The sequence below is a fragment of the Pezoporus wallicus genome, unplaced genomic scaffold (genome assembly GCF_028554395.1).
Source record: "Pezoporus wallicus isolate ANWC-B61680 ecotype Strahan unplaced genomic scaffold, APGP_CSIRO_Pwel_v1 contig_5767, whole genome shotgun sequence".
Lineage (NCBI taxonomy): Eukaryota > Metazoa > Chordata > Aves > Psittaciformes > Psittacidae > Pezoporus > Pezoporus wallicus.
The window spans coordinates 1,098,553-1,386,910 of NW_026640599.1; the positions used below are offsets into that span (position 1 = coordinate 1,098,553).

General features: G+C 36.7%; 1 protein-coding gene across 5 annotated transcripts; it reads right to left on the reverse strand.

Annotated features, from left to right (window-relative positions):
- Positions 1-33,993: 33,993 nt before the first annotated feature.
- Positions 33,994-215,327, reverse strand: NLGN4X (neuroligin 4 X-linked). 5 transcript variants are annotated; one of them, XM_057419485.1, is made up of 8 exons: positions 215,168-215,327; positions 181,372-181,455; positions 156,867-157,712; positions 115,735-115,794; positions 112,340-112,492; positions 45,805-45,990; positions 43,598-44,387; positions 33,994-35,221 (listed from the first exon to the last, which is right to left on the reverse strand). In XM_057419485.1, exons 3-8 carry the CDS (start codon positions 157,336-157,338, stop codon positions 34,372-34,374), a joined length of 2,511 nt encoding a protein of 836 aa, XP_057275468.1. In that variant the 5' UTR covers positions 157,339-157,712; positions 181,372-181,455; positions 215,168-215,327; the 3' UTR covers positions 33,994-34,371. The 5 variants fall into 5 exon arrangements, with proteins under 5 accessions (XP_057275468.1, XP_057275470.1, XP_057275469.1 ...); XM_057419487.1 differs by lacking the exon at positions 215,168-215,327 and adding an exon at positions 196,478-196,497; XM_057419486.1 differs by lacking the exon at positions 215,168-215,327 and adding an exon at positions 185,507-185,578.
- Positions 215,328-288,358: the final 73,031 nt, after the last annotated feature.

The window sequence follows — 288,358 nt, forward strand, 5'->3', positions numbered from 1 at the left end:
TTCTTGAATAATTTTATATCCTTTTGCCATAAAGCGGTATGTCCATACCAAAAGTTTCCTTGGATAAAAAGAAGCACATGCTTCTTGAAATTGATTTTACATTTTTTAGCACCTGAAATGCCTTTTGATGAATGGGACAGTTACACTAGAGGAGAAATAAGCTTAGATCATAAAGTTAAACTCTGAATATGTATCAGGGAATTATGCAATACTAGGGAGACATCCAAATATTAACTTTCCAAATATCATTATAATAACAGAGGAGACCAAAATAAAAGCAAACATCAATAAAATAAACAAGTAGTGTCCCAGTTGTGCCAGTATTACCCTTTGGTACTGAAAACCTATGAGACTATGGGAACAGTGTGAATAAAAATGACACTACTAATAGAATGCCTAGCAAATTATGATATCTTGTTAAAAATCTATTTCTGTTACATGATGAATAATACATCAGTAAGATGCCAGTAATTAGCTTTAGCAGGTATACTCTACTTAAAAGGACCATGGCCAGCAGGTCAAGGAACTTGATTCTGCCCCTCTACTCTGCTCCTGTGAGATTGCACCTGCAGAGTACTGCATCCAGCTCTGGGGCCCACAACATAAGAAGGGGACCTGTTGTGGTGAGTCCAGAGGAGGGCCACAAAGATGATCAGGGTGCTGGAGTACCACACCTGTGGAGACAGGCTGACAGATGTGGGGTTGTTCAGCCTGGAGAAGAGAAGGCTCCAGGGAGACCTTAGAGCAGCTTCCAGTACCAAAAGGGGGCCTACAAGAAATCTGAAGCATCACTTTTTATGAGGGCATGTAATGATAGGAGAAGGGGGAATGGCTTTAAGATGAAAGAGTAGATTTAGATTGGATACCAGGAAAAAAATCTATACTATGAGGGTGGTGAAACACTGGAACATGTTTCCCAGTTCAAGGCCAGGTTGGATGTGGCTCTGAGCAGCCTCGTGTAGAGGAAGGTGCCCTTGCCCATGGCAGGGCAGTTGGAACTAAATGATTTTTAAGGTCCCTTTCAACCTAAACCATTCTATGATTTTATGTTTCTATGATAATGATACATCTTGTCAGAAAAATGGAATTTAAAATATAACTATATTAGTGTTAAAGATATCATATACTTCATTAACAGAATTATAAAGCCAAATTTGTATTAATAGAAGTGAAGCTGTAAAAGAACACAAAGTATTATAATATGGGCTTTTTTTGACAGGAAGTTAAAATTTTGTGACAATGACTATATGTTTAGTACTTTTCTCTGAACCAGAAACAAAGAAAACTGCAAAACAATTAAGCTATGAACACAAAGATTAAAAGGCACTTAAGCAGTTCTACTTAGACTGTCTTAAATAAACAATACCAATTATATTTCAGAAGGGACCACACTATAAAATGATGAAAGGACTCACTTTTTGTCTTTTCAAAAAAACAGTTTGTAAAACTCTGCTCACTCTTAGATGTTATTCAGAAAGTAACTTAGCATAAATCAAAAAGGAATCAAACCTCCATCATCTTTCTAGACATGACGGATCAGATAGCCATCAGCTTTCTAGAAACAGGAAGGAAGTTTTTCTCTCAGGAGAAGAAAATTGGGAGGGGGTTTTTTTGTTTCCTTTTTTGCATATGTGTGTTTGAAGGTTGGTCCAGGTTGTTTCTTTTTTTTTTTTTCCCCAGTAAAAACACCTAACCTTTATAATTTGGACAGTTAAGAAATGCTTATACCTTACTTTGGAGCAGTATGCAAGAACAGACAAGATAGATATATCATAAACTCTTGCAACCATATGTATTTTACCCCAGCATAATTCTCAGCTGGGATTCCAAAAGATGCATAGGCTGAGCTCAAAATCTTGCTTATGGGCAAAACTCATACCCCGTATCTATGTAAATCCAAGAAATTATTGTTACTGTAGTTCAAATAGTCTAATTCAAGAATCATTATTAGTCTATCTGTTATACACATAAAAAAAAGAATAATGAAGGTGAAATTGTTATACACATGCTTAGTTTTTACCTCTTTTCTTCGTGTTATGTTTTACTTTTTTGTGTTCTTCTTGGTCTTAAGGCTGATGGTGGGGACTGTTTCAGTGAAAGTACTCCTAAAATACAAGGCAAGATGGAAAAGGATACAGAACTACAGGCTGCTGAGCCTCCTGTACAGTGCAATGGGTGTGGTGGGGAAATCTTACTAAACTCAGAACATATCATGTAATAGTGAAAAGGAGGTAAATATGTAACTGCTACTGCCAGGATTTCATCTGTTAATACCATTCTGTGCACAACTTCAAGCAGTCTTAAGAGGAAAATAAACCTCAAAATTGAATAAGCACAAAAAAGAATTAGTGTAACAAATGACAAATTAAGAAGCTTTCATAGGAGAAATCATATCTTATGAACTCAAATTTCAGGCAGGCTAATAGAGGTTTCTATGGTAGAATACTTCATTTTGCCACAGGACTGGAATAAAACTCCCATGTTTAAGATAATGGTATTAGGGAACTACTAACTATATGAGTATTTATGTTTGCTCTGGTTTTGGTTTGGTGGGTTTGGGGTTTTTGTTTCTGTCCCAGTTAAAGTCATGCCCCTTGGTGCCATGAGGCAAATAGCACTCTGCCTTTGAAACAAAACGATAGGTCTTGGCAGTCTGTTGATCATAAGAAAATGATGCCATGCCTTTGAGAGTTATGAAAGGGATTTCCAACTAGCTACTGCATACCAGAATTATTATAGGATCTTTGTGATTTCTAGCTGCACGGTCCCCTCAAAGTCTCATTAACATAACTAAAACTACAATATATTCAGTTCTTCTCAAGTTGTTTCAAAGGGGCTTATTTTGTGCTTTTCCCCTTGAAGCATTAATTCATCCATTCAGCTCCTCAGAGCTGCAACACTGAGAGGGAGAACAATTAAATGCCACCACAAATTGCTTAAGTACTTTTAGAAACGAGGATGCCCTTTCAATCTGTATAAAATTACATGGATTTATTAGTGTCCCAGGTAAGTTCTTCAATATTTATTACAATTTTTGTTCTATTATATTACTAAAATGTAAATAATGAGTTTATTAAGAGATACTGTGGTTTACTTGCAGGCAAATGGATAATAATCAGCTAAAGTGCCTTGCTCTACTGATGTTCATTTTTTGGTTTCCAGATGCACAAAATTGAAGCAGCATATTGTGCACTGACAATTAAACAGCCTTATGCTAATTGCTTCTGTTAGATAATAGCTTTCTTCTTAGAAGAGTGCTTTCTCACCATTAAGGACTCTGTTGCCCTTTTGACAAATACATGTCACTTTCCTTAATATCAGAATCTATTTTATCCATAGCAATCAATTTGTTCACCTATATGAATGACTGTGCTTTACTTAGGTGCTGAAAGCGCTTCCCTAGGTACCCCTCAAGTGATGCCTATTCCTTTAACCAGCAACGCAGTAGGAACATGTGTGCTGCTAAATAGTTGAGGATCAAACTTAAACCTTGGGTCCCAAGCTGACCATGCTGTTCAATTGTTAGGGCATTCCTCAGCTTTGCTGTAAAACATAGTTTCCTCAAAACAAGTCACATGTTTGAAGTATAAGTTCAGTGCAGTGTCAGCATGAATTTGCTTGTGCCTGTTGGACTCAGTGGTGGGCATCCCTTATCCCTTTTATTCAGCTACATGAATATATACTGTGGGGCATGTATATATACTTTAGTCCCAATACCCAGACTAAACATTTTCTGTTTTGTTGATGAAGGAGTTGCACTTTTTTTTGTCTATGAACAACATGATTAGGTTATTTACATGTGCCGTAAATCCTGTCCATATTACTAAGTTTCAGGATAATTTTTCCCCTCTTAGCACACATAATTCACTGAAATATTAGTAATCAATACTAAGTACTTAAGGGAGGGAGGGAGGGACGGAGGGAGGAAAGAAGGAAGGAAGGAAGGAAGGAAGGAAGGAAGGAAGGAAGGAAGGGAGGAAGGAAGGAAAAGAAGAAAGAACAGACAAGTTTTTGTGTGATGCCACTTGGAGCAAAGAAAGTGATGTGAAAAACAATACATGAAATGTTGATTTGTCTACCCCTTTTGATAAAAAGATTGGTGTTTCTTTATGCCAGTTGGCTAGCAATTAGCCATCATTGTTCCACTGCAAATAATTCAAATCAGAGACATTACATGAACCTATGGACTGCCTGAAAAAGCAGTTTTAAATTATTTATTTCTGATTTCTCCATGTTTCTTAACATAGATGGGGTTCAGATCAAGAAAATATACTCTATATCTCTTTCTTCCAAGCTCAGACGAAAGACTGTTTTGTTACAATGCTTTTCTTAGACTTTAATTTTCCTTCAACATATTTATTCCCATCTTTGTTTAGTAACAAATGTACTACACTGTTTATGGATTTTATGTCCATAGTGCTTTGCCTTTTTATGATGGAGGCTCATGAAATTACCACCTGGTTTCTGCGTATACATGGAATGTCTGAATCCAACCAGAAAGATTACAAAGTGCCTGCCAATAAAAACCTGAATCTTGGAAATCAGTACAAGTACTCTAGGACATACCATTGCAAGTTTTCAATTTAGATCAGTTCATGCGTGCCCTTTAAAGAAATTTTTGGTTGGATTTGATAGCTGGAGACCATCATCTAATATTCTGCTTCTCAAAAGCAGAAAAGTTCATAAAATTGTTATGAAAATAGCTTTCTTCTGCATACTATTTAATGATCAGAACTATACAAAGCTCTCAAGCTAAACTCTTATCTCTGAAATGCATTTGAACTTTTGCTAATGAAAGCACTAGAATTCTCTGTCAGTAGTCCTTCCTCCTTCATGGCCACTTTTTATTCATAAACTGTAATTTGGATATAATACCTTTATTTTGTTTTTTAAACAGATATTTCATTGGAAAACCAGGCAACTAGTATTTATAGCAAGTATAGTGTATGCACTTGTTTTCTAGACATAAAGATGTCTTAAAAAAAGAAACAAAACCAAAACCAAACCAAAACAAAACTGGTCAGTCAAGTAATATTTGTGTTTTGTACAATTAATTGTAGCCCAGAAACAGACTTCAGTAGTCTTCGGTACAGCTGGAAATTAAAAGCCTAATGCTAATAATTTCTTTTGTTTGTTTGTTTTTTGTTGTTGTTTCTTTTCTCAGATGAGTTGCTTAATATTTACCTGAGTAAGCCTGACTGACATCACTAAAGTTACACTGGACTAAAATGGACAAGCAATGCAATTGTTTGGAATAAATAATGAGCACTTTACACATTGTACTGTTGCAAGCAAACAATTCAGGTGCTGACATAACTCACCTTATAGTTCGAGATTTGTTTTTAATTGTTGTCAGGAAATCTTCATGGAAGAACAGCAGAAAAAATTTGGAGTTCTGGCAAGACAATGCCTACAACCCCACTCCATTTGTACAAAGTCACCTATTACTATGGTGCCAAGAAATACTAAAGAAATCACGCTGGCTGTGGATGCTTTCCATTATTTCTTCTTTCTATCAGATATCTTCTATTAGATTTAATAGAATCTTCTCCAACAACCAGTTTACCAATCAGAAAACAGTGTTGCAATTCATTAAGTGTTGCTTTTCCTCAGTTAACTCATTTTGAAACTTTGTGCATTATTTTAAAGGCTTTAATCACACTTGCATGAAGCCTAGAAGAGTGGATAAGAGAAAAAGAATTTTTTCCTTTATTCCTATTATCTTCATTGAAGCCAAACTTCTAGCAAGCTTGAGATCTGTGCAAAAGAAAACAGCCATTTAATACTGGTGTGGGTTTTTTTTTGTTCAGTAACAGATTAATGTTGCACTGTTTTCTCCAGCTGGCTTCTACACGAACATGCAGGATCTCTAATTTTGGCACTACACCAGATGTCAAACTGTCCACATGCAAAGAATCACCCACTCTGCCACAGGGGTTGAAGATGGAATAGGGCTGACTATTTCAGGGTGTGCATATGGCTCTTGTTTCTCTCAGTCTCTCTAGCGGGATCCAGGATGTCAGGAACATCTTTAAAACTACTTTTCTACATGTCTCTTACTCAAAAAGAAGTTTTCAAATAGCAGGGGGAAATGAATGTAAATAAGCACTGACAAAGTTTATTTACCTACCCCAAGGGAGGGTTGTCATGCAAGTGACTTGAGCTGTCTCACTGGTGTCAGACATGGTGATCTTCCCCTCAGTCCCTTGGGGGTTTCAGTGGGTCTAAGAGAAGAGGATGGTAAAGAATCAAATGCTGTCTTTGCCAATTTGCAAACCAGTATTCATTTAATCCTACTTCCCTTATTCTGTGAAGGCAGAGCAGAGGACTGGCACTAAGGTCTTGATAGCACCACCCTCTTGTCTTCCTGTAAAATGCTGATCATGTGTTCCAGTATGTCTACTTATCTAAAGTATAAAATTGGACTGAATATGAAGGAAAAAAAGGAATTTCCTCCACCTCTTTATTTTCTTGTAATTTATTTTTTTGTCTGTAATTGCATTAAAGGGATTAACAAAGTATTTGGTTACAGGAGCTTGTGATCTGCAGGTTTTATAGAGCTGGAAGGGATAAATGATTAGCTTTGAAAAACAGGTAATTCTAAATGCAAAATCAAGATGCCCATGTAAGTTCATCATTATCTGTCACTCGTGAGTTTTGGCAAAAAACTTGCTAACTTGCCAGCAGGCTTCAAGCTCTCCCTGTTTTAGTTCATAAATGTGAAGAGACAAGAGAATATATCTGGACCAGAAATAATTTCAGGAAGTTCCATTATATACATTGTCTTCTGCACTCTGGTGGTCTGCCCAAAGATTCTGTGGACCAGTTAATCCAGCTCAGGGTTGGATTAATTCTAAACACTGAACAAAATACTCCTCTGCCACTAAAAGGCTCATTTTTCAACCAACAGTGTCAAGAAAAATGTTCCATGGCAATGGGGATGCTCATTATAGGGAAGTGTTCCCCATTTTGGTTTGCTGAAGTGCGGTACGTGGAAACTGAACCATATATAAACAGGCCATATTCTTGTTAAATTATCCCTTTTGATTATTCAATTTTGATATATTTTTCTTTCTGCTTTTTTATTGATAAATACATCTACAATAGCACTATATTCAGCACTATAATTTCTACTCTCAAGATTTTCGTTTTCAGAGGTCCTCTACATATTCTATCTGCACACAGAGAGGATGAATATCTCTTGAAGTAGATAAGCAGCTATGATGAAATTTCACTTGTTTTCAGTAATACTTTGAAAAGGACTGTGATAATCCCTGTCAGTATACTTAGGGTCTGTAAAATACTGTCATAAATTTCAAACCTAATACACTGATAGTTGATATTTTTTATGTGTGTTTTATTTATCAAGAATTATTAAATGCTATCTCTAAACTAGTGGGGAAACAATGAAGTCATCATATGAATATGTATATCAAAGCTTATATATATATATACATACACAGAGAGAGAGGATGAGGAATATTTTTTTTAGTTGGTAAAGTTGCTAATAAAAATAAATCAGAACTCCCACTTTTTTTTTTTCAGTTTTATAAAACATACTCTGGGAAATCAGAATATAGCAGCATTTGGGGGATGTTTGGAACTGAGGCGTCAAGAAACATTAAGTAGTGCTTTTCGTTTCAGCAAAGGGCAAGGACTAATTTGCATTCTTCTATGGCTCTTCCTAAGAGCAGATCAACAAAGCAGTGTTGGCTTCAGTCCTGATAATTCTGGCTGATATCCCTACTTCCCTGGCTGCATGATGTGTGACTCATGCATTTACAAAGTGTATGAGGGATAAAGGGATTCATCCTACACCCATTGACTTCAGTGGGACAGTATTAAACACAAAGACTCATTGAAACTCAGTGGGGCTTAGAATCCTAAGCAGAGCTGTACAAGAAACTGATTCTTTATTAGTGGCACTGAATTTTTAATTAGGTTTAAAAGAGAAAAAAAGTGGGATGACTAGGAACATATCTGTGTTAATTTTTGCAGAACTATCAAAGGTCAAACAAAGCATTTCATTTGCCCTAGATAAAATTGTCCTTGTGTAGAGACAAAGTAAAACAGTAAAGCTTTTTTTTTTTATTATTATTTAAAATAGTTTCAATATGGAAAAAAGACATTTTAAAAAAATCAAATATAAATATATCACTTTGAAAATGTTGATAGGAAACCTTCAATTAAAACATTTTTTTCTCACTAAATCTGTTCACAAACAGTTTCAGTTTTGCTGGTTTTCATATATTTGAATAAATATTTACAGAAGAGTATATTACTAAAAATCTTCATACCAGATTAATTTATAAAGTTGGCATGTACAGATTTGTTTCCTTAGAGGAGATGACTTACTTTGAGGAAGGGGCTTGTCTGTCTTCCAGTGTAGTCCCTTCCCTCAGAGATTCCTGTCTTTACCACACAACTGACTTCTGAGGACTTCACTGGATCATGCTTCTTTTTAAAAAGAAATGTGTACAAATTTTGTGTAAATTAATACATCTGGCTGCAAGCTTTGCTCATTCAGGATCTGTCTCAGAGAAAACCTAACAGGCTATACAGCAAACAAGAGGTGGAAGAACCCAGGAGAAGAGAGGATGAATTGAGACACAGTGACTTGTACTAGATTTTGAATGTTTGGGTTTTTTTTTTTGTGAGTCAGAGCTATTGGACAGGCATTTTAAAGATATTTAATGAACTATTCCCATTGATAACAGTGGCATGTATCTACATCCATCTGCAGCCTGGTCTTCAGACAGCACAAGTCTAAATAGCCTTGTAATTTAAAATACCTTAAACATTTTGTACAACTAAGTATTTTGTTCTAGCTCAGAATCACCTCCCTCTTCTTGTCCCTCTCCAAGTTGCTTGTGTAGGAAAAATCATGGTTTGCAACTCTTCACCAGACTGGGTAGGTTAATTTATAAGAGTAAAGCCTTTTTTATGACTGAAAGTAATCTCTGACACTTTTTGTTTGGTAGCAGCTCTCATACATTACTCCTTTGAAAGATGAAAGAACAGAGAGCTTGTATCTGAATGTCCAGGACCTTATTGCAATCTCCTTGTAAAATTAAAAGCAGTCAACTACGAAGTAAAAGCTTTAAAAGAAGACACTATCTGTAATTTGTCATACAGATTTAAGTTAGACATTTGACAAGGCTTTTCCCAGGGGATATAAAATGATATTGCCGAGTTTATAAGTTGACTTAGAATATTTTTATAGAGACTCTTTCTTATCAAGCTAAGTCTCATAGATAGCTATGATTTCAGAGCATCTTAGATAAAGAGACAAAGTGTTAAGGGACCTGTGGTGTATTCTTAGTTTTACACAAAACTTTGATAAAATCAAGTTCTAAGACACATTATTTAACTCCTTATGACTAATTTCAAAACAGCTTAAGAACAATTAGTAAAAAAAAAAAAAAAAAATAATTCTTTCACACTGCAGTCTTCATATAAAATTTTAAAAGGTTGAAGTACTTACTATGTATGAAGTCCTACATAATGGCAAATTGACTACTTACATAATTAGGCAATATGCTCAAAGTTCTCACTCTGATTTTGAAGTGCTAATAAGACTAAATTGCTCAAATCCAGGAAAGAAATTAAGAGATGTGAAATGTTAATTAGCTGAAGAAACAGAACTAAAAGGATAAGCAATGTGAAATAAGGATTAAACAGGAATCAGTAAATATTTCAGTTGGGAATAAAAAAAATAGACAAATAGTGATAAAATGACAATATATAAATTGATTACCACCGTGATCCAGTAGCATATAAATTCCCATTTTAAGGTATTTTGCTGAGATAGTACTATGTCTTTCTATTTATTATAAATGTTGGAAATACTTGGGATGTTCTGAGCTGCTAGGAGTGTGGCTCCACTTCATCATGAACACCAAGGATGAGACTTGGAGCCAGGTTGTTGGAACCTGAATTTGCAGGTGAGAGCGCTCTCTGTAAAGTGTCATTACAATCTAAAGGACTAGGCAACTGTCACATAAGGCTAAAAAGCTCCTCATCTGACCAGTAAACTTCTACTTCAGGATGAATACACTAGTTCTGTAAATTCAGTTGACTATGGACTAGACTACATATAATCTAAAGTGTACTGTAGATGCCAATATTATATTTAAGCATCTTAATCTGAAAGAGAATTTCTCTCTTATTTACCACTTGTTCTCAATAGACATCTGCAGAAGAACACATAATACGGTACTACAGATGTAGCAGACCTCAGAAATACATGACTGGATTCTATTTTCTGAGTATTCCTGCTCAATGCCTTTTGATATTCAATATATCTCTGTGTCCCTGGGGCTGGTGTATGAAGACAACATGTACTGGACACCTTCACACATCCAGAATGAAGGACAGCCCACATGGCTGGAAAATACACTTGCTTTTCGCTGAAGCCCGTTTTAGTGGGAGAAAAACAGACAGGACTATTTACTGTCTCCAGAGAAGCATATAACTCAGCTTTCTAGAGCTCTTTACTGGGATCTGGAAGGAAAATGCCTTGCTGTGGTTTGGCCATGAATTTCCCCATGTTTGTCTCCTAGCTGTCCCTTCCATGTTTAACGAGTCCAGCTAATGCTGTTTCTATTTTTAACTCTAAACTATGCTAGAATGCATTTCTCTTTCCTCATACAGGCTTTTTGTTTTGCATTTTGTCCTTATTCCACCTGTAGGTTCATGACCTGTAATAGTCACAAAGCAATATGTGAGCTTAGACTTGTTTCTGTGGGGAAAAATCTTAATCTATAATTTAGAGAGTAACCTGCTTGGGAAGAGAAAGATGGAGAAGAAATCAGTGTAAGAAAAGCACAGGAAAAATTTTACCAGGAAAAAATCTGTTTTCAAATACTTTCAGTTTGGAAAAAATGCACTCAGAAAGTCACAGCTTCATCCCAGGGCTCCATTCCCTGAATTCATAAAAAGAAGAGCTTTAAAACAGCCAAATACTCATCTCATCCATACAAAACAACTTCCTGCATGTTGGTCAGAAGCTATATTAAAAACACAAGTTTTCACTGTGCTTTCCTGTCAAGGTCAATCGTCATGTTGCTATTGACTCTCAGGTGATGACTTCATCTTACTACTTGTCTGCTGGGGGATAAATAATGTTGCACAGAAACTAATGTTTCTGCAAGCATGACTAGCCAAATGTAGTAGGAAGGGTTTGCTGGAGTGGAAACAGGTTGGAAAGATTGGCAGTGCTTTACCTGTATCCAGTGCCTGATCAGCTTTACATCATGAAAAAATAGCAAGCATGAATTATATCAATATAAGAAACCCATTTTTGGACATATTTTGGGGATATGTGACAGACTGATCCATAACATACATAAAAGTATAAAGTAAAAAAGTATAAAGTAAAAAAGATAAAAGTAAAAAAGAATACATATCAGGTAAATACAGTCTGAGTAGCATTTAATTGAGAAGTTGCATTTTTTCAACAAGCAACTGATATCCTAGCCATATATTTCTTACACAAATATTAGTATACAAGAATGATACAAAAGCTATTAAACAAAAACCAAGCTGCCGCTCAGTAAATTTGCTATGAAAGTGTATATTTAATAGGAGTACCTCTCCTCCTCCCCCCCCCCCCCCAAAAAAAAGGGAAAGCAACTAAGAAAATACAAAGTTGGGGTGTTGTATGAGGATGCTATGTAACAGTAAAATCAATGTTGTATGAAAGGTTAACATTTTTTGGTTCTTCTGATAATACAAAATGTACTAAAATAATTCTGTTTTACCCAGGAACAGCAGTAAGGCCCTAGTGGATGCTCTTTCTGCTGCAGAAATACTGTGAGTTACAAGATAGTCTTTTATTTGGAAGTTGTTTTTTTTTTTAATCAGAAAAACATTATGTTAACAATTGCTACATGTTGATTTCAAAATAGGAAACAAACGAACAAACAAAAAATCCAGTACTTTGAAACTGTTGTTTTCCTATTTCTTATCTTTCCATCCAAACACTTGGGAAAAAATATCAGTCTGGGAGAAGATGATGGTGAAGGTGTTCATCCATTTCATTCAGAACACTGTTAAAAATTTTAATCATTACAGACTCAATCCCAAAGATAACTTTTCACAGAAAACAGTAGGTTGAGTTTACCCAGTAGAAGGTATCTACCTTATTTGTTTCAGTAAAGTTTCTTCTAATTTATCTCAAGTAACAGTAGTAAAAGCTTATATAATGCTAGTAGCTTGCAATGTAAAGTGGCACAATTCAGCAGCAGAAATGCAACACATTTGGATTGCTTTTCAGAAACATACTAAATATTTAACATAGACATCTACAGAGAGGTATTCATCACTGAATAAGGGCAAATTATGAAACTGCTGTGACAAGAAAAATGATGAAATGCAATGATACGTAAAGGAAATTACAAAGAAAGACATCCTACTGATAAGCTCTGCTATTGATGTTTGAATTCCCAAAGGAAGTGACTAAGTCTCATTGTTCAAGCCATTCATAGATGCTGAATTTGACAATATACTAGTAAATAGTCTAAGAGAAACAATGCAGGATGGATTCCTTAGAGGATCAAATAAGAATATTTTTGGATTTATTTTCTCTTCAATACTTTGATGTTTTGCATAGGGGATGCACATTATAAATTATTTGGCTATCAGAATAATGGGAGAACATTATCTCCTTACACTCTATGAAGGTTCCTCTCCTTTTAGAATGTTTTTTCCTCATGCAAATGGCAGAAACAGAAACAACAAGTTTGACAATATCACTAAGAATTTTCTTTACCTTAGTGTTTCTTTTGCCTATCAAATCTTTAAAATAAATAAAATCAGAGGGAGAAACAACCAGAATATTTTGACTTTCTGCAAAAACAAAATAATTTGATTACTTGCTACTTTTCTTCTGATTTGAAGAGTACAATAACCAGAAAGAGAGAAAAATTCTATTTTTGTTTACACACTATTTCTTAATAGTAACTTATATGGCTATATAGTTGAAGGATATTCTGTGAAAGCATATGAGAAGTCTGGGGCCATAGCTAGTTCCACAGAAGTAAGGTTTGTGACTAGCCTTAAATTGAAAAATTTAATTCAGATTATATGAAATATCTTGTATAATTGCAAAAAAAAAGATACAGCTTGCAAATCATAAAATCATAAAAGCTATTTATTTTAACTTCTGACATTATCCTAGAGAACAGTATCAAGACAAAAAAATAAAGATTTCTTGGAAAAATGCATAGATGAGTTTATAATACCTGTAAAACTCATCAAAAGTTTCAGTTACAACATCAATTGAGTTGTAACATCAATATAGTTCAAAAAACAATACTTGCTTTTTAAATATATTGGCTTTTCAGCAATACTGACCAGTGATAGATTACTTCAGAGACTTGGTTGAGACTATTCAGGTATTATTTTCATCAATGTAAACTAACATTAACTGTAGACATGGAAGTCTGATATGAAAAGGTTGAATTTAAATCTTCTTTAGAGAAAGATAAGGTGCTGAGGGACATAGTGATGGGGAAGAAAAAGAAAATAAGCAGTAAACTGACTGCTTTTTATCTATGGGTAAATGATGCTATTACAGTAGTGAAGATTTTTTTTTGTCCTGTTTAAATATGAGGAATCATGAGTCACAGGATTAATAGCATTAGTCAGCTGAAGACAGGAAGATGTTGTTGCTCTTCTTATTGTTACCATCACAAGCGATTTGCCAAGCCGATGTTGTCAGGGCATTACATCAATTTAGCAAATTTCATTAATGTGACAGGGCAGGTGAGGCCAGAAGTATGTAGATGATAATAATGCTAAGTTGAATTATTTGAAGGAAAAACATATTAAAGGAATACAACAGATAGCATAATCCTTTTATTTGCTTCTTTCTCAATTATCATAACTTTATTTCTGTCTTTTTATAAGGACAACTAGCAATGTTTTGGGGGGGAGGATTACAAAATTATACAGTTTAATATCATGATGTTCAGGTTAGATTGCATGGCTTTGCTTGTCTTGTCTTCAGTTACAAGTTTTGATATCCTGCTAGGAATTAGAGCTAATAGAGCCCTGTTTCATACCAGGCTCTAGTAGTAACACAAAAAGGAGCTGCTGCCAATTCCAAAGGAAAAAGCAAAGGGCAAAATTTAAGGACTATGAATTAAGGCATAAGTTTCCCAAATTCTATCTGCCGATGAACCTGTGTTTAGTAAAAATTAGAAACAGTGTAACACACTACAGACTTCATTTGTACAGGTTCTTGAAAAGCTCTTTGAGAGAAAGAAAGATCAGTTTTCTTCAGAGACTACAAAACAAGCTCTGGAGAGGAAAGAGATAGATCTTTTATAAATAATGGACTAAATCATGAAATATTCTGTAGTACATGACTGGGAAAGATGATTTGGCTATGATATTTCCTTTTATTTTTCTTTGCTCAGCTACAGACAAGTGTCTGTATCAAAGCACAGAAATGCAATTATTTAACATTAGGAAGCAAAGTAGTTTGGTCTCTTCTGAGTAAAATGCAGCAAAAGTCTGGATGAAGAAAACTGAGAGAGATTTCAGTAGAAACAATTTTTTCTACCTGTTGTTCATTCATACTCTTTCTCTGTATTCTCCTACAAAGCATAAAGACCCCAAAAGCAAGCCAGTCAGTCTTCTTTGTCCTTTCAAAAGCATCAAGAAATCCAGGAGAGATGATATTTTCAAAACACCTTGTAGGTCCCCTAATTGATTAGGCTGTCTCTAAAGAAAAACTTCTCAGCAGAGATGAGACAGGAGAAGCATTCTTGTGAAGCTTTGGCTTTTATAAAAAAACTGATGGTGTCAGTTAACCAGGTTGAGTTAACCTCAACCACTCTATGATCCTGGGACTCTGTAAAGTCCACAGCAATAGTCTGTAGCTTAGAGTAGAGTATACACTTCCTTAAAATGTGAAGTATGAGTATTTTATTTGGGAGCAGTTTTCTGCTTTGAGGGCTGTCATTAAGAGTAAATTCAAGACCTGAAACTTACATGTGGAGGACTGGAGAACAAGCAGAGTTATTACTTTCCTTCAGATAGAAATATTTCATCTTCTCCCACTCTCAAACCAGGTTGCTTGGAGAATGGATAAGTATTCTGCAGTGTTTCTCACTTGTAGCTTGATGTAAGAGTCATGTTCATTTATTTGTTTCCTGTTGTGATTTTACATTTTGCTGGCAAGTTAATTTGAAGACAAACACCAAATCAATTGAGGGGCTCAGGGAAGAGATTATGTATTTTACTCCTGACAAAAGCTGACTTTAAAGAGTGAAAATGCACTAAAAAACTTGCTAAAATAACATGATGGAAATGGCTCCCTTAAGAGAGAAAAAAAAAAGAAAAAGGAAACCAAAAAACCCGAACAACAACCAACCAACCAAAACTCCACAGAACAATACTATATCATGTGTGGTATCAATTACAGTGATGTGGAATAGCCATGTAACTGTGAAAAAGTAAATAAGAAGAAAAGATACAAAATATCAACACTGCTGCTAAATTGAAGAGAAAAATACGTCCAAAAATGGCCTTTATATGTCTGGTCAGGCTCTTTTCAAAAATTATCTTTAAATTAAGGTAAATAGGGTGGCAGTGGTGACACAGAGGCAAAACCTGATCTGAGGATTGCAGTACTATGGGAACTAGCATTTTCAATCGTTTGTTAAGTACTCTACTTTTTCAAAGCACAGAGTACAAGCAATTCTATTATCTTCATTAACAGTAAGCAGATAAAAACAACAAAAAAAGGTATCTGTAATAAAAATATACAAGGAAGACTTTCTGTGACAAACCTTCAGTTGCCATAAATAGAGCTCTATGCGAGTCAGTGGAGTGATATATTCTATTTCATCAGAAAAGGTACTGCACTCTTCTTTGCACAAACTAGTTTTACTTTGTTCCTTTTGATCTGCTTCTATATTAAATGCTATTGCAACTTAAACGTCCATATAAAATCAAACCCACCTTTCAACCTTTTCTGTGAAGCAAGAAGAATAAAGTGAAAATTTACTCAAATGAGGACAATTATTTTTCTAGACATGTCACTGGTGTCACAGGAAACACTCAAATTCTTGTTCCATTGACAATTATTTGTCTATTGTAGATTTAAATAACAAAAAAATCACCTTGCTTACTTTGAATCAAACATACAAATCAGATCCCTATATTATATCTGTTTTTTTTTCCTCTCATCCATTTTTAGGCTTAAATGGATTTATTTTTCATATACAATTTGATAAGCTACATTAACTACAGCATGTATTTTTTTTTCCTTTATTCTTTTGTGATTTTAATTGAAGCTTTTAAGAATGCATTAGTATGTAAGTCATGGTACAATGCAGGGGTTTTAATATCATGTTGAGAATGATTGTGTTTCTTTGGTGCAATATTTTAATCTTTTATTTCTTAATTCTTTGGGGCAAATGAGCATGATTTACTAATCTGCAGGGTAAAATGAATAATTTTCTAGTTCATTTATCTTAGCCTTTTTTATGCCTTAAGTGGTTTTAAAAACAGAAAGCTGATTATAAAGTATTAAAAAAAAAAATCAGTCACTCTGGTTTCATATTTTTCAAAGATAACCAAGATTTATTTTTCTATTTCTGGAAAAAATATACTGAAAATTTCAATATTAATACAATTCAGTTAAAAAAAAAATCTAGTGTAATAAAAATTCAATCATTTTATCACTCCCCCTTCCCTCATAAAAAAAAAAGGCAAGAAATTCTTGCAGACAATTAGATAATATTTATATGTGAATTGAATCTAAATGGTAAAATTTGCACATTGTGAGAAGCAGTCAGATCTTAAAATTTAAAGTGAAATTGAATCTGTATTTTGTATAATCTTGTGATTTTTGTAATTTCCCTCATGTGTCAGTTACCCCATTTTACTATGAATTCAAAGTGAGAACTATGGATATGTATCCAACAAACAGATTTCCTGTACAATTAGGAAAGACTTTCCTGTGTAAATAGGAAGTCTTCCTAATTTAGATATTATACAGAACTTTGATGGCTTAAAAAAAAGCAAAAAACAAAACCAAAACCCAACCAGTTTTGCTGACTCTGGAATAAATTATTCTTTGATTTCAGTAAAGCAATCTGAACATCTCTTTGAGAAATATGTTTTTCCGTAGGCTTCATTTTCATTTCTGAATGTATATTTCTATAGTACTTCATCTAGCACAGTGCTTGTAAAACTGGGTGTTGTTTTGTAATAACTGACATTGTTCCTTATCTTCAGTGACAAATTATGACCATTATATGACTTAAGACTGGAGACTTAGTATGTAAGTATCACTTCTAGTGATATTTATTAATAAAGAACTTTACTACCAAACGTTTTTAGACAGCTGTAACTAAATCCTGCAAACACATGATAAATACTGTCTTAACTGTAAATATCTTGCTATGGATAAGTTAAGTTCAAATGTATTAATAGAATATGGCACCAGCAATTTTTTTCTTCTCAGCTTCTAACAGAGAGGAAAAACACAGAAAAGACCTGTTGACAAATGACAAAGTAACTGTGATGCATTTGTCTTATTTTAAAAAGAGCAAGAGTATTGTTCTTGGTTCAGCAGTATTGAATTCAGTGGAAATGTTGCTATTGAGTTTTAGAGAGAAGAGATTTCGACCAATATGCACATCTGTGATTAAAGAATTAGCAGACTTAAAGCTTTGTAGGAGAACACATAGTGCTTTCCAAAGTCACTAATGGGAATGTAGCTCTTGCAGGATTTATGTCCAAATATTATTTCATCATTTGATCCTGTATGAGGTGAACCTGTTATGATAGCTAAATAAATAATGGGAAACACTTTCCCACAACATTTAGCTGTCTTCAAGAGTCAATTTTGATGTGAATGTTTGCAGTCTTTTCATGTTAATTAACTCAAATTCTGAAGTACAAATTTAAATGTAGTATAAAAAGGGGGGTGGGGTGGGGGGGGTGAAGGTATTTTCAAAGTAGTCCAATTTAAGGAATTACAGCTTTCATCCTCTTAGGGAGCTAGGGGGGAATTTTCTCAGTGGTACACTGTGATCAAGAGAACCCTTGAGAGTCCACCACAGGGTTATTGGTAAGTCTCCATAGCATAATGTGCCTCTTCATAATTGAAGTTCTTACACTTCATTCAATCTTTTCTCTCTGGTATAATGTTTCACTATTCCACCTTCTGTTAGAGCTTCTACTGCTTGAGAATTCTTGTCCAGGTAACTGAAATGAGAGCTGTTATTGCAACGTCAGTCAATTATTTCATCCCCAAGAAACTGTCAAGATAAGAAAAGGTTGATTTTGCTCCTCACTGGGCGAAGAACACCTGAGGACCCATCTTACGGGCCTCTTGGAGTAGCAGTGGGAAGACAACAAGCAAGACAAGACAAGACAAGTCACATACACTATGCTCAAACTGCCTCAGGATGTATTCCTAAGTCTACATTTGTGCTCTATCTGGTTCCCCCAAGGCTCAGGCTAAAATGTATACCGCCATGCGAAGAAGGACAGGACAGTTAAGTACAAGCTACATAGCAGAGCCTAGAGGGTGAAGCATGTTGCAAGATAAAAATCTTGCATCTTAGGACTTTTATTTTGTTCTTAGAAGAGTGACGAAATACAGTACAGGAAGCAGGAACTGGCTATTTCTCATCCACCTTTTAGGTGGAATTCCAAATTAAATACTAGAGAGGAAAAAAAAAGATTGAAAAGGGAATGCTGTTTATTCACCAAGTGTTTCCTGGAATAGCTGGCTTTCTGTAGTGGATAGTGTAGAAAACATTATAATCTACAGTTTCAGAAAAGAATGGACTGTGATAGTGAAGATGAATTAATTCTGTATGTTTAGAAGAAAAACTCTGAGCAGAACAAAGTACCTCATTTTCTAGAATGTATGAAAAATACTTTTTCATCTTCAGGTTGCAGTCACTCACCTTTTATATAGAAAACACAGACTGAACAGTTTTGGACTCACCAGCCTTTCCAATATGCCACTACAGCCCACATGTTACCAGAAAAGATAACAAAAGAGAATCAGAACAGTTTATGTTCTAGAAAATGCCAGAACTGTCAGGACTATACCATTTAGAATCACAGAATCAAATACTTTGGAAGAGACCTTTAAGATCATCAAGTCTAACTCTTACCCAAGAACGACTGAGTCCACCACTACCATGTCACTAAGGGCCTCATCCATATGTCTTTTGAATGCTTCCAGGCATGGTGATTCTACCACTTCCTTGGGCAGCCTGTTCCAATACCTGATCACCCTTTTGGTGAAGAAATATTTCATAATATCCAGTCTAAACCTCCCATGCTGCCGGTTGAGGCTATTACCTCTTGTCCTATCACTCATTACCTGGGAGAAGAGACCGATCCCTACAGCACCACAACTACCTTTCAGGTAGTTGTAGAGAGTGATAAGGTCCCCCCTGAGCCTTCTCTTCTGCAGACTAAACATACCCAGTACCCTCAGCCCTTCCTCATCAGACTTGTGCTTCAGACCCTTCACCAGCTTTGTTGCCTTTCTCTGGACCCACTCCAGCACCTCAATGTCTCTCTTGTAGTGGGACGCCCAAAACTGAACACAGTATTCAAGGTGTGGCCTCACCAGTGCTGAGTGCAGGCGATGATCACTGCCCTGGCCCTGCTGGCCACACTATTTCTGATGAAGGCCAGAATGCCGTTGGCTGCCTGGGCACACTGCTGGCTCATGTTCAGTGGCCATCAATCAGCACCCCAAAGTGGGAATACATGCAGTTTGCACAATTTTATTGCATTTACACCTTCCCACAATTTCACCAGCCTCTGCCACCTTATCCAGATTCATAACACTGTAATTACATGTCTGTATAGTATTTCTACATTTCTACCTAAATGTAAGAGAAAGAATGCAAGAACTTTTTTCAGCCCCATTATTTATCCCTTGTTATTTTACTTCATCTAGTCTTCTGTCCTTGTCTTGTTTTATATATTTCCTAGCAGTTACCTCACTTACGATCTCTCTCACAAACTATATCTCATTCTTCTGCTTTGTTATGCATGGCTAGTATCAAACCTCTGTAAATATAAACCCTGCTTTCACCTATTCAGAGTTTTTATGTCATAGATCTTTTGTATCTTTACCCCCTTGTCCCAAGAGCACTTTCTTTTTCATTGTGAAATCTCAGCACAAATACTAAGGTCACAGAATGCTGCTTCAGAGCTACTTGAAATTAAATAGAGTTGCTTGATGCAGGCAGTCCATGACTGTAACTTACATTTTCAATTCCTCTCACCAAAGTTCTTTATTTCAACTACTTCTGGTGGAACAGGCCACTAGAAAACTGATTCACTGAGTATGACTGGTCTGCTAAATGGAGTCTGTGCATTGCTGGATCACTCTTTTTGCTTGGTGCTGGGTAAAACTACTGCAGCTGCCATGCTAGCAAGCTATCCAGATGGTGCAGTCCTTGTCCCAGTCTACATATACATATACATATGTCTTAAAGTCTGCAGGCTTTTATGATTCCTTCCATCATTTCAGCTGTGGAAAAACTGTTCCAGGATTTCAAACAATTGAGAGACTATCTATCCAATCTATCCAGCTCCCCACATGTACCAACCCATGTCTCAGCTATTAACAAAAGGTGTCCTACTGCTCAAGAGAGAAGATATAGGAGGTACACACCACTGGCCACCTTATGGTTTTACCTGCAGGATCACAGAGAAGACATGAGAAAGTGGGATGGAAAACCTACCTCAGCTCTGGAGAAACGGGTGCATGAATTGAAGAGGAGAACAAAAGTCAAGGATGGCCATCCCATGAAAGCTGTGGCTTCAGTCTCTGGTGAGCAGGGTCCCAGATGGAATGGAAGAGTTGATTTTGCTTCAGCTCACTGTTCCAATCAGAGCTGGGCATAAATATATATATATATTTTTAGTCTTCTGTAAGCACATCAATTTTTGTGCTTACAGTAGTCTGCAAAAAATATTTGACATCTACATTTTCCATTCAATTTTTATTACTCAAAATTAATTCTTTACCTAAACACCAACCCAATCTTGCCCTCTCAATTTCTCCATCAGTTTTAGCTCTTACTCTACAAATTCCACAGTCCTTTGTCTTTCCTGCTCTAGCATCTGTTTCTCCAAGCACAGAGCCGTATCTGTTCAGTTCCTACCTCTTCTACCTAATTCCCCCTGGGATTTACTCTCCTTTTACATCTTCCCATTCTTTCTTTTCTTCCTGATAGCTGAATGACTGCAGAGTGACTGAACTACAGTGTCACTCTCCATTCTTTATTCCATTGCTCATTATTCTTAGGAGACATGTTAGTAGTGTACACAGAACAGAAATCAGAAAACAATTTCTTCATTTACAGGTGTGGACAGCTTGAAGGATGTTTGCAATTGAACCAGGATGCAGCAGTCCTGAGCTGCTGAATGCTTTCTATTTTTCCTCTGCCTGAGCAGCTAAACAGGAAGAACTCCACTTGCTGCATGCAATAATCTTGCTCCTTTACAAACAAGGAAGCAGTCAGTAAGAGGCAATTCCCTAAACCACTAAGACTGTCATATTAATACCTATATTTCCTAAATCTCCACATCACTGTGCTCTGAAGTGTTTACGTATCATCTATTTGAGTGTGCAGATCATCAGATTTGTTGATACTAAATGCCATGGAAAAAGCTATTAATGAAGAGAGAGTATTAAAGAATATCTGTGTTTTCCAAATGCTTCAACAACAATAAAAGCATTTTCTTTATAGAAACATACATTTCTGAACATCTCTTGAGAATGATTTTTAATTTAATGTTTGCAAACTCCACTTTCAGTTTAGAAGGACTATTTTCACTGTCTCCTTTAATACAATGTTATTATTTGCTTCCCTTTCATAAAGATTAAAAGGAGCTTTAATAATGTGAAATTATTTTATTGTGATAGGGTGTTGGGTTATGAAAAGCAGACCTAATAATTATGTTGATACCCAGATACAGAAGTTCTGATTTTCTTGAATGTCTTATAATAATTAAATATGTTTGCTTGTCTTATAATTAACTAAATATTACTTTCTTGTTAGAGGGGAGGGATTTATACATATATGTGCAATGTAAATATTTTTGTTTCTCATTCTCTGGCTAATGTGTTTGCAGGGGCTTCAGGTATTCCAAAAATATTTCAAGAACTTCACAAAATACCTCCATAACAGAAACTTTGTCATTTGAGTCAAAACTTCTTTGTGAATATACAACAATTTTAATGTCTTCACCTTTTATGTTAGCCATTATGACACTTAACACTTTTCCCATATACCCTAAATTAAAACCATCAATTATTTCTTACTTTTACTGACCACCTTGCTCAGTTCTTATTTTTTTTTATTTTATAAAACAATCTATCTATTTTATTTAATATACCTCAAAATCAGTTTTGAGATAATTAGTCTGATTAATACATTGCAATAAACAATTTTATTCCTGCATGGGAGATTCAGATATTCAGAACTAAATAATGATCAAGTTGTCATGATTCAACTGTTCAGTAAAGAAAATTACATATTTCCCTCAAGTTTGAGGATATTCTTGTTTAATTGCGTTGCTTGGTTTGAAATTACTTTACATAAATTACACTTTTAGCCTCGCAAATACTAAACTTTTGCATGGAGAAATCAATATGCTAAAATGAAACATAAGACATTTTGCTTAATCAAGACAATTTGGTGTTCTGTCTCCCGCATTCACAAATGCATCAGAAACTCAATGCAGCTGTATCACTTTAGGTTAAAATGCCTTTTTCTAACAAATATAAATGGATTTTTTTTAATTAATGTAACTTCACCAAGAGTATACAACATAGTAATTCTATGTAAACAGCTGGTTTACTTTGATTGTTTGAACTAATGGGTGGATTTATATGAATTCTTCTAAAAATTTCACACATATAGAAAAGATCTTTAGAAATTAGCTCTGAAAGTTTAAGCTAATGAGTATTTAGTAGATAAAAAAGAGAAAAAGAGAACTTAAAGGAGATTTAAAGTGCCATCTTAAAAAAAAAAAAAAATCAAAATCTCTGGTTTACTTAACACAGAAAAAATAATTTTTAAAATAGTTCTGTTAATTTGTACTTCTGAAGACTGCAAAGATCTGTCTTTAGACTAGTAGTTACGACATACAATGTGGGTCAGATTCAGTATTAGGTTCAAGTTTTTTTTTTCTCTGAGAGTAAAAATCCTTCCATAGTTTTGTGTCCTTCATAAATATGCAAATATTTGGGTTGGGGGGTTTGGTTTTGTTTGTTTGGCTTTTTCTTTCCTACATACCTTTAAATAGAGAAAAATCTCAAAGTTTAGGCTTTGCAGTAATTTATGAAAAATCTCAGAAGTTCTCTCATTTGATCTGATACCAGAATTGTCATAGAAGTATGGAAAGCATGTGTTGTTCTGTGTCCTTTTCTTAGTTAACAGAAGGGCTTGTAACAGGTGTATCCAAGACTAAGACAATAAAAAGCCCAACTTTGACATGAAGATTCTCACTATGTCTGGTACAGAAAAGAAACCAGAAGAGGTACTTATCTGTACCTTTTGCAGTGTGGAGGGACAAAGCTGTTGTCCATGGATGTAATATTTACTCAGAGGATGTAAACAGGGAATGATCATGTAATCTAACACTGAAATTCATAGTTCATTCCCCCTACACCTTGTCATGAAAATAATTACCAAACTGAGTAAAGCAGTGGTTATAAAAAATACGCTAGGAAGTGCCTAGATTTGATAATGAAAAAGGATTAAAATAAAATGAGGCATTAAGAAAATAAAAATCTTTAAAACTGTGAAATTGTGTTTTTCTTAGAAAAAATTCTGGCACATGGCCACACCCAACATCCGCAGGTGGCCAGCATTTTAGTCAGTGTTAGGAACACATAGCGTAATATAAAGGGTGCATATTTTCACACTAAAATATTTAACAAAAGATTTCAGGTTCTGAAGTGGACAACAAGTAAACTTCAGTGCACTGCTGGATCCTTAAACTACCAGGAACAGAATTAGATTTGGTATTAAACGTGTGTTTGCTTTATTAAAATGAAAAGAAAAAAGAAATATCCTTTTGTCAGTATAATCTGTACACAGTCAGTGGTGGGACCCACACTTTCCCTTTTTCATAGTGTTGAGAAGAATATAAAAATGAGTGTTTTGCAAATGGTTCTAGGACTTGGCAGTTTAGGATGCATTTTGGGGCTGAAGTCAAAGGCACTGTGCTATGAACTGAACTTAGCATGATGAATTAGCCTTGATGCGGTGGGAAGATTTTATCATTTTATACCTTCAGGCCATACTGTTAAATTGCTAGCCTGTTAAATACAACAGGGACAAGGACTGGTGCCAGGGCTGTGGGGAAGTGTCAGAGAATGGTCTGCATTCACAAACTTCAGTGGTTTGCTTGAAGGCATGAGGTGCTCTCCTGGATAGTATATTTCAGTATATATCTGAAAAAGGAATCCATCTCATCCACTCCAAGATTGCTAGTAACGCACACCAAAGTTTACTTTGTGAGGAAAGTTTGATAAATGGGGATTGGGAAATTTCCTTTAACAGCATATTGCCAATCCCCCCAAAATACATCTTGGGAGTCCAGCGTTACTTCTTTGTCCTGTGCATTATTTTCTGAACTTTTATTTTTCAATATTATGTGCTTTCTGGTTCTTTTCTCTTCCTGGTTTCTGGTTTATGCTTCTTCATCTGAACCTTGAGTTCAGTCGACCTAGGCTCAGCTAATTTCCCAACTCCTCTTCATGGGTCCTTAGTTAGCAACTACATTTCTTCTGTAGCTTCTGCCGTCCTCGGCTTTGTCCATTATGCACCACTCTATTTACCCTCATTTCTGTAACCTGATTCTTCACAGATGAAAGGGATTTATCCTTTTCTCTTTGAGGAACAAGTGAGGACTACATTCTGTAACAGAACTATTGCAGTTGAGCCATTATTTTTACCAAGTAAGTGAAAACAGACAAGATAAGTTAGCTTCTCACCTTTGCCTTGGTTATGTTTGTGTGTGTGCATCAGCTGAACAAAAGTTTGTGTATATCTCTGGAAAAAAAAATGTGTTTAAAAGGACCAGTTCTAAAATATCTTTGAAATGCATAAATTCATTGGTATTTTTTATATTCTATGACTTGTAACTAATTGAAAATAGCTTTTATATTTTGAAACTGAAAAGTTTCATGGAGGAAGGAGATAATAACTATAACCAAACTATAACATCTATAAGTAAACTATATATATATAAAATAATTCTATCTGCACATATAGATATGTGTGGAAATACATCCCAGATATCTAAAAATGTAGATTCCTAGGTCCAAAAAACCTCAGCTAGCAAGAGTTCCTACAAAGGTTCTCTATTTGCACATAAATCATATCATTGCCTATTAAAATAATTGAAATGGTGCATCTACCAAAAACCTTCTTTGTCCAAATTAATATCCTATAACATTATATTGTTTTCATATTTCCACAAAGCCTGCAATGCAGAAACTGCTCTGAAACCAATTGCTAAAGTTATGGAGGCATATAATAACCCCAGAACTAAAAGCAATACAATTTGTTTTTTTTTTTTCATAAATTTAAATTTTGTACTTTAGATAAAAAGAAAAGAGAAGATAAATGTTCTTGTTTACCTTTTTGAATCAGTTTACATTTGTTTTGCAAGTCTGCAAATTCTTCCTGAGGAAAAAAATACAGTCTTAAGTGTCAAGTTGTATGACACTCCACCCCATTAGGAAAGAAAAAAATGCTATTCTACCTTTACTTTGTTTTCTTAACAGCTGGAAAAGAAAACAGTAGAGAAAGTAATAATCAGTCATCTGCTTTAGACCTAAAGCAACTATTCCTGTGAAATTAAAAGGGACAGTTCCAGCTTACATACTTATAAAGGTAGCATTTAGCAAATGTGAAATAATTAACTCAGTGATAAAGATCAGTAAGAATTGGACAGTTCCAAAACCCTGTATGCTCAAACGTGTTGTTTCTCAAACAACTTTACTGTCTCCTTCAGGCAATAATTAAGAGGACTAAAATATATTAATTTTCCTATTTTTAATTATTCTGTTTCTAAGGAAAGCAGAGATGACAGCAAAACCCTATAAATTCAGAATGCGTTTACTCCCCCACCCTGCAAAACCCAAATTTTTCAGGTGAAAAATAAAGCCAAGATCAGATCTTGAGATCAAAATGTAGAATGACAGTCAGTTTGGTACAAATGCACACATCTGTGCTTTTTAGTGTTTACCTGCTCCTCCAGGATTACCTGCAGACTCCAGATTATAAAGCGTGATATGCCCGATTCATAAGGATCTTTTGAAATTGCTGAAGTATTTACGAACAGCAGTGATCTTAGGACAAGAATTAATTTCCATTTTGTGGTTGGTATCCTCTCTCACATGGTACTTACTGAATAGATCTTGCAATTTCCTAGTAGTCATCTGTTAGTAAACTGCTGAGTGCCAAGGAAGCCTGTAAACCTGCGCTGCAGAGGTCAGTGCACTCACTGAGATATCACCACCCTGTGGAATAATTTGTCAATCCATGTCCCGAGCTACATGGCAGCCTTCTGGAGGAAGAAACTGGTCTCCACAGGAAAATTCATTACACGTAATGTCTGGACGGTAGCAGGAAGTGGAGAAGATCACATTCCTAATATAGGGTCTGAGCTCTCCAAAGTTCCATCAAATAATTTAATTTTTCTTTAGCTGTGTGCTGTAGGTCTGAGAGCTGCTGGCAGTTGGTCCATGTGTCCTTGGCATATACCGCACCCCATCCCACAGCCTCAGCAAGAAAAGGTAACTTTATTGAAGCAGCGATGTATAGAAAATGTTGCAAATTAAACACCACATCCTAGCTATGTGCATTTACACCTGATGATTTATACTAGTGCCTCCATCAAAACTCTTACTGTAAGCATCTGATCTGGACACATTTGCAGCCAGATCACAAGATTCAAGCCACACCAAGTATGACTTCTGCAAGTGCTGGAGCTTTAGTTTCTGATATTGAAAAATTTTATTTGATTAATTTTTAATCACAGTCTGACTTTCTGCTAAATTAAAGGTGCTGAATCTCCAGTCTGGGCAGTAGCATAGAAATATTTTAATAAGCCCATCATAATGGGGGAGAGAGAGGCATTCAAACCCCAAAAGTCAACTCAGTGACTAGTGTCCCACCTTTATCAACTCCCCCACTGCTCCTTCAGTGCCTCCTCTCATGTACCTGTCAGCCCAACTGAAAACTGGGTAAGAAGCTTGGCTGACTCTCCCACGGTACTGGAGAACGTTGGCAGCACACTGATCTTCCCTTACTTCTTGACTGTCCTACACTGAGAAGAGAAAAAAATGCTAGTGTTAAATGAACAGCTCCAATTGTTTCTTGGTCCCAGCTCCACCTTAAGAGGGACCTAAAAGTACACCATTTGTCAGTGATTTTTGAGGGCTCAAGGGCCAGTGGTCACTGGAATACAGCACATTGCAGGTACCTTCCCTCTCCATGCCGCACCACTAGGTTAAGTGAGGAAAAAAAAAGCAGATTTGGGGCATAATCCTGTTGGTAAAAACCGCGACATGGAAGATGGGTTCTCCAGGTAGGACTTGTGCCTGGCTTGTACTGTCATTATTCCCTATTTACCAAGTCTGGCACTTTGCCTTTCTTGGAATAAAGTGAGTTAATGTTTCTTTCATCATTCCCTGACACAAGTGCACATTTCACTTTATTGCATTATCTACCATGGCAGCACTGTTGCTAAAGTAGGGCATCTTGGGATCTAATTTTGTACTTTTCAGTACCCAGATGAGCACTGGAGATTATACTCAACATCTCTAAATCCATATGGCAAAGCATTATGACACAACATCTCTGTTCAAAGTCCCATTATAATCTCATTATCTGCAGTGATTTCATTTGACTAGTCCCTATAAAATGCATCCTTTAAGATACCTGTCCTTCTTTTATGTTGGCCCTTCACACGGAAGATATCTATTACATTATTATACGGTCATATCATATCACATAGTATCATATTTCTTCATATAAAATTAATTTAGAAACAATTTGCATTTGACTCCTATTTAACACATTCTTCTTGCAGTTTCTTTGCAGCTGCTGCTGCTTGCAGGCATTCTTGAAAGCATAAACGCTATGAAATATACCTCTGCAATATCATATTCATTTCCTGAAATCCACTAATTCCACTCTAGTTTCTGAAGTGAGATATTCAGTGACTGAAGCATCCTAAGTACTAATATAGATGCTCTCTATTGACCTGCAAATTGTTGCCTGTACAAAATAACCACCAGTGCAGGATATTAGAGTGTGATCTTCAGTAGCGGCAATTTCTATGAATTTTACCTTAGGTCTTCCTTATCTTTGACATGATATAATGAAATTTTGATGCATGAAAATGGTAATTTTATTATTTCCCCAGATACATGAAGCAAGTGCCCAGGAAGTGGAAGGCAGCACACCATGAATTCTTGTCATCTAAGGCTAACTGTGCCAGCACTGATGGGAAAATCAGGCAATATGAATGGGTTAGAAAGTTTTTTATGTTTTGATGGTATGGCATAATTAGGTGTATCTGACCAAGAATTAAGAACATTGGGTTTGAGAAATCTTGCTGTGGAATAGAACAACAGAGCAATTTAATTTATCCTTGATTAAAGATCAATACAGGAAACAAATAAATGCTAACATTGAGTAATAACAGTAATAGCAACTGCAGAGTAACAGGAGAGCCTGTCTCCAAGCTGACATTTCCCACTAAAACATACACTATGTCAAACCAAAGCTGTTGGGCTGGCACAAAGTGCAGACAGCCACAGAGATTGATGCATTTCAAGGATAATGAATACCGTCATTTACACATTCCTTCAGCTGAAGTTTTATAATACTAAAACCAGCAAGAAAAATGTCAAATGAAACACAGAATGTAACAAATCTGGGGCCAAACTTAACTGCATGACAGAAAAAAAACCCTACATATCTGTACCTTTTGGGGAAGTAGCTGGTGTAATAATAATAAAAGAGATTACATGAGATGAGTGATGGCTGTGTATTCTGTGTATTAGGTATGGTGAAAAGTATGACATCAGATATTAAAAACTGAAAAAAAGAGAAAGTGCTCCCTAGAAATGCAATATTTTTAAAATAAAACATAGATAAAGTTCAATGTATTTTTGTGCCATATCTCTGGCTGTTGGAGATGATAAACATAAGTCTGCTCTGCTCTGTAGTTTAAGTCAAAGTCAACATATGCCAGCTCTGTGTCTGTTTTTTCCCTTGTATTTAAAACTGGACTCCTGTGAATGGGACTACTCTGAAGCATCTGCATAACCTATAATCCCTTAAAAAAGGCAGTAGAGGAAGAACTTTTTATGCTTTCAGTACTTGAGGGTCTTCATGGAGGAGGGAAAACAAAAAGATGTCATCTATTTCATTTTTCATTTACATTAAGTGGGTATTCTAGAAGTGACCGCAACTGACTGAAAATTTTTTGCTATTCTGTTGGGGAAAGGGTGGAAAACGTAGGTATTGAAAGAATTTCTCAACTTTCCAGTAAAAAAAGTGAAATGAACCTAATTGATAACATGTTTTTTCTGCATCTGAATTGATGGAATATTCATGCATATTCACCTTAATTAACACTGTGTCTGCAGTTTACGACAAAAATCTTTCTCTGGTCTGGACATAGTGGCTGGACTGCCTCTATGTCATCTCTGAGTGATCTGGGGTTCCTTACAGCACTAAAATTTGGATAAAGTAGTCCAGGTGGCCTATAAATGACTGAGAAGGTAGACACAGTCAGGATCTTGGTGGCCACAGTGGAACACCAAACAAAATGGTTTGAATCAAAACACCATCCCAAAGTGAAATATTATTTATTATGCTACAGCTCAAGCAAGATGTTTAGACATTTCCAAACCCCTACCTTATTTCTCATTTGCATTGATGAAAACTTAGTGTCTTGTTTTCAGGATGTGAGGTGTTGAGAAGCATTTTAACATATTATGATATTAAATACATAATATCATAATTTCTAGTTGGATGCAAAACCCAGGTTTTACCAGCTACTAACAGCCTCTGGAGAGATTCAGGCTGATGAGGTTTGTTATGTCAAACAGCTGTAGATGAAGAATACTAAAAACACTTGAAAATAATCAAATAATACAAATGTAAAACTACAACTCTGAGACAAGCACATATTTTTATGCTATTATTTCCATATGATTTTTATGTGATATTAAATACCATTAAATTGTCACACTCTTAGCAAAGTCAAATAGGAAGATACTAATCTGCAGATTTATATTTCAGACTGTAAAGAAATAAAAGAACCACAGTAGATAGTTAACATGAACAAAGTTGCGAAGCTTTTTTTTTTTTAATGTGAAACTGATTAACTGAAAAGAAAGTAATTTATCAAGATCACCCATCAATTTAATGTGAACAGTTCACATAAATGACAATAACTGTAACCCCTTTTCTTGTGTATGAATTATCTCAGAGCAGGCTGTGGAAATTTGAGGTGTACCTGTAATTAAATATATATGCTCATCAATTCTAAATCTGTAGTTTATTTGCAAGAGCTTTATATACAAATTCAATATTCAAAATTCAAGCTGCTTGATTAGGTCAGTAGGCACATAATATGTTTCTACCTTGAATCTTGATTCTTCATACCAGAAATCTGCTATGAATCATTCAAAATTTGCTTTTTGCAAATACTCTTCAATAATACGCTCAAAATTAATCAAACATTATTGTTAGTACCTCTAGTCAGCAGAATAGTTACAGAAAGCACCGTTCAAAGTACTGTCTATGTACCTTTCCAGTGAAAGGAAACATTGTTGCTAACTTGAATTTACCAGCATAAAAGAACAAACTATATTTTTTGCTCAATTTTTGAAAGAAGAATGATATTAACATACCTGCAATATATGTAATTCTCTTAAATAAATATATCGGTAATTTATATTGCTACTCCCACTTTTTTTTTTTCTAACAAAAACCCATTCTTCATCCAAATTTTAAATACAAAATAAAAGTATATTTACTTGTGGAGGTTGGATGTACAATATTTATCTGAATTAGTTTGATCCCTAATTTGGAAGATACATTTTTCAGCTGCTAAGCTATACATTAACATGGGAAGCTGCTCACCTAAGCTTTTTTTTTTCAGTGCTACAGAAAATACTAACAAAACAATTAAACGACTGCTTCAATGAGAGCTGCACTGCATGCAGATAATAAATATGTTTTCTTATATCATTTTCTGAGTTTCTTTCCTTTTACTGGCAGGCTTACAGAACTGCAAAAGCCATGAAAACTCAATGCTAACTTAAAAGTGCAACCTCTGTTACTTTAATATCTTTGTACTGTGTATCAAGGCATCTTTTACATTAGATAATGAAATGGAGATGGGGCAGAAAACACACCTCTGAAAGACTTTCTACACAAAAGGATGAACACATAGTTCTTTGCACAAAGCATTAGAAAATACTGTGATATTTTATTATTAAAAATGCTGCTGAAAAGTTTATACATATGTGTCCAGCCATATATATCTTCTATCATTACTTAAGGCAAAAAAAAAAAAACAAAATTGCAAAATAATAACAGAAGAAACCATTAAACCCTGTGTGCCTCTTAAGGTCAAGAGTATAAGCCTGGGAAAGTACTTTTGTTTTACAGTTTGCAAAGTATATTCTGATATCATTATTATAGAATTCTATGAAGACTGTATAAAGCTGTTCCATCTACGAATCATACATCATTCCAGATGTATCAAATTATTAAATCAACTCAATTGTAATTGCTTTTCAAAGCTAAAATCATTCACTTACAGGAACCTTTTTTTTTTTACCCAAATGTCACAAGCCTGATGCAGTACTGTACATATTCCTAGCAGAAAACAATTTGAAGTAGTAAACAAATACTGTAATTCACATTACAAACATACCCAACTGATTATGATGCCAAGCCTCATTACTTTTTTTTCCCTTTTTTTTCCCTTTTTTTTTAAGACATGAACTGGTGCATCTCAGCTGAGGCATTACATAGACGGTGAAAATGGGCTACTATGGAGTCAGGATTAATCAATATTATGTGATGGATCAGTGGAAAAAAAAACAAACGAAACAGTTTTCCATTTGCTACAGTTGTACTTTGGGGTTGTTGCTTCATCACATTCCAACCTGAGCATCCAGGTCAGGTTTATAGCACATTTATGACAGATAAAGGATTATATCAGCCACATGTTGCATTTTTATCATGTAATTAACTTTTTATTTCTTCCCTTCACAATCTGTTTTACTGCCTGCTACAACAAGGAGTTGTGCAGATGAACAGACCTCAGTGAATCGGTGATTACCTTGTCTTTGATTTTATTTGTAGGGGTGACTATTCCAAGACATTGTATTAGAAAACAAAAAGCATAGAAAACAAGAAGAGGTACAAGGCATCTTGTGTTAGGTACTTATGGGACATATGATATTGATGCAGCTTAGTTGTTCATTAATAATAGAAAATACATCTGGGATAATCATATTCAAGTGGAGACCAATTCGTTCAAGTATCTTTGGTTACTATCTCTCAGTGATGGAGTAACTTTCAAAGACAATATATAAAGCAATCTTCATCTGTGAGAACTTATTTCTAGCTTTTCATATTTGAATCAGTTGTTTTAATCAAAGTGCTAAGTTCCTTATTTTTATACCTCTGCTTTCCTGCCTCTGCAAAGGAAGGACAGAAGAGAATAATCAGCTACAAATTTTGCCCTTCCTGAGTGATGCTTGCTGGGATTTTCATTTTTGTTCAGATGAAGAACAGCTGACAATGTCTCTGCTTCTCTCTCAATGTTCACTGACTATGGGACTGCTGTGTGTGATAAATCAGAAGAAAAAGTATTTTCTGACAGGTACACTTTCAAGCACAAAACAGGATACTGGGCAGAGAAGTTCTTTGCACACTAATCACTTCTGAATGCTTTAAAAACCAGCCAGCCAAACAACTCACCATTTCCCCAAATTGTGGTTCTGTTTCACTTAGCAAAGCTAAGAAGGTGCTTTCTCAGCTGAGATTTTGCTGCAACTGCTGGTGAATATAGAGCTAGCTTTCATCAGAAAAGGCTGACCAAAACACAGGCTTTCTTTGCTTTTGTCAGGGCACAAAACTCTTCCTGATGTATCACAATAACCAAGAACTACAAACTGGACTCTGAATATGTATTATTGGATGTTTCTTGGTTCAGTCCAACAAGCTTAAAATAGTAATTATTTTCTCTTGTAGGTTTTTTTTTCTCCATTTTCCAATCCACTGCTGTGTTGCAATTTAACAAAGGCTAACACAAAATTAAATTATAGGAAAAAAAAAGTTTCAGAAAAGAACAACGATCTCCTATGAATACTTTAACATGCACTAGTGTAACCTGTAAGAGAAAATACACAGGTCACACAGACAACTGTATCCTCTGCATGACACCATGGCCTCATATAAATGAAACATGTTAGAACAAACTCATGGTTTTTGTTTACCACTAGTAATTAAGAAGAAATTCCTCCTTTGGGCTTGGAGGAAACAGAGGTGATATGACTAATGTATATACACATAGGTCACAACCAAATGCACAATCTTTCTAAAAGCTCTTTTCAAACTGAAAACATCAATAAAAGCTGTTTTGTTTTTGTTTTTGTTTTTGTTTTTAAACTCACAGCTATGTACAATTTTACAAAGTTTCTTTAAATATAGTTCATGCTGGCAAGTCATCTCTTTGCACAGAACTATACGTATTTTACTGCATAGTCAGTCCTCCTCTTTTTTTTCTGTTTTTGTTTTTAATAATAAAATTCTATTTCCCCAATCTGGATTACAGGTTCATATGCTGGGTAAAAGCCCATGGTGATGTCTTTGTTTTAGCAAGGGCCATTCATGGTATGGCACATAATTTATTATTTTATTTAAAAAAAAAAAATAAATCAAAACACCTGTACAGTCACTGGCTCTGCATTCCAGAAGACTCTGCTTTGCTTGTTACACTCAGAACACCATTTTAAGTGAATTCTTCTGGCCTCAACTTTCAATCAAATTGGCTGAGATCTTAAAGCAGTATCATAACAGCAGTGTACACTTTTCACATTTCACAGGGTTTGTAGTTGATCTTTAACATCAGTGAGTTTCTGTGGGAAGGATCAGTAAGAAAATAATGACTGTCCTTCTCTTTAACTTGTTTTTACTTTAGATTTTGACAAGGTGTTCAAAGGATGGTATTATAACTTTTTCCTCTTCTTTCTTTGTTTTTTCTTTCTTCCAAGTGGCTTGTAAGGGTAGAGGGGGAAGGGCTGAGCTATACCCTAGTGGTTGAATGTCCATGGGGCAAATTTGTACTGTTTTGTCCTCCACTAAAGGTGTTGAAAGTATGCAAAGGCTGCATTCCTGTTAATGTGTTTGGAATCATAGTTATGGTATTGGGTGTCATTAACGGGATATCATCTGGGGACCTTCTCAAAGTAAGCGTGTAGTCAGGTGGACAGGTTAGTCTCAGTGTGTCATGGGCCTGCAGCGATTCACATTCATGGTCATGTTCTAGCTGTTTCATTTGCAACGACATAATCTCTTCATTTTGTATGTGTGCTATATCGTTAGTTGTGTTCCTCTGGGGGCTAGGGCGCCTGTGAGTCTCATGACGTCTCTTGTCCTTCTTGTAATATAATGCAGCAAAAGCTAAAATATTGAGGAAAAGCAAGGATGCCCCCACAGCAATGGTGACACTCAGCTCTGTGGAGTAATCTCTCTTGTTTTCTATGAGAACTGTTGTATCCTCTGGAGCTGTTTTATGGGTGTCTTTTGAATGCTTGGGATTGTTGGCAGGTGTCATTGCTGGGCGTTTGGTGGCTGGCCACAATTTACCAGGAGAACGTCGTGTCACATAAGGAAATGATGTCATGTCAGGAGGGGGGACTTTAGTTGTTGTGGAAACATACTGAAATATTTCATTCAGGTTGTGAAGGTGTGGTACGAGCTCCAACCAGAATGCAACTTTTGTTGCTCGGTAGTGGTCACGAACTCGGGGTTTCAGACCGATATGCAGGTAAAGCTGATCTTTAGGATTGTATTTGGACCAGGCCACTTCTTCAAAGCGGTTGGGTTTTGTGTGGATGAACTTTGTGTCCTGTGGAACAGGCTGGTTTGGATCTCTACAGAAATAAAAACAGGCAATATTATACTCTTTAAAAAAACTAAACCAAAAGCAAAACCCCCCAAACCCTCCATCTTTCAGTTATTGTTTTATTTGATAATTAACACAACCTAAAACCAGAATCTAAAAGCCCTCACTAACGTAAAAAGATAAGTTAATAAACAAACAAAAGAAAAATTACTTACTGTACAGTGCATACTAGACACTATAATACTTTTTTATACTAAAATGGAGAAAGGGTTGTGTGTCAGCTCGCAAAAGCTCATCTGAAGTTCTATGTTTCAGTATCAATCTCTGAAGATGTCTTAGAGAGGTACTACCTTTATCCATAGCAAAGGTGTGGGTTCAGCTCTTCTCAAGGTTTGATATTAATTTTTCTCACTTAAGGTACCACTATTTCCACTGCTGTAAGTAGTAAATATGGGCATCTAATCCCTATGGCAATGTTGGAAGTCCATGTGACTGTAAGTATTTACACTAGCTGTGTATATTACTTAAAAAAATTCAAACCATGAAGTAGCAGGGCTAATACATAACTGGGAACTATTTATCTTTGTGTTCCTTTACTGAATTATTAGTCCCCATTTTTGTTCCAATACCTACTTTAGGGAAAAGCCTTTGAAGAATTTGCATGTCACAAATCTTTCCATTATTTGCATTAGTAGATTACTATTTGAAAGTTCTGTGTGCTCACTGATTCTGAAAGACTATGTTTAATGGGTGTAGGACAGTGAGCCTTAATTCTGTCCCAGTTTGTAGAGATGAGAAATATATTACCTGAGATCAAAAAGTTTTATAGTAGTTAAGGAGCAGTACAGATAAGAGTAGTACATGACTCAGAGATTATTTCAAAACTGGTAACCCAAATATTTAATTGAAATTATGCTTTTTCCATCTTTTGCTTTTCTTCTAATAGGTTCAGAATAAAGACAAACGAAAGGCACAAAAACATTTAAATGTGGTTATTGTCTATATATCCTTATAATTTTGATAAACTTTATATAAATATTACTTCCTCTTGGCATGTAAAAAATACAGAAATTTAAGATTACTAATAATAATTTTAATATTCTGTTGTGCACGACTTTGAATCTCCTGCAGCAAAGAGTATGTTATAGAATCATAGAATCAGACTAGTTAGGGTTGGAAAGGACCTTAAGATCACCTAGTTCCAACCCCCTTGCTGTGGGCAGGGACACCTTACGCTAAGTCGTATCACCCAAGCCCTCGTCCAACCTGGCCTTGAATACTGCCAGGGATGGAGCATTCACAACCTCCCTGGGCAACCTATTCCAGTGCCTCACCACTTTTCCTCCTTTCCTTCTTTTCCTAACAGGAAAGAATTTCTTTCTTATATCCAACCTAAACTTCCCCTGTTTAAGTTTTAACCCATTACCCCTTGTCCGGTCACTACAGTCTCTAATGAAGAGTCCCTCTCCAGCATCCCTATAGGCCCCCTTCAGATACTGGAAGGCTGCTATGAGGTCTCCACGCAGCCTTCTCTTCTCCAGGCTGAACAGCCCCAGCTTCCTCAGCCTGTCTTCATACGGGAGGTGCTCCAGTCCCCTGATCATCCTCGTGGCCCTTCTCTTGACTTGTTCCAACAGTTCTATGTCCCTTTTATGTTAAGGACACCAGAACTGCACACAATACTCCAAGTGAGGTCTCAGAAGAGCAGAGTAGAGGGGCAGGATCACCTCCTTTGACCTGCTGGTCACGCTTCTTTTGATGCAGCCCAGGATATGGTTTCTGGGCTGCAAGCGCACACTGCCAGCTCATGGACTTTGCGATACATTATACTGAGTACATGATTCATTTTCTCTGAATTACTTTGAGAACTTTCCATTCTCCTTTCTATTCCCACATGCATTAGTTTATTTTCTGTGAAAATGATTCTAGTGTTTGCCTTTTCTTCCAGTATACTCTTATGCATGTCACAGGAATACCAAGACCCACAACTACAGATTTGAAAACATTTGGTTTCTTCTTTCCCCATTTTCAAAAGCTCATGAACACGACTGCCTACTTTAGCATTCCTCTGCTGTTCATGAATAGCTATTCCTTGGTTCTTCAACCAGACTGGTAATTTGACTTTAATAATCATATGACTCCTGTATTCATCTGTTTACCTGACAGAATTTGTCTTAAAGTTTTTGAGTGAAAGTATGAGGATTTTTTCTATACAATTTTGGTACTTTGGTTACTTATACCTGTGGGTTTAGGAGTTGTTTTTTTGGGGGGGTGTTTTGCTATTTTTATTTTTTATTTTACTGGATCAAAGCTATCTATCTCTCATTATATGTAATAAGTTAGCCAAATTGTGTTAATTCTGAATGAAAATTGCACAGTAATTGCTCATTCTAGTCAAAGCTCAAGGAGTAATATCCACTTCCAAGAAGTACAGCAGCAGCTGTGTGCTGCTACTTTGAGGGATTATAACATGCATTCAAGAAGGAAATAAAAGTATGTCTTTTGTTCTTAAAGAATGGACTGATAGAACTGGCAAATCCAGAGGAGAAGATACTGGACCCGTTCAAACGTATCTATTACTGTATTACCTTGGCATTCAACACATAAATTCTAAAACAAACTAAAAGTCAGCAAGACTATAAAAATGCAAAGCATTTTTTTTTCTTTACAGAAACTCAAAATCCATCTTATGTTCTCCCCATTTGTTATCCTGGTTCACAGCACAAAAGACTCTGGGAAGCGTCCTACACAAAACATGCAAATTAAACTAGCTCATGTGAACATGACTGTTCACATGTATTAGTTGCACTACATACAGAGTACAGGAGATGAAGAAGCTGAGCACTCATTTCAGTGAGCCAGGCTGGACATGCACTTTTTTTTTTTTTTTTAATGGCCCCATAAAAGTGATAGCAGATGATAACTTTAGCAATTAATCTTTTAAATTAGCATTCCCTTCCCCTACAAACAGCCTACAAAACAAGTAAACATCAACCTCCCTTTTCTTTCCCTCTCTTTCATTCTCTACCTCCATTTCTCCTTTTTAACTATAACTGTCAGAAACAGCCAATTATGCTGCCACCTCCTCCAAACACGAGAGAGAAAACCACATTATATGAGCGTAGTCTTGTATTTCAAGATTTGTTTACATGCCTGTGTGCAGGCATGAAACTGTCTGTTGAACAGAAAAAAAATCAGCAGGCCCCACAGCAAGTAATTTTTTTCTGAGGGTTTTTGTTCTGAGGGTTTCAGAATTCTACCACTGGCATGAGTTCTAAGGTTGATCACTTAATAACTGAATAAATGGTCTGAATATTCTCTCTGAAATTGGAGGATAGGTATAGAAATAATTTTTTCTTCTTACAAGAAGAAAACTAGCAACTGTAATAACTAAGTCCGGTGTTAAATAAAGGATCTAATGATCCATGGATCAGTTTTACAGAGTAATGATAATTCACTGGAAATATTCAGTAGATATAAATAAGTGGAACTTTTACTTTCCTTGGCCCTCCTCCTATGTACGCTGGACATAATTCATAAAATCATCACGTTACAACTTATCACAAATTAAGTCTTTTCTTTAGGTAGCTGGGCAGTTTATTCTATTATGAAGACCTTTCCAGTATTATAGATAGGCATAAATTACAGATGTACATACAGCCATTTCTCCTACTGAATCAGCTGTTTGGCAAAACTTTTGATCTGTTACTTTAACGTCAAATTTGCTTTTTTTAGCCTGTCACATCACCTTAGTGTTTGTGGGTATATCTGATGCTCAAGTGTGCAACTGCAGAAAGAAAAGGCTGCTAGGAAACCTCCCTTTCAAAACCTGTTGCAATCATGCTAATCCAGTAATGAATCTGATAGGAATTGGATTACTTACTTGTTAGCAGGGGCCTTTTTTTTCCTTCATCCTATTGCTACAATAAGACTGATGATTATTGTTGCTCATTTTGCTCTCGGATTATTTATTTTTATCACATTTAGAATTCAATTTAAACAGTTGCTCCATCAAAAAAATGCCCCATCATGCAATAATTGAACTTGTCATCCATATGACAGAAGACCAGGACAAGAAGTCTTTCTTGTATTATCTAGCGTATTTTTTAATTAATGTGTAGAATCATTTGACTTCACTAACCACTTTTTTCCCTGCTTTCAGTCTGCACTAATTTTGCTCAATTTAACATGTTGCTATTTATTGACGTTTAATTCATAACTCAACTACAAACATTATATAATCAAAGCTTTAACAGCTATAAATGTTGTGTATTCAAAGGATTGACTTTTTCTCACAAGATATAAAGTACATGTGTCTTCAATGGATGATGACTGAAGAGCAAAACACATTCCTGATCACAAGGTGAATTAGTAACTGACCTGAAGGGCAATTGAGGGAACTGAGTATTTCATATCTGGTGATACTGGCACAGGAAGAATGATGGGGAATCTTAAGAAGTTCACGCTTATCCTGGATTCCATATAACTTGTTAAAATACCATTTTAACTACTTCTGCAACAGTGTTAACTATCACACAGGACAATGGAACTATCACACTAAAGCATTTTAAGTGTTTTATTCTTTTCATCATTTTCTAACTGCATTGGAGAGCAAAATGTCATAACAGTTACATATTGAGTCTGTCACCAAGACACTGAAAGACCCCTTTGACCATTTATTTTCTTTCAGCAGTCCTCTTTTTCTCCATATGGGGTGAGAGGGGAGAAGAAAAAGAAGAGAAAAAGAAAAAAAAAAAGAGAAAAACTCTGTGGCATTTCTTCTTGCTTCTACTGATTTTTCATGTTGTCATAATATTTATAATGGTACAGCCATTTCTGCCTGAAGCACTGGTACACAGGCGTATTTTCCCTTACCTCCTTTCCTCACTTATCACCAGGTCCCACTGTTGCCATGCTCCCAGTCAGCTACTATAACTACTAAGGAAAGTAAACCATAAGTACAGTAGTTTTTTTGGCTAACACAGATTGGCCATTGGAGACAGTTATTTCTTCAGAAAAAACAGTCAAAAAGAGATACAACAGCCTCATAAAGGGCTTCACAGAAAATTGACTTGAAAATACACTTTAATCATTGTGAGTTTAATTGTGCCTTCCATTGGAAAGGCAAACTGAATATAAACCAGACATTCTTAATAGCTCAGATAGGTTTCTACTTCAGAATCAATGGTAGTAAAATAATTCATGAGTATTTATCTGAATTACAAGGAAAACAAAGATATATCCTTTAGGTCTTTAACTTTCCCATCACCAAACAATGTAGACCTGGATGATTGGGAGCAAAACCAAGAGTACTGTAACTCTTTAAAAGAAGGTAGTTTTTAGAAACCCAACATATGCCTCTAATGAGAGCAGGGCTTCTTATCTACTCTATGAAACTTCAAATCCTTCTTCACAAGAGTGTGTCTGGCAATGTATCTGTGAAGGACTGGCACACATCCCCTCATGTTGTTCACTCTCCCCCAGCTGATGTATCTGCGAAGGATCTAACATAGCCCTAACTAACAGAACATTTGAGCATTTAAAATTAGCCTTACATCGAGGATAGTACTACTGGCAGTAGACTGAAGTTTAAAGTGCACCTGTTAATGAAGCTCTCATATATAATTTTGCACATAGTGAAATCAAAAGTTGTATTTTCATGTTATTTTTGTATCCCAGATGTAGTTTCTCCCACCTAATCTGTAACAAATTGCTTTCCTATTTCTAAGGCATGTTAGAAATATAGTTTTGAAAGGGCCAAAACACTGTGAGAAGAAAAAAAAAAATCATAAAAAGGTAGAAAATGGAGGATTAGCAAAATGCAGCTTCCAGGTATTCATTTCAAGCACAAGCCACTTGCCATTAAACACTCTAATTGTAACCTCCTGTTTGTTAGCTTCAGTAACTGACTTTAAAGTAAAACGCAACAAAAGCACTGTGCCTTGTGCTATTTCTTTGACACCTAGTGATTTTACAAGCTTAACCTGCCCTCCAAACCTAGCCTTGGCAGTAGGCCCATTAAACAATGTGTGTTTTTTAGCAGCAGGTGGCATATCAGTTAAAAGCCCAGCACAGTTCATCAGAACAATGCACCACCTGAGCTGTAATTATACAGTAAGTACCTGGTTGCAACCTCTGTGGGAGAGTCATCAAGACTGGAAAATTCTCAGAAACATTAAATGAAATAAATAAAACTGCAGTGTTAATGTTCAAGGCTCATCAACAGGAAAAAATGGAGTAAGAAAATCTTTCAGTTAACAGATTTTTCATGTGTTGCTACGGGTACAAACACAGAGCAAGTCGAGCTCTATGAGAATAAGGATGGGAAATGCTCAATTAAAGAAGGGGTGGGGAAAACAAGCAAAACAAAGCCCCCAACAATGCAGTCCTGAACTGTATCAATCTTTTTGAGAGTGGGAGGACCCAAGCGGGCACATGGATTCCAGATTACATGTGGGAGGATAGAGAAGAGAATGGTTATCCCAATGTGTTCCCTGTTCCCTTAGGCTTGAAATGCTACAACCTTCCTTTTGCATTGGAGGCATCACAGATGCACAGCAAATGTAATATGCACTACACAGAACAATTAATCATTGTTCTTATAAACAAACAAACAAAAATGGCAAGTTATCCATTTCATGTTGCTCCTTTCCTTGTGTAAACTGAAATTTTACAGCTAACTTTTTTAATGACACATCTTTCATACCATGTATAAAGAAGCAAGTTTGTAATAGAAGATACACTCCCCATTCCTGTTATCAGCAACAGCAAAGTTTCAGAAATGGCTAATGGCTCTCCCAAAGCACCTGTTGTGCCTTTAGGTATAATATGGCAATGGGTTCACAACCAGAGAATTGGGTGATGACATGTACAGCCTGCTGAAATTAACTTTCAAGTAGCAACAGCTGGAAAGTGCTTGCAGTCATGAGTGATGGTGGCAGCTGGAACTGTGAGAAGCTCCTGACAGTCTCAAAATAATTGCTTAAGTATGACCTCTTATGCTACAGGGAATAGTCATAGAGTAATTGTAAGCAACAGATTGTGGTGATCTTGCATCTTGATAATAATTCCAGTTTTACATATTTGTAAGGATCTGAAGTCCTCTATGTATATGTGTCACTGCATCTATAAAAATAGACTGATGGGATAATCATCTTTCTGAGTGTATGGTACAGCCAGCATGTGGCATTCTCTGTCCATAAACCTCGCTTTCATCCTGAAGTTTGCCCTGATGACTTCCTGTTGCCAAATGCATTTAAATATTCCACAGTTCATTCATTATTGTTGCAGTACTGTGGGATTTCTCCATGCAAAAGTACCTGTTTGTCTAAAATGCAACAAAAGCTTTATTTTTTGCCTTTTAAATTGACCTGAAGCATTTGACTGTTTTCTACTGAATCAATGTCTGAGGTTTTTGTTAAGACTGCAAAATCTCTCTCCCTTGAATGGCATTTGGATTCATTAAAGGCTGCAAGAGTTGCTAAAGCCTCTGACTGTTTCACGCTAGGCATCTCTGATTTTCTCTTATATAGCTGCACACCATTCACTGCAGTGCAGTAAAGCTGCAGTTTCCAGAGTCCAATCCTGCCATTCAACATTCATTGGAAAGATTTACAGCCCCTTTGTGTCACAAGTATCTTTGTTTTAATTCAGTAGCCAAGACTCAAGGTTAAAAAAAAAGAGGCCTTGCTGCTCAAGTAAAACACTGCAATACTCTTCAAAGGAATGTCACAGGAAGAGTACAGAAATTATTAAAAGCACTTGCAGATTAAGCTGCCTTGAGAGTTCTTTCCTTGATATTTACAACACTTTTAGCAAAACATTGATGTCTTATTTTGTTTCATAACCAGAATTAATTTAAAAATTTTAACCTTATCAAAGCAAAATTTATATCTGAGTCTTTTCTTCATTCCAGTCAAGTACTTATTATTGTCATTACAGTCCTCAGAGGGAAAATTCTTTCCAGTGTCTGCCTTTGTGTTCCAATTCGTCCCTGAGTCCTCATCCCTGTGAAGGTCGCTAAAAACACCTTCCATTCTTTTGCAGCTGATAAGTGCTATCTGCCTGACAGCTCCTTCAAGTAGCAGACATGTTGCCTCTGATTTTTCAGTATCTTAGTGAACCCTCTTCTTTCTGAGACATGCTTTGTCTTAATAATTGCCCTATTTTTTGAATAAAAAATACAGTGCATTATTATTCTCACTGAGCTACTGAAAGAAAATAGTTTGAGGGAACACACTAATTAAAAATCTATTAAATATGAATAAGCCCCAGTTACCTTCTGTCTTATGCAAGTACTGCTACAAAACTACTGCAAGATTAGGGTTCAAAGCCACCGCACTCGGATGCTGACTATTTTAGAGCCATGCTATCAACCAAAAGGAATGCTGGGGGTCAAACTTACCCAGTTTTGGCGAAGTTTGTCCAGTATGTCATAACCACTGCACTGAGCATGACATCATTCTTGGAAAAGTTGCAGTTGAACAGTTCTGTGGGGCCAATCATAGGAATCCCAAACACATAAGGGACTTCATCACCATGAGCTGAATCAGCCCAGCTGGGTTTCATTTCACTTTGGCAATGGTGGTAAAACGCATAGAAATATGTTGGAGACCCATACTGGGCATGCAGGTCAGCAGTAGCAACAGCTGGAGCAACCCACTGGTGGTCTGTAAAAAGAGCAACCAGGGTCTTCCGTCTTGTTTCGGGGTTTTCTTTGTCTGCCCAGTCAGTGTACATGAATTTAATGGTCTCTCGCAGTGTATCTTTCCCTTCTGGATAACCATATAGATTGTCCACAAAATTGGAGACAGAAAAGTCAAAGTCATTGGGGGAAACACCATCTTCATTGTCTACAATGCCATCCACAAATTTTAGACCTTCCCCTTGGTTCACACCCAACATTATATCATAGTTCAGGAATTCCCCTTGCTCCATGAGAATCTGAGGGTCATCTGGAATCACGTCTCCATCTATCACAGGCCCAAAGGCAATGTGGTATGTGGCTGGAGTGATGGTCTGTTGAATGAGTTCTTTGTAATTCTTATTCCGAAGACATTCAACCAAATCAGTGGTATCCAGCATGTCACAGCCCACTTTATCTGCCAATATCCGAGTGTACTTGGCAGGCTGATAGTTCACTGCCCAGCTGGACAAGGCTGTGCCGCTCTGTATGATTGCCTTTTGGAATAAGCCTGTGGGTGCAAATTGTTTAAATGCAAATCCAATTATATATATATATATAAAATATATTTAATTATATATATATAATGAAAAGCAGCTTTCACAAAGCAAAGAAAGTTTTGTTTGAACAATCACTAAAGGATGCATATACCTAAATTTCAATTAAATTTCCATATATTCTACTCACTGCTACCTTTTTATAGTATCTCTAAGAGCCTACTAAGTAAAGTATCTCTTGTTCTTGATGCTCACACACAAAAAGCATGATGGTTTCAGGTTACTGTTTCAAGAACAAAATCATGCTTGTTCTGCAGTTTTCTTGCATCTTTAATGGAAGTCCCCTGGCTTTAGCACAGTGGTAGTCCTGTAAAAAATTCTTTAAAGGAGTGGCAGCTACAAGCAATCATATCCTCTTTGCCATGTAAATGATTCTCATAAATGCTCTCTTCAGTAAAGGTCAAATGAAAATTACACACTCTCATTTCCTTCATAGAAGCCACGTATCACATAATTTGAAAAAAAAATCTGCTCTGCTACAATCAATTTAATAAGCTTGAGTCTTCTATTCTGACTTTTTTTTTCTTTACTATTTCAGTTTGTGTGTGTGTGTCAGCATTGCCTATATGCTGAATTAAAATATATTTACTTTTTTTTGGAAGTGTGTAGGATGAGATTCAATAGTTCTTTTTTTTATATATATGTACTAATATAAGGAGAGACAAAAGACTGAGTCTGAAGAGCTTTGTGTCAGAGCACTGAAAAGCTTACTGATGAATCTGCTTCATCTATTTTTTCATGGTCAGATCACTAATATGTCCTATTTTATACTTAAGTTGAAATGCCCGGGCCTCTTCTGCACATGGTTTATACTGTCAAGTTTTGTCTTTTTTTGGGGGGAGGGGGAAAGGAGTGAGCGAGTAGAAGGGTAAGGTATTGAGGATAGAAATCCCACACCTCACTTATGAAAGCCTTAAGAACTCTGTATGCGATCACACAGTCCTTGTGGGAAGTTAAATACATTTTTAATAAGGTTATGTTATTATTAAGGAAGAAAAGCATGTAAATACATGTTAGAAATGCAGACAAGAGTGTGTAAAAAATGAAAAAGGTCACTTCCCTTTTCTATTTTAATTAAGGCAAATTCTTTGATAGAAGAGCCATTGGAGTCTGCTGATAAAGCTAAAAAAAGAATACTGCCCATAGCATTTATTGCATGAAATTTCTGCTATAATAGCATCTAATTTTTCACATAATAATATTTATGTTGACTAATACAAATCCAGAATATTAGCTAGCAGGTATTCTACAAAAAATACAGACCTCATATGATTCTAATTCAGCCTACCTGTTATGGCTGTTTTTGTTATACTGTAATGTAAAGGAAAAAAAAAATAAAGGAAAAAAGTACTTTGCTCGGAGAATTGTTACCTTCTGAATAGTGAGAGAGTGTCAGGAGACTGACACATGAAGCTCCTGCCCCAGATCCAAAAATAGTAACTCTTTTTGGGTCTCCTCCGAAAGATCCAATATTTTCTTCAATCCAACGTAAAGCTTGGATTTGGTCAAGCAATCCATAATTGCCTTTTGCAGCTTGGTCCCCAGTACTTAAAAACCCTATAAGGCAAAAAACAACAACAACAAAAAAAAGGATAATTTTAGCTCACCAGATACAGAGTCAGGTACAGGGTATCCACATATTCACAACACTTCTTCCCATCTTTTCATTTTGTGGGCTTTTTCTTCTTTTTTTTTAAAGGTCACAGTCTTTAGTTAAATGTCTCCAGTGAAGGCATGAAGGCAATGGAGATCATTCTGTATGCTGTTTGTCTTCAGTTTGTTTTTCCTTACTGCAGAGGCCACATTTGGGAAAAATAATTATTTCCAGTTGGAAATAATTCTGTATCAATACAACAGGACAGACTGAAGATTTTATACATTTGATAACTGCATGTAAGGTGAAAAAAGGAGATAATTTCTTTGCAAAGAAGCGTTATCTCCAGTTTTTTATTGAAGAACAAGGCTCCATAACACATTAATTTAAACGCTTCCTACTATGGACCAAAATGGTTCTGAACTACATAGCTCTTTAAATTATTGTACTTGTGAAATGGATACACACACTCGCAAACAGAAAAAGAAGCATAAAGAAAATTGTAAATGGAGCAGGAAAAACCCTAGGAAAAAATACACTCCAATTTCACAGAGGATATTTATTAGGAAGATACCAGGTAAATCCTTGGCAATTCAGCCTTTAGTAGGGAGATTTTATCTGAACAAATCAGATTTTCTCCCTTTCCTTGGAAATTGCAGGGAGAGCTGCACTGCTGATTTTTGTTCCTGTAATGCGGTTATCAGGTTTTAGAAACAAAGCATGACACATTTGCTGCTTATCTTGCAACTGAGAAGAAAATGACCAAAAAGGTAGGACTAGGATTCATTTTGTTTTTCTGAAACCACGTAAGGTGAAACACTGCAGTTATCCACGCTGCCTATCATTCACAGTTAAGATCTTGAACTATGTCCAAATTAACACATTAAGCCAGCAACTCACTTTTTAACTCCTACAGACCTTACCCTGTCAGACAACTAGAAGTCAGAAGTCTATTAGAATTTACCTTAAAACATACAAAGTTTTCAAATGGACATTACTGATTTAGGCACTGCTGACAGCTGCTTACCAAGACAAAACTTGGCTGGTGTTTCCAAGCTAATTATCAGTTCAGACAAATTTGCCAGAAGAGGGCCCCAGGACTCTCAAGATCTGCAGTCCTGGAGCAGTTAGAGTCTGCAATCTTGAGCCACCTTAGCCTGCTGTGACAAAACCTTCATATGTTTAGGGAAGCCTACAGTGGAAGCCTGAGGTCCTTAGAGAAAAAAAAAAATGCCTTGCAGTACATTTCACCTGCTTTGGCAGAGGGGAATCGATCTCTTTGCATTGGCTGCAGGCATTTTTTCAGTGATTGGAAGAATGAAAATTCACTAGGTGGAAGGGATTCACAATATAGAGGAAGTGGAAGAAGAGGAAAGGCATGGGAAAAGAAGAAGAAATTAGATGTCGCACATTTCCACCTGTCAGACTTTCACCATAATGTTTTCTGTAGTGAAATTCCTACAATAAGATACAAAATCCAGCCACAATGTTTAAAAGCAAGATCATATAAGCCCTAAGTTCTAAATATGGAATGCTATATGGCCTGCATTATGGTGGCATAAATTTCCGCATGCAAGGTCAAGCCTGATTGAATGTAATCCATTATCCTGCACCCAAAAAAACCTTTTTCATATTTAATTAGTACTTATCGGTATTTAATGTCAGCAAGTATCATATCTGATGAGTCCTTGTATTTTTTACAAAATGGTTGCTACAACTGCAGTAATAACAATCATATCCTTATTGTTAAATAGCATTTAATATGGATTTCTCATTAAAAATGTCTCTAATAATGGCAAGCATGCTGGTTAGAATAGCAGTAACATCTTTTTTTCTCTTCCATTCTATTGGAGAAAAACACAAACAAACTATTAATCCATAACTGCCTTGTTTTTTTTGACAAATGTATTTTTCTCTTTTTCACATGCCTTTATTATCCTTTTAGGATTGTCAATGAAAGAATTTCACTTGCTGAATTTGTTGCTGCGTCTCACTGTAATATTTCATAATATTCTATAATTAAGCCTTTATTCAATCAGAACTATGACCTCCCTGGGAGAAAGTGACTGTTGTAACCTTTAAAGCAGCATGGTAATCGGTATTCAAAGCCTAAACACATTTTAGCTCTTCTAGCAGCATCAGGCTAAAGCTGGTTGATCTTTGTGATTTTGAATTCTTTTCAAATGTACTAAAAGGTGACCGAGTAAAACTCCAGTCAATGAATACCTGATGTTAGACAAATGAAGATTTTTTGTTTCCAAGTTCTCTGATGATTCTCATTAATTGCAAGAACAATTTTTCTTGATTTAAAAAGTAATCATCATGGCAAAGTGTCAGCCCCACATGACGCAAACTGAATTAATAAATCTGTCTCTTCTTGATGAGGATACATTTTCTTTCATGTTCTGAATACCAGATCAAAATATTTCTTCAAAGCTATCTCAAGAAATTCAGGCAAAGAAAAAAATCTGTCCAGAAATACACAAGACTTAAGATTTACTTTTTTTTTTCTGTGACCACTGTGAATATTTTGAAACAGGATCTTCACGTGTGACTCTAAAATCCTGAACAAAGAATGCAGCCTTTTTTCTGAGATGGGGATTTACACTCTGTGCCTTTTATGTATTTTTTTTTTAACTGCAGTTAATATGTTTCCTGTTGTACGATTTGGTGTGATTTGAAGGGCATTCTGTGATCTGAAAATTAGATTAGGGTTTTGCTAGAACCTGAAAATTCTTCTCACTAGCCTAATGCAACAAAGAATAGCAATATCAGAACATGGAAAACAAACGAGATCTGTTTTGTTTTGGTTTTCCACATAATGACACAGAAAGGTACTAACAGTAACATTCAGTTCTTGACTTCAGAAGCCTGTCTTCCCTTACACAGTGAAATGGAAGGGTCATCACGTGGTTCTTCCACTGGAAAATTACTTGGACAGCAACAGCTGAAAAAGATGAATGGGAGGGCATCCTACATATGTTGAGTGAACTACACCAAATTGCCTTAAGCAACATTTGCTCCAAACTTACCATGCCAGAGGGAAAGAAGACTATTATCTGGACTGAGTAGTAACCAGCGAATTACAGCTTTGTGAAGCAAAGGACAGCTTGAAAAGAAGGGCAAAAGTAGGATGACAATTTGTAAAAGTAGAGAGGGAGAGGTGGGAAGAGTGTAGCAGCTGGACATGGTTTGGTGTTGGCCAGCGGTGTGGCCACTGACATTGCAAACTCCCTCCAGCCTGGACAGAGCATCCTCCCATGGAGTGCCTGCACCCAGCCAGGGGCTGTCCATGTGGGCTGACACACAGGGACTCTCTTGGGGTGTATGCAGCCTTGTGGGGTGTTTTTTAGTCTCTGTCAGTCAGTGAGTGGTAGGAGCTTACCTGATGCTGGAGCAGCCATGCCACAAGAGGGTCATGCTTTTATACCCTTATCAAAACAACTGGCTTTATGCCAGATCTCTAATTGTTTACTCCTGGGACTGTGCAGTTTCTCATGATCTCACTGTTGTCTGCTCTGAGAGCATTGGCCAGGTGCCCCCAGTGCAGCCAAGTATGATGCTCACAGAACAGCTGCACACCTATGTTTTCCTGTCTTTTTCTGACAGATAGTCACAACTAACATAAACGTATTTACTCTACTGAATATGCTATGACAAACATACTTTGTTATGTCTCTCAGTCATGACAGGCAATCAGCTCTCAGCTAGGTTCCCAACCATTACAGTCTGTGGTTAGAACTTCTTACAGTTAGTTATAGAAGGGTGTTTAGAAACTTGCAACTCTTTACTAATCTTCCTTAAGTGTCAAGGATTGTAGTTTATCTTTTATAATGCTGATATTCACTGGCTGCTGGTCAGTTATATGTCATTAATAAATGAATAATCTGATTTGATTTAAACCACATGAATTGAGCAGCTTTTCCCTTATGACAGTTTATTCTTGAAAAATAAATTAACAATGCATTATTTTAGAAGAGGAGGCACAAAGAATTATTTTTTGCTGTGTTACTTGTAATAATCTTGTATCTAATATTTTCTACATTCTTTCATGTAGAGAAGATTAATGCTTTTTTAAATTGAGGTTTCTGAAGTGACAGTTCTATGCATATTTCTCTGATTCTATTAAGGGACACAGTCTAGATTAATGCTTTAGTTTGAATCTACTAGGTTAGCTACAGTCAAGGAGGAAGAAGACTATACATGGAAATAATGGGGAATTTTCCTTTCCCACAGCCTTTAAAAATGGACTCATAAACTACATGCTCTCGCTTGCACTGTTTTAATAATGCAGTGAAGACACAAAACTACACGCAGAACTCTTTTAAATCCCACTTAAACAAGAGGAAATCCCTAGGTCTATCTTCAATGTTGGTTTTGCTACTACACTGCAAAAATCTTACCAAGAGAATAAACACCAAGAAACCAGTGGTGATATATCCCCCTTAATTACTAAAAAGTTATGTGAGAACCCACAGTGACAAATAGCAGATGCTAATATCTATGAAATCCACCCAGTTTACTTCTGTCTATATACAGCCTTCCCCCGAGGCCAGAGGCCATCCATTCGTTAGCACGCCATGCAGACCTTAAAGTGTTGAGTCTAGAGTCTCGAACAGAATAGCTGGACTTCGTGTCTACACTGTACACTTTTTATGTACTGCTTTTACTATGGACCAACTCTTGTCTGGTCCCAGGGGATGAATGAATGACCACTGGTGGATATAGAGAGTAAAGGTCATCACATCTTCCAGCTGAGGTTCACCTGGAAGGGTCCAGGCTGTACTTTACAGAACGTTTCAGCAATGTGAAGCAATGTGAATAATATTCAAGGAGGTGATAAGAATAATGGGGGTTTCTGTGGAAACCCTTTACTGGAATTAAAAATGCTAGTGTGGACATGCTCAGGATCAAAATCATATTCTTCCAACCGTGGAATTTCAATTTACAAAGAGGAGGCTCAGCTGCAGCTGCATCTCAGCTGTGGACATATTCCAGACATCCAAATAACTCAGTAGGCTGCTTAACAACTATAATGCATTAAACTTGTAATAAATACGATATTGGAATATAATCTATCCTAATACTTAAGACAAAAGTATTTTCAACTGAAAGCTATATGATGATTTATGTGCATTGAATAGTTAGTTTGAGGAGAATAGCATGAGTATGTCAAGAAACAACATCAATCACAACTAACATATTTGAGCTCCAGATCAGAGGAGACATGTAAGGATGTACGGATCACAACTTTAGACACCTAAAAAACCTGTGTCTAATCTATTACCTTTGTACTAACTTGACAGCTACTGTGGAGAGAGAAAAAAAATCCCTCTAAAAGTAGCTTCAGCTTTTTAGACCTCTAGTTTTGGATTGGTCAAATTCCTATCAAAGTAATTTTATTTCTCTGTAGAAAATATACAAGTGTAGATGACCAGCTTAAAACTGACACCTACATTTCAGGCAAATTTAGATGAAGTCAGTCCCTACCTAGAGAATAAATTAATCTCTAGTACTTATAATAAAATGTTTTAATTTCTGAGACATAGACCTTACATAAAAATTAATACCAAACTTAGTAAGACACAGTGAGTAGTCAAGATAGCACAAGAAAAAATTAATTGTCAGGAAATCTGTATGAGATCAACAAGCTAGTGCATTTTGATCTGTCTCCTCCTTTTTAAGCCACTGCTATAGTCTGGCTTCACATTTCTTTTGACTTTATGCCTCTTCACAACGGCTGCTCAGACCTTCTGCAATTTGTTTGTCAGGCAAAGTTATCACAAATAAGATTGATTTGTACATCTGATCAGAAATATGACATAAGTGATATAAAAGTAAGATACAAGAGACTGTGCTTCAAAGCATAACCATGTCTTTTTTGTTCTCCTTTACTAAAGTGCCATGGTAGGGCCATGTTTAAAGAAAAGAGCAAATTACAAGCATAGAACAGAATCTTTATATTTTCTATTAGCTTTTGCCTGTATATATCACATTTACCACTGTAAAAGTGTATCCATCTGTTAAACTCAAATGTTAATGTATACAAATATGAAGTGAAATCCATTGGGGATTACAGAGTACATAGAGACTACATTTGGTTCAGGAAGTCCCTGAGACATAAATACTTGGAGCATAGAGGAATATTAGAAGGAATTATGCTTACCCTTTATTAACTGTCCCCAAACAACCTCAACTGTCTTTGGTGACAGGAAGCATGTCTAGATGATATTTGATTTGGAATCAAGGTAACAATATATTCCTTTTTGTTTCAACTGTAACTTTAACAGTACCATTTAAACTTTACTGAAAAGATGGTGGAATGAAAGAGTGATCATGTCCTTGGCACACAGTTAGTGGGAAGAAAAACATTGCTGATTTTTTCCTGCAGCACTAATGGCTCATACAAAGCTGAGTAAGCATCACTGCTGCACAGACTCACTCTGTGCAGAATCTGAGGCAGCTATCTAGTAAGACAAATGTGAGTACTGTGGACTGGCCATGTATGGATCTGTGCAGAAATAGTTACACAGACAGTTCTTCATCCTGAAAACAAAATAAAAATGTTTTTCCTTCAGCTACAAAATGGTTTGCTGTTTGCAGATGTTACTGTCAAGGCAAATTTTGTAATGTTCAGCAACTCAAGCAGTAGTATGGCCTGCTAAAGTAGCAGTCACCAAAAAAAATTTCTGCCTGCTATGGCTAATTACCCTAAGCAGCTCCAAACAACCTAGACGTATTATATGTGTCTATATATTAACATAATATAGATTATGTTAAAATATAAAGGATAGTGATGTATTTAATCCAATTTTCTAATTCAGGCTTACGTAACAATAAAGTCTGCTATGATTTTACCTTGATGAATTCTTTCAAATTACTTCTGTTGTGAGAACAAAACCCAAATCTGCTTGTTTAGTAAGAATGTCTCATTACCACATGCAGTACAAAAGAATAGGTCAGAGACAGGGTGAAGACAGAATATGATTTTTTTTTTTTCTATATTGCTTAGGTACTGAAATCTGTGTTCTTTACAATGCAGGCAAATACATAGTCTTAAATACATAAAAGCCTTTTAAAAAAGCCCTGGATAACATATGTTATAAGAACAGTTGGGAGGGGAGAGGGAAATAATAGACAATAGAATGCATTTTAACAAGATTTAAAACCTATTTTTATACACATTTTTAAGCAGTGAAAAGTTTCTTAGCATGAATTTATCGGAGCACTACAGAGGTCAACAAGTTTCCTTCATTTAAGTCATTATGATATTTCTACAATGAAATACTTTTAATGAATCCAATTAAAATTTACACATGACACTAACTGCTTTTAAATTTGCTTGGTTCATTGTAAAATGCTCTGAAACCACTGTGCAATGAGGTTAGGCCAGTGGATGTCATCTGAAGCACTAGAGATTGAACATATGAGTAGCACATAACTCTATGTGAAATGTCATTAAAGAAGCTTTTGCCAAATGTTCTGAATATATATTTTTTTTTAAAGTAAATAAAGATGACAGCAACAAATTTTGCAGAACACATTAACTGATCTATTTTCTTCTTACTATTTATCCAAATATTCACAAGTAAAGCCTGCTATTACACAAAATACAACCAATAAAACAGCAGGTCCAATAAAAAGATTGTTGCTGAACGCACTATAAACAGCCTGATTAAAATATAAAAACCCCAAGCTAAAATAAATCAATTGTTCTACGAACATCACTGCCAGGAAAAAAAAATTAAAAAAAATGTGCGTGTTGCAGAAGACACTGACAAATACCTGGTGTATTCAGTCAGCCTATGATTTCTCTAATTACTGATCTAGAAGGTCAAATCTCTTTAACAAGAGAAATGGACCATGATTACAGTAAAACAATTGAATGAGTCACTGCTTTTCTGTGATGTGTTGACCCTGGCCAGCAGCCAAGCATCCACAAAGCTGCAATGCAGTCACCCTCTGCCCCTAGAAATACAGAAGAAAGGAAGAGGAGAAAATGCAAAGAACAAACACAGCAAAACTTGTGGGTGGAGATAAAAACAATGTAATAGGTGAAAGAAAGAAAAAAAAAAAAAACAAAACAAAACAAATCCCAAACCAAACTGAAACAACAACAAAGCAAGCAAACAAACAAACAAACAAAGCCACATGAAAGAAAGGACATACTCCCACAGGCAGACTGATGCCTAGCCAGTCCCTGAACAACAGCTACTTGGAAGCCAAACCCACCCCACTTCTTCCTCTAATGTTATGTCCTCTGTGATGTTACATGGCATAGGATATCCCTTTGGTTAATTTGGGTCAACTGTCCTGACTGTTGCTTACCCTCCCAGCCTCTTGACCACCTCCAGCTCACCAGCTCTGGAACACACTGCGAAAAATAAAATAAAAAAAGGCTCTGTGCAAGCACTGTTCAGGCACAGCCAATACATGGGTGTGTTATCAACACTTTTAGCCATAAAATCAAAACACTGTGCTATGTGCAGTCAGATGCAGTATGCAATTCCACAGTTGCGGCACAATCTCCCCTTCTAAAGATTCTGGTGAATCTTTAGATTCTAATAGCTCTAACAGTTATTTTTCTCCTTCTCAGTAGCTGGTGCACTGCTGTGTTTCGGCTTTAGTCTGACAGCAATGCTGATAACTGATTCGGAGAAAACTCCAGGAACAAACTTGCAGACAAAGTTTTCAAGCTGACAAGCAGGTATTCTTTATTGTGGCGCCGGGATAGTTCCTCCTAAAACATGTCCCTGTATTGCTATACGAGCCGTCTTTATATAGTCCCTGGGCATACATGCATATTCATGAGGCTACATATGGATTACATCATTTTCCAGAAAGTTCCCCGCCTGCGTACAAAAATGTGGTAGTGGTCTCTGAGGGTCGTTTACTTCCTCCAACAATCTTCATCACTTCTGGCAGCCTTTGAAGCACGCACAGTAGATGCTTATACCAGCTTAATTGGTTCGTTAACACCACAGGCATAACAATCATCCTGTCCTTCTACTTATCAGTTAGTTTAACCACACCCCATCCTGGACACCTGCCATTCATAGATACTCCTTATCCTTATGTCCTGTTCTTCTTGCCTGTTTTTCTTACACTCATTTTGTACTAAGGTCATAAGGGCCTAAAACTACCTCAACTACAATGGTAAAACATTGTACAAGAATTCATGTACAAGAATTCTCAGTATGTTCTCTACCTGTACTCTATTTTTTTTCCTGTATATCAGGCACATCAGTGATTTTCCATAGCTACTGTTACAAAGCCATCAAACTTAACATTACTTAAAACTGATTCTAAAGGTTTATATGTTTCATTTTGTGTTTTTGTGCCACCCTTGTCTCGTAAAGCACCAATGTTTTAGTTGTTGCTACGCAGTGCATACCCTGACCAAGGACCTTTCAGTTTCTCATGCTCTTCCAGTGAGGAGGGGCACAGGAAGCCGGGAGGAAGCAAAGACGGGACACCTGACCCAAACTAGCCAAAGGGGTATTCCATATCACAGCACATCATGCCCAGTAGATAAACTGGGGGGAGTCACTCAGAAGGCTCATGTCACTGCTTGGGTTGGACTGGGTATCAGTTGGCAGCACTACATCAAACCTACATGAAATTAAGACTAAACTAATATACTTCAATTTTTTTCAATTTAATCAATATTATTATGAAGACCTGATATCTTTAGCTAGTCACCCATATTAGAGAAAACCTAACAGGATACAGAAAAAAAAAAAGTTATGCATTTTAAAGACTAGCAAAGACATTACATTTACACCTACAAATGACAGGTTAAACTGTGTGACATAAATGGCAACCAGTTGTAAAAACAGCAAGGGGATTTTTCTCTTTAATTATCAGCAACAAATGATTGGTGTCTTTCAATAAAAGGGTTTAGACATAATTTTTTCTTGATAGGCAAAAATACCCAAAATGAACCAAGCAGACACTATTATTGCACTAATATACCGGTGTCAAAAAAGCAAGTGCTAACAAGACACTGTGAAAACTAAAAATAAGGGCTCACAACATTAGAACTTCATTGAGTTACTTTATATTTAGCACTTAAAGTTAACCAACAGTTTGTTGCTTTTATATAATGCTACTATTAAGAGAAATAAAATTGAACTTCAAAGAAATTCACTGAAACACACATTTCTCTATTGGTCAATAAGCTGTCAGTGTAATGGTACCATTACCTCTGAAAAAAGGCAGGCAGGTTTAGTATTCAACGAAATTAAAAGTCACCCCAAGTGGCCCTGCAACGAATTCTGTTGGCAGTTTACAAAGTAGTCACCAGCACTGACATGTATCTTCTGACTTCCAGTTTTATTTTCTTATGATGGCATAAACTACCTCTTCTTCAGGAAGAATACTGCTCTTTGCTGTCTTATGTAAGAACTGCACTGCAACTGGCAGCACCTATAGTGATCACTTTGTCTTGAATGAATGAAATTATTAGAAAATGAGGTTTTGGAAGGAATTAGCATTTTGTACACATTTGATAAGGGCCACTAACATGCCAATCATTGTGCATTGCTCTAATTGCCTACAATCGTTTTCACTCAACTTGTTTGACCTGAATTAGATACATGCCCACTACTGCCAATGGAAAGACACTTGGAAATGAATGTTTCTGTAAATAAATAAATGACTAACTAAATAAAATAGCACTACTGTTATCTAATAAATATAGCATAGCAACCTTGATTCTGTGAATTCAGTGAAGCTGAGGCAGATTCATAGTGATACTACAGGGACACAACAGGTAAAATCCAGCTCTCAGAGCATCTTGCAGGAAGATGAGCTGAGTTTAATAATTCAATGGATGGCAAATACATGTAAGCAGGATAATGCTCTCTGCACTGGCCCTATAGCAGGAAAAGAGAAACGCAAAACAAAAAAAGCATGGCAAGGTTCACTCCAGTTTGGGATTAGTTATGGCCTCTTGCATCTGTGTCTGGCAGAAAGTGTGACTTCCTGTGAGCCACCCTCTGATAAGAGTGGCTCACGCTGATAGGACAGGGGCTCCACAATAAACAGGAAAACAAAGGTCAGTTATGATCTTGTCCCCAAGCCACAATGCATGGCCCTCAAAGGAAGCTGTATATTTGTGCTTCTGTTCACATTTTTCTTGTGTGTTTCATTTTGAGCTTAAGACTACATCCACAGCTGGAAGAATGAATGCAGCAAAATATCACAAAGCAGAGAAGTAGCACATATTGGACAACTAATACAAGATGTAAGACAGATCATTTAAAAAGGGGGATGAAGAAAAATAAAAGGAAGATATAAATTTGTTCAAATGGACTACATGAAGAGGTAAGAACTTTTAAATGCAAAATGTAGCAAAATGCAAGGAAGACAGCACAGCCTCTAACAAAAAATATTTTCCTACTAGATGGCATAACATCGTGAACCTATTATAAAAAGCTATGTGATTTCAAAGATTTCAAATGGCGGACTTCTTATGAGGACTGACCATTTGTAAGAGAGTGATGTTTAACAAGTGATTACTGGCAATGGTCTCATTCATCTGCTCCATAGACATCTGTCTTACCCTTTTAGGCACCATTTCAGTTGCAAGAAGCAGTCATAATAACTTAAACTCACTGGGTTGTGTTGCTTCCTGTTCTCAGGTATAATCTTCATTCCCCTGAATCAGCGAACAGTGGGTAACATTTACACAGCTTAGAAAAAAACTGAACACAAACTGTGCTTTTTAAATTTTTTTTGTTTTAGCTAGAAAAATTAAAACACAGAAGAATATCATACATCTGGAATACAGAATACTACCTGAGGAATTCAAAACCTATTCAAATTAAAGCTGCTGCTTCTTGCTGTCTTTTTCTGGCAGATGAACATGCTTACAAGCACAGAACTGAAATACAACTGTACCTGGCCTAATGCACCAGCTATTATTCACTCAGCAGCATTTGAAAGCCAGAAGCTACTGCATCAGTGCCAGTTAATTTATGATGAAAAAAGAGATTTTGCGTTGGTAATATATGGCTGGCTTGAAGCCTGGACACACATCAGTGCCCTGTGCAGGAGTCATCCATTGGTTATAGATCGATTCTAGACATTGCCTTCAAAAACATACTTTGAACACTGAAGCAAAATGCTTGCTGTTCATAAGCACAGAAAACAAGCACATATGGTACTGAGAGAACAGCTAAATTGACTCCCCACAAATAAAGCAGCACTTGCACTATTTCTCTACCTTCCATTGTGATTTTAATTTCCCAAAAAGATCTACTAGTATGTGAAACAAAATTCATAAACCTTTATTTTGCATCACAAATAATGCTATGCTTAGGCTCACTTAAGAGCTGAACTTTTCATTATGTGGAGTGTGGTGGACTTTTAAACCAGACACTGAGTACGTATTTTTCAGTTAATAGTGAATTGTTAAAAATAAGCAGGTATGTGGTATTATTTTAATCTTAAGAAACGGTTATTATAAGAAGCCAATTACATTCTGATTTCTTTATTAAAAAAACTTGATAATACCCTTGCCTTATCTATTTGTGGTGCATCCATTATGCGTTATAGTGTATTATAAATTAAGTAGTATGCTGTTCTGGAAGCACGTGTCATGCAGTAGGATTTTCTGAGAAATTAGACATCAGCTCTGTTGATATTTGACGAGAATTTATAGTCTCTTTAATAACCTGAAAAATGCTCAGCTCTTTTAACAAAGCACTTAGGAAAGGAACTGGGGAGAAATGGACTTTACCACTTGCTAGTCTGACAGTGACTAATCACTGACAAAACCATTAATAACATTCCTGGGAGCCAAAAATAAAGAACATAGAGTTATTAATAAAGTTATTCAAAAGTCTCTTAATACTACATACTCTGTATGTATCTTCTAAAAATGATTCATAATTATACTATATAGACGCCTTTGAGAAAGGCAGAGCACAAACAGTTTTCATACAGAGTAAATAATTCATAATTCTTTATCTTGAACCACTAGGTTTTTTGTACTAAATAATCACATAAAATGAAATTTCCTGTCCAACATCTAAAATGCTTGCTTGTCCTGGCAGACACTGGCATATGCAAATACCAAAGTTCCCCTGGCATCAGGTTTTAACAATGGTCTGAAGAAAAATAAAATATGATGTTCTATGTTTTGTTCTTTCTTAACATGCTCAGTAAATTGTTAAACTTTGTGTTTAATCAAGGCTAACTGGTAAACAAGTTTGCAAAGCTTATGAGTTTGCTGAATTTAAAATGGCATTGTTCAGGACGATCACACATGGGTGTATTTACATTTCACTGAAAGTCTGGTTAGTATGCAAGGATGTCCCAGGTGTACCGCAAAGTTAGATCCTACAACTGTGTAGATACAGGTTTGCTAACTAGGCTGTGATGAAGCTTAAACTTTCACTGACTTACAGGGCTCTGGAGAGCCATCCCAGTGCCAAAAGCCACGGATGAGAGTAACATTGTCACTACATCTCCTAACCTTTACATCTCGTATGCGTTGCCTCTGCTGAGTGGTCTACTCAGCAGCTTCAGATATGGCTAATGAAATTTTTAAAAGATAAAAGTGTTCACACACTTCTGTCTCCATCTACTATTCAAAATAGAGCTTCAAAAGACTGGAACAAGACAAGGTAACGTTTCAGGAATTAGATTAAGAGATTTCTAGAACTCCTAGTAATATACTCATTTTTTTTCTGTTTTTGGGGGGTGACTTCCTCTGATAGGAAAAAGTCCTATATGCAAATTATTTTTTAAAGAAGTTTTCCACAAAACTATCTTTTCTAAGTCTTTTTGACACTGAAGTTCTCAGAATATATTAAAATAGATAGCCTCAGATTGATTTTGGATATCATGAATCCCTTTTGAGAAATAAATGGATTTAAATAATGTGCCTCAGCATTCACAGTTCTAAGAAAGTGAACCAATGCAATTCTACTGCACATTCAAACACATGGAATATTCTCAACAAGTGTTTCTAAAGAGGAGTTTACCACAACACCAGAACTATCATGTGTCACAACTGTTATTCTTAAAAGGTAAAAAGCTAGTGTAAACCCCTTCTTAACACTTCCACAGCCTCAGTAACCCAATCATTTACACAAAGCAATGCTAAGTATTTTTAAGCATACTTTAACAATTTTAAGTTAGAGCATTCCTAGAGAAACATCAAGCTAAAAACCTATCCCTATAATGTTTGCCAAACAAGTTTCTTAAAGTGGAATCATAAAATAGTTGGGCTTTTTGGTAATCTGAGGCATTTCGTCAACTTTAAAAGAGATTTTAAGATAATAACATGTTATGCTCAAATCAATGAAACCATGGGTCTGTTTCTTTGTTTCATCACACTATTTCGTAAGTTTTCTATAATGCTCTGAATAAATTTGGAAGGTCTTGATCAGTCTTGCCCTGCCACATTATCTTAGCAGGTGAAATATTTTTGCTGTTACCAGTCTTGAACAATAGCTGATGATTTAGAAAATAAATATATATACTCCTTATTCAACCATGCAGTTCCTAATTTTAAATTAAATATCACTTCAAGGATCCTACATGGCATTCAGTTAGACTTGATCTCAATCATGCTCTATATAAGCCTAAATAACAAATATATGATTATAGAAATATAATAGGTAAGTAACAATATAACCATAAAAATAAATTAGAGGGGAGATGTGACTTGTTAAGTCTACTATTCCATAACATGTGGTCCTGATGGGAGGTTGTCTTATTCATTGTTCACTTTTTACTTATCTGGGAGCATTTTTGTCTTTGTATCTAGTTATTCATGTCTTTCATGCTTTTCTTTAGACATTTTAATATAAAAATCACCTGTTGCTAGTTGAGTTCATGCTACAATAGCCATCATTTCATAGGAACTGCATAAACTTCCTTCTCTCAAGTGGTATATAATGGCTTCCTAATAGAATTACTCTGGGCCTTAGGGAGAAATTAGATTTTCAATTATTACATTCGTAATTTAGAAAAGGAAATGACAATTAGATTTGTTTAATTTAACCTTCCAGATAATGTGGGATTTTCCCCACTAGTATATTTGTACTTGTGTTTGTGTTTTGAGCATTTTTTCTGTGCTTACTTCCCTAAGTAATAATGTCTATTTTATAGCACTAAAAAAGGCTAACAATAATAAATCATTATTCTCTACTTTTAGAAATCTGGTTTTAAGAATCTTAGGCTAAACTTCATTAGCTGATGATGGTTTTAATTATTACATTGTTTATATTCATGTATCCATGTAGTGATTTTAATAATGTGTGAGAAAGCTGGAAATACTGGAACAAAAAAAATTGAACTAGAATTAGCTTTAGAACACATTCTGGGGTTTCTAAGTATCTCCAAAATACGCTCTAGCTCTTAATTTTCAATTCAGGATGGTTTCAGTTTTGCTGATTTCTGAGCGACTACTGGAAATTGTTCAGTGATAATCCCCTTCTCCTAGAGTCGATTTTGGGGGATACCCTCTCCCTCCTTTCCCCAATAAATACACACTACCATTGTACACAAACCAATACATTTCAGAAACAAAATAACACAAATCCTTGATCAGTTTCTAGAAAATATTCATAAGAACAGCAAGAATTTGACTTCTCAGACAGAGATACAAATGGTAGGAAGATCCTATTCACAGGGGCAAGTTCTTGCAAATGAAGATTAATCTTCATAAAATCTTTTATAGTTATTGGGGTTAGAAAGAGAAAAAAGAAACCTTTTTTAGAGGGCAAACTGAAACACTGAATCACTCTCCTGCTCTGAACTGCCACTGAAGTAGTCATCTTCACACTGACAAGAGGAGTTTCACAGGACTAATCTCTTAAGAGCACAGCAAGCACAACTCCTGATATGTGCAAGGGAGGGAGTACCCCTCATACCAGGGGCAAGGAAGGGAAGCACCCACAGAAGTGTATCACACGGGATAATTCAATCAAGAAAAGTGGTGCTGAAAGAGCAGGGAAGGAGCTGTTCATTTAATGCTCTCTGAGGAAATCGGAAGGAACACAGAAATTACAGAGATTCCTCTTGGGAAGCAGCACAGGTTGGAGGGATAGCTGGAAAGACTGCTTCCCCTCCCCTTAGAGCCAGGCAAGGTTGTGACAGCAGTTAACATGCTTTTCAAATCCACAGTATTTCACCTCCTAGTTTGTACTACAACTTCTTTTACAAAAAATGAAACATGCTATCGAAATCTCCCACACGAATCTTATTCCTGCAAAACCGATCCAGATCGTCTTCTGGCATTGAAACAGCAAACACTCTTGATACACCCACACTCATTACTAGTAAAAGATGAGAGTCCTTACAAACTTGTATTCAAAATGATCCTCAATGTGTTCAAGTTGACTTAGATCTAAGGGGTTGTAGGGCTCAATATCTAGCAAAATAGTTGCGAGCATATGACAACTAACAGCAAACAGTACCGGCGTAAAAAATGAAGAAAGAAATCTATCTGCTGGGAAAAAAAAAAAAACAAAAAACCAAACGGAAGTATTTTATAAAATGTAGCATGACCATTTCCACACTTTAGATTGATTATTCAGGTGAGATAAAGTCAGATCTTCTGAAATGCTTCTTCATAGCAGAAAATGTATATGAGAAGCCTGAAAAACCTTGATTAAATTTGGTTATAAACCCAAAGATATATATTACCTGGAACCATTCTGATGCCTTCAGAGTCTAGAAAACAGTAAAAGATTAAGGCAGCAGGTCCTGAAAGATACGTTACGTATACAGAAAAGCTGAAATTGCTTCTGGATTTGCACACATACATCTTATTTTATGAAATGTAAATGCTGAGTACATGGACTTTTTTCCCATGTTTTCATCCTGTTTTCTTCTGGTTATGAAACCAGAAGTTTTATTCTGGTTATTTTGGAGAAGAAAAAAAAAAAAAGGTTAGAAACTGTTCAATATTCACAGTTTAAAAGTTCCAAATAATATTATATAGGTAATTTTCTGTTTGTTATTTTCAACCAAAGACTGTAACAGAAATAATTGGGTTTTTTTTAGAAACCAGTTCTGAAGACCAGGAGTTCACATTCTGCAGTTTTGGCTAAGCTTCTCGTGCTGGTTACTACAGACAGCCATGATGATTGGTTGTTCCTATCCTTTAATTCCAGGAATTCATAAGCTTGAAGAGAGGAAAAGTTCTTGCCAAAATCAAATCATCTTCACACTTAATATTTCTCCCAACTATCATGTCTTCAAGAACATATTCCTAAACCATTAACAACACTAAAAGCACTCTCACTGCATGTTATATACCACTATTGTTCAGCAGAATAAAGAATATCTAGGAATGACTAGACAGCACTTTTTCATTTTTACCTCCACTCTGTCCTGCTTGTAAAGAATAGGAACAATAAAGTGTTAAGTATCAAATAATCTGGGGAAAAAAGCTGTGAATTTGTTTTCATATTTGGATCCCCAGAAGTAGCTATTTCTGACCTACTTATGTACACCATTGATAGGAATGAAGTTATTCTTCCTAATGAAGAGAAACAAAATTGAGGGTAACTTTGTACAAAAGCCTCTTCATGTTATGGTATTAGAGACAAAATTAAGGCTATATTAATATTTATGGTTCTACTTTGTTGAAAAATTTTTAGAAATTCTGATAATTGCTGACCTTTTTTTCAAATTTTTTTTTTTTTTCTCTTTACACTTAACAGATGGGTAAACCAGTCCTTCATTTCATTTACAGTATGTGCCTATTAAAAATATTTACTCTTATACTTCACTATTAAAATGGAACAATTTTATGTTGCCTAGATACAGAAGGCTACTTTATATACCTAATACACATGAAGAAACAAAGCAATCAATTGCATGAAAATTATTCTATTTTCTTTACACTTCTCTACCTTTTTTTTTGTTAACACTGCTTCATATATTGTGAAAATAAAATAATTTTTACTGAATTCTTAAAATGCTAGCAGGATTTTATGGTCTTTCATTTCTATTCAAAGCATCTCACCAGCCATTTTTTTAAAATAGATTATTGCACCCATTCACTAGATTGCTGGCACAAAGAGGAGGATAAGCTATTCCTAGTTTTACTTACTCCTTTAGTTTTGTTTGGATGAAAATACAATGTGAAGTGTCTTTCTTGAAAAATCCACAATGTTATGTAAAGTTGTATTTTCCAACTTATATCATGAGATAATTTTAAAGAAATACTCTTTCTCTAAGTCTATTCTCTCTTATGATCATCTTAAAATGAAAAATTATAGAATAATACATTATTTCAAACATGTGTTTGAAGAACTGTGTAACTTCTGTTATTATGCAGAAATTGTAATTCCCATTCTTGTTTTTAATTTGAACTGTACTTTTAGGCCCTATCTGTGTTTTTTGGTCTCTAGTGCAATTTTTATATACATATATTTGTGTGTGTAGTGTTTATTAAGTAACAATTAAAAAACCCTGCCTTTTCTCAAACACTTCAACCCATTAGGTGGTGTTTATTGCTAGAAAAGGAAATGTAAGAAAAAAAAGTTGCTAAACTGGGAGAAGGTTGCAGAACTGATTCTCTGGACTGTGGTTGCTTTGTTTTGTTCTTGTTTGTTGTTTTTTTTTTACCAAGGGAATTTAAATACTAATACAAATGAAATACATATATAAAAATTACTCTGATACAACTTTTTTCCCTTCTCTAAATGTTTCCATCATTCATGCATGCAGCTTGTTTTGACTCTTCATGTTATGGCCCCACAATTTTTCTGGCTTGTCTGAATAGTTACCCAGGTTATCATAAAGTTTACAGTCTATCATCACTTGGAATATCACCTTTGGGGCTGAGCAAGTCAGTAAAATAAGCTTCCCACATCTTGGGTAAATACCAGGGTAAGATAAGAAATAGTTGTTTCTATACACTGCCTGCTCCTGAATGCAAATCTGACTTCCTAAGGGAAAGGTTCCCAATGGTATCTCCTTTATGTAGGATGGTCGCTTTGTCTTAACTTAGGAGAAACCTGCAATAGAAAAAGCCATTCTTTCCTACGATCTTTAGAGCTACCTGTCTTTCTCCAGTGACTGCACTACTAACTGACTTAAACACTATATTTTTGTAGAACAGACCTAACTGTGGAGTCAGGCATTTGCAAGCTCCATGGAGAGATGCTCTAAGTTAAGCATCTAGTCAAGAACCAGTAACTAAAAGAAAGGTCTGACAACTAAACATCTCAACAAACATATAAAATAATCTCTCCAGAAATAATTTACAGCACTTATTTCTGTGGAATGTTAAAAAAAAACCCCAAACAACAAAAAACAAAAAAAACCAAACAACAACTTGCCAAGTACTTCTAGAAAGCTCTCTGTTTTAGATCCTCATGTTCATAAGATGTAGAGGGCTTTGTTTTTTCGTTACAAATGTATGCAGAATATATGAGTAGTGGTAAAAGAGCTAGTGATAATTGGTATTTGCCTAACAATCAGTGGAACTTTTGAAGCAGCCTGGATATTGTGAATGTTCTTTTATATGAGCTGGTGAGTTGTTTGTCATCATTTGCTGAATTTGTTGCATTATATAAAGAGACAATTTTGCCTGCATGCTACTTTGGGATCAAAGCAATGACTCACAAGCACTATTTGTCTGTTTGCAACAACAAGTCTTTGTACCAATATTCTTACTGAAGATATGTGAGCTCCCAACAGGATGCAGAATTTTGATGGTGCTTTTTTCATTCTCTAACTATTTCATGGCAGGTCACCAAATATTTTTGTAAGTGGGTCATTGAGCCCATTCACAGTGTTTCTTTCTTTCCCCTATTTTTATCCAAGATTTCTCATCACATAAAGAGCCTTCTGAGAAAGAGATGCAGAGACGCATCAGCAGTGCATGGATATATTTATCTGCGTTGTTTAATACCAGAGAATGGTGTCTGAGAATGAAAATTAGAATAAGAAAATGCCCAACTGCCTGGACAAAAGTTCCGTGTATTTTTAATGAGCTTGCCTCATCTGAAGTACTTGAACACACACACCAAAAATATCCTTTTTGGTGAGAAGATAGAGGGATACAGGTATTTTAATTTTCACAGGCTGATTTGGGAAGTTTTAGTTCCTCGTTAGTACACCATATCTATTATTTCCAGGGTCTTAAGTATTAGGTCATATCCATGTAATTTGGCAGAAATTTTCAGCTACTAAAATCTGAAAGAGAAAGGTTCCAAGTTGCCTTCTACTTCCAGGTTCCTAACTCCATCACTCCATAATCTGGATTTTTAAAACTTCCTGTTTACACAGAATTTTGAAGAAGCTAAAACTTTTCGAATTAAATGAAATAAATGGTGTGAATTTAGGATAAAAAAGCCCAGGGTTTTTTTGACAGTTTAATACCAAAAGACTTCCTATGAAAATATTGCAAGTCTGTACTGGTGTTTCTTCTGCTATCCCCCAGACATTTCAGATTGGAATAAGTACAGTAAGTGCATAAATACCTACTGCTTTGCTATTCTGGAAAAGGTGGCTATGGAAGAGACATACAAGTGCGTACAAATACTCTCTAGCCACACCATATCTACCGTGTGCTGAAGTATAGGCCTACATAACAATTTATGTGGTAAGATTACTTTTGTCTCACTCCCTCCTCTTCAGCTCTTCTCCTTTTCAATCTTTTGTTGTTTTGTTTTAGGTTTGATTTGGTTTGTTGTGTTTTTTTTTAAACATTGTAGAGTTAGAAAGTAGAATTATCCTTATCTTACAAATGAAGAAACTGGATCAGAGAAACGGAAAACCCAAGACACAGAGAAAACATTTTTTAGAATTAATGATAGAATAAAGAAGTACAGGGCTCCCAGCCCTAAGCTCAGCACACTGCAAAGTGAGTGTTTTCATCAATGATCTGAAAGCAAATAGAAAATTACCAATAATAAATCTTACAGATGACTGATCCAATGAGGATAAAACACCCAGGCAGCACGATACAAATCCACTTAGTATTCTGTTTTTTTTTTCTTCAAACAAAATTCTATATCCCAAGCAAAGCACAGATTTATACATGAACGGTAATCAAAGCTATAGCTACAGAATGTATGTGAATGTGAGGAGAGCAATGGGACAGCACACTACAAATCAAAAAAAGCCCTGGGTGTTTGAGGTTTTTCTTATAGCAAGAGAAGATTCCAGCATGATAGACTGATGCTATCTTTGGGTATATAAGAAGGAAGTAGTTTGCAAGAAAAGGGGGATGACATCGTCCCTACTAAGAACATTGCCACCCATTCTGAGGCTTTTATTTTAAAAGATTATCAGTGTGAGTAAAGGATAAGCGAAAAAAAAACCAAAAACAAACCATAGTAACTCAGGAAAATGACAGAGGAGAAAGAGTAAGAATCATCTCTCCTATATTCAAATGTTGCCAGTGTAGACAGCCAAGTTATACCTCTAGGTCTCCCTTTACTGTCAATGCTAATATCTGCTGCATTTTAGGCATACACATTTAATAAAAGTAATCTTATTCTTTAGACTTTGGAGCCCAAGCCTCCCAACGTTTTGCAAAAGGAAGACTGAGACATGACTTAAAAGAAATATACTCTTCTGATCACAAGAACTCATTTAGCAAGGAAAAGTCCTAAAACCAAAATAAAGGCAGCTATAAGCTGGAGTGAGACACATTCAAATTAGATGTAAATCATGATTTTGCTCCTTTTTTTAAAAAAGTAATGATGATACTTTAACCCAATGACGATACTTTAACCTAATGTCTAGTGCATGACGTTGATATAACCCCACTAAGAAGTAGATTTAGCGGCTTAAAATTTAAGTGAGGAATTATTTTATTTCATGAAACATACCCTTACCTAACGAAGGGCAACTTTGAAGATGCTATATTATTACAACTTCAGTGGGCACAGGTTATCTTTTAGCCTGCCAATAAAGTGAACTGAAGTCTATGTTCTAGTCTAGGACCAAAAGATGCCTCATTTTAAATTTTCTCATGCATTAATAATTATATATAAGTTGCTATGCATAACTAGAGAATGGTATAGCTAACTGAAACCACTGGTATCAGTTACTGGTGAATATACACCATTATAGAGCAAGAGCTAAACTGGCAGCACGAAACAAAGTACTAGCATAGGAGACCACTCATAGTATTTGGCCCTTTAGAATTTCAGTTTCTTAGATTGGTGGAAGCCCCTTTTCTGACAAGGAAGGAATAATTCTTACTTTCATGCAAATTTTTCTATTACTATGAATTAACTTCATTTTGTAGCTATGCTTTTCCTGACCAATTTTTTCCGTCCCTCATATATTAAAGTCCAGGCACTGGGATGTATTTAGTTCAGCTTCCTGCATTTCACGTCCTAAACAGAGGCAGATGATCACAATGTTGTGAATATGTACTGCTGTTACTCACTTTTTAAAAGTGATTATAAAGTGCTAACTTCTGATCACCTGTACAACAATCAAAAAAATTTGTCCCTTCATCTTGTCCTGCACAATTTGTTTAGGATGGCAGTTCAGCTGCTTTCCACTGCGGCATTACATCGAGAGTTCTGCATGAAATAGTACTTCTCTCAGAATCTCTGTGAGATATTGCCTTTTCATTACAGTAACACAAACCACTAAATCCATTTAAATGAGATGTGTTAAATTGCATTACAAAGTGGATATTATCTTTGCCTACTATTTCCTCTTAATGCATGCTACAACTAACCCAGTTTTCCTAGTGTCTTTCGTATGTATTCTGTGTTACTTATTGCAACTATCTGAGGATTATTTTATTCTGCTGGTGAGTACATTTTTTTTACATAAAATTAGTCAAAGTTCTTGGAAATAAAGAGAAAAAATAATAGACTAAATTTCTAACATCTTTCAAGAGGACTCGGCGGGGGGGGGGAGGGGAATTCAGGGTTTAAATTGAAGCCTGGCAAAGAAGCCCATATGCCTTTAAAAGTAATAATTTTTAGCAACAGAAACAATGTAACACAATCTACTGTTATGACTATGTAAAGAATATAAGACAAAATAATTACACTGTTGCTATTCCATGAATATTCACATTTACATGTTGTTCCTGTCATTGAAGTAGGAAAAGATAAAAAAGATTTACACAGGATCTAGCCATTTCCTATAAGATGATTTGAGAAAGAGAATGGGAAAAAAAACCCAAACCCATTATATTTAAATATAAGACATGATTATAAAGACAGTAACTGGTTAGACCACAACCGTAAATGATGGAAAAAAATATAGTTCAAATCTGCATCATAAATTGGATTTTTAACTAATTTGTTACAAGGAACCAATGGATGTAGAGAAATATCATGGAATGAACAACAGAGAATACAGAATGAATTTGTTAAGCATTTTCAGTATCTAGTTACTTGATTTTAAGACAACAGTACAGACAAATTCATTGTATCTTTTAAGCTGTGCAGTTCAGTTCACAGTGGAACTTACATGCATTTGCCTATTATTAAATGCCTCACAATGTCTGTAAAAAGGACACTGCCATGGGAATACAAAAAAATTAAACTAAAAGAGAGCTCAAAACAAACAACAGGTTCACTGGCAACTTAATAGGCCTCCTGTGCGGAACAAAATAAAATGCTGAAATGAAGAATTACTCTAACCTTTAAAGCCTAACACAGTTATGATAACATGGTGATGACTTCTCGTTATTGTTTGTTTTTTTTGTTATTGTTGTTTTGGTTTTTATTTGTTTGTTGTTGTTTTGTTTTGGTTGGTTGTTTTGGGGATTTTATTTACGTTTGCATCAAGGAAGGAAACCTGTTTAAATCCCAGTCTTATAAATACTTGTGGACAAGGATAGCTTTGCACAAATGATTAGGTCTTCTGAAATCAATGGACCAACTAACATTCCTAACTGTTTGCAAAATCAGACTGCATATTCTGTAGGAACCATTTCCCAAATGTAAAATCCAGTAGCTGTAATTTTAATGTTTACCATCTGCCAGCAAACTGGGCTTTATCTAAAAATACCAGGCTATTATGCACTTTTCACTAGAGAAGAGGTTTTTCTATTACTTATTCCTCTGATTAGTCTAAAGCTAGATGATGTGAAACTGTCTTCTCCAGTTGCAACCACATCTATATTACAGGAGCGTCCTGGGTTCAGCAGTAGCAGTCATTTTTCTCCTTCTTGGTAGCTGGAGCAGTGCTGTGTTTTGACTTCCAGCCTGGGAACAGTGTTGGTGAAGCCGATGTTTTTGGTTGTTGTTAAGTGATGTTTACCCTGACCAAGGACTTTGTGAGGCTCATGCTCTGCCAGGGAGGAGGGGAAACCGGGAGGAAGCAGAGACTGGACGCCTGACCCAGGCTAGCCAAAGAGGCATTCCATACCACAGCACATCATGCCCGAGGAGGGGGGGTAACTGGGAGTTACCCAGAAGGGCAGGGGCTTCTGAGTCAGACTCGTTTCTTGGCCGGTGGTATTGTATTCTCTTCCCTTGTCATTTTCTCTTATCATTGTTGTCGGTGGTGGTAGCAGTGGTGATCTGTGTTGTACATTGGTTGCTGGACTGTTCTTGTCTCAATCCGTGGGAGTTGCACTCTTTCGATCCTCCTCCCCATCCCTCTGGGAGTGGGGAAGGAGAGAGCCCCGGGGGGGGGCTTCGATTGCTCTCAGCCCAGCACCACTCACTGGGAGTGAGTGAACAAGCTGTCTGGCTAGGGTTTAAACTCCGAGTTTTTTTTTTTTTGTGCCCAACGTGGGGCTCAAGGGGTTGACATAACGACAGATATGACCGGATTAATAGTCACTCGTCACAATGCTGATTTATTGGCTCTCAAGGTTGTTCCTCTTGATCTCACAGTTTCAGTATATCGTACCTTACTTCCATCCGGTATTTGCTGTATTAGTGTTTTTCAAGTGTGGGGCTTGGGCTAAGGTTTTTGTCCCATTGTACGTTATGGTAATGACTTGTAATACAATAGAATCATTGATCATGAAACTGATCTGGCTTATTTTCCCAGTGTGGTCACCACCTTTATACTTTGGGAGGTATATAATAGAAGTGCTTAGCAATTAGGCATCTTTTTTCTCCTTCTCAGGTGGTCAACCTGTGAAGGAGACATTCTTTTACCTTCCCAGTCCTCCCCCCAGACCATTTACATTTGAGAGTTTTGAAGTTTTTGAATGGCCTTTTAATGCTGTTGAGACTTGTTTGCTGATCGTGATGGGGATCACCATGATGGCAGGCATACAGAGTGTGTTTTGCCCACGACTGATTTCAAGAGTTAAGCAGACTCAGGTTTGGGTCTTGTCTGGGGTCAAACGACAATGTAGGAGGACAAGAGATTTTCCCTGAGGCTGGACAGCCATGAGTGGCAGGGTGTGTGGGATAGTATGGGCAAGTATCTAGGTCAGTGGGCCCCTCCAGTACTTTGGAATTTCACTACCGAACAACTGCAAAATCCAGAAGAATTAGTAAAACACTTAAATGAGGTGTGTGGTCATTCTGGCCATACCAGAGATGGACAAATCATGGCAACGTGCTGGGGCTTGGGCTATGCTTACAGGGCCTTGCTCAACACTATCCAGCACCTTCAAAAGGAAAAGAATGTCGGTGGATCTGAGGGCAAAGCAACAGTCAGCGCAGCTACTCCAGCTCCAAGCACAGCAGCTTCACCACCCCCAGCGACAAGTACAGTTGCTACTCAAACTTTGGCTGCAATGAACTGTGCAGCTACCCCAGTGGCAAGTACAGCAGCTGCTCAAACTTCAGCTGCAACAGACAGCGCGGTTACCCCAGCTCCAAGCACAGCAGCTGCACCACGCCCAGCAACAAGTACAGATGCTACTCAAACCACAGTGATAATTACTGCAGCCAAACCAGAGGACCAATTCGTACCAATATCAGTTGCCCCTGTACGCAAGCGAACAAGCAAAACGGAGGCAAGAAGAGTGAAGCAAGATGAAGAAACAATGAATTCACCACCCGGTCCAGAATCTGATCAGGAGTCATCATCACATGACGAAGAAGAAGAAGAAGAGGTAACTTCTCGACCTCGGACCTCAACCGAGCTACGGAATATGCAAAAAGATTTTACCCGTCAACCAGGGGAGCACATCATCACCTGGTTACTCCGATGCTGGGACAATGGGGCTGACGGTCATGAAATAGAAGGTACAGAAGCCAAGCATCTGGGAACACTTGCTAGAGAAGGGGGAATTGACAAAGCAATTGTAAGAGAGAAAAAGTCCCTCAGCCTTTGGAGGCGGCTCTTGGCAGCTGTGAAAGAAAGGTTTCCATACAAGGACGATGTTACAAGTCGTTCGGCCAAGTGGACTACTATAGACAAAGGCATCCAGTCTCTGAGGGAATCAGCCATCGTAGAGATGATCTATCACATCAACCGTTAGAGGGGCCCTGCTTCCAGCCAGGTGGAGGTAGGGGACATTGGATTTACTGGACTGTGTGGATCAGATGGCCTGGCACATCAGTCCCACAGAAGTATAAGGCTCTAGTAGATACCGGTGCACAGTGTACCCTGATGCCATCAAGCTGTCAAGGAGTGGAACCCATCTATATTTCTGGAGTGACAGGAGGATCCCAAGAGTTAACTGTGCTGGAGGCTGAAATCAGCCTGACTGGGAGGGAGTGGCAAAAGCACCCTATTGTGACTGGTCCAGAGGCTCCATGCATCCTCGGCATAGACTACCTCAAGAGAGGGTACTTCAAAGACCCAAAAGGGTACCGGTGGGCTTTTGGTATTGCTGCTTTGGAGACTGAGGAAATTGAGCAGCTGTCCACCTTGCCTGGTCTCTCAGAAGATCCCTCTGCTGTGGGGTTGCTGAAAGTTGAAGAACAACAAGTGCCAATTGCAACCACAACAGTGCACCGGCGGCAATATCGCACCAACCGAGACTCCCTGATTCCCATCCATCAGCTGATCCGTAGACTGGAGAGTCAGGGGGTGATCAGCAGGACCTGCTCACCCTTTAATAGCCCCATATGGCCAGTGCGAAAGTCTAATGGAGAATGGAGACTAACAGTAGACTATCGTGGCCTGAATGAAGTCACACCACCATTGAGTGCTGCCGTACCGGACATGCTAGAACTTCAGTATGAACTAGAGTCAAAGGCAGCCAAGTGGTATGCCACGATTAATATTGCCAATGCATTTTTCTCCATTCCTTTGGCAGCAGAGTGCAGGCCACAGTTTGTTTTTACTTGGAGGGGTGTCCAGTTCACTTGGAACCGACTGCCCCAGGGGTGGAAACACAGCCCTACTATTTGCCATGGACTGATCCAGACTGCACTGGAACAGGGGCAAGCTCCAGAACACCTGCAATACATTGATGACATTATTGCGTGGGGCGATACAGCGGAAGAAGTCTTTGAGAAAGGGAGGAAAATAATCCAAATCCTGCTGAAAGCTGGTTTTGCCATAAAACGGAGTAAGGTCAAGGGACCTGCACAGGAGATTCAATTTTTGGGAATAAAATGGCAAGATGGACGTAGACAGATCCCCACAGATGTGATCAACAAAATAACAGCAATGTCTCCACCAACTAATAAGAAAGAAACGCAAGCTTTCTTGGTGCTGTGGGGTTCTGGAGAATGTACATCCCAAATTACAGTTCGATTGTAAGCCCTCTCTATCATGTGACCCGGAAGAAGAATGATTTTAAATGGGGCCCTGAGCAGCAACAAGCCTTTGAGCAAATTAAACGCGAGATAGTTCATGCAGTAGCCCTTGGACCAGTCCGGACCGGACCAGATGTAAAAAATGTACTGTACACTGCAGCTGGGGAGAACGGTCCTACCTGGAGCCTCTGGCAGAAAGCTCCAGGGGAGACTCGAGGTTGACCTCTCGCCTTTTGGAGTCGGGGATACAAAGGATCTGAGGCCAGCTATACCCCAACTGAGAAAGAGATACTGGCAGCCTATGAAGGGGTTCGAGCTGCTTCGGAAGTGATTGGCACTGAAGCACAGCTCCTCCTGGCACCCCGGCTGCCCGTGCTGGGCTGGATGTTCAAAGGCAGGGTCTCCTCTACACATCATGCAACTGATGGAGTAAATGGGCTGCACTAATTACACAACGAACTTGAATAGGAAATCTCAGTCGTCCAGGCATTCTAGAAGTCATCATGGACTGGCCAGAGGGCAAAGATTTTGGAATGTCACCAGATGAGGAGGCGGTGCATGCTGAAGAGGCCCCACCATATAATAAACTGTCAGAAAGTGAAAAGCAGTATGCCTCGTTTACTGATGGGTCCTGCCGTATTGTGGGAAAGCATCGGAGATGGAAGGCAGCTGTATGGAGTCCTGGACGACAAGTTGCAGAAACTGCTGAAGGAGAGGGTGAATCGAGTCAATTTGCCGAGGTGAAAGCCATCCAGCTGGCCCTGGACATTGCTGAACGAGAAAAGTGGCCAGTACTTTATCTCTATACTGACTCATGGATGGTGGCAAATGCCCTGTGGGGGTGGTTGAAGCAATGGAAGCAGAGCAACTGGCAACGCAGAGGTAAACCCATCTGGGCTGCTGCACTGTGGAAAGATATTGCTGCCAGGGTGCAGAACCTGGTGGTGAAGGTATGTCATGTAGATGCCCATGTACCCAAGAGTCGGGCCACTGAGGAACACCAGAACAACCAACAAGTGGATAAAGCGGCGAAGATTGAAGTGGCTCAGATGGACTTAGATTGGAAACATAAAGGTGAATTACTTTTGGCCCGGTGGGCCCATGACACTTCAGGCCATCAGGGCAGAGATGCAACATACAGATGGGCCCGTGACCGAGGGGTGGACTTAACAATGGACACTGTTGCCCAGGTTATTTATGAGTGTGAAACGTGCTGCAAGCCAAGCGGTTAAAGCCTCTTTGGTATGGAGGACGATGGTTGAAGTATAAATATGGGGAGGCCTGGCAGATTGACTATATCACACTGCCACCAACCCACCAAGGCAAGCGCCATGTGCTTACCATGGTGGAAGCAACCACCGGGTGGCTGGAAACATACGCTGTGCCCCACGCCACTGCCCGGAACACTATCCTGGGCCTTGAGAAACAGATTTTGTGGCGACACGGCACCCCAGAGAGAATTGAGTCAGACAATGGGACTCATTTCCGGAATAACCTTATAGATATTTGGGCCAAAGAGCATGGCATTGAGTGGGTATATCACATCCCCTACCATGCACCAGCCTCTGGGAAAATCGAACGGTACAATGGGCTGTTAAAAACTACACTGAGAGCAATGGGTGGGGGAACTTTCAAGCATTGGGATACACACTTACCAAAGGCCACCTGGTTGGTCAACACCAGAGGATCTGCCAACAGGGCTGGCCCAGCCCAGTCAGAACTTTTACATATTGTAGAGGGGGACAAAGTTCCCGTGGTGCATATGAAGAATTTGCTGGGGAAGACAGTCTGGGTTATTCCTGCTTCAGGTAAAGGCAAACCCACTCGTGGGATTGCTTTTGCTCAGGGACCTGGATGTACTTGGTGGGTAATGCGGGATGATGGGGAAGTCCGATGTATACCTCAAGGGGATTTGATCTTAGGGGAAAACAGCCAATGAACTCAATTGTATGCTGTTGCCTGCTGTGTAATACTTTTATAGCCCATCAACTAGATGTCATCAGGTCACCAGCGACTGGCCCTGACTTCCCTCCAACCATCATCCTAACAGAGAATGAACTTTTATAGAACCGGATGAGCTCTGCAGTAAAGGAACGACCAGCACCAGCAGGCAACGATCCAATACTGCACACAGCCTTTCCTGCGCTAAAAGACTGTTACAAGAGATGGAACCTGACATCATGGACCGAATGGACTCGGCAGCATTATAGGGATTGGTCCATGCACCAAGAAAATGATCTTTTTCTCTTGGTCTGTATGTATATGGATGTATATATGTGGGAGAGCGATGGTGTATTGAAAATGTAGGATCTGAGCATGATGTGAATGGTATGCAATAAGGGGTGGATAATGTCCTGGGTTCAGCAGCAGCAGTCATTTTTCTCCTTCTTGGTAGCTGGTGCAGTGCTGTGTTTTGACTTCCAGCCTGGGAACAGTGTTCGTGAAACCGATGTTTTTGGTTGTTGCTAAGTGATGTTTACCCTGACCAAGGACTTTGCGAGGCTCATGCTCTGCCAGGGAGGAGGGGAAGCCGGGAGGAAGCAGAGACAGGGCGCCTGACCCAGACTAGCCAAGGAGGTATTCCATACCACAGCATGTCATGCTTGGGGTGGGGGTTAACTGGGAGTTTCCTGGAAGGACACGGGCTTCTGGGTCTGACTCGTTTCTTGGCCGGTGGTATTGTATTCTCTTCCCTTGTCATTTTCTCTTACCGGTGGTAGCGGTGGTGATTTGTGTTGTACGTTGGTTGCTGGACTGTTCTTGTCTCAACCCGTGGGAGTTGCACTCTTTCGAACCTCCTCCCCATCCCTCTGGGAGCGGGGAATGGGAGACCCCTGGGGGAGAAGGGGGGCCTCGATTGCTCTCAGCTCGGCACCACTCACTGGGAGTGAGTGAACAAGCTGTCTGGCTAGGGTTTAAACCACGACAAGGAGGAACAACTCCCCCAGATGGCAGCCTGTTTATCAAACTGAAAGGCAGAGTTAAGAAGCATGTCCTCCTGCAGTAACCAAATCTATCAGACAACAGGATAAGCACCATAGCACAGCATCCCTTTCACAGTAAACTTTTCCAGTATAAAAAGTTTCACAGATAAGTAAATGAGATCACAGGAGTTAAGAATGAGAAACACTTCTAAGAAAATGACCCAAACTTGAAACTTTATAAAATAGAGTACATTCGTATTAAATGAAAATTCCAAAGAAATATTTGAATTGTGATATAAAGACACAGAAATAGTAAGATATGTATTATCTCTTATATAAAATGTATTTTACATTTGATATTAAAATATTTGTTATATTACTAGGTTACAGTAGAATAAAGGAAGCAGCCATGCTCAGCCCTAGACAGAAGAAGGTCAGTGAGAGGTACCACACAATTAGCACAACAGTAATCTTTTAAAATATTAAATTAGAGCTTTAAGAGGCTTTGTTCTGTGACCTTATGTAGAGCATTCATTATGTTAAATTTCTGTTCAGCCATTGACAGAAGACACAGGAGTGAAAAAAGATAAACTTTCTACATTAAAATATCAATGTCGTTTTGAAGCTGTATTAACAGTGGAAAAGTAAGTTTTTGTCTTGAATACTGAAAAACATTAACAAGTTCAAACTTTCAATACATTTTTACTGGGTTCTCAGTCAGTTTAAGAAGCTTTTTTACTTCAAACATTTTTTAACATAACAAGTGAAAATCCAACTGGAAATGTTTTGTCATAGGGTGTTCTCTTCCTGTCAGGTTTCTACCATCCTGCTCTGCTTATGAGACTTTTCTTACGCATACCATCTGAACACATGAACAGCAGAGAATAAAAAGTTTAAAGAAGCGAATTCTCTACCTTGGCCTCAAAATATTCCCTTTGGTAGTGATGAAAATGACATGTCCACATAAGCTCAAATGAAGGTATTAAGGTATTAAAACAGCTTAACCAAACTTAGAGACTTCAGAGAAGCTTTTAAGGGTAGGATACTTCTTCATTTATCTTTACCAAGGTTAAGGAACTTGCTGAATCTTATCATCTAGGTTCATCTTTCAGTCAGTCAACAAAAACTGCCTAACAGCAACTCTGCACATTTTTTATGCAGGCTGAGTTATGAGCCTTTATTACTGTGATGCAGTTAATATAAGAGGTTACTATCAGATTCTCAGAATTTATGAAATGAATGGTTAAGTAAAATATAGTTACTTATTTTATGCTAAATTATAAAGCAGCTACATACATGTGAATACTGGATGAGAATCTACACAGTCAAAAATGCAGAATTTGCAAGACATATTTCATACAGGATCTTCAGAACTCTCACACAGTCCTGGACTGGACAGTACAGCCAAAGGACTGGCATTTGTAACTAATATCAGTATGTTTTGAATGATGTACCCTTTCATATTCTTATTTCCCAAGCAAACTCAGTGGTAAAGTGGCATGCAGTATAATCAGTGTTATAAAAAGGTATAATTATCTTAATATCATGACTGTATATGCAAGAATTCAATGTCTGGAAAAAGGAAAAAAATTAAAATAACAAGCACAAAGAAACAAAAATAATCTTGAGGATGACTGAGTTTCTTTCTATCATCAAAATAGCTAAGAAGCAAGAAACCAAGTATCCCTGCATAAAGTTATCTGGATGCTAGTTTTGAAGTACTCTTTCTTGCATCTTTCAAAATAGCTCCCTCTGCAGACACATTTACACTGACATAGGAGTGGGGCTATTTCCCGTTGTTTTTTTCTTTCACTTTAGATTTACACTTCTCAAATCATAGAATCAGAATAGTTAGGGTTGGAAATGACCTTAAGACATCTAGCTCCAACCCCCCTGCCACGGGCAGGGACACCTCACACTAAACCATCTCACTCAAGGCTCTGTCCAACCTGGCCTTGAACACTGCCAGGGATGGAGCATTCACAATTTCCCTGGGCAACCAATTCCAGTGCCTCACCACCCTCACAGTAAAGGACTTCTTCCTTATATCCAAACTAAACTTCCATTGTTTAAGTTTTAACCTGTTATCCCTTGTCCTATCACTACAGTCCCTAATGAAGAGTCCCTCTCCAGCATCCCTAAAGGCCCCCTTCAGATACTGGAAGGCTGCTATGAGGTCTCCACACAGCCTTCTTTTCTCCAGGCTGAACAGCCCCAGCTTTCTCAGCCTGTCTTCACACAGGATGTGCTCCAGCCCCCTGATCATCCTCGTGGCCCTCCTCTGGACTTGTTCCAACAGTTCCATGTCCTTTTTATGCTGAGGACACCAGAACTGCACACAATACTCCAGGTGAGGTCTCACAAGAGCAGAATAGAGGAGCAGGATCACCTCCTTCGACCAGCTGGTCACGCTCCTTTTGATGCAGCCCAGGATACGGTTGGCTTTCTGGGCTGCAAGCGCACACTGCCAGATCATGTTCATTTTCTCATCAACGAACACCCCCAAGTCCTTCTCCTCAGGGCTGCACTGAACCTCTTCTCTGCCCAACCTCTAGCTCTGCCTGGGATTGCTCTGACCCAGGTGTAGGACCTTGCACTTGGCATAGTTACACATCATAAGCCTGGCATCAGCCCACCTCTCAAGCATGTCGAGGTCCCTCTGGATGGCATTCCTTCCCTCCAGCATATCAACCAAACCACATAGCTTGGTGTCATCAGCAAACTTGCTGAGGGTGCACGCAATCCCACTGCCCATGGTCACTGACAAAGATGTTGAACAAGACCGGTCCCAACACCGATACCTGAGGGACACCACTTATTACTGGTCTCCAGCTGGACATTGAGCCATTGACCACAACTCTTTGCTTGCGGCCATCCAGCCAGTTCTTTATCCACCGAGTGCTCCATCTATCAAATTGATGTCTCTCCAATTTAGAGACAAGGATGTTGTGTGGGACAGTGTCAAACGCTTTGCACAAGTCCAGGTAGATGACATCAACTGCTCTACCCCTCTCCATCAGTTCTGTAGCCCCATCATAGAAGGCCACCAAATTGGTCAGGCAGGATTTCCCCTTAGTGAAGCCATGATGACTGTCACCAGCTACCTTGTTGTTTTTCATGTGCCTTAGCAGCATACCTTCCAGGAGAATTTGCTCCAAGATTTTGCCAGGCACAGAGGTGAGACTGACTGGTCTGTAATTCCCTGGGTCATCCATTTTCCCCTTCTTGAAAATGGGGGTTATATTTCCCTTTTTCCTGTCATCGGGAACTTCACCTGACTGCCACGATTTTTCAAATATGATGAACAGCAGCTTCGCAAGTTCATTTGCCAGCTCCTTCAGGACCTGCGGTCGGATTTCATCAGGTCCCACAGACTTGTGTATTTTCAGGTTCTTAAGATGGTCTTGGACCAGATCTTCTCCTACAGTAGGCCCAAGGTCTTCATTCCCACAGTCCCTGCATCTGCCTTCCAAGAATTGGGTGGCGTGGTCAGAGCATTTGCCAGTGAAGACCGAGGCAAAGAAGTCATTAAGTACCTCAGCCTTCTCTAAATCAAGGGTATCCAATTCTCCTGACAGCTTCCAGAGGGGGCCCACATTGTCCCTATTCTGTCTCTTTCCTATGTACCTACAGGATCCCTTCCTGTTATCCTTAACATCTCACTTCCTGAGGATCTCAAATTCGACCATCTCATTTTCGCTGCACAAGATGTCTCATTTATGTGGATGAGAATATAAACTTGACAAAAAAGAAATCGTCCATGCCTTTTAAACCTGAAAGTAAGTTTTACTGCAAGAAAAAAACAATTTACTGAGATTTCCAATAAATCTGCTGTGCTCAAGCCTAGATAAATATTTATACTATGTACACAGATCACTACCAGCCACATTTCTAGTTCAAGTCTAAACTGACACTACAGAATAATAATATATACGCTTAACAATAATGTTGTATCTGGATGTCTACTGTATTTCAACTATTAGTGGTCTTTAAGATCAGAAGTATTTTTGTTCTTGTTCACCTTACTTTCTTTGGTAAAAATGCTTATTTCAATTACCATTTTATTTGCTACTTAATCTCTCATAAAGACACATAGTCACTTCATATTTCACTTCCTATTTCAGAAAAAAAGAAAGCAATACCAATGGCCTCTAATTCGTTTTAGTAATGGGGCTCTCACAGTGAAGCTGTTACACAAACCTAGATTATTTCAATGATTAAATAAATATAAAATGGGCATAATTTTTAAAAAACATGTAGTGGAAGAGATATTGTTCTATTCTTACAGTATCTTTCTAAAATATTCTTTCCACAGGAGACTCTTAAAAGCTTCCTATAAACTATAGGCTTTGTCTCCTTTTGTTCAATAACTCTTCCAACTTCCCAGAAACATCACCAAAATCTGGTTTGGTAAATCAGTCCTTCTGACAGTTAAGCATTATCAGTGAAGGATACTGTGGCTGGATACTCAAACACTGAAGGAAAATGCTAACTTACAATAAAATATTCATTGCAGATTGCAAATGAAAACATCATTTCCATTTTTATTATTTCCATAAAATGAAACATTACTGTAAATTTTTCAACAGTGATAAGAACAGCAAGAGATCAGATCAGTTCTCGCAATACTGTGCTCTGAGGGGAAAGGATAAATTAAAAGATCCCTACCAAATCAAGGATAAAATTCAGTACGCTCTTTGATAGCATATGAAAGGGTGCAACTGGCAGAATAAGATCACTATGAGACGAAGAGACTAGACAGAGTAGTATGTGATCAGTTCAATGTAACTTATTTGTATTCTTGGCTAGGACCCACCCTTTGTACAGGTAACAACTGAATTATAATTGAATAAGAAAACAATACCATCAGACTTGCTAGTGAGCAAATCAGTTCTTCAGATCCAACTTTTACATATTTCATTGACTAAAATTAACTGTATTTGCTTTATACCTTTCCTTCCAGTTTTAGTTCTGTAGAATACAGAATTTATGAATGTTTATCTGAATGAATGTATGCAAATAAGAGAAATAGCAAAGTCTTTTACCCTCTTTTACTGTGGACTTAACCTTTATAAAAACTGAATTACTTGTAACTCTACAAGGAAATGAAGAGTGTATTTTCAACAAAGACGAAAATTTACAAAATAAAAAAACACTCATACATTAAAAAAAGTACAGCTTACTGTTATACAGATAAACAAATGTTATCTTTCCCTTTGTTTTCTTTGTTACTTATCATCTGATTTATCTTTCTTTACCCCTTGTTTTTTTGTCTTTTTGTGTTTTTTTTGTAGTGTGTTTTCAAAACAGTATCTATCTATTTCCTTGGGTTTTGTTACTTTTTCACGTACTGTTATGTGAAAGCAGCATGGTGTCAGTTTTACTGGAAGCAGTGGTTTGGAAACAAATAAATAGCAAAGATTTATTAAAACACTGAAAAGAAATTGATAAAACATTTGAATCAAAACAGAAAATCACTTTGTTTTGGTTTCTTGCAGCAGCTGGCTTACCTGTATATGTATGTTATTCCATTAAATCCCTATGCTATTTAGGAATTCTGAACTTGAGTAGAAAAACAAATAAGGCAAAGCAGACACAGAAGAAGATGGCAGACAAGAATTCGCTGGAACTAGCAAAAGCACAAGCAACCAAAACAAAAGCTGCACTGCCTATAGACTTTCCTCCCATTTGACATTCTTTGATACAAGCTTCTAGATTAAGAAACTCCCAGATGTAAAAATATCAAATGACACACTTTTTCTCAGTCCTATGCTTGGTCCATGACAGCAGAGAAAATGGAAAACAACAAAGAAATTAGACTAATAGAAAACAAATTTGGGCATGAATTTACATGCTGCTTTTGAATGAGATTTCTTTGCCTATGTTTTTCTAAATCTCCTAACCCAATTTTCATTTTTCTTAGCTGTTCTTTCATTAGCATATTCACCTCAGTTTATCATCCTTCTCTGTTTCCTATTTCTTTCCACTAGATTGTCCTAAGAATACCTTCTCTTCAAATAAATTATAATCCATTACTTCTCTCACTACCATATTCTTTATGTGCCTTTCTATCCTTCTTTCAGTATCATGTGACTGCCAGTCTAAAATAAGATTTTAGAAGAAAGACTGCTTATTGCTCTGTGTCTGGTCACTCTTCGACAGGGACAGGTATCACTCCTCTAGTCCTAAAGGAAAAAAATGTAATTAATCCTAAGGGCAAGCGCTGCCTAAAGAGAGAACAAATATCTTCCCTGAGTCCACAAAGGTTAGCCATATTTCATATCATATATTCAGCCTGCATATAAGTATTAAAAAAACCAAAACCAACCCAAAACAACCACACAACAAAAAGCAAGCAAACCAAAAACCAAACCCCAAGAACGATCCATTCTCATTCAAATTGAACTGAAAAAAATCAGTCTCTTTTTTTCGAAGATTTCCAAATCACTTTTGCAGTGGCTATGAAACATGACATTGGCAGTCATCCCTGAGAAATTTGTGGGTCAAAAGCTTATATAGAAGGTACAAATACAAAGCAGAACAAGAAAATAGTGGTTTCAGTCTTTGGAAAATAGACCACAGAAATGATAAATCTCTTACAAAATTATTAAGGAAATAAACATTCAAAAAAGTTTGTCATTATCAAATTCATAAGCAAACACAAACGACAGAATTGCATTTGCAAATTTTATGAAAAAAATATGTAAATGCAGAATTTATAGCAAGGGAGTTTAGCGTCTGTGAGAAATAGCAATATGTATTCCTGCCTATAGCTAGAATGTACCATGCGTGAATCTTGCATCTGTAAGAAGCCTGGCTCAGTTTTCAGAGATTATCAATGGAAATCTGTGTATCTAGCACCAAAATACTGCATGGCAAATAATACTAATAGCATTAGTAAAAGTAGCAACAGTAATAGTGAACTTCAATAGATTTTAAGTAGGCTTTATTTAATTCAGGAAAACATTTTGTAACTATTTTCTGTTAGGTCAGGATTTTACCCACAATGACACTCAGCAATTTTTAAAAGATAAGGAAGGTATTTCATGCACTAGGACACTCAAATGAAGATCTGTTTGTGTGAAATCTTCCAGAAGTGAAACAAAACCCCACAAACAAAAAAGCAGTATCAGTTTTAGATGTTACTCTAATCCTGCAATTCTTTCATGTCACAGCACAGAAAGTCCTGTAGATTGAAAGGGCTAGTTTTCAGTTTCTAAATGAATTATTTGATCACCTTAATACATTGTGGCACTTCTTCTCTTCAATTAATCACAATAATAGTCATAAATATAAAAAATGTTATAAACAATAAAAAACTGTTGTGAATAAGTACACTGTCCAAAGCTGAGCACAATAATAAGTACTTGAGTCAAATTCCAAAGCCACACTTGAAAGTTCAACAATTTTCTGCAATAAAAATGAAATACAAATATGAAGATGAGGTGTAAATTCAACATTTGTTCTTCATAGTGCCTTATGTCTTTAAGGAAGGAGGAGAAACATTTTCTCTATAACTCAATATACATTCACTTTAAGTGACATTTAAAGTTTAATTGCTGACTTATTTCAATGGGTGTATTTCATATGAATTTTATATAAGAAAAATGGTGGTAGTCTTTTTAATAAAATAGAAATCCTTAGGAATTGATCATGTGTTCATACAGAATTTATAGAAGGTGTAAAGACTCTGTTGATGTGCTGTTTTGTCTCTGAGGGGGAGAAGCATACAAAATTGCCTTTTATGTGAATGATGGTGGCAACAGAATAGGTGACTGTACATAATGATAAACAGTTGCAATAAGAAATCTGGTGGGACATCCCTCCATTAGGAAAAAATCATTTTGCTGAATATCGCCAGCAGGTATTCTTCATGGATTCAAGGGATCAGACCAACACTCTGTGTAGACAAATTTTTGACTAATAATATAATTATTAAATATATTATGGTTTTAGTTCAGCATTCTGATAAAGCAAAAGAGCCAATAACCCTGCATTCCTTAATAAATCTTCTAAGACAAATGGCTAAAACTCTGGCAAAATTGTCTGCTAATGTATATGGGCAATACTTCATCCACACCAGTGAAGGTGTTTTGTTTTATGTTGGCAATGTTTTGTGATATCATAAGGTGAAATCCAAAGACAAATGCAGCATACCAGTGCCAACATAATGCAGTGCTAATGCAGAAAATAAGCTAGTGTGTAGTGGTCAACTGGGGTAGAGCCTGGTGGCAACAGTTGAGTCAGAGATCTATTCAAAACAATACAGATAATACTTGGATTGTGAAATGACATAATGGGACCTCTATATTAACAGAAAGTAGAGTTAAATATAATTTTATGCAAAAAAAAAACCAATCAAAATGACACAAGCCATCCCCACCTTAAAAAAAACACAAAAAAATACCCCAAAAAACAAAAAAACAAAACAAAAAAAAAAACCAAAAAACAAAACCCCAAACCAAACAAGAAAACAAAACAAAACAAAACAAAACACCAACTAAACCCCCACCAAAAAAACACCAAAACAAAAAAACAACAGGCAAAAAAACCCAAACAAAACCCAGGGAGATAAAGAGGGACCTCTCTAGCATACAAAGAGAATGTGCTATAAGGACTGAATTTCTGCATTTTCCTGAGATTTCATGGAAAATACCATGCATTTAGCAAGATTGCCTTTCTGGAACAAGCAGCGCAAAATATAAGGGCCACAGTATTTCTATCAGATAGATTGAATTACATCCTTCTAATCCATCCACTGTAAATAACTGCGTCAACCTCTTTAGCCATCTTTAGGGCATCAGTGGAAGCTGAGATGGATGTCAGAAAATTAAAACAATACCTCTCAGATTCTTGGTTCTGCTCAGACATGCAGGAACTGAAATCACATTTCCTACACTCCAGAAGAGTGTTTCAAACATTAGTCCAGACAGTATTCTAAGCAAAATCCTGCTTATAGTATTTGTTTTCCTACTGACACCTAGCTGCACAAATAGGAATTCAAGAGGCATCAGGACATTCACCAGAGCCAGATAAGGTAACAAACAGATGTTCTAAGGAGCTCAGGTTTTCAATCCATTGTTTTATATTTGTAACTAGGAATTAAAGTACTTAAAATCCACTGATTAAAATTTTTAGCTGTGAAACAGATTTGTTCACAGCATTTGGTTAGTACATTCTCCCATAAATAAGCTTTGGATTCTAAATAGAGCAATCAGCAAAACCCTAAAAGTTATTCCTATAAAATAACCACATAGGATAAAAAAGAAAATAAAAACATTACCCTCTCTGCTAAAAGCAGAGGCCACTTTTAAGAATTTTTGAAGCTACTGTTACATGATTTTGAAATAAAATATTATTTAAGATCCTGCCAATATATAATATTTATGATGGCTACCTGAATCTTTATTGAATTCTTTTGCTGTCTAAATTCCCATCTCTGCATTTTGGCTGGAAAACTATGATCTGGTCAGAGCGTAATAAAAAGGCTTAGAACTGAATTTATTTACCACACAAAAATCCTCTTTCCTTTTATTTTACTCTGTCATAGAGTATTTACATGTTCTGCACTTTATTAATTTCATATAAAGACATCCAATATCAGATTCTTCAGGTTCAAGGTTAACATTCAAGACAGGTGTCTGCACCTCCATTGTAAGCAACAGAGCTCTAAGCTATGCAGCCAGTGGAACTGAGTGTATCAGTCGGCTGGCCAAATGTAGGCATCCACTTAAGTGACAGCTGAATGGCTTCCTTGACTTCATTGTCTGGACCTAACTCACATTCAAAAACTCACAATGAAGACATCTAAATTACAGTATTTGAACCTAGCCTTAAGCTCTCACTTCTCCCAGTCAGATTGGCTGTCTGCTACAATGATATTTTAGCTTTTCCCTAATTAAAGACTATTCACTATTTTATTTCTTTATAAAGTGTGAAATATTAATTGATTCAAAGGTGGTAAAATAATTCAGCTTAAGAAGTTATGCAAATAATTTCCTAAAGCAAAAGCTCAGCCAGGAAATAAAGAAGCTATATCATATTTTTGTTCTCTTTTCTTTCAAGGTCCTTTTTTTCTTTCTAAATTTAATATAAATTTTAAATGGAAAGTTGAAACATTAGGCAAATGCCACTTATAATACGTAATAGAAAAGGCACAGAACACAGTTCACTACTATTTATATCAACAGACTAAGTTGCATGTATCAGAAATACATATAGACACACACTGCCCCTTCCCTACTATATTACTACGTATTTTCATACAACCCGAAAGATAAATGACACCTTCCATCTCACAACCTTTTGCTTTTAAACAGATGAAAGTTTCAAAGACAGCCTAGCTAAACTACTTTGAATACATATATTACACTGTATTACATTCTGTACACTCCACCTATATTGTGAAGGTACTGTCATCATACAACAGTTGTATACAAAAACATAGCTTTAAACCACATGTATTTCTTTGAGCATTATGCTCTATAAATAGTGGCTAGGTATATAGAGACAATTTAACCCATAGCCAAAATTCTCAGAGCATCTTAAAATGGCTTGTCCCTGCAATTAAAGGGTCACTCATTCAATTTTTTTCCAGTCATCAATCTCTGACCCTCCTGGATTACTGCAGGACTAGTGCTCAGAGGAATGTATATGTAGCCATATATACTATATGCCAGGCTTGACCCCAGAGCAGGACTATCTCCTCACCTTGTCAATCCTGTGTTAAAGCCAGCTGCACATGCCAACTGAATGCAGGCAAAGCAAGGGGATAAGGAGATTGCATAGAGAGATAAGGGCATAAATAGTTGCAAACATTCCTTTCCCTAGTCCAAACTATTACCAATATAGGGCATTTCTTGCACAAGCATTGAGTAAAAACCTTTAATCAGGACAGGAAGAAGGCTTACTGGTATTTTGGTGTGAAAACACAGGAGGTAAGTGAGGTGCATTGTCAGAATATTACTACAAATTGGGCAGGCCACATACATAATCACATGGAAGACATAAAGAAACAGAAAAATGATGCAAAGTAGAGCTTCAATTCAGTCTTTAAAAGCATGCTTGAAGTGCTATAAAGCATCACATTCAGCATGATCATATCCTTTATAAGCAGTTATTGAGATCCGGCAAATCATGTTGTCTGCTTAAAATGCTGATAAAAGTTACTTCTGCAGACAAGGACCGATGGTGCAGATGGTTGTCTCTCTTGTATGTCCTGTACTTACAGACAAAGATGAGGATGTCTTCTAAATCAGGAAAATTAAAAATATCATTAATATGCCCTTTACACAAGTAGCTGATGTGTATGCTGACGAGTTTTCCCATTTCTTTCCCATTTGTTGACAGTCTCAAGAGGATCTTAGTGTATAAAATACTTTGCATAGGAATACTGTTTCTAGTTTGAGCAAATTAAGTGGCAGTGAAGCTGTAAATCTAATCATTCTAGAAATGCAGAACATCATCCATTTTCTCCAAATCTCATGCACTAACACAACTTTCCTCCAGGAATCTTACGTGTGAAAAATAACTGTCTTGCAATTCTGTATACATTTCAATAAATCTAAGTGATTCTCCATCCTTACAGAAAAACAGAGAGAGGTTAACAAGTAAAATGAAATTTTGCTTGATATATTTCAGTCAATATTTTTTTTTTTTTTAAGCAGGCTGTTGTGACTGTGGTCCATAGCTTCATTCCCTTTTCAATGCCAGTTCTTTTTGACTGGCTATGTGCTAGAATTCAAAATAACTTCCCACTTGGAGAAAGGAGACAGTGTATGGGTAGAATCTGAGTTCACTCTATGGTAGGTGAAGTCTAATAGAAGAATTGAGAAGAATAGGATCAAAATTCAAAATAATAAATCTCATTACAGTTACTTTTCTTGAAGAAAATATTTTATGTATGTGGGCATTTGGTAACTAAAACAAACAAAAATTTGTGTGATAACTAAAATTAGATCTGTTGGAAAAATTTCAGATTATTTCAATACTGCTATATCCCATATATTCTCCTTTTATGTTTTTGAAATACTGCCTTGCATTTGAAGAACAAAAGGGACAGAAAAATGATGTCTCCTTTCATGACTGCAAGTTGTTATTTTCATTAGTAATTTCATTTATTTTTCCCCACTAGGATATTACAAGATATATCATTGTTAGTAACTGCAGTAATTAAAACCTGGACTTAAGTTGTCAAAGCAACATCACATGATTATTACAAAGCAAGTGACAAGCTAGAAGGCTTTGTTTCTCTAGGGAAGATATTTATTCATTACACGTATGCAGAATGCAGGCTGTTGAACAAGCCATGAGAGAAATAAATGTTGCAATTCTTTTTTAGTCCGTTTCATTTCCCACTTTGATTCTCTGTTCCTTTTTCCTTTCTTGAGCTGCACCAGTATCTTATACATCAGTTGAATGTAATAGTTTAACTACTTTTTTACACAAAAAAAACCCAACTTTTTGAGGTGGCTTACACTAGAATGTCTAATGTAAACTGAAAGTCATGCATGTAATATCTCAATTGCAAACTGAAAATTGCTACACATTCATGACAAAATAGGAAAATTATGTCGTATGCAAAATATTTTATTAATTTGTCTTATTGCCCTTAGATATCTTTTCAGGACCTTTCAGTTACAATGAAGATATTCTCCTCTGCAATACAAGGAACTCTCTTATTCATTGGTTTAAATGCCATGATTCCAACTACAAGACCATTATGTGAATAAGAAATAGCTGCTACTGGGGTCACATACAAAATAAACTCATTTCAATTTGTTGGTCTCACAGTATATGAAATTTTACAGTATTTTTCACTATTCTAATCCTCCAGTTTAATGTTTACTTATCATGTAATAAAATCGCTAACCTTGGGAGGAAGAAAATAAAAACCTAGTATATGCAAATATTTGTATCCTGTTCTGTCCTGAATTTAGTTATGCTTAAGAAAACGGTGACTCAGTCACCCCATTCTGAAAAATCTTTTTTATTCTTTGCATTTAACAACTAGGGAGACAGACTTTTTCTTAAAGGTCAGATGCCATACACTGGAGCTACATCTTCTGCTGTCAGGTCTTCTCTTAACTGAGGTGCAGTGTTCCCATTATATAGTGTGTAGATTGTCCCCTCTAGGAATTATGCCAGGATTCCTTTCATTCTGCATGTCTTGCATTTTAAGGGGCACCAGTGGGTGTATCATTATGACATTTCTATTTGGTGTTTCACACATACAATTTTTTATCTCCAAAGTTTACATCTTGTTTTCAATATTCCTTCAATCAACTCAGGGAAGAATACACAGTTGAGAAGGCTAGATAAGGATACTGGATAACTGCCATGTAAGATCCAGTATTCTTGAGAATCTCATTTAATTAGTGCTTATTAGATTGCCAAGCACAGAAAGGATAACATTGCTCTAAAATGACTTACATTGTTTAATATGTTTGCATATTCTGTTTTGGTTTGGTTTTCTGTTGGGTTTTGCTTGTTTTATTTTGCTTTGTTTTTATTTTACTTTGTTTTTTGTTTTTTTTTTTCTATTAAAAAACAACAAATTATTTCCAGGAACAAAAATTACTTACCATGATAGTGAACAGCTGATTCTGGAGTCTATCTTCAAATGCATCAGGAGTTAATGTAAATTTTCATTCCACCTTTCTTGTTGAACAGTTATTTGACTAGTGAGATCAAACCAAATTCCTCTTTACAGTGCTCCAAAAGTTAAAACAGATTATTATTTCCAGGTTTCTTATTCAAGTAAGTCTCTAAACAGTTTCACTTTGGAAATAAAAGCATAAAGAAAGAATACAAAAGGTACTGAATTTTAAGGTTACCTTGTAGCAAAAATTTAACAGAAAAATGATGCCTGTACATACACTGTCAAGTAGTGACATGGCTCAGTTCACATCATAGACAAAACAAAATATTCCATGAGTCCAATTGTAGGGTTTTTTTTCCTTGCCTTAACAGCTGATTCTGAATCATCTGCAGTCCTTACCCTTTTCTTGCTGGTTATCCTGTATAAATAACTGAAAAGAGCTATTGACTCCAGTGACAAGCATGTGCTTTGAATTCCGTTATATACAAATTATAATCCCCTAAACATTTCAGGTCTTTTGGAGTCCAATAAAGTTTTTTTCATATAATGCAAATAGTTGTTACCATTACTTGAATGTTGCGTCAAATTGCTGGTTGCCATTACCTGAAATTGACAGTGCTGAAAAAAGGAATTTTTTTACTCTTTTTCTCAAGATCTGTAGCTTGCAAGATTGTTATTATTTTTGTATTACATTTAGCATGTGAGAAAAATCCTCTTTCCTTTTTTTAACAGACTTTCTGACTTCAATATAATCAACTTTATCTACTGTAATTATCAATTTTTTAAAATGCTTACGTAAGAACATTATTCTCCTTAAAAGTCAGTCAATACAATTTTAACTGCTTTTGAATTCTTTCAGATTAAAAAGGTCAGGTTATTTAATTTTTTTTAATGGTACTATTTCCATTACTATTAATTTTTAGAAACCTTTCAGGAAACAAAAATTAGCACTAAGATCATGTTTTGAATTAATGATAAACAAGCTCAATTTTTTTCTTTTTTTTTCTTTTTTTCTTAAGCTATTACTTGATTGTGAAACATCACTTTTTTAGATCACCATCTTCTAACAAACAGATAGCTATAAACTTTTGAGAGCTGGTTTTGTTTGTTTATTTATTTGTATGTTTTTCCTCTTACTCTCTGAACAATGTAGTTACCCTAAGAAAGTGTTTGTATACATGCCAGGAGTATAGAGGACATTGTATTTCTAAAACAATTGGTTTTTAAGCATTCTAAGTATTTGTCACAACTAACCATAAAGGCACATCCGGTTACATATCATCATAAAACTCATTACAAATTTTATGATGCTTTGCACACCTAGCCTCCTACTGTTAGTTTCATATTTTATTAAAATTCTCATTAAAATATCATTCATAAAATAAAACAAAAACCTGTTTATAGAATGCATTTAACTGTACTAAAGCAATAAATTATATTGTTAACATTGATTCATGTAGGAATGACAGGACTGCAAACGAATAAACAAACTTGTGGTACACTATTATTATTAGTTTCAATTACTAAAAAAAAAATGCACAGAAAGAAGTGAAAGCTACTTCAAAACACCACAGCTATTGTAACTAGCTATAGCTAACTATATTAGACTCTGCAACATTTTGTTAACAGTTCCCACCACAAGCAGACTTCAACTTTTCCTGATACTACAACACCTTGAAATAATGTTTTGTTTTTTTTGTGTGGCCAAAATGTATGAAAAATATGTGATTTAGAAAAATGACACAATACCTCAGCGGAATATTATTTGCAAATATAAGGTAGGATTCACCTAAAAATACAGATTTATGTATCTATCTATCTGAACTGTCAAGACAGTCTTTCCAGTAAGTTCAGGATAGAAGGCACTTCTGAGACTTTATTTACTTCCTAATTCACTGCCTAAAATTAATCAGAGTAACTTTGCCTTCCTGCAGTATGTAGAGAGGATATATCACACACAGACAGACATGCAAGTTGTAGATTTTCCCAGTCTACTCAGTTTGCTGAGCTCCCGAATAGTCTCTACCTCCCAAGTCTTCAAGAAGTGATATTGTTACCTCATGTAGAAAGTATCGTAACTCCATATATCCAAGCTTGTAGATACAGTTAGCATCAAATAAAAAATATTTCTGAACAGGAGCACTTAAAAAAAAAAAAAAGTTTAATAATTTGCCAATTTGAAAATCATGTAGGGCAGTATAAATGACCAGATCTTCTATTAGGATTAAGAGACGGAGAATGTTTCCATTCCGTTCTCATGTTTTAGTATCAGACTTCTGTGGAGACAGTGTGTTACCTCTGTAGCCAAATTATTTAACAACCAATTTCTTCTCATTCTGGTTTAAAATCAGTTTCAAAGAAAAGAATTGTAATAACTTTCTTCAATTCAGTATCTAACTTAGGCCCTTTTCATAGATACAAAATGGTCATCTAGTCTACCCATGTCAAGTAAAAGTTATCTACTGACTACGGGAAATACCATGCAATGTTATTCACTGGAACTTCAGGCTAAGGTGTCATCTTCTGAAGGCAAGTAGTAAATTAAGTGAAACAAAGCGGTGATTTCAAACTCAAAGACACCTTGTTTCCAGAAGTGTCCTACCCACCAAGACATGCTGAATAATCGCATAGCACTCTCTTCCCTCCATCAAGCTGAGAAAATACGTGGCTGAGAATAGAATATTTCAGGAATAGCAGCGAATACAAAGAGCATGCTGAAATTTAGGGTAGAAAAGGGCAGAAGTCTGATTAAAATCCACCTGAGCACATAATTACTAGCTACATTTTCCACAATATTCAGTAGTTGGGACCCCAGTTTCACTCTTAAGTGAGTACTGTAACCACCAGACTACTATACACCACAACCACCAGGTCAAAAGAAGGTAATTATAGTCCTGACATTGTCTGGCTTCAAGGGTTTCCCCAAGAGGTTTAGGTCCTTGGGACCTTATCCAAAACCTGGCTGACCATAGCGCAGAAGATAGGTAGGAAGGTAACATTCCTCTCCCGTACCTCAACCCCCAACTAACCTTATGTTTTGTGCTGGTTCTTTCTGTTCTTTCTCAAAAGCTGTCATGTTTACAGCCAGAAATTCAGCTGCTGTGAATTAAAGCTTGCTTTGGGGTAGGGATGGTTATTTGATGGTTTGCTGGTTTGGTTTACTCTCCAGCTTCTGTTTTTCCTATCACTTTTCATATTCCTAAGCACTGAAAATACAAATGCTATTCTACTTAGTACTACTTGATCTTTAGAGACTTATTCCTTTCTTTTCTAATTCTTTCCTACCTTGAGTCTAGATGTATTTGAACCAGCCAAATATTCTGAATCAGAGAATATTTCAGTAAGGATTTTACGTTTCATGTTAACATGTTTCAATCAGATCTACACAGTGTACCTTTTTAATAGAGTGATCCTCCTGTGATCTTTCAAAACTATTAGGCAAGACCAGGCCTATTCCTGAGAACAGCAATTAAAAAAATAAAATAAAATAAAAAAAGAGCATGAAAAGAGAGAAATTACCTTCCCAGTAAAAAAAAAAAAAAGTGAAGAAATAATAATCCATTTGCAATAAACAAAAATTATTTCAAATTTTCAGCAATCCATTGCAAGTTTAAAAGTAGATCTTTACAACACACTAAAATGCTTTACTGGATGAATGAATCTACTATAACTGCATCCTTGAGTTTAGAGGTTGTTTAGGTTTGGGTTGTTTTTTCCTTTTTTCTAGCAATGAATTTTCAGTGCATTTCAAATGAACAGAGGGATTCATTAGATTGAAGCAGAAGTGAAACATTTTGCTGGATTAGAGCCAACTGCTCAGTACCTTACAGAATCAAGTGTCAAATTAATTTATTTGGTGAATGAGCCTGCTATTTTGAAAAGAAAAGCTCATATGTATCTTTACATGCAGATCATCTTCTAATATGCTCTGGCACAACTGGCTGAAACTGACGTGGAGACAACAAGAGGACTAAAGTAATCTTACTGTTTCTGTATTAATATAATTTTATTTTTTTCTATTTGCCACTCTGCTGTTTTATAGAATCACAGAATCCACTAGGTTGGAAAAGACTTTTAAGATTATCAAGTCCAACCTTATGTCCACCACTAAAACATGTCACTGAGGGCGTCACATTGATATTTGCCTCTGTCAGACCCATGAGGGCACCATCAGTGCTAACTGTGCCTGCCCAGGCCCCCTGGGGCTTCCTGAACATGCCCAGGACCCCCTCAGGGCCATCAGCCCCTGCTCCAGTGACACCACAGCAGGGCTGGTCTCCAGCTCCCCACAGCCCTGCCCTGCTGGGCCCATGTCTCAGTCAATCTACCCATCCCCACGGAGGTGCCAATGCCCAGGGCTGGGGTTACCATGGTGCCCCTGGCTGCCCTGATCCTGACTGGGGTGAGACAGGACCTGACTTCTAGGCCCTGCCCTTACCCACCATGGGGAGCCCTCAACACTCCTGGTCTCTGTGGCCCCAGACAATGTTTTCTGTCAGTTCTCCTTACATATGTTTCTGTATCTACAACACTGAATATTTCTTGGGTTATGTCATGCCTGACAGCCATTTCCAATTTCTGTGTGGCACCAACCATTAACTGATCTTGCTAATTTTTTCCCATTCTATTATGTTCTTATAGACCTGTGGACATTTTTCAGATTTTAAATGAAAAAAATCAAAATCTGTTTGAAACCTTAAAAGTTCAGTGTATTTCAGACAAATGCATTATTGTTTGGACAGAATTTTTCCTTCAATTACTAACTGAAAATATTTTTCTGCAACGATCTCACTGTATTGCCCCTGTTTGATTCCATTCTCATTTTTTTTGTGGTTTGTGCACACTGCAACTGCAAGAGAAATACGTAAACCTATATAAATGTTGTCAGTATCTCTTGGTTCATCATTCATATCCTGTAATCTTCCTCCCTCACTCTCTTTCAAGAGTCCTTAGCTCTTACAGACAAAAAAACAACAACAAAAAAAAAACAACAAACCCAAAATTACAAATGAATATTTCTTTTACAACAATTATTAAAGCAGAAGAGAGGGGAAAAGATATATTTTATTCCTGAAGGAAGGTGTTTCATTTCTCTTAAATGAAGCAACTGAATGTAAGTACTTATAAATGGGATACAGTCTTTCCTGTTTTCCTAGTACAGTCAAGTGATATCTTGGGGTTCTCTTAGAGGGTGATTCAGTGCAACCAGGCTCCTGCTCTGAAGCATTCTTTCCCTTGATGAGTGTGTATGGAGCCTGCTGAGACTATGCTTCTGCTTACTTCATACCACCACCGTTTTCCAGCCCCTGGATGTAATGCTGGAAACCATAAAAGTGGATTTCAGTAAGAATCCTGATGGTCCATTGGTCATGCTAGTAGTATAAAGATGTTCATGTACAGACCAAGATATCTAATTTTATGGAGCTACTACTGTCACCTTTTAACTCCTGGGGACCATAAAGCAAACAGAGACTTCCAAGAGGAACCTTAGATATATTCACAAAGAAAAAAAAAAAATAAAAATGTGGGTTTCGGAGCTTTTCTGATCATCCATTTGAGGGCTCAGAAGACACCCATACCTCATACGATCCTTTGTCCTGGCGGAGAGTTCTCCTTTTTATGCAGAACCCTTTTCATGTAGTCTTGCTCCTGACTTCAGTTGTGAGAAGAAAGGCCTCAGCCATACTTCATTCACACCCACAGACTCCTCTCCTTCATTTTACAGGACAAGGTGCCATTAAGAATCTTTAGCATGTCGCTTCTCTTTGGTTCAGTAAGATTAACCTTCTGAGGTTAGTTCTACCCAGTATACGACCAGTCCTTCCCTTTTCTTGCCTAGTGTGCAGATCAGCTCACATGGTTATCTATGTGAACACACCATCTCATATACTGAACTAAGTACATTCTTCAGGGCAAGATAAAAGGATAAACTGTATTTTCTAACTAAATTAATAGAAATTATAAGAAACATGTCATACCACTTTTTTGTTACTAGCCTATAATATACTAATAAACAGTCAGCATTCACAGCAGTGAGGAGGACTCAACCACCTTTTGCTTTTGTGTTTATACAGCATCTGTTCTCACTGGTAATGATTCAGTGGAGTCATTTCTGCTTTAATTAGAGGCTGGGATTAGCTTTTAGGATATAATCTCCACTAAGTAATGATCATTAGACAAGAACTTAGAAAACTCAACACAGAAATGAAGTATATATTGATTGTGAAAGAAAAATTTCTTCAAGATACTCAAATGAAATTCAGCTTAATTTGATCACAAAGACATTAATGAACAAACAAACATGTATCCAAGTTCTTATTATGCTTAAGGAACCATATTTCAGATAGCCAGAGCCTCCTATAGACACAGTTGTGATAGTTTCTGTTTGTCTGTTCCATAACCACAAAAAAGTTCTGCTCTCTAAACTGTTCTTCAGGTACAGGTAGCTGTTTTTCTTCTACTTCTGTCATGGTCTCTGATAAGGTTTTTCTCTCCATAGGGAAATAAGTGTATGCTATCTCAACCTATTCCACAATTATGATCATGGCATTTGTAAAGAGTTATATAATTATCTGCCTATGAAACACAGGCACAGAAATAAATGAGGGAAATTTAAGTCCATAAAATTAGGTACATGAGGATTAAAATCACTTAGGAAAACAAAATATTACTGCTAAGAAGTATACATAAAAAATATGACACCTGTTCTGTTTTCCATATTCAAGTCTAAAATCTGCTTACATGAAATCTAGATTTGCATTATCACAAATTATGTTTGGATCTCCTTATCCAAAAAATGTTCAGAGTATTTCAGAACAGCTCATTTAAAGAAAATTACAGTTTATAACACAATGTAATTATTATATGAAAAATAAATCTCTCCAACATGATTGAGCAGCAGGACAGGCGTGACTTTAAAAAAGTTAGTACATCCTAATACATAAACACATATAATTTGCTGTTATTTATGCCTTAAGAAAGATGTTTTGAAAGTAAATGGTATTTACATTTTTTAATTGGTTCTTTGTTTTTGGCTCAAGCTAAGTTTTTCAGATCAGACTACTTCTAAATACACAGTCCTGTCAATTACATCACCAGGGCTTTTACTAGGCATCCAGCTTAGTGATAGCCACAGAACACAATACCCTGTCACAGATGATAAGCCTTCCCTTCAGTGTACACTTACAGCATTCATTTAGCTATTCTTGCCACTTAGCTTCTGTCATCTGAAAGCATTGAAGCTTTAGATAATTAATCAGTTACAAAAAATGCAGTAGGAGGTAATCTGCATAGTAACTAAAAGGGCATGATATTAAAACAATACATTTAAAAATGTATAAATACGTAATAACTACTCTAACAATTGGAGGTTCTTTTGTTTCAAGCTTCATCACCAAATCCAGCATGAATTCAATAGGATAATTGCCTAGTTCTGATTCAGTTGCGTCTGTCATTTCTTTCACCTGGTTTCTGAGCATTTCTTCTGCTCCTGGCATTCAGTTTTGCTCTTTCCCTTTTGATTATTAATTTTTCTTTCTTTAGTAGCCAATCATCCCCTTGAACATAACTGTCCAGGCAGCCCATGTGCAAAATACACAGCATGCTTCAGAAAATGATTATGGCACAATGTGCAATCAGACCTTGAAATCATGTCAAAGGTAACCTTCAACCCTGCTGTCTGTAGGCAGCATTCAAGAAACATCTGATGTTCATACATACAAAAGAGTCAGCTCTGACTAAGGGGATTTGAATGTGATTCCTAGGTTACCACAAGGAACAAAGACACACAGTATAAACAGGAAGAATACATGAAAGCAATTAACTTCAGGAAATGTGGCATTTTGCATCCCTGTATCAATGGGTCAAAGATTACTGGCTTATATAGCAAAGGTGATAGGATACACAAAGTAAAGAATAAAAATATCATTAGCTTGAACTAGAATGGCTTTTTAAATTTAGTTTTCTTTTTTGCATTGCAACTGGTATAACCACCTTTTAATGTGTTCGAGTACTATCCAAAAAAAACTACACTCAAAAATATGTAATGAGACAGACCAAAGCATGACCAAGTCTACAGAGAATAAACCAAACCAAACCAAACCAAAACCCCACACTCTTTTAAACATGTTTTCTTTTTTTACAAGCTTTACATTTTTGATCACTTTGACTTCATCTGAGCAATAATCTTTTCAGGGATGTTATGGTCAACCTACTTGGCACCTCAAGAAGACACTGAGCATTATAACCAAAATGACAGTTAAAGCAGTCCTTCAGAAAAAGAGATAGAACAAACATGGGATAAAAGAGTCTAACGAACACATTTCAGCCCAGTTCTGTATCAAAAGGCTACCATTTCACAAGCTTGGATTGCAAAGTTTCTGATACAGTCAGACAGATACTGCAAATTTATATGTCTTTTATTGAAAACATCTGAGAATGACGCTCTGATCTATTCCTTTCAGGACTATTTTAAACTTCAGGGTGCAGTATAGGAGCTCACATTCCTGCTCTCTTGCTTATGCCAGCTCTAGTGCTTATGTGACCATAGGTAAAATCAGTGAGTTTGATGAAATCTGCGACTATCATTCGCAGAACCTGTTTTCAATCAGATGTGTGAAATGCCCTCTCTCAGCCCACAGCTGCATGTTTGCTAGAACAGATTAAAGGAAAGAACTTTACCTCTTATTTACTCATTATACTGTTTCAGGCAAGTCCTCACAGATCCCCATCCTGTGTCCTAATCTATCTTTAAAAAGGAAATGGGAGAAGGAAAAAATACAGTGTTCAAAGACTTACAGGAGTTTCAAAGCCAGCAAGCACTTCATATAGTCTGAAATTTTCAGGCAAAATCATAACCAAGCTACAACTTTTAATTAAGGCTGCATATATAAAAAAATAAAATACAGAATAACAGAGCAACTACTGTATGAAGAAAGAAGAATCAGAAGTTATGGCTTTACACAAAATACCACTTTTACACTTCAGGATGGGGGAACAAGATTTTTTTTTTCCTTAAGCTAAACAGTAAATAGTGTTTAAAAAGTTCCTTGAGTACTCATAATTTTGGTTGATTCCAAATAGGGAATACCTGTTGGCCTTTAGTAATTTCCCGAGCTTACAATGTCACAAACTGTTATCTTCAGCACTCATGCCAGATGCTTAAGTAGTTGAAGTGTTACTTTAACCAGGAAATCTCCTTTTATAGGACACAGAAAAAGAGTCAGTGCCCTAGGCAAACAACCATGTAAGAAAAAAAAATCTTGTAAAAGCTGCTATTAGATATGTCTGACCTTATTTCAACTGTAGCCAAAATACAGGAACTGTGTAACAACAAAAAGTATAAAAAGAGTACAGGAAAACATTAACATTCCAGTCAATAGGTTCTTCTCTTCTTTTGGCTGTTAAGATAATCGCATTTTAAAAGGGCCAATATTGTAAGAAACACTGTATTTGCCAACTATACATTCTGGTTGGCAACATTACCCTTTTCTGAAACGTAAAAGATGTTACAATTAAGTCCCAGAAAAGATATGCCAAATGTTGGGGGCTTTTAATTAGTCTGTATTTTCCAGAAGCAATGTGCTTTTAATGTATTAGAAGATATTTATTAAGTCATTATACAATACTCACAACTGCAATTTCTCCAAAACTGGATTTCCTTAATTAAAAAAGCGCTAAGAGGATGTACTCTGTTTTCCTGTTCTCCTGAATGATGTACAACGTTCACAGATTTTGGGTCAAACTTCATTAAATACTTCTTTTGTCTTGTAGAATAAAATTAATTTGAAGCTATTTAACAGAGTTCCACCTCACAATCACTATAGAGCAATAGAAACAACCTTTGGGTAAATTTTGGAGTGCCTTATCTTCAGAATTTTGGCTTACCCCCTAAACTGTACCTTACCTGGCATTCAAGAAACCTAGAGTAATTTTTATCTTCTAGCGCTTCTTCCCCGATATATGTATTTTTTTAATTCTTTTTTTTTATCTGAGGTTCTGATTGCCCTTCTAGTACATCTCCCATATCGTTTGTAAATATTCCAGACTATTGTCTTGCATACCTGGACATGAAGGAACTCTGCTGTTTTCTATCCTTTAATAGAATCTACATATTCAAGATACAACAAAACCAATATATTTTTGAATGTTTTGTGAGATTTTGTGAAATGACCCCATTGCTAAAGTATAAGTAGTTGCTTACAGACAAGTTAACCAAATTTGTTTAACATCTGCACATCAGCCTTGCCACTTGAAGGATGTTGTCATTGTGAACTACTTTTGATTGACAATTCTATTTCAGGAGGTATGGAGGAAAAAGTAAAACAGGAAACATGGAAAGCAATTATTTAGAATATGAACTGCAGACTGCATTAGAATATTGATATAGTTCAATATATGAATATTGATATAGTTCAAGCTGATCCTGCAATTGCCCTTACAAATTGAAAAAAAAAGAAAGTCAGAAAATCCCAACTCGCTTACCAGCATGCTGAGTAGCATCTACTTTCTGTTAAGGTACTCTTGAGTACAGGAACTTTCCACTGAACCATCCTGTGTCAGTTACATTATCAAGCAATGTCAGGTGTTAGTGATCAGCAAGACTAACCAAAGACCCTGCTCAAAAGTTTTTTTCTGTAATCTGCTTTTCCATTAAAAAACAGTCAGCATGTTACATTTCATCAATAAAGGGTGAAAATAAAGCTCAGTTGTTTTCTAAATATATTATTTTGTATACATATCAACTATATTAAACAAAATTGCTATTTCTCATTTTTCTGATCCTGCCTTTTATCTTCTACTTCTTATAAACAGAATTACATAAATGATGCATTTGAATTCCTAAAGCAATATCTCTCTATATATTTCCCTAAGCCATCAATTTAATTTCCCTTAGGCAGGGTATATCAAAGTCATGCACGCTGAGTACTGCCTTCAGAAAGTGGAAAGGGTAAAATGTCACCAATTTATAACTTCTGTGGTAACTTACCTTGTTATGTTTCTAAATGTAAATTTTCCTTCTTGAGATGACACAGAAGATACTTTTAGAGATGGGAATTCTAATATATCCTTCTTTTAGGTACCGCCTTTTGACAGATACCAAGATGCAGGCAATTTGTCCTTGATGAGTCAGCTATATAGGTAACTGATTACCAGACTGAGATACTTCTTTGTCTGAGTGATTTGCTTCCTTTGATTATCTTTGCAAATGACAGAGTCAAGTTATTAAAATTAAAGGAAGATGTACTCTGCAGTAATAGAAGGTGTTGCCTTTTAAGGAAGACATCTGAAGGTGAAAACTGGATGCCTTAAATTGAAAGGTAAAAGCCCTATTGATTTAAACAGCAGGATTTCATCATGAATGTGAGAAAAAAATTGTCCCACAGGTTACTGAATATATTGAATGCAGTTATGACAATGAAATAATAATTCATGCTCTGTGTTATTTTAGCAGGCATGCACAACAAATTTTTTTCTTCTCTATAAACTTTCTCTTTTAGAAGACTGTATTTGAAGTAAACCTCTAGATAATTCTCATAAATATTTTCCATATACATATCCTCCATGAAGGTCATAAAGGGGGGCAAATTATTGAATTTTAATAAAACTATCCTTTATGAAGATAGATTTTTAATAAATAACTTATAAAGAAGCCTAAGAGAAATCAGCAGCACTTGTAGAACAGTAAAAGGCTAGCTAGGTTTGATTTTCTCGTGTCAGAAACAGGCATGGCTAGCTGGCTTCAGTAGGCACTATAAAGATGACAGTAAAATTAGCTGGCATTTCAAATGGTCCTTGAACAAAATCTCAAGAAAAAATCACAAGTATAAATTGGTAGTGGTTGGAAAACAGCCTTACAGAAAGGGATCTGAGATTCCTAGTCAACAGCAGGCTCAACAGGAGCCAGCAGTGTGCCCTGGCAGCCAGGAGGGCAAACCACATCCTGGGGTGCATCAAACGCAGAATAACTAGTCGCTCAAAAGTGGCGATTTGCCCACCATGTTCAGTGCTGGTGTTTCCTCACTTTGAGTACTGTGGGCAACAGTCAGGGCAATCAGGAGGGCAACAAAGCTGGTGAAAAGGCTGGAAGGAGTGGCTGAGGATTCAGAGGTTTTCTGGTTTGGAGAAGAAGGGACTGAGGGGGCACCTCACTGCCCTTTACAACTTCCTGAGGAGGGGAAATGGAGACAGAGGTCTATTCCCCCTGGGATCCAGATATATTCTACTCTATTCTAGTCTATTCGATTTTAGTCTAGTCTATTCAAATGCATTTTAATGGAAACTCAGTTATAGATGATAGTATAAACAGAAACATGAGGAAGTTAGGTCAATACTTCCTATTCAAAAATATTTTCACAGAGAACAAATATTTACAGTTATTGTTTGTTATACATGGAACAAAAAGGAAATGTGAAAAAGTATACTTATGGTATTGCTGCAAAAACAGTGTTCCATACCTGAGTAAATGTTAAACAGTAGTTTGACATTCATAATAGAAATGAAAACACAGATTTATGCAGCTTACTTAGAGATTGGTTTTGATTTTTTTTACATGTCTAAGATCTGATTTTATGCAAATTAATATTGTATCAGTCAAGTAACTTATGTTCCTTCTGTTTTTATTCTCTTATCCTCTTAAGTTCTGCTTAAGTATAAGCATTTATTTTACCCTTTTCCCAGTTCCCAAAAGGGGTACCCAGTTTTAGGCAAAATATATAATATGATTACCAGATGTTGTGGCAAATGGAGGGAAAATAAAAATAAAATAGACAACTCTGAAACCATTTTTTTGGCTGTTGTAAAACGAACTAGTGCTATTACAGGCGACCTGGCACTAATGAGAGCCAAAAGCACACATTCTTTTCATTCCCTAAATGGAAGTCATCATTTTCAATTAGAAAGCAGAAATGAAAAGATGAAATTTGATCACCTGTCTCTGCTGGTAGCCTTTACCTGCATATATCTATTGAAGTACCCACTTAACATCCATCACTAGGGAAAGCTTTATTCGTTCAATATGCTCAGATACCTTATACAGGCATTTGGAGCTATTGAAACAAAAAAACCCATTGCCTGTTCTGAAACAGAAGCCCCCAGACACACAGGGATCACAGTTTTAGCTCTATACTCTTTATATTCATATAGTGGCTAGTACAATAGAGTTGAGATTTATACAGTATTGTAAAGCAGTAAAATTCTGATCCTTCAGTGCCTGACAGTGTGTGATTGCAAGGAATGACATGAGGGTCTGAAGTATTTCGGGATATAATGCATTTGTTTTGTGTTATCCTTCCAAGAGTATATTTTGTTGCACAGTGCCATCATGCAACTTTAACTCTATGAACCATTGCACAGTGCCGTTCCCCTTCTCATGCAGTATGAGCACCATACTGACATTACCAGCTACGTCACACACATTTTTGCCATTCTGCTTTGCTTGTCAGGCTCACTTCCAAGAGTTGGTTAGATTGAGTTACACTTTATACTTTTTCCCCTCTAATTTCTCTATAAAATATTGCAACCCCCTGCAATTATGGAGGATCTAATACAAAATAAAAGATTTAACATGTATTTCTTTTAGTCAGGCAGAATCTTTATAAAAGCATGCATTTACACTTTTGAAGAAACTATACAACTCTGTTTAAAAACACAGACTATCATATTGGTGATTTCCTACGAAATAAAAGGATTCAATACACTGAAATCTTGGCACACTTAAGTTGGCTAGTAAATTTATTATGGACTTCAATGCACTCAGAACTTCAACCACAGTTCTTTTTCTGTAATAAGCTACAAAATAAACAATGTGTATATTACCACTATATTACCACTGCATTTCAGGTCGATGCTCTAAATTAAACTGTGGGAATCTAAAAAATATTGTGAAAATATTTTACATCCATATCATCAAAATATTTTAAATTATAGAAGGAAACTCCCTTCTCCCTTATGCTTGTTCTATTATATAACAGCATTCTAAAGAGTTCACCTTCTTTTGACTGACATGAAGTCGAATGTAAAGTTTCAGTTTTTAATTAATAAAATTGTTATGATTCAAGCTAACAAGTCAAGTTATGTATACTGCATAATAGATACTAAAAAGGAAAAAGAAGTGACAAATGAACACTGCGGACAATATGCAATAGAGTCCTTATAATCTATCTCACCACAGAATCCAGGGCATAGATATGAAAAGCATTATAAAAGAAGTCCAGTGTTCTGACTGACTAGGTTCTCCAAAATATGAAGCAAAAGAAAAGAAAACAATGAAAGAGTCCTTCCTTTCCACTCGAAGATTTCTTGCACAGATTCAAGAGTATTTCAGATTTCTCACAGTCTCTTTCCTCCATTTTTTCTCTTGTGAACATTATAACTCCTTAACTACTTAAAAAAAAGTATGATTTTGATTTGATAGAATCATAGAATACTTAGGGTTGGAAAGGACCTTAAGATCATCTAGTTCCAACCCCCCTGCCATGGGCAGGGACACCTCACACTAGACCATGTCACCCAAGGCTTCGTCCAACCTGGTCTTGAACACCAGGGATGGAGCATTCACAACTTCCTTGGGTAACCCATTCCAGTGCCTCACCACCCTCATAGTAAGGAACTTCTTCCTTATATCCAAACTAAACTTCCCCTGTTTAAGTTTGAACCCGTTACCCCTTGTCCTATCACTACAGTCCCTAATGAAGAGTCCCTCTCCAGCATCCCTATAGGCCCCCTTCAGATACTGGAAGGCTGCTATGAGGTCTCCACACAGCCTTGAGGGGGTGGAACTACATGATCTTAAGGTCCTTTCCAACCCTAACTATTCTATGATTCTATGGTATGCATTCCAGCCTGTGCCGTGTTGTGGCTTCCAACCTCTTTTACAGTTCCCAAAACGGCAAACTTTAATCAGATTAAGTCCTGCAAAAAGGAGTATTAGTTGCGCAGAGAAGAAAAAGAGCAATAGTGTGGTAGGTAAGCTGTAAGTCCCTACCACAAGTTGTCCTGCACAACTGCCTGCTGGCTATCAGAAGCTTGGATAAGTGTCAAAGAAAAATCAACTGGATGGTTTATTATTTCTTCAAGATTAGATTTTTTGGGAAAAACTGCAGAGCAGGCCAGCACAACCTGGGAAGCATGAACAACCAGTAACTTTCATTTACCTGCTTAAAGTTCATACTGAAATTCTGCAGCTGTGAGAAGAACAAATGTAAGTCCAAGTTTAAATAGATTTGCCAATAACAAAGATGAAATGGAAGTTTTTATAGCAAGAGTTAGTTAGGTTTTTTTTTGGGGGGGATTATTGAATCGGAACATACTGTATTAGTTGTTGAAGGAAATTTGAACTTTGCTTGAACTTTACTATCACTTTTTTTTACCAACTATCATTTTGTAGTGACAATTGCTTAATCATAGGTTATTTCAATAGCTTCTTACACTTCTTTTATTGTCAATTTATCTCAATTAAGACAATGAGAGTAAATCAGTATCTTCAGATTTATACCAGGTTTCACTGTCACTGAGTTAATTTATGAGTTTTGTAATAGTAACATAAAATCCATGAGTTAAATACAAAAATAAACAATAGTTGCCAGGCTATACTCCAAGCTTTTCACTCACTCAGCCTACTTTATAGGTATATGTGAGAAATTTAACCCTAACGTTAAGCTCTTCTTGCAAACTTTCAAGCAAAAGCTCCACTTGGTGCTAACAAAGTGAAACTACATATAAATATAGTTCCAGTCTAAAAAAACTTACAGCTTTTAAAATAAAGAGTTTCACTACTGACTGTCTGCAAATTCTGAAATAATAATTCCTGATGCATATTACTAATACAGAATGATTACTACCCAGGTTAAGTATAAAATCACCCAGTTTCAAATAAGTAATTAGGGATTCACAAAAAACATAGATAAAGCACCTAAACGCATGATTTTTGCAAACAGATTACAATGCAGAAAATTCTTACTTTTCAGTGTTATTACAGGAAAAATAAGGAAAATTACTGAATTAATAGTTAAATTAACACATACTATGAAAGAATTATCACACTTTTATTGTCATAAATTCATATATAATTTCAATCTAGACAGAGTCACACTTACCTTGACGCTGACAGAAATGTTGAAGTGATGACAGCCATGCTTTCACATGCACGCAATACTACGAAATGTAAACTAAGTAAACTAGAACTACCCCACAGCATGTTAACATTGAGTGCAAATTTTTATATTACACTGCCTAGTATGATCTATAATTGAATGTGGATATAATTTCTATTAAAAGGAAGTTCAGCCTTTTCAGATAGACTACTTAAAATGGACTACTTAAAATGAATGCTTATTGCCCAAAAGCCAGATAGATAAGAGACAGGCTATTTTTAATCTGCATGACTCGGAATTCTAAGAGGAAGAAAATGGTAAACTGCAAAGGGTCTTGAAAACACTAAGTCAATTTTACAGTTTTGAACTCTTGAGTGTCTCTCATTTACTGAAGTAGATGTTTCACTTAACTCTGGTTTCCAGAATACCTGTTTCATATTTCTAGAATTCATCCCAGGTTTTGCTTTTCCTTTTTTTCTGTAATAAGATCCTGGATTCCAAAATGCCCAGTTCACATTTCTAGAATTCATCTTTTGTTTGCCTTTAATAGCTCACACAAGAATGTAACATTCATATTTGAATATTAAAATTTTTTGAAGATAGGATTTTTTTGTTCTTCAAAGTGTGTAATACCATGACTCAATTTAACTGCATTAAAAAATTATGCTAGGGCTTTAAGTCTTTGGTTTTATTGTTTTTTAGGGTTTAGTTGTTTGGGTTACTTTTTGGATGAAGGGTGATTTCTCAGATTTAATTTTTACTGATACACAAGCTAAATGGGAATTAAGCATATGTCTCACCATGAAACAGAGAATTCAGGTCATGTCACTGTAAAACAGTAATTAACATAGTTCCACTTCTGTATTTTTCCTGCCAACATAATCCTGAAAAGGGCACTAAAACTGTGTTTATAGATAGGTTGGAAAGATATAATTTCTTCTTAAAGCACATCCATGAAGACTAAGACAGTAGATAATTAAGAGGAATTGAGCAATACCTAGACTGAGTCAGGATATTCAAACCATCCCATTTTCTGTAATACTATAACATTCTTTGAATTAGTATATTTATTTTGCCTTATTCTCTACTCTGCTGAATTTCCATTATTTCAGTTAAATAATTCCATATATACTTTTGGAATTCTGAAAATTCAACTCAACAGTTGAATAACTTAAAATTATTATAAAAAATTCTATCATCCTACACAGTGCACAAAGCATGGGATGTGGGGGTGGAGACAGTGGAATTTATTACTTCTGTGTGTTGTAGTATGCAATTTATCAAGATACAGGAGCACTGACTTGCACTGGGACAAGTTAGGAATTTCCCCTAACTCCAGCAGTGTCTTCAGCTGCCACCATGGTGAGGTATGAGTAGCAACAGAAACTACTGAGCTGGCAGATGCAGGATCCTCACAAACCCTAAAGTGCATGAGAAATTAAACTTAGCACAGCAGCACTCTACTTTTTGAACAGTGTCCACTAAAATAAGTAAGAGGAAAAGCTTTAACTTTCTGTTTTATTGTCCCAGAAAGATCCTATCCATGGAATGTATTTTGATAAATACAAAATTACACTCGTAAGTCAAAATAAGGACTTTTGAATAACATCAACAACCCTATTATGGCTGCATGCAAGCTTGGGGGGGGGTCTAGAAATCTCAGGAACAGTAATTCCAGAAGTACTTTTACTCAAAGGACAGAGAGGGATAATTAAGAAGTTGGTAAGTCTCTCGCCCAGCTGTCTGCTATTTTGCTGTTGTGCTATGGGAACACAGAGAGAGAGGGAGAGATGAAGTACTTACTCCCAGAGAGCTCTGCAGTTATTCAAGATGTAGACGAAATGTGGTTTGTGTCCTGGGTTCAGCAGTAGCAGTCATGTTTCTCCTCCTTGGTAGCTGGTGCAGTGCAGTGTTTTGACTTTCGGCTCGGGAACAGAGCTGATAGAGATGTTTTGGTTTGGCCAAGGACTTTGTGAGCCTCATGCTCTGCCAGGGAGGAGGGGAAGCCGAGAGGAAGCAGAGACAGGACACCTGACCCAAACTGACCAAAGAGGTATTCCATACCACAGCACGTCATGCCCAGGATGTAACTGGGAGTTAGCTGGAAGGGCTGGGAGACTGCAGGGTTGGAGGAGGTATCGGTCGGAGCTTGGTCGGGCTTGGGGGGCGAGTTATCGGTCAGCGGGTGGTGAGGTGTTGTATTCTGTTCCTTTGTTATTTCCTTTATCATTATTATCATTGGTGGTAGCAGTAGTGATTTGTGTTATACCTTAGTTACTAAACTGTTCTTATCTCAACCCGTGGGAGTTGCATTCTTTTGATTCTCCTCTCCGCCCCTCCGAGAGCAGGGGGAGGGCAAGAAAGGGGGGGAAGTGAGCGAATGAATTACCTGACTGGGTTTAAACCACGACAGTTCTTTTTAGAACTCTCAGTTGTCTCTGTATTCTGGAGTTACAGCACAATCTAAAGCCTTACCTTTTACCCACATGGAAGAAAAAAAGATAGATATTAAGATATTGCTCTCCATTATCCAGTTAAAATGTTTTATAGCCCTGAAGGTCATGTAAAGCCTTTTTTTCTGTGTAGGATGCCTGCTTTCTGATTAACCTGAGACTAGAATTTTCAGTATCTCAGTTTAGCTAACAGGCAACCAGATTTTTGCCAACTAAAGATGGAGGAACCTAGTCTTTATCATGCCTGCTAAAAAACAGTTTTAAAGTTAAAGGGGTTCAGTGTGCTGTATTAAAACCAGGTCTTTATAAGACTTCTACTAACTTATAGGATGATCACAGATTTCATTAAATGTAACTAAAATTACATTATATCAGAAGGCAGTAAAAGAAACACATATAGTTTATATTCTATTACCTTGACAAATATACCATGGCTGTATAGGTACTTCTTTAGGCCAAACTCAGTGAAGGATAGTTAGGTAAATTGGTCCTTAATAATTTTCATTTTCCCTCATGTATGAAAAATACATTTCCAAAATCCAGATTTTCTCAAACATATGTAATCAAGTTATCAATTTGACCCCAGGATCTCAAACTGGGATTTGACCGCACAGTTTAAACCTTGGGAAGATGATGCTAGTAGCAGCAGATCAGCAGCAGCTGCCTCTTCAAGTGTGTGGACAATGCAAAGATGAGTAGTGCATTTGGTATGATAGAGGGAGCACTTAATGTGCTATACCATATAGAGGGAGCTTGACAGCCTTGACAACAAGGCCAAGTGCAAGGTCCTGCACCCCGCATTAAGAGCAAACCCCAATATCAATATAGATTGAGTGATGAATGGATTGAGAGCAGTCCTGCAGGGAAGGGCTTGGGGATATAGGTGGATGAAAGAATTGGACATGAGCCAGCAATGTGAACTTGCATCCCAGAAAGGCAATTGTATCCTGGGTTGCATCAAAAGAAGCATGGCCAGCAAGTGCTTCTGCCTCTCTGCTCTTGTAAGACTGCACCTGGAGCAGTGAATCCAGTTCTGGAGTCCCCAGTACAAGAAAGACATGGACCTGTTGGAGTGCAGAGGAGGACCACAGAAATTATCAGAAGTCTGGAACACCTCTATTAAGAAGAAAGGCTGAGTTGGGATTGTTCAGCCTGAAGAAATGAAGGCTCCCAGAAGACCTTAGTGAGGACTTTCAATATGTAAAGGGGGCTTATGAAAAAGATGAAGAGAGAATTCTTACCAAGACCTGTAGTGACAGGACAAGGGGTAATGGTTTGAAACTGAAAGAGGGTAGACTTAGATTGAATAGAAGGCAGAAATTTTTCATAATGAGGGTGCTAAAGGCACTGGAACAGGTTGTCCAGAGAAGTTGTGCCACACACCTGGAAGTATTCAAAGTTGGGCTGGATGGAGCTATGGAGCTTTGAGCAACCTGATGTAGTGACAGATATGCCTTCCCATGTCGGTGGGGTGGACTGGATGATCTTTTGGGTCCCTTCCAACACAAACCGTTGTATGATTCCATGATTTGTCTGGCTACTATCATCCAGTGATTATCTGTGCAGTCCTAATAGATTTTCTATCTACTGTTGTTAATGACACTATATAGACTGAAACGAAACAATTTAATGTGCCTCAAGAACAGAACCAACATTTATTGGAAGTATGATGTCCCACATTCAGGTCCATTCAATTCAAGTGATAATTTTCCAAAGGAAGGAAAGATTAGTCGTTCTATCTATCTATCTATCTATCTATCTATCTATCTATCTATCTATCTATCTATCTATCTATCTATCTATCTATCTGTCTATTTATCAAGGGTCATCAGTAACTCATTAATGTGAACAATTCAAGGCATATTCCTCCACCAAAGGAAGCGATAATAGATACAGAATTACACACCTCTGCCATTAAAATCAGGTTTGCATGTGTCCTCTTGTATAAAGTTATAAATTCAGTGCAACTGAAACACAGCAGATTTACAGAAATAGATATCTTTCAAAAAGAAGATAATCTAGACTAGAATAGATACAAATCTTGTCAATCTTTCAAACTGCATGCTGTAATAATTATACTAGTTTTTTAACTTTCATAATAACAGTTTGTTTTCCACATTGTCGTTTACCTGAAGAATTTTTTGTTTTCTTTTTCTTACTTACTAAGCAAGTAAAAAATACCTGGAATTCACCTATCTTCCAATGTCAGGCAGAACCTAGTGAGTTCTCAGGATCATATTTACATTTCATCAAGGAATTAAAAACTGAAATACACTCATAAAACACAATTCTCTGGATTTTTTAAATTCTATGTGTATATTCTGAATTTCTTTTGTTCTTCTAATTCAATCACAGATCTTCTATAACAAAGATTAAATTCCATAGTGTCTTAAAAGCTTGACTGCCACTGTTGAAAAGCAGTATTTAATGCCAAACATAACTGTATTTTTTTTATTAATCCATTTAAAATCTTCCAATACTTTTCTGTTTCTTATAGGAATGCATCTGTACATAGTACTCTGATGTGCTAGAACATTCTTGAAACACATTAACCACGTTAATAGATAACTCAGCAAAAGAAGTTTCCTGTGTTTCAAAATCGTGCATGCCAAGAATATGAATCAACTTTGCTATCAAGAAAGATTAAAAAAAACCTTTGTAAATGCCATTCTAAATAAAAAAAAAAACACAAACAAAATTGTTACACCTTACCTTGCATTTGTAAAATGCTGTAAATATGAACATTTGAGCAGTCTATATGCTATTCTATACAAAGTATATGTTTTCTTCAATAAGATAAATAAACTCTAATGTTTGCTGTTATGAGCAAATTTTTAGTTTAAATTTCTATGGCAAAGTATAACCTCAATAAATAAACCTTCATGTGGAGAGGAGCCTGGTATGTGCAAACATCCAGGAGCTAGAATCACACAGGCAGCAGAAAAGACTTGTGGTGTATTGTCATGGATCTAAGGTTATTTTGTTATTCAATCTAGTGCTGACAGAGGAATTTTTATAATGTCAAGAAGATGCAGTTTTTCTATTTGAAAGAAATATCAAACTATCTCAATATTATAATTCATCATTATGGAGTTCTTTATATTTAAAAAGATAACGTTACATTACTTCTTGACTCCATATTATCTGCAACATAAATTTAATCAGGGTATATAGCTTGTTTTGTCTGTATTACCTTTGTATCATCTACCCCAAAAAACCTGCACACAACAATGATAAATACAGATAAACATTAACATTTTCCTCTTCCTATCATTACCCATTGTTTTCAAATTGGTGAGTCCTCATCCTTGGTTAATTTATTTTTCTTTACATGGAATCAAGAAGATTTTAATAAGAAAAAGATGCAAGTTTTCAAAACTTGTTAAATCAGTAAGCCAAGAGCAAGCATGACCTAATGACAAATTTAAAATAAACTAGCCCTAACATCATTATAAATATCCACTCATTTTTGTCTAAGGTGAAGGGGCCTGTCAAAAAGAAAGTAACTTAGCCCAGTTTCCATAAAATATTGAACAGAATTCAAAATCCACCACCAAGAGTGGTCTGTTTTAAAACTAGCCCAAGGATGTAGGATCAATCAATCAATAAATAAAGCAATCACATCTTTCTATGAAATTGGTGATGAAGAAAAGAGTCACTTACCTAGAACCCCCAGCCTGTAATTGAGAGTGATAACAATGACATTTCCATAACTTGCGAGAATGCTGCCATCAATCATATTGCCAGTACCCTCCATGTAAGATCCACCATGGATGTAGACCATAACGGGTTTCTTGCTGTTCTGATCATGAATGTCTGAAAAAATTCAAGTAAGGAAAACATAATAAAGTAATAAAAGATATGGAAATATGGTATTAACAATTTGTAACAGTGCTAAAAGTATTTCCTATGTTTTCAATAGGAAATTTCACCACTTCAGCTGGTTTACACAGTTCAGGGTCATCCTACAAGTCTAATAGTTACAGCTTGAGTATTTCTCTTGGTTACTTCAAACAGTATTTCCTCTGAAATGTTCTCTGAACACTTGAAATATCTTCAGTATTTCAAGGAATTTAATTTGTATATAAAAATCTAAAAGCCTAAAGAGAAAAATCAAATTATGGAATAGTCTTGTCTTTTTTTAGAATATTCTTATCCAAGTATAAATCAGCACAGAAATATCTGTACATATCATAATAAAATTAGAATAATGATCTATACTTTCGCATTCCTGACTGAGACATTATTGTCAAAATTATAGTCCCAATAGTTCAGTATGAGATAATATCACAAAATCAAATTGTTCCAATAGAAGTAAACATAGTACACTTTTCCTTCTTCAATAGCATATGAGTTAACAGAATTTATGTGAATTCATGGACCAGATTTTTTGTACTGAAATCAAATGGTGTCTTCTGTGTTGTGCTTTTCCTTGTCATAGTAGCTAAGTCTTAAAGAACAGCCTTGAATTAATGCTCTGTAATGGTATTGTTGATCTTCTGTATATGCAAAAAAGCTCTTGACTTCTTGCAAACAGATAAACAACTGGGTCTTTATTTATAAAAAAAGTTACACAAAATTGACAGCAATACTTTCATACTTCATGGTGAGCTATAAAGATTAACTGAGTTGTATTCAGTACTGTATTCATCTCTCTTCCTTTATTAAGCAAAAAGTTAGGTTCCTGATCCCAGAGATGGTTCGGACAGTTCTACAGTAACAGTGGGAACAGGGCCTAAGCTCCTTTAAAAAGCAGAGGGCAACTCAGCAAGCTGCCATTAGGTATACACACCTTTTACAAATAATTTGGTGTATCTGCATGTGTAATAGAAGCACTTTTTTTAATCATACAGTATAACATACAAGAGAAGGCAGAGTCTCTGATTATTCTAAAACAGAGCTTAAAACACGGTGTTTGGTTAGGATAGGCGTGTACTGAATAGTGGGAAAAGGAAGTAACGAAATTAAAAGCTGAGCTAAATACTTAGAGGTAGGGCATATAGGTTTGAAATCTTCCAAAACTCTTCCTTCTCCTGAACATTGTTAGAAAAGATAACAAACGTGATCAGCAGTGAGTTACAACATATATAAAACATGCTGTATTTTATGTACTGTACTTGAGCAGCAGAACAAATTTTTTTGTCGTAAGTTCTTAATTGTTGTGACTATAAGAGTAATGCAGCTATTACACAGATCGTATAAAGCAATGAGGTGCATTCCAGTGGATGCATTTTTTTTTTATTCTGAGCATTTTCAGCTAACTATATGAAAGTGTTTCTTCTGTAAAAGCAAAGCTAAGCCCTGAAAAAATGAAAGCAAAGAGTTATTTAACACAATTATTTGTGCTACTGAATTACCTCTCTCCAAAGTCTCATGGCATGGTTTGTTGTATTTAATCTTTCCTTATTACATTGTTCTACCTTAGGGTTGAATCTTTCACTGCTGAAGTCAATAGGAGGTTTCCTCTTCCCCTTCAGTGGGAACACGATTAGCTTCAACATAAAGGAAATGAGCTCCACACTTTATATTCTCAAATCTAAAGTGGATGCCCTTGTTAACCACAAAAAAACCCTAGCATTTTTAATTTTTTAAGAAGTCTTAGTTACAGCGTATTCATAATCCAATATATATCTTAAGTTTTTCAAGCAATTCTGGTTTTGATTCTAATTTATCTTTTGCTTAAATACAGAATTTGATATAGAAAACTATGGTATCATTTCTAAAAAAAACACCTATGCTGCAGAGAAATAGGAATGTATTATTCAGAAAATAACAGAGAAATTTTGGAGTATTTTGAACAGCATTGTTGTTTTATAAGAAACAGTGTAATTCAGTAATGAGTGGGGTACAGTAGAGGGCAATCAGTGTGAATCAAAGACCTGAGATTTTTATTATGGCGTTTTGTGTACAGATAGATAAGCTGCAATTGAGCTGAATTCCCAGGAAAAGCAGAGATAGTGTATGCAGAATGCATGATTCTAAGGCAAACAACAGGGACAAATATTTCAGTTATTTGAACTGAATTCAGATAGAAGAAAACAGGAAAAAAAAACAACCCCAAACCATGGAATAACGCTTTGGATTGGTTGAGAACAAGAGGATTAAGAAACATACTGCACAAACAACACACCAATAAACTACCCAAGATTTTTATCTTTTCAATTAATTTGAAAAATATTTGTCTTAAGTTGGTAAATACAGAAAGTAAAATACACTGTCAGTGTGACTTTAATGAAAACAGTGAGAATAGACGAAGATTTCATGACTTCTTTCTATATCAGTGCATCCCAAACAGACTGGATGTCCCAAGGCAAGAAAAAAGTATTTCCTTGTAAAAATTTTTTGGGTACTTTACTTAACATTTCCTTCAGTGAATCCAATCCAATTCTGAAAGAAGTCAATGAAAATGATTGTAATTGATTTCAGTGGGAATGTGGTCAGAGTCAGAACAAACGTATCTCAGAGGCAAGCTAATTACAGGAAAAAAAACAATAAAGCAACATCAACAGCTGCCTTTATTTTTGTGTTCTGAAATAAACCACATCCTGTGAGAAAAAAAAATAAGTACATAAAAATAGCAAAGACAAAACACAATTCAACTGCATCAATGTACAGCATGTGCCCTGGGGAAACAGTGGAAGTAAAAGAAAGGCGAAATGTGATTTTTTTCATGACTTTCAAACAGGTGAATTTAGAAAATACGTAGGAGGGAAAAGAGCACATGCATGCTTTTAAATTCCATTTTCTCAACCTAAGAAAGAATAAAGGAAAAAAAAATATGTTGTTTCAAATAATATTTATGTTACTCACTTCACACATATTTAGGGACAACTTTTACACCTATGTCAGAGGAACTGCAGTCTATATGCTAATTTGAAATTTAAAATTTCCAAAGAAGAAAATAAAGAAGCACGCTGAAGTGTGCTTCTGCAAATAAGGGACTAAAAATAATGTTGAAATAACAGCAATAACAATAACAATCATAATCACTATTATAATAAAAATTTAAAAGTTTATGTTCATGCATCAGGGTTGAGCTTTGAAAAAACAAAAAATACCTTCATCTTCACCACGATCATTACTGGTTATATCATCTGCGCTTTTCTTTGTGTTGGCTCCTGGGATCATAGTGAGGAGGAGAATAAAGGGAAAAAAAGAGAATTCAAAACCAGCAGGTTCTCAAAAAAAAGCCCTAAAAAAAACTAAAAAAAAACCCAAAACACTAGTACAAAAAAAAATGTAACAAAAATGTCAAAATCTGTTACATTTGAAATTGAAAAACAAAAAAGATGCAAACTGCACATAAACATAAAATGTCAAGAAGAACAAATTGAAAATATTTGAAAAAATGTATCATATTCTGTGACAATGCAGTTACTTTAGTTAAAAGTGATTTCTGCAAAAACAAAATTAATGTGCTATTAAAAAAAATATAAACCAAAAATTATATTAAAAAATTGACCAAATTATGGTTTCTAAGCAAGAAATGCAATTTATGTCATTCTGTTCTGTAACCTTGTAGAAATAATGCCTTCAGTTACCAGCTTCAATGACTTAACATTTTATTTATGCTCATTAGGATTTAAGAATCAGCCACAACCTGAATTTTAGATGGAAATAATGCCAATGAAATTATCTTTGAATCTTACTCAACTGGACAAAGATAAACCATAAAGACCTTCAAATTTAATCTCGTTTCCCATATGAGTAAGAAGATATATAAAACAACAGACTGTAAAAAGGTGAAACAGATTTGAGTAGATTCCAAACATGAAATTGGTCCAAAAGTAGCCATGGTTCATAAATTATCACATTTCGTGCTCTTTAGAAAAACCTGGAATTTAGCTGAACACAATTACTTACCATGATAAAGAACTTGTACTTATTTATTAGAAGATTTAGTAAAGAATATATTTTAATTTGTATTCAGTATGCTTGTCAAAATACTTGTGAGGTGTATACATGTGCACAGACACACGCACACACAGATAAACACACATGTCCATACATGCCCTAGACTGTGCTTATGGGAGTAAGAGTAAATAAACATAGCTTTTCCCACTCATTTCCTTGTGTTGTATTACTGTTTCCTGGCAAAAAAAAAAAAAAAAAAGACACCAAGATATCCTTGTACCCAGCATTTCGTTGTGATGTCCTTGCTCCTGTAGCAAGTAGACCTCTTGTTAAAGGTTACTTGATAAAGAGTGAAACATGAATAGGAAACTCAGTTTCTAATTTAACTCATGAATTAAACATGGCTTCTAAAAAAATCAAATGGTTTAAGTCGCTACATTAACCATTTTTTTCCTGAATTGTCTTTATTTGGAAGTGTGTTTTCAGGACACATTGAAAAAGAGCAGTATATTAATTTCTGTATGTATGAGTTTGTGTATGAACTCTAGAGTATGTCACAGAGACATCATATTTAGCTAAAATAAGTATTTTATTACTTCTTTTTATTCTGTTATTTAAAATGTCCTCATATCCCTAAAAATTCAGGGTTTCAAGTATCTCTCAATCCATGATTTTACAATCAGTTTTACAACTGACAGAATGCAGTTAATCGTTACTACTGTATTTAAGAATTGCTAATATATTCAGTTTGGGGTTCTGTGTACTGGTTTGCTTCTTTTTGATACAGACAGAATACAGATTTTCTATAGAAATTTTCTGGAAACACTGCCACTATATATGGAGTAATGGTGATTAGTGAGTCAAAATGTGAAAAGCAGTGGCTGAGACTCGTCTTCACACAAAGCTCACATTTTCAATGCCACTGTACAGTACTTATTGTGTATGTAACATATCAGTGCATTCAATTATATGTATTCAGTACATAATTAGGTAAAATATGACTTTTAATGAAACACAAATGCTCTCTAATCTGTCAACTTCGTTGAGAAATGTTAGATACAGGCTCTAAATCTCAGTCAACATCCAAGTTTTGGATGTCATGTGGGCTACTTTTTTCCTCACTAAGGAGCTCTATGTGCAATGTAATTGTAAAGTTTAATTCAGTAAGCATTCATTTTTAAAAGTTTTTAATTCTTAAACACTGACCCATGTATTAATAAACTAGAAAAAAAAATAATTACTTGATTTCATTTATCTGTGGATGTAAAGTCACCTTGTATTCTGAGATGCATTCCCAGTGCCATGCATACATCTATCACAAATGAAGAAGTCACATTGTAAGCACATCCTCTGGCTCACATTTCCTTTGATAATGAATAAAAATCTCATTCAGAAGAAGATTTTCTGGGGTTGCAAGTCTTCCCAGATGTATTCAAAATTTATGCTACATCTTCCTCTATTCACATAATAGTGATAATATATGTGTGTGTATGTATATATATATTTTTTCATATATATATATATATATATATATATATATATATAATGTAGTCAAGTCCCATGCATGCAGTTTACCATTCCTTGCATTTTAGGTATCCACTCTGAAGCCTCTAATGGCAGCAAAAAATTATCAGCGACTGCTGAAGCTGACGCCATTTCTCTGCAATTTATGTGCAATTGCTCCATCTGTCACACAGTACACCTTTTGACCCCATTTAATTTTGGGAAATGCTTGATTTTCAGAAACCACATAGCACATTATTAGTTGTATGACCTCCTAGTTTCACATAGAGCATGCTCAACTTTCTGGAAACTTCCAGCTGCAACCAGATTAATACAGGATTTAGTAGTCATTCTCTTAGTGATATGTTTTATTTATACAGTCATTTCAATAGATCTCTAAAGCTCTTGATTTCCCATCCCATGACAGCTATTATAATTTTACAATCACCTCAAGTCAACAGTTCATTACAGACTCAAGGGATCATCCGGAAAGTGGAACTGTACTTTCTTTTCTGCATTTCTCCCAAGACTGGTAGGTTGGCTTAAATTTGAGTTTCACTTAGTGGGCAAGCCTTGAGTCACACAGTATCACAGTATCACAGTATGCTAGAGATTGGAAGGGACCTCGAAAGATCATCTAGTCCAATCCCCCAGCCGGAGCAGGAACACCTAGATAAGGTTACACAGGAATGTGTCCAGGCGGGTTTTGAATGTCTCCAGGGAAGGAGACTCCACAACCTCCCTGGGCAGCCTGTTCCAGTGTTCCGTCACCCTCACTGAGAAGAAGTTTCTTCTCAAGTTTAAGTGGAACCTCATTTCATTTCCAAAAAGAGGGGTCTATCAATGGGGAACTTTTGTGGTCATAACACTGTCCCTGGCTCATGGCTATGGCTAAGGCTCTCTAGCTACCTTTATAACCATACCAAGAAGTTCTCTACGACTCTATGTCCTAATTTCAGCTATAATTATTTTTTCTTCTTCCTAGTAATTGGCGCAGTGCTGTGGTTTGGCTTTAGTCTGAGAATAATGCTGATAACACACCAATGTTTTAGCTGTTGCTAAGTCTCTCGTGCTCTGCCAGTGAGGAGGGGCACAAGAAGCCTGGAGGACCTGAGCCAAACTAGCCAAAGGGGTATTCCATACCATAGCATGTCATGCTCACTATATAAACTAGGGGGAGTTACCTGGAAAGGACCAGATTGCTGCTAGGGTAGGGCTGGGTATTGGTCAGGGGGTGGTGAGCAATTGCATTGTGCATTACTGCTGTTTATTGTGGTTTTCCTCTTCCTTTTCCCCTTTTAGTTTTATATTCTCTCCGCTTGTTATTTCCCTTATCATTATTATTAGTAGTATGCTCTACTTCAGCTACTGGACTGTTCTTATCCCAACCCATGGGGTTTACATTCTTTTGATTCTCCTCCTCATTCTGACTGGATGGGGAAACGTGGTGGGGAGAGCAAACAGCTGCATGGGTCTGGGTTACTGGCTGGTTTTAAACTGTGACAATCTACATACCTGTATTTTTAGAAGCCTGTTGATCTGAATTAGAGAAAAAGAAATACATGCATATTGTCTATATTTAAATAACCATTACTTCTTCATTATTTCCTGAATATTGGCAAAATGTGTGTGCAATTTTGTGTGGGTGTATACATGTGTGTAAATATATACACATGTATGTATATGAAAATGCTCTGTACAGGTAATAGTCTGAACACAGGTTTATTCTCTGGCACAGTCTTCCCATAAAGGTATTAATATGAAATTATAATCTGTCAGCAGTGTGCATAAGTCCAGCAAACAGCCACATTCAATGATTTCAAAGCAGCCCTTAGATGGGTTCCATCTCTCTCCTAAATAAAATTAAGACTTAGATTCCTACTGTAGTTTTTAATGTGGAAGCCTATGAAAGCTCAGAATTTTACTTTACTTTGTCTGAATTAGATTTCTGAGAGTTTATTTTAATTCCTATATCATCACTGAATAGCAGAAGACCATGATTACAATGGCTGTTATTTTAATACAACAACAACAGAACTATTTGGGTAGCAGCTGCTAATTCTGTATGCCAGCAACATTTAACTAAGGAACATGTAACATAATTGGGTTTGTATTCTTTATGACTCCAGCTACAACACACATAAAAAAGAAACCCCAAAGCACTAGAATTTCAGACCACAGCAAAAGTTTAAATGCTGCTATATGGCCAGGAAATATTTCTTTTCAAGAAAAGAGAATTAAAAGGCAATTCTTTGTCAGATATTTGAAATTGGATGGTAAGAAAATGAGGAAAAATCCCTACAGTTTTGTGTTCCATACATTAATGAGGATTAAAACAACAAGAAAATGCTATTTCATAGGCTTTTTTCAAATAGTTTTAGAGAACTTATGAGAAAAAAAATCTATATAGACACTTCTATTGAAAAACTAGATGTACAGACGATACACAATCTTGATCACTATTGGGATCAAAAAGAGCTTACAAAAGATAGTAACAACAGTTACCACTTAGGAGCTATGTTGTTACATGAAATTTTGGCCTGCCTACATTCTGATTATATGTACTATCCTGTATGCATCAGCTAAATGCTACTGACTCTTATTCCAAGTAGCATGCAAAAGATAAATAAAACCTTAATTTATTTAACTTTAGGCAGTATTTCTTCCCTTTAGTCATTTTTTTCAAAGCTTCCTATATATTTAATTTTTGGAAAGTGAGTCATTCATTTCAGGAAGATTGTTAAATACATGTCGTGATGAAGATACTGGTATTTACACTAGACACTTGTCATAGTTACTGTAAGAACCACACTTGAAAGCTATTTCTTACTCTGAAAATATTTTCATTTGTTTAGATTGTATTTATTCGTACAATCATAGAATAGTTAGGGTTAGAAAGGACCTTATAATCATCCAGTTGCAGCCCCCCGGCCATGGACAGGGATGTCTCACACAAGACCATGCTGCCCAAGGCTCTGCCCAACCTGGCCTTAAACACTGCCAGGGATGGAACATTCACAACTTCTCTGGGCAGTCTGTTCTAGTGCCTTGCCACTCTCAGAGTAAAGAACTTCTTCCTTATATCTAACTTAAACTTTCCCTGTTTAAGTTTGAAGCCATTACCCCTTGTGCTATCTCTACAGTCCCCCTCTGCCATCCTTGTTGATATCCTTGAGATACCGGAGAAATTTCATCCTGGAAAAAACTGTAAAATTACTAAGTTTTATCTTTCATCCTGTCTTACTTTTGGCACTTTTTTTTTTTAATAAAATAAAATACTTTGTATAAAAAGTACTCAGAATAACAATTTTTAAAACTTTCAAATTAAGGTTTAAAACTTTGTTACACAAGTTACACAACATTTATAACTTAAAGTCTTTAAATACAGAACATTGCTTTGACATAGCTGTCTATAATGGCTCAAAAGAAAGAAAGCATTGTGCAGCCTATCCTTTCAGTGACCTCCAACAGATAAGGGGAGTGTTTCTTGAACTTCCAGTGTAACTGAATCTGCTTTATTTGACAGAGGACTGGGCTGAGACTGAAATACTTACTAATTGAATAGTGAAAGACTCATTAAAAAGCATAAATCTATCATACAGTTATTTAAATTAATTTAGACACGTGTATTTTTTTGTAGAAGCATCCGAAGGAACACTGTCATGAAAGTGTGGCAGTGACCTCTTATAGCTTACAGTTCTCTATTAAACTGGTGTATTTGATGAGATGTGAACATAAAAATGCTAATGTCTGAGTGCACAATACTGCTACATAGAAGCACAGCATTTCCTTCCATCCATTTCACCTCCCTCACCAGCAAAGCCATTTTGAAATTTGTCAACGATACCTACATGCTACTTTCTTGAATTACAACATCCAAAATACAACAATCAGTTCAATATAATGAAATATTTAAAAATACACTCTTTCCCTTTCTGTTACATATACTGCCTCTGTGCTGGCAAAGCTCTTTGGGCACATGCAAAGTTTTCAGCATATGAGAAGTCCTATTCAAAGAAAATACCAGTACATACAAGCTTCCACACTGTCATTAAGCTGGTTTCTGTCTTGTCTGAGGACTGACAACATAATTAAGTCTATAGTAAATACTACAGCAAAGATCCAAGAATATGAAAGCCCCTGTAGGATATATAAATCCCACTGCAAATTTGTCCAGAAGTACATATAATATACAGCACTGGCAAGTCAGTGGGTGTAAGATATGGGTAAAGTAGAATTAGCTGCAGAGGGACATAAGGTTGTTAATATGATGATTATACTACAGTTAGGCTTCTAAGAATATACAGGACTTCTAAATTAGAATGCACAATTCAACATTTGTTATTAAGCAAAATTCCCAAGCCTCCACGTAACTACACCCTATGCAACATAGGTAACTAGTCTGCAGAAGGAATCCCATGATGTTCACCTAACACTACTTTCAACTAAAGTGTGAATATTTTCAAATAAGCTTAAGAGAGGTAAGTACCTATGTCCCATTAAAATGAATGAAAATGAATGTGTAAAAAAATGTGAACAGCCAGTTTTAATAACTAAAGGTAACTGTTACACCCTCTGCATGCTGCTGAACAACGCAAGCACATACTCTGCATTTAACAACTGCTGATGAAGTTGTGCAAACTCCCTTTGGGCATTTGTAGGCAACACTGGAAGCTGTGAGCTGAATAATCAATTCTTAAGAATACTTCTAATTATTTGGTGCAGCTATTTTGATTCTTCATGATGAAAACAAGCTCAATTTGCAGCTGCCTTCAGAGAATTCAGGAAATAATTGTGTTTGTTATTTCAGTAGATCCTGTGAGAACGCAATTTTATCCACAAATGATACAGCTGAATAAGGATCATTTCAATTCACACATGCTACATAATTATTAATTGTATTAAGCTAGCATCAAAACAGCTCATTGGAATCATGATTTAAATTTTCAAATTTCAGTACCACAGCAATCTTCCTAGTATCTGATCCACCTAAACTCCACTCAAACTTGACAGTTGGTTAGTTTTGACGCATGCTATGTTTGTGGATTATATATCTTCTGGTGGACTAATCTTTTCTCTATTGACCAAAGTTAATGAGAATTCATGTCTTATGTTGGTTTTCCATTTTGCGATGTTTCAAGAATAATTTAAACTTAGAATTTTCATTGTTGGGGTTCATGTTTTAGTCAAAATTTAGAAAGGGACAAAAGTAGCTTGTCATTTATCATTATGTGACAGAAGTGTGAAATAAGATGAAAATAATAAAAACTTCTGTATGATATACTTACTACATGGCATGTGACATTTGTTATAGCACGATATATTTTACTATTTATTCCACCTGAAAACAAGTTGAATTTTGCATTTAAAAGAATCATACATGAACAATATAGAATCATATGTTAAATGATACAGCTTATGTATGCAATTACTTCTGAGAAATCAAATTCCAGTCTTTGGCTAAATATAAATAGTTCTTGTGAAAAGGAACAAGTCAAGATTTTATTCTTTTGGTTTACGTAAGCAGTATTACTTTATGTGTGCTGATGTTACCTGTTGTCGTATGTACTTCAGTTCCTACAGGAAAAAAAAACCAAACATCTTAGTTTGGTTTGTATTTGTGCAGCATTTGTATTCAGCTGTAAAAGAGATCTGAATGTTTCCTTGTCTCAATCAGTGCAATTTACAATTTAGAACACCTACCATCTATTTGAGAAAATTAACTATAATTGACAGCTTTGCTCAGGAAAATAAGCCATGGAGCTTAAGTGTGTTGAAGGTCAATGACAAAGTGAGTGAGCGAGGTTGAAGGTAGGCTGCCACAGCATCGGTCCAAATTACACCTGTCTGTTGCCATCATTCTGTCAGTCATATCAATACTGAAATACACTTGCAAGAACAAATGGAAATAGCAGCACCACAGCCATCTTTCCTACCACTAAGAGCAACAAGAAGTTATCAGACTTAAAACCACAGCAAAACAATCACTGTGATCAAATCTCTCAGGTTATTACTTCAGTTTTCTCCTGGCATCAGTGAAGCATTCTGTCCAAGCTCAAAGCCTCCTGACAAAGACTACATGATGTAGCAGAATGAACTTACTCTATGCTCTTCAACTCTCCCCTCCACCCTAAAAAAAACCCTATTTCTGCCAACTGTTTTTTACCTGAGGCAAAATTTCAAAGAAAAAAAAACACTAGGTGAAAGGTGATTTTTATAATAGTTGTTGCTCAGCTGGGAAACTACCAAAAGACAAATTTCATTAGTTTCACTCTTTGTCTATGTGGTTGTGCATGTGCGTCTGTGTGACATCCGCCATTTCTCACGCTCTTTCTAGCCTTCCATGCCTGCATCTTTTAACAACACAGGGAATGGCTGAGGATGTCTATTGTATTTGTTTTGCTTTTCAGGCACCACAGTGGGTAATTTCATAATTCTTACCATCAAACCCTGATAAAATTGGTCACAGACAGTGCAGGAATGTAAAGAAAGGAAAAAAAAAACAAAAACAGAACAAAATCACAAAAGAGACAAGTCATTCCTGACTAATCCAGTGGCCTTCTATCCATAGTAAATGCATCATTGCATAACAGAAAAGCTATGGAAGACATCTACCTAGACTTCTGTAAGCTTTCCTATGGTTTCCAACAACATTGAAGCTGCTAAACTTGAAAGATATGCTGGATGAACTGTTAGATGGAAAAGGAATTGGTTTCACAGCTGACATCCAAAGGCTTACAGTCATCAGTTCAATGTCCAAGTGGAAACCAGTAACCAGTGCTGTCCCTCAGGGGTCCATACTGATACTAGTACTGTTGAATATCTTTACCAACACCACAGTGGGATTGTGTGTGCGCTCAGCAAGTCTGCAAACAGCAGCAAGACGAGTAGTGTAGCTGATATGCTTGAGGGAAGAAATGCCATTCAGAGGGACAGACAGTCTCAAGACGTAGCCCCACGTGAACTGCATAAAGTTTAAGAAGGCCAAGTGCAAGGCTCTGCACCTGGCTCTGAGCAATCCCCAGTATCAATACAGACTGGGTAATAATGGACTGAGAATTGAGAACAGCCCTGTGAAGGAGAACTTGTGGGTACAGGTGGATGAAAAAAATTGGACATGAGCCAGCAATGTGCGTTTCCAGCCAAGAAAGAAAATCATACTGTTGGCTGAATGTGGCCACCATTAGGAGGAGTGTGGTTTTATTTTGCGTGTTTTCTAAAATCTATGATACATTAGTTTTGTCATATGTTTAATAATTTCTGCAACAAATCTGTGACAGGACATTCTGCAAAATTTGCACCTAGAGTTCAGTCCAAACATCTTTCTACCTTTTAGCATTTAAATAAACCTTTGCTGTCACCCACATTTTAATTCTGATGGTATAACTTTCTTAGTGATCAAAGTGCATTGCCCTTCTCTGTCCTGTATTGACTTTATCGCATTTCATTCCAGTATCTTATTTCACAGGCCTCTACATGGCCTTCCTCTTCCGTTTATTATGAATTTCTGCTGTAAAAAGCAGCAATTCCAGTAACCCCTAATTTGTGATTCAGATTCTTGCCTTTGAAAATAGGTTCCAAATCCATTAATATCAGCAGCATGGTACAAAACAGACCATTAAAATAATTGATAATGTTCCCCCTCTCTAAAAGTAGCTCACAGATTTCCACACGCAGAAACCTGACATCATCTGACAAGTTATTTTCTTCCAACTCCTCCTTCATTCTTTTACACGTTTTTGCATCCTCTGGCACCATCCTTTCTTCACACTGGTTATCTTTCTAAAATTATGCTCTTACTTCTTCCTTACAAGCGTTTGATCCATCTTTTCCCTCATGCTTTTATTTCATAAAGGTCTATTTTTTCAGTTAACTTTACCTGAGGGTCATGTTTGACTACCCATAATACATACTACAGTACACTAGACTACAGAAATTATTCAATCTCATGCTGCCTTCTGTTATTGCTCATCTTCAGCATCCAGTAATAACTGAACATTTTTCCAGCTTCTCTGACTCCGTATTTTTTAATCTTACTTTGTTCTATATTTATTCTCTTTTTCTTCTCTGGGTATCTAGTTTTACAGGAAGCAACAAAATCATATGCTTTTATTTTGGAGTACCCAAGAATTAAAGATACATAAAAAAGAGTTACCACATATTTTGATAAATTGAAGTGTCAGAAGAGTAAACATTGGCACCTATATCCTTAGATGCATTAAGGATAAACCACTATTTTATTCTCAAACCGGGTTTAAGGATATAATTATTGATGTTCTAGCAAAATACTTCAGTGTCTAATTAAAATAAGCTGTTATAATAGAAGACAAAAGATATTTCTAAGAACAGATAATGTGCATATTAAAATCAAGAAAATGTTCCAAAACCATAAGAAAAGAGCAGTTAAAAGCATTATAGAGTATTTAGATGCATAGACAGAAAATAACCCACAGCTGTCCTTAAAGAAAAAGCATCACTCTTTGATCTCCTAGAAATCTTTAGGCCCCTTCATAGAATACTTGATAAAAGAACCTTGTTGATAAAATTTATTTCAATTTTCAAAAAGTCTTTGATAAACCCTTTATCTGTGGGAAGATGATGAGAACACAAGTATTCCTACAGAAAGAGGCGAAGTAAGTCACAGATTAAAATCAAGCTACACAGTTGTAACCAGAGGTCAATTTTCAACATACCAAAAGATTAACAGTCTAGTGAAATATTCTCTATATTAATCTGATGTTGTGTAACATTCTGTCAACGATCTAGAAAAAGGGATGAATTGTGATATTGTACAATTTTCCAGTAATAGAAACTATATGAGCCAAGGCCAGAGTGAGTATTAATATCTTCAAAGACAGTTTATAAAGCTAAATGATGGATGAGACTTAAGGTGCTACTTTTTTAACTTAAGTCAAACATATATCTAAATGCCTGTGATATATGACTGCAGTCAGTGAAATATCTGCCCCAGATTAAGACAAATAGAAAACAAGGTATGCTTTTTTTCTCTTTTTTCTCTCTGAATAAAAGGTAACATTAGCATAGATATGGAGATACCTATACAGTAGTAGGTTTAAAAACTTAAAAGAGTCATGCACAGTGGAAAAAGTAACTTGAGCCAGATACAGAATTGTTAAGATCCAAATTATCTATAACTTCCAAAGAAAAAGGCTTAGGCATTACTCTAGTCATAGCAATGAGAACCTTAAGAAAATGGACGAATAAAACACCCAGAATGTCAAAGGATAGTGTGAAGTGTTTCTGAAAATAGAGTAGTTTTGTACATTAGTGTATAATAATCAGGTATGTCAGGTTTCATCAGGAATGATACATTCACATCCAGTGTCATTTCGAGGGAGAACACAGCAAAAATATAAAGTCTTCCATCAGTACTCTGTATTGCTGGAAGACAAAAATGGTCTTGCAGGAAAAAAGATTCAGTTAGAACCCTCAGTTAAATCTAGCGTGCAGAAAAAAATTAAAAAAAATACCACTGTTCATTTATAGCATGTATGAAGTGAGACTTAACTTTTTGGTAAACTCAGGAGTGTTAAATTCCTCTAAGTAACTGAATATATATTAAAAGCCTTAATCTTTAACAGCTCAACAAAAATGGTAATGCTTAAAAAAAGTAATGAAGTCATAATGCACAGAAACACAGAATATTTGTTAGCATTTTATAGTAACTTCTAGGTATGTTACACCATGTAACTGACACCAACAACTTAACAAAAGACAAAAAAGGCAGTTATGTCTAATTTTATTGAGATAAGCAGGACTGATTTAATTTCAAATTGAGTTTACGGAGCAGAAAGCATGAATTATGTCTGTCACAGCACAGATCAGCCACCAATATAACTGGGAAGAAAATTCCCATGAAGTTTCACAAGACAGAAGTCTCTTGCACCACCAGCACTCCTTACCTCGATGCATAAGAGAGCTACTAGTTTGAGAGAAAGGAACTGCATACAAATTTTTGGTGTGGTCTTATACAACACTTACAACTTCAGTTTTTAATGCTATCAGAGAGTACACTGACTTATATAACAGCATAGTTATTCAAGATGTGACAGCAGTGAAATCAAAAGCAGGTGCTAGAGTGATATTAGTATTGAAGGCAGGATATGACTTATTACTGATCCTAGTACTCACCTGGAATCACAGAATTATAAAATAAACTTTCCTGAAAGTTTTATCCTTGCTTTGTTTTCATTCCACCTTTAAAACTTATTGTGCTATTCCATCTTATTTTCTTCCAACTTTAGTATTATAAAATAAATACTATTTTCTTAGGATAAAATGCGGACCTCTGTCCATCTTTAGAACACTGTGTGCTTCGCAGCTGTCTTGAAATACTTTCTCAAAACACAAAAGCCAAGTATACAACTACTTGCACACTAGTATCAAAAAGAAGTGCATCTCAGTTTCAAAGGTTACTTCAAACCTGCAGTTCATGTGCCGGATACCTCACTTTCAAAATGGATATAGTAATAAAAGAAATACACAAATATCTGTCCTCAAAGAAGGAATGGCAATGGGAAGCACAAGGCAAGTGACTCTAACACCCACGCAGAAGACAGACTGAACTGACTGAGAGCTACAGCGGCATAAAAAAATGCATCAAGTAGCAAACAATTAAAAAAAGAAAACAGGTCTGTGATCCTCACACTCCCTTTGCACATGCAACTGGCAATGCACATCAGAAGTATTTAAACTCTGTGGATTTAGCTAATCAATTAAAAAAAAATGAATAAATACGAAATGCAGATCTGAATTATTATGTTTTTTTGAATTTTCATCAGAAATCTATGATAATGGATAGACAGCAACCGTACCTATATGCACACAGAAAAAAATAACATTTGTCTTTTAAGGACTGAGGCTTCATTGCCCATAATTAGAAAGGGGACCATTCATATAAGTAAGAATAAGACATAAGCAATACGTTATTCATTCCCAGACGAAGAATGACAGCACATTCCTGGAAAGGGGCAGAGGGACAAAAAGGGAATGCTGATATTTCTTTAAACCTCCAATGTATCACGACGCTTACATCATGCTGCGTTGGGTTACATCATGTTACGACTAGTGATGTAACCCGTCGCAATGCAATGCACACATCGCATTCAATCAGCACTTTTTCAGCTTGTCCACATGATCACCGTGGCCAAGAGAGGTTTGGTTGTGTTAATTAAAATTGTTGCATTTCTATGCTATTTCTGGTTGCTCATGAATAGAAATTTCCTCATTTTAAGAAAAAGAAGGAAGGCGATTAAAACTAAAGTGTATTCTGAATACATGAAAAAAACGTGTAGAACATGCAGATAGGCTTAGTCCTAGTTAGGTGAAATGAAAAACCACCCACATGAATATATTACATAGTAAACTTAGGAGCAAGTAACTCAGGGGAGGAGTATGAAATGCTTCACTCTCACTGTAAGAATGTTTCCTCCTTAGGAGTAAAATACATCTTTCTTTTCAGTCAGAGTTTGAGTCAGAGGTTTTCTTTCTGGAATGTGTTAAACAGAATTTTAAGGTAGGAGTTTAGAGTAAGCTTTTCCTATATGTCATGGGTTTAATGCTCTTGCACTATCAAACCAGGCTTCAGCTCTAGATGAAGAAATTATTTCCATGCAGTAACAGGCTTCTGATGGTATCAAAACAGGCTCATCACCAGTATCTCCAATGGACATGCTGGAGTCTGTAGCAGCTGAACTGTGGGTGATGGTGGAAGAGGTGCCCAGCAGGATATTCAGCTGGTCAGCAGCAGCAATTAGAGACAAATATTGCACATCAATGTTTTACTGCTGTTTTTGTTTATGTCCAGTTAATGTTTCTCCCGTTCTGCCTATCTTGCAAATGACAAAAACAGAGGATGTAAAGCGTCTTGCTGATTTTCTGCTCTTCTCCTCCCCTTGCACACTTCGCTCATAGCTTGGACAAATACACAAGGCCAAATATAAATATTCAAGGCCAGGTTGGACAGAGCCTTGGGTGACATGGTGACATGTGAGGTGTCCCTGCCCATGGCAGGAGGGTTGTAACTAGATGATCCTAAGGTCCATTTCAACCCTATGATTCTATGAAATATACACACACACATACACCACAAGCAGATCATACCACTTTCTTCCGAAGAACTGACTGTAAATTGAGTATTTTTTTTTAAACTTGGTTTTCAATTAGATGTGAATAGCTGCATCCTCTTCCACTGGCAGTTATAGTCATGAAAGCATTTACCATTTATGGACTAAATCCTACCCTTTTCGCACCGTCATCTGCTTATTACTGTCTTCTTGCTAGAAGCTAATTCAACTGCACATGTGATTTCTCCAGAGTTCATCTCAGACAAAAATGTGTCAAGTTAACAAAGAACAGCTCTTTAAACTGATTAAGCTAAAACAGTCTGACTGAAATGGGTTAGGAGACAAACATCTGAGTAGCTTCATTAGCAGAGGCAGCAATTGCTATCTTGGAGGGTGACAAGCAATGACTTTGCTTGTACAGCTGCAGCAGGAAATGGATGTATCCACTTCTCTGAAATATTTAAGCAGGTGAGAAGTCATTAGCAGAGAAAGAAGGATTAAGAATTTGCTGGAGAAAGATAAACACTAATTCAGTCTCTAAGAATGGAGTCAGAAAGCAGAGTGCTATTATGTCATCAGGAAGCAGGAGCTACAATTGATAAAAGAGTAGATGCTAACAAAGGACAAGCCTCAACATACTCACTACAGCTGATTCTCTAAAACATGAGACTCCCAAGCTGAAAAAGAAATATGTAATCTAATTTCTGTACATATTCTTTCTTGTCCTTCTCCTTTAATGGCAAGACATGCTATTCATAAATCAAATAAAATACTCTTACTAAAAAAAAATCCAAAACAACCTAATTAAATGCCTGGAATCAGATCACAAGACAGTCAAAGTGACTAAGTATGACTTACAAAAAAAAACATTTCTGGAACTGGGACTTCATAAACATCTATATACTTCTCAAGCATAAACTGACCTCTGAAATCAGGTCAATTTAGAATCAGTTTTACAAAAAGGAGAAAAAGAGTAAAGGATTACATTTTAGTTGCATTAATATGGGTAGCCTTACATGTAAAATACAATCTTTAAGTGCTGTGTTTGAACTGCAATCAGTTTTTAACTCTGTTGTGTTAAAATAAGTGAATCCCTGAAGCAAGAAGGGAAGAAAAAGTGAACTGAGCTTGAAGGTTGTCCCTAAGGCACTACACGTTCCAGGGCTCCGTTTGGGACAATACTAATTATGCATTAGAGCTTTCACTCAAGGCTTGCCTAAAAGCACAATCTAGCCATAAATAATTATTCATATCATTGACTCCAGCAAAGACTCATTCTTTTCTAAAGCCAGAATGTTAAACTCTGAATCAGGTCAGAATCTGATAAACATTAAGTAAGCTGAAAAGTCTTCCTTTGTAGATTATGTAAAGCCTTTAGAGGAAATACTCATGAACTTGCTCTAAGGTTTATGCTAAACCAGCTACATTTCCTTATAATTAGTAGGACAATGATAATGGAATTTTCTATCATCTTAGTGAAAAGTACTAAGTCCTTCCTGCACTCAAGTAACAAGGATTTATGACATGACAAGCTGTTATAATAATGAGGTTTCTGCTAATGAAGAGTAAGTACAGTCTAGCAGAATGAACATTTCAGCAGTTTTTCACCCACAAGAGAAGTCATTGGCAAAATGATGTCTTGGTTTATGAAGTTTGTGGTATCATATTTCACATTTGCAATCAAAAAACAGGTGGAATATATAGTCTGAAAGTAGCCTAGAGGAGTTTATAAAAGGGCACTCTGACACAAGAAAATCAATTCTGTGGGTTTGGGGTTTTTTAACTGATTTACAGCTTCACAGATTTTTTTTTAATAATCTCATTCACATGCTTGCAAACTAAACACAATGTCAAATAAATGTGAAATTTAAAATTAAGTGCACAACTAGCTGAGACACAGCAGGTCCGCATGGAAACTAACAACGCCTTAAAAGTTCCTCTCTTATGGACTTTTGATCCCATCACAGACGTTTTTGCATAACATGGTTTACTATCTTGAATGTTGTAGATTCAGTCTTTTCAACTCATGTATTCTGAATAAAACACTAAAAGTTATTTATCCTAAGCCATCACATTGTCCATACTTTCACTGCTGTATTTTAAATGTGACTATATTATTCTTTATTGCACTTGCAGAAATGCATCTTCATATAAGCAGCAAAATCAACTACTGACTTTAGAACAGGCACAGATAACATCCATTAACATTATGAGACAATATGTTTGTTTCCACATAAAATATCAATACTATTTTGGTAAATGGAGTGAGATGAGGACTATTTTATCGCACCTATTTGCTGTAATAAGAAAATATCAGGGGAAAAGTAGGCCTTAGCAGCTGAGGAAAAATTAACTAGGAAAAGATAGAAAAAGACAAAGACAGTACATTAAAATCCCACGTCCTCAGCCCTCACTAAATTTAGCATCTTCTCTTTTCCGAAATGGATTCTATTGTAAGTGCACATGAGTGGGTGTTTCTAGATCCTAAAAATTCTAAAAGGGTCAAAAGGTAGAAAGGGCAAATAGGCTATTTAATTTTTGGCCCTTGCTTTACTGTCCATACAACTAAACATGATGTGAGCTTTGCCATAAGACCTGTTAGGGTGACTGTCATATTTATTGTGAAACCATTGGTAGAATGACAAACCATAAGTATGTATCTAGGTACTACTTATACACATATCCAAATGGAAACCTGGAAATGACAGAAGGGAAAGCAGGATTTTAACAGAGAACTGTAATCTCAAGTCCACCTGCTATTTAAAATAAATAGCAGATTTCTACAAGAAGAAACCACACAACATGTGCTGCTAACTCATTATTTCTGGTAGTCCAAATAAATGGGGTACCTGTAGATAAATAAACATTTTACAGAGACTGAATTTTGAAGAAGCTGTTTTAAAATCAGACCATGGTCCCAAATATCCATTACAAGCTACACATGTTGCTCATGCAAGTTATCCTTCAAGTTCCATCATTAAAGTCCCTTTCTAAAGGTGCCATACATGACTGGAAGAGAATGTGCAGAAAGCAGACAGCAAGTCTCACCAATAGGAGCTTAATTAACAGTTCAGATGATAAAAAAATAAACAATGTTTATGTGAAACCTCCAATTACACCTTTCCTACTCCCTAATGTGGTGTGCAAAGAAAGAAATGCTTGTTCTTCCTGATTACATTCCTTTATTGCCTAGTTGCCTCAGACCACACTGCAAAACACTAGCTTCAATCCTGTTCCCTTAGGAATTTATTCTGGAAACAGTGTGATGGCTATGCGCCAAAAGCTGCTGTCAAGTTCACTTCTGAAAATCCAGGACAACTTAATCCAAGTCCATATGTGGCACACTTGACTAAATAACCTGTCTATATCTAGTATTATACAACATAGTTGTATTGCCTAGGGGCAGGAATTGAACAGGAAACCAATAACCTACTAGAAGTTCTAGCAGAATAAGAAAGGTAAACGTTTGAACTTCGGAATAAATGATCATAGTGGAACATTTTCACATTTTATCTTATGTTCAAAGACATCAGAAAGGGTTAGAGAGCAACAAAGTCAGAAATCCATGCATGAATACATAAGCTACACATTCAAATGAACTGGAAATCTGCAAAATATTAATTATCAGTAAAGAAATAGATTAATAAAAATAACAAACATAATGACACTTTATTTTTTTAAAGCATCCTGAACAGCTTCTGACAAAAAATCCAGATGTGAGGTTTAAATTCACGCAGAAAAAGTAAACTGCATATTGTTAAATCTTGTAGAGTCTCAAATGCATGCTAATCCCCAGTTAAGGAATCTGTTTGATTTCTCCAGTTTATAGCTAATGTAACAACTCACAGAATCATAGTATCATAGAATAGTTTGGACCTGAAAGGACCTTCAAAGCTCATCTACTCCAACTGCCCCTCAACGAGCAGGGACATCTTCTACCAGATCAGGATGTCCAATGTGTCTAACATGGCTCCAAGTCCAGGCTCCAGATTTCACATCCCTAATTGTTTTACTGCTTTGTTGTTGTTTTTTTTTCCTATACATAGATGACTCCATGAATATGGTTTAATGCCTAACTAAACTCAAAATGAGATTTCTGCTCTCTTTCCATATACTCCATGTTAAATTACTAGGAATAGCCAGAAATCAATGTAATTACAGAAGGACATACTTCTTATGCAGTAGTAGAAAACCAAGAGAACTAAGGAGCAGAGAACTAAGCCCTAGTTATCTATATATACTTAGAAGCAGTAAAAACTTTAACTTTCAAAACTTCTCTTAAGCCTCTAAATAAAGAAAAAAAACCCTGAGCCTCGTCAAGCACTAGAGAAAGGAAGCCTCTATGAAACAATTTATGACACCAGTGATTGGCAGGTTTTATGTGTCCTAATTATTTTAATTCTAAAACATGTCCCTACAAATTCTCTTGTATACACAGTTTCTACTGTCCAGCCTATTAGTTAAAGAAGAGACACAACTCTCCTGATTACATCACGGTAAAGCACTGACAAGATAGAAAAATGACAAAAGGGAAAAAAATACAAAAAAAAAAAAGGTAATACTAAAATCCAGAATAGCTTTCAGAAGAGTAATATATTTGTAAAATATAGGTTACATTAAAAAATAGGTAATCCAGGCAACACACATAAGTTTCAAACACAGAGAAAAATAAAATGGCTTTAATGAGTCCCTAAGAGATCATCTGCAATGTATGAAGTAGCACTGTAGAGACCCCTGAGCTAGCACCGAACAGGCTTATTGGTGACTAGAAGCAGAAAAACTATATTGCAGTCTGCCTACTTAAGCTAATTAGTTCTGATAATTGGCAAGAACCCTTAGTTTATGTGAAGCAACTCATTATGTTCCCCACACAGTGCTGCAAACTGTAGTATAAAGGTTTGTTTGGGATAAGCTTAGGGTAAGTGTAAGAATATTAAAGAGTACTGTATTTTATAGTGACATTTCCTCAAGGTTTTTCCTCTTGTAGCTGAACTTCATCTGTATTATAGTTACTCTCTGAAACACCTTGTATTCCTAAGGGCTGCTTTTTATATAAATATATGTAACTTCAAGTCATGATTAAAGTAGCCTCTTTAAACAAAATGAAGAACCTAAAATTATCCAATCAATGAATAGATCTTTTTTCCTTTTAATGGCATCAGCTTTGAATATTTACCAGGAATTTGGTACTATCAAACAGTACAGGAAAGAAAAAATGCAGGAGAAAAAAAATCCTTTTTCTTCAAGCATTGCAAACATACAACTTTTGACTCAATTTAATGAAACAACACGGTGGTACAATAATGGCTTTCTTTGATACAATGGAGGTAAATGTAGTAGTTTAAATTAATACCCGAAGCACAGACTAATCTGCTTCTAATGACTCTCCATTAATTAATGGTAGTTAATTACTACCATTTACAAGAAAATAAGCTATCATTTATAATTTATTTAAAGAAATAATTCTTGTAATTATTATGAACATGAAAAAACAAATTAAAGCAGATTAGTTCCTTTCTCTCCCTTGTAAACGTAAGCATTTTTACAAAAATTTAGTCATAGACAAATGTAGTTCAGAAGTCTAAACTTTCACTACAATTTAAACTTCCAAGTAAAAATTGGTAAACTCTACTTTTGATAGCCTTTTACTTGAATTGTTTTCAAATGTTAAAAAAATAAAATATATATATTTGTGAAAATTCAGCTAAAATAGTTCAACATGACTGAAAATACACTGCCAAAAATACAAGCTGATAAATTTGAATTCACCTCATCTGTTTGGTTCTGTTCTTCAGAGAAAACATACCATTTATTTAGCTGTATTATTTTCAGACATCTTCAGACCACTGAAGTACCAAATATCATGTCCTTTTGAAAATCCTCAATGGTGATTCTAATGTCTAGAAGTCTGAGGTAAATTTATCTCAGATATTTTGATATATATTCTTAAGTAGCAACAAAAAACCCAAATTCTACACCCAGTCAGAGAGATACAATTAAGTAACAGGGAGGTGTCCGACATAAGCATGAAGGACGCACCTTCAGTATACCCTGTTATAAACCCACAGTGCTCTGCTTCATCCAGCTTTGACTAGCATTTACTTCTGCAGAAATACCTGCAACATCCAAGTCAAACAATTGTGCAAAGTCACCATCCTGACAAGCTTTGACGGAAACTGGGATGCTCACAGTGCTGGGTTTATTTTCTTGTTGCAATACTGAGCACTTGCTACAAAGGGAACTATTCCTGAAAATACAGTATAGCTAAAATTAATTATCCTAAGCATTCTGACCTACAGAATTACAGCTGTGCTCAGTTTAGTCAAGAACAACATAGTGATAAGAAAACATTGGTTATTTCATACCTCTTATCAAAATAGGTAATGGTAAACAAACTTTCAGTCCAAAATTTATCAATATTTATCCAAAAAAAATATTTATTTCCCAAACAGAAAGTAATGAAATACCTTCTTAATCTAATTACAGCATTATTTTTTTCCATGCAAAATATTTTACTCAGTTGCTTTAATTAAGGTTCTAGAAGAGAAAGTAAAGTCCTTTTGATGCTATTCTATACCTACTGTTGTTATTCATATGGTACCGCTGTTCTTACTTCACAGTCAAACAGTAAATTCAGCCCCTGGGAATTCTGCTGCTCTCTCTTAGTTATTAGCGTTAAACAATACTATTCCATATTCCACATATATTGACAATTTCCTGGTATTTTTTTATACTAGAGTGCGTATGTTATTCTTTACAAATAACAACTCTTTTTTCAAGCTTATTAATTACACAAACTGGTTTGAAGCATTCCATGGCAACCAGGATGGAAGGTTTTAATTTCTGTGACCGCCATATACATAGCTCATCTAGAATTTTCCTGGAAAAGGCTGTAAGATTTATTTTGCAATTACATTTTTCATTTGGTTTCATAGGCAAATAAACCTCCTGAAATTAAGTCTCCTTTGCTACAAATAATTACACCGTTAATTACTTTTAGTCAATGTCAATGACTTAGGTAGCTAAAAGATTGGCAAAAAAAAAAATAAATATAGCAGAGATCCAAGCTATGCCACTTCTCAGGAAAACAAGGATTGATTCAGGAATTCTACCTTCCCTACTGCAATAACTGGCAGCCCAAGCAGCATGACCATATTAACCAGCCCAGCCCAGCTGGTGTGCAAAAGCTGGCTACCCAAAACGATGACATTTCTTGATGCCTTGAATTGCTACGCAGGCATGGAAAGATCTGGAAATATTGTAAAAGGCAGTGAGTCAGACAGATTGAATAGAAGACCAAATGTTTAAGAAACAAGTATTATTTTTTTTTTGTATCCAAATGATTATTATTTATTATTACCACGGAAGAGCTCTTGTAAGACTAAGTACCAGAGAGGGCAGAGAGAAGGCACAGCTCTCTGTCTTTAAGAATCTCATCTGCTAATATAGACAAATTAAGATAGGGTGATTCCACAGTACCAAATTAAAAGCTAGTTCAAAGTTCTATTATGAAAACTTTTTTGTGATTTTCTTTTGTTTTATGTTTTTTCTATACACACTGGTAGTAGGGTTTTGTTCAAACAGTTCAGCACTGGTGGCCCACATAAAAGCTGTTGGCAGAAAAGAAACAATACTATCCACACAATGGAAGAGTAAAAATGCATTAAATATTTATATTAGGTTGGAGTAAAGCATAAAACTTACACAACAAAAATTTCAAGGGAAGAAAGTCTTACTTATTTAGTATTTTAAATAAAAAAAAACAGAAAAAAAAAGAAAACCAGATTTACTGAGAAATCCAGTGAGAACTAAATGCAGTGAAGTTTACTTGCATTCTAGCAAAAGTATCAAGAGATTCAAACTCAGAAGTGGCAAGACAGGAAAAAACTTTAAGAAGAGGACTTGAAGAAGAATTTGACAGTTCAAGGGAGGTTTAAAGAAATCAATTTTAGCTGCTTTTGTAACCGATATGCTTTATATTGAAGTATTTATTTCTTCAAAAGTTCAAGCTTTCTTCTTGAGGTAGTTTCATTTCCCACACCTAGAGGTAACAATAGGTAAGTGTTACAGAAGAAGGAATTGGGAACTAGATATCCTCCCTCAACAGCACCTGAACAACATTTTCTATGATGCTGTCTAGATCAACAAACATTCAACAATCTCAATGCCCTCAAAATGAAAATGGCTAAGAAAAGCCACTCTACCCATTGTGTAGTAGCTGAAGTACTTTCCTCTTAAGAGGAACTTCTGGATTCATGTTCCCTTAGCAGAGGGAACAAATGTATTGCCTGCTGTGCTTTAGATAAATACCTTAAATATTGACAGTGAATGAAAGAGACTCCACTTCTGTTCTTCTTTTAACTGAATCTACCCCAGAAAAAGTCAGAGAATATTTGCTTTTAAACCTCATATTAGCCTAAAAGCTGTAATATAGTTCATATTATATATGCATGCAACACAACAAAGGGACTTTGCCTCTTGGTGGCAAAGCTGCAAATAAAATACAAATACAAAATTATCCCATTTTAAACAACCATTATTTAACTCCTAAAAAAGTTTTGCTTAGGCAAACCCACACCACTGACAAAATACCTCTGGAATACGCATATGTATCAATGAGAACAAAATGAAATCACCATTTCTAGGATTCATAAGACTTAGGATTTATTCAATATACTTCAAAATAATATGGTCTTAGTACAGAATAAAACTTCACTCTGTACAACATTGCTTTTTCTTCTGTTCTGACATTAACTTCAATTAATTCCCCGCATGCTGCTTTGACCCTGTCAATAAAAGAAATACACTGCATGCATTTCCAAGAACCAAAGCTGAGTGGGCACAGCAACAACAACGTATGTGACGTATGGTCACAGGTAGAGTTCTCCTCTGACATCTCTTTCTGAGCCTGCTGAATGCCACCTGTGGAGTCCTACACACACTTCCCACAGCTTGGCTGAAAACATACTGGCAGGAATAGATTGCCCAGCTAGGCTAGCAATGGGAAGGTGATGATAGCCATCTAACAAGCATTTTCCGAATCACTGGAAACAAAGATAAGAAAAATATGGCTTTAAAGTTAAAAAAAAGTAACTAAAAAATATTCATAAGTCTTTACGAAAAATTGTATTTTATATTATGAAACCCTGTGAGTCCAATGACTTGAACTGCACTGATGGGTATCACAGGTGGATACATTCCTAATGTAAATAATAAACTTTCATTCCCATCAGAATTTTTTCTACAAGATTGAATTCTCCTTACTGATAAAAAATAAAATAAATAGAATAAAATAAAAATGCTTGTATTATTGAAGTAGTCTCACTTCAAAATGCCAGCTGTGGCTCTTGTTATGCCTTTTCTATTGTATTGAAGAGTCTTAGTATTTGCTATTTTCTCTCTGTTAAAGTACTTAAACACCGTAATTAAGTCGCTTACAATAAATTTGTGGTTTTTTTAGCAGTCCAGTGAAAACTCAAGTATACAGGCTGATACTGAAACCTCCAGTGAATGCAGTGATGGAACTGTGCAATAGGGAAGTGGGCAATTAGAAGTGATAATGAAAAAGCCTTGATAAGCCTCTTCTCTTTTTCTTTTTTTTCTTTATTTTTTTTTTTAACAGGAACATCCATCTGGATTGTTAGAAACAGCAAAGAAAAGAATAGGTAACTACTGGTTTACAACAGATAGGCAGGCAGCCATTGTGTGCAACAAAGAACAGAACTATTATTTTCAAAAGCTCAAGTCAGAACTACTGAAAAATAAACTAATAAACTGAGGAAAAATAAGTCCACAAAATAGCAAAGATATAACAAAAGTCTTTTTAAAACTCCGGGAACTACTGATGTTTTTATAATAAAGTTCATATGATGTATCAATAAAGGAAAACAAGTCAAAGAAAAGAAATGGCTAGGCTATACATCCTGAATAACATCACAGTTTGAGAGAAATGAGAACAAAAAAATCAGGAGACAGAATATGCAAGATGCTTAAGATGGCAGAACATAAATTTCTAGTTACTCTGGCAATAAATGCTCATTAATAACTGATAAATTAATACATTCAAACACAAATGGAAATAGATTCCCTTGAACTACTCAGATTTCATTAATCAAACTAATTATGATCTTCTCTGAGACAGAAATCTCTCATCAGTCTGTAAAAGGGATCAGGCTGCACCTTCAACAAAGCATTTCATCTCAGATTACTAAAGAATGGATTAGATACAAAGAATGTGTGTATAGATGCATACAAGCACACATATGTATACATACACATTTGGGATATGTTAGATACTAAGAGTTTGTTTATGCAGAAGTCCATTTGAAACAAATACATTTAACCTAATACAAGAAACTTGTCTGTACCTCATTTCTACTTATTGCAGTATAATTAAACTTTTAAAATATGACACAAATTCTTTACAAGCCAGTGTTGTCCTATCAGACCTATCACACAGCTTGCTCCCGAACTAGTGTCTGTGCGCATAAAACCCTGAGAAGACATGTTCACATAATCACAGACTTTTCTAGAAAACACAAATACACTTTTGACTAAATAAAGGACTGCTTTTGGCCTATTCTAAAAGATGAAGAAAAGACTATGAAATATGCTTATTCAGACCTGTGAACAGAAGTCCCAAAAGGAGAAAATAAAGCTAAGGCTTTATGTAGAAAAGTAATTTATTTGTAGAGAAAACAGAAGATGGAAATACCAAACAAAGAATAGCTAAGAATAGTGAAGCTGCTGTGCTATTTAGGAGGGAAACAAGTAGTAAATGTTGTAATTAATATCTGTATCCCATCACAACTTTTTTCTTTTCTTTTTTTTTTTTGTTTGGTATATGTACTGTTATTTCTGAGAAAATGTAGGTTTTCTTTACCATCTTAGATCTACTCTGCTATGGCCTATTCTCACCAGATAGGGTGAACCATGCTCTCTGCGTACTCAGCTCTTGTAGGAATTCAGGCCAGGTTTTCCAGTGACACAAAAAATTCCTGATTTCTCTTTGGCAGCCGTTGCTTTTTCTTTCTTCAGCAACTTTGTCCAGTAAGTCAGCTGCTCGCTGAGGTCCAAACTATATAAACGTACTGTTACGGGCATTTGCTAACTGTTAGCAGTTTTCCACTTTGCTGGAGCTCTGGGTTGCTCCCCAAAGGTACTCACAGGTTTTTTCATCGTTAAACCCAAATATTTCACTTGGGGACACTGAGTGACTTGGCTGCTATCAGGCATTTCTTTAAAGGGTGTTCTGACAGCAGACTGAGCAAGATTTAACCTAATGTCTGCTGAAACTAAGAAAAGAAATACAGTTCTTATATCCGACATAGAAATTTCTACACAGAGCACAGATTTTCCTCTAAAATCATATGGGCTGTGCTGAACAGAAACTTTCCTTTCAGGGTAGAATTGAGAGATCTACCAGCTTACTTGAAAAATTTCCATCAAGGTACAGCACTAACAGCCCTTTTCAGAGAATAAAGGAACATTTTATTTTTCTTTGCTCATTTCTGTGGCCAATGACTTTACCTATGAAGTGTAACTTCACAGCAAAAAATGCAGACTTCGTCCTTAGCTCTCTTATCTGAAAGCTTATCTGTGCTACCCTATAATGTAGTAAGGAGTACTGAAGTGTAATGCAAAATTATCAGCATATACAGGTAATTTTGAAGGAAATATCAATGAAATACACAAGTAATTTTCAAAGCAATTTTCAGGCAAGTAGCTTAGTGCTTTCTCACTGTTTGTTAAAAATTCACAGCAGTGTATGAACTTTCTGGGCTATAGGCAAGCCAACATTTTTAGAAAACAATACATAAGGCTCTTAAATCTATTTCTTCATATAGATACTATATATATAGATAGATATATATATAGATATATATATATACCTTCAGGAACTATCATTGGGAACACAGAAGAGGCATCAAGACTGTGGTTTGTGTTTCTAAAAACAAATGCTAATAAATGTTGGTCTCAACATTTCCACAAAGAACATAGCAAATCACAGGTACAATCTACAGTCACAGGTACGTGATTTCCAAATGACCAAATTCATATAATTGGTAAGAAAACAGAAAATTTGTTAATTCATTTGATCAGTATGTCATGTGGGGGTTGGAGGAATCATTCTTGGTTTATGCTGATGAACATATAAGGATGCCAGCCCTTGCTATTTTATTGTGTTTCAGGTGAAATTCACATTCCCTTCAGATATAAAATTACCAACTACCTATTCGTATGTCATCTTAATTACTCGAGCTGACACGTTTAAATCATTACATTACAAAACATCAGATAAACTGTGGCTGATCACAGTATGTGTACCTTAAACTCATAATAATCAGGGTAACTTAAATAGGTTAGCTTAAGCATCCTTAATTAATGCTTTCTACGTCTAGGTTAAAAGTCAGGGCAGTTATAACAGATTACGAATGTTCACGTAGTCAGCTCACGTAGCTGTATCCTATACTGCAATAGCCCAATTGAGTCTGAACTCTTTTCAGTCGTTCTTAGTTGTGGGGAGGACAGAGCAATGCACCTATCAGTCATGAGGGAACACACCCTGCATGAAACCGCTTAGACTTTGAAATCAAGTCAAGGTTACAGACAAGGTTGCTGACCACGGAAAGCAAGCAAGGTGTCCTGGTTTCAGCTGGGATAAAGTTAATTTTCTTCCCAGTATCTGATACAGAGTGGGTACAGGTCTTTAGTCAGAGAATAATGCTGGTAACACACCAAAGGTTTAGTTGTTGCAAAGTTGTTGATAAGTAGCACTTACCCTGACCAAGGACTTTTCAGTCTCTCATGCTCTGCCAGTAACAAGGAGCACAAGAAGCCTGGAGGGAGCAAAGACAGGACACCTGACCCAAACTAGCCAAAGGGGTATTTCATACCACAGAACATCATGCTCATTATATAAACTGGGGACAGTTAATCAGAAGGGACAGATTGCTACTTGGGTTGGGCTGGGTGAGCAGCTGCATTGTGCATCACTGCTGTTCACTGTGGTTTTCCTTTTCCCCTTTTAGTTTTATAGTCTCTCCCCTTATTTCCCTTATCATTCATAATAATAACAACAGTATTATATTGTACTTTAATTATTGAACTGGTCTTATCTCAAACTGTGTGTTTTATATTTTTTTGATTCTCCTCACCATCCTGCTTCGGGTGGAGGGAAGGATGCATGGTGCTGTTACCAACTGGGTTTCAACGTCTACACTAGGGATACAAACCCAAATGCTGTATTAAGGAAATGGGAACTGTGGAAAGTGCTGATATTTTCTACTAATAAAAACCCAGCATTACCACATTCTACGCACAGTAAGTGTGCTGCAATCAAAAAGAATACAACTTCTACAAAGAATTAAGCTCTGAAAACAGAAGTAGTTGATTGCTCCCTGTAAGAGTTGTTTAACAGCCACAAGAAAGTGGAAATAGTGTCTTAGGTCTATGCAGTCTTAGCTGACTGAAAAGTGCAATAAGCAAGTTCATTCATAAAGAATACATCTGATGGTCCCAAAGTGCTGGACACGGTATACAAGTACATATCCAGGCTCAGGAGCGTGTTTATAGGTCATGCGAAGTATTTATTTCTGAATGATCTATAAAGGTTATGCCAACTAGGTCATAACCAGCTGGCAGATCTACTAGAGCAAACACTTTATATTGTACTCAGGAGTAATTCCTTTATTAGTTGAGAGATAATGAAGAGAATTAAAGGACTCACAGCAACATTTCAAGCCATTATGATGCATCTGCAAATAGAATATTTTCTTTCAAAATCCATTTCTGACTCCATGCTTTTGGTAACCTTCATATGAGAAACCTATTAACTATGTAACACATTAGTAACAGCTTTTTTTTTATTCATTGGTAATTCATCTGATCCCTTCTGAGTTTAAACACATTACACTGGCAGCTTCTATGCCTTACCCAGTCACAAAATTTTTCCCATCTTTCAGTATTTTAATGCTTTAGGATCCTCTTCAGGCTTAAGTCCCATTTCCTTTTTTTTTTAATCTCTTTTGTCTTTTATCTCTTGGAGAAATTCCATCTGCCATCTCATTTCTGACTCTACCCCATAAAGATTGGGAGTAAATAATTAATATAAACTTTGATAGCAAGGGTTCACCCTTCTATCAGTAGAGTCAGATCATTAAGGAACCACTTTACAGAAAAACCAGTTTCCTGAATTCTTTACCATCATCACAGTCCAATGACTCCCAGATCTATTGCCTGTTGGACCTTCCAGAGTTTTCCTTAGATACTACAATACAACACAACGGTATGCAAAGTACTGACAACAAATGACTTACAGAGGGGAGTAACACAGGGTCTATAAAAATCTCTGCATGCAAATAAAAGTAAGAATGTAGTCGATTAGGTGATAAGTACATAAGAAGTAGGTTCAGCTTTTTATCACCCAGAGGTATTTCCCCAGTCAGAGAGAATCAGGATAATCCTCATTTTCTGAATGGACAACCAATGCACAAAGAGGACAGCCTACCTCACATCTCTCACTGTTAGAAATGCCCTCAGACCACCTCAGTCCCAACATATCTAAACAATTCAATCCTTTCAGTAGATTAGAAAATAAATAAAAGGAACAAAACCCTAGGCAATTTTGCTTCATGTCTCTTCATTAGACAAGAAATCTCTAATAAAAATTGTACAAGAAAAGAAGGAATTGGAAAGCAAATTAGTAGGTGCTTGTGGTTCCAGCTAATGCTTACAAAACAAACAGAATTCCCAAACAAAAAAAAAAAAAAAAGGTTACTTGTGGTAAAATAACACATTCACTAAGTACCTCATGAAAAAATATGCTTTAAAGTTGCTCCTCTTATAATACAGAAGTAACACTTTTATCATATGGTTTTGGAAAGTAATGGTAACAACCTTATAATTTCTGTTGATGCAAAGTGAGAAAAAGATCAGAACAGGCAAAAGGAAAAAATAATGCAGACAAGCAAATCCAAAAGCTATTTATTTGCATTTTGAAAGAAGTCAGTTAATAATCCCAGTGCTAAACCCTCCTGATATACTATATTAGATATGCAAAAAAAAAGCATGGTAAAATAGCATGCATTTAAAATTTTGATACAATATTAAAACATAACATATCCAGAAGCAGCACTCACAAATGGCATGAAGTATTAATTTCATAATATTTTTAAAACTTATACATGCTGGTACATTCTAAACTTATCATTACTAACTTGTCAATTTATTTCAAAATAATACAATATTATCTTAAGTATTACAGGCCGCATTTATAAAGGTGCTAAAAGCTGAAAACAACTGGTTGAACTGAAGGGTTTTATATGATTGTCTCTAAATTGGAGAGACATCTATTTGATGGATGGACCACTCGGTGGATAAAGAACTGGCTGGATGGCTGCACACGAAGAGTTGTGGTCAATGGCTCAATGTCCAGCTGGAGACCAGTAACGAGTGGCGTCCCTCAGGGATCGGTGTTGGGACAGGTCTTGCTCAACATCTTCGTCGCTGACATGGACAGGGATTGAGTGCGCTCTCAGCAAGTTTGCCGATGACACGAAGCTGCGTGGTTCCATTGATATGCTGGAGGGAAGGAATGCCATCCAGAGGGGCCTTGACACACTTGTGAGGTGGGCTGATGCCAAATTCATGAAGTTTAACCATGCCAAGTGCAAGGTCCTACACCTGGGTCGGAGCAATCCCAGGCACAGCTACAGGTTGGGCAGAGAAGAGACTCAGAGCAGCCCTGCAGAGAAGGACTTGGGGGTGTTGGTTGATGAGAAAATGAACATGAGCCGGCTTCAGTGTGCACTCACAGCCCAGAAAGCCAACCATATCCTGAGCTGCATCAAAAGGAGCATGACAGCAGGCCGAAGGAGGTGATCCTGCCCCTCTACTCTGCTCTCGTGAGACCTCACCTGGAGTATTGTGTGCAGTTCTGGTGTCCTCAACATAAAAAGGACATGGAACTGTTGGTACAAGTCCAGAGGAGGGCCACAAGGATGATCAGGGGACTGGAGCACCTCCTGTATGAAGACAGGCTGAGGAAGTTGGGGCTGTTCAGCCTGGAGAAGAGAAGGCTGCGTGGAGACCTCATAGCAGCCTTCCAGTGTCTGAAGGGGGCCTATAGGGGTGCTGGGGAGGGACTCTTGATTAGGGACTGTAGTGACAGGACAAGGGGTAATGGGTTAAAACTTAAACAGGGGAAGATTAGATTGGATATAAGAAGGAAATTCTTTCCTCTTAGAGTGGTGAGGCACTGGAATGGGTTGCCCAGGGAGGTTGTGAATGCTCCATCCCTGGCAGTGTTCAAGACCAGGTTGGATGAGGCCTTGGTTCATGTGGCTTAGTGTGAGGTGTCCCTGCCCATGGCAGGGGGGTTGGAACTAGATGATCTTAAGGTCCTTTCCAACCCTAACTCTTCTATGATTCTATGATTTGAGATCTTTCACTGGCTTCCTAGATGCTCAGGCATTTTTATAGGCAACCGTATGCATTTAGAGAAAAGACAATATTAACATCTGAACACTATCCATCTCCCCTTTGTGTCTTACAATATCCCATGTACTTGCTGGGCATATTTATATCATGTAGTGTGGGACGAACATTTAATGAAGACAACCAAAATGCAAACAAGACGTATGTGCTAAAATTGAAAAATTAAACCTACAGAAACAACTAACAAGCATAAAATTATAGAAAACCTTAATGTACCACCATAGGGTTCATTAGGATCCTCACGTACTACTCTACAGCCAAAACACAACTTGCCAGGAATAACTGAGTGGACCACTGAGAGAGTCCATTACAGGAGTAAGTCATGAAAGGAGAATCAGGCTTTTCTTTCTTCATCTGATCCTTTCACACACCCACTGCATAGCTGATTTTCTGATCCACCTGTCAGATCTCCTTTGCAAAAATTGTTTAAAAGCCATAGCCATTGTTTCCTCACCTTTTGCCTTGGGTGTAACTCTGTTTCTTTTTGTTTTGTTTTTTTTTAATCACGGAGAATATCTGGATAAACCCTTTTCTAGAAATGGACACTGCGGCTACATCTATTTTATGGCATTCACTTGTACAGCGAGCAAAGGTGTTCACTTCTAAAACAAGCAAAGAAATGGTGGCAAAAGTCAGTAAGAACAAGTGGTCACAAGGAAGGCTGAAACTGAATAAAGAGAACAAAGTTATTATGGCTTGTGCATCTAAGTGGCTTATTCTGAAAATGGCTACAGCTAAGAATAAAAAATTACATAATCAATCTATAAACTATGTTTTAGTTCTGGGAATAAGACTGAAGGCATTATAGATAATTTCTTGATAATGAAAATAAAGAACAGACCCTCTAGCATGATTTTAAGAAACTTCTCCCATTTTTTAAGTTAATGTTACTGCATTTATTTGCATTCAGTTCATTCTTCAATGTGTTTTCAATAAAATATTCCCACCTAGAGACTGTCATACTAAGCTTCTCTCTTCCGTACAGTGTTTGCGTCATTTTCTCAGACTTAAATACACTTTGAAGTAATTATTAGTAACAAAGCATAGCCATCATTCCATATGGGTGGTTTTACACATCACCACAGTAAATACAACTCCTGAGGACACACCCTAGGCATCAGCTGTAACTCAGCCTATTCCCTGAAGGCAGCACTAGATCTATTGTTTAGGTAGAGGGAGTCCTGAGGATAAAAGTATCTCAGATCAGCAAGACCACAAACATACCAGCCCTTTTGAACCAGGTACATTATGCCTTTCGAAAACTGCGTAATTTCGCACTTTGGATGACTTGATATACCTTAGTTATACTGTCAATTCCAACGTGATGATAGCAAAAACTGAACGCTCTGTACTGTCATGGAGGATCAAACTTCATCATACTTAACGTTTTTGGTCTCAGTGAAATAAGAGGATGCAAAACACATTTGGCATTTTCCATGATTCAGCTGTATAATACAGAAAATTGAGAGTCAATTGCATTAATTGGAAAAAGATATATAAAAATCTTCCTCTTGTTTAAATTGAGATTGTAAGTGAGAAGGCCAAAATTACTTCTTTTTACACAGGAAAGTTTCTACTAAATCAGTGAACAGATGGAATTCTCTTATTTGGAATCAATTTTTCAATTAAACGCCTTGTAAGACTTTCATAGCAAGTATTATTATTTGCTATTCAATCACAAACTGGTGCATTCCCAGTATGCTTCTCATCTAAACCTTTATTATTTATTATAGTTTCATGTAAGTTTGTCAGTATGAACGTATGTTTTGCTTGAATAGGCTCTATTCCATACATAAATTCCTCAATCCATAAAAACAGAACCAACACTAGCAATGTTATAAATTTTCAGCTTGGGAAAGGTGGACAGGATCCCTTCCTATCTGCTCGAAGGGCATAAACCAGCACCTGTTTCTCATGGTTTACTTCTATATCCACCAGCATCATTGCAGCACTCTCAGGGCTGAGACAGAAAAAACTAGTTTGCTGGTAACTTGTGCTCCCTCTTCTGGCTGAATAAAGAATGAAGAGCAAGTGAAAGAATAACCATTGGGGCCGTATAATGCAAAATTATTATTTGAAATTTTCTAGCCACACTTAAAATACCACATAAAAGATAATGTGATTCTCATTTATTTCTAAGAGGCTGAAATCTATATATTTAGATTGGGTTTTATTTATCCTTCTGCATATTTAATAAATCAGACAATGTATCTATGATTTCCAGCTATGAAGGCTTTAAACATTACCAGTGATTAATTGAATAGATGTTTGAGTCAGCACAAAGTAATTTCTCTCCATTAGAATAAATATGTCACACCCTGTCAATTAAAAATCCATTTAACACCAACCCAGCAATAATACGCATTTTCGAACAAGGCACCAAAAGTGTATTTCTGACTAAAATTCCCTGTATATAGTACAGGAATTTGGCTTAGCATTGCAAGTAAATTTATTCTTCAGTGTAAGTTTGTCTACAACAAGAACTGTAAAAGGAAAATTTTCTTTTATTATAACATTTCTGTAATGGATTTTTAACGGCACCAGATGGCTGTAAGCATTAGTTCATTTTCACAGATTTATAATGATTATTTCCTATTGTTTGCCTCTTTGGGTACCAGGAGCAACATCCAGATAAAAAAGCCCTAAGCCTAAACGTTCTTACTTAAGAATGTAAATTCATTCATATTTCTTCAGATAATGATGATATCACAACCACAAATGAAATATGCTAGCTTTAAAATACTTCTTTTTTTCTATTTGGGTAACAACTAATACTATCACAAAATGAGAGCATGCATAATTGATTATATGTCATTCTGAGAATTTTATCTGGAGTCGCAAGCAAGAAGCACTGATGCAAAGTCTTGAATGCTGGAGCTATTCTTTCAGTTTTAAAAGTATGACAAAAGTACTGTGGAAAAAGCTACTATGTTCGAGAGAAATTTTTGTCTTCATTTCAGTTGTCAACAATTTTGTCAGGAAATCTGAGGAGCAACTGAAAATCATTTGCTTTATTTCCAACCTGTGTTAATTTATCTTGAAAATACCTAAAAATTCCTAGAACAAAATTGAAAATTTGCCTGATTCACACACTACCTATGACTATCATACTGATGTGGGGACAATTTCTTTTAGTATTTCCACAGATGTAGACTGATTTATGAGCCTTGTGAGTTAGCTGAGCTATTTAGCAAGCCTATTTCATCTGAAGCTGCAACTAATATACTAAGTAAGAGAAACAGAACCAAATTTAAATGAAAAGATATAAATAATTTTCAAAACTTTCTGATGCATGTGAAAAAACCACCTGAAGATCAATGAGATCACAAAGCCTTATTAGGAAATAAAAAAAAAAAATAAGATGTATATCTATGACACTGCTATAATTCGAGTATATGCCACACTATTCACAACCCAGACTTCTGCTGAGGACCACTGCACTGCCCTAGGAGAGAGGCACTGCTACAGTGTCAGTAGGTGTCATGTCAATTTGTGTTTTGTCAGAAAGCAAGACATAGCGAAAAGCAGCGTTGCACAAAGACATATTTTGCAGGACTGCAGAGGAAAACTACATTAAAAAAAAAAAACCAAAGCAAAATAAAACCAACAACAACAACAAAAAAAAAAAACAACAAAAAACACCCAACCAAAACAAGAGGGAGAGAATGGGCAGAATGAAGTAAAATTGCCTATGATCTGTCTCATGACCCACACGACTGAAGGCTGTTTCTTGTGCATCGCTGGACCAAATGGCACAGCCTCTACAGCTCCAAAGACACTGTTCTTTGACTAAAAGGATAATAACATCAAGTTGTCTTTGCAGAAGAAACATTAATTCGTGTTTTAAAGACCATTCCCCCCATTCTAGCATATTTTTCAATATAAGGCAGTGATAAAACTCTAGGAAACTGTGCCAAAAATACTGTTCAGATTAATGTCATATTGAATGCTGAGTCTTCCTGCTAAGCTTCACTGCATATTGATTCCTGAAAAGGCTATTTGGGTGCAATCCTGTAAAGTGCCTGTGGAATGGGCAATTCCTGGAGGAAAGGACAGCATTTTGAAATTAGCAACTAAACCTGAATTTATCTCTAAGGATTTAAGAACTTTATTTCATCTAGATTAGAGTCGTGCTCTTTGGTGTCAGTATTTGCGACTGTTAAAAGCAAGAATGTAAAATAAGGGCCTGGATTAGCCACAGCTTTATCCTGGTAGGTAGTCAGACATATGCCGCCTTCCTTCTCACAGATGCTGCAGTATTTCTGGATTAGAAGTAGGGCATATATTGAACTTTAACAGTGAAAAGAATTCACTTGAGGCACTCTGACACAATGGAGAATTTATCTTTCACAATGGAGAGCGATTTCCTCACCAACATTAAAAAGTTTATGTTTATGTACAACTGAAATTGTGTGAAATAATGTCTAAACTATCATTTTGTCTTGTGACTGTTATCTACTGTTAATCCTTCTCACTTTCCAAAGTGATACAAGCATTTTACAAAATGATATGTCTTACTGTTTATAATTTTTGCACAGTATAAACTAAAATGCATTTAAATAGCAAGATGACTTTTTAAAAATTAAACTGCAATTTTTTTCAAAGAAGACAAAGAATTGAGTGAAAGGGTGGAGGCTAAAAATAAACCAGTCACTGACAAAAAACTGTGACAGTCTCAAAACTTGAGAACAAACTTGTTATATTCTGTTTTGTCTCAGAACACTATCTGTAATATGAGACTGCATAAATGTTATCATCTAATAAAAAAGCACCCCTAAATATGTTTTAAAAAGATTTAAAATACTGTTTAAAAAAATATTTAATTTGCTTTTTAAAATATAGTTCATATAGTAATATATATTACAAAACATACTATTAAAAATAAAATAGTAAAATATACTTAAGAAAACAGAATTAAATTCTACATTCTTACACCAATTACACAATTCATAACCGACTTCAAAAACATGTAACAAAGATTTTGAGAAAGAATCAAAGCTATAAACATGTAAACAAGAAATACTGGATTTAATTTGTTAAAACTATGCACATAAATCCTGGATTTGATTCTCAAGTATCTGCTTTGACAAAAGTAGTGAAGAAATAATAGAACAACTGCAATTTCGAGATTACCTGAAAAATGTCAATACGCATCTGCTGAAACTTGACACCACATACAGTTTAGGAGAATCTTGCACAGAAATTCAGGTTTATTTGGAAAATAAAAGTTACTATTGCTATTATCACGTACTAATAATTCAACGAAAATAATATTGTACAATACTGCATCTGTCTTGTACACTATGTTACTATTTTATGTATAGACTCTTGTTTCATATATTATTAAAGAAACCATTGAAGTTTTTTTTTTTATTCCATGTGATCAAGTAATTGTAATATTTTTATTCCATGCAATCAAGTAATTGTAATGATAGGACTCATCTTTCTGCTATCACCTCCTTTTTCCCACAAAAATAATAAATAAATAAATAAAATTATCAGTTAGGTTTTATCTGTATAATTTTGCTAAAAATACTTTTCCAAGTTAAACAGAGACTACAATTCAAGAGCAATGACAAGGAGAAGGCTGCAAACACTCACTTATATACTAAGCAGGCATTCGACTAATGTGAAAAAGCGAACCTATATACAGGCTGTAGAAATCAGCTAAGGCATATCTTGTTTATCAGCTGTGTTCAAGTTTTTACTTTCTCTATTTCTTAGTCAAACAGACACAGAGTCTAAAAAAATGAAGGTACCTTCACTTCACATGATTGCCCAGAGAAGGAACATTGCTGATCTCTCTGCTCTTGACCAAGACTTTTTTCTTCCTGGTAGCTCACAGTTAAACATACCATTAATTCTGGACAATATTCTCAGTTTCCCTAATCTAATGAAAAAATTATGACCTACCCAGTCAGCTTTAATAAGTATCATGGCCTATCACCTTTTGTTGTCACTTCAGCTGTATTTGTTGTAATATAAATGAGACAAGAGTTCACAGAGCATTTTCAGTGAATAAACCTCTGAAGATGCTGAATACTTCATTAGTTAATCCTTAACAGTTATATGGTGGTTGAGTAGCTGTGCACTTGTGTAAAAAGTACCTTCTATCCACATACCAAAATAAGTTTATACACTTACTATTGATCATGTTAAGAAAACAAAAAGACATCTTTTTATTATATCTTCCTTTTTGAACAGAGCAGAGCAGGTTTTAAACAAATAAAGATTTGTTCATGTTGAGTTTTGTTTGCTGGGTTTTTTTTTTAATTTTTATCTTTCCTTGTTACTAATAAAATTTTGAAGTTTACTGTGAAAGAAATCCAAATCAAGGGTCTTTTCTGGTTTTTGTTCCTTTTTTTTTTTTTTTTCCCAGTTACGATAGGAGTTAGCAATCTCCTTCAGCATCCACAGATTCAAATGATAAAGGCCAGGGATTAAACACAGCCGATTAACAGTCTGTGTCCTCTTCAATCTAGCATTTCCACTGTAGATAAACCCATATTCAGACTGAAGATATGATAAACAGACTGTCCTCAATATCATTTCCCTAGATGACCTCCTCAAAGCTGACAATCAAGTATTCTTGGGGAAAATTACAGACAAGACAATACAAACCCACACAAATGATTCTGAAGATCAACCCAATTGTTTAGAAAGTAATTTTGATAAAATGATAATTTCACTATAAATATTTTATTTGCTTCAGTTCTGAGTAATTTCTTATGATGACAGCTTTGACACATAAAACTTGTGAAATTTTCTTTGTTGCTCGTACTGCATCTCTTTAAAATAATTGCATTTTTATACTTACTATGAAAAAATAAAACAAACCTGAATGGATTATAGTGGCTCAACTCTTTCATTTCCAAAGGCAAAGGCAAAAAAAAACCTATTATCATTCTTCAGCTACCCCAGATTCTCTGAAACACAAATGTTACCCTAAGGAAAGTGTCAGTAAAAACCTCTTGTCCAGTGAACAGCAGCAAAAGAATAAAAATCCACATAGCCAGAATTCCAGAAATATTCTGTTATGTGTTTTAATTTCTATTATGAAAAATATTTTCACCAAAAATTAAAAACAAAAAAAAAGCCCCTAAAATCAAAGATGCTTTTTGCCTTGTGAGAACATTTTAACACAGAAAATTCTGACAGGATTCTGCTGCTATTTGACATTTGAAATTCAGCGTCAAAAGAAAGGCTATGATTAACACAGACATAAGCTGTATAACAAGGCACTTTTAATTTCTTAGCCCAGACGCTCTAACTATTTTAAGGAATTATGGAATTTTATGTCATTTAATTCAATAGAAGTACCAACATTTAAAACTATTTTACTATAACTAACTGATCTTATCTACCCAGTTAAAGGGATTGTATTCTACTCTTATTTTCATTCATTTACACTGGCAGAATGCTGGAGAAGCAATTCTGCAATGACATGAATGATGTGTGCATTTATTCTTCAATAGTTCATTCAAAGTACATGATCAAAATTTGGTTCCCTTTGACCAAACCACACATGCGATAAGAAACAGGTCATGTTATACAGTGAAAAAAAAAAAAAAAAAAAAGCCAAACAAACCAGCAGCAAAGCAAACCAAAAAACCCAACCAAACCCAAGCTATATTCTGATTAGATATTTACTAGGATTGGTTTGAAGTAAGCACTGTGTGTAACCACACTTAGTTCATTCATGTTTTTCACCAAAGTTTAAAAAAAAAAGTAGAAAATTATTCAGATTATGTTTCACAGTCAGAACATTAATTAGGTTTGGATGATTCCATCCACCTTTTCTCCCAGACACAAAACAGTTTCAAATCTTTTTTAAATGCATCTGTACTTGTGAAAGAATTGAAAATGTAAATTCTACTCAAAGTCATTCACTCTGAGATTTTGCTTCAAAAACTAATTTCATGGTCTGTCTCCATAACAACATAGCTTATTTTTGCCAACTAAAACTCATATAATGAATCATAATGCGTTTAATCAGATTGTATGGACTACAATTAAAGGCTGTTCACATTTAGCATCATTTGGACACACACTAACTTAGGAGATGTAATCTGTAGGTCAGTCCTTAATTATCTTTACGAGCAGAAGGTTGCATATTTTCTTCACCAAAAAAGCCAAGTTATATTTAACTGGTAATAGGATATACAGCATACAATTAAAACATCCTATACTCCATTTATTAAGTTTCCCATTTCCCCATTGGAACCTGTTAACAATGCTTGTTATATTGTACAGAAGCAATCTTACCTTCATCACTGACACTAAACCTTGTTTCTCATTATTCAGCTATATACTTTTTTATGCATAGGTTTATGTTTTAAAAAGGATAAATGAAAGAAGACAGATTCAATGTAGATGCTATTCAGTGTAAAAACAAAACCTAAAACCGAGAGGAACACAATTCCAAATTTTGGAATTAAGCAGACAAAATCATCTACAAAATATAAATTTATCAGTCCTTTCTCTTTTTGATCTAAGAGCAAATGCTATTAGCTATTACAGGCAAGATAAGGAATTTTACAGATTCTCAGTCATTCAGCACATGGTATTTTATTATTATCTATTCAATATCAAATATACTTTTCCTAGATATCTGTATATATTTTGCCATATCTAATTTCCTGTCTTCCTTAATTAATGGATGAAAAGTCTTTTTACTAGGGCCTTGAAATAAGACTGAGTTAGCAAAGCTCAGATACCTGCACAGCAAGAACAAATAAAATCTTAACCTGAAATGCTTTCTTAGGGCAAACTTACCTAGTGACTAAATAAAAGCTGCATTACAAATCCAGAACATAAACAAATTTGGGAAAGAATTATCTATCTTACTACCCAAGGAGTGAGATACAGCGCAATGAGCCTGGGAGAGGGAAAGAACTGACTAGAATGATCTGCCCCTTCGTCTACATGCATGCACACACACACATGTGCATCAGAGCCTCCATACACACATCTTTACTTTCAGAGTACTTTATATTTAAGCAGCTTAGTAGTATTTATATTTGCAGAGCCCCCAGTACTCCCAAACCTTACTCCTTTAATTTTAACTTTCAAGATTTTGCTTCAGCTGATGAGAACAGGAAAAGAAGGTGGCATGTTTATTGCTGGCAAACAGCTTGGAAATTCTGAGTAAAGAAGCCAATCAAGGCAGAAGGATTATAATAATCAAAGTACAAAATTTGCATATTTAGAGCATGGTTACTGAGAAATAACAATGCCTTGGTTATGCAAATCAAACCCTCAGCTAAAGTGAAGGGATCTGCATTATCTGGGAGAAATCTGTCACGTTATGCATTGGTAACTGCGCTCTAAGTGGCTGAAAGAACTGGCTTTTAGCAGAATATCAAATATAACTGCCAGTAGAATTTCTTGTATCCCTGTGATATCAAATAACTTAACTCATTAGGGACCTGATGAAAACAGGTCTTCTTGTCTGTGAGGAGCAATACCATTCAGAACAACAAAAGACACATTCAGCATGCCATAAAGCTAGAAATTTTAAGTCTGAGATTATGAAGTTCAAAGAGTTGTGTGTTACCAATTGTGTTCATTCTTTTTTGCCTACAGAAGGTAGTTTAAAATAGTCCTCTTCAGAAGACTGCAGAAAACCGACGAAAGTTTAAAGCTACCTATTCAGCTCTGCATAATACTATCATGTTTACTTCATTTTAGATTTAATGAATGAAGAAAAATAAGTTGGACTGAAAAGTTTCATAGGTAAAAATCCTGGAAACTAAACCAGCATATTGAACTACTATAACAATTTTCTATTGTCTATTAAAATCAGAGTTAACAATAGGCTCAGAGGTATTGTAATAAAACTAAACAAAAAAGTAAGAGGCGAGATTCTCATTTAAAAATTAGTATGTGGCAGTATTTGTACCATTAATGCATGGAAAATAAATGTATTACTTCTGGTTATTGATTATTCCCACTTTCCTCTCTTATGAATGATGCTCAGCTGTACTGTAAATGTAAACTTCAAACTGGCTTACGCACTCTGGCTACTGCCTGCAAATGAAATTGCGGTTTGATGTTACACTGAAACATGAGAGAGAATTCATGTAAGCATGTTCAATCAACAGAGTATTACTTATAATGCATGTTCAGAGGCATGATCTATTTCCACAGACTAAACATGGAGGAAACTGAGCAAGATGCCTTTAAGATTTGGCTACTACTCATGTGCATAACTGGTGAGTGCATGGTTGTGTGATCCTTGGAGTACTTACCATCTTCTGTGGGCACATAGATATTCAAATACAGACAGTCTTCATTTTGATCCTGAACATATGTCACTACAGTATCCAGATTGGCTGTAAACCAGACTGGCAGCATGTCGTTGAGCAGTGACCTCTCATCCAGGTACTGAGGGCAGACGGCAGCAAACTGTGTGGCATTGCGGACACCCGTCCAAGATGATGGTGGCTCTGGGGGCTGAAAACGCCTTTCTCCAGTCGGAGGAGAGGCATAAGGAACACCCAGGTACTGCTCCACAGGACCAAGGATCTCATTAGGCAAAGGTGTTCTTAAACCACGTATTTTGCCATAATTCGTGGTAACAACTGGGTATTGTGCTTGGCCATCAATGAGAGTAAATCTTATAGCCAGTGCAGTTATCCACAGCAGGAAGTTAGAATTCAACATGACACACACTGGGGTGAAGATCAAAGGCAGCCATAGGAGTCCCATTGGTTTCGACATTATTTAAATCAACATCAGCAGGGCCCTTTTCTTCCACAGCCAGGAGAAAATTAGTCAGTCAAGGAAAATAAAAACTAATAACATAAAAAAGTAGTCAAAAGGAGATGAAGTGAGGGAAAATGTAACCTTGTTCAAGCAGCAAAACTACAAAAGCTAATGTGTGGTAGGTGTCTCAGCTGACTGGCCACAGAAAAATCCCAACATCAGAAGAAGCAAGGAAGTGTTTGCCCCTAAGGCTCATCCCAGGCTTCAGCATTGGCTTAATCCTGGCAATGTACAGCACTTCCCAGCAAGCAGCATGGGGAGAGATCCACAGTTACTCCACTTCACAGCAAAATGGCTCCTCCCAGTGAAGTCCAGCCCACTCAGTCAGCCTGCGGCCAAGAAAAAAGAAGCAAGACAAATCAACAGACACATTCATATTGGCATAAATCTATTCTAAAAGAACAAACCAAACAATTAAATTCCCACACTACTTCCATGCCAAGGCTCACAAATGTTTTATGAGCTGTAGCCACCATGGTTAGCTATGTGTTTCCAAAGATACGTAAGGTAAGAGAGCTGAAAGTTAAAGCCACAAGCTTGTCAGAGGTTATACCGCAAACCAAATATTTCTGCTCCTGTACATGCTTCCAAACCAAACCACAGCCCAAACACTGCTGCTTTCAGGAAGGGTATCAAATGAAGTGCTAGCTCCAGGGTATTTTCTGCCCTAAATAAACAAGCATTTCCTCTTAAGCACATGTGCACTCCCACTTGAAACCTTTATTAAATACTTTGCTGCACTGGATAATGTTTCTGTTGCTTTTCACAGGTATCCCTACACTTCTGTATGGCAACCTAAGTCACCTGTATCTAACTGAGAAATTCCAATTGATGTAATAGCACTAGTTCAAATCAAGCATGAGAACAATTTGTCAAAATTAGATCTGAAGTTACCGGGTTTTGTATCTTTTCTTTGTTCTATGTCTGATAAAAAGGAAGAGTGGAAACTGAAGAGAAAAATTGTAAAATTTCTCAAAAGTCAGATTTTGACCTATATATTGTTACAACGATGCAACGTTACCTTCTTGCATTCTTCTGTTTTTAATTTTTAGACAGAAGGCAATTCATACAATTCTGTTAATTTTTAATAAAAGTCACACATATATATATGCTAACCATCACAGGTAGCATAAGTAAACACGGAGCACTTGTTAACTCTTGCATTCTCCTCCCTGAAAGAGCTTGCTTTTATCCATTATTCAACTCAAAATGACAAATAATAAAACCACAGCTAAAAAGCTCTTTGTTATGGGAAACTGATACTGACACTTTACATTTGATATGATGAACACACACATATAAAATTCATGCAACCGGACTACTAGGTCCTTTTTTCAGTCAAGACTCTCTCATGAAGATATAAAAAGAGATTTGAAAAGCAGAAAAATAAAGGTACATAGCTACTGACAGTGATTTCAAAATAAAACAAACAAAACCAAACAAACAAAACAAGAACCCCCAAAAAAGGCAAAAAACAAAACAAAGAAACAAACAAAAAACCAAACCCAAAACTAAACACAAAAGAAAAACCAACCTAAAAATCAAAACCAGCTCACAAAAGAAAACAAACACCCCAAAAATAATCACAGGAGACATCTATGCTGATTCTTTTAGATAAGAAAAGGCATTTGAAAGAAAGATATCTCATTTTCTCAAAACCCCTGGGATTCTTCAATGGCTTCATTTTAGCACTCATATACCAAAACTTTTGAAACACCTGAATACCAGAGCCAGAAAATTATCAGATGCATATTACTTATGGTGAATCAAAATTTCTATTGACATTTTCACTGACAGATAATAGGCTTAGATGCTGTCTCCGAAGGACTTGCAATTTAAGCATAGTTTCTGGAGGACAAATCAGTAACAGTTCCCCGAGGGCACGACCAGGGCCATCAGTCCCTGCCTGAGCTATGCTGCAGGAAACTGTGCCCATACAGTCCATCAGCCTGGGTCCTGCCCTCACTGGGTCCCCAGGTCTGCCTTGGATCTGACTCCTTACCCTGCCTTGTCCAATAACCACAGGACAGTGGGAGCAACCTGTCAGTGTCTCCAGCCCAGCATCAGTAGGGTGCTTTAGGAGAATGCCCCAAGAGCAGCAGTATTTCCCTGCCAGTCCTGCAGCACCTACAGCTCCTGGCTAATCCTCGCCCATGGAGCAGCCCCACTCTGAGCGCTCAGAGCGTTCAGACAGCTAGCTGAAAACTCCTCCTGAAGCACTGTCTTCCCCTCTGGTTTCTGTTACCATTTTTAACAATCGAAGTCAGCCGCAAGCAACTGGTTTTGGGTGGTGTTCCCTCTTGCTCTCTCATAGCCTGACTTTGGTACACTTTTCTGACCATGAAGCACAAAGCAGAATTTCCAGTCATACCCAACTGAGGATTTAACCTCTGCTCAGGAAAAAACAACAGATCCTATTCCCTTGACACCCACACTGGATAAGTTTGTAGCAATATAGTAAGAAAAAGAAACACGGAATAAAACACTGAAAAAAATGACAAAGTGGAAGGAAGCAATCCCAGGGTCGGAGCAATCCCAGGCACAGCTACAGGTTGGGCAGAGAAGAGATTCAGAGCAGCCCTGTGGAGAAGGACTTGGGTGTGTTGGTCGATGAGAAAATGAACATGAGCTGGCTTCAGTGTGTGCTCGCAGCCCAGAAAGCCAACCGTATCCTGAGCTGCATCAAAAGGAGCGTGACCAGCAGGTGGAAGGGGGTGATCTTGCCCCTCTACTCTGCTCTTCTGATACCTCACTTGGAGTATTGTGTGCAGTTCTGGTGTCCTCAACATAAAAAGGACATGGAACTGTTGGAACAAATCCAGAGAAGGGCCACAAGGATGATCAGGGGACTGGAGCACCTCCTGTATGAAATTAGGCTGAGGAAGTTGGGGCTGTTCAGCCTGGAGAAGAGAAGGCTGCGTGGAGACCTCATAGCAGCCTTCCAGTATCTGAAGGGGGCCTATAGGGGTGCTGGGGAGGGACTCTTCATTAGGGACTGTAGTGACAGGACAAGGGGTAACGGGTTCAAACTTAAATAGGGGAAGTTTAGTTTGGATATAAGGAAGAAGTTCCTTAGTATGAGGGTGGTGAGGCACTGGAATGGGTTACCCAAGGAAGTTGTGAATGCTCCATCCCTGGAGGTGTTCAAGGCCAGGCTGGATGAAGCCTTGGGTGGCATGGTTTGGTGTGAGGTTTCCCTGCCCATGGCAGGGGTGTTGGATCTAGATGATCTTAAGGTCTTTATATGATTCTGTGATTCTATGAAAGACAGTGACCTAGGTGATGAAAAATGGATAGAGAAAAAACTTGTCTGGGCAAACAGCAAATGGAAAAAACAGGAAACAAATCAAGAAAAGAAAACGGGAATGACAAATAACAGTGAATATCTTAGCAGCATGGAGAGAATGAAAAATTGCAATATGAAGGAAAGTGGAACTCCTCAGTTGATACATATACTACAGATAGTATACAACTGTTGAAAATACGACTTAATATTTATTAGTACTAATTATAGGTTATCTTTGGATCAAATATCTGGTTATATGTTGCTATTTTGAATAAGTTGAGAGGATAGGAAAAGGGAAACATTCATTACTGACCTGGAATTGAATTTGTTAACTGATTCCTTATCTAGAAAATACGACCAACAAAAGTAGATTTGTGGATATTAAATCCACTCATATAATGTTTTATATCCCCCTATATCTTAAGAGAAGTATACGCAAACTTTGCATTTCTGATTCACGCACACATATACATAGATTTGACATCTCCTGAATGTGTAAGGAAACAAACTACTGGCTAACATGCAAATTATAGCCAGCTCTCTCAGCCCCAGTGATTGACCTATACCAGACCTGCAGCCTATGCCAACCAGTGACAGACAAACACTGGATAGTAACAAGTGCATTAGCATAGGCAAGGTTTATACCATACAAGAGTACTTCTAAGATGGTAAGTCAGAATAAAAAAAATATTTATTGTGATGAGCATGATTATTAAACTTATTGTTGTTAGCCCCTTAAGAGGTTAACAGACAGAATAAAAATTTGTTGTATTTCTTGTTAAACAGGTATCTTGAAAAAGTTTACATAAGCAGTAAGTTACATGTGACCACTGTGTCAAGAAAGTCTTTAAAAGAAGTCCCCTGGAAAAAAACTGTGTTGCAAAGAGACTGTAAGTCAGAAAATATCCCACTTTTCAGTTTACTGACATACTGCTGGAGAAATTATCATTTTCAGAAGGTTATTTTCACACATGAAAGACATACACATTCATGCACAGAGAAAGATACATGGAATATCTTTCAGTAAGAGGATCAAGAGATAAGGAAGAAAGCATGCTGGCAATACATAGATGAACTAGCTGATTTTGCTATGTGCATCATTAAAAAGGCTGTAAGACACGAAGTACAGATTGCAATTAGAGATTAATTTTAAAGAAATAACTGCATACATTTTAGAATAGCTTTAGATACTATACCAAAATAACTTTAAGGCACATCTACATGTATCCAGTCAGCTATGCAATACACCTTTACATACCAAGTCTACAGGTAGAAATGTACTTGCCATGTCTTTATTTATTATCACTAATACTGTTGTATTTTTTCCATGGGGTTTTTTTGATTGGTTTTGGGGTTTGTTTTTTGTTTTTTTTTTTACTGCTTCAAGTATTGGAAAAATGTGTACAAACTTGCTTGCAGACACTTGCTAGCTGGAAGCATCACCCACTCAATCAAAACCAATCACTCCAAATTCAGTCTAAACTGGCAACTTCCGGCAACTTCTCCTTCATACAAGGAGAAGACAAAGATCTGAAATTACATACATGACTTCTTTATTGGCAAAAGAGTGTAATTTCAGGCTGATGAGACACCTATGGTCTTTGAAGTAAATGCAAATTGAAATCAACATGAATGTGCATCTACTAGAAACACCACTTGAACTCATTTGTAAATCTGCGCCCCAAGTTACACTTAGAGACTCCTAAATAGTCTATAAATCAGGCTAACCTGCAGGATCTGCAGCTAGCACTTTTTCAACTTGAGCATATGTCAGTAGCTCTACACTAATTCTGTATCTGCTGGGGAATTGTAAGACATGGCTTAAAAGTCATCCAGGGTAGAACAGAAAACTCTAAAGTGATTTCATGTTTTTTTGACCTGCTTGTCCAGATCATGGACAGCCACAAAAAAAAAAACAAACACAAATAAATTATATGACCACAGGAGACTGATGACTGCACAGATTTCCTGCAGTTGCTCATATTTTATCTAAAACAACTAGTGCTCTACTGTACACCTCAGCTTTCAGTCCCTGACCACCTTCAGCCTCTGTCCCTCCCTTCTGCTCTAATTCCCTGGGCAAGGTTTTTGATGTGTACATAGGTATGATCTCAATACAGAATGAGGTTAAATACCCACATCTCTCTCTAGACATATGCTCTGAAAGCATAGTCAGCTTGATTAGCTTAAATTTAAGAGTCACTGATTAGTCATCAGAACAAAAAAAAATTTGTAATCAATACAAATTCACATTCTCCTTACAGTGATATTTTGTACAGTATGCAATGCTTTTTGCAGAATATGAAGATTTCAGAAATATTTCATTTATCAAAAATATCAACTGTGGATTTTCTTCTTTCCCTTCTCTTCCTCCCCTTGAAAGATAAAATTTCAAAAGTTGTGAAGTAGCTGCATGGTGGTTTGTTTTTTTGCTAGTTATGTGGTTTGGGTTTTTTCTTTGCAGGGGGAGGAGGGCTGGTTGTATGATTGCTTGTTTGGGATTTTTTTGTGTTTTGGTTTTCTTTGTTTGGTTTGGTCTAGAGTCACAGAATTATAGGTTAGGATTGAAAAGGACCTTAAGATCACCTAGTTTCCAACCCCCCTGCCATGGGCAGGGACACCTCACACTAAACCATGCCACCCAAGGCTCTGTCTAACCCGTCTTTGAACACCTTGAACACAGTTCCATGTCCTTTTTATGTTGAGGACACCAGAACTGCACACAATACTCCAAGTGAGGTCTCACGAGAGCAGAGGGGGAAGATCACCCCCTTCCACCTGCTGGTCACGCTCCTTTTGATGCAGCCCAGGATACAGTTGGCTTTCTGGGCTGTGAGCGCACACTGAAGCCGGCTCATGCTCATTTTCTCATTGACCAGCACCTCCAAGTCCTTCTCCGCAGGGCTACTCTGAATCTCTTTGCCCAACCTGTAGCTGGTAGCTGTGCCAGGGATTGCTCCCACTCAGGGGTAGGACCTTGCACTTGGCATGGTTAAACTTCATGAAGCTGGCATCAGCCCAACTCACAAGTGTGTCAAGGTCCTTCTGGATGGCATTCCTTCTCTCCAGCGTATCAACTGAACCACACAGCTTGGTTGTGTTTTTTTTTTAATAAAATTAAAAATATTATCCTGTTTTAAGCATACATAAATTAACATAGGGGCAGGGCACTATAAGTAAGAACTACATAAGGCATAACAATTTTTGAATATGCTGAATATTAATTTTAGCAAAGCATTCATGTAACTTGGAACTTTAGCAGAAAATCATGCAGTTGTTTTCTGTAAAAGCACTTCCCAAATGCACCTCTACCTCAAATTCAGCACTGCAACCTCTTAATCATCGGTCTATTAAAAATGTTTGTTTAGTAACATAAGAACTCTTCCAAATATCAGTAAATGCATATTAGTTTTGTCTACCATCTTTCAAATAATTATTAAAAAATAATATTTATTTCTTTATGTTTTTCCCCCAGCTTCTAGGACTATTTTGCTAATAAACTGAAATGAGCTTAACTTCAGTCTTCTTCAGGCTACATAAAGCCATTCAGAAAAGCCAGAAAAAAATTACAGTGAACGCCATAAAGAAACATCAGTCATGAGCAGTTGCGTGTGTAGTTTCTGGACTGGGTTACTTAGGTTAGTCAGTTATTAACTGAAATTGGCCAATCATAGACGTTTTTAAATCTCAGAACTGTAACTACAGCAATGCCTGGCCTTAAATTAACACGTGTCATGTTTATTTTGTTGAATTTTTGTAGGCATTTTCCCTGTAAGAATAGATTGGAAAAATTTATTATTATTATTAAAAAAATCACACAGAAACCAAAAAGTCTGCCCCCCCCCAAAAAAAAAAAAAGTAAATCCAGACTTATAGTAACACTAGTTTTAGCATTACAAACTTCACTAGGGGTGAGTATCTGAACTACATAACTGTATTATCAATTGGATTAACCAAGTTATACATCAGTATGATTTCTGTGGTAATACACTGATGTTCAGTCACAGCAATTCAACAGGTAATAGAGATCAAAGGAAATTTTAGCAATTCAGAATACAACACATTCTAATGTATCACTTTAAATTTTCAAGAGAACTGTGAATTGATAAGATTAGAAATTGAAAGAAAGCAAAATATCAGTTATGCAAAGTTAAAAACTATAATGTACCCTTTCTTAAAGTGAAAATAAATGCCAACTATATAAATATCATTATGGACCACGGAGTTGGTCTTAGGTTTATGGTTAGACATAATTGAGGACAAACATAGATATTTATTTTTTTTTTTTTAAATACGCAGATAAAGCCTGAAAAGCAAGACAAATTAGTTACATACTTTTTTGTGCATTTTTCAAATAACATGCTGCATTTATCTTGCTATAAATTTCTCCAGTTAGTGTCTCAGATAGAGTTGGACAGTGTCAGTAGTTCCCTCACATTAGAAACTACATTCACCATTTACTTTTCAGAAAATGGACACATTTATTTTACGTATTTGTTTCTTGCCTGCAGCTACCAGTCTTACTCTAAATTTCTAAGTCTATCAGAAAGAACAATGGGATTACAAGAAAAGGCTGTGTGGCACCTACACTGCTTTTGAAAACTGCAAGTCTCCCAATAAGGAAAACAATTTCAAAGGGAAGAGAGAGATAGTAGAAGTGTGATCATCACCCCTTTTCAGGAAAAATAGAAAAAAAACTACCCTTCTTAAACACTTTGTAAAAAGTCAGATGCTTGGATCTGATTATAAAAAGCTGTTGTTGAACAATCAGATACAGTTTCCCTGTTGTTTTTTTTCTGTATTTAAAATGTTAAAAAAAACATTACAGCCAGAAGGACCTAAGACTAACTGGAAATGCTCAGTTAGGTCAGTTGTACTTACCTCACTGATTTTTGCACTCTAATTTTAACTGCTATTACACATAAGCAGCATGAAAAAATTTCAGTAATTCACAATACTTGACACTTTTCATTTTTCATGATATTTTCTTTCTTCAGATAAAGCAATGAAGATTGCAAGTAAATATAAGGTGTCAATATTAAGAAGAAAGAAACATGGCATAAACTTTGCAAACATAAACTTTACGGTACTAATTATCTCAAAATCCAGGTGTGTTCCACTCAGATCAAAATCTGACCATTTGTTATATGAGTTTAAGCTTCCTTATACTGAATGGACACTATAGACATTTAAAAGTCTGAAGCCATAATGCAAGAAAAGGTCAGGACACAAATAATAAAGCAACAATTAGCTTTGACTTAAAGGTAATGTGACAGGTTACTAAGTCTTCTTTGTTTGGAAAGAGTCCAATGCCTAAAATACTTTTTAGTATGGCACAAAATACATTTATTTATTCAACAGTCTTTGTCTAATTGTGGCTGCAAAGTCATAAGAAAATACTGATCTTCAAGAACATAATTTAGGGAAATGTACAAAAAATAGCATCAGTACAGTCTAGCACAACTGCTGACTTCATTTCCAGCTTTTACATCTGATATGACCTTGTAAAAGAAATGTAACACACTCTGTATCTCTCCATTTCTTTTCTGCACCTCTGTTTCCTAGTGTTACTACAAAAGGAAAGATTATGATCTGCAAGATGGTGTTCAGCTCTGAGTTTCTGTAAGGCAAAAGCTCCTGCAGAGTAAAATTTCTTATGCCTGGAGTAAAAAAATAATTTATGGCTACATGCCTACAAAAACCACTATTTTATACAATTTCTTAGATTTGCAGCACAGACCTTTTTATGTTTTGAATAAATCTTCAAAAATCTTAAAGTTTGTTGCTTACTACCACTACAAGACACAAAACAAAAATTTCTGTCATGGAATGGGTCCAAATTTGTCTCCAGTAACAAAGGCCAAACGACTGAAAACAAAAATTCTTGAGGGAATCTATCAGGTTTTGTCTAAATATTAAACAGGGAAACTCACAGGTCTCATTCTTCTCCTTCTCTCTTCACCATTAAGCCTATGTTTGTGCTCCCCAAGGGCAGTAGAAACAACTAAAACTCCTGTCTGAACCAACTGAGAAACTGAGGGACAGATTGTTAGGCAATTTGATCCCTTAAGTTTATTTAATGATTAGAATTTGATATCCTCCTGTTGGCTATCCAGTTTAAGAAGAAACATTACAATTGTTACAATAACTAAACACAGGGTGGGAAAAGCAATTTAAAGCAACTGGGCACGTAGTCATCCCACCTCAACATATTATATGGCTCCCAAAGAAACCCAGTTGATACTCTATTATACAAATTCTAGAAGTGAAATTACGCAGGAGACACAGGAATACATTTTCATTGCATTACCTAGTTCAGTTAGCAGGTGGTGATACTGCCTTCATTCATATGATAATGTTACGATTATGCACTCATCCTGGAAATAGGAGAGTTGACTGACTACCCTCATTAATCTGAAGAAGTCTAAACCTACACCTCCCATCTTTCAAGTTGCAAACATTAAATTTCAAATAAGGCTGGGACAGCTGTAATTACTGTGTGCAGCACTGTCAATTCTAAACTGAAAACTTTTGTTCTGAGAGTCTCATCTTTGGACTATAATAGAACTGTAACTTTGCAGTCCAAAGAAGTTTAAACTCTCTTGGACAGGTATTCTCACTTTCAAGCAAGCCTTATGCAATTTGTAGCAGCATAATTTAATGAAATATAAACTGGGACTGGGGATTAGCTTTACTTTGCTATCACGTCATTGATTTTTTTTCTTATTCTTCCCCTTAAGTTTCTTACTTTGCTAGAAAGTGGACAACTTCACCAGCAGAAGAGAAAAATGTCCTCCTGTTCATATGACGCTCTCCTCCTGACTGACTGGGCTTTATCCTGCTAAATGACAGCTTGAGCCCTGTGTTTAAGGAAAGAGAGCTTGTCTCAGCAAGACAAATCTCCATGAGATGTTATGAAGGATAGGGCTACCAGAATCACTCGTTAGATCTTTGGAGACAGTAAGAAGGCTACGACTCCTATGCTGTCTGCTGCCTTCCCCTCTCCCCTCCAAACACTGAGCTTAAGAGCTTCCTTAGAAAGAGTCTGCCTACTACTCTGCTTACTGTCCTGTCTCTGATAAATAGATAATGAATGATGAAATTCCTAACTTTCTAGTTGACATAACTACTGGGAGTTGTAAATTATATTGTACACTGTGGACCTCTAAAAGATAAACAGAGTATTATCATAAAAAAGTCCCATTATGGATCCAGATCTTAGTCCAGTTTTAGGCCAGTGCAGTGAGCACCGGAATTTAAGTGTAAGCAGCAAACTGAATAGGGCTAGATCACAGTCTCCAGTACTGTCCTGCCACTGTATTCATACCTGCCAGCCAATGCGCACGCATGACCAGGGAACAGGACAGGCTGGAGGTTCTCTCTTTGTGCTGTGTCTGTTAGCACAGACAATACAAATAAGGCAAATATTTTGTTGTTGTTGTTGCTAGCTCAGTTTGGTTTTCTTTTTTGGTTAGGTAAGAAAGACTTTCACTATACAGATGTGCTGTGCTCTGTGGACACAAGGGCAGAGAACAATACCTGGACCATTTTATTTATTCAGAAATGTAGGTTCATGGGCAGAACAAGACATATCCTTCCTGCCCAATGACGTATGCCTGATCTCCAAGGTAGTCTTTGCCTTCTTGTATGTAGTGTATATTTTTTGCTTAAATATGGAAAATTAGGAAAAAATATCTTATGTTCCTCCAGAAAATTAATGAAATATGGCTGCCATCTTAAATCACATATGTTGATAAACCTGTAATATGAGAGGATGTACAAGAACAACAGCAAGAGTGAAATTAATTTGTAAAACAACAATAAAATCTGAGTAAACAAAGTGGAATCCAACAACAATTTTTAGAAACCTAAGAGACATATTCCTGAAATTCCATGCCTTTGGAAATGCAAATTCTAAAACTGTTACACCAAGTAGCACAAAGATATACTACAAAAAATAATTCCACACATATGCAAGCTTGAAAAAGAGGATGTGATACCAGTTACTTGAAGTTTGTGTTGGTTTTTCTTTTAATAATTATTTTTTCAACTTTACCTATTTGTTGCCAAAAAGGGCAGCAGGACAGAAAGCTAAGCTTGCTTGGGATAAGGCTATAAAAATTTGTTTCCTGAGTAATTTTCTATTCAGTTAAGAATGTCCCTCATTTTCAACCCCACCCTCCCCAAATGACAAAAATCAGATCATCTTTCTTTTAAAAATTCCAGAAGAAATCTCAGAATTACTAAGTGAATGCTTTTTTCTTAGGTAAAAAAATATTGTCTCAAAATTATTTTCATGACAGCCCCTATCAATCTACTACATGAAGAACTTAAAGGCCATTTCCAATTTAGCTGTTTTTTTTTTTTTTAAATCAAAGACTTTTCAGAACTCAAACATAATATATTTACTCATTAGTGTGTAGAACTGATGTAAATGTAGAAAAGGAAACCCAGGAACAAGTGTAGAAATGCTCACCCATCCACTCCCATTATTGGAAAGTTTCCATTTTTGCCTAGCACAATGAAAAAAGCACACCTCCTCTACTTCAGGCACATCACTAAAGCTTGTGCTCGTCTCACCAACTTTGTGTGCAGAAGTTGGATATTCTGTCTAAACCAGACGCATACATTTCAGGCAGCAATTCTTCCTACTGTAACATACGTGTTAAATATTACTTGAAGCCAACTACCAGGAAAACATCCTGAAGATTATTGTTTATGGAGCCTAGAATAGGTTAGATAACTGTCTGACAGCTAATGTACAGCAAGATGATTCTTTCTCTCAACTCTTATCAATACAGACATATTGATATACAGAAGTTTATCTATAACCATGATACACAATTAAGAAACTTTTAATTTTCCTGTTAGTTTCATACATGACCAAGTCCTCATGACTAAAACAGGATGAGAATATTCTGCTTGGAGTTCCTAATAGTTTTTATCCTTTCATCAGTTCTGCTGATGGCTGATTAAAGATGATGCAGGATCCGTTGGTAAGAAATTCAGTACACAGTTTAGGCTAACCTTCAGGTATTTTCTACCTTCCATTAAATTCATTTTATCCCCAGTTTTTATTATTATTATTATTATTATTACAATCACTGTCATCTCTGTGTTATTTTGAAAACTCTGCATGATATTTCCCTTGAAGAAAAATCACATCCCAGTGAACAAGTTACAAGTTCATGCATTTTCACCTTTTACACCTAACATTAGTCTTTGCTAACACAGAATTGATAGGTTTGTGGAAAAACAGTACTGTGTTAGAAATGTATGGTTATTTTGCTTCTGTCTCTCAACTTGACACAAAACACATGTGTTGTGACTCCTTTGATGCAATGAGTACTACTTATAAATGACTTTTTAGCATGACCCATGAAACACTACTGACTCAATGACCAGGTGGAGACCAGTGATGAGTCGTATCCCTCAGCTGGAGAGGGACTTTATAAGGGCATGTACTGATAGGACAAGGGAGACTGGCTTTACAATGAAAAAGAGCAGATGTAGATAAAAGGAAGAACTTCTCCACTATGAGGACAGTGAGGCACTGGAAAGGTTGCCCAGAGCAGCTGTGGGTGCCCTATCCCTGGAACTGATCAAAGCCAGGTTGGATGGGGCTTTCAGCAACCTGGTTTAGTGCACTGGAAGTAGATGATCTTTTCAGGTCCCTTCCAACCTAAACCATTCTATGATTATCATATTTTTTAGGACACTCTAATTTTTCAGAGATTTCTCTTACTATGTAGCCCATACATATGGCAATACTCACACTGACTGTACTATAGAAAGAAAACAGGAGAAAGTAAGCAAATACACTAGCACCCTTCATAATGAGAAGTAACATTTACCAATATGATTTAATGACAAACCATTATGCGTCAGTATTTTTCCAAGACCTCTTATTCTTGTTCTCCCCTGCTTGAAAATGTGTCCTCTTAAAGTCTCTTCCACACTTTTCCTCTTTTGCACATGGCTTTCTCAGTCTCCTGTCTAATTCTCAAATACTTCTCAGAGTGCACACCACTAGCTTGTCCTGTTCTCCAAATCATAATTCTTTCCTATGGATCTCCTCCCTAGTAATTTGTTTCTAGCTTCCCTTTGTCTCTTTAAATACCTATGTAAGATATACAGAGAAAGACACATGCCCATCTATTCAATTGATGTCAAATTGATTTATTTGTTTTGGAAAGCATTTCTAGTATTCTCTCCCTGCATCCCCCAGACATCTTCTGGTTTTCCTTTTAGCATATGCATACAGGGCAATATTGCAGAAAAAACAGAACGGGTGACAATTTGCAGCTGTCAAGTTAACTAGGAAGAACTGATCTTTTTTTTCCTGCATTTGGTCAGCTGATTTAGGTCAGGATTGGAAAAAAAAACACCACAACAAACCAACGCACTTTGTCACATGGCAGGAGCTACAGCTTCCTGTGTGCTTCTATTATATCATCTTAAGAAATCTCACTAATAAACCAAGCAAAAATATCTACCACAAACTAATGCAGCCAATTAACAGGACAGATGGAGGTCAGGGGAGACAATTAAATCCCTTTGACAGAGGAGAAAATTATTCTACCTCATATTGGAGACATGTCAGTAATTCCTGTCTGATCTGACTTACACTTTTATTCTTCAGAATAATTCCTTACATAATGCCTTCTTTGGCATGAAACAGAAAGATCCATCATCTAAAGACCTTGTATATAATTGTTTATTTTTAAAGTGGTGGGAAGGGCAGTATGTTTTATCAGCAGTATTTTTACTGCTTTCTAGAACAAGAAAACTATTCTTTTTGCTTTAGGTTAGACTGCTACTAGGTTAGCTGCTACTCTCCTTGAAGTCTGCCCCTGGAAAGGATAACCATCACCTTGGCAAGTTGCTAACCAACCTTCTTTTGGGAATTCAATTTTGCTTCCCATTTTGCATATTCCCATAGGAGGTAACCATTTAAGAGTCCTGATTCATTACTTTTCTGGCTCTGATTTCCTGGGATCTTGAAATCTTGTAACAATTTCAGCATATTTGCAACAATTATGTTTCCTAAATTTTTGCACCAAGATAGCTGTGTTTCTGGATGTCACATCTGCACTACTAATATTAAAAACTTTAAGCACTGTTTTCATATTCTGGCAATATTGATTACATATTTCACATTTTGAACAAAAAGGTCTGCAGTACTCTGAATTATTTCTTTTTTTTCCCTGATTTCCTACCTATACATTTCAAATGCTAAACCATAAACAACCATAGGTAAAAACTGTTCAGCTGAGGATTTAAATTAAATTCTCCATGAGATATTTTTTTACAAAAAGAAACTCTGCATCAGATGAATCCCAGACTGCTTTCAGCTACAGGTCATTTGGGAAAAAATAAAGTATGATGTTACAGTCCAGCACATCACAATCAGAAAAAGCATGAAAGTTCTGAAAACACTTCAATTACTTTTTTTTTTTTAAATTAACTCACATCATACTGTGGTAGTATTTCAAAGTTAACAAGCTCATAATCCTGTGCCACTAGTACTACTCTAGTATTTAAGAGCACTAAGTCCACAATCTAAAAGACAACTAAACTGACAAGACAGGGATTTTTCTCACGATACCGCTGTGACTGCTCAGTTCCAGCTCCAACTTCCACAATGCAAATTCTAATGCATCAGTTTTCTTTTCCAAGCTCATCTGTTGAAAACTCTCATTACTTAATTTCTGCACTATCATTACAGCTTTGTCATTCAGATGCATGTCCTTTAATTAATTCTACTTCTACATTAATTTACAGTTTACACTGAAAATAGCATTTGAATTTCTTGTACCCTTATGTAGCTTATTATCTGTTCACACTTTTGATTTTAGCTCTGATGGCTTCTTGTTCTGCCATTAGCTGAACTTTGAATTGTAGCCTCCCACCTTTGCACTCAATCGGCTGTATTTCACTAATACTTAATAATAAAATTTGAATTTAAAATTATTTCAGTACCCTCTAAAATATTTATTTCCAGTTAATTTGGTCAAGTGAAGTATATTTCTTGCAACCACCTTCCTTTAAACAGAACTGTAGCAACAACAGATGCTTTCATAGAACCACAGAATCAGAATAGTTAGGGTTGGAAAGGACCTTAAGATCCAACCCCCCTGCCATGGGCAAGGACACCTCACACGAAACCGTGCCACCCAAGGCCTTGTCCAACCTGCTCTTGAACACTGCCAGGGATGGAGCATTCACAACCTCCCTGGGCAACCCATTACAGTGCCTCACCACCCTAACAGGAAAGAATTTCCTCCTTATATCCAATCCAAACTTCCCCTGTTTAAGTTTTAACCCGTTACCCCTTGTCCTGTCACTACAGTCCCTAATGAATAGTTTCTCCCCAGCATCCCTAAAGTCTGTAATTATCATCCATTTCAGTCTGTAATTATCCATCCTCTAGCTTTTCAAGCTACTGATCATCATTACGCAAGCTTGTAATATAACCCTGTGGTTTTTTTCCCCTCCTTTTTGATACTTCAAGGTAATGAAAGTGAAAGGCACATACAGCTATTTTAAATCCACTGGGAATAAAACTGAACTGCTCTTAAATGAAGACCAGGATCAAAGATTTGTTTTGGTTGGAAGAGAACTCCAGAGGCCATTTGGTCCCACCCCTGAAGACTGCTGCCCAGTACCACATCCAGACTGCTTTTGGTCATCTCCAAGGAGGGAGATTCCACAACAGTAGCTCCTGATGTTCACACACACACAAAAGAAGACTCATATAATACATAAACACTGTTACTCAGATAAGTTACTATTTTCTTTAAAAGTAAATATATTGAAAACATTGGGACATATGCAATAAATTGTATTTTTCACTCACAATTGGCATATCATAACTACAAACAATATTCACATGAATATTTTCACTAACAATAGATTTCCAATCAATTTCTTAAATACACGTTATCTTCTTACAAGAATTTAGTATCAGATGCTTATTAAAATAAAATGTGATTTAAACAAGCCAATCAACTATTATTCAAATGAAAAATAAAAGAATTGTAATTCCCCAAGGATAACTGGTGTTTTTAAAAGAAAATTATATAGAAATGCAGCATTTGAAATAAATCCTTTGAAAACTGAATTACAGTTAAATTAATTTATGATCAGTTTATGCTCGATGTGATTTTAATTAGCATGCACTGCAGAATACAAAAATTTCTTCAGAAATATTGTTATGTTTATAAGTTTTCCAATTTTAATAATTATCCTAATACATCTTCATAATTCTGTCAGAAGTCTTGAATTTGAGGGGGGAGGTGGCTGTTAATTCCTCATAATCAAGTACTTGGATCAGAATAACAATAATTTCATATGCACAGGTAACCTAATTCCCGCAAAGAATTTTGGCAATGTATACACACTCACCTTGCAAAAAGCATCCCAGTGGAAAAGGATGAGAATGCTATGTATAAATACAATGAACGTGTTTTTCTATGCAGTGAAAATTAAGTGGTTACATTAATTGGAAATCAGCTATAGGAATAATTATATTTCTCATTACAAAGTAGGCATGCTTTATTTGCCTACTAATGTGTTATAACTGGCAGCTCTTTCCATCCTTTTATTGGATTTCCATTTCAGGTCATTCTACATGTATATCTTTTTTGGAAAGATGAATGACAAATGGGAAAAGAGTTATTTTTTAACACTTTACACAAAGCTTTTAATATTTTACATTGAAAAATATAGTTAAATAGAAATAGCTACAATGAAAGGAGGGAATTGAGATTATTGAAACACTTGGTCATGAAATATTACTAAATTATGGTCTTTGCAAGGACTCTTGTACTAAAACTTTACATGCAAAAGACATTAAACCTCAAGGCTGTCTACTAGCAGTCCAAATATGTGTCTTCTAGTCTAACATCCTCTTTTGGTAACATTATGTAAAAGTAGACTAACTCAGCATAAAAGTTTGATTGCTCATCATTCATAGATAATTTTGAAGGATTTGCATCTCATTTTTATGAACTGAGTTCATGACATGTCTACCCATAAGACGAGTCAGTGTTATGACACAGCATAGGAAAGATCACCTATGTACCTTTAACACAAAGAACAAAGCCTCAAATGATGAAAGCAACACAAATTTTCAGGACAATTAACTCCACTGGGTGCAAACTAAATTAGAATTAAATGCATGACTTTGTTCCAGATAAAAGAGCTTTTTTTCCACCATGGAGAGGCAAAGCACGATTTTAATAGGGATTTGGTTGCAGATTATTAATTTCTTACAGTAACAAAAATTGCAGATTTTTAAGATTATAGCTAAGCACCAATTTTGTCAGTTATTTGCAAAAGTCATACTAAAACATAAATAATTAAGCTGGTTTTGCTAACATTCTGTGAATAGTTGTGTAAGCTTTAAATCCATGTTGATGCTGTGAGCACAGGCAAATCTCCATAACTATTACTGAAGTTGCACCAGACAAAAAAGATAATACTATTAGTTCATAGCTGTTCGAAAGAAGTAGAGGCTATAATGCCTGAAAACAGACAGAATCTATATTTTACCTGACCTGAGTAGTTTCACCTACACACAAATAATTCTGGACTTTTCTTCAAATAGTGGATAACAGTATTACTGTATTTGTGTTGTTTCCTTTCTTTCACTTTTTCTTTGGGAAAGAACAATGGAATGCAAAGCAGTACATATGAAAGAAGATGTACTAATTAATGAAATTTGTAGAAAGTGTATTTTAGATACTTTCAGCTTCCATATTTAAGATTCTATAAAATCACGCTATATGTATGTATTTTGTGAACAATGTAAATGAAAAATCAAAACAAAATCCTGCTCTACAGTGTACAATACCAGATATGTGGGTCTAAATCGGCATGCAGTTAAAGCTAAATGTATTTCACATTCACATAAACAAACAAGCAAATACATTTGCCTTCAGAATGAAATAGTCATTTTCAGTCCAAAGACATTTCTACAAGCAATTTGGCTTCCTGCTGGCAAAAGCATTTTATTTTTTTATTTTGAAAAAGAAAGAAACATGCCATCATCTTCCCTAGTCACTCAACAGCTGTATCAATTTGTTTTCACAGCAGTGATTAGCATAATTGCAGTGGATTGCTTGCATTTGGCACAGAATATAAATAATTCAGTATTTTTCATCATTAAAGAGCTAGAGAATGATAATATCAGGTTGGAAAAAACCTTTAAGACCATTGAGCCCAACCATAAACTAACACCCACCTCACTACAACCTCCTTTCAGGTAGCTGCAGAGAACAAGGTCTCCATGAGCCTCCTTATCTCCAGTCTGAGGAAGCCCAGCTCCCTCAGCTACTCCTCGTAAGACATACTCTAGATCCTTTACCAGCTTCATTGCTCTTCTTTAGACACTGTGATACAAATTTTCCCCAAGCTATGCAATACTAGGATATTTAAGAATACTTAAGTCAACTTCTCAGAAACAAAACCCAGGCTATTTTGCTTTCCTCCAGCCTTATCTACAACACCAGCATTCACAAATTCATTCCCAGAAGTACATAAAAACTGTGTCTTATTTTGTCAGCATTCATTTCATCTATAAGACCTCTGCTTCCCATGAGATGCACTTCTAGAAGATTGTGGTTAAATCCAAAAAATCCTGAGTATGTACCACAAATTCAGAATGGTATTCAAATAGTCTACATGTGACTTACTAGTTAACCTCAGAAGTGCATAAATTCTTTTGCATTCTAATGCTCTCTGAGGTCTAGAGCTACAGGAATTTCCAGGTAAACTTTCAGATGTAACACTCAAAATACCTGTAAATATTCTAGGCACCCGAAAAGCTCACTGAAACCACATTTTTCTCTAGAAACACAAAAATACACTTCTGTACCTGCCCAGACATCCAGTATCTCACATGTTTGTTCTCAGGTCAAAAGCTAGAGGCAATTTTCAGTTCTGGGGAGTAGACAACTACTTTTTTTGCTAAATGTAGTCTAACTGGTGAGCTAGATGTCTATCAAATCAATACAATCTAGACATTTTACTTAAAGCAATCTAGAAACATATCTATCTAGAAGGCTAGCAGATATGACATAGTACTTAAAGAGATACCCAGACCCTCTGCAGTGCTGGAATTTTTATTCCTAAAACTATACTAGAAACTGTTTTTAAGAACCCAAATTTCTCTCAAGGAACTGAAAATCTTAATTCTCCTGATCTGCTGTTTGATAAATAACGTTGCACTGTGAGTAGCATACACATCCATGAAATTAGCTGAAAATAGCCAAAATAAGAGCATTATTCAAAAAGATTTCATCTCTATATAACTCCTTAAAAAATCAAACAAAATAAAAATACCTTTGTGATTCTATCACTATCGATTTCCCACTTATTTTGTCCCCAAATTCGAGTTCCAATGCCAAGCTACCTATAATGCTATACATGTTTTAAAACTAATCAGTACGTATGTACTAATATTGGGGATCATCATGACCCAGGTGCAAGACCTTGCACTTGTCCTTGTTCAACTTCATGAGGTTTTTATGATCTCACTTCTCAAACCTGTCAAGGTTCCCCCACATGGCATCCCTTCCCTCAAGCAAATGACCTGTACCACTCATCTTGGTGTCTGATCACAATGGTGTTTGCCATCCACAGACTGGTTTCCACCAGTAATGAGTGTAGCCCTTAGTTTAGTGTTCTATATTATAACCTGTAATAAAAAAAAAGATTACAGGATACGGTTGTCTCCTAGAAGCTTGAGTTCATGATCCCAGAATCATCTTCTGCCAGCTGTTTCTAGAAGCAATATAAACTGCAGTGTGCAGAGCTCAAATTAAGTCATGGGACTCCAGGAGGATTCAAGATCGTGCTATTACACAGCACTCCTCCTTTCATGTAAATACCAAGGAAGGTGGCTGCTCAATGGCTGATGGGAAAGTAAAGGAATACTTAGTAAAAGATAAGGATGGTCTTCCCCTGCCATACTGCTGAGCTATCCAAATAAATAAAACTTATTACAGTCTTCCGCCTAGTAATGAAGATGAGGTGTATTTTCAACCTTGATAGGATGAGGACAACTCGATTTCATTTACAATACAACTAGTATTCATTGTTTTTCTTGGATAAAATAACACTGATTTTTGAACTTTTTTTTTTTAAAGTTCCCTGTAGAAACTAGTATGACCCTGCTATTATTGTTCAGTACTGTAGATTTGAATTATGAGTCACAGTGATAAAACATTTTCAAGTTCAAGCATTGCAGAGTAGTAAAATTTGCACTCCACTTCTTTGAACTGAACATGACTCAACTTCAAAAAACACCTCTAATCAATCAGACGACCTCCCCATGCAAAACAGTGTGATTATTTCCTATTTCACTTTCACTTGCTTGCTCACGATGTTATGATTCAGTGAACTTCTGTTAACCATCCAGTTTGAAGAATGTTCAAATTACACAATTTTGACAGTTTTTCATTACTGTTCTAGAATGCTTCATGTAATATAATCTTCAGATTAATTTCCTAAAAATCAGTGGTATTTCTGCAATTGTTACTGGGGGAGAGGAACCTCAATCCATCCCACTCCTACTAGTCTGATGCTGGTGCCAGCAGGAGATGCCCAGAGCCTGGAGAGGGGTCACAGGTCAGCAGAAGCACACCTGAGCAGCAGCACAAATGAATTCCAGCCACTCCAGCCAGTAATGGCTTCATCAGGGGCCAACTTAAATGCCTCTACGCAAATGCACATAGGATGGGAAATGAACAAAAGGAGTTAGAGACATGCATATGCCTTCTGGGCTATGATCTTACTGGCATCATGGAGACATGGAGGGATGGCTCCTATGACTGGAGTGTTGGATCGGAAAGATACAAGCTCTTCAGTAAGGACAGGCAGCGGACATGAGGTGTCCATTTAATTGACGGAATCCCATGCTAAAATTATGCTAATGCTTCACCAAGACAGAAAAAATGTGGGGAGTATTTTTTTTTTTTTTCATCTAAGAGTGTAAAACACAGTGAGAAGCCAAAAAGAAATCTAGAAATAAGAGCTGAAGGCATTGCTTAACCAGAGGTTGCACTGCTCAGCTGACTCCACTTCCATTTGCAGTCATAAACCCTGACAACAGGAGGCAAAGCAAAGACTCTGATCTACAACACTGAATCCCAAGAGCTGAAAAGTAGGCTGAGAAGAGCTGACAGCTCAAAGAATATGAGTTATATTGTGCCCTGATTTCTTCAGAGAATTAAGAGCTGATCTGTTTCCTAAAACTCCCAAGACTAGAGCTGCAACGATTTATTCTTGCTTTCTAATATGAAGGCTTTTTTATTCCCTCACATTTTTTATCATAAATGATACAAGACAGAAGGCCTGATTAGAGTCTGAGAACAAGATCAAGAATCTGACAGTATGTGGCTACATCAAAGAAGCTAAATAGCACCTCACAGACTACCACAGGGCTCCATCTGACCACTCAGCTGTCAGGTTGGGATTTTAGAATGAAATCTCACCATTTAAACTAGCTTACACCTGTGATGCAAGATGAAAATCTGAGAACAAAGCATGGGCCATTTGTTTATTTTTCATTACTGTTACTATATTGTGTATTGCCAGCAAGCACTTTTTGCATACTCTATAAATTGCAGTTTTCTCTTCAGAGAAAACATTAGTGGATGTTGAAGAATTTTAGCTGCAGGTGTGGATAAGAATGACAGCAAGAAAAAAAGTAAAAGTGATCAATGTGTGGGGATTTCTTTCGATATCTCTCTTAAATACAAGAGCACAATATAGCAAAATCTGCCCAAGCTATTCTATCTATCTGAACCAACTGTACCTATTTGAACCAATGTTGGTAATTATACACACTCTCACGGTTCTTCCATTCACCCAAATGCATTCCTGTTGTCCACATATTTGGCTTGGGTTGTGTATTTTCCTGAAAGCCTTCAGATCTATTCTGATCTGTCTCCTGAAAAACTTTTCATAGGAATATAACCTTGTTCTAGACAAAATAGCAAATATCTTCACAAATATTGCCATATTTCTGTTCATGTATTTTTGAGTACCTTCCAGCTGGCAGTGGAACGTGTGTATTTGTGGCTTACATATACTTCAGAAAAGTAACCAGCAGAGAAGCTGAAATAAATTTGTCTCAAGACTTACAACTTCATTTTCTAGTCTTCTGCTTTTTTAACATATAGTCCAATTATCACTTCACAGGAACAAGAAGATTTTCAAAAGGCACAGCTGGCTTCTGATGTCCATGAACTTGCAGCAGGAATTAAAAGACAGACATCAATATACTCTACCACACTTCTCTGGTTTAATGTTGTTTGCTTCCCTTTCTTCTCCTTCTCCCTGAATCTCCCTCAGTGCATTATGAAGAACAAACAAAATGCTGAGAAAACAGTGAAAACTAAAATCACACCATCACTCAGTTTACCCTTCACACCCCTCCCCAGAACTGTATTTTATCTCAGTGTGCTGTGATAGATCTTGAAATAAGACTTTCCCTTCTTGGGACATGGCTGTGGCTAATTCTAGTGCAAGACAATGTAAATCTAACACAAATTATTAGTTCCAAAGTAATTAAGTGATTATTTTAACTTTGATTTCAGCTTTGTATACTTTATATCAGCCTTGTTTACTTCATATCAATTACTCTTTTTCCTGAAAAAAAGTATCATGAGTTTTCTGAAGAGAGTACATAGCTATAGCTTAGGTGCATTCATGCATTATGTGTACTATTCACTATAGTAACTCATAAGAGCTCAGCTATGATAATGGATCAGCATGGATGCTAAACTGTTAAACAGGATCCTGTTTATAAAGCGGGTTTTATTCAATTACATTTAAATTGCTACAAATTGGAATAAACATGGTTCAGTGATGTAAAAGTCACAGGAGTTTTCAAAGCTGTTATTCTCTCTGATTTTTACACTTCGCATAATGGTACCCTCAGATCTCATAACTAACCTGTCATACTTCAAATTATTGCTTATTCAAAACTTTATTATCATATATTACTATTCCTTCTCCTTGAATTTAGGACTCAATGATTACACTGAATTGAAATGTAATTATACTGCATCTAGCACAATGGTTACAGAACAAGTCACATCTGCTTCAAAGTTCATAGATCATATAGAGTGAGAAGGAAGAACTATGCAACAGCAAAACTTTTCTAGTCATTTCTACATGTCTTTCCCTTTTCATTAATCAATGTGTCAGGCACAGTATGAAAGAATGGCAATTACATTAATCTGTTTTATAAATGGGATATATTCTATACATAGATTTCTAAACTAAAGCCTTGTCACATATTTTTGCAAACTGAAAGACCATCAGCTCTATCTGATGCAGTGCAGCCTGGAAACCCCAAGCCTTACGGAGAAGCAGTGTCACAATAGCCGGGTTTAATCCCATGTCATTTAACTACAAACTGATTCATATCAGTATTTACAGAGCTGAGAAATAATAACAATTCATGCTTATCATGAATAAACACGTAAAAAGCACTAATGTTCAGCAAGGATTGTATTCCATGTCTCATTATATAAACATATGCTAAACAGGCATTTTAACTGGAAGTATATATTGCAAAGATGTATTTCAAACATTTAAGAACAACAGCAGCAGAGACTTGTTCTCATTTCTTTAATATTAATTTTTACAGCAGACAGAATTGCTCTGAACATAGTGCAAGTACTTACCACTGTGTTGTATTTTTGAGAAGGCTTCAGAATTCTCCCATAAGAGGCAGCATGATGTCATTTTACTTACAGCAGAAGTTTTTCCTGTTAGGAAAAAATACATAGTGCTCTTCAGTAAATGAATGGGAAAAAAGGCATGCTTGTAAGTCACACATGGTGAAAAAAGTGACTTATTAATCAGCTGTAATGCTGTTTTTCAAGAATAAAAAAAGTAAATCATAACACTGATACCCAGAGAATAAATACATTGATCATATTGCACTGACTTCTGTCATAAAAAAAATATTAGCAATATTTTTAGTTTGCAGATTGATCACTACTACAAAACCAGAATTCTCTTATAGCTATATACCACAAAAATATACATTTGGGGACAGGAGGGGGACGGGAGGGGGATGGGACCTAAAGCAAGCACTTAAAAGAAGAAAAAAAAAACCCCACTGCAAATCCTTGGGTTTTAAATATTTATGTAAACATGTATTACAAATATTCAAATATAAAATACATGAATTCAAATATATGAAAATATAAATATTCCATTTTTAAAGCCATTTGACTATTATTTTTTCTTTCTTATGGGTAATTCAAAACTGTAGTCAATTCTTCAAATGACATTTCAATGATAGGCTATTTGCCAATCTTCTATCCATTTTAGATAGACTATTTAGATAGGCTGAATAGCAGTATTTACCAATAGTCTCTACTGTCAGAACTGTCTTGAGACACTGCAACTTAAAACTCAAACCTTAATATTGTTAAGAAAGTTATTTCAGGTAATTTGCTTAGGTTCCAAGACTGTATTAGCTGAAATACTTCTCTTCCCTCAAAGGCCTGCAGAGTTGATTTTACTGCATTCATAGCTACACACATTTTGCAGGGGAATTCATGCACAGACTGTGTGTTTGTTTCTGTATCTCTCTTAAAGTACCAAGGCACTTCGTATAATTTAGTCTTATTTTCAATAAATTAATCATCACAAAGAAGCACTTTGTGTGCAAAATACCATTTCAAAAATAATTACAGGAGCAAGGGTGAGGCAGTCAAGTATTCCTATTAGCTTGCTAATATGTCAAGCAACCTCAACTTCTGAAAAATCACACAATGCATTTGGTCACAGCATAGTGCCTATTAACACTATAGAAACACTTCTGCAATAAATTGGCAAGCATGTTCCACAAACTTATATGGCTTTCAGGGTCCATCAGCACCTTACTCATCAGCAGGAACAGACATGACTTCCAGGTAACAGATGAAGTATGGACTATCATCACAAACAATGTATCTATACATACACATGCATACAAACACATTCTCTCTGTGCATTCATGTATCCTGTATATTAAGAAATTAACCAGGTTTTAGCAATAAGAATCCTAAGAAGCATGGCAGTGGGTTTCCGTATTATATTTCAGAAACTTTTCTCATACTATTTAAAGAAAAATCATCAGATTTTAGCCTTTGATTTTGACCAAAATCAATATAAAATTGTTTACTATAATGGTGTAACATACTTGCTACTGGCAGATTCTGAAATTTTAATCACAATGAATGACTTTCTCATTAATGTTTTTACTCACTAGGGCAAAACCACTACCTGTAAGTGCAATTCATCCCAACAACTGCACAGTCCTCAATTCTGTGTAAAGTCTGTGATTATAAACTGGAAATAAATACCAGGAAATGCGTATCTGAATGCATGTCTTAAACAAACAAGTTCAGGAATATGGAAGCAAAGCAAAATTCCTTATGAATAAGGAATGTGTGAAACACTCCAGATAAACTGTGAGAGTGTCCATCTGGACACTTGCTGCAGGGGAAGCCTGGCAACACTACAACTTTTCATACACACCCGTTGAGGAATCAGATGTTTAAGTGTAGGGCAATCTTTACTCCAAGCTACAATAATGTCTTAAATCTCTCCACATGACAGTGGCACTTTTACTGGAGATTTCACTGCTCATGTAGACTTTGACAGCCATTCCCATTCTCCAACAGTGATTAAACCTAGGATATAAGAAATAAGGAAGGATTTAAGGAATGGCTGGACAGTGAAAATCCACTAAGGCTAATACAGCTTCTCTTCTGTTATTTTAAACTTGCACTCCTTTATTTCGGTAGCCTTTATAACTTAATTCTTGCTACAGGAACAGAATAAGACTCATCTTGGCTTTACTGATAAAGATGGGGATTGCATATACTGTCTCTCCACAGCACCAAAATAGTATCCACCTTTAAAGCATAAAAATTAATTAAGAAAGTGCTATTTGTGAACTGTGTTTTCCAAGTTTATCTTTTCACATATCTATTTATCCCTTTCACCTTTGGTTTGTCATATGGATGTTCCAATTATCCTTTCCAAACTGATTTTATTTATGGATGACTAGATTATAGTTTAGACTCTAAATATTCTAGTAAACCACACTGTCTTCTACATTTCCACGTTGTGTTTAGACTTTCTCTCTGTAATAGTCAGTTATCCTCTGAAGAAAAAAACAACAACAAAAAAAAAACAACTGCAAATACAGCACTCCCTTGTATCAGGAAGGCACACATGTTAAAAGACTAACAGTCAAATTCTAAGACAAAATATAGATGTTGCCTACATATATATTATGTCATTTTATCTCCATATAAATGACAACCAATTTCCTCATAATTGTAAAGTATTATTAAAATATTAAGGGAATCTGGCAGTCCTTCTAAGCATATTTCCCTGAAGCTTAAAACATATTTTCTCACCAGTCCAGGCTCATATGTAATTTGAATCTTACAGTGTTATGATGATCCTAGTTCTAAGTTACTCAGTTTAAGCTTACTCAATTGACTCATTTCACAGAATTACCACAACAGTCTCTTAATTTATGGGTGATAAAACAACAAGCAACTAATACGGACACACTTATCTTAGTCTTTACCTGAGAAATAAGATCTGTCTCATAGATGTTTTGTTTCGAACTTGATGACCTACTCTTTCCAACTATCGCCTCTGACAGCTCTTGTCAATACCCAGATATAGGCTGAAAATATTTGTTTATTCTTTGATGCTCAATTTTATTCATCACAATGACTGGGTTATTTTAATTAACTTCAATTTAGGCAGACAGGTTCATTAAGTCTCTCTGAGAAAACGTGCCCTTTTAAATGCAAACTTAGCATCTTTAAATCTTCATCTTTTACAGTGTTTATATTCTTTTCCCCACTGATTCAGTTTCATATCAAGTTCTTTCTTCGGAACATTTTACTAATAAGCCCTCCCCAATGCTAAATTCAAGAATTTCATACTCAGCAACATGTTCAGTAGCAAAAAAATTTTCAAAACTTTTGAACTATAAATAGAAAATCACTCATTAAACAGCGGATAAATGTATTTGGGCAGTTTTATGATGCTCTCTCAGCATCAATAGCCCAGAAGGCAGAACATCAGATAAGGAGATGATGCTATTTCAACTTAATTGCCTGGACAGTTTGGGAGGAGGCGCACCTTAAGAAGACAAAAGCCAGCTACAGGTAGATCCCACAGCAGGAAATGGACAAAGCCCAACTAGAGGAGTATCACAGATGCACAAATGAAATCAACTTTCTCCTTAATTTAGGTATTTGAAAACTAACTAACTAAACCTGACCTCAGGCTTCCTTTGCATTTAGTGGGAAAAAAAATAGGCATCCCAAACTGTAGAAGGCTTATACATCTCCATGAGACAAATACTGTGGGTTTTAAGTAAGAAATCAAACAACCCACTCTTCACATATACCAACTGAGGTTATGTTGACTTACAAATAGCTAAGAAATGAGTGGTGGTATCTTACCTTCTTTACATAAAGCAAATGTAAGTAAGTATCAAACAAGCAAAGGCAGTAAAATGTAACTTCTCTGATAAATGTACAGTAACTCTTTCTTTGCCTACAGGTAGGGAATTCACCAACATGAAAAATCTCCCATTTTGAAGACACATTTTTCAACTTTAATCAAAAACAGCACACCAGAAGACAGAAAACCTCTCATCCACACACTCCCTCTAAATGTATATTTTCCAAGTGTTATTCCTTGTGTTGATTCTTTCTCCCTCTGACATAGTCTCCTCAAGATTTCCTGCTCATTTCTTTCTGCTTTAAATAGGTAAACCTATGAACCTACTTCTACCTTTGGTCTTGATTCCTCCCTGTCCCATAAGGATCCATTTGTGGTAGCATACTCAGAGAAATGAGGAAAAAGAGACTGACACTCTTCTGAAGTCAGAGGTGAGGCACTGTGTTCTCAGCCACAATTAACTAAAATATCCAAGAGAACAGGTGGGTGGCTTCACAAAGAAACTACAAGAAAAAGAACGAATAAGAATGTATGACTCTGGCAAGGTCTGCAAGGTCAGGAAAAACTGTGAGCAGGGCCCAGAGATGAGTGGAGAAAGTAGTCAGAACATCCCAACACAAATGACAACCAGAGACTGCTCTTCAGAGAAAACAGGCTTCTACCAAACATACAACTGCAGAAGCAGAAGAATGATAACACAGAAACAGAAAGGCTGAGGCCATCTCCACAGGAGGCAAACCAAGGAAGAGGAATGAAGCTGTAATGCATGATGGCAGCTAGGATCAAGTGATGTGAATCTGAAGGAGTCCCTATTTTTACTAACATCTGGAAAATCTTCTTGCCTTGGACAGTATTTAGATACGAATCTTTGCTAACAGGACTGGCAAAACACAAGTGAGTTTCTTATGTGGTCCACATAAGAACCACTGTGAAGTACTTGTCAAAACAAAGGTATCATGTGTGATGCAGCAGATAAAAATTTTATCTTCAGATGAATGATGGTAAATTTTTGAATAGCATATAATACACATTTCATTAGAAAATTTATTTTTGTAACACCAAAAAATGGAAATCTAAAGGATGAAAGGATTACAATATGAGTACAGCAAGATTCCAAACAAACCTAATAATTAATGCTGTAAGTCAGAAATCTGAAAAGCTCCAGAAATAAAAAAAAAAAAAAATTGCTGAGGGGGAAAAACAAAACGAAAAATTACACAAACAAATCCAAAATCCCCCCTCAAAAAAAAAAAACCTCAAACAACCCCAACAAAAAAAATGCCAAAAAAAAAAGAAAAAAATTTAAAAAAATACAAACAAACAAAAAAACCCAGACTGAAAACAAAAGGGTTAGACTCAGTTTCAACCACAGCACAACAAAAGAAACCTTCTGAAGAAATTGCAAACTGTTATGAGAAGTCAGGAAGAATTAAACTCATGAAGTCTGAGCTCGAAACAGCAACACACACAAGAGAAATGCTGATAATGCAGAAGTGAGTGATTTGCCATGTTAAGAAATTCTGAAGGGTAAACGGAATGACAAATCCCCTCAAGGAACTTCAGGCCAGTAAGTAACAATGCCAACAAACCATGTAGAATATGACATAGTAAAAATGAAGTACATAAGAAAGGCTAAATCTAAGGTCAAAGAGAAGAGGAGAGAATGCTGACCCGGTTTCAAAGAAAAGGTTGATTCTCAAGTCAGGGATAAGAGAAAGGCCAAGCCTGAGATTAAGGAGGAGGATGAAAAGGAGGACAAGATACAGCTAAAGGAGAAAGACAGCAGAAAGGGGATGGGAAAAGAACAATCTGAGATTAAAAAAAAAAAAAGATTAAGGACAAAGTCAAAGGAACAGAATCCAAAGACAGCTTCAAGACCATGCTGAGACATACTGAAATTAAAGATCAGTTAGGAACAGCAAGAGCTCCACATAATTACCCTCAAGCCTGCCAAGGTACAGCATTCAAAGACTGTAGATAGGGAATCAGAAGAATGGAAGACAGAATAATCCACGCAGTGGCATGAAGTTCAGATCATCTATTCAATCCTCACTTCAAGTACACAGTTAAGTCTCCCTGGGCCTTCTAATATTATTTACTTGTTTCTGAAACTAACAGCAAAAAAATGTACCAAAGGGCACTTAAACAGCTATTACAGCGAAGCTCTTGCTATGCTCAAGGCAATGTTGACTATCAGTGTCACCTCCAAGTCATTACCAGTAAAGCATTTATCTTTGATGAAATCAAAAATGCCTCCCTGTGAATGAGCAACCTCTGAAAAACATATTTGCCTTTCTCCCATATGATTTTTTTTTTTAAGAGCCTAGGTAATTCAGGAAAAAAAATTTTCATAGCCAGAAAGACTGGAATGACTGAACACTGAATGAAAATTCATACATGAAAAACATGTCATAAGTGAAAAAGTTCCTACATTTACTTTACACAAATCATGCACCAGATACTGTCATTGTTGGTTAATACACTGCCAAAATATAAGCCACTGAGCTGTTTTTCACATATCGCCTCTCCAAAAATGCAGTGTGAAATTGCTATCTCAGCAATCAAATTGAAATCAGCTCATCAAAATCTGTCTGCATCTAGGTGTTTGACTATCTAGCTACATAATTTTCCATTCCTGTACTATCTAAATATCTTTCTGGTGGATACTACACGTGCAGGGAGGGTATTCCAGGTCAGTGCTGATATAACTCAGAAGTTTCCAGGGAATCAAGGCAGAGGGCCCCAACTGACAGCAACATCGCCACAAGTTAAGAGACTTTCTTCTCTTGAAAACTCAACTCTTACTCATTTTCACCTTCACAGTGTTCCCCCAGCTCTCCAGAATGAAATTAAAACATTAGTAAACCAAGTCACAGATGGCAACCCACCCATATTGCATCTCCAAAACAAATATTCATAGGAAACCTTGCAGCCTAGCATGTCCCCAAGGGCACCACCAGCCCTGACTGTCCCCACCCAGTCCCTTCAGGGCTCCCCTACCCTGCCTAGGACCCCATGTCAGCTACCCAGGACCATCAGCCCCTGTCCCAGTGACACCCCATCAGGGCTGGTCTCCAGCTCCCCACAGCCCTGCACTACTGAGCCCATGTCTCAACTCATCTCTCCATCCCCAAGGAGGTACCCAATGCCCTGGGCTGGGGCTGCCCCGGTGCCCCCAGCTACCCTGATAGTGGCTAGAGTGGGATAGGACCTGGCTGCCAGGCCCTGCTCTGCTGCCCTCCATGAGGAGACTCTAATGCTCCCGGCCCCTGTGATGCCATGACACATTACCAAATTCAGAACTTCAAGTGAACTGTTCACACAGGAAAAACATCCAACTTTAACCAATCCCATAATGAGACAAATGAGAAGCACATCCTTCTTGCAGCAGCTGTCTTCCCACCCATAACAGAATTACCAAAATCCACACCATGTAAGTCCATGATAATTTTTTTTCCACAGACACCTTAATGAAAGCTGTGTGGATTAAAAGCAAACACACAAAAAAACCACGCACACCAAAATCTGCAGCAGAATGAACTCACATAATCAGTCAAGAATGGAAACAACGAGTTATAATTGATTTTTTTTTAACATTCCTCTATTACCCTTTCCTGTTTCTCCATCCAGACTAGCTAAAACCTCCTAGGTAAACCTACGCACTAAATTCCTTAGTTACAAAGAGTATTCAAAATTGGACTCCACAGAGACATTAATCTTACTATTGTCTCTACACCTCTTGTCTGGAGAAGCTCTCATTTTTTGTTATAGCCTATATTCACATTTTTTACATGACTGAGCCACCTACTTAGCACCTATACCTGCTATACAGGTGCTGCGTCTCAAATTGTCTAAATGATAGATTAATTATGTTATGAAAGGCATTGTATCTACATTTCCTTAGGAGGCAATGCTCAGAACATTTGTTGCTAGCAAGCGTTCAGTGTAAAGTCTGCTGCTTTAGTTTCAGCCCCTTAAGAGATGGTCTTCTGCATCCAGAAGCTCATCATTTTTTCCCCTATCTGTTAGTAAAAGAAGTGCCATTAATTCTCCTTACAAACTTTGTGAAATTTCGAGATAACCTAACTGAAATTTTAACACAAGAACTTGTCTTAAAATTAAGCAATCAAAAACAAAATAAGAACAGCTTTCATCCTAGTAAAGCATTATGTAAAGAAGGATCAATGAGGTTACTGGTTCCACCTCTCTGCATTTTGCATTAAATCATCAGGTGAAAATAAATGTCTCAAACCGCAATGAATATATAGAGGTGGTAGAGGTGGTCATCACTGGACCATAGCCTCAGACCATTTAGACATAATTCCCTTTCATTTACCTCAGACCATTTAGACATAATTCCCTTTCTTTTATCTTGCCATTTTATCTCCTTCCAAAAGGTATTTAATGATTTACTTCTTTATTTCTTCCAAGTAGTTTTTAACCTGTGTAGAGATTATCATCACAAGTGAGGAGCAGACATAATCACATCCTACATATACCCGTGGACTAAACTCCATACAATTTAAACTGCAAGGAATGTGCTTTTGCAGCCTCATTACTCAGAATGATTGGTGAAGAGGAATGAACAAGATTAACACAAAAAATAACTTGTGAGGGGGTTGGGTAGTAGAGAGCAAAAAACTCAGAGTACAACAGCTTGATATCAAAGAATCATCTTAGCAGTCTTTAAAAACCAGCGGCTAAAAGCATTCAAGTATTGATTTATCTAGAGATTTTTTTCTTAATTCAAAACTTTAGCTGATGAAACAACTAATCCAGAATCCATTTCCAGGCATATGGAGGACAAGGCAGTCAACAGTAGCAGTCAGCATGGAGTTACCAAGAGAGTCATGCTTTATCAGCTTTATAAACTGCAATGAAAAACTGGCTTGGTAGATAAGGGGAGAGCAGTAGATATTGTCCACCTGGACTTCAGTAAGGCATTCCACACAGTTTCCCATAAGATTCACGTAGAGAAGCTGATGCTGCCTGGGCTGGATGAGCAAAGGCTCTGGGGAATCTGATTCATATTTACAATTATCTGAAGGGAGGGTGCAAAGAAGATGGAGCCAAGCTCTTTTCAGTGATGCCAGTAACAGGACCAGAGGCAGTGGGCACAAACTGAAACACACAAGGTTCCCTCTGAACATCAGAAACCACTTTTTTACTGTGCAGGTGACCAAGTACTGGCACAGGCTGCTCTGAGAGGTTGGAGCGTCTCCCTCCTTCAAGATATTTAAACATTGTCTGGACATAGTTCTGGACAACCAGCTGTAGGTGTACCTGCTTGAGCAGAGGGGTTGGACAAGATGATCTCCAGTGGTCCCTTCCAATCTCAATTAGTCAGTCATTTTGTGCTTCTGTGATCTGTAAATATATGTACCATTTTAAAGAAAGAGTATGCCATCAAAATGAGTCCTTCCTGACTCAAAGAAGCCAGATTTGTGTTTCAAAGGCTATAGCAGATGTTCAGTGTTTGGTTACGTCTAATTCATGACAGCGAATCGCTTTATCAATTACTCATATCATTATTTCTCCTTATGGAGCAGCATCATTTGGTATTAGCCACTGAAGACCGGCTTGAACTATAATCTCCCACATCTCAAGTGATCATCTTCAGGCAAAACTGAGAAAAAGCCTGATTCAAGACAAGAACTGGAACTGAAATGGTTTTTTATGTCCAGGGGTTGTATTTTAACTCTCTCACTTGAGTCTTCATACAGAATCACCTGCTTACCAATGGAAAGTCACAGTCAGAACAAAGGGAAAGAAACAGCTCCATCTTCTTTCAACACTACAAGACTCACTCAAAGAACACAGAGACATGAAATGGGATGTCTATATCTGGCTACTATAGCCTTGTGAGCAAACACAAGCACATTTGAAACCCACAAGACCATGTTTCACATGACTGTTATGAGAGCTTTTCTCTAAGTCTTCAACTTAATAGCTCTGTTTCTACTGCCTTCCACTAAGGCTCATTCCAACAGCTGTCTACATCACAAGGTATCCTGGTAAAACCACAATTTCTATATATTTTTATGTGATCTTTCCTTACAACAGATAAAGCAACTGTAAGAAAGAGAAATCAGGAAGAAAGGAGTAAAGGGGACTACAGAGCAGTTCCACATAATGGCTCAACCTGTCAACAGCCCACTCTGCTCCACCTGTTCCAAATCCTATTCCAGCCTGTAGTCTAAATACAGCCAGAATTTCATTTGTTAACAATGAGCAACAACGGAAAATTATGGAGAATTTGTATCTAAGGTTCCCATTTATCTTCCCTCAAATTCAATGAGGAGAAAAGTCTTTCACTGGAAACATTTCTCCTAATTAAATTCCATTCTGACTTATTTGGGCTGTACTTGAAACTATCAGTTTTCCCTTCTTCACTATCTGTTTTCAGGAAAAGTTTTGGCAGTTTACCAAAATCACAGTACATAAAAAAGCAAGTATTTTAAAATGTGTATCCTTTTTTACAGCCAAAATGTGACATAACAGCAATGATGGCAGCTGCTACCATCATTACTGTTACACTGGGTGTGAATGAGGAAATTAAAAGAGAAGGAATCCTGTCTTGACAGTAACCTCATGACCAACCCTATTGCTTGAACTCAAGAAGCAAATGAGGCAGAGAAAGGAGGTAAGATGGATTTATTGGGACAGAAAACTATACTAGGTTCCCTCTAAAACTGGGACTTGGCACCTGCAGTCCAACCTCTCACTTCGCTATCAGATTACTGCTGGCTGAACAAAGTTAAGCTTACGGCAACAGGCTATGCTCGGTCTTTGGTTTGATTTTTCTATAACTTACAAGATTCTGTGAAGACCACAGAAAAAAGTTTTGAATTCAAAAGTTGATCTGAATTTACCAAAGCAATCTTGATTCTCTAATGATTTATATTACTAAAGGATATAATTCGAAATTAAATTACCTGTTTTTTTTAACTTAACATCCTGGATACACAAACTGGAAGAATTTGTGTTTTTCTTAACCAACTTGAAATAAGTAACTTATACTATCTGAGCATTTTACCATTTTCATCTGAATTATTCTTACAGACTAATGTAACATGAATAACAAAGCATATAATCATTCAACTCTTTATTGCTATTTGCTATACATCTTCTGCAGTGCAAATTATTTTAATTATTTCTCTCACCTCATCTTAATTTGTAGGGTATGCTAGAGGAAAATAAATAAATAAATAAATAAAAGGTTTAGTATATACCTATCAACTTTCTGAATATTTGCAATGGTCTAACAGCTTTCCTTTCACCTCCCTCCCCATTTTGAATATCACCTTCTCTTAAAACTAGTATCTCCCTATCTATACTTGCGTGTATCCACTTATATATGCTTACTGTAGCAAACTGATTCACAAGTTCCTTAAGCAAATCTTAAACAAGTAACCACTGAGGCAAGAATTCAGTTGAAAACTCTATGCACCTTCCTTGCACTTGACTTGTGGCTCCTTAAACCATATATGAGCAAGTAACAATGTGGCACTAAATCCTTTTGGTAAGTTGGACATATTAAATTGTATTTGTGAAATAAATGCATTTTGTTTAATCTTTTTACTTAGAATTAAGTCAAATGCACAAAGTTAAATTTCTTAATCATAACTTAATCATTTGTTATAATTTATTGTGTTGGATGAACCATCTGGAAAATGTTAGATAAAGGTTAAAAGTGATGATAGTTTCCTGGAACACACACAAGAGAAGCATGAATCCCTGGCACTGGATTATCTCAATCTTCAGCTAATCAATCACTCCATGTAATAACTGAATCTATCAAATTTAGAATTTTCCAAAATGAGCACCAGTCTAGAATAATTAATTGAACAATCTAATAACAAACACAGTAATAATAAAAGCCCTTAAATTTCCCCAGGACAGTAAATCAATATATTAGCCGATTTACTTAAACTCCATTACATGAACAAAGTTGCCTAAAGTGTTTCCAGTGTCTTGGAATATTTGCTGAAGATTTCAAAGCTTCCCAGAAGTCTAATAAATCCTCTCTTGTCTTGCAACAGAGTGAGAAATAAAAAGATTTCTTGCTCTGTAGGGCTATGTATAAAGTCATTGTTCTGTATTTAGAACTTTGTTTTCAGCTAGACCTTGCTTGCTCAAGGCTGTCAGTCATTTTTAGATCTCCTGCCTGCAATAGCAATAGTTTTCATCATATGCTGTTGATTACAGGTCATAACAAAAAGTTATGATTGTCATGAGTCCAATATCTCTACTCTCTTTCCACTTGTCTGGTTGAGAAGCCAATTGCTTTTCTCTGCCCTGCTGTTATTTGGAAGAACAGATATATTCAGGAGTGAATGAGTTATGAATATTTTAGCCTTTTAGTATTTTAGTTCCCCAAAATCAGAGAAAGGCTACAGCTCCCTTGAGCAGAGCTCTGAAGTCAGTAAAAGTTCTCATGAGATCAGTAGACTGCACAAGTTGTTCCACGTACCCATGTCTTGTGTTTGTTGTCTTATACTTGGCTGCAGCCTACTGGACACACAATTTTGGGAAGAAATTCTGACAGGACATATAGGTAACGATACTCAGTGGTAGCTGCTACTGGAAAATTATAAATCACACCTGAGAGCATGGTAGTGACAGCAATACCTGTCACAAAGTCTCAAGTATGGCATTAAAGAGAAAAATATTATAGAGCTCTCTCGCACAAAAGCAAGGCTTCTGCCATTTTGCAAACTACAACACAAATTTTACTTCTAAAAGATGTAAGCACAGATGATACACCCTGAGTTATATAAAGAAACAAAGCTAACACTGATCAAAATGGTATACCACGTACTACATCAGGGTGCTGCATGAAGACAACAGTTCAGATCTAAGAAGCTGAGTATCAGAGGACTTTCTGCCATAGAAAAGCACCCAGAGGTGGGTGCTTCTGAAGGGCTGAACAGCACTGCCATGTCACTATGCAGATACCTGTACCGAATCCAGCCCTTCAAGTAACATGGAGTTACTCATTGCATCAGGCTGAAAAATATTTGTAGAAGTACTGCTTTGAGGACATAGACTCCAGAAACATACATGTGCAGTCAACATTAATATAGAGGATAATGATAAACGTGTAAGCTCACACCAGGCAGCTAAGTGGCCTGATTTTCAAAAGCCTTGGAAAACTAATACCTCAAACAAACCCTCTGGTGTTAGAACACAGCAGCAATAAAACCCTGGTCTGCCTTGAACACTGCAAACTCCAAATGTTTTGTATGTTATTTTTCACAAAGTAATTTGCCTATTTGTGGAAAATTTTCTCACTGTAGGTAGCCATGCTAACAAAGATATTCTGCATGCAAGTAACCATTTAAAAGTTTTTACAAATAAGCCTGATCTTCCACTAATACAGAATCTAAATTGCAAACACATAAAAGCATTGCCGTTTGCAGTTATTTTTTATTCTTTTTTCGATTAACTTGATGCAATTGCAACTCATAGATGGGCAAGTGGTAAATGCCTCTGCTGTAGTAATCAGCTGGTTTTAGTCAATAATGCAATTATTAAATCTCAGGAAACAATAGGATATCATGGCAAAACCTTGGTTTTGCTGAACAGAGCTCTTAACTTTGAATTATCACAGGGAAAACCTGTTTTTTTCTTAACTCATATTTTTCAGAAGTTGAAACTGAACTTGAGATACTAGGAAAAAACAACAGACCTATAGAAAACACAGATCATATTCTCTTGAGATTATTGTATTTCAGACTATAGTATGTAATCACTTCCAAACATGCAAACAGAAATTGCTGCTGTTCATTATCTATGCACAAAGAAATGTTACTGCTTCACTCAAGAATCTGACTGTGTGACATGAAAACAAACCTCCCTATCTGGTATTCAAGAGACAGATGTTCACAGTAAATAACTACTACAGATGGTCATTTTTTTCTTTTTTCTTTTTTTTTTGTTAAAGAATTTGACTTATCATTCATCTTTTATTTTTTTGAAATTACTAGTTAAAAAAAAAAAAGAGCTATTCATAAAAGCCATTCAAGATTATCAAGTGGATACATGATGCAATCTTCTGCTTGGCAATGAAAAAATTCAAGCATTTAAAAGATCTGAGGAATACATACACATATGCATAGGCACTTTTTATTAGAACTTGTTTTATTTGGAATATATTTTTTTATATGAGTGCCAATTAAAAAATTCCAAACATTGTCTATTCCTTCAGCCCTTTCCATGTGAGAAATATTAACTGCTGCTGCCGAACTGAGAGAGCTGTGCTATAACAACCAGTATATTATTCTCTCTATTGGTACCCTTTGGCAAAATTTTTAAATAGAAGTATTTGAAATTAATTAGAGTTATATAACATGCTCAACCATTACTATCAATAATGAAGCTAAGTCTTCTGCTTCCAAGTTTTCATATTCCAATTAACTCATAATGCCATAGGAAAGCCTGGGGTTTAGAATGGTCAGGATTGGCTAATAATGGAAACTGCAGTTTACATTGCTGCTTTTGGAAGTCTACATTTTATGTCTTGAGTTTAGGCAGGCAACTTACTTGGACATTTTCCTTCTGAAATGCATATGACATTTTCAGTGTCTATATTGTGAACTTAGTCCTCTAGAGGTAAGTGTTCTTCTATATTACACTTTGCCACCACAACAAAATTCAACCGTGTCCACTGTTTTCTGCTTAGCAAAACTCGCAAAGCAATAAGAGATGTCAGTCAGAGTCTTTAAACCTTATCAACAGTAAAACATTCATTATAATTATTTCCAATATATGCTATGCCTCCCATGAGAGTGTTTTTTCACTCCTTTTAAATTCAGAATAATTGAAAACACTGTTGAACACCACAGATCTTTTTTTTTTTTTTCCCAACATAATGTCTCACACAGAATGTACTCATAGATAACTAGACTGGCATATAAAATACTCTATTTCATCCGTAAGAACTATACTGCCATGAAAAGAGCAATCTTTTATGTTAGAAAGAGACCTGTAACTTTTAACAGAAATAATGATAAAGGGCAATGGTAAGTGACCTTTTCTCCAGAAATAACACAGATGTCTCAAGCAAGGCCTTAGAACAGGAGAGCCAACAAACAGTATGTAGTCTGTGAAACAATTTCAACTGACCAAGATTACATCTATGTTCATTGATCAGGTTTCACCTTATTACTTACAAACATCAATCATGAGTGTTTAATCTCATTCTAAAGAAGACCTTAAAAAAGTAAACTGCATCCCTAAGCTCTTACCTATTTCCAAAATTACAATGGGAGCCTAGAATAATTAGTTTGCATGCACCTGTCTACAGTTTGAAAGCAGACCTCCGTGATATGCAAGACGAACCATCCCACATGGAGCTCAAGCAAGGTCTTTCCTTAAAACTTTAGAAAAATCGTACCCATCATCTGCACATACTTTTAAGGATCCTAACAGGCAGATCATCTGGTCAGTATCTGATACTGTCTAGACTGAAAGAGCAGCAAATATTAAGTTTAATATAGGAATAAGGCCTGAGGCTGTGAGATATGTGGTGAAGGTATTAACAAGGTGTGTGCAACACCCTGAGAGGGGTAATTGGCTGCTATTAGAAGTGATTAGGTAAACAGATGGAGGTGAGATGGCCCTTAATGGTGCCTCTGTAGGGTGGAAGAGGAGGAATGATGCTAATGTTTCATGTTCTGTTCTGGACTTGCACAAGTTCCACAGCCCTCAAGCAGAAACTCTTGTTATTCCTCATTCATATATAAAAATACACCAAAGTGAGAAAGCAGCACCTACGCACACCACCTATGATGGCAGCAGCAGGTAATTTGACTACAGTCTCATCTCCACTTCTCTCAAAAGTATGAATTTGGTATTTGTATTTCTCCATAGCAGAGGGTGAGACCATGATCCCATTCTGCAGGTAAATTGATGGGCTGGCTCCTCTCACTTTCACAAAGCAGGGATGCCTCTTTGATAAGATTTGTGCCCCCAACCATGTCGGGTAGGACTAAGTTTAATAAATTACCAATTATTTTTTCCATATGAGCTCAATTAAGCAACGACTAGCTTTGGATTTTAATGCTAATACAGCAAGTGAACTTACCAACAGCAGTTCTGAACCTGTATTTCTGTTGCTCCAGTAGGTATCTGGCAAAATTTTTGCAAACACAGCCTTAATGAACACATATACAGTTCACAATGAGAAACCCTGCAAAGATCTTTCATCAACCATTAATAACTAAGCCACATGGTAAAATGATTTTGTTGTTGCTGGGTTTTTCCCCAATTCTTATTGAACAGTACAGAATCTACAGAGTCACAATTTCTTATCTGCTTCTGTTTGCGTCAGCCAACCTCTAAGAATAATTAATTGGAGACATTCAGCCACTGGGCATCTGATCTCATGATCTGAAGTAGTTACTTGGACTATTAATAAACATGCATTTCTTCAGTGCATAGCTTTTTCAGGAAAGAAAACTGCAGCTAGGCTTAAAGATGTGATTGAAAAAAAAAAGACACTGATGGGATTAGTTCAGAAGACTGAATCACTTGGTATTCAGCTCAAGAATTCTGTGGGCATTGTTGTTTGCCATTACAAAAGCCAAGATCATCATGGATAACTCTGTACTCCCTATGTGGCACCTCAGCTTCTAAAGAATTCAGCCATCTGATATTGCAACATCATTCCTTTCTGAATGTGGCATTTCTGGGAAGAGCACCAAGATACAACAGCAATCACTGTATGTGTTGTTAACGCCTGTGGCTAAATTTTGTATTTTGGAATACCTTGAGGCATCAGGTAATGTGGATATTGAGCAATTCTCATGGTAATTTACAAAGTCACAATGCATCTAAATGGACCATAGCAATTACTGTTTCATAAATGACGTAGTCTTAGGAAGAAAGTATGCCCTTCCTTCCAAAGGATATATAATGAAATGCTAGAACTTATACAAGAATACAAAGTCACCTCATACGTTGAAACAGTGTACAAACAAGTACTGGTTCTAGTTACAGGAATATAGACAAAAATAAGGTAAACTGACTTTTTTTTTTCCTTAGGAGATCATTAGTTTAAAACTGAAGCTATTCTACAGATACACTATGCCTTGCCTAGAACAAGCTAAACAAGCGAAAGATCATTGGAATTCTCGCTACTCTTCCTTTCTAAGGAAAAGGCAAAATGCAGAATATTCTAAGCTATGTCTTACATAATCCAAATTTTCATATTTTTGATGTTAAGGGATTCTTGTGGTTTAAACCCAGTCAGGCAACTTGTTCACTCACTCCCAGTGAGTGGTGCCGGGCTGACAACAATCGCCCCCCCCCCCCCCCCCCCCCCGCAACCAATGTACAAAACAGAACAGTCCAGCAACCAATGTACAAAACAAATCACCACCGCTACTACCAACGACAACAATGATAAGAGAAAATAACAAGGGAAGAGAATACAATACCACCGGCCAAGAAAAGAGTCCCACTGGTACCCTTTTGGGTCTTTGAAGTACCCTCTCTTGAGGTAGTCTATGCCGAGAATGCATGGAGCCTCTGGACCGGTCACAATAGGGTGCTTTTGCCATTCCCTCCCAGTCAGGCTGATTTCAGCCTCCAGCACAGTCAACTCTTGGGATCCTCCTGTCACTCCAGAAATACAGATGGGTTCCACCCCTTAACAGCTTGATGGCATCAGGGTACACTGTGCACCAGTATCTACTAGAGCCTTATACTTCTGTGGGACTGATGTGCCAGGCCATCTGATCCACACAGTCCAGTAAATCCGATTGTCCCCTACCTCCACCTGGCTGGAGGCAGGGCCCCTCTAATGGTCATCACAGCGTTGGACACTTAAATCGTGGTAAAAGGGATTATTCTTCGTTATCACAGGAGCTGGAGTAAAATCAGCTCTTCCATTCCATCTGGGAAACTGCTCACCAGAGACTGAAGCCGTAGCTCTCATGGGACGATCAGTCTTGGCCCTTGCTCCCCTCTTTAGTTCACTCACCTGTTCCTCCAAAGCTGAAGTAGGTTTTCCATCCCACTTTGTCATGTCTTCTCCGTGAACCCGCAGGCAAAATCATAGGGTAGCCCGTGGCATATACCTCCTGTATCTCCTCTCTCGAACAATAGGATGCCTTTTGTTAATAACTGAGACGTGTGCTGGTACACGTGAGGAGCTGGATAAATCAGAGACATCGTCCCTCAATTTTTCAAGGTCCTGGGACAGTTTTTTCACAGCTGAGATGATGGAAGGGGTGAGATTGTCTTCGAACTCTCGGAGTTTATGAACCATTTCATCCACTGTTAGTGGTACTATGTCATTCCAGGCTACTGTTGCCAATGAATGGGCATATGATGACGGTGCATTCCGTGTAAGTTTTCGCCACATGGGTCGTGTACATTCAACTTCATCTGGATCTATGGGTGTATCCCCGTTATTCGGCTTGATGTGATAGATCATCTCTACGATGGCTGATTCCCTCAGAGACTGGATGCCTTTGTCTATAGTAGTCCGCTTGGCCGAACGACTCATAACATTGTCCTTGGATGGAAACCTTTCTTTCACAGCTGCCAAGAGCCGCCTCCAAAGGCTGAGGGACTTTTTCTCTCTTGCAATTGCTTTGTCAATTCCCCCTTCTCTAGCAAGTAATCCCAGCTGCTTGGCTTCTGTACCTTCTAGTTTGTGACCATCGGCCCCATTGTCCCAGCATCGGAGTAACCAGGTGATGATGTGCTCCCCTGGTTGACGGGTAAAATCTTTTCGCATATTCCGTAGCTCAGGTGAGGTCCGAGGTCGAGAAGTTACCTCTTCTTCTTCGTCATGTGATGATGACTCCTGATCAGATTCTGGACCGGGTGGTGAATTCATTGGTTCTTAATCTCGCTTCACTCTTCTTGCCTCCTTTTTGCTTGTTCGCTTGCATACAGGGGCAACCGATATTGGTACGAATTGGTCCTCTGGTTTGGCTGCAGTGATTATCACTGTGATTTGAGTAGCAACTGTACTTGTTGCTGGGGGTGGTGCAGCTGCTGTGCTTGGAGCTGGGGTAACCGCGCTGTCTGTTGCAGTTGAAGTTTGAGCAGCTGCTGTACTTGCTGCTGGGGTAGCTGCGCAGTTCATTGCAGCCAAAGTTTGAGTAGCGACTGTTGCTTTGCCCTCAGATCCACCAACATTCTTTTCCTTTTGAAGGTGCTGGATAGTGTTGAGCAAGGCCCTGTAAGCATAGGCCAAGCCCCAGCACGTTGCCGTGATTTGTCCATCTCTGGAATGGCCAGAATGACCACACACCTCATTTAAGTGTTTTACTAATTCTTCTGGATTTTGCAGTTGCTCGGTAGTGAAATTCCAAAATACTGGAGGGGCCCACTGACCTAGATACTTGCCCATACTATCCCACACACCCTGCCACTCATGGCTGTCCAGCCTCAGGGAAAATCTCTTGGTCCTCCTACATCGTCGTTTGACCCCAGACAAGACCCAAACCTGACTCTGCTTAACTCTTGAAATCAGTCGTGGGCAAAACACACTCTGTATGCGTGCTAGCATGGTGATTCCCATCACCATCAGCAAACAAGTCTCAACAGCATTAAAAGGCCATTCAAAAAATTCAAAACTCTCAAATGTAAATGGTCTGGGGGGACCACTGGGAGGGTAAAAGGATGTCTCCTTCACAGGTTGAGCACCTGAGAAGGAGAAAAAAAAGGTGTGCAATTCCTAAGCACTTCTATTATATACCTCCCAAAGTATAAAGGTGGTGACCACACTGGGAACATAAGCCAGATCAGCTTCATGATCAATGATTCTATTGTATTACAAGTCATTACCATAAAGTACAATGGGACAAAAACCTTAGCCCAAGCCCCACACTTGAAAAACACTAATACAGCAAATACTGGATGGAAGTAAGGTACGATATACTGAAACTGTGAGATCAAGAGGAACAACCTTGAGAGCCAATAAATCAGCATTGTGACGAGTGACTATTAATCCGGTCAGATCTGTCGTTATCTCAACCCCTCGTGCCCCACGTTGGGCGCCAAAAACAACTGTCGTGGTTTAAACCCAGTCAGGCAACTTGTTCACTCACTCTCCCCAACCCCTCGTGCCCCGTCCGGAAGGGGAGAGCCCCATGGCGGGGGGGGGGGGGGGGCCTCGATTGTTGTCAGCCCGGCACCACTCACTGGGAGTGAGTGAACAAGTTGCCTGACTGGGTTTAAACAACGACAGGGATCTAAGCGGAATTTTTGATTTCTGAATGCTGTTGCCTTGAGTATGCTAGCACCCAAGTCCTGGTAATGCCAAGAGTCTGCAATTCACAGCTCTAAGCTTTCCCCTAAGACACTGCAGCAGTGTTTTCCAGAGACTCCATAGCAGTATTTTTCTTTTTCCTTTGCTCTCAAACTCTAGGTCGTGCTGTTATTTTCACAGTCTTGCAACTGCAAATCCCAACAGTTTCACTATGGCAGGCACTCATGGAAACAGCCACCACTATACTGAGAATGGTCCCTCTTTTACACACCCTCACACATGAGCTTTCCTTACCTTTTGTTTTGCAGATTTTAGTTTATATTAAGGATAATCAAAATATGGTACACCGCAAAACAGATAATATTGATTTAAATACTGTCCTGGGTTCAGCAGTAGCAGTCATTTTTCTCCTTCTTGGTAGCTGGTACAGTGCTGTGTTTTGACTTTCGGCCTGGGAACAGAGCTGATAACAAGGATATTTTGGTTTGGCCAAGGACTTTGTGAGCCTCATGCTCTGCCAGGGAGGAGGGGAAGCAAGGAGGAAGCAGAGACAGGACACCTGACCCAAACTGACCAAAGAGGTATTCCATACCACAGCACGTCATGCCCAGGATATAAATGGGAGTTAGCCGGAAGGGCTGGGGGTCTGCAGGGTTGGAGGAGGTATCGGTCAGTGCTTGGTCGGGCTGGGGGGGGCGAGTTATCAGTTGGCTGGTGGTGAGGTGATGTATTCTCTTCCCTTGTTATTTCCTTTATCATTGTTATTATTGGTAGTAGCACTAGTGATTTGTGTTACACCTTAGTTACTAAACTGTTCTTATCTCAACCCATGGGAGTTGCATTCTTTTTGATTCTCCTATCCGTCCCTCCGGGAGTAGGGGGAGGGCAAGGAGGGGAGGAAGTGAGTGAACGAGTTGCCTGACTGGGTTTAAACCACGACAAATGATTAATAAATATTGTCCAATAATTAATTTTAATAACCAACATGCAACACTTGAACGTAAAAATTACTGGATTACAATCAGCACTTACAGAATAAAGAACTGAAACAACCAGTGGTAATTTTCACATGGTCTGTTGTACAAAGTGTGAGGGAAGAAGCATGGGAAAAAAAAAAACAAAAACATCAACTTAGTCATCTTAGTTGTTTCCACCTTCTGCATCAGAGCAAAAGCCCAGGGAAAAATACTCATCTGGAACCCCTCACCACTGCCACTGCTTTTCCTGGCCTGCCACTGGGAAGAGTCTGCCCTTTTCTTACCTCCTTCCCATTTGTTTTCTGTTTCGTTTGTTTTTTCTGGCTAAAGTAACATTCATCATTTGTCTATGCTAATAAAACCTTGTGTATGTAAGCCTGACCCAACATTCTTTCTGTAAAAATACTTACAAAAATTTAGAATGAGAATTCTTTCCTACGTCTCTAGGTTGCCAGCCCAGGACAAAGAAAAGAACTGAAGGCAACCAAAATCATGGTGGGTAGGCCAAAGTGACTCCTGGCATGACTTTAGTTACATCCAGATCAGAGAACCCAGAAGCATTTCCCAGTCTGAGTGCTGGAGGTACATCCCGATTCTGTATCATATTCTCACCTTCTCCCCTCTTTCCCAAAGTAGCCATTTTGTGCATTTCTGTAGCAGGATTGACTGGTGTTGCATGTGGGTTTTTTTTCAGTCTAGATACCTGAAAACTATTTCCCCTCCTATGGAACATAACCCAAATCAAACCTAAACAAACAAACAAAAAAAGAAGAAAAACCAAGAAACTCCCAAAAAAATTCATTCCTTTGCTCCCCCTTCTCCCCCCCCCCCCAAAAAAAAAAAACAAAAACCAACAAACAACACAAAACAAATACCAAAACAAAAAATAACAACCAACTACTCTCAAAGATATATGAAAGACTCTGGAAAGCATGTAACAGTCTAGACAAAGTCTAGATTCTTTGTCTTTTCTAACCTATCCTTTTTTTTTTTGTGTGTGTGTAAAAAAATGTTTGTTTTTGCAAATAAAGACAAAATACTGTTCTACAAAAAACTGAGCTCTTCAGCCAAACTCTTTCTCAGTCTTCTCCAGAAAACTGCTTCTGGGCTGAGACATCTTCTTACATAAAATTCAGTGCTTATTTATTCATAGGAAGTATGTACTATAAATAATCAATCCTGGTGTGTGTCAGAGCGGAAAAAGGAATTGCTATAAGGTAATAAAGTAGGCTGTAGTAGCTTCTTTTTCCTCTTCCATTTGATTTTTCACCTTCCTGTACATGAAAATTCTATCTGTCTAAACACAAAATCTGAGCACATACTAGAAGTTAGCATGGTTTCATAATTTAAAACATTTACACCTGAATTTAAATTCTGATTAAAAAAAATCTTCCTGTTTAACAAGAATCATCTAAAAGTGAAAAATAAATTTAAAAGATAATTTTATCTCTAAAAATCACTTAGGTTTTAAGCCTCTTTACACATAGTAAAATGTGTGTCATGTTCAAGAATCTCATTTTCACCACCTCCTGTCATTCACCTCCATCCTTGTCTTATCTTTTCAGAGTCACCATGTCAAGACAGTTAATGCAGTTACATGAATTTGTGATGGACCATTTCACCCATATTCATTCAGGGAAACATATATGGATGGCTGGTAAACAATTTACTCCACAGAGAACAAGTTCTTCTTAGCTGAAAAGGGACCTCTGCCAAATTAATACATTAAATCATGAGATGTTAGCTGCAGAAGGAGGAGAAGAATCCCGGAACCTGACTCTCTTTTTAAGCACTAAATTAATACTTCTAAACACTCAAATATTAGGCACAGTTCCACTGAAGACAATGGTATAAACCAGAATTAAAACAGTGTTAGTGAGATCTTATGCTTGCAATCTTTTAAATGTACAGCTCACAGCAAGTGAAGAAAAATGGCTCTTAAAAGTGATGATGTATACATTACGTTCATTTATAAGTATAGGGGAAACTTGCTTATTAAGGACACAAAAAGAAGGTCTACTCTGAGGAAAAACTGATTTCTTCTGCCTGTTTTATTTCTCACCAAAGATCTACTATTTTAAAAGATGGTATTTTGGGCTAGGCAGAGCTACATCAATATGATTTTGTTTTAAAAAGTGATCAGAGAAAAATTTGTAACTATGGAATATAACTTAGATATGAAGTAATGGTACAGCAGCCCCTACACAGACTTTTCATCAACTATTATATTAACATCTTTGAGTGATGTATATGAGTAGGATGAAGATATATTTTACTCTACTTTTCTTCCTCTCCCCCCTCTATTAACCAGTGACAGAACCATCAAAACCCACGTACTTTGCCAAGCCTGGCTTTATATAATGCTAGGTAATTTTTTTACCACGTTCTGCATGCAGTTCTTTGCAAGACTAATTTCTCTGAGGAATTTCAGGTTAACAGTAGAATTTGCCATACTGGGAAAAAAAAAAATCAAACCAACAAATTAAAAAAAAAAAAAAAGAAAAAAAAAAAAGAGCACAAAACAAAAGCCATATACTTGAAATTAAACATCAAATATGATTTATTATGATTCTTTGGAAAAAAAGGATAAAACTAAACAAACAATCCAAAACAGATATATATAACAGATATATATTCAGTGATGATACAACTGGGTATGATTTCCTTAAGAAAAAGAAAGGTGATATTTTAGTAAATGCTTTACTTGGACAAAAAAACAACAAAATTTTAAAAGATTATTCAGAAGAAAACCAACTCAGTTTCAAAGACTATAATCTATGTCCCTACAGAGCAAGGATACTAAGAATCGTATTTCACCTTGACGCATATAGTGAATTTCCTTTTAAAATATTGCACCCCCTCAGACTAAACAAAACTATCATGTCCAAAAGCACTGCCTCCTCTTGTAGGTCTGCCTTGACTCATATCCCACTATTGCAAGCTCTCAAGTATCCAGTATTTGAACTGCCACTCCTCTCACTACTCTATTCTCCACGCTTTGCCTGCTGTCTTCAACAGCCAACCCGTCACTCCTATCCTTATATTCTCGTTTTGTTTCTTTAGTGAGCAACCTGTATTTGTTTTGAGAATCTACTGAAACTGCAAGTGACTTCTTACCTCCTCCCACTCACTCCATTATTATTCTTTTTTGTGAAAGCTAATCACATTATCCTTCTTCTAAAACTGATAATCTGTCTACATCTCACTGCTTGTTTGCAGTCTCTGACGAGGATGTTCACCTTGAGGCAATGAGAAGGGAAGGAAAACACCACAAGTTAAGGATGCTGAATAAGAGAACAAGGGGTTTGGCCATTGAAGAAGCATCCTCATCTTGCACAGAGGAAAAGATGAGAACTAAAATATGCAGTTGACTTATTTTAGACATAATTAATGCTTAGATTTCAGCCTTATGAGGTAGAAGTGGTGTTACAAATGCTATCACTGCTGTTAACAAATCCATCAATTTTCTTCCAAAATGGAACTGGACCATCTCTCCACCATCGTTATTGACACCTCTGGCTCCAGACAGTATCTTCTTCAGCTACACACACTTCAGCTACACACTATTTTGGTTCCTCTTGAATAAACCAGCTCCAACTAGTTCCAGAAAGCAGTGCACTATCAAGCCTAACTAAATGGTCACCCTCTAGGGGCAAAGAAAAACTAAAACCTACCACAGAAGGATATTTCTGTGAGTGTTATGGTCCAGTGATCATTTACTTGTATACCAAATGCAAGTTCCATCTAGTTTTCCATTCTTATCTAGCTAAGAGCTAAGAGAATTCAACACCATTACAACTGCTCCCATCTCCTATCCTTCCTACAGCATTGCTAATATAACTTCTACATTGCTAATGTAATTTCTATTGCCAGAACAAGAAATCCTTCACAAAAGGCACTCAAATTCAGCATAACAGAACTTCTAATGCAAATTGCCAAGAGGTAATGGAGTTTCTGATTTAGCTGTTGAAGCCATTGTCATCATACTAACCAGTATTACACGCTTAATAAGTCATGAACAAAAAGCACTTCAAAAGATCTGGGATGCTCAGACAAATTACGAAGTTACAGGAAAAGAAAAAACAAACAGACAAACAAACAAATGAAAAACTTTGCAGGAAAGGCAGAAGTAGAGAAAATGAGAGATCCTAACTGTATGTTCTAATTTCAGTCTTATGAAGCCAATGCTCTTAGACAAGACAGATTTGAGCAGGAGGACAGTTCACTACAACTTCTTATTTCCAAGGGAAATAAAAATACAGACTGACAATTCCAAGGAGAAATAGGTATTTGCTACACTAGAGTGCAAATTAAGATGGGCCAGCTCTTCTAGCAGGGAACTAACTACTCTTGCTTGTGCTTGCGTGCCACTCTATGTCCATAACAACTCAATGTAAGATAATGGTACGTGATAACTGCACATTAACCTGCTACATTTCAGCAACGTATAACCTCTTTACCAGATTAGAGCAGACAAATCAATGCAGCATGCCTTTCACAGTCCAGTAGTATAAAAATATTACTGGCCCTAGTAATGTACTCTGTTCTTTAAATGTAAGTACTATCTGGCCTACATTATCAAATTCCTAAGGCACTGCATCCGAAGCATCACCTCTATGTAGAGATGATATCAAACCAATATAAACAGTAAGCATTTATCATCAAAAAACGTAATTCGAACACGGTTCAGCTACAAGACCTTGGGGGGAGGCGGGGGGGGGGGGGGAGAAAAGACATAACAAACGTAATATTAAATGAAGAAGTGTGTTTTCTGTGTTTTCTTAATAACTGTTAACCTGTTTAAACTGAAGCACTAAGTCCATCTATCATGCACTGTAACTTGTGCACCTGAACTAAAGCAAAGTATTATCACAGTGAGCATGAAATGAATATGCTAGCTCTTCCCTAAGGAGATGTGCTCCAGCTCCACAATTAATTTCCAGTTGTGCCACTTGCTATTATTTAATCTGTCAAAAACAGTGGATCTACATCATCTGTCCCCCAATTCACCACCTGCACACTGGAATCTATACACATTGAACATATCTAATTTGGGCAGCAGACCTACTGCTGGCTATGTTAATACAAATTCACAGCCTTGGGTACCCCAGTTAGTCTGTCCAGCTGTGCATAATTTGCAGAAAGTTCTACTTCCCCTCATGCCATTGTGTACTGAGAACTTATCTTTACTTTCATGTATATGATGTAAAATGCAGTAGGCAGACATTATAATAATTACATTAGCGATAGAGATGTATTTGGCTTGGGAGAATCCAGCCAGCAAATCAGTGACTGTGTACCTGACTGAGAAGCAACACTGACTAATGAATGTTGCCTTGAAATACTGCCTTGAACCATCTGCTCTAAAGTTTGGGTGATCAGTACATTTCATACAGCAACAAGTCACTATTCTGCTTCTGTAGTCACTGCTATCAACATTTTTCATTTGCCTGAGACACCCCATGAAATCCAGATACAGTCTTACTATACAAACTTCAGAGTTTCGGTAATGGCAGATGTACCAAGGATTCATGCGGGCTTCATCTTTTCTTACATAATTCCTCTGGAATCCAGGAGAGAATTTTTGCCCTTTTTTGTCACAACTGCCTATAAGATAATATTGACATCTATGATCCAAAACCAGTACAACTGAACATCCAGGGAGATAACAATATTACAAAGCTACTTTTGAGATAAGGCAAAAACTCTCATCAGCACAACCACAGCTAACCAGATGACTGCATGAAAATGTGTACAAACTGGATGTGTGTACTACATCAGTTTGGTTACTAGCACGTACCCAGCTTCTGTTGAAAAGCAAATCCAAGAAACTTCAGGGAGAAATCACAGATAGTAACAAGCCTCTATTTTATAAACAGTCACCAACAGAGCACGAGTTGAGACACTACATGATCATTTATCATCTAGGATACTTCTCTAGTGCACGTTATCATTCACACCTGTAAGAAGCTTTTCAATAAAGAGATGCAGATGTACCTATTTTTCAGAGCCTACTGCTTCCTTTTTTACTTTTCAAACAAAAGTTTGATGGCAATTTCATCAGCACAACTTACCATAAAGTTGGGAGAAAACTTCTAAGCGGTATGACACTGCCAGTTCTATGCAAATACTCCATATAATTCTATCCAAATACTACCTACTCTTAGGACCTGACCAAAAGCCTTTTAAAACAGTACTCTTTGCACTAAATTCAGCAAGACCTGGTCCCATGACATCAATCTGTCAATGGGCTGTTAATCTCAGTCCTATTACACAAGTCTGTTAATGTCCTATGCTTAGATCCAATAAGAAAATAAGTAAAAATATATTGTACATTAGGCATATGGCTTATATGTTATATGGCCCTGTATGAACAATACACTGATTTTGTTTATTTGAAAAGACAGATCTGGAAATCATTCACAGTAGATCAGAAAAAGGTAAAATCATATCTCAAAGCATAAATATATTCCCTGTATAATTTTCTGATACTTTGATCTGTGTATGCCCAAATGCCAGAAAGAGATATTTGACTACTAAGTGATACAGACTGGTGGAGCAAAGTCAGTAGAGTAGCAGAAAGGAGAAAAAAAAAAAGAAAAAAGTTTATTTATTAGCAGAAAAAAATAGTTTTAGATTTATAACTGTACTATTGATAAATTTTGAGTAATTCCTTGCTGGTTTTAATAGCAGAGGACTGCATAAGGTCTGCAAAGAACTTTATTTATTAGAAAAGAAAACTGACTAGCACATCTACTTTGCAAGATTAAGATTTATGGAAAACTTAAAAAATTCTAAAATCAGGACTACAGAAGTCAGTACAAAATGAAGATACAGAAATAAAACACTAAGAATCTGGTTCCATTCCAGATTCTTTATCTAAAAATGAGGCTATCAATCAGCTCTGCCCTTGTTTTATTACATTTGGGTGGATAGAAGTAGGGCTTTTACGTATCAGAAGTCAGAAGTAGGACACATAATGTAGTACCTGTTTATTAGAATAGAACAAATAGGTATTTGGAACTAAATACTGTACAGTCTGTTTTGGAAAAAAAAACCTCCAAACAAAAGTGTTATTGAAGTTCATTAACTCATTTTTCACTAGAGTTCAAAAGCATAAAAGAAATCCTGTAAGAGAAAATGTAATTGAATTTTTTTTAGTCCTCTCCATAGTGTTTCTAAACACTTTTTTTTTTTAAAAAAAAAAAGAAGACTTGTTGCCATTAAACTGTGATCCAAACTGACTTTAAAACATAAAGAAACTTGACCTCCAACCCAGTGATGTCCGGCAACAGTATCACAAGATCACCACATGATGGCACTGATCGATATGGCTGGTCAGTCTTGGAAAGACCGCTAACTTGACAGCAACACTACAGAGCACGGTCCCAAGAGTTTGAAAACCTGTTCCTTCCAGGTCTGTACTGGGCCTGTGACTACTGACCCAGACACTGCAGCAACAGGCATTTCCGAAATAATCAAGCCATTATAACACTTCAAGCAACACCTAGGGACAGAAACCTTACCTATTATCCTCTTCCACTTCTGGCTGTACTAGACCTCTCTTAGATGACAGTGACTACCTCCATTTGGAGGACAAGAGAAATGTCCTGCTTCTGGACTCATTTGCACTGAGAAATAGCAGGCTATAATTTTTTGTCTACGGCATTCAACAGATGGAAATTCAAAAGATACTGCTAGATGGAAGTTTGCTACCATCAAATCATGCCACTAATATTTTATCTGTCATCTATTATGGTGAAATATTGAACTGGCTTAGTCTCTATTTGTGTAACCAAATCTCAATATTTTCTATTAATTTAAATTTATATACAAGTATATAAAAATGAGCTAATTCATTCTATATATGAAATCGTAACAACCACTGCATAATTACTAAGACTGTGGTTCATTTTCAAGGCTTACCTCTCCTGAAAGGCTCAGCCTCCCCATCAAGTTGCCAATCTCAGTGAGCACATAAATAACAAAAGACAGACAAGCATAGAAAACCCTAACCCTCTACGGAAGCTAGTCAGAAGCATACACTTAATGAAATACATCCTATGACATTGAGGGGTGTGTGGGCTCGGCACAGAAGACAGACAAAAGGAAGAATCATGCATTGTGACTACAATTTATTTTTAGATTATTAGAGTACAAATCTGAGCATTCCTAGCTAGAGATCATGCAGCTGGCTTGAATTAGCCATGCCACTGCTAAAGCCCTACTGCAGATCACACATGAAAAGCCAGTGTTCTACATGGGCTGCTTCTATTCAGGTCTTCATGCAACATATGCATGCAAGACATAAAGTAACCTGCTTCATACACAGCTTATTTTTAATATCAGAATTCATCCCCATTACTTTACATGGGGACAGTGTGCCTGTAACATCTTCCAGAATAATTTTCGACCTTTAAATTTAAATAAAGTACTGCAAGCTATTAATCATTTTTTCAATTTTATCTTCTCTACCTTTATATCCATTTCAAGTTGTTTGAAGTCAATTAGCATTGTGCCCTATCTCACTGCAAATATTTTTTCCAAGAGTACTGGAAAAAAAAAAACAGCTCCACTAAACAGCAAGTTGGGTTGTTTTTCTTTGTTGTTTGAGGAGTTCTAACTGGTGTGGGGTTTTAGTTTCTTTTTGTTTGGGTTTTTGGTTTTTTCCTCTTCAAATCCAGTATGGGAACTACTAAAGTAAATATAATGAGAAGTACAGCACTATTAAAAGTTGACAGAGTACATAACCCTGTCAGGTGTGAGGATCAAAATCACCCACAGCAGAAATGCTTTACAAACATTGCTTTAAAGTACCTGAGTTGAACTATGATAGAGGATAGCTGCAGCTATACATGAGATACTTACATCGATTTGTGCAGCTTACGTTTAAGTTTGGGTTTTTCTATTAGGTTTTGGTTTCTTTTAAAGACTCACAGCCTTATGATTCAGTGCATATAACTAACCAACCTTACACGTGCAGCAAAGATCCTGAATCTTTTCAATGACAAGTCTTCAAGTGACAGAATGACTAAATTATATGCTGGTTATAGCATGATGCTTATTCCTGTCCCACCCAGGTGGAGCTGTTCTTTACACTATGTGATTCAGCCATCAAATAGCATCATGCGTGTTTGAAAGGCCAAGAGGAGGCTGCATTGAGAACCTGTCAAAAACAAATGTGCAAACCTCTATGCAGCAGACAGTAAATGTTCCTTGAATCACTCTTTTGTCAAAAAAAAACCAAACAAACAAAAAAAACCCCACAAAACCAAAAAAAAAACAACAAAAAACCAAATCTTTGTTTCTATATGATATCTTTTACACAAAGCTTCAGTTAAAACAGTTTTTCTTTCTGACTCTTGCCTTCATCTCTGTACGACAGGTCTTCAGCTGAAGGATGCCTATTAGGAATTGTCAGGTGAATGATCTGCCCAAGAAAATAGGATCAGCTAAAAAGATAAAGTATTTGAAAGAATATAAAATAGACAGGCTAGCACGGCATCTCCAGTAAACCTACTGGTTTTGCCACTTGTCTTACTTTGACCCAGTTGGCCTGTTTCATTTACACTATGAGGCCTGGTTTTGTTTGCTTGCATTGTGATACCTTTAAAAGAAATGACACTTCACCACTGACCACTGGGTTTTGATGATCAAGAACAAACATTAGGAATTTTTGAATTTACGATCAACATGTCTATGATGCAGCACTGCATTTAAAAAAAAATACTAGGCAAGTATTCACTCCCTCCAGAAATGCAGGAGGAAGAAAACATGTATTTTCTTGTCTACACGAATGCTCTCCAGTAGAGACCAAACCTAAAGGCCACTAAAGTAAATGAAGAAAAAAAATAATTAAAAAAATAATTTTGAATTGGCTTTGAATTAGAATCCTCTTGAGGACCAAGACATTTTGGATGCCAAACTGAATTTCAGTTTTAGTATCTGGTACAACTTAATAGGTTGTAGAAGCACACAGCACACCAACAGTAATTTCACCTATATGATTTCCAGACCTATGACTAGAGAGCAACTACAGGTGTACTTACACACAAACGGGTAATACTTCCAAGATTATAAAAATGAGTAGGACACAACTACATTTCATTTTATATTGTTCAGAGAAAATTGCATGCCATCATAGATCTTGTTGGTTTGAGTTACCAGAAACAGCACGTCATGTTTTCATGTTCTCAGTCTTTAATCTTTCACTGGAATATGACTCATAAGACAATCCATGCAGCCTTCTACTCAGTAGTATAGGCAAAAATATTTCAGATGTCCTGCCTTAACACACATCTGTACGGATGCTACCTGTATAGAAGCCCACATAGGTAATATTAATAGTTAGAATATCAAATGCATATGTTGTAAGCAAAATCAAAACAAAATTCAAGGTTCATTTGATATACAAATCTGCTCAGTTTTATAAAGCAGAGTTGTGTTCTTATCTAGGAATTGCCATCAGTGGATATGATTACTTCTTTTCTTAGGGTGACAGTTTATTTCTTTGATGTTGACAGGATTTATCCATTTGATAATTATTAAACTTGTGTCCCATGGGATGCGGACTACTGCCCTTCCATTTAATGAGATATCTAAATTAGCAGTTATATTTATGGCTTGGGAGGATAAAAATATCAGAGATTTCCATTCTAGCATAACTGCTTGTAAATTCATCCAGTTAAGCTTTGCCATCTGATCACCTACTTCTAAACATGTGCATGTATCCCCTTAACATTATCAATCATTTAAAAACAAAAAGTCAGTCTAGAATTTTACATTTGCTTTCAACACAGATCAAACATGGCTAAAGAGCTCTCTTTTCCTTTCCTTTTTCTTTTCATTTTCTTTTCTTTTTACTTTCCTTTTTTCTATTTTTATTTTTCTTTTTTTTTCCTTTTTTTGTCCTCTGTGGTGTTTTTTTTAAACACAAAACGTCTAAACTTACACACGTTTTTCTGCCACCCTTACCACAGTAACTAGCAGAAAGTCCCACCACGCATTTTGCCTCCGACCCAAACGCTGACCACAGGCACCCCGCACCACCACCAGTTCACGCAGCTATCACACGTCCCTGCTCCCTGCTGCAGCCCGGCCGGGCCTGGGGCAGGGGAAATTCTGCGCCCCCACCTCCCCTCCGGATGTTTTCCCCTCTCCAAGCGCTCACCCCCACCCCAACGCGGACACAGAACCGAACCCCCGACCCTAACGCGGCCGACCCGCCCCAACAACGGCGGGACACAACGGCGGGACCCAGCGGCGGACGCGGGACAACCCCCGCGGTGCGGAAGGTGGCGGCTCTGCTGGAAGGCGCCGCAGCGCCACCTGGCGGCCGCGCTCCGCCCCTGCTGCACCCGCGTTCTCCGCAAACTTCCATTCTTCCACCGCACCCCCCCGCCCCAAAAGCCGCGCTCCCGAACCGGCCGATGTCCCGGTCGCGCCGCCGCCTGCCCTCACCCCCGCGCGGGGCACCGGCACGGGCCCGTTCCCCGCCATCCCTCCACGCCGCAGCCGCTGCCCGGGGGCGCCCCCTTCCCCCCCCGAGCCCTGCGCGCCAGCGCACACAAACGTGTGTGGGGTGCTGGGGCTGAACGGTGACTGCCGGCGCCTCCGCTGCTTCGCCCCCTCCCCGTTCCAACACCACCCGTGTGATGGGCCTGTGCCGGTCGGTGGGTGGGGGCTGCGGGGCTTCTCCCTTGGGGAAGGGGCAAACCGCGGCGGCGCCTCACGCCGCCAGCCCCCCCCGGCTGTGCGGAGGGACGATTTACTGTCGGGCTGGGGTTGCGGGGGGAGGGTGGTGCCTGCCTTCGGGGGGAGCAATGGTGGTGCCTTTTTGTCTTTCTTGTTACTCCCGTTCTCCATTCATTAACCCGCGCCAGGGCTCCGCGCACGCTGGCTCTGCCCAGCGCTGGTTCCCCGCTCCACTGAGTGCGGATACCCATGCCCACCATAGGACCGGGCATTTTACCTCAGCCCACAGTGAGAAAAAGGGGCGGGGGAGAGAAAGAAACAAAAAGAACCATCGCGGTTCGGCTTTAGTCAAAGCGGGTGAACCGCTTAACCCAAAAAGAGACAGATTTCCTCTGAGCAGCAGCCTCCCTCCTTCTCCCCCCACCACCGTCTCCCTTCTGCCTCTCTGTGGTTGCGGAGGCGGCCAGGGAAGTGGTTAACCAGAGCCCTATGTGTTGGTTTTGTGTTTCCCCGATAACCAGAGGCGCACACAGGGCATGAGGTACCGCTCCTGCTCCTCTCCGCGCTGGCAGGAAACTGTGGCTTCGTTCTTTCCCTTGCTGCCTGTACTGCAGATATTTTTTCCCTCCTCTCCTCCACACTCTTCTGTTTATTTGGCTGTAAGGCAGAGCTACTTTGTAAACATCTCACACAGAACCCCAGACCCTTTCCAAATAGCTGATTGCAGCAAAATGCCTACAAACAAATTATGGTGCAAGAGGGCAATGTAGGAGACGAGACCGGAGCGGATTAAAAAAAAAAAAAAAAAAAAAAAAAAGAAGAAATTTGCATAAATATGCATATGTGACAACCAGATCGCAGATGATGGTGGAGATGGCAGAAAGAAAGTATCGCTTTATCACGATGGGAAAAGTAAAAGCACAGACGACTGCAGCAAACTGCTCGCCCTTTGCCAGAGTAGCAACTGCAACACCTCTCCCTCTCCCCCACCCTCGCGGGGGAAAAAAAAAATAGAGAAGAAAGGTAGGGGGAAGCAACAGAGAAAAACGAAAATGAGCACTCGAACGGCAAATCCAGCACTCCTACCTTAACACCGGAATAGATGCAGAAGCACAGGGGTCTTTTTCACAGATTCAGGAAATCCTCTCGGGCTATCATGCAGCCGAGATTATTCACACACGGTTCCTGCTCTTGTTTTTGGAATCCAACGCGATTCCCTTCTCCAAAGGAATGCAACGACGACGGGGGGGGGGGGGGGGGGGGGGGGAGCGAATGAAAAATTAAAAATAACGACAAGAAAGACAGCAGCACTGGAATTGGAGGAAACTCGTGCTCTCGGTTGTAAGAGACCTACATTCGGGCAGAAAATTCATTGCAATCAGTGCGAGAGTGAGAGTTGGATCTGCGAGCCGGAGCCGTGATTGCCTATGCAGAGAAACCGAGCCGGGAGAGACTGATCTGCAAGGCGAGGCGAGCTGGGAGGGAGAGGGGGGAGAGGGAGGGGGGGAAGAGCGGGTGGGGGGAGAGGTCCAGGCTGTACCAGGCTCTCTCCTCCTGCGATTGGACCAAACTGAATGAAATTTGCGAAGCCAGCAGCCAATGGCTCCCCGCCGCCGGCCCCATCGCTACAGAAACCCCGTCTCCATCCTCAGCCCCGGCCCGGGAGCGCCGCAGCCCCGGGGAGCGGGGATCGGCCGCCGGCGCCGGCCGCCCGGGGAGGGTGCCTGTGCACACCGCGGGGTGAGTGTGCCGGTGTGCGGGTGTCGATGCCGGGGGGGAATCACGCAGTTTAGGCTGTCGCTCTCCTTACTCCGGGATCGCGTTCAGCAAGTGCGGTCTCTGTTAACCCTTGAAAGCTGCAGCCTCTACAGTACCAGGCTGTCGTTACCATGTTCCCCAAGATGCATCTGCAAGCAGCTAACAGTATAATTGCATACCAGCCACTGAAGCGTTTTGTTCCTGTTGCCTTTCCTCCCATACAAAAAAATAACAAAGTAGACATTTGCCCAGTGTCCAGTCATTTTATTTCAGTTGTGGTTGGGGTTTTTGTGTGTTAGATTTTGGGGGTTGGTGGTGGTTTTGGTTGATTTCGCTTTGGTTGATTTTTTTTGTTGTTGTTTTTTCCCCACAAAGAGACCAGTTATTTAATGTCCCTATTTTAGTTAGCTAACCACTGTTGTGAAGGTCAAGTGTAAGGGCTGAAGAGGAGGGCCTGTGGTTATTGCTAAGTACTACAACGCAGGGTCTCCAGTTCACTTCCCATGTATAATTTCAGACTGAGGGTGGTGTAGCAAATATGTGCTCAGGCCTCCAACAGATGCACCTTGTTTCACTCCACAGCATGTTGCTTTAATGGGTTTAATAACAGCACTTAACATTACCCAGAGCGCAAGACCCTGCACTGAGATCAGGTGAGGACTGGCTGATTTCTATGAGAACAAAACAGAGAACAAAGAGGTCTTGAAGATCTTTCCATAATTTGAAGCAAAAATCATATTCATGCCTTGAGGAGACTTCCTGACACAAGACTTCTATTACACTTCATAAGCTGAGTCTCTGACATTTTCACATGCTGAAGGACAAAATAAATCAGAAGCTATTCTTTTCTAGATGCTTTGCTTCTACCACAATGTCAGATCCTCAGAAGAGAGCAGATAGTGCTTTGTTTTCTCAAATCTGAGTTCTGGCTGTGATATTTGGCTTATCAATTACTTCTATGTTCTCCTGTTTCAAGTGGTAAAGGAATATATACTATCTGATCTAAAGATACCATCTAGCAGACAACAGTAGGCCTGTTGTGTGTCTGTTCTTATATAGTGTTTTGTTATATGGTATTCATTCAGTATCATTTAGGAAGGCATGTTTTGGTTTTGAATGTTGTAAATCTAAGTACAGGTGTAATTCACTCACTTAAAACATCTGAAGCAATGCAATAGCTACGTTAAACTGTTAACTTATTTGTCAGTGAAATAATTATTTTTATATTCCTTAATTATATGTTTTGCATTATTTTAAGTGACTCTTAACAGCAGGTGTTCATGAAAGTGAATTCTACTGCTTTTGTCATTTTAATAACTCACGCAGAATGTGCAACCAATCATATGAGTGAACATTTTGACACATTTAGAAAAGATGTCATCTTGCACTGCCATCTGTCCCAAATTTTGCAGGACAGTCTTTATTTTGATGAGTATGTCATGTATTTTACAAGATAAATTTGGAGGATATTAAAGTATACACTAGTTAATCTGAATAATGATCTCCCACCTGTGTTGTAATATCAGAAGGCAATTTATTGCAGGTTACAAAAGGATTATATCTAATATTTGCAACTAGTGGTTGCAACTGTGAACCAAATATTCTCAAACACAGCAATAAAGCTAAACTTTCCGCAGACTCTACACAAGTAGGCAATCCAAGGATTTTAGTGAAAGGTGTTTGCTCAGAACAGTGGGATGTACTCATCTCCTCTTACAACTTTCAAAAAGCTAAATGTACAGTTGGAAGCTGTGGCTTATCTGGGAGGTTATCTGCAGCAATCCACTGCATATTTTATAACAGCAAGCAGGAGCCCAGGAGCAATCATTCAGAGAGAAGAATGCCACTTGCTAAGTAACACTGTATCTTCTTACAAGGAGGCATTGTGTTATAGTATTAACCCAACTCAACTCGACTTGTAAACGGTGAAATCTAAAGAAATCACAATACTGGCAGTCTGACTGAAGACAGGCCAAACTCTCCTGGGTTCCATCCTGTGCAACTTCTTTTTGTGTGTCAGTCAAACTGAGGCATGATTTAATCTCCCATGTTCAATCATAGTGAAATTTCCACAATTTTTTTCTGTAGCAAGAAAGTATAACAGAAGGGAAGGGAATTACCTTTTCCTTAGCATTTTTTACTAAAACTTTAAGTGTTGTTTTCTCCTTCTGAGAAAGGTCCAACCCCCAAAATACTGTAGATGTGGATAATAGCACAGAAAGTTCACTTTATATATTTAGGTCCTTTTTTTTTTAGGGAGCAAAATACAGAAATTTGTCGTTATACCCTTCCTGAGATGCAACCTTAAGTTTCATAAAGGGGTTACAGATATTGACTTTAACAGAGCCAGTGTTTCAGTCCTATAAGAGTGGAAACTCTTGCTGGGCTCTGGACATCCTTCTGTAAAGTCAAAGCTAGAAGAGACCATTATAATTGTCTACAGAGATCTTTCATATAATTTCAGCTTAAGTGCTTCATCAGTTTGTTTTTTAATTCTCAGGTTTGCTTCTTTGGTTTTGGTTTGGTTTTTTGGTTTTCGTTTTTTCGTTGTTTTTTTGTCAGTTGGTTGGGTTTTTTTTCCATAAAGTCATCTATTTGCTGTTGAACTAAAGTATGTGAGTTTTTCCTTAAAAATAATAATAATAAAAAAATAAAATAATTAAAAGTTTTCAATTCCACAACATCTGAGTAAATTTTACCAGTGCCTAATTATTCTCACTTTCAAACTTACATTCCTGACTTGCATTCCTACAGAATTGAACTTCACTTTGGATTTGTCTATTGAATTAAAGAGCCTTTTAGTATTAACTTCTTTTTTAGAACTTACATACTTTACAGATCATTATTAGTCAACCTTCTAACCTTCTTATTGTTGAGATAATTAGATTCTGTTTCCTTAGTCTCTTACTACAAGGCTTTCCAGACTATGATTCATCTTTGCAAGGCTTTTTTCAACCTTACCATTTATCATTATCCTTTTAAAAGTGTAAACTCTGGAATAGGATATGGATTTGTCACTGAGGTCCTATTAATACAGTCCTTTACTCAAACTCTCATTTTTATTTTTACAAGGATCACATTTGATCTTGGCCTTCATGTGTGCTGAGAACTCATGTTCCTAGTTTCTAATAATGATTTCAGCATTTTTTTCCTCTGATTTACAAAAATGCGTTCTCTTGTTTTAAAGTGAGACCTGTATTCTCAGTTTAGCTATAGATATCATTCTATAACGAAATCAATTTACAATGCTTGGATGTTTCCTAACGTTTATGGAAAACTGGTTGCTATTGATATTTTTCACTATAGATAGTATTTGCAAACTTCTCCTGCAATTATTTAATATTTTCATTGAGATCCTTACCAAGATCCTACATGCTTAGCCTTTACTGGAATTTTTCCACAAGAAAAAGAGAATAACAATGAAAAAAGCTAATACTTGCTCTGTGAAGACCTTCCCTCAGTTATCAGTGTGCTTGTCTGAACTGGAAACTTCTTGAATACCCTCTCTTTGCGTTCATGATTATTCAAAACAAGGCTCTTCCTTTTATCTGAAGCTAGACCTAATTAGGGAGACAAACTCCTGATCAATATTTGGCAACACCACAATAGCAGCTTTCCTATAATGTAGTGTGTTTAATCTTGAAAATATCACTCAGACACAAATAAGTTAATCATGAGATCAATAATTAACTTATGGCTATTTTCAGTTTGCATGTTTGGAAATATGTGGAAAGGGTATACAGTGTGTTTCTGTGCAATATATTCTGGACAGCTGAAAATGTGCTCTACCTATGCAGTTTGCCCGAAAGCACAGCATCTAATCAACACAGCACAAGGCCTGAGGTGATATTTATAATGATAGCAAGTCAAGACAATCCTTATGCAGACTCACAGCCCATATCCCTGTTGCCTTTCAGGTCTGCATCTTTGGAGAATGGCCCCTTATATCTTCTGTATTAGGCTCTATATAGGTACAGTGCAATTAGGCTGCTTGAGTGCTATGGTAGTTAGTATGATTAATAGCATTAAAAAAGCTCCTACTGCAAGCAAACAGGCAAAACCATGTCTTCTTAAATAATAAGCTGAATTATTTCCTGTGCTTTAAAAAGTCTGTTGTTTTTTTTTTTTTTTTTTGGGGGGGGGTATATGGTTAGAATTTTATTCAGATTAATACTTGTGGTGGATTTCCATGTACCATTCACATAAATGCTGAAAGTGCAGTCTGCCCTACATAACCATAGAAATCTTGATTTGATCTTGACAAATGTGGTTTGTAACTTTCATTGGTATAAAAGATTGAGCTAACCAGAGGCTAGTTATCCACCCCTGCTTCCATTCTCTTTTAGATTAGAAACAGACACGAAGTGCCTTGAAGTCAGATCTTACAAGCTCTGTATAACCTTTTAAGTATTAAAGTGCTATGCTGACTGAGGAGTTATTAATATTAGAAAGAATTATTTATAGTATAATTTAAGGATTAGAGAAAAGCATGTGCCTAACACCATATAGGAAACAAAAAACAATTTACCAGTATGTGTGTGCATCTTTAACCGCACTTGAATAGCACAGGAAAGAGAGCAGAAATATCATTAAATGAAAGCAAAGAGAAATGAAATACAGTCCCTAAATACCTAATGCTAATGTCACCTCTGAATGTGACAATCATTCACAAGTCAGCTCTCTTCAGCAATTCAGGTTTCATCCACAGCCACAGTATTAAGGATGTGGATGTTCAAAACCAAACATAATAGCTCTGCAGGTAACTCCTTTGACAACTGGTGGTCTGTAAGATGCTGCTCACAGACCTGTGGACTTCAAAAGAATGCTATAGCTGCAATCTTCAAATGGCAAGTAAATTTTCTGCAAAAATAATCTTATAAGTTGTTAGAAAATGTCTTGCTTTTGGACTACAAAAAGAGGCAATTAGAAGATCAGAAGTGTTGGAATTATTTTCCTTTTCAAAAAATACTTACATAAAAGACAGTCTCAGTAGTATAGTGATACTTATTTCCAAATGCCCTTCTCACTGGATTGTATGCTTTTCCTGGCCAAGATATTCCAGTTTCTTTTGCTACTCAAAATACGGTTTCAGCTGGAATGTGGAGAATGCATTCTACCTAAACTACCCCTATTGTACTGCAGTCTTTTGAGAATAAATTTTTGAAACTCCACAGACTGATGAAGGCATTGAATCCAAGTCTCCTAACTTCACTCACTGAATGCTTGAGCAAAAAGAGGCGTTATATAGTGACCAGGTGATTCTGGAAGCACTAATGTCTCTGACAGTGACTTTCATGAGAAGATTTGTATAAGTATTATTTGAAATGCCTCAGGTATCAAGCCACTTACCAGACCTGAGACCCCCAAGCTGTAAGAACACTGTCAAGTTCTGCCTGTCAGCTGAGTCACCTATTCATCAACATGTTGTTAGCCTATCCCAAATGTGGGGCAATTTCCTTCACAGATTACAAGTAATGTGTTTTACTTTGTAATAAAAGAGCTGAAAGCATTTATAGACAAGCACTAGGGAAACTAGATCCAGTTTTAATGCCACCCTCTGCCAGAGATCATCATTCTCTGAAATTAAATCAGCATAAGAAAAGTTTGCATGTGTTAACCACTTAGAATAAGACAACAGACTATATTAAATAAGCAATGAGTGGCAGTTTAAACTATCCTTTAAGAGACAAGGAATATTTGTTCTGCCACGCTGGCTGCAAGTTTGGTCTTCAGCAGCAGAACAAGAGCAAACAACTTGGGATAGGGGATGTCTTAAACTGTGGCTGTTGCAAATGTTTGCTAAGTGAAAGAAAATCAGAGTGCTAACAGAGCATGCAAGCTCAGCCAATGTGAGGTAGCTCATTAAGCCCCAGAAATCTGGTGACGTTTGTGTGCCCACAGTTAATGCTCTGAGGTTCTGACTGTGTTTAGGAAGAGTTAGGTACAAGCTGTTCATGCTAAGAGGGTCTGGGAAGACCAGAAAGAAACTCCAGAATCTAAATGGGAAGTATCTCATGAATTTAAGTATTTATAGGCAATCGCTTCTGAATACCAACTTTAGAAATGCTCGATCTCCTCAGAAACACCACTTCAGTTTGTGAGCCATTTAAAAAAAAAATTATTTTAATTTCAGGTATGAAAAGACATAAGATTGGTTGGCTTAAGAAGAATGGTTTGATCAAATAACTGACATAAATGAACAGATGAACGCTACTGAATGGGTTAAATATGTTATGTTCAAGTCCCTGCCAAATCTTCAGCTAAGAGCAGGAAGTTTATTGGCAATTTTCTGAAAGAGGAGGAATCCAATGATAAAATGTGAGCCATTTGTCTTCCCAGCCATTAAAGGAAATTCACTTTAAGGATGTTTCTGGAGTGGCTGACTGCTACTGCTGCACCCATTATAATTTATCAGGGTGTCTGCTGGTAGTATTATCATCAGTAGGGCTCAGGTGGACTTCCATTAGTGCTATCAGAGTTCTCATTGGCAGAATAATCCACTGACCTAGAGAGGATCTATCAAAAGCTTTCAAAGCCTCATCTGCCATGGATATTTTCTCCTAATTATTTTCAGCAAGTTTGAAAGATAATACCTCAGGATGAGTTATCTAGGGAAAAGCAGCAACAACAAACATATTTAATAAATAAAACTGTGTCAGTCATCATCATGTTCATTTATTTATAGGTCATATCCCTCTCAGCCTTCATCTTCTTGTGTGACATTTACAATACAAACTCTCTGTGAGAGATATTTTCTTACCTATCCCCACTCAAGTCCTAACTTAGATAAGGGGCTTTGGACACCTTCACAGGACACATGTTTAATATGGATATATGCAAAAATGTAACTAAGCACTTATTTAACCATGTGTTGCATTAGTTCTATGGCTCTGCTGCTTGTTTTGACTTAAAGCTGTGTTAAATTCATGCCAAGTAACGAAAAGTCAAGCTTGCTTATTTTGTCTTCTATAGCAAACAGCACAAAGGAATTTCTGCCACTCCAGCAAGTCAGCCTCACTGGGGACCCAGCTTAAATGCCTCTATGCAAACGCACATAACATGGGGAATAAACAAGAAGAGTTACAGAAGCACAAAGCCTGCAGGGCTATGATCTTACTGGCACCAAAAAGACATGGTGGGATGGCTCCTGTGACTGGAGTGCTGAACAGAAAGATACAGGCCCTTCAGGAAGGATAGGCAGGGCAGATGAGGAGGTGATGTCACCCTCTATGTCTGTGATCAGCTGGAGTGCATGGAGTTACACCTGGGGATGGAGGAGGAGACAACAGAGCTTATGGGTCAGGCTTAAAGGGACGGCAGGGATAGGTGACATTATAGTGGGAGTCTGTTACAGGCTGTCTGACTAGGAAGACTGAGCAGATAAGCCCCAGATAAGGAAGACAGATAGGAGCAGATAGAATGATTCAGGGGTGTTGGTTGACAAGAAGCTCAACATGACATGGCAACGTGTGCTCACAGCCCAGAAAGACAGTCGTATGCTGGGCTGCCTCAAAAGAAGCATGGCCAGCGGGTTGAGGGAGATGCGTCTCCCCTTCTACTCCATTCTGGTGAGACCCCCCCCCCCAGCAGTACTGCACTCAGCTCGGAAGCCCCAACATAAGAAGGACACAGACCTGTTGGACCAAGTCCAGAGGAGAGCCACAAAGATGATCAGAAGGCTGGAGCACCTCTCCTGTGCAGAGAGGCTGAGAGAGCTGGGGTTGTTCAGCCTGGAGAAGAGAAGGTTCAGGGAAGCACTTAGATACTGTTTCCAGTATCTAAGGGGGGGCCACAAGAAATCTGGAGAGGAACTTTTTACAAGGGTGTGTAGTGATAGGACAAGTGGGAATGACTTTAAACATTTCTTTTTAAGAAGAAGTTCTTTACTGTGAGGTTGGTGAGGCACTGGCACAGGTTGCTCAGAGAAGCTGTGGCTGCCCCATCCCTGGAAATGTTTCAGGCTGGGTTGGATGGGACTTTGAGCAGCCTGGTCTTACTGGGAGGTGTCCCTGCTCATGGCAGGGGGGTTGGAATGGGATGATCTTTAAGGTACCTTCCAACCCAAACCATTCTGTGAGTCTATGATAATTCTACACATGTGACAGCCTGTGAAAGGAGCAGAGAAGGACACATCTAAGACCAGACAGTCTAATATCCTAATTCTTTGTCAAACAGCACCACAAACCGTGTGCTCTAGAGGGTTTTAAAAAAAGATGTATTTTTTTATATACATCATTATATAAGATATATAAGTTTATATAAGATAACAGTATTATCCTATTAAAAAAGGTGACCTGCATGAAATTGCCATACTTCATGACAGTCATAACTGGTCAACATGTGTCCTTGCTGTCATCATACTATTAATAAAATTAATATTAATTGATTACTTATGTGTGTTAAAACTTATATTTATTGCAGTTTCATCCCATGAGGCTTAGTGCAATTACATAAAAAAGGCACTGTCTACCCTGATGCCCTTATTACATATATTTAATATTGGAGACAGCAGGTGGGTGCAGCAGGAAGGAGTTGCATAAGATTACAGTTAGACACTTCTGAAAAATGGTAAGCAACTATCACATCCATAACAATTTTCCTTTTTAACAAAAAAGTGATATATGGCTCTCTCTTTTCCTTTGTCCCAACATATCATTGCCCATTTTAACACTTATTATTTCCTTGTATGGTTGTCAGTCATTCCATGCGGTCAGCAGGATGAGTGAAAACCCTCTGCTATGATCAAATGCAGTTATTGTCTCTCAGCACCCCTTGATCACTCACTGTACTCGAGAGAGAGAGGTGAAGGTTGTGTATTTCTATCACAGTTTGACATGACTCACAGAACCACAGAACATTTTATAACCTACCTCTAAAAGTGCACCTATCAAGACCAAAGGTGGAAAAAATTGCAGTTTGCCTCTTTACCTCAACTAGGTCAGTTAAGCTTGCAAGCAGGGAAAGAAATGCTGTATTCTGGCAATATTAACAGTGTGCATGTAGTTTTCCTACACATTTTGAATAATTGTTGGTTCAGTACTTAAGCCTCTCTCCTGCTTTTTTCTGGGTGGCCATTTTAAATATGATGATTACATTAATAATTTCTTAAACTTGGATTCCTTGAAATGTGAAATATCAGCTAGCATTGACACTTTTGCTGTTGTGTCTCCACAGTAAGCAATAGATGTGAACCAATTGACCGAAACATACTTAGGCTTGCAGTTTGGGAGATCATAGTAAATATGGTAATACTATAATGGCACTCTATGTTAGCAATGGGTATTATCATGAAATAATTTGAGAAGACTCCAAAGAAAGCCATGGCTTAAGCCGTTTAGTGAACCACATTGTTACTCCTAATTAACCTGCAGAATGAAGTTAGTGTAGCTGCGGTTTTAGGTGTTTACAGAAGTAATAAATAAATAAATAACCAAACCCAATCAAGTTGAAACCTTGAGGTTACCTGAAGTCAGGTGTGACTTAGTAAGGTCGCAGAAAATTGAAAAACACGTGTTTGCTTGCAAGTTTGGTTTGGAGGAAACAAGTTTTAAAATAGTAGCCAATACATTTGAATAATAGAAGCAGCTGTTTAGCTCCATTCAGAAAGTGGTTTCTAAGTGTGATTATTCAGGAGGTTATTACATACAGCTGTCTGTCCCACCACTCTGTGAGGTGCTGTCATATTATACCAAGGTCAACAGCATGGGTACCACGTCTGATCCTCAGAACTGACCATTTTTTTGTTAACTGAGGGTAGCATTCACTGTTGTAAGTGGCAACTTTTGTTATAAGAAAAGTTAACAGCAGTTTACCTTTATAAATTGAGCTTTGAGTGAATAAGGCAAAAAAATGCCATTTATGGATCCCTTTGGACTTGACTAGATTAGCTGGGAGAGCACTTTACTGTTATTTCAGACACACTTTAAATAATTTGGAATCCAGGCTTTGCCCCTCACAAAGAAGAATTGCATGATATCTTCAGGCAGAAGCATCTTGATGCAAGCAAACATTGACTTTTTGCTAACTCCAGACTTCATGATGGTATGTCAAAGGTGGAAGGGGTTTAAACAGTGAGCACTGAGTGATTCTGGCAGAGCAGCTCCTTGGGCATTTCTGTCTGTCAGTGCAGATGACATAAGCCCTAAGGCTGTGCTAGAGGCCAGCTGGATGCAGCTAGCACCCAAAATCAAATTTATATGTTGAACATTGTGCATGGTAGGGATGTGCCACGTGTGTCTACTGTTTGTCTCTACTGAGTAATTTCACCCATAGGCAACTTTTCTGTTCTAAACACAGACAAGATAACCGAAGATGATAACAGATTTGCTAGTTTGCCACAAGCTAACACATCTTCATGATTTTTTTTTTTAATGGTTTGTGCTTTCTAATCCCCCTAATCCCAGCTGAGAACTAAGATTTGTAAACAGTGATATAAAAATAATCTTATTTGGAATCTCTGTAACATTTGTCAGAAGCTGACTAACCTAATAACACACAGTAAGTGCTAGATGTGAATCAATTGACCTAAAAATACTTAGACTTCAAGGCAAAAGGCACATTCTTTTGATAGGTTATACCTCTGAGTATGGAAAAAAAAATAGGAAAACTAATGATATAACTTACAGTAAACGTTTAGTGCTAGCTGATAAACAAGCTCAAACCTGTAGGAATTGTATAGTGTACTTGCAAGTCTGAAATATTGTAAAATATGCTATCTAATTTAATCTACCTTTCAGTATTTAAAAATTATTTTATTGTGGTTTAGACAAATATTTGTTAGAAAATAGCAAATAGGAATCAGCAAAGAATGAAGAATGTCATAGTATCAAATTATCTTAAATAAAATCATGTAGGCTTATTTGTTGAACTCATATTTTGGGAGAAATCTTGGCATTATTAAAGCCAGTATCAAAGGCAAGTTAGTGTAAAGGAGGCTGGGATTTCACCAACCACTGAAAAGAGGAAGAAGAAAGAGAAATATTTTAAAGGATTACTGTTTTTTCCCCTCACATAGTCCACATTGACACATTGGATTGAAAACCCACTACTATTTTCTGTTAGAACTGTATCTGTACAATTATGTAATCAAGACTGAGATCGTATTTGCTTTGCATGGTTTGTGCCTAATGAAAAGACAAACTGTTTCCTAAAAATTCTATGATCTAGCAAGCTACTGCAAAGAGTAGTGAAAAGATTCCCATTGACTTCAGCAGACATTAAATTGTTCCCTAAGTATGACTGGAATGTTTGATCATTTAACGGTGCATGCTTTGGAGGGCCTGCGAGCATGGAGAGAGAAAGAGAGCTTTCTTCCTCCTAAGTCATGAATAATTATAGCACTTCAAATATTGTCACTTGTTCTTTTGTTGTGACTGTCAAAAAATATAATAGTTCCTTACACCAAAGAAAAAAAAAAAAAAGAAGATAAGAGAATACATAAATGAGTATCTGTAATGCACTATCTTTAATTCTGGATATAATAAATGATTTTCCACCAGCCATATTTTCATACCTTTTGAAAAAATCTTTTACTATGGGAATCACTTATTTTATAAAAATTAAATGATTAATTGATATTCATGATAGGGATTCAGTGATCCTGAAACTAAATATGTCCTCAGATCCATAGCTGTGCATCCATAGGGATGCTTGCCTAATCAGACTAAGGTAATTCTGTAATTATTGCTCATGTAAACCATGCTTACATGTTTATTCTTTTAGTTTTCAGCTGTACTCTTTTCCTTTCTGAGAAGTTTCCGAAAGCTCAGAGAAAGTATTGACAACGGAAAACAAACAGTAGCATGGTGAGGTCCAGTCCTGGCTTTGTCTAATGTTTCTCACAAATTCAATATAATAGATTATAAAGTACCATCTTTTACTGACTTCTGCTGTTGAAAGATACCTTTTTTTGTAAAAGAAAATTAAAAAAAAAAAGTGGTGTCTGACAATTTTCCATCATATTTAAAATTAATAAAATTATAGCAAAAGGTTCATGACTTTTACTAGTATTCAACATACATTTCTGATGCTGCAGGCTTTCACTGACAAAATATACCCATGGGAAATTTTGCGATGTACTTCTCTAAATGCTCCTGGAGTATAGGTTTAACCAATGAACATATTTCATGATCTAATCTTAGTCTTGAAGCAAATATGAATGACCTTCTTAGAGGAGTAGATACTGAGAATTTTGATCTATGTTGTACCCATGGCATTCCAGATGATAGCACAGTACATGTCACTAAAACAAGAGATAAAATGAAATTCCAGCTCATTATCAGAGGATTGTACTATATTTCTTCATAAATCAAAGTGTTGCACTGTTTGTGTATGACCAGCTAGCATTATATATAGGTATAGAAACGTGTGTGTGTGTAAAATATTTACTCTATATTGCAAATAAAATCCTCTGAAATATTTGCATTTATAATCATAACATTTAGAAGCTTTCAGAAGTTGTTTGAACATACAGAAGCTTCCGCCGAAGAAAGAATCTTATTTACTACAATACTTCCCTATTACAGAAAGTGTACAGGACTTTGTTAATGTTTAGAATGTGCAGAAATTAAAAGCAAACACAATACAATTTCTGTTCTTTTCATTTTACAGCTGTATCAGAAGCCAAAATGCTGACTTCTCAACTTTCCAAGCGGATTAGAGAATCCATAGCATGTTTCTGATTCCTAATTCCATAGTATCAACATGAAGCTGCTAGCAACCTCCTGTCAGCATGAATGCTTCACACTATCTTAAGTTACCCTGAACAGTGAGTGTATGTTTGCCATTGACCACTGAAGTTTACATTCTTCAGACAAAAGAAAAAAAAAAAAAAAGCAAACCACACACACTCCCCCCAAACCCCAAAGAACAGCTATAGCAAGAGCAGTATTTTTCTTTCAGTTTTGAAATATCTTTTATTTTGAATTCTAATTTTGCACCTAATGTTTATGGGTTTTCATTCTGAAATTATATTTTATATCTAATAAAGAACTTCAGGGGGTCCAAAATGTGCCATCCCAGTTGTACAATACAGCATTATTAAGGACATGAAACCTCTGTTCAAGGATGTACTTGAGTGAGGGGAAGAGTAATCTGATTTCATAAACTTTAAGAAGGATTTTAGAATCTGATTTTAGAAATCTTTGAAATTCTTACATGACATGGAATGTATCCAAATACATCTCTCTTCATGCCTTACCCTGTTACAAACACAGTGCGCTTTAGGTGGTCTATGTGGAAAGATCTGTTTGGCAATGTATTATTAGCAGGACATACAATCCTCTACTAATGTATAGAAGAATCAGAGTTGTATAACCAACAGCTGCTGTTAAGAAAATCTTCTAAGTAGTTTCTGAAACTTCCCTTCAGTAACATTTCCCTTCAGTAACATTTCAGTAACTAGTAAAATGGATTTACTAGTAAATCCACACTAGTGGATTTACACACTAGAAACAGAAATCAGAAGACACCACAAACAAAAATTGTATTGAAAACGTTGCTAAAATCTATAAAAGCCTTTGAAAAAAGATCACGTTTCCATACTTTTTACATTGCATGGTATTTATTGCAGCAGAAGCGTCAGTCAGATATGATCTCATACCAGAAGGATTCTCTGAAAACTCGTAACAAGTGTTGTATATTTTAAAATTGTAGCAAAGATGCACCAGGGTGGTAGTTCTTAGGCAGTATCCCTTCTGTGGTCGTCATAGAGAACTACATAGGGAACATCCTACATCTCATAATTGCACTGAGTGTAAACCCAAATGGGGTTAAATTAGCTTAAATTCCATATGCTGCTGATTGTAAAATTTAATTTCGTATGAAAAACAGCACTGGAATTGTCTGGAATTTAAGAGAGCAAACTAGAAAAGACAGCAAGAAAAAATTTATTGTCTGTAGCACAAAACCCCACAGTCACATAAAACACCCAGACAAGTCTCTATTCTTACAGTTAAAGTCAAATGTCTAAAGCCAAAGATGAAAATAGTGTAGCTGTATCTATTACATGTGGAAAAGCTTTCAACCCTGACAGGTGAAGTTTAAGTATGAACTTTTCCCACCTAGTTCCAGTGCAGTATTTGGAAAGTTCAACCAAAATCATGTCATACTATTGGTTTTTGACAGAAGGAAACTGACTTTTTTCACTTTTTTCTTACTTAAGGCATTTATTAAATAAACTATTACCTTTGAACTAACAAAGCTTCTTATGATGAAACTAATATTACAATATCCCCTAGATATATTAACAGTCTCACTCTTATGTCAGAATTGACACTTCAGGTCTTAATAACAGTAAATATTCTTGGTCATACTGGAAGACTGAGAAATATCAGTACAAGGTATTTCTTTTTTATACAGAATATATTTCATCAATGGAGTTATGAGGGCATATAATACCCACATGTTTTCTGCTAAATTATTAAGCATTTCATAGCTATGGTAGCTGAGTACAGTAAATAATCAACAAAATAAAGATCAAAAAGAAATATGTAATAATGTGCACATGAATAAGGGTTGAATCATAGAAGAGTATGTCAGAAATCAATAATTGTTACTTCAATTTTGAAACTCAAGGAAAGGACAAAAGAGATTTTATAGTTTGAAGAGCAAGTTAAAAGTGTCTCAAAAGAGGTCTCCCCTTCATTTAAAGGTTGGCTTCTATTAGAATAATACAATTAATTATGAATGGATATAATTTGTTTCAAAGACAAGACAGTGTCAAGTGAAGTGCAGAGTGAAAAGAGTATAGACCAACACAAGAGATGAGTGGAAGGAAAGACTTACTGGTCATCTTTATGAACTGAAAATCATTTTGAGCCATGATGAAGCATTAACTTAAAAACCAGAATCAGTTTTCAGTTTAAAGCTTAGGATTTTCTTTTAGTCAAAGACCCGGTGTAGTTTTAAAACAAACCACAACAAAACAGAACCTGTAAGCCTTTTGTGAACTTTTTTGTTTGAACACTTTAAACAATTTCTTTAAAAACAAAATTCAAATTAGAATATTTGTTAAGTTTAAGTCACAAGTGCATGTGGTGCATTCATGAGAAAAGAAGGAAAGAAAATTCTTCTAATACTTTTTGTAACACCTAAGCCACTCCTTTACATAGGATTGGTGATGGGAATATCAACAGGAAGAAACCTACGTAAAATCAGAGAAAATGCCTTACAGGGTCAGCCCAGCAGTCTCTGTGGCCAAATATTTTTGTATGGCAGTAGCAGCAATAGGAAACCATATTTAAACATGTAAGCTTTGTCACTTTTTGTATTTCATTCCCTTTGTAGTTACCCATATCTATACCTCTTGTATTAGGAAAGTTAGACAGAACACACCAGAATGGTCCTTTCAATGTCTGTTTATTGATCTGTTGAACACAAATTTGTCTTGCCCCTTTGTGACCCTACTGATAACATCTACCACCACAGTGTTGATAAAATAAAATGGATGTTTGATTATAGTGTGAAAATACATGCCAAAAAAGGGTTTTTTACATATATCCCACTACAGAAATATCAGCCTTGGGAATATGCAATATATGTAAATCATTTGGTAATTATATGAATTAAACCTTACCTACAGCTCTTCTGCAGAGGAGGGGAGCAGTTATTCCTTCTTTATATTTCTACTTCCTTGTGATTTGAACATTTGTCTCCTACAATGCAGGAGGTTGAATGCAGTCGAACTTTGCAAAGTGCTTTTGGATGTTAAGGAAGAAGAAACCATACAAGAGAAAAATACTGTTTCCTGTGATCTCCTCTTTGACAAACACTACCTCTTTGGAAAAGGCTGGTGGAGCATTTTCAGGTTAATTTACACACTAAGAGTCTAACTTAACAAGGCTAGAAAGAACAAATGGAAAAGGGAGCTAGGACCTCCATTTTTGATTTGTTAAGATTTGCCTTACAGCAGCAGAGCAGAGACTGAGATGAAAATCAGAACACACCAGCTGAGCTATTATTAAAGACATTTGTTGTTGAATGACGGAGGAAGGCGAATGAAATAGGGTGTTGCCAATAGGGACGTATTAGGCAAATTTGTGACCATCTTTGTTAGCAAAATGCAAAACTCCCATAAAGAGTATCAGTTTAGTGCTACTATTGTTTTCAGAGTGTGTTGAGTGACCTGTGGAGCTTTGGGTTGTACACCTCTAGGAAAAATTCCTCATATTAACAAAGCAGCATGGGTTAGAGGAAAGGGGCAGGACAAATTACTAAATCCCTACTTGGGCAAAGCTCCTGCTTGTCTCAGTGGTGTTGCTACTCAGATAATTGTAGCGTACAGAGATTTTAATCTGATTAACAAGATATGGAAATAGATACCAAAACAAGGTGGCTATACTGTCATCATTTCTGGTTTCAGCACTGAAAATCAGATTAGATAAGGGTTTCTGTCACTCTGTATTAACCTTTTACACTTTTGTATAACAGGAGTAGAGAGCAAGAGCTTCAGAAGAATTTCTTTAAACGTAAAAAGTTTTCTGCTTTGCATATTAGAGCAATGCTTCAGTAACCAATTAAGACTGAATGATTTCACTGCAGCCAGACAGTGAGGGAATTAACCTGAACCTGTGGTGAAGTTCACATATCCTAGCCTAGACAGCAGCCAGTTTCTGTATTCTATGAATACTCATGCTTGTCACAAGCTGTCTGAATCCATTTTCTAAAGGAAATTGGTGTGCAGACTGGCTAACTCCATATTTAACGCTAGCTTCAGCAGTAATTAAAAATTAGGAGAGATCTTCAGGAAATAACTTAATTATGCATGCAAAATGCACCACCTAAATTTGGACGCACAATTAGATGACTAATCACAGTTTGAAAAGGTTGAGAATTGTCGCACACTTACAAGGATGCTGGTGACCTATCCTATCCCAGATGCCTGTACTTGGCTGTTTAGAAGCTTCCCAGTTTGTTTGCTACTAAGATCTTAGTCAGATATTTGACACACCTGTAACAGAAGATAATGCCTGACTGTTTACTCTGGCAATGCTAGCAAGTGTCAACATCAAGAGTCCAGATACTTCAATATCCAAATTTCTTTGCTCACTAATGGGACTATTCTTATCCCAAATTTTTGCAGTTTGAATGCAAGTTTCTCCAGAAAACAGTGTTTACAACACATCAGTGTTATTAAAAGTGAATCTCCATTTTGGCTACCCATATGAAGCTTGGAGGCGGGGGGGGGGGGGAGGGCAGGGAATGGTGTTACCTCTGTCCTGAAACTACTGTCTCACTTCAAAACCAATGTTATTTAAAGGCAAATATCAGCAAATTTAGGAATAAATTTTTACTGCACGTTCTGCTGCATTTCCCAGTGTGACATCACATTATCTCTAGTCATTTGACAATTTTAATAAGCTACTGCCTAGCCATCTGACTAGCTCACCCCAGATTAATTCCAGTTTTATTTTTTCAGGGATCACTTAATTTTCTAATGGAGGTTCTCAGTGCGGTTAAATTTGGTTTGCAGGAAAACTTCAGTTTTAAAATAGAATCAGTTCTTGCCAGTTCACTCAGAGGCTTTTTTAAAGTTTTTGTTTTGTTTTGTTTTGCTTTGCTTTGTTTTGGTTCATTTAATATGTTCATATTCAGAACATATAACCACAACAAACGTATTTCATTTCTCACTGTTTAAGTGGAAGCATGAAACACACAACAGCTAACATCAGCTGTTAAAGGATTTTCATTCAACAGATTAAAAGTACAGAAGAGGGGTTCTTCAGGTCACAGAGCAAGTGAGTGATAAGTGTGGATGACTTCCATTTTCTATGGAAGCAATAGCTTTCTTGTATATCTGACTACAAAAATGATTTACTGCATGATTATAAAAAAACCCAGAGGAGCAGACTAGCTTTCTGCTTTTTTCTTGTACTTTTTATTTCACTGATTCTGAAATCAACTCACATAACAACTGCTTTGAGTGAAATACACCCCTGAAGGCAGACTACGTAGCTACTTAAGAGTGTAGTAAGTCACGTTACACACCAAAATGTGCCAAACAACATCATATCCCACTAAAATGCTGTAAAGACTTGATAGGGAAAACTATTTTTTTTAGATTCACCATTTAGACGTTAACATCTATAGAAAGTGTTTCCTATGAGAAATTTCACAGTGGTGTGGTCAGGTTTGCCATTTTTTCCTTCCTATCAAAAGGGAGAAATACTACAAATATAGGCCAAATTCCAATGCTGTAATCTACAATGAGTAATATTTTACTTTGAATGTAATCTTTAGTAATCATATTCTCTTGAATGGAACAATTTGGAAATAAAATATCAGTCAAGTCAGTCGGAACATTTCCCTCTCTTTAGGTGGAATAATATTTCTGCAAGATCAGAGTTAACAAAATTGGAAAATTCCTTGGAGATGCCCCTCCAACTAATATCCTATAAGGAATGTGACAAGTTGAAGTGTATACTCTCCACCAAGAGAATTTCATGTCCCTTCCAAGTGTTTGAGACAAAAGAAAGTAGAAGTAAATTGAATAGGAACATGAAGCTGAAATCCAGAATCCAAATTCAAACAGTACTTTCTGATACACTTACTCAGACTGGATGGTGCCTCCCCTGGTAAATATTCCCATTTCTCTCATACTACTAAACATATCAAATAATAGAAAAACCTGTCCAATTAATGTTCCATCTAGAAACTCAGCACTGTGACTACAGTCAAACACTGTGTTAATCAAAGCCATTTCTATACTACATGTGAATCACACGTGTATGGTGATGATCTACAAATATGACTGAAGGCCTAAATCTGTCCCATGTATGTGGAATGATATGCTGCTCTCCAAGTGTTTCTGTGTAATACAGTTCTAGGAAATAAGACAGATAAAGACTATTCATTATATCAGTATCTCTGATGCTTTCTTTAAGGACTTTCCATACACTGAAGAGTTGTATTTTTATAAATCAAAAAATGTTTTGAACAACTTTGATTTTATTATTCAGTATGTTATAATAACTTTGGTTTTACAAGTAACCAGAGCAATAGCAGCCTAAGGTACATCTGCAAGAAGTAAACCCCAGTATTTCCTTCTCCTCTATCATGTGTGACTGGAGAATCCCAGTCCTGGCAATGCTACTTAAGCATTGGTTTAAGCAGTGGAACGAGAGTTTCCCCAGTGAGTGACAAGTGAGTTCGTCTAGCGCTCTGAGATGTACACATTTTGATGTACTTATACACCTCAGATGCGATACTAGTAAATTAGAAAGGCAGCTTATACTTCTGACAAGATTACAGAACAAAATAGTGTCAGACCATAAGAAGTAGAAATGCAGTGAAAACTACCTTTAATAGGAGTTAGAGTGCTTGAAGTGTGTTGTTGCACTTTCATTCTTCAGGAAAGCATATTTTACAATCCTCTCCCAAAAAACTTAACACCTGTCTTGTATAATTATCATTGAAGACCACTACCACAAACATATTTATAATTTTGAAGAGGATATTCAAGACATAAGTGATGAAAGGTATAGGATATCAGGAAACAACTAAAAATGTTGTGTTTGCAAAACAAAAATAAAAGACAAATATTAGTATAATGTGTACTTAAAAATGCCATTTCAAACCCCTTGAGTTTTCTTAGGTGGTTCTAAATAAGAATATATCCAACCCTTTTTCCTGGAATACATAATGTATACTGTGTCCTAATGCTGTAAATGAAATCTTTGTACACCACTATCAGTACCACAACTGCCTGTCTCTGATATGTTGTTCTTTGTAAATTAAACTGTTGTTACAGCATGCTATCCATTAATAAATGAACAATGGTGCTAGACAGCCCCAGTACAGCCCACAAGCCACTGTCTTCTCAGTGCAAATATAGCCAGCTTCTTCGTATGTGTTAACTTATATATATATGGATATATTCTTTTCAGTCTTTGTAACTGTTCAAATTTTGGTGACTAGAATGTGTACAACGTTTGAAGAGAAGAAAAAAAGAAAAAAAATTACAAAGTAAAAAAAATGAGGTGGCAGCCTCATTGTTGCATTTATCTCATAAGTAATGTGTCCATTTTTTTCCATAACAAGCACGTCCTGTTTTGTGTGTGTCCACTCAGTCATTGGTGGAATTTCTGCACTTTTCCAGTTTCTCACAATGACACTTTTCAATGCCATGATCACAGCTGAGAGCAGAGGTCACCACACTGCCTCCTGGTCAGCAATTTCAGGCATAGCCAAATAAAAGATGTGTCGATTTGAGCTCGGTTGTTTTGGGAAGTGTTGGATGTTTTTGTTTTGATTTGTTTTAGTCTAAGTGACAGACTTTCTGGATGAAGACATTCACCACTCATTCTTCCTCCTTTCAAACAATTTGTGATATATTTAGCTTTCTGATGTTAGATTTTTTTATGTGTTTAGTTATAAAAAGATGATGACACATACAACTCACTATTTTAATTTTAATTTGCAGCACTGTGAAAGAAGATACTCTGTTCTGTTACACCTTACCTAAGACCGTGTAGTGATTTGAAATGAAAATTGAAGAAAATAAAAGAAAAAGTATTTGAGGTTCCTTTATTTTCAATGTTGCTTATCTGCTCTTTTCATTAGTAGTAAAGATACAAATAAGAGTATTAACATGAGGCATGTCCATAAAGATATTTTCCATATAAAAATAACAAAATCTGCCTCTGGTATGCATTATTTTTTCTTTCCTTATTCTTTTGAGGTTTGCCTTTGCTACACGGCCTATAGTTAACAAAATGAGCTAACTGTCTACCAACTGAGACTATCAGCTTCTTCACCTAAACAGACAAAAAGCAAGACTTTACAGAGCCTCTTGCTACTTCATTTCATAGTCCTGAGATGATAATAAACATCTAGAAAAGTACAATTTTATGACTAAAATGCTGTTTAAAACCAGATCATTCCTACAAGCTGGTATTAGACCCTAAAAGTTAAGAGTTTATAGTGACAACAGATGCTTTGAGATTCTCACAATACCTTGTTTTACTTTAGAGTGATGTTTCCTATTCGCAGACTGTTAATAGAAGGAAAATCCAGAAACAACCCAGTGTTATCCATGCAGAGTTTTCTAAAATGTTTCTAGATCTGACCCATGCTGTGATAAGGCAAATTCAGAAAACTCTGATAGGTAGATCTCACAGAAGTCCTCCAACCATGTTAATAGCTTCATATCTTTGAAACTTATTAGAAGGAATGTAAAATTAATTTGCTCTAAAGAACATTTTATTTCTTATGTTAAACACTGTTTAGAAAAGGTTCATTGTTGAATCTCTTTGCAACAAACACACATATGAGGAGCATAGCTCTTTAAACAGACACATACGAGGAGCATAGCTCTTTAAACAGAAACAATGGATATCAATATAGTAGGGCCAAAAGAAATCAATATAGTTCTTAACATATGCTACTCCTTCCTTGGTTTCAAGTAAAGGTTACCCTCTGAATGTGTGAAATGATTAACATAAATATTATTTACCTCACTTTTTTGCCTTCCTGCTCTTGCTTAGAGTGAGAAAATTAATTTTAAAAATATGCCCATACAAGACAGCATTAGAATCACAGAATCATAGAATAGTTAGGGTTGGAAAGGACCTTAAGGTCATCTAGTTCCAACCCCACTGCCATGGGCAGGGACACCTCACTCTAAACCATGCCACCCAAGGCTTTATTCAACCTGGCCTTGAACACTGCCAGGGATGGGGGATTCACAACCTTCCTGGGCAACCTATTCCAGTGCCTCACCACCCTAACAGGAAAGAATTTCCTCCTTATATCCCATCTAAACTTCCCCTGTTTAAGTTTTAACCCGTTAGCACTTGTCCTGACACTACAGTCCCTAATGAACAGTCCCTCCCCAGCATCCCTATAGGCCCCCTTCAGATACTGGAAAGGCAGCTATGAGGTCTCCAGGCAGCCTTCTCTTCTGCAGGATGAACAGCCCTGACTTTCTCAGCCTGTCTTCATACACTAGGTACTGCAGTCCCCTGATCATCCTTGTGGCCCTTCTCTGGACTTGTTCCAACAGTTCCATGTCCTTTTTATGTTGAGGACGCCAGAACTGCACACAATACTCCAGGTGAGGTCTCACAAGAGCAGAGGGGCAGGATCACCTCCTTCAGCCTGCTGGTCACACTCCTTTTGATGCAACCCAAGACATGGCTGGCTTTCTGGGCTGCAAGCGCACACTGAAGCTGTCTCATGTTCATTTTCTCATCAACCAACACCCCCAAGTCCTTCTCTGCAGGGCTGCTCTGAATCTCTTCTTTGCCCAACCTCTAGCTGTGCCTGGGATTGCTCCGACCCAGCTGTACGACCTTGCACTTGGCATAGTTAAACCTCATGAGGTTGGCATCAGCCCACTTCACAAGCGTGTCAAGGTCCCTCTGGATGGCATTCCTTCCCTCCAGCGTATCAACCGAACCACACAGCTTGGTGTCATCAGCAAACTGCTGTGGGCGCACTCAATCCCACTCTCCTTGTCAGCAGCAAAGATGTTAAAGACTGGTCCCAACACCGGTACCTGAGGGACACCGCTCATTACAGGTCTCCAGCTGGACACTGAGCCATTGACCACAACTCTTTGTGTGCAGCCATCCAGCCAGTTCTTTATCCACTGAGTGGTCCACCTATCAAATTGATGTCTCACCAATTTAGCGACAAGGATGTCGGGTGGGACAGTGTCAGATGCTTCGCACAAGTCCAGGCAGATGACATCAACTGCCCTACCCCTGTCCCTCAGTTCTGTAGCCCCATCATAGAAGGCCACCAAATTGGTCAGGCAGGATTTCCCCTTAGTGAAGCCATGCTGGCTGTCACCAAGCACCTTGTTGATTTTCATGTGCCTTAGCATGCCTTCCAGGAGAATCTGCTCCAAGATTTTGCCAGGCACAGAGGTGAGACTGACTGGTCTGTAATTCCCTGCATCATCCAATTTCCTCTCCTTCTTGAAATGGGGATTATATACATACTTCTCCTGCTCCCTTTCAGTAACAAAATGCCTATCTATCTGAAATTTCTCTTTGGCAGCCACAAAACATGATTTTTTTTATTTATTTGCTGTTTTCCACTAGGAAGTGAGAGGACAAAATATTTTCCCAGTTACATTCACCAAAAAGTACATGAAATATCAATAAGCTCCTACCGCAGTACCTCTTTTTGTTTCCCTTGCATATGAAAGCCAAACCAATACAAATACGTAATAACTCTGAATTATTTCCACCTCAGGTCCTTCCATTGCTGGGATGAAACAAAGCTCACTAAATAGCCATTCGTATGTTGTGAAGGTATTGCTCTTAATTCAAAGAGCGTTTATGAGAGAAGTGTGAAACAGACAGAGCTTCAAGGCCAAGCTTTTTATTTCCACAACAAATGCTCTTTTTGCCCCAACATGGAGCAGTACAAACACAAAGGCAAGGTTTGTCCTGAATGTAGGAGAGGTTCTTACAGCTCATGGCAAAATAAATAAATAGATAGATAAATAAACAAATAAATAAATCAATCACGTTCTTACTGGAATATAAAAAATGTAAGAAAATGGAAGAGACAGGTTGGAGGCAGGCTTAGACTTCTGTTCCAAGCACAAAAAACAAGGCAAGTTGCTGACCTGTCAGTAGCTGTAGCGATGTGAGGAAAGCATCTTTTAAAGTCTGAATATCAACAGAGAGGCATACTAAGGCAGTCCATTCAGGTCTTTTAGGAGAATTGCCTCTTATGAGAACAGAAGCAAATGAGTGCAAAGATAATTTAAGTAACGTACCACGGTAGACCAGAGAATAGTGCTTACAAACACTTAAACACATAGACCAATGTCTCTAATGAAGAAACATAAGAAATATGTCAGATTTTTCATTAACAATAAACCTCAATTTCTCTGCTAGAAAACAGAATAGTAATATAATACTTCAAAATTATTTATGTCTGGCCTAAATGCTATCTATTACTCTTGCCAGCTGTAATATTTTTGGCCAGATATAGCAATATTACAAGCAGTGTGGGATTACTCATGTCTGTTCAGTGAATCCAGAATGGTTTCCTTGCCAATACAGATTTCACACTGAGCATTTTAAGTCTGTAACGTAAACAAGTATAAGAGCAATTGCATGTGAATGAAAAGAGTCTCCCCTGGGAAAAAGGCTATAACTTTTCTAACACAGCAAGGGAACACATTTAAGGTCACATAATTTTTACTCCAAAATCTGAAGTGCTCAGGATGCTTAATGATAGTAATATTTTGCAGAAACTGAGAAACTGAGAAAGAACAGATTTCTGAGAACTCACCTCAAAAACATCTTCAAAGGTCTTTCTCCAGATTACAGAGTTGTTATAACTGCAGTGATTGACCTTGGCATATTCTTTTATTTAATCATTCAGCTAGGTGTAGCAAAGCAGGAATTAAAAAAAAAAATCAAAAAAACGAAGGAAAAAAAAACCACCACCACCAACAACAAAAAAAAAACCACAAAAAAAACAAAGAAAAAAGACAACATGGTAAAAAAAACAAGGCAACTCTTTTTTTTTTCCTATCTGGGACATGCTATTGTAGGTTCTTGTATATGGCTACAAGGTAGCTCCTCTGTTATCACCTGATCCTAAACCTGTCAAATGGAAATCATCCAGACAAACTCTGCCGAAGATCTGCTTTGTTGATTTCGGTGTTGATTATGTTTTGGTTTGGTTTTGTTTTGTTTTCAAGATTATTTTTTCTTTGTGGTTAGAGTCAGACACAGGAACCCAATGAAATTCACATTCAACTTAATAATCTCCAAGAGTGCTCACAGCAGATGATTTTGGTGGCTTGCTGTGGCATGATTTATGCCATTTCACAACCTCAAAATGCATATTATTTTTTATACCAATTAGTTTAGGGACACCAAGATCCACTTGAGTACTGCACTGTGTTATTAGCAGGTATGTTATCAAACTGCTGAGCACATTTACTTGGGTAATAGGTTTGAAAATTTACACTATCACTGCTCCCCCCTATCCCTCCTGCCTAACAGAAATAATCCTCCATTCTCTTCCCCCCCCCACCCCCCCGTTCAATGTCATGCTTTTTGAGTAGCATCTACACACAGATTCCTTGGTCCTTAATATCGTAACTTAAGCCTTTACATCCTCATGGTTGGAGAATGAATGTAGAAGCACTCTGTATGCATGTACATCCTTGTAGCTTATTAATGACAGCATTTTTTTTCTTCTTAATATTCTGCCCATGTTCCTGTTCACAGGAAGGCTGAATGATGTAGGCTGTTTCGTGAAATCTTTGCCTTGATGATTTTTGCTTCCTTTATCCACGTCAGCATGAGTTACAATCAAGAAATAAAAGCCCATTTTTAAGATATTGATAGCAACAGCAGAGTGCTTCCCCCCTCAGCCCTCCCCTGGACTCTCTCCCTTTTCTTTTTTGAGCAAATGATAATTTTTATGTAGGGCTTTCTTTGGGAATCAGATTGATTTTGTTTTCCTGTTCAGTGCTCATCTGTAAATCCTGTCAAAGGGAAGTCTTCATACAAGTCAGCTTCTTCTGAAAGTTCATCTGCATTCTGAAAATTCATTCCAAATCATTCTGCTTTTTGCAGATATTTGCCCCCAGTTCTGAACCTTTTCATGGTTCTATAATGTAGAGCTAACAGAATACTTGGTAATAATGCCGCATACATTAAACTTTTTTGTAGCGACCTACATTTTTTTTTCTTCTTTTTCATTGAAAAGTAAGATAAGCAGAGAGTTAGTATTACTATTTTGGGATTAGTATTACTAGTTAGTATTACTAGTTAGTATTACTATTGTTACTATTTTGGGATGATGTTTATAACTTATTATAAAGCATTTGCTAAGTTTCCAAGCATTACTCAAATAGCTTGCCACACTGTGATACAGAATGTGAGTCTCCTTTTATCCTGTGAGCTATTTTAAATCTTATAAAATTCTTGAAGAAAGAGTATATAAACCACTAGATTTTCTTCAGTAAAAATTAGCTGGTTTATCTAACCTAAGTCTGAGGTGCAAACAGTGCTTCAAGAAAGTAAAAGTTTATTTTTGCTTAATTTTTGTTGTAGATAACCAGATTCACAAGCCCAGGAACAGTATTCCTACACATGCTTATTATTAGCACCACATATTTTTGATCAGCCATGCTTGAATAAGATTTGCTTTGAATTAATGTCGGCAGTTCTAGTTTTATAAGCTCCCCAAAGAACATGGAGACAATTCTTCAACAATGCCACAAGGATATCCAGTAGTCTTTAAATCTGCCTATTTGTCAATATATGTATTCTAAAATATAACATTTTAAATACCTTCCTTCCCGAATAGTACATGAAATAGATAAAGCTGATATTTGAGAAAATCAATCTGTTCCCTGTATCAAACACTGAAAATGTAGGAATAGCCTTGGATTCCTTATTAACAGGGATACTGAAGAAGCTGGTGGCTTCCATAGTATACAAGAATTTTGGATCAGTCTCATGAGCAGCCATTCAGGTCAGCTACAGATTGACAGTAGTTATTCTTTTTACAGAGTGCTTTCTATTAGTACTCAAAAGGACACTAATCCACTAGAAGCTATATACATAGAGCAATCAGGAAACCCATCTCCGTCTAATGGCAAATTACAATACAACTATATCATGTTTCTTATTGTAATAGTTTAATGTCACTGCTAGCATGTCAAAGCGGATAGTAAAATGCATCTACTACAAATGCCCACAGTAACTTACCCTTTGTATATGAATGTTCCTTCATTCATAACGATTAGCAATATTTGATGCCTAACAGGAAAGTTGTAATAGGGGAAACTGATACCTCATGTGAAACCATACACATAAAGCCTGTTTCCCTAGATACACAATTATCAAAAGCAGGCACTTCCCTTATTTGTACTTTTGAGTCTTTCTCTCCAGAATATTCTGTACCTAAGAAATTCTGCTGCATATCTTCTTCACTTAGTTTACTAAACAGCTCCAAACTCCTATATTTTTGCAGAGAACAGACCTCACAGCAGTCACAAATTCTGTTCCTATCAGGCCTTCTGGGTAGTGTAAAACTACGGGTGTTAGCCATTGCTATTTTTATGTTATTGTCTCTAGTTGTTTCAATACATAAAAGGAGCTAAAATTACTTTTTCAATTTGGAAATAAAAAGCTCACCCCATTTGTAATTGTCTCTGTAGCAAAGAAAACTTTGAACATGTGATATAGATACCATGTCTTCATTCATATATTCTACAAGAGACCTTTAAAAGGTTTGGAGACATGCTTGAGGTTACTGCCCTTTCAAAAAAAACACAGTGGTCAAAATAAAGGGTTATTTTAATAGGTCTTATGCTCTGTAGACCTTATGGAAATTAACTCAGAGTACATAACATGCTTTCTTATGTAAACTGTTCAAAACACACACATTTTTATAATTTTTATCTTACAACATGCAGAGATCATTATGTACTTAAACAGTAACTTAAGTTAAAATGTTATGCAAACAGAAATTTGATGTAGAGCAACTAGGGAATATTCTGTTCTGGGATGTTAAACCAATAACACAATTAAACCATGGCAGAGAACCAAGACAGCAATTATAGACAACGGTGTCATAAAAGTGAATAACCCTCTATCTTCTTTCATTTATACCTATGTGTATATAACCAGAAAACTGTGATCTTTTTTGCAGATATATACATTTGGGTTTATTTTTTATGCACGCAATATGCATGCCAAAGTTACTATATGATACAGGGGGAGGGAAGCCAGCTTTTCTGTTCACCACCTATAGTTGCCTTCCTGAGAAATCTGAGCTAGAAAAGCAACATGTGAGTGACATAATCACAGATCACAGGTGAACAGAATTCTGTCCTCATAATGAGAACTTTCAAAAATTCTTCTTAGAGGTACCTCATAGTTATTCTCATTGAAAACTTGCTCTTCTGCTCCTCAAAAAACCCCAAACCAAACCAAACCAAAACACCATGCAGAGGATGACGGCTTGTACAGGAAACCAAATAAAAAATATTCCTAAACCCTTCTAAATTCCAGAATGTGACTCTGTAACTAGAATAGGTTTTCAGTGTCAATCATAGGTAAACTAAAGGGCTCTTCCTCCTATTCCTCCTCCCTTCTCCCTGAATTTTAAGAGCATGTTCCTGCTTTTTTGACTGCATGGGAACAATTTATAGTATAGACACCAATTTAGTTTGATTTTACCTACTGATGTGGACAATTTAATTACTCTGTGAAAACAATGGAATTGGAGATCTATCTGTTCACCATTAGGCAAGTGAACACAAGCTGAAACAGTCATTAGCATTAACTTGTAGTGGACAGAAGAGGGGTATACTAACCACAGTGAAGGATAAATGGATTCCACAGTTACCTACAGTGATGATGTTAAATGTTGAACAGAAATATAGAAAGGAAATTTCTATAGCAGGATTCATTTCATGTTGAAGTTCTTGCCTCAGATGACAGTTTTGTCTGCAGGAAAGAAAATGGGATGTTGTAATCAACGAGAACTGTCACTGTAATGAAAAAGTTTATTTCAAGCTTAACCTGTCTAGATTTAGTTAGGTGCTAGGAAAAAAAAAAAGGCAAAACAAACAGGGGTTACTGTAAAACTATACAGAGCAGTTGTTTCTCCACAGCCTTGATTCCATTTTCCACTTTGATATTCTTTCAGAAACTAAATTCCTTTCTTCCAAATTCCTCCCTGCTGTGAGGGATTTGCAAGAAAGCTGCATTATAATTAATTGTTCACTGCAATTTTCTGCAAAAAATTATCTCATAGAAAAATTGCTTATTTTCCTTTCTTTTTTCCTGTCCAGCTGCCATTGTATTATTAATGTTGTGCACTAACATATAGGATTCTGAATTACCCATATTTAATAAAACATTAAAAAACTCTGACTGTGTAACCCCTTTATCAATTCATCAAATATTCCCTCCAGGTGTTTGCCACTGGAATTCAGTCATGAAATCTTCTATATTTATATACCTTCACTCTTTGATTAGTGTTTGAGGCAAGTCCAGAGTATAGCCATTATAAATTACTTACATTTATAATAATTTAGGACTCTTTATTTCTTCCCTCTTGAAATATCAGTATTTAATCTGAATTATTTACAATCATCCACTTGCACACCACACAAAATTTAATCTTGCTCTGTTTTCCCGCTGGGCTTCTGTTTTCCCACTGGGCTTCCCCCACACTCTTAAATTTGACAGTCTGCTAATGTTGAGCATGTAAGCTAACTTCCATGCAATTTCTGTATAAAGTTCTAAACATAATTGTACTTGACTCAATGAAAAAACTCATTACTTCAGTTACAGCAGGGTTACTCTTAGAATGCACTGTCTGAATGCAACCATTCTGTTTCTAGGCCTGAAGCAGTGCCAGCTCAGATGTCTGCACCATCTTCCCATCTTACATTTCAAGAAGGTGCATGAGATTTTAGAACAATGTAGGCAGAGTAGATTTTCAAATCTTCCATATAAGTAACAAAGTAAAATCTTAAATACTCATTAGTATCAGGAGTACTATAGGGAATTTAGGAAATTCAACTTTAAATTTAATCTTTTGGTACATATTTTCATGGCATCTACTTTGGTTGCAAATTTAGTATGAATAAATTCTATATATACAGTATGAATATAAATTTAGATATGAAATGTAAATAAAATTACAGTAAGCCAATATTTAAATAAATATGTACTTTTTCTTTCATTTTTCAAGTAAAGACAATAGTTTTACATACTGCAACAGTTTTCTTTTTAAATTCAAAGGTTGTTATAAAGATAGTGGACTAAAGTTTTCCTTCTTCTGATCAAAAAGCTGCATGAGAAAGTGGGAAGGGGAAGCATTCTCTTCTTGAAAAGAAGTTCAGCTTCTTAAGAAAATGGGGTCAAAAAAGGATGGGTGGGTGTCTCCTAGTTTGTTGCACTAGAGATGGCTCTGCTAGCATTCATGCTATGCTCCATGAACAACTTCTCTGACAGTGAGACCAAGCATTACATTGTACTTTGCACACAGTGCTAACAGCTAGAAAAAATTAAAAGCACCAAACAAAACAAATATATTTTTGGCATCTGTCCTGGTTTCCGCAGTAGCAGTCATTTTTCTCCTTCTTAGTAGCTGGTGCAGGGCTGTGGTTTTGACTTTCAGCCTGGGAACAATGCTGATAACACCATTGCTACTTGGTTGTTACTCCAACCAAGGACTTTTTGAGTCTCATGCTCTGCCAGGGAGGAGGAGAAGCTGGGAGGAAGCAGAGACAGGACACCTGACCCAAACTGACCAAAGGGGTATTCCAGACCACAGCACGTCATGCCCAGTATATAAACTGGGGGCAGTTACCCAGAAGGGATAGATCGCTGCTTGGGTCGGGCTGGGTATCGGTCGGCAGGTTGTAAGCGGTTGTATTCTCTTCCGTTATTTCCCTTATCATTATTATTATTGGTGGTAGCAGTAGTGATTTGTGTTATACCTTAGTTACCAGACTGTTCTTATTTCAACTCGTGGAAGTTACATTCTTTCAGTTCTGCCCCCGCCCCTCCTGGAGCTGGGGGAGGAAGATAGGGGGAAGTGAGTGAGCGACTGCATGTTTCTGAGTTACCAGTTGATCTTAAACCACAATAGCATCTTAACATTACCAAATTACTGTCTTCTATGTACTGTAAAAGACTGACTGAACTAATATTTTCCACCTGTCCTGGATTTAGCAGTAGCAGTCATTTTTCTCCTTCTTGGTAGCTGGTGCAGTGCTGTGTTTTGACTTTCGACCTTGGAACAGATGATGTTTTGGCCTGGCCAAGGACGTTGTGAGGCTCATGCTCTGCCAGGGAGGAGGGGAAGCAGGGAGGAAGCAGAGACAGGACACCTGACCCAAACTAACCAAAGAGGTATTCCATACCACAGCACGTCATGCCCAGGATGTAACTGGGAGTTACCCAGAAGGACTGGGACTGCGGGGCTGGAGGAGGTATCGGTCAGTGCTTGGTCAGGCTGGGGGGGCGAGTTATCGGTTGGCAGGTGGTGAGATGTTGTATTCTCTTCCCTTGTTATTTCCTTTATCATTGTTATTCTTGGTGGTAGCAGCAGTGATTTGTTTTATACCTTAGTTACTAAACTGTTCTTATCTCAGCCTGGGGGAGTTACATTCTTTTCGATTCTCCTCTCCGTCCCTCCGGGAGTAGGGGGAGGGCAAGAAGGGGGGGAGTGAGTGAACCGGTTGCCTGACTGGGTTTAAACCACGACACCACCTGACCCTGGCTTATGTAGTCAGTGGTTCTTAAAAGCATTTGTTGTATGTCAAGAGCACCTTGTCCCAGCCAAAAGCATTTGTTGTATGCCAGAGCATCTCATCCCTGAGAAAACATGAGCTAGTTTTGCAGAAAAGAACATATACCTTTAGCTTTATTCAGAAGTCATTATATTAGAAGTCTGTGGATTTGTTTCTTTGGTTGGTTTGTCTATTTTTAGAACCAAACACACTTTTGACATCTCTTAGTTCTGTTTGTAAAAATGGATGAATAGTAGCTGCCTGTCTTCCCTAGTGAGTCTTCTCACAAGGATGACTAAAGAAAATCAAAGAAACATGAAACTATGAAGTTAAAACTTGTCATTTTATTCCATCTTTTCGTCAAGATTAGCCTTTCTTATATCAAAGCTTTGTTCCTCCCTTCTACCTTGCTCTCATCTACAAGTTAGTTCTCCAGTTAGTCTTTCTGGACACAAAAGATAATTATGTGAGCAAGCACAAAGTTTCAGAGTTTTTTTTTGTGTGTGTGTTAGATATTAATAAACAAAACATCCCAAATTTCTAAAGGAAAAAATCAATTGAAAAATGCAAATCCCTACTCCAAAATTCAAGGGCAATTTGGAGAACACAGTTAACAGTAGCAACAGATCTACAAACCAAATATATTTAGCAGACCTTATCAAAGAAAATTTGAACCTGAGGCAAAGATTTGTTTTAGAAATTATCCATCAAAATGGTTAAAATTCAGGATTTCAAAGAGTGTAGTGAAAAGTTATTGCATCATCTTCATTTTCTAACACAGATTGAAAATTCAGTGGGTCTTCTCATAGTAGACTGCAACTAAAAATAGTTAATATAGTAGTAGTCTACCTTTTAAGATTTGTATTAGGTAAGTGAATCATCACAGCTGCTGGGTATTCACTGTCCACAGTGACCATGTGAAAGTTAAGAACTAACTCTTGGAAGGCAAGAAATGGTCTTCCTTGCAAAGACATTTCTCAAAGAGTAGCTGATAAGAGCTGCAACATATACCTATCATGGGCAAAAATATCTACCCAACAAATCTGTGACTTAAAAGTTCACTGCATGACCTTATAATTATCTCAGTATATTCCCCACATACCTACAAGACGTGCATATACAGAATAAACCCAGACAAAATAACACTTGCTGGTTTCCCTTGCTTGTAAGTGCTACTATAATCACAGAATCAAACCAAGTGTTATAAACAGATGATTATGTTAACTTAAAATTACTTGGTTGATGTTTAAGTAGCATTTATGCCTGTACTTATTGTATTATGAATGGTTTGTTAAACAGCTGTAACTGGTCAACCACCAGTAAAAGTAAATTCATTTTAAGGATTATTGCCCAATAAATAATTTGCTGAGGCTTATCTAAGCCATATTTAATAAAATTTCTAACTCCTAAAATGAAACAAATTCATTTGCAGCAATTACCAAGTGTTTATAACCATCATGTGCTTTGTGTTTTTTGCCATGTACTTTACAGAGGGCAATCAAATACCTACAGATAGGTAGCCTTTAAAATTAAGCATTTTTATTTTGCTATTAGATTGTTTCCAAAATGATGCATTTACTACATGCAGAAAATTTCAGCTGTGAATAATGTGTTCATGTTATTTTAAGCATGCCTTGGTAAGGATATGCTACTTCTCTTCCAGGAGACAAGAAACAGAAAATTCAGCAAAGCTAAAATATTCACCAGCAAGAGGAAAGAGAATGACAGTTTTTTCTATGACTCCTAAAGACAAAATGGTCCTAATGATCATGGCAACAGGTTTTTCTTCTAGATGTAAAAAGAAAGGTAATAAGATATAGCAAAAAAAAAAAGAAAATGTAAGTCCTCTATGGAGAAGTTGGCAAGGCACTCGTAGAATATAACAATAGGATAAGGGAGAAATATCCTTCCTTCATTGGAGTAAAAATAAACAACTAGTTTTGCTGTTATGGAAGTAATCATCAGCATCAGGTTTTGATGTAATTCCTAGGTATAATAGAAAATCCTGCAGTAATTTGAGACAAGCTCTTTGAACTTTCTGTGCCCCCAGCTTTTAACCTTCGAAATAGGGTTGAGAAACTCTTCTGTGTCAGAGAGGTGGACAAGAGAGTAAACTTTGTTTGTGAAAAGCCTGGCCACATCCATTTCGGCTAAAGGTACACTTACAGTCAATCAGTATTTTGAGATGGGCTTATTTGTTAGTTGTTAGCTTCTTTGGGCTTATTTGTTAGTTTCTGAGCATACTAACTTATGTGGTATCTCTGATAAGGGAAAATGATGACCCATTCCACCATGGCCTTGCTCCATTCATGAATACATGAAAACACCTAAAATTGTGGTAGATGACTTTTGCAATGTTTAGAATAAAACCTTCCCAAATTTGTGCTGTGTCAGCTGAATGCAAGGTCATTTAGCTACTTTCTCTTCACTTCCCTCCCACTCCCTCTAAGAAGCCTACAATGTTCAAAATTCAGTTTGCATGGACAGTAACAAAGTTTCCTCCAGTTAGAAGGTAAGAACTCAAGACAAGTGGTACCTGTTTTGGATGATTGGTAGATAAAGATTCATTTTTTTGAAAGAAAAGTACAACTAAAGTTGAAAAAAGGAAACTAAATGGATTCTGTGTATGTCATTAGATTACATATTGTAGAGGTAAACTTTAAAAATATGCTAAACATATCTGCAGGGAAACAGCAAATAGTCTCTTCAGTTTGACAGTGGTATGAAATGTGTGAAAGGGTCAGAGCAGACCAAGCAGTCAGTTTTCAAAGTAAAATAATTTTGCAACTATCATTTAGTATACTGGGTTTTGCTAACTGCAAATTCTGGCATTTACCTATAAACTTATAATAAGTGCTGATACAAACACTGTTACATTTATGTTTATTTTCACAAATTATAAAACATTTTTGCTATTTACCAAACAGATTGAAAAACAGATTTTTCAGACTTAGAGATCTTGAGGCTTTTTTCATTTTTGTTTTTATTTTGGTTTGGTTTTTGGTTTTGGTTTTGTTTGGTTTTTTTTGTTGTTGTTTTTTTGGGGGGGTGTTTGTTGGTTTTGTTGTGGTGGTTTTTTTTTTTAATTAACATCACAGCTGTAACAAAAAGCATCTTTTCTATAGATAATTCAGGGCAGAAATCTGACAGTTCTTGTATTATATACTGGAAATATCTTACCTCTTTCAAGCTATATGATTATATTTTTCTGTTGATGATTTTTAAGAGGGAATGTTTGCTTTTTAACCTTTGAAGTGTCATAACCATATTATGATCTGCAGCATTGGTACTTCATCCATTAAATTATGTGAAATGTTTTATAGGAATTAAAACAAACAAACAAAAAAGAAACCCTGTGATGCCTGTTTGTATTCTACAAGTGGAGTCTACATTTTGTTCTCCAGATAAAGAAAATCCTGGGAGAAGCAGTGGTAAGAGGTACAAGATCTTCACTGAAATTATAGGTTGATGTAAGTCTTAAACAACTCTCAGTGTTTTAACTTTAGAGATGAAACTGTACTGGTAGATCCCATTCCATAAATCTTTAGCATTACATGTACGCTTAGCCTTACTAAACACAAAGAGCACAAGGCTTAAGAAATACATTAAGAAATTGAAGATTCGAGCCACATTTTTTTAAATATTTCAGAGATCTTTAAAGATGAAAAATGTTTTATAGATATTTGCTATAGACAAGGTATTTTTCTTTCCTCTTCTATGTACATTTTCCCCCATGAAAGTGCACAAAAAAAAAAAGAAAAAAAAAGTTCTTATCAATATCAAAGAGCGGAAGCTGATTTCATTAACCTGTAGACAGAAATGGCTATGAATTTTCCAAAAGATTTTTAAAAAAGAAGTAGGGATCAATATAAATCAAAACTTTTTTCACAGAAATTTAATCAGGGGTGTTTTCTTTTACTGAAAGTTTAATTGATAGAAGAGCTCAGAGGGAGTGGGATGGGAAGACAAAAATGCAGACAGAAGACTTCTAAATCAGGTCAGTGTGGGATATAGTAGATTCTGGAAGCATTCTGTAGATATGCATCACTAATTCAATATGCACCAGAATGTATCTAATTCAATATATAATATTATCAGAATGGTTGGCTTCATCATTAGGTAATACAGAAATGTAGAAACATGAAATACTGGAGATGACATCAGAATATCATCCACTTTAGTCTTCTGCTTCCAGACATGACTTACATACTTATGTGATATATGACAGAAGTTTATGCAGCCTCTTCGTAAATGATGAGAAACTTTCCACAACTTCTTCAGGCAAGGCATTATAATAATTCACTGTTCTTCTTACTGGGAGGATTTTCTCAATTAAATCAGTATTCCTGGCTTTTGTGGAGACCACATCCCTGGAAGTGTCCAAAGCCATGTTAGACCATGAAGCAACTTCGTTATGTGAAATATGCCTATTTCCAAAGCATGGGCATTGGACTATTGGATCTTTGATGGTCCTTTCCGATGCAGGAAATCATTCTATGATTCTATTACACTATGACTTACTATTTGAAATAATTAGAAGTTAACCTTCCACTCACAGGAAATTCAGAAAACTTTGTAGAAAGACAAAAATCACAGTGCAAGATAGGTAGGAAATGCTGAGAACAAACAAGTGATGAAATGCTTAAATATCTCTTTTGCTAATGCTTCAGGTTTTACTATATACTAGATATAGTTCTACAGTCAGGAAAAAAACTTCTTTTAATGGTGATGTTAGGTAGTATATGAAAAGCAAGTACTACTGATTTGATCTGGGAATATTTAGTCATTGATTACAACAATGATTTGTTTAAATGAGACAATATGTATTTCATAAATTCATCCTGAATTATATAGTCCTTTGCAAATATATTAAAGTAGGGGGAGATGTAAGACATGGCTTTATACTGTTTTTCTGTATTTGTGGGAGTTTTGCTACATGCATTTAGAAAATGTGAATTACTAATGAGCAACTCAAGTTGTTGTATAATTTTCTTAGAAAAATGTAGCTTCAACAGTCTTTTGACATGGGTTTCAGAAAGCATAACAGAAGAGTAACATCCTTGTATTCCTCAATTAAGATAAACTGAAAGCTGTAATTAAGATAGAAGCTTTTTACTACTTTGCTAATTTGATTATTTAATTAGGGCAGAAAGGCATACAATTTTTGAAACAGAATTTGAATTTTTAATCATTTTTAAGTTATTTATTTGGTTAGGCTGCTGAGCAGCAAAACTGGTAACCATGTGGATGTCTTTAAGTTACAGATTGCCCTTAAACACCCTGACTCAGACAGCTGTAACTTGGGCAGTGTTTCAGTCCTAATTAGTTTTTGTGTGAAATATTTTAAAAGACATAGAAAAATATTCTCAGAAATTGGCCAATAAAGAGGAAAATAAACATCATAATTTCCTGCATTTTTTTCCTCTTGATTTTTTTGTTTCTGTCCCCCAAATGGACACTTTCCAAGGTTTAAATAATATATTTCCCATAGGTTTTAAAAAACCCTCGTGCTAAAGTGCACAGAAGATTTTGATTTAGAAATTATTATTCTAAGCATCATCTCTAGTTAAAACCTAGCTTCATAAGTCATAAAATGCATTTTGACTACACATTATAAAATCATGCTAATACATCCTAAATGCAAAGTTTTGATATACAAATGTTCCTTGCCCTTGGGATACAAATGACAAGTTTATAAATTGGGACTTGAATGCTATTCAGTTAAGATCATCATTATAAGCTCTTATCTAATTTGAGGTTGACATTCCAAAAAAAAGTATCTCTTCAATATTGTGTATCAGGACTTACACAGCAAGACACTCTGAAACTAATAATTCAAAAAAGCACCTGTGTTTCAGGTGAGCACTCTAACACCACTGTATACATAAAATGAGGCATAAACCCACTTATAAGACTGAATTATTTTCTTTCCAACCTGCAGTTTTAGAAAGCTGGGAGCATGAAAAACTTCTTAGTATACAATGAATTTTAAACAGCATTCTCCTAACCCTCAGTGGGTATTCAAGCTGGGAAAGAAATAGGTTTCACAGAATATAGGGCTCAGTGGAGAAACTGTAATTCTAGTTGTTGCTTGGGTACAGGAATTGTCTGCTGAACAACCCAACAGTTATAACCACCCTGCCCCGAATTCTGTGATATGATGCTATGCTTTTTCCATTCTCTTCCCTCTAAATTTGGGTAAATAAATTGAGGATGACTAAATTGTGTCACTTTAGGATCATTCATGTTTGGGGGAAAGGTACTATCCCTGTCATATAATAACAAAGGGGTTATAAACCAAAACTTAGTCACCCAGTTGCTTTCTCATCATCCTTTCTGGGTCACTGAGAATAACTGCTCACTTGCTTTAACCTCAAGTACTAGCTGTTTCCACGGACTATGGCAGGGACAGGAAAATACAATGGTAAAACCTGTGTCCTTTCCACACAAGTGCTCATGAACATGTCGATTTTTTTGTTGATCACCTATACCCACGTCTGAGAACCTCACAGAATCTTTCCTGCCTCCAGGGTATTTTATGTACAATGAAATACAATGAAATACTATCAGAGAAGGATTTTGTTATCACTTTAACGTGAATGCTGGGGGCACTGCAAGTGATATTTGCAGAACAAGATGAATGCTCTTGCCTTATTAAATTCAATCTGCTAGGTGAATTTTCTGTCAGAAGTGTTAGAATGGACTGCTGAAACCTGTGTGTATAGTCAGAAAACTGACTGTCACGGTGGAGCTTGTTATTTAACATATTAGTTATTCTTTGTAAATCATGACTACCTTCCTGCCTAAAGAAGGCTTTAACAATAACTAACACTAGAGTACTAATTCAGCTACAGACGATGTTGGATTTTACACCATTTCATGTAGGTGTTATTTTTGTTAATATTATACTTGATTTTGATTCAAGGATCCTTATTACACATGATGAAAGTCCAGGAAAAAGGAGACAGAATAGATAAATTTTTCAATCTCAGATTGAAATCATAGGTCTGACAAGAAAGAAAACAAACAAAAAACACTCAAGGCCTGATCACTTTGATACTGAGCTAATTTCAATACAAAAGGCTGAATGAGAGTCAACAAAGAATGCTGCATTCTCACACATTGCAAAAAGTCACTATCTAGAACACAGTTTTCTTTCAAGGTCAAAATAAGGTTAAGAATGTTTTATCTAAATTCCTCAGAGTTACATCTATATTACTAGAAATGAGCCAGTTGCTTGTTTTCCTAAAATTCACTACATTCTCCCTCACACCATGCTTCCCACCCAGGAAAAGAAAAGGTGGTGCCGTCTGTCCTAGCCAGTAAGAATAGTATTTGGCCCATAATAGCCTCCAAAGAATGCTCAGGTAGTGTCTGTAAGAGAGATCATTGGCATGAGACAAAACAGCACTAGAGCTTAGACTGGGAGAAGTGAGATAGGGATCTATATCTGCAGCTTTAAAAAATGTTAAACTGAAGACTTTTGTCTGCGTATTAGATCTTAGTGATGTTAAAAGATTAAAATCTTCTGAAAACTTTATTTAAAATTGAAGCAAAACCTCTTGTTTGATAAAGAAGTTCACCAGATACCTGAAATATTTGGGGATCAATGTCAATCAATGCAAGGAATTAGAAACCAAGTAATGAAAAAGGCTTTCTGAAAAAATACTAAGCATATTCTCACAAAAAAATTAAGATTACAAACTGAAAAATGTTTTTGTTCTATGGATAAACCTTTAGGTCCAGTGAATATATTAGAAATAGCAATTTACTGGTTCAGAAGTGCAAAATACTGTCTTTATGATATAGAGCGGGAAATTACATTGTATCTCCAGTATTTGTACATGCAGTTAAGAGACTAGCTGGTAAGTGAAGATGGTTTATCTCAAAAGCATTAAGAAGTTTACATTTTCTACCAACCTTCTGCTCTCATTCATGCACAGCTGATTTGCTCAAAGATAAACTTTTTTTTTTCACTTATGACTAAGAGCTGAAATAGTATTTCAAAAGTAGCCTCCTTAATAAAACAATTATCTTCTTTTTGATTGCAGTAACTTTCGTACCACTAGGGAGGTAATAGCTTAATCTAAGAAGTTAAAGTAATTTTCAATTTAATCATTTTGGGTTTTTTGGTTGTTAGAATTGTATTAAATGGCTTTTGTACAAAAAGCAATTGAGTCCTGGTAGTGGTTACTGCTGCAAAGCACACATCAAAAGTTCAGTCTCTGAAGTATATATTAAAATAACAGTGTATGGTATTTGTTCTCAAAAGGCATTAGTTTTCTAAGCAATAAACAAGAATAGTTTATCAATGCTTAATTATATTTATCTACCTTTAAATACAAGAAATAAGTTATAACAAAGTAGTATCTGAAATTCACATGGTAAAACATTGTTACAAGTCATTTATGAAGTGTCTTGAAAGCTTCTTGTCTGATGAAGTGACATTATATATCCATTGTTTTTCACTGAGATCTGTTAAGGTTCAAGTATTGTCAATAAACAACATTCACAGCAACTTACCTATCCTTCATGTAATAGCAGACATCATCAATCATTTCCACTTCAAGAAAAGTTCAGATCTGCCTACATGAGCTCTATTCAAGTAAACATCGCTGTCGTATTTGAGTGCCTTATAAAAAGGAACTTTAATTTAAGATATGGCTGAACAAGTGAACAAGTGAATTTACCCCTACTCTTCAAAATGTTATTGAGATGCATTTTTCCTTTTTTTTCATTATTATTTTTTTAATTTAGTGTGCATTTTTGTTTTGAGCTTCTTTTGGTGTTGCTGTATTCTGTGCAGAATAAATATGTAAATATTTTAGATTATTTTCTAACAAACTTGACATCTGGAAATTGTGTTTTCACTGAAATATTAGGTGATGGTTTTCAATTTTAAATACAACTGTTGAAGGAAATCAGGGCCACTAATCAATGCACACTTTAGAGTAACTTTGTACTCATACATAAAGGACCAAGACTTGCAATAGTTCAACAGGGAAATCCCTAAGAATCAGATACCCAGTCATTCAACAACAAAAAGATAACTAGCTTTTACAGCAACACTTGTGAAAGAAGGTAATTTTGATATCCCATACTGTCCAAAAGCAGAGAACTTCAGAAGCTGTCTTTGATTAACAGTATTCCTCAAAAAGTGCTGCAGATATGTCATTAACAGATTCCAAGGTTTGTTGTCCCACTAGAATCAATTACTGCTGTCCCCTTCTTTGGATTAAAACTTCCTCATTGCTTGTCTTCCATTCATTGATTTCAGCCTCCAGGGAAGATTAGCAGCTGATGGTAATATCCTGGCTATAAAACAACCTCATGCCTGCTGGTTGCTTGTGAAGAAGGTATGTTACAGCAGAAACTGAAGAGTCTTTACTGTAAGAAGAAATTACATTAGAAAGAAAACAACTCATCCTTACTGCCATTACAAAAAAAAAAAAAAAAAAAAATCAGAAGACATGTTCATTCATTCCATTAACTGGGGGGACACCTCGCCCTAAACCATGTCACCCAAGGCTCTGTTCAACCTGTCCTTGAACACTGTCAGGAATGAAGCATTTACCACTTCTTTGGGCAACCTGTTACAGTGCCTCACCACCCTCAGAGCAAAGAACTTCTTCCCTATATCCAGCCTGAAGGTGTAAGGTCCCTCTGGATGGCATTCCTTCCCTTCAGCGTATCAACCAAACCACACAGCTTGGCGTCATTGGCAAACTTGCTGACGGCACACTCAATCCCACTGTCCATGTTGCCAACAAAGATGCGGAACAAGACTGGTCCCAGCGCCGACCCCTGAGAGACACCACTTGTTACTGGTCTCCAATTAGACATTGAGCCATTGACCACAACTCTTTGCATGTGGCCATCCAGCCAGTTCTTTATCCACTGAGTGGTCCATTTATCAAATTGATGTCTCTCCAGTTTACAGACAAGATACATGTTATGTAGGACAGTGTCAAATGCTTCGCACAAGTCCAGGTAGATGACAACTGCTTTGCCCCTATCCATCAGTTCTTTAGCCCTGTCATAGAAGTCCAGCAAACTGTTCAAGCAGGATTTCCCCTTAGTGAAGCCATGCTGGCTGTCACCAGCCACCTCGTTGTTTTTTGTGTGCCTCAGCGTGGTTTCCAGGAGAATCTGCTCCATGATCCTGCCAGGCACAGAGGTGAGACTGACTGGTCTGTAGTTTCCTGGGTCTTGCACTTTCCCCTTCTTGAAATCCAATGTCACCAATACTCTACTTTCTCTGACACACACAAAAGCTCCCTTAGGAGTTATATAGCACATGAAGAAAGGAAGAAAACCAGATAGCTTAACAATCACTTTCTGTTATTTGTTTTTCTGAAAAAAGGTTGGATATTCACTAGTTTAGAGGATCTAGACAGTTAAGTGATCTTTAAATCACTGTAATTTACTACATGCTATTCTAAAAAATGCCTTGACAACTTCTGTTGGTAAAGGGTCAAATATGTCACAGATTTCTTCTTCTAGCCATAAGGAATACATTTCTCAATAACAGGTTTTTTTGTGGCTTTTATCACTTTAATGGCCTTTTGCCTTGGAAAACTTAAGACTTCTTACAGAATGATATTTGGTGACTGTTTCCAGAAAATTAACTCAGATTTTTACAGTCTTCAAGAACCAAGTCGATAGTTTTTAGCAGTCTAAGGTACTGATTTTAGATCAGTGCAGAAGTATTTGGAGTTGTTGATAGCTGTTAATAGCACTTCAATTCTAGGTCAAAGTTGTACTGCTCAGAATTCAATAACTGTGTTGTCTCTCTGAACCAGGCTTAGTTGTGGACTAGGCTGAGATTGAATTCTGGTCAGCTGTGTCTGATTTGGTCTTTAATTCCCCTCATCATCTCAAATTCCCTTTTCTCCCTGACCTATTACAACCTATCAAAGGATCCTAGCAGTTCAGGAGTCTTGTGACAGTCAGGATTTGCACAAATAACATTATGCTGTGCTGTGCTGTGTTATGATATGCTATGCTGTTCTATGCTGTGCTGTGCTGTACTGTACTGTACTATACTACACCATACCATATCATACCACACTATGCTACATGTTGATTTCTTTGATTTACATATCCCACAATCTTACCCATGCAAGTTGGTAGGATTTAGGGTACTTTTCTTGTGAAAAGAAACATCTGTAAAAAGTCCATTAAAAAAGTGTCCACTTACTCTTCATCTAATGTGTTTCATCAAGACAAAGATAAAGATTGTGATGTACTGGATTTGTATGTACCCCATGGTGAAGCAGGGGGATGCCCAAAGGAGGTTGTGACCTTGTGGGAAGCCCGCATTGTAGCAGGCTTCTGGCAGGACCTGTGGCCCCATGGAGAGAGGAGCCCATGCTGGAGCAGGATTGCTGGTAGGACTGGTGATGCTGCAGGCGATCCACGCTGGACTAGAGTCAACGCACCACACCAGGTCACACCCAGGTAGAGATGACTTTGTTATTTTGTAACCTAACTTATATTGCATATATTGCATAGAGGGGGACCAACTTACCATATATAGGCAAGAAAATAGAAATACAGGAAATACAGTCCAATTCTTAGAGCTCAAAGCTGATATTTATCAGATACATGGAAAATGAGTTAGGAACTTTCTCAAGGCAAGAGAATGGAAGAAAAAATAGGTTGGGATGTGACAAAATATCTCAGACCATGCTTCCCAAAAGATAGCTTATTTTAGAAAAACTTTTGAAGTTTCTGGGTTTCATTGCTTTTTTTAGCAGATCTGTTCCAAAGGCAGCCTTGTCCAAGGCTGACTGTAATAAAATGAGTATCTTCTAGTGACTACAGCAAGCCTTGGAACAAATCCAGAGTTTATGATATATGTTAACAACGTGCAGAGTCCAATTTCCCATTTAGTGCTAACATCTCATTAGCCACTTCTTGTGGGTAATTATACATGCACAAAACTCGTGAGCAGTATTCATAAAACTTTTGAGCCTAATGTAAAAAAAAACTAAAATCAGAAAAACAGCTGTTCTGTGACTTTTCTAAACTATGGTTGGAACTGAATCCTTCCATAGTTCTGAATCAGACACAACCACAGTGCTGTGGGTCCTTATATCAGTCACTGATGAGAGGCTCTGTGATTAAGGCCATTAGGGCACACATCTGTCTTACATGAAATTTTGTCCTTAGTATTGGACATAGTAAAAATACAGATGCATCAATGACTTAAGTGGAAAATGGATTAAGAGGAATTTTTCAAACACAGAAGTGGGAGGTGGCTACTAACACTAGTGTCTTAATAAAAATGTTATCTAAGATTTCTTTTTGTACTCTTAAATTATGGCATGGCAGAAAAATATCTGCTAGTGAACTGTGGTAAATAATAGGTGTTTTACATTATCCTCTTTGCCAGAGGTCATTTACAAAACTAATTCTTTAAGAAGTTCTGAAAAAGAGCAGATCTCATTGATTGCTTGCATTTAAAGCAGGAAAACAAACACCTGAACAACACAGCTTTTCCAGACACAGTTATTTCTTTCCTACCTCAAACAAGACACCATTTTGCTGTACTGATAATTTCTCACAAGAATAATTAGTGGTCATATGTTTTGTTATATAAATTGTAATTATATTTTTAAAATCAAAACATGCAGCTTAGGATGTTCTCATAATATAATTTATGCATATTTTATTAAGGAGTCAGACTAATATCCTTCTAAAGATATGGAACAGTCAATTACACCATAATATTTAATTACTTAGGGAACTCTTACTACTCTATGCCTAAAATTATAATGATGTGTTGCTGTAGTCATTATGTGAAGATTTGCACTTTGATATAGGTGCACTGGCCCCATTTTTATCATTGCTTTTCTCTTACTTAATGCCACCTTCCGCTAGATATAACACACAGATGTTTTTATATAAGCTTGGAGAATGGGAATTTGTTTTTACCAAAGCATGAAGGTCTTTTCGTTTACATATCTTTTGACTCACCTAAATCAGTGTGATAATTGAGACCAAGAATTCTTAAAAAAAAAATTCAAAAGTATCATCTGTTTGCTGTAAATATATCTTGGAACAAGCTTTTAATTGATTCTAACAATGGAATATGCAGTATATTCTGAGGCAAAGCTTCATGGGCTTTCTTATCTGCTGATGTGTAATTTACCTGTGTTTCCTGTGTTACTCTGATCTATATGACAGGGGCAAAAAGACTTTCAGAATTAAATCTTGCTTCAGCGAGAATATGTCAGAAAAATATTTATTCGTGATATTAAATTTACCATTGATAGAGGATGCACCACAAAATCTGGTAATGCAACATTGGCTATGTACCAGTCGTGATTAACAGCTGTCATTTGAATAAATTTTCACTGTACTTCAAGTCTGAATCTGTCCTGTTTCAAAATTATCATGGGAAAGTAACATCTTCACAAAATAGCTCTGCCAGGATACAATTCTTGGGGGTTGTATTTCAATTTATCTATTCTTTCATATATATATTATAGGAAAAAAAAAAAATTTGCTTCTAGGAGTCTGTGAAAAAGTTGATGGAATTGTAAAATGTTTTATGGAGGTGTCCTGGGTTCAGCAGTAGCAGTCATTTTTCTCCTTCTTGGTAGCTGGTGCAGTGCTGTGTTTTGACTTCCAGCCTGGGAACAGTGCTGCTGATACCAATGTTTTCGGTTGTTGCTAAGTGATGTTTACCCTGACCAAGGACTTTGTGAGCCTCATGCTCTGCCAGGGAGTAGGGGAAGCCAGGAGGAAGCAGAGACGGGGCGCCTGACGCAAACTAACCAAAGAGGTATTCCATACCACAGCACGTCATGCCCAGGATGTAACTGGGAGGGACCCGGAAGGGCTAAGTGCTAAGTCTGCAGGGTTGGAGGAGGTATTGGTCGGTGCTTGGTCGGGCTGGGGGGGGAGAGTTATCGGTCAGCTTGTGGTGAGCCTTGTATTCTCTTCCCTTGTTATTTCCTTTATCATTGTTATTCTTGGTGGCAGTCGTGATTTGTGTTATACCTTAGTTACTAAACTGTTCTTACCTCAACCCGTGGGAGTTGCATTCTTTTTGATTCTCCTCTCTGTCCCTCCGGGAGTAGGGGGGGGGCAAGAAAGGGGGGAAGTGAATGAACAAGCTGTCTGGCTGGGTTTAAACCACAACAAGAGGTACAAGAAAAAATATCATTCTATAAATGATAAATATAGAAAATGATCATCATATAAATGATAAATATAGAAAAAATCTATAAAAAATAATTCTATATATTGCATTGTACAGAGAATTAGATAACAACATGATTTCTAAATCTCTTTTTATTTTTGAGGGATGTGAACAGTAGTCTTTTTTTTTTTATTTTTTCTTCTCTTTCTTGTGTGGAATATTCAGTTTTTTTCACACAAGACATATTCAGATATGAATCCAGAGAGGTGTACACCAATACTTCTTTCCTGAACATAAGCAGACTAATGATCTTTCAGTATAGAAGGTGAATCTTGTCACACCAAGACACCTTAGCACCTTAAACTAATATGCAATACCAGGAGTCTGCAGTTTATTGGCATTTGGAAAGTAGAATTTACTAGAACATAGATTAGGGAAAACATGGCAAATTCTTGGGCCATTTTGGTTTAGCACAGGATGTATTCTTAAATATGGGCCCTAGTGTTTTACTAACTAAAAATGCCACCTGAATTCAGGTTCTTTCCAGACCTGAATTATGATTTCCCTGCCTGTGATCAGTGTATATAACCCAATCTGATCTGATAGCTGGAAAAGTGAAAAACGTATTCAATACTATTTTCAAACCATTATCTCCCAAAGTTTTTCTTGTTCTTTTTACATTTTAAGTAAACTCTTGTTATAGAAACATACAGTAGACAAAAGATATTATTTTCAGAAAATAGTAACTTCCTGAATTTCAGCTGGGAGGTTTTTTCTTTTTTTCCAGATTATAATTTTTTGAGATAGGTGGCTGTTTTCTCCAAATCATCAACCTGTTTCCATGGGTACATTTGTGGTGACCTATGATATATACAGCACTTTATACGTTTAAAGACAATTGTAAATTTATTAATAACCCTTGCAGATCCACAGTATTGTTAACAGTAAGAAAGGCATAAAAGTTAGTCTGTTCCCCAGAGGTAGCCGGTAGGCAGTCATGACCTATCTTTTTCTAAGAAAAATAATGCAATACTGGTAATTTAAAGGCTTTCCTTCTATCATCTGAGCAAGTGAAGTATAAATCATGTGCGTGGTACACCACATAAAGGAAAAGGAAAGTGACATCTTCTCAAGGAAATTATTTCAAAGTCTAGTTGAATAATAAATCTATGAGTAATAACCAAGGACTAGAGAAAAAAAGTACCGTAAGTATAAAGAGATTCAAAAGTAGTTTAAACAGTTTAAGATTAACATATTTCAGGGTCATTTCCCAGGCTAGTAAGTAGTTGGTTTTTTTTTTAAATCTGCAAACGGTGAAAAAATATTTTTGAAAAAAAACCCAAAAAAACCAAACACAAAATCCACTACAGTTTTAGACCTTATGAAAAAAAAAAACAAAACCACACAAAAAAACCCCAAAACAAACCAAATACGAATCCCCCCCAAAACACAGTAAAACCCCCTCACTTTTCTTCACCTCTTCATGTCAGCTAAAATCCTTTCTTTTTGTTCGTTTAGGAAGCAGGACATTCAAGGTGCTGGGTAGTCTGGATAATGGCACTGGAAAGCTATCATCTGTTATTTTTGAAGACTGGCAGTCATGGCAATCAAAGAAGGCCCTTGGTGACTGGCCTCTTCCAACCTACCTGATTCTGTTATTTGTAGTTCAGGCATTCTTGACCAAGTAATTTCAGCCTTCAGTCGCCAAAAAGTAAACAGAACGTAAATGGTTTCTCCAACCCCCTATTTTTCATGTGAAAAGGGGATTTTCCATTTCCAAGGGGGCTAAATATTTTCCAGCTATCCCTATCATATAGAAGGTGGTACTAAATAAGTTATGGATAAGAATGGCAGGTCCTAGCAAATTTCTGTAAAAAAGCTTAAAGAAAAAAACAGAAAAGAAACTAGTTGATTAATTAATACTTTGTCATGCCTTTAAGAATATTTTAGTTTTGGGTGTGGCAAGATCTATTGCAGAGATGAAGGAACCACAAATACGGAGATGCTGGGCCCAGCATGCAACTTACTGACAACTTTAAAAGTATATTTGTTCTGCTTTCTAAACTTACAGAAAAGACAAGACTTGTGCAGGTCTCCCTTGCAAATTTCAGTGGTATGTCTATGAAAAAAAAAAAAATCACGTACATTCCTTTGGAAAATTCCTAATGAAAATCTTTGGTGGAAAAAGGCTTTGCTTTGTTTTTTTCCTCTCAAGGTCAAGAAAAAAATGTAGAATACTGGAATATGGTATGAAAACAACAGAAATGTAGAAAAGTAAAAAAACCCTGTATAGTTCCGTTTGCTGAAGTGCCATCTCAGTTATACCTAGAGAGTCAGAAATGTGAAACTCTTCAAATCCGTGCTGTTAAAGCAGTCCACACTACCTTGGGCCCTACCATGCTTCCTAAAAAAAAAAACTAAGAATAGTAGGAGTGCTACATAACATTTACATAGAAAGGATTATGTGTACTTACAAAGACAGTATTTGTTTTCGTCTATGTACTCAAGTTTTACAATGAAAAATGAGCAGGCACTGAATCACAGAGTTCTACTAGAATGCATGGTACAGGGTCAAGTGACCATCTTTTGACAAATAGTCTGAATCATTTTATTATTGCACAGAGTTTAACTGCTCAAGCACCAGAATCAGCAGACAGAAATCTGACCTGCTTTCAGAAATTAAGTTAAATATGCATTCTTTAAAAGCAATATTTCTGCCATAAAAGTATTCCATCTTGTGCTACGTTTTTTTTTTGCTTTTCTTTTTTATTTATTTTTTTTTTTTTCTGCAGCTGTAATAGGCTTAATCTATCAGTAAAGAAAAGGTTATGAGGAAACATCTTTTTTCTAGTATGCTTCTTAGGAATGTTGAAAGACAATCCCAACACTGTTGATGTTCCCACCTCTGAGCCCAGGCAGCCAAAAAACTACTGAAATTTTCACCTGGAAAACAAAAATGTTGTGGATTCTGTGAACAGAGATAAGGAGATAGATTTTCCTTGGAAGATGCTTGTGCGTGACAGGTGGGCAATAATAAAAAACATAAAAAAAAGAAAAGAGATAAGGGTGGTTTCAGGAGAACTAAAAAAGAAAAAAAAGAATGTGGCAGTTAAATTGGTATCTGATTTTTCCTTCTTTTGCAGACAGTGAAGAATTCCCTATTTGCTGCATCTTTTTGCTGGTTGCATACTGGGTTACTTTGCTTGGCTTGTAGCTTTTGATCCTAAATGTTGATCCAAAAAGCAAACCAAAACCAAATGTTGATTCTAAACAGTATCCAACTACTACACCTGTAATCCTTATTTGGTGCTACCTCCAGAGACAGACTATCCTGAGGTCTCCAGCCCAAACAGTAGGCTAACTACATATGCATTAAACCCAAGAAGTATACAATTCGATGAAAAAAAGGTTGCTTTACTTTATTCAAGACTTTTATATTTTTTCTTCCTTTAGTGAATTGTTTATTTTTCAGACTGACAATTTTCTTCACTTTAAGATTGGAAACTGCTTTAAGAGTTCCAAAGTCACTCTCTCTGACACTTTTCTTTCCTGTTTTGTCTGGTAAGCTGCTTAAAATCAAACCCTATTTCTTTTTTAACTTCCTGTCTTTTTTTTATGTGGCCACGTGGTAAGAGACTAAAGCTAGTAAGAGACTAAAATCGAAAATCATAGAATCATAGAATAGTTAGTTACTAGTCACCTTGAACCCAGGAGACAAAAAAGAATCAAAAGAAAACCCCAAAATCCACCCCAAAATCAACAAACCAACGAAACAGAAAAAATACAAGCAGTCTAGTAAATTCTTCACCCTATTGTATTGTTAAGGAAAAAATATCAAATTGTAACACCTCATACTCAATATTTTTTTTTCTCTATGTATTTCTGTTAGCAATAACATTGCTACTAAGAAGCATATTTGTCTGTACCTCAAAAAATGTGATATTATAATAAAAGAAGCAAAATAAAAGAGCATATAGAAAAGCTTATTAAAATGCACATCAGGAGGTGTTTGAGGTTTTTGTGGGTGGATAAATCCACCAACATTTCAGCCTCCTCATGCATATTCTTTACTTTATTGCTCAAATGGAAGATTAGCAGCCTACAGAGTGCTCCCTGAAAATTAAATCAGTGTTTCTTCCTCTGATAGATTGTTTTGAGTGAGACTTTATTAACATTATAATTACATTAACAGAATTAAATAGAAATATATTGTGTGCTTTACATACCTTTAAGTTCATAAAAAGTGAAGTAGTTTTACAGAGGTTAGTTTTGAGACTGGGAAGGAAAGGAGCAATCCGTTCCTTGAGATAATGGATGAAAAAATGTTATTTAATGAAGTCTACTGAAGGAATGTCTACTGAATATAAGATCTGATATATTTTTTATATTAAGTATCTTTTCAAACAGTAAAAAATACATACTTTACGAACTTAGAGTTAAGGATTTTGAATAAAGGAACTTCAGTGACACATCACACTAAACCATGACACCCAAGGCTTCATCCACTCTGGCCTTGAACACTGCCAGGGATGGAGCATTCACAACCTCCCTGGGCAACTCATTCCAGTGCCTCACCACCCTAACAGGAAAGAATTTCTTCCTTATATACAATCTAAACTGCCCCTTTTTAAGTTTGAGTCAGTTACCCTTTGTCCTGTCACTACAGTCCCTAATGAAGGGTCCATCCCCATCATCCCTATAGGACCCCTTCAGATACTGGAAGGCTGCTATGAGGTCTCCACGCAGCCTTCTCTTCTCCAGGCTGAACAGCCCCAGTTTTTAACATTTATCAGATTACTTGCAGTTTTAGTGTTACTTGAGATGAGGAGGCCCTGAAGAGTCTACTAAGCTATAATTCTCATTAAGAAACACTCACTGGATTGTTCTTCCTATAATTTACTTAAATGTAATAATTCTATGTTGCTATGATGCCCTTTAAACTTGACAACTAGCTGACTACCAGAGTAATAAAATTATGTCAATGATCTTAATGTTTCATTGCTTTTCTTGATCAGACGGTATCAATCCATTACACTTTCAACTTATACCAATATCTTAGACTCTGACACAAGGACTACCTTTACTTTCTACATTTGTGTAGCATTTAGCAGGAGTAATTTACCATTCAAGCCTAAGATTCCTTGATGCTACAGCAGGGCAAATTATTATAACTTATTAATTCCTTATGAAACAACATAAAATTCCTGGTAACCTTCTGCCCTTCAGCGTCTATGAGTGTTGAACAAATTCATGTGAGGAAAGGCTCAGTCAGAGAATTCAAGGGATTTACTCAAACAATGCAAGATGAGGAGGTAATTGCTGCCAGAACATTTAGCTAATGTGAAAATTCCTTCTAGTTGTTCTAGAATAAACTTGAATGATCCCTAGACTCCTGTTTTGATTTTTTTTTTTTTTTTTTTTTGGCTAGAAAATGAAAGTCATTCTTCTTTAAAAGACTAGTATTTAAGAATAAAATAATATTTAGAAAAATATTCTGGGCAGCAGGACTTTTGGAATAAATGAAGCTGTTTACTGACTTTGAAATACGTAAAATTACCTGAGGAAATGAGAAACTAGAATTAGTGATGCATTTGAGCTTGTTAAATTAACTAGTTTAAAAAATATTTGGAATCTTATAAATCTCATAAGAGATGACTTCAAAAACACAAAAGGCTGAATGAATTCCCCTAGAGTGTTAGATAAAAGGGCTTAACTAATTTTCTATATAAACTAAGTTTTTGCTCCCACTCTTCAAAATGACCACTTTCAAAGGTAAAAAGAGATACACTAATAATAAAGGGACAACTGTGGCCGCATTTTCTGCTAAGGGATGATGTAAATGGCTGATCCTCTGCCTACCTGGTGCCTCTACCCAGACCTTGAACTTCCTGCTTGCTGGTAAGTCCAGCATGGATTCTGCTGCAATTGATACATATGCTCCCCACAACCCTGATTTTGGGGCAATTTAGACACTCATACCATGCCAGCAGCCAGCACCTGTGTCTGCTGCCCTGCTCCAGCTGTCGGCACATAGACCCTTACTCACCCCTGTCTGCTTACACCACTGGCCCAAGGCAGTTACACAGCTGGCCGCTGACTCCAAATCCACACATGCCTCCTCCCAGCAGCCAGTATCTTGCCCCTACAACACTCACACCTGCAAGACATAGCATGCAAGGAGACACAGGAAGAGCTACCACAGGATTTAAGAAGACGACCAAGCTGGGAGCATGAGGTGCAGGGCCAGGTCAGACAAGCCTTGTTACTGGCCGTGGTCTGAACACAGCTGGACCCTCTTATCCATAACCTTGTCCACCTGGTCTCCTTTTGCTCCTCTCCATCCCTGACATGGTCCCTAAGTTTTGCACTGACACTCTCCTCAAATATCCCCAAACTCCACATATGATTACGATTTTTTTTTTTCAGATATATGTTTTTTTTATGGAATATTTTGAATTTTGAGGAATAGGCAAATAAAAAAAAGATCAACAGATTTTGAAATTACTGTTTACTGTATATATGGATAATAAACCACAGAAGTATAACTTTTTCTATCAGTCCCATCCACATATCTTTAACAGTCTGAAGTATACAAAAGTTCAAGGTTAGCAAACCACTCCTTAGGAATTATTGTAGAGCATTAAAAAAAATCCAAAGAATGTAAACAAATAAATTTTATGTGATAAAACGAGAGAGGATGTGTTCTTGATGTCTCAAGGCTCCCCTTCCTTTTCAAAAAATGTCTATTCTACTGATACAGTAATTTCAAAAGTGTGAAAATTAAATTTCATCCTTTTCATCCTTTGCAAAATCGTACTTAAATTTTTTTAAATAATATTGAAGATGTTTGTAGAATTTAATTGGGGTATAGCTACTTTTCTGAACTTCTTAATAACAACTCCTTAAGGAGCTCCATAGGGATTTCTTATAGATGAGAGCTCAGGATTTTGAATAAAATAGGGATACCATACTAGTTCCCTTTATAATATTTTTAAGAGTGGTATTATGATTTGGATATGGCCTTTAGACACGACCTAAATTAATATAAAATATGGTAATAAATATGTATTATAGAATGATATAATTTTTATAAATACTTTGATTTTTTTTATTTTGCTATTAAAAATTTAATGCTCTTGTGGAACAGAACTTAATTTTTATGTATTTAAATTAAAAGAGTTAGGTAAAACATATAGGAATTTCTTATCACATTTTGGAATAGAAAAATATTTAATTTTTATCCCTTATGTATACTTTAAGATTCTTACATATATAGAAGCACATAGGAATCATAATAGCAGGAAATACAGCTGGTATATTTGCATCAGAGTAGTGTAAAAATATGATGAGACATGAAACTACCTCTTTATGTCTAGAATGACCTATAAACAAGAGAATACATTTTGCAGTCAGATGATTTAACTTTGCAGTAATCCCTTTCTTTCCTCATGTGCGATGAAAACATTGTCTTGGGATTAGCAAAGTATAGGGGAAGTAGATGTTAGACAACGCAGTTATGGAAATTTTTCTGTTCTGAATAGCTGACAACTGAAAGACCATATTAGGGTAATATCATTATTAGATGTCTTTTTGTTTCTGAGTTGCTCCCCCCCTGAATTTAAATTCATTTAATTTCTTGGGAATATTTTGTATATTGAGCTGCCCAATCTTCTGCATTACATGTTTTGCTCAGTGGAGAGAGAAATCCTCTTTTCTTTGTGGTGTTTCAACAGTCTTGTGATTCTCATTTGCAGCCCAAAGTTCCAGCTTTTTTTGGCTGATGTCTTATAGACTGCTGCAGCTGCTTGAATATGTATGCTGCAGTGTTTTCCACTGTTGCTAGATAATTTTCTAGACTCTCCTGCCATTGGCATATCTCTCTTTTTGCTATCTCTCTTCTACTGTTTTGCATTTTCCTGGCTAGCTCTCATTTGTTATCTCATCTCCTGCATATGTACTTCCAGTCTCCACAGGTAACCATATTAGTGTAACCAGCAGCCTCCATTTTTGCAATTTGACCAAAACATTACTGAAACATCGCTGAGAATTGAAATAATTTGATGACTTTTAGTATTTCTTCTTCTTCTTTAATTAACATATTAAATAACTCTGTGCAAGCATTTAGCCTTGCAAAACAGAAATTTATGTTTTAATTTACTTTTTTTTTTTTTTTACTGAAGCTTTATATTGTGTGTATAATAACTATAATAAATAATGCAATACAGTAGGAAAGTCTTAGGGGTTGCCAAATTGTACGGGGCTTGAGCAAAGGCAGGCTCACCTCTTCCTGGCCAAATGCTGTATCTGCTGCAGTTCCATGTCGCCAGGTCTATCCAGCAGCAAGGGTGAGCTCTCTCAACAAGCACACTCACATGCACAAGCAGAAGCACTGCAGCAGCACAGCAGACAGTGAATTAGCACAGGCAAAGAATGATGGCTTTACAGACATCTACATAAACAGAAGCAGCACAGATGCTCTAGTCCTGTTTTTCCTCTCCAGATGGTCAGGACTGAAGTCCACTCTAACACATACACACGCACACACACACCCCCCTACACACACACCTCCCAGGAGCTGGTCTTCAACATGCAGTCTAACCAACCTGGCATCTCGTAAGTCCTAAATATCTTTAGGTGTTAACCCCTTTCAATCTGGCACATGTTCTGGGGAGTCTTTTTGGTTGACTCTTCTTGGTGGATTACTTACAAGGAGAGAATCCATTCCCCATCCAGTCTTAGGAGCAGCTAAGTCAGCGTGACCTAACTTTCACAGGCAAACTTTTAACTAATGAAGTTGCTAGGGTTCAACTGCCTATCATTGCTTGCTAGATCTCTGGTTTTAATTTGTTTAGTGTTTTGTCAGGTCCCCTAACTGATGCATTTGGTATTTTCAGGAGTCATAATGAAGCATGGAAATCTTCAAGATACTTGGAAAATGGTGGCCACTGATCGGAAGTATTAGCTGATATTTTAAAGCTTACATAAAATAAAACTTTTCCAGAGAATCATATCAGTATAAGCAATGAAAGCAGAAAATAGTACTATAGGGTTGGATTTCTTTTTTTTTTTTATTTTTTTGCTATGCACATTCTTAAATGACGGATAGTACAAAGCTGCTGCATTGCAACAAGAGAAGTACTGTGACGTAACAATCATTATTTCAACAATAAGCCTGTTGCTAATGGAGTTTCTGGCATGAAGCAATAAGTAACACCAACTGTTTTGTTTAAAAGGTCCTACTAAGCAAGTTTCAACAAAAGGAAAGTGAGGCTTGAATGTCTGAAAGCATGAATAAAGCAGCATATTTTTCCTTCTTTCTTCAGTCAAGAAATATCCTAAGAATATTTTAAAAGCTTGGGTTTACTTCAGGCTCTTCAGCATGTGAGGAGTTGAACACTTTGAACAATGGCAACAAGACTGGGCAGAGGACACTTGTACATACACCTTTTTAAGCCAGTAACATGATAAATAATTTTAATCTCCCTCTATGATCTTTGTCTTTTATTCTTACATGAGCTTTCAACCACATCTTGAAATTAATATTGATAGCTTCCTTTGATCTGTCTTAACTGTGCTGCCAACACTCTTCCTGTCTGTGGTGCTCATGGCATTTCTGCTTTTAGCTGCCAGTTGTTCTTCCAGGGTTTCGGACGTAATGCAGTGATACACTTGGACTGATGATGGTCAGGACTCGAAAAAAACATCAAGTTCAAAATTTAAGGATGAAATATAACCAAAACAAGTATGTGAAGCACTCCAAACATCTCCCCTTTCTTCTTTCTTCTTCCCCCAACCTTTAAAAAATGAACAGTTGAATGCTCAGTAATGGTGGGGGAAGCAATAGAGGACAAAACAAAATCGTAATCATGCTACTTGTACTTCATTGTATTTTGAGCTTGGGTTATTGTGTCTCAGGAGGATGTAAGGCAGAACTGATGCCCTTTTAAAGGTAGAGAAGGTATGATGAGGTTTTTGCTGCTTGGAAATGGGGAGCTGGGGAAATATATGGTGAACATTGATAAAATGATGCATGTAAAAAGTTTAAAGAAAATACTCATTTGCTAATTATAAACTACGTGAAGTAGAAGGAAATAAATTATCAGGTCCTTTTTTCATAAAGAAATAAAGGTACTATTTTATCTAAGGCATATCTAACTCATAAAAAGTGTTATTGGACTCTGTGAAGGTGCAAAATAAAAAAGGTTCACAGAATGGTTATGAAATTTAGCAGAGGGTTTGTTTAGGGCTCCAAAAGCTTCTGACACTGTGAATACCGACATTAATTAATCTGTCATTATGCTCAATATTAGCATTAAATTTGTCTTTTTGGATTCTAACAAAGGCAGACAAACTTTCAGTTTGGCCATAAAAAAATCTTCCCCTTCCCTAAAAAAAAGTTTGATGACCAATATGCTATATATACACACAGAGATATATACTTTAGGGAATGTACTATTGTATATGTATTATATATGCATTACAGTGGACACACTCAAGAAGCATATCTAGTACTACTTCCATATTGAAACTGTATGTTAATTGCTAGATTGGAAGAGATTTTTTTAATTTTAAAGAATTCTAACTTAATTAGTGTAAACAAGCACCAAAAAGTAGAACTGCACTTGGTGGATTAAAGACATAATTAGAAATGTATCCTTGCTACAAATTGGATATAAATGTATTTAGGGGGTTGGCATCAGTAGTATATTTGCCACCTTGCTCATGGTTCAAAGATGAATGTCCTGGCAGCAAAAAAGTTCATCATGCAGTCAAATGTGTGATTAGGCTGTCATTTTGTTCCCATACAGCTGTATAACTGGCAGCAGCCATCTAGATTGCTAAAATACTGCCCTTGGCAAACAGAAGATAGGATTTCTTCTCCAATTCAAGTCCAACCTCATTCAAAGTGGTATCTTTAACTAAAAATGACATTTTTTTCCTCTCAGAAACCTGTAATGCAGACCTCACAGGCAGCTCAAAGAAGTGTTCTCTCTGACTTATTAGCACCATCATAGAAAGACTAAAGGCTGTTAAATAAAATTTACAAAAATATTCATATCATGTAAAATTTCTTGCCCTGGCAGATCAGCCTATTCAGTCAAAGGTTTATTGGAGATAAGCAAGAAAGATTGCCAATGTCATAAATGAAAAAACTCAGCATCTTAAATTTGTCATAGGAAGGGAGGGAACTATAGATCTTTTTTCTGTTTTAAATATCCAGTAGCCCTCACATGAGAAAACGTGACACCACAGTTATTTTCTATATGCTGAAAAACAGTGTTTCTGGTTTGCTATTTTTTTTTAAAGTCTTGTTCACTGAAATACCTTTGAAATCTGTAGAATGTTCTTGAATGTCCTTCTGTCTTCATTGAATTTTCTCCGGATAACCTAAGTCCACCCAGTTTTTTTGAGCTTATCTAAATTGCTAAACTCTTATTGCTCCTAATTCAAAAAATTCAACAGAAATGCAAGGTTTGGGGGACAATTAATAGACCACCTAAAGTACCTGGAAAGACAGTCTAGCTTTTTTTGGCCTGCAAGATCTCCTTAAGTCTTTGGGTCTCTATTTTCTTAAGCTGTACATTTATGGATTTCCATTTTTTTTCTCATTTTATATAATATTTGGGAAATAACTAAAATAGAACCTCTAGTCTGCATTTTATTTCAATCGATGTGTCATCTATAAACATTCCAAAATCTCATCATTCAAAACTTGAACTGAAAAAACTTTGAAAGAAAGCACCTTTGAAAGAATTAAAAGGATCTTTGAGATGACAGTTTTCATAATTAAACATTAACTGAGTATCGGTAATAAAAGAGCATTATCTTCAAATACCTTACCTCTTCTGATTGTCAGTTGAATAAAATGTTTTAGAATAGAAATAATAAAGGTAACAAAGATTTCCTTTCTCCTCTTTGATAATCTAAAGAATTTACCCATTTTGCTTGAAGTGATTCACTGCTTAATAACTTGTCAGCCCCCTTCTCCAAAATTTTTGCAGTTTCTTTCACTGGAAAATGAAGTATGTATCTTTAGTTTATCATTTGTATAAATAGTATAAATAAGTATTGTTTTGCACATAGTAACTGCTAGTTAAATGGCTTGTGGGAACATTTCTCAGCAATGGTTTGTTTGGTTCATGATGATTTAATTTATTGTAGAACTACTTTATGATCTTGATATTAATCTTCAAAACCCTTGGCTACATTCAGTGCTAATTACCTGTGAGACCATTTCCCAGTCCCTCAGTCCGTGGCCCATATGGCCAAAAGACACTGTGGCAGTGGGTGTCACTTTGAAATTCAAGCAGAATCGTAGCACAGGGAAATATTCGACATGTCTTATATTTCCTTCAAAAGAAGAGTTTGAGAAGATAGGCTTTTCTGTATAAAACATTAAGATCTTGAACCGTAAGGTGGTGAAAGCTACTTATGTTTCAGGACTGTGTACATGCTTTATTAACAACTGCTTTAGAAATGGAAAAAAAAAAGGAAATCAGTTGGATGAACATTACCTAAACAGAACTGAAGTTCATAATTTCTTAAGTTGAAAAATTATTTTGAATTGTAAAAACCAAGAGCAACAAAACAAAAAAGAACACCTCTCCTTTTCCTCTCTATAATGTTAGCGTTGACAATTACTGACAGATTAGAAAAGAAACAGGAATTATACAGGTACCTTAACGGTATACGTGGCGACCAAACAGAGGTAAAGATAGGCAAACTATATTCCTGGTCCAGCAGTATTCTGTCTGTAATCGGTAATATAGCAGAATTTTATATGAGGTTGCCTTCCAAAGTTGCAGCTTTTGTGAATTTGTAACTTGGGTATCTATTTCTCCACTGGCACTGTCTAACTGTTTAATTAAAGAATCCACAAGGCTGTAGGCCACAAAAAGTATTACAACACATACATCATTTTGAGGATTCAGGTCTAATGATCTTGCTGCAAGTCAGCAGGATATTCCAGAGGTGGAAGATTATTTCAGTTGCTTATGATTCACTCATTATGTCAAGATTAAGAGATTTTCAGTGGCATTTTGTAGACAGAAAAGTAAGAAAATAATGAACTGGCTACCCTGGATTTGGAGAAGGCTGAGGTTCTTAATGACTTCTTTGCCTCGGTCTTCACTGGCAAAGGCTCTGACCACACCACCCAAGTCTTGGAAGGCAGACACAGGGATTGTGAGAATGAAGTCATCTGGCCCACTGTACGAGAGAATCAGGTTGGAGACCATCTTAAGAAACTGAACGTACACAGGACCATGGGACCTGATGAAATCCATCTGTGGGTCCTGAAGGAGCTGGCAAAAGAAGTTGCTAAGCCTCTGGCCATCATATTTGAGAAATCATGGCAGTCAGGTGAAGTTCCCAAAGACTGGAAAAAGGGAAATATAACCCCCATATTCAAGAAGGGGAAAATGAATGACCTGGGGAATTCAGACCAGTCAGTCTCACCTCTGCCTGGCAAAATGTTGGAGCAGATTCTCCTGGAAGGCATGCTAAGGCACACGAAAATCAACAAGATGCTTGGTGACAGCCAGCATGGCTTCACTAAGGGGAAATCCTGCCTGACCACTTTGGTGGCCTTCTACGATGGGGCTACGGAACTGATGGACAGGGGCAGAGCAGTTGATGTCATCTACCTGGACTTGTGCAAAGCGTTCGACACTGTCCCACACGACATCCTTGTCTCTAAATTGGAGAGACATGAATTTGATGGATGGACCACTTGGTGGATAAAGAACTGGCTAGATGGTTGCACGCAAACAGTTGTGGTCAGTGGCTCAGTATCCAATTGGAGACTGGTTAAGAGTGGTGTCCCTCAGGGATCGGTGTTGGGACCGGACTTGTTCAACATCTTTGTCGCTGACATGGACAGTGGGATTGAGTGCGCCCTCAGCAAGTTTGCCGATGACACCAAGCTGTGTGGTTCCATTGATATGCTGGAGGGAAGGGATGCCATCCAGAGGGACCTTGACACGCTTGTGAGGTGGGCTGATACCAACCTTATGAAGCTAATCATGCCAAGTTCAAAGTCCTACACCTGGGTCAGGGCAAAGAGAGGCGCAGCTACAGGTTGGGCAGAGAAGAGATTCAGAGCAGCCCTGCGGAGAAGGACTTGGGGGTGTTGGTCATTGAGAAACTGAACATAAGCCAGCTTCAATGTGCACTTGCACCCCAGAAAACCAACTGTATCCTGGGCTGCATCAAAAGGAGTGTGACCAGAAGGTCAAAGGAGGTGATCCTGCCTATCTACTCTGCTCTTGTGAGACCTCACCTGGAGTATTGTGTGCAGTTCTGGTGTCCTCAACATCAAAAGGACATGGAAATGTTGGAACAAGTCGAGAGGAGGGCCACGAGGATGATCAGGGGACTGGAGCACCTCCCATATGAAGACAGGCTGAGGAAGTTCGGCTATTCAGCCTGGAGAAGAGAAGGCTGCGTGGAGACCTCAGAGCAGCCTTCCAATATCTGAAGGGGGCCTATAGGGATGATGGGGATGGACCCTTCATTAGGGACTGTAGTGACAGGACAAAGGGTAACAGGTTCAAACTTAAATAGGTGAAGTTTAGACTGGATATAAGGAAGAAGTTCTTTCCTGTTAGGGTGGTGAGGCACTGGAATGGGTTGCCCAGGGAGGTTGTGAATGCTCCATCCCTGGCAGTGTTAAAGGCCAGGTTGGACAGAGCCTTGGTTGACATGGTTTACTGTGAGGTGTTCCTCCCCATTTCAGGGGGGGCGGAACTTGATGACCTTAAGGTCCTTTCCAACCCTAACTGCTCTGTCATTCTATGATTCTAATATTGCTGTTACTGGGCTCACCATAAAGTGAAAGAAGTTTATGTCATACAAAAAGAAACAGAATAGATCAGAAATCTCCAGCAGGATTGAGATGTTAAATTAAATAAAAGCACAAAATGAGCAACTGAATGCAGTCAAATTACATTTGCTATATCATTTTAGAATCTTTATTCAACATGAAAGAAGCAATCCTCTGCTTTCTAAGTAAGTTGCACCACTAAATGACAGCCAGCAATCAATTAGAGGTCTAAAAGAATCATAAACAATTTAACAAAGTTTCAGAAATTTTAACTCCAATTTCAATTACTTATGTTTCTTTTTTATAATGACTTTCAAACATAACTTCTTTCTTCCAAATATCTGAACATTGTGCATATTCTCATGGGATATCTGAAGCCAAATTAAATTTTCAATTATAAATATGAACATCTGTGTTAGAAACAAATTATATGGTAGTAAAAGATGTAAGATTTATTGTTTATGTCTTTTTGTGTGTGAAAAACCAAAGCAGATATTCTTCACAAGCTTTCTCCCTTCACATCCAGCAATTAACTTTGAATATTAATTGATTCTTGTACGCTGAAAATAAAATTACAAGTAAAAGTGATATTTTGAAATAAAAACATGACAGCCTGTAAATATTCCAAGCACAATAAAATACCAGCTACCTAGTTCCATTCCTCCTAGGGGCCTTTATTTATCATCTATACCTATTGTTAACAAACATCTGCGTCTTCCAAAAAGTTTGATTTAGAAATAAAATCAAAAGGGTCATTTATAAAATAGAATAGGAAATGTAACTCATGCAGCATCAAGACAATTTATGGAGAAAAGGAAATTAGCATTTTGTATTTCAGGAGACAAGAAGTAGAGGGTTGCCAGAAGGGAAGCCATTCAATACCTGGCTATAGTAACGGCAGGAAATCAGCATCTTTCAATTCTTTTACTTTAAAATTTTACAGTTTTTATCTACAATTCAGATATCATGTATAGGTGTTGGGTTATTTTTAAATAAGAATATTATGTCAAAAAAAGAGTGACTGGGGTTGGAAAAAAAACAAGAACTGCCTGGAGCTAACCGTTATATACTTTTTTCTTTCATGGATAGTTCCAAATTGCAAGGTAGCATCATCTGGGTGATAAGGTTCCTTTAGTACAACTTTGTTGTGCTATTTGAGATTTAGGAAAAGAAATCTTAGTCTGTTACTAACCCACTAGAGTTCCACAGGTGACAAAAAAAGGAGGTGATAGGAATGTAAAAAAACCCCTACAGTTTAAAGATCCAAAATTCTCATAGATGCAGTTTCCTAAAAGTGAACACCCCATGTTCAATACTATGCTCAACCACTTTGATGTACAAAGTAAATATCATACAATCCAGTGAAGTAAAAAGTTTGAAATTTCATATCTAGGTACAAATAGTCTATTTGGCTATGAATTATTGGAGCCTGTGTACCACACTCCCCTGTATACTGTAACAGAATCTGACCACAGGTAGATGAAATTTATGGTCTAAGGTTTATTCATCAAGTAGTGTAGCATTACATTAACCAAATGATGACTTTCTGGGTTATTCCTGAGTATAAAGAAAAGGTCTGGAAGCAGAGGAAATCTTTTTTATAAAGGCAATGGAGTAAAGGACATTCTGAAATTTAAAACTAAAGGAAACCTTAGCAAAATCATAAAATTTCAAGAACTAGATCCCTCTGTGCATGAAGTAATATATTTTGTTTAAAGTGAAGCAATTCCAAGATAGTTTCTTTCATTCTGTTAGTGGAAAATACAAACAAGTTGTTTAAACAACTTGAGTTACAGCACTGCATCTGCACTACAATTGATCCATAATATTTTTTACCTTTTTTTTAACGTAAATCTAAGATACATCATTTGGGGTAGGTAACTTGAATTAAAAAAAATAAATAAATTATAATTGAAAATGTTTTTGCAGAGATGTAACCAGAAGTCTTTTGTCAGGACCCTCAAACACTGGGGAGCAGAATGCAGGCCCAGAAATGTTTCTGGCTGCCATAGACAGCTTCTACTTCTCAGCGTCTCAATGGCCTTTATGTAGCATTTGAAACTTGGCAAACATGAAGACAGACCTCTACTTGTTCATATGATAATGGTAATGGACATATGCATTATGTGTTGCTGTGCACCCCGTTATGTGACTGTGAACTTCTAATTTATCAGGCATTAGGTATATGCTTTTGATATGCTTTTCATTGCATTACAAGGACAAGTCATTAAGCTCTCATTTAGCCTGCCGGTTCACTGACTGTGATGAGACATGGGTTCCACCATAATGAATATTAAAACCATAGACTAATATCACCACTAATACCATGGTTTAATGCTAACTCACTGACTGAGAAGAGGTCATTGGAACTAGCACAGAAGAATGCTTGTACAGATATTGTCATTAGCAGGCAGCTAGGAAAGTATTGGCTGTGGAACTTTGCAAAGTAGCTCTTATGCATACAGAAGGTGTATTTAACCACATCTTACATGTATAAACCCTTTTCCACTTTCTTTTATTTTTTCCAGAACAAGAGGACACCTTCATATAGATAAAACACAGTCACAGCCCCTGTTAAAACTTCTTAAGATTATGTGTGAGAAGATATTATATACAGATGTTACTATAGCCTGTTTTTAAAATACTGCATGTCAGCTCCAGCTATCTTCCTGTGAGCTATGAAAGCCTATGTAGACATGGAGGTGGATCACCTGCAAATTGCTGTCTGAAAGTGCTTGCTAGTTGCCATGTTGAGTATGTAGCATTATACAAGGTCCTGTGAGTCTGAAAGCATATGTTCCAGATAGTCCTGTTGCTGTGATTATGGGCTTTAGGTCTGCATAATTAGCAAGTTCTTGAATACAATCTTCTGCTGTGTTTACGAGACAGAAAGCTACAGCTATAATTAGTTTATATTATCCCTTAGCAATGTCTATACACCAAGTTCAGAGCCTCAGACTTGCCTGAATAATGGAAGATAATACCAAAATAATTAGCCCCCTGATCTTTCATTAAACAGAATAACTTGAAAGCAGCTCATGACCTGATCCTTTTCTCACATGTATTCCAATAACTAACAAATCAAACTTAATGTCATTGTGGAAAAAAAAATAGATATCATCTTTCTGCTCATGATATCTTTGTAAAGGTGGAGGGAGAAGATGAGTAGCAGAGGAGAATGACATCTCTGCAGGGTAATTAATTTTCCCGTTGCTAAAGAAGTCCTCTGCTTTCAAGTCTACATCATTATTTTCTGCATTACCTACAGCAGTTGGAATGGTTTTACTCTTTATTCTTTTTCATTTGTTATTTATCGCCAGATCATACTGGAATGTTAATAAGGATAGCAATGACAAAAATATGTTAAAAAATAATCATCCTTGTTAAGTTGTCATTAATACTATGTCTGTGTAATAAATACAAGTTAATTAAACTGTCCAGACACTTTCCCACACTGCCAAGACTAGGTGGCATGATCAAGCTTGTGTCTGCACGGCTAAAGATTCTTCCCTCTCAGAGCACATGTCAGGGTTCAAACTCTTTTTGAGAGAAGCCTGTGGTCTCTGCAGTTTCCTGGGCATTGACTTGTCCCCATACTGAAAAGTGCTTAGAGGTCTTTGTAGCTACTTACATCATGTTCCTAGCACACAATGCATGACATCTGCTAGGGCATATGAAATGCTGGAAGAAAGCCTAAGAGACTGAGGTAGAGGGGCTGAGACCTGGCATCGTCTGGTTCTTATTGTCTGAAGGAATAATTACTTGGCTTTCTCAGAGGTGATGTTATCCCATCCCAGAAGTTATCGTGACAGTCATCTAGCATGAAAGCACTGTGGGTAATGAAAGGGCAAGAAAAAACAAGGTACAAGCTGACAATATAAGAAAACCCACAAGCAGAAGTAGCTGATGAATTCATATATAGGGTGAAGGCTGCTTCTTTTCTTCCTGTTCATATGTTTCTGTCTCAAAAGCAGTAAGAAAATCTGTTTAATGAAAGGAAGCGTATTTTGGCCAGCAAAATGCATCTAACTCCTTTCATGTTTGGGATTTATTAATCTTTTAAGGGTGATTAAACCACTGTGGGCTTAAACTTAATATTCAGAAAGATTTGGATGTTGGTTAGTCACCTTTGTAAAATATGTATCTATTTACTCATTTTGTGCCAAATTGACCCTGGCATTTCTTTTCTTTTTTTATCTGCTACCACTATTGATTATAAAATGTAATTTCATTATCACCTTGAGAGGTCTTTACTAAGTTGCTTTACCACTTAATTTCTTCCTCCCCCAATGTTCTAATTTTGCTGTAGTTAACAGATTGACTTCAGTCTGAGTCTCATTTTGAATGTACTGTGTTATAGGGACAAATCTTTCTGTCATATAGATGCTCTCCTTCAGGAAGTGAGCTGTGATCACAAAGCATCTCTGAAGTTAGGTTGCAGTCAAACTTTCTGAGATGCAGACGACCACTACAGTAGGGGATGACATCTGAACACTTCATAGTGCTGGGACCAAAAAATGTCCTCCCCTGATCTCAGTAAGCATTGTCACTAAACCTTTGAACAGGCAATCAGTTGAAAAGCTGTGGGTGGAGGATGTAGACCTCTTTCCTACTCTTCAACTGTTTAAGTATTACTAGAGTATTTCCTCTAGTGGAAGCTGCTATGCAGTATGAAAATGAAGAATACCCCATTCTACAGCAGTATTGCTCTAAGCCATGAATCCCTTTGTCACAGATGAAAGCTTCACCTGACCTCCCTCCTGTCACCTCCTCCAGTTCCACACTGACTGTTCACATTCAGCAGCTCCTTTCCTTTTGTCACCTTGCTGGAGAAGGTACCCAGTCCCAGAGCTTTTATCTACTCTCTAGAGGCAGGAGGAAACAAATGCATGTAGTACGGTGGCTATTGCTGGGAAGAAGAAGAACAGAGGCATATAAGGCATGAAGATTTGTTTCATAAATACTTTATTAATACATTGTTGTTGTTGCTATTATACCTCTTTGGTTGTTATTGTTGTTTTTAGTAGCATTAGGCTTTGGTTTTTCACCAGAAAATGTGATTCTTCTTGTTACTAATGTTGCAGGAAATTTTAATTTTATTTTTATTTCACAATAACTATCAATTTTGGGAAGACAGGTTGCCTTGAAAGGCAGCCTAAGCATAGTTAATGCCTTTCCAGTTTTATGGAGAACCTGCAATAACAACTCTGCAACCTCTTGATTACTTCATTTTGAAAATCTGAACAGTTTTTAACAGGGCAAGTTCAGGGGAAATAGATAAAGCCACAGTTTGGGGGTAGGCCTGTACTTGTAACCGCAGGTGAGCTAGATATCTCCCTGATTTGTCCCAGCTTCAACTTTGTTGTGGTTCTTTTTTTGGTTTTTTTTTTTTTTTTTTTTTGTAAGAATGGAATACATCAGCCCTTCCCTCAGTTACAGACACCTTTTCAAAATGATTTTTTTTTTAATCTTTCATTCTATGAATCACTGCAATTAAATATTCATTGCAGTATTATAATATTAAATAGGGAACTAATTAGCAGCAAAATTACTTCTCAGCTAGTATATACAGTAATTCAAAAATACACTGAGTTGTAAAATAAAAACAAAAAATAAAAAATACACAAAGCGCCAAATAAAATTAAAGAAAAAAAAAAAGAAACCAACCCAAAACTGCATACAGTTCCCTAATGACAGATGAGTCAGATTCTGCAACAAACTTTTTGAGACAATATATGTAAAAGTACTGAAACCCCTCATCATCACAACTGGCTAAATTATTTAAAAAACTTAATAAATCCAAAAATGAATTGCTGGGGAGGTCAAAATAATACATGATTCAGTTAATTTAAAGGAGTTATTTCTGCCCTAATGAAACTGGGGAAAGCACAAAAGTTAAACTAGAAATGTGTCTAATAAAGGGCATTGAATCTGTCCCTCTCTGAACATTTTCTGAATCCTTGACTTTCTTATTTATTATAATAAATAATAGTTATGAAGAACATTTTTTGTGGCTTAATCCCAGATGACAACTAAGCACCACACAATTGGTTGTTCATCCTGCTTCTTAGTGGGATGGGGAGGAGAATAGTTAAAAAAAGGCCAAACCCATGGGTTGAGATAAGAACAGTTTAATAATTCATAGAATAATAGAATGTTTAGGAAATATTATCATCAACAACAACAATAATAAAGGTGCAGTGAAAACAGAGGCAACAAAAAGAGAGAGAAATAAACCCTAGGAAAGGCAAGTGACACACAATACAATTGCTCACCACCTGCTGACCAATACCCAGCCTGTCTCCCTGCAGCCATCGGTCCCTTACAGGTAACACTCCCTGTTCATACACCAAGCACGACAGTGCTGTGGTATGGAATATCCCCTTGGCTAGTTTGGGTCAGGTGTCCTGTCTTTCCTCCCTCCTGGCTTCTTGTGTCTCTCCTCACTGGCAGAGCATAAGACTGAGCTGTCCTTGATCAGGGTAAGTGCTACTTAGCAACAACTCAGACTAAAGCCAAATCACAGCACTATACGAGCCACAAGGAAGAAAATTAACTTTATCCCAGCCAAAACCATTGAATTATAATACATCTCTCCATAGAATTATGTGCATTATGCTGAGAATGCCTTATGACTTAAGGCTTTAACCTTTCCAACAAAACACATAATGAGTGCATGATATGCCATAGAAATACATTGTTTCAGCCTCATTTAAAATGAAGCAAAAAAAAAAAAAAGTTACCCATCCAAGATGAGATTCATATATTATATGTTAATCCTTGGTCTCAGTACGATTCTTAAAACTTGCTCTTGAAGGTAGGCTAAATCAATGGAGTAAGAAGCCCTGAGACACAGGATATTCTTTCTTCACCTGAAAATGCTCAGTTTAGCAAAACCCTAAAAGCACAGCAAGGCAATATAGAAAATATAAAGGCAAAGAAAATATAAAGTGAATATATCCTTACAACTAACTTAAAATCTATCAAACAATGAATACATTTAAAAAAAAAAAATCTTTGTTTCAATCATAGCACTGCATGTGAAAACTGAATTTAGGAGCCAAAACATGCGCTGATCTTTTCTTAAAAATTGAAGCTTAACAGCAGTTACATTTTTAGGGAAGCAGTGTATTAGATAGGTAATTTCCTGCTGCTACTTGCATTTGGAAGATAGGAGTACCCTAAGCAGTCAGGATGTGAATGCCATGAAACTATGATTATGAAGTCATCTATTAACTGAAAATTATTAAAGTACAGCAGAACTCTAAATATGCTCTTCACCAAAGAAGTCTGAAGATCCCTTTTTCACAGAAGATACCTGGCATGGTGAATGACAGAATGGGATAAGAATTAAGTTAAAAGGAAATTTTTATTCATGCAAAATACTCAAGAACATAACGCAAGTGTGAATATTGGTAATCTGTAATGAAGCTCCTCTCCTCTCCTCTCATTCAGTTAAAATGTTGTAAGGGCATGCAGCCTTAATCTTCTTGACCTACCACATGGCTTGACTTCCCAGAATTTTTCTGTAAATGATCAAAAAAGTAATAGTGTTCAATAGATTTAGTTATACATTTCAAAATTTCACATGCATATTAATCCCAGCAGAGAGAGATTGTATTTATATAAAAATATAGAAACTCTTTAAATTCCTAGCATTGATTACAGATATTAATCCTTCTTTACAGTGATGCATTAAGTCTACATGCAGTGACATTGAGCATTCTCTGCATTACAAGCATTATAAGGATTTTCTCCAGCATAAGAACTAATGTATCGACCTTAAGCAAACACCTCATGAATTCTATAAATTACAAACTCACTGTGACTTGTGATAAAAAAAAAATTAAGGGGCTGAAGAGTACAAGATGTCCTGAAAGACTGCATCTGTTTGCATGCCTACACTGGCTTAGGAATTGCTTAGATATCTGATAGGTGGTTGAAGGACATACAAGAGGCGTATCATGCTTGCTATATGTTCCTCTGCCTAGGCAATGGTTAACAGTTTTGGAGATAAAGTCCTAGGCCACAGAAACTTTGAGCGCCCTTTTTGAGTTAGAATTTTCAGCATGAAGCCCACAGCCATTTGAGACACAACCAGTCATTAAGCAAAAACAGTTAAAAGGCAAACACAATAATCATGCAGTCAAGGATGGCTATCCCCAGAGGAAGTTTTTCCTTCTTTAGACATCTAATTCTGTGTGAAATTACCCACAAAGATGTTATTCACCTCTCCTTCCCAGCTGGACAGGTAATCCTTCACATTCCCCTGAGATTTGTCTCACCTCCCTTGAGAAAATTCCACTGAAAAAAAAAGTATTATTATTTTAAATATTTAGTGCCACTGAAATAGTAATTACTCAGAAAGAAAATATTACATTATCTATTTTACTAATACCTTCATATTGTGGGTAATTTTAATATCAAACATCTGTTTAACTAAATAAATTTATTCTCTTGAAATATCTATATATCTTCTCAGCTCATTAATAATATTCATTCCTGCCCTTGAAATGAACCACACACTGCCAATTAGCTTAGAAAATATGTTGCTGTTCAGGCATGTGTAAACACAATAGCTGATTTCCTCACATACTGGATATCTCTTTGTTTATGTCTCTTTCATACGCACGGTGTATATATATATATATATGCATACATATATACACTCATGCATTCTAAGTACTAGCTATCAAGAAAATACTTGTTATTTTGTTTTTCATATGATCTTAAGTAACAGTATTTTATGTTTTTAGAATGATGGATAATAAATTCAGCCCATAAAAATACCGTGTTGTGATAAACAGAATAATTATTTTTTTAATATGGAGAAATTGATGTAACACAATGCAGAAAAACAGATCATTATTATTTAATCTTCTTTAAATAACTTCTTTATACAGCAGTTTTCATGCAAAAAATGCAAGGCTATATCTGGAAGCAATGTGGAGTGTACAATGAACCCCCCCCCCTACAGCCAGTTGAACTGCATTGCACAGAGACAGGCACCCTTATACTGAGAATCCATCTGACCTACTTAAAACTCATTTACCATGATGCAAAGGATGTCTCAAGTATTCTGACTTGAAAATTGACAAGTAACAAAGAACAGTTTACAGTCCTGTACTCTCACCTTTTAGCTCATGTGCTTTCTTTGGTTGAACCTTAAAGCAGAGCTGCATTAATAGTTACATATTATTACATCAAATAATACAAAATGTAGATTTAACATATAAAAACCATTAAGGTTAAAAGTGAGGGGTAGCGAGTATTGCTAAGTGAATACGAAGATGCCATTGTAATGGAAAGTCCCTAATTTTTTTTGCAGTTGCGGACATTGAGAGCAAGATTGTTCTTTTAAATGCTGGGAAATAACACACAAAAGGATCAGACCTTCATCTGAGGTGTGAAGTAATAGAATATATGAGCTTTTATAGTCAAATATTGATTTTCAAAACAAAAAATTATGCACTTTGGTATATTTTTAGACATAAACATTAAGAATATTTCTTTCTTTCCAGGTTATGCCGTCCAGTGCGTGAGTGTGCTTTGAAAGTATAAATTGAAAGTTCTTCACTGAATTGGTTTTCCCATCCTCAATACTTTGAAGTATCTGCAGAAATGAGTACACATTTCACTCACAACCTGAAATCTAAAAGGGATTATTTTTTCTTTTCAAAACTTTTTTTTTTTTTAATCTTATGACTTTTTGCAATGGGAAACATTGAAACTTTTACTTATGCCACCAGTTTTTAATTTTGGCAGTTCTTCATCATAACTGTTATGTGTAGATCACAGTTTTTCTCCTCTTTCAATGGATATGATAGCTCTTGAAGAAAGTTTAAATCAATCTTAACAGTAATGAAAGTAATTTAGGTTCAGACATCCAAAACAGAAACAGAGACATGCAAGAGCAGTTTGTAAGGTTATTAGGAATTGTTACCCTGGTTGGCACAAGAAGTTACATTTGTGAGAATTACAAAGACTGTAATTTTGCTTTTGTAAATAAATGATACAAGGCAAATGACTGGCTGCAGCATGCATCCTGGAAAAGATGTATCCATTTTGTCTGGCTCTCTTAAGGGCTGATCTTGCAGCCGTGAGGAGCTGACAGTAGTAGAAGCAGCGTTTAAATTGACAGGAAGGGTGTGGGAGGGAGCATAAAGACTGCAGAAGAATCCATTTGCTGGAAATTACAAATTCTATCTACTCAAGCTATTACTGAAACAAACTATTCTTACACACATCCACAGTCTTTAAAACATGTAATTTCATCAGTATTTACCATTCTTGTTTGCCTATTTAGCATCCTTTTTGTTATTCCCTTTTGGCACTTACAAGTGAATGTCAGTTTTTATTTTGAATTTCTGGCCCCTGTAATCAGTTTGATACCTACAAATAACCACAATTGCTCTCTCTTTCATTCATTCTTACTAAGACTGTTCTACTTTGTTTATATTAATGGTCACTAGGTCAGAGAAAGAGACTAACATTATAGTTTACTAGTAATGGCACTCACCTTGAATATAAAAGATGCAGGTTCAGAGTTACTGTTTGAAATCAGACAGATCAGGAAGACAAACTCCAGTTTTCCTGGTGAGTAACACTTGCACCCTTTGGCTAGTGATGGGTTAGGTTAGCTCTTGTTGCCTGCCTTTTTCTAACCAAAGCTTCATTTTTGAACTGGAAAATATTTCAGAGAAAAATTGTGTTGGAATTTGAACATATACTGTGTAGAGCTCTAGGTTTTGACATGATACGTTTTCTGAAAAAAACCTCACACTAAAGAATTGCTCACCAGCATTTTAAATCTTCTATCATCCTTTTACAAGATCTTTTTATGTTAAATTTTTTTTCTACCACCCTATAGAGTGTAGACCATATCTTAGATTATTCCTGTAGCAGGTTTTTAATTACTACTCAACAAAAAAGAAAATATTCTATGGAAAAATTTTTGGTATAACATGTTAATTAATTTTCTGGAGAGAAATAGACCACCTGAAGAAACATTTCCATGGTAGCCCAGCTCATTCATTTATTCAGTTCCTAAAGGTATATCTACATTTTAGCCCTTAACAGTATATCTATGCCTTTGTCTGGTGCTCACCTGAAATGGTTTTTCCGTGTTTGTTCAAAACCACCCATGAAATGTCCTCTTGTTAAGCATGTCCAGTATATACTTTAGGAAGTGGAAAACTTTGCTGAGATTATCTTCTGTGGAAAGATACCTTTACACTTAAACATGAGAAAAGAAAGGATAAAGACCTATTTGCAGAGATTTTTTCTGGATGTCATTGTGAGGATTCCCAAAATTAGGAAGGAGTTTGTTGTCATTCTTCTCATATTCCCCAACCGTATGCACTTCCCTAGCTTCTGAAAGATACACAGAAAGGCACACATCCATTTCTTGTAGCTGTAATTTTCTTTTTTCTTACTCTTGCTAATATTCTTCATTGTATGCATTTTTATTTAAGCTGAGACAGTAAAGTACTTTTATGTCCCTCCTGTAAAGTTGTTTTAAATTAAATTTCTCTTGAGCTCTGTATGCATTTTAATCTCGGGAGTATTTCTGTTTATATTTTTAATTAGAAAGAAAACTACTGAAGCATTATTCTATCAACATCTGAAAATTAGAAAAAACAGTCAGGGTTGTTTTACATAATCTGATTTGCTGCTATTCAAGACTCATGAGCAAGCCCTGTAACATTTAAAGTACTTGATATTCTTTTCTACTTTCTTTTGAAATAACATTTTCAGTTTTACTGTATAAGAAGATCTTGGTTTGTTGTGCATTAACATTAAAGCTCAGAACATGATCATGAAAATACCAGTCCTAGAAGAAGGTTGTGTGGTTCAGGTGTCTTAAATGCCTACTTTTCCTGCTCCTCTCAAAACTCATTTGTTCAAATATTTATGAGGTGTTAAAATGATTATTTTAAGTGTAGAGACAAACTCTACTCCTAGTTAGATAAGCATAATTTCTATTGCAGTTTGTAAAAACTTTACTAGGACAAAAAAAAAAAGGCACAATCATCATTCAAAAGTACATTTTACTTCAATCCCAAATTCAGGACACAGAGCCTCTTTAGTCCTTCAACAGAATTCTTAGCTAGATCCAGAGCATACGGGTATTACATGAAGATACACTCCAAAAATTAAGAATGCTCATATCTATATAAAATTCCCTACATATACCATTTTCCCCATCATGACAGAAATAGTACTTATTCAATCTAGCTGATTGTGTCCTTTTCTAATTGATTTATTATATATTTTGGAATCACTGAAAATCAATAGTTTTAG

What these genes read in the sequence shown, in the direction of transcription:
- NLGN4X (XM_057419485.1), bottom strand. Translation starts at nt 157,338, where the DNA reads ATGTCGAAACCAATGGGACTCCTATGGCTGCCTTTGATCTTCACCCCA. An exon ending in CTATGTGCCCACAGAAGATG is followed by an intron (nt 115,795 to 156,866) that starts GTAAGTACTCCA and finishes CTATGATCCCAG; the next exon opens with GAGCCAACACAAAGAAAAGC. An exon ending in TTACAGGCTGGGGGTTCTAG is followed by an intron (nt 45,991 to 112,339) that starts GTAAGTGACTCT and finishes TTTGCCTTATAG; the next exon opens with GGTTTTTAAGTACTGGGGAC.